We start from the raw sequence: 274,685 nt of genomic DNA, 5'->3' as shown, positions 1-274,685 counted from the left end.
TAATTCATTACTAAGGATGACAGAAATCCATTTAAAAATGTCAACAACTGAAGTACGAAGGTCCATCCTCTCCGCTGTGGTCACTCACACAAGTGCAGGATCTTCTCAAGAAGCTCATTCAATAAACTAAACATTCTTGCAAATCTCAGGACACACATAGTGGAAGAAAAACTGAGCAAATTGCACGTTAACTTTGTACATTGTTTACTGAATCACATTCATTTATTGAGTTATTCCAATACCCTCACTTTACCAGAAAGATCCAAGAGTGATATTAAAACAACTCAAGTCTGCCCTAATGAACCTTTTCCAGGAACAGCAGGTTGATATCCAGCCCCCACCTATTCCACCCTTGTCTTTTACATGTCCCCCTCCACCTCCCCTAAAATTACAGGAGCATAGTATTGCTACTGAGATCATAAGAAAACAGTTTGAAAATAATTCTCCTATTATAGGAACAACAGCAGAAAGATGCTACATTAAACACTCTAGCAAATGCCAGTATCCCAGTGTTATGGTATTAGCTGCAAGGCAGAGATGCATCTCAAAAACAACGGCACAAAGACAACCACAGACCCATGCAAATCTTACCTGCTGTCCGCCCTATTAAGCCCCCACAGTATTGCTTCCAGCATACACAATAAGCAAATACATGATTTGCTCCTGCCTAAAGAATTCTTCCTTGGGCAGACATGGAAGAGAAGGGTGCTGGAAGGTTTCCTCATGCAGAACAAACTTCTGGCCAATACACATATACTACAAATTCCCCTGTGTAAGGGCTGAATTCTTATGATACTGTCCAAAACATCGTAGGTAAGCCAAGTAACCACATGAATATAAGTCACTCTATCATGCACGTAACAAAACTCTTAAATTAACGATCAATTTAAAGTGTAGTAGTTTCCTACAACGTTTTAAATTCCTATAAGCTATCGGTTTTGTACTGATTGAATACATATGAAAGATGACACATTATGGCATGCCTTTCCTTGTTTGTTTTAAAAACAGCCTAACATTACATTTTTTTTCAGGCTTACTCTCCAGAAGGCCACCTGCTCTTATGGTTCCTGTTTTCCAAACAGGCAGTAATAGAACAGATAGAACATAAAACAAAGTATATGACATGGACCAACTTACTTTGCTTCATCTTTTGCAAGTCGCCAACTTTGCTCTTTGGAAGTTTTATATGGTCAGCTTCAATTTTGTGTTCTTTCTGACCTTCCATATTTTCTCCAAAACTTAAATGCTGAAGAGAATTTGGAGGTATCTCTTTCACAGTATCAACATTTCCGTCATTGCCACCATGCAAACCTACAGAATAAGGAAATGTGTTCAGTGCTTATGTGGTTCCAAAAGATGGTTTTTGGTTTTAACGCTACTGCAAAAGATAATTCATCACATTTTAATAAATAATCAATATTCAATTGTTAGCTTCTGATCTGATTTTCAGTAAATATTTAAGTGTTTGATGAAGCCTTGAATAATTCACTTATATAATTTTTTCTTCCTGCTGATTCTGCTTTCATATTCAAAAATCTACCAAGCAACATAAAGTGTTTCAAGAGCTACAATCTGATCAGAAGGTTATGGGAGTAGGTCACAGAAGTTATGTTAAAATAAAAAGCAGAATTACAGGACTACAGAGCCAAGGAATACAGAAAACCCTGGTCTCCTTGAAATTTATGGTAACTTTCTCTTGATAAACTCTTCCTAAATTCAACAAAACAAGCATTTCACTTGCCATATTCACATTTTCTCATTAATAAAACTCAGAATGAGAGCTACCTCAAAACAACACAAATAAATATTTAAAAGCCTTGGCATTTAGAATATTAAACTTTAAATGCATATACAAACCTTGAGTTCACTGATGTTGGTATTCTAATCTGCTTATCTATCCACTACGAAAAGCAAGAAATTAAGAAATACTTCTGCTGGCTTCTTTTCAAAAGAACCAGTAATGGGCATAACTTATTAAAAAAAAACCTTCCAATTGTTTGATCATGTCGTAAACACACAATGCATATGTTATAGTTTTGTTTTTTAGCAGGACAGCATTTGAACATGCCACCTGAAGCACAGAGCAGCCGTAACTTAATGTTCTCTTGACATTAATACAAAGTCACTTGATCCACAAGCAGTAATTTTAAACATATTTTATATGGATTTGTGTCTATTCTAACTGCAATTCTTCCAAACCCTTTCTCTGCAGCACTTCTAGTTCTCTCACATCCTAGACCTCCCACACATCACCCTAAAGTTAGCTGTTAACAGAAACAGGAGGCCACTGAGCAAGTGGTAGTACCACTGCTTAATCTCCAAGTAGATCTTCAATCGACTCCTAATGGTATGCTGCAGCTCTACCTAGTACCCTAAGCAGGTGTACTAATTTCTGTTACTCTCTTCTGTCCAGTGGAGGAATCTGGAAGCACTTACTTTTGAAATTTCTAGCTGTCAAATTTGGCTGAAGTTGGTCAAAGTGCTCCAAAATTACCGTGTGTGTGTGGAGGAAGAAGAGATCACGTAACCAGCCACCTCAGGGGGCCAGACTAAGACTAGCCTGTAGTAATCTTGTATGCAACAGATATCAATAGTTGTTCTTCCTTTTTGTAACAACATCAAATAAGAATAAAAGGCTGTCCATGTGCACCTAACGTTCATGATACGATAGCAGATACTAATCGGAAATTTTGCTGCAAAAGCTGACACATCTGCTAATAAGAATTTTACCTGCTGCCAGATTTGGAGCATGGGGCTGTTCAGTTGGAAGATTTATAACAGGTTGATGACCATCACTTCTAGGAGCTGAAATAAGTGGCTTCTTTAAAGCTAAAATAAAACACATTGACAAAAGCCTTAACATGAAACATGAACATATATCAGCTCTTCCTCTGACAATCTTGTAAATACATTGTTTTCTTGTTTTCAAATCACAGATGAAAATATGAAATACAAGATTTCCTGGAAAATTATTAGAAGCACTGAGGCGCTCAGTTTTGAGAATTCAAATCTGTAACAAACAGTAAAAAAAAAATAAAAATTTTACACCCCACTTGAACTTTACTATCATAGGCAAATTTTAAAACTTTGCATTTACTATGAAACATAAAGTATTTATGCAGAATATATAACATCAAAAACCCAAACGTGAAAGTATTAGAATATTTCTCCTAACCCGTGGGAGTATCTTCAGCCTTAGCAGGGTCATTATCTTCTATTTCAGGCATGCCTGCATCTCCTCCTGGTTTGATTTTGTCTGTAAGACAAGAATAGGATGTTCTGCCTTATTAACCTTTAAGTTTTAAGGCTGAATTTCCCTCTTGTGGAAGGCTCCAAGACCAGAAAAGTCTTTCATCCACAGAAAACATCCCACATTGCTAATGCAACTACAAGACTTCTTACACTGTTTTGCAAAGTCCCTCAGGATTGCCTTGGAGCACTGATCCCAAAGTCAGCCAGTCAGTGCAATCTTCAGAAAAGGATGGGAAACAGATGCACTGCTCTAGTTTGCTTCAAGAAGCTTGCTGGAACAGACACTGAACCGGTACAAAAAGGTGTGGATTCAGCACTACGAGAAGCAGAAGCAAGGGGAACCCATATACTTCTTGGAATGGACTAGCAGCAGGAAACAATTATGGTAATTACTTGCTGGGTCTCCCGTACAGCTCATAAAAAAAGGTTTCCCACTGCTCCTGGTCAGTTACCCAGCTGGAGATTTCTCACAGTGGTTTCAATGCTCCTCACCCTGAACCACTTTCTCTGTGCATATTCCTGTTCTGCAGCAAGCCCTTTCCCCAGTAGCTCACCCCAAGACAGATTTCACAGTGAGTGGAGTGGCAATCCCCAGTTCACAACTGGCCACTTGAGGAAGGGAGATGCCAAATAAACTATGAAAACGAACACAAAACTGTGCAAGAAACTGCTTTCACAAAAGGACCCAGAAAAAGGACATGACAAACTCTGGATACCTGTAAACTCTAACTTAGTACAGTGACATGGAGCTAATCAAGTTATCTAAGTCTAATAACACATTGCTCTGCTTCAAAGAAACACATGATTCTGTACGACAGCAAAGGATGCAACACGTTTGGCTCATTATCTATCACAACTGACAAAAAAAGGAAATACCTTTGCCGTTTACAACATGATCTGAAGGCTGCTCATTCTTTTCTGCATTTTTATCTTCTGTCTCTGTAACAGTCTTAGATATTGCCTGGTCATCACTATTGGGATTTACTTCAGTATCTTTACTGGCTTGAATTTTCTGTGTGGCCTGTTAGAACAAATTAATAAGAAAACAACATGAAGCATATCCCTGAACATTCAATAACAAATTCTCTCAAATTTAAGATTACTTTGGGCAAGCAAAATCACATTTATAAATTAGATAATCATCAAAGCAAAAAGAGAATTCCTCTACATATGAATTTCACTCTGGAGGGTAGGAGCTGAGATTCTGGACACATAAAATGTAAAATATTTCATGGTTATATAACATTTACATTAGCATACGTACAACAGCTGAACCATTCATAATTTATGAATAACAGAGTTAGCCCAGAAGAATAGAAAGGAAACCTTTACTGCTCCACAACACATTAGTTTTAATTGCACTAGAACAGATAACCTTGGAAAGTTGTTTTCATAGGCGCTACATTTGCTAGCGTTCTGCCTCTAGCAGGAAGACACCACTTGTAATCTATAAATAAACAAAACTACATGGGCACACAGAGAAAATTACTATGGTAAAAGGAATGAAGGCCAACTCAGCTCTTACACACATCACAGACTGGTGAAGATATCATTGGCCTTAAACCTAAGGTCACATACTTAAAAACAATTCTAGCTTTAAGGGACGATCTCAATGAAATCTACTTGAAGTCTGCCTTATTTGAAATGCTTGTAAACAGAGACTAAACAAGGAACAGAAGTCTTCAGAAAAGTATATTATTTCATCTGTTTGTAGGAAAGAGGCTAACACTCTACTGACAGCTTGCAGCATATAATTGCACACTTGACACCATTTAAACACTATTGATATTTGCATCACATTAGCACTAGAGGCCTCAGAGCTCAAGCTCCCCTTTGCAATAACCTGTACAAGAACACAGATCCTACCCTGCAGAGCTACAAAGCAATATCCGTTTTACAGAGAAAAAAATAAAATCCGGAGTGGTGGTGTGATGCAGGAAGGCTGTAGCAGGCCAAAGAATTAAGCCTCATCTTCAAGGCTCAGTTCAATGACAGCAAAACATGCAGATGGCCTTACACTAATATCCACCTAGGGCTGCTCAGTACCATGTTTAACCAAAAGTTAGAGAAGAAACGTGCACACCCTCCAATATATCTGAACTACTGAGTCAGGAACCTGCAGACTTTGGGCTCTTCTAATTCAAAGAAATGTAATCGTGCATTACCTTTTGTTCCCGTGCAATTTGGTCCATTAATTTCTTTATGTTTTCTTCATGTTGCAGTCTCATTTCCTTGATCTGCTGCCCACACTGGAGACTTAATTAGAAACGCGTTATCAGTCATATTTCATTTGGTTCATATTATATGTTATATTTGCTCTCTCATAAATAAAATACGGGGAAAAATGAAGTGGAACAAAAACCTAAACTAGAATAGTCTGTCCAAAAACCTTCAATGTGGAATAAGGCATGTGGAATGGAAATGGACTGAATACAGAAAAAAAAAAAGCAGAACTGGAAAAAAATAGGGACAAAGCAGAAAAACAGAAAGATAACAAACGTGTCTTGAAGACATTTCCTCCGAAACCTGGAAAGCAACCGAAAATTCAAGCTTCACAGTTAATCTGTCATCAGCACATATTTATTCCACTTGGAAAGTAATACATCTTCCGTGGCTGTCAACACAGAAGATGCACAACTACTACTATCACTTACTGCTACCAACTCAAATAACAAGATCTGAATGACACAGCTAGATGTCCCAACTTCTCTAACAAGCCACAGAGAGATCCACACAATTCACAAAATTCTCATCTCCCACAAACCTGCAAATACTCTACAGGGCACACACAGAAACAGGTATGTACTTTTTTTTGGCGAAAGTTTCAAATATTTTCTGTGTTAATCTTCTGCATTCCCTAGGGCTTCAGGAGTAATTTTTCTCCTTGCTTCTTTAACATACTTGAAATTCCAATTATACGTAATGCTTTCAACTTCAGTTCAATAAATTACACTTTTAGGAAGACGGCAATTAACAACCCTACTGGCTTCCAGAATGCTGTTGATTAAACTCTTCCACATATTTGTTAACTAAGATCTCAACATTAATAACAGAACTTCAAAAACAACTAGCTGAGTCAAAGTCCCATCATGAATGGGTACGCTCAAATTTGAGGATTAACAGGAATACGAGTAACTTGTGCTATTTAATGCACCTTTATCACATACACACAAATCTACCATTACTAACGTTCTTGAAGACATACCTGTCATACTCCAGTCTCCTTGTAAGGTAAGTATTGTTCTTCTTGTACTCGTGAAGCTGATCTTCCTGACGAATGAATTCCTGGCGTAACTCTGCGAGTTGTTCTAGATCAAAAAGCAAAAATGAACATGAATGTACAGCTGTAACAAAAAAAATGCCCTGTGGCAGATACAACTTTTAATATCGCTATGTAAGTTAAAAACTTGCTCGAGTTTTTTCTTCTACATAAAGATTCTTCAACTAATTTGAAAAAGATGCCAACTTGCTTATGCCAGATGTCAATACAGATTACAGAACAAATCTTCTGATACTATGACTTAAACTAAAAGAAAATGAATTGTTCTTTACCTTTTCATTCAGAAAACTTACACAACACTAGTTCACCTGTTGAAAATTTCCCCAATTTTCTGAAAAAAATCTGTTATTCTGAATATCACAAAATTTCCGTTACATTATTGCTTTTCTGCAATAAATGTAAAAAGAAGTACTTTCACACCATCCATGGAAATCGTACATTTCCTGTCTTCACAAGGAACTGTTCTAAAGGTTCTTTCCCCTGCTTTTAAGGATACAAATAATTGCTTAAACTCCCTACTATTTTAAGCTGCAGCTCTAAAGCTACAGGCAGAAGTGTCAAGTATGCTGTCTGCAGGCACGTACAAAGTTTGGCAGTAGCTGGTCTAGGTTTCTCCAAAACCAACACAGTAAGATACACAGACGTGGTTACAGTGTCTGTAATAACAGCCTAAAAAGATGCTTTCTGGTCCTCTTCTAACCCAGCATTAGTATCACAGCATTGCTGATCCAACTCTACTGCACCGCGTAGCTGGTCACAAAAGCAGCTGTAGTATCTTGGGAGCCATGCCAGGACACACCATCCTTCTGCAGCCAGTGGAGCAAAGTCTGCGAGGGCCAACCCTACACTTATAGCCAGACTAGATAACCAACGAGCATCATGAAATTTCAGATTATGCAATCTTCCAAGCATCATTCAATCTTTCATTTAAGCTGCATTCTGCAGTACCTCACCAATTACAAAACATGCAGCTTCACAGTCTGCAAAAACACAGTTCGGCCTTAAATTCCTTACCCTTTAAACGATGTATGTCTGCCATCTGATATGATATATTGTTCTGCAGCTTAATCTGAAAGGAAGAAACAGTTATATGAATACAGGAAATCTCTGGCAAAGTAGAGAGGGTTTACACAGTTTAGACTGTAAAGACTGAGGTACATTTGAATTCATTCTTTTTTCATTGTGAAGATGTGTAAAGAATCATCAGGATGACATATAAAAAGTTCTTGCAAATGCAAATAATGTATATTTAGTTATCTGTAAGTGATAACATCAACTTAAATATTTAGGCTTTGCTAGGAAGGAAAAAATCTGCCTTTTTCTGAAAAAAAAAAAAAAAAAAAAAAAGCAGATTTTGCCAGGGCTAAAATTAACACACTGAATTCTGATACTGCAAAGGGGCCCGCGAATTCCCAGCGTCAAAGCCTAAGTATAGAAAAAGTATATAAAAATAGGCAAGCAGCATCATAAGCAAAAACAATGTTTCACCTAATGTATGCTTAAAGTAAATATTTAATGTGATGCTAGGTAAAATTTGTATCACAAATTATTCTTTTAAGAGAGAAACTGACAGCAGTGGACTTCCACAACAGCTTTTAATTTGGTATTCTTAGTAAGGAAAAAAATAGCAGTTCAGTAAGAAATGCATGTACACAAAGTCATCAAGGAAAGATGCTTCCTCTTGCTCTTACACAAAGACAAAAATAACAGAGGCAAAATGCAGATATAGAGAGCAAACTGAGAAAGGGTGAAAAAAAAATTATCTATGACCACCATCAGGCAACACGGATTCTGTCATCATTTCTCTTTGTAGTTTCATGACTGATGTAAAGGATAACTCTAAAAGGGTGCTGAGACAGGGCCGTCGTTCCTGGGTTACAAGGCCAGGACTACCTCTTGGAGCAGCAAAGACTGCATGCAGTTAACTAAAAAAGGCAAAGCAAACAAACCAACAAAAAACAACAGAAAGCTTGGCCATTAGTGTTTTCACACACAGCTTTGGTGCCATCTCAAATCCAGTTGTCTTTGCTCTTGAGAAGCCCCCTTTCCTACTCCACAGCAGGGTGGAAGCACGCAGCCCTGGAGGGGACGCACGCAGGCTGCTGTGTTCCCCCTGGGTGCCAAGCCAGTTACCTGCATTTCCTGCCAAAACAAACGCAGCCGAATGCCCTTCCTTCCCTAGGACTTCCTCCACCCACCTCCAGCTTCCCTTTTTTCAAACCTTTTGTTTCTTTAACACCGTGTCAGTGACTGTGTTTGCCTCTTTTTTCTATATAGGAGAGGCACTCCAGCTCTGATTGCCCCAGGCGGTTACAACTCCAGGAGCTACAGCCACGCCAGACCTGCTGAAATGGGGATTTTCTGCAGGACACCCCACACAAAGGCTTAACGGGGCTGCTCCCCTGAAACTGAACGGGGTACAGGGACATCTGACCTGTAAAGGGGGAACTGTCTCTGTTAACAGGAGTTCGACTTGTAGATAGATAGCATCAGTTCTATCACACAATCCTTCATTTTGACAATTTCGAGTTTCAGAGAAAAGTGACAGGATTCATAGCCCAAAAAGCTTAGCTGACAGCAAATGTCCCTAATCAGAGGGACAGAAGCAGAAGCAGGTTTTTATGATTCATGGGATCTGTTCCACCTACACATGCAGAGAACCCACCCCACAACCATGGCACAAGTCCAGTTCTTTCAGATCTGTGTCCTCCTGGAATCCAGACCCATTTGCACCGTCCGTATTTCTCAGTGGCTTCTCAGATCCTTTCCAGAGCAGTTGGGAAGTGTAAAAGAAATTGCTGGAGCTAATTATATGCAAAGGCAACGCTTCCAGTGCTGTCCAAATTGTAACAGTCTCTTCATATAAAGAAAAGTTATAGACACACCGGAGCTTACGTCTACACATTTATTGCAGGACTGAACACAGGTGGTAACCGCTTCCCCATGAAACAAGTACACATCCAGCTGTATTTCCCTGTGAGTCATTTCTTTCTCTAGGGCAAATGTCCTCTGAACTGCCTGCTGAAGCAGCACAGGAGGTGTCCGTACCCCTCTGGCTCGCTTCAGGCCCCTGGGCATTCCCGATGCATTGCTGTGGCACACGCTGGAGCAGCACAACGCAGCTCCTTAAAAGACCGACAGCACAAGGGGCTGTGCTCCGCAGTTCCATGATCCTTCTACTATGAATTGCCCAGTGCCTTTTTCAGAACAGCCAGTGCTACCACCAGGCAATTACCACAGCCTCGGAGGTGCGGTATTTGTCATGCTAATGATCAGGAATATGCATGGAGGTAGGAGGAGGCACTCAACACCGCTGCTGCAAATTACACCCTTGCAAACTGAGGAGCCACCAACTGGCTTTGGCAAAAAGGAACCCAGCCAGCTGCTTCCGAGGATGTTTCACTCGACAGTTTCATCCCATTGAGCAGCACTTCTAGGCACTGGCTAAAGGGCAAGGATGTGTTACACACCCAGCACAGCTTTGGAACGAACAAGGCGTGCTCCTAAGAGCTGCAACAGCAAACACAGAGATCCGAACCCCTACACGCTGGATGGCTGCCATCTGGGAGCTCTCCACCACGAATTCCTGCCATTCAATCATTTTACTGAGCTGACAGCAAAGCGATGTGTAAAACTATGAACAATGCATCCTCCTGGTGTGCTGCAAACAAGTATGAAAGGCTCAGGACTCCCAAACACTGTGAGCCACTGCAGCCGCCTGCCTCCCCAGGAGTTCTCCGCTTTGTTCCAGGGTCCAGCAACCATCACGGGGTGATAGGGAAAGAGAATTCCCAAGAAGCCAGGTCTTGTTAGTAGAAAGAGGGTGATTTATAGTTGCTGCCTCCACCGTGGATGTTACCAATCGCTGTTCAAAATCCGAGCTTCTGATCACTGCCACGTTCTGCCACAGCTCCTTTTCTTTACCAAGGTGTTCTTTTTTTACCAAGGTCTTTACCAAAGTTTTCTTTTCTCAAGGTGTTCTACGATACCTTTGTGAGATTTGCAAGGCCATAGTTCTAGAAGGCCTAAATACAGTGGGCTCAAACGGCTCAAACTAGATTTACAATCAGTTGTTCTCCAGCTTCCAGCGCACCAAAATAAAACGTTCAGCTGCATTTCAAGGGGTCATCTTCATGGCAGCCTCTAAAGACATTCAGGAGCTTCCTCCTTTGCCTCTCAGCTTTCACACCTTGTGAGCAGCGGGTGCTGCCTTACCGCAGTTCAAACTTTGAGTGTGTGTAGGTTTTGTGGGTGTGGTTTTATTTTTTTTAAAAACAAGACACGAAGCCATTTTATTATCTTTGTTTTTCGTTCTTACGACAGATCTACGTTCTGGTGCAGTGTGACTGGCTTGTTATGCGTGCAGAGGGAGGGAGGAGAGAGGCAGGGGTTTGGGCTCGGCTGCAGATATCACTGACCTAGGAGGAAGCTGACAGCAGAAATTCAGGTTGCCTCTGCACTGGAAAATGCACGGTTGATTTGCGTGACCACCAAAGAACCTCTTATAAAGATGAAGGAGCACAAAGCAGAACTGACACTGTGACAGGCACCAGAGGGGCATCTTTCAAACGAGTTTGCTATGAAACAAACCTAGATCTATTGTGATCTCCTGACAGCCCAGGAGTTACCAGTGGTGGTGCTTTATTATAGCTCCCGTATTCCACTAGTGGGCTGGGATCACTGGAATAGCTTGTTCAAAGAACATCTTTGCCAAATTCTATTCCAAGATAAAAAAGTTCTCAGTCAAGTCTTTTGGTCAGGTGCTTTATCCATACTCTGCATTTTTTTCAGTAACATCTTTTGACTGTTTCATCCTCTAAACCACAATCACTTAAAGGTTTTTCATCTTTTTGGTTAGTTGATTGGCTTTAAATTAGGATATAAGCCACTGAGAACATGACAGTAGCTCAAAGAGGAGGAAAAGAAATGGCCAGTGACTGGTTACCAAAAAAACCCATACTGCTATTCTCATCTATTAAAGCAGATTGACCATTTTGAGCACAAGTAAAGAAATGCTGATACTCAAAAGCTACTAGCTTGTAAAATAGCAGCTTCTGGACCAAAGAAAGAAGATACAAATCATATATTGCAATATGCATACTATTACCAATAAAAATAACTCTGAGGTTCGTTAGTTTCTTCTCTTTTGCTGCCCTCCTGCTCTGCCCTGCAAGATGCCAGCCCGAAAGCATTCCCAGAGCAGCCAGGTTCACAGAGAACAAAGCGGTCAGCACACGCAGCTCAGCAGCACCTCCAGTTGTATTCTGCATCAGCGGGCTTCCAGTGATTCTCATGAGGCACCCTGACCTTCACTGGCATTTTGTCTCCTGGAGTCCTGCAGCACAGTGCTAGCCATGAATTCTTACCATTTTAGTATCCACGAGAGCCCAAGGAAGGGCGCTCCAGCACATAATTAGGTGCTGTGATGGATACCCCCAGTGTTTTCAACCCACTACCATTTGTGGATGCTTGCTTTTATTGGAGAGGACACTGAACACCTAACCCTACCTACCCTCACTATTTGGGTATTAATGCTCAATTAAAAACAAACACAGAACACATCGGTTTAGAAGACTGTAACCAGTTCTCTGTCTTTTACAAGGGTAATCACCTTTGTTACAAACCTAACCGCTTTAATGCCAGCACACCAGTTCAGCTTCTTTTACTTGCCACAGACTAATACTTTCATGCCTGTGTAAAATACTTATTGACAGATTAAAGTTGATTTTATGGCGTCACAATGCGTTTAATTTGTATTTACTTCCAATGGAGAGCACTGGTATCTACCATTACATACCTCATCAGGGTTTTTATCCCAATCTCTCAGGAATCCAATCAGAAAAAAATACATTAAAAAGAAATCATGTTTGTTGAACACACAATAACTTAGTGCTAATGGCTAGTAGGAAAAAAAAAAACATAATTTCGATACAAACTAAAACAACTTGAAAGACTTGGTAGTTCCCCCAACTTACTTCCTGATAATTAGATTAAGACGTGTAACTGTTTACTTTCTGTGACAAAGAAACGTATTTTCTTACCCTGCTCATTAAAAGTATGATATTAAATGGCCAGAAAAACAAACTCAGCCAGTGATAAGCCTGACAGGGTGGTATTTCCATAAATCCTAATGTGATAAAGTGTTCAGTTAGACGCTATAATTATGAACTGTATGCAAATGAAGCACACGCCGCCATGCACATGGCTGAGTAAAAGGGAACTTGTCTGCTCTCTACCGCAGGCTTAACTCCTCTTAACTCAGGGCAATAGCTCTGAAAGCAGGCCAAGGAAAGTTGATGCACTCCCTCATTCTCCTTTCCACAAGGAAAGGAATTCCCAGGCCACGTCCACAGAGCAGGGCAGGCTGAGTTTCCTGTTGGCGTGGCTAGGAGCAGTGACACGTTATGTCAGCAGCACGATTTTTTTTCCACGTACACACTGGCTGCAGCAGAACCAGAGGCCGGCGGGCGAGGGGAGCCGAGGCGCAGCCACAAGCTGGAGGTGCTGCACCTGGGTAGACAACCCAGCCTTGCAGAGCAGCGAGCTGGGGCTCTGCTTTTAAGGCTGTGCACAGCTCCCTGACCGCTCAACACCGACTGAATAAACCCAGGAGGCAATTAACAAAGAAATTAACAGGAGACGTCTGGAAAACGGAGTTTTGGCGGCTCTCAGCACCAACGGGCCCGCAGCCCCTGGTCATTCAGCCTCCCTGCCCCGGCCGTACCTTGCTGTCCTCGCACTGCTTCACCTGCCCGTCGCGGGCCTGCAGCTGGCTGCTGAGGTGGCTGTTGTCGGCCTCCTTCTGCTCCAGCTGCTTCCTGTGCGAGTCCACCTTGCCCAGCAAGTCCGAGTTGCGCCTCTCCAGCCGCCCGCGGGCCACCTCGGTGCGCTGGGCCTGGCTCTGCAGCTCGGCCAGCTCCTCCCGCAGCAGCGCCTGGCGGGACGAGGCGCTCCAGCAGTTGAAGGCGAGCACGGCGATGACGGCCAGCAGCGCCACGAAGACGAAGGAGGGCAGCCGGCCGCCCCTGCGGTTGGCCCCGAAGCCCACCATGGGGGAGAGGCCGCGGGGCGGGGGCGTCGCCGCTCGCCGCCGCCGCCGCCTCCGCCTGAGGGGAACCGCGGCCGGGGCCGCTCTGCCCCCGCTGCCGGGGCTCCCAGGCGCCGACTCCGGCCGGGTCGGGGACCGGGACGCTGAAGGGGACGGGGCCGGGGACGGGGCCGGGCCGGGCCGCGGAGCCGCGCTGGCGGCGCGCCGCCCACCCCCCTCCCCTCAGGCCCCTCCCCGCCGCTTCCGCCGCCCGGCCCCTCTCGCGAGATGGCCGGGCTATCGCGACAGCGCCGCCGCCCGCTCAGGCGGGAAGGGGGCGGCGCGCGTGCGCTTGGTGGTTGGGGGGGGTGTGAGGGGAGCCCGCTGAGGGCCGTGAGGCGCCCCGTGAGGGCAGCGCCTGTTTGTGACCAAAGCTCCAGTAAAGCACCAGGCCCCGGCTCCCCCGCCTCGTTTCTCCCTTGTGTTGCTGTGGCTGAGGGAGGGGGGACCCAGCCCCGAGCCCGTCCTGCCCCCGGGGCCTCCGCCTCAGCGTGGGGAGGGGGTGACAGGGGAGCCACACACGGCTTTAAGCTCTGGAGAATCCCCTTTGGTAGTGGGATTTAAGCTGTGGTGGTGGTGCACCCCTCCAGCAGCCCTGTGACCACGCTCATCATCAGTGGCACGGGGCTGTTAGAGGTGTCGGGAGAATTTGGGGAAACAGAACGGGTCCCTGGGGCAACTGGGAGGAGGAAGAAGAAAAGAATGAGGCTGAAGAAATAAAGCATAAAACCAAATATTTCCCATGGTACAGCATACGTGGCACAGGGTCTGCTGGCTGCGATAGCGGTGTTTGGGCAGGCGCACGGCGTTGTCGTTCCATCGGGTGCCGTGCCCAGCTCCTATCTCGCACGCCAGCATTTGCATCTTGGCACTCGTAATTGCGGCTGCGTGGGGAGCCAATTAATCTCAATTTGCCAAGCTGCTTTCTGCAGATGGCGGTGTAGATTCACGGTCTGTATCTGCTGTTGCAAATTTTATAAAGCCAGTCACAGGTTTCCGAGTGTTCTGTTAAGCTCGTTCTTTCTGGTACAGTAATTCTATGCAAACCTGGACGCTGTGAGAAGGGAAGTGCTCGTCTAAATGACATAAATACAATATTAAACATCAGTTTGAGCCCGGAACTATGTCTGGGTTTCACACCCGGTGACTCTCACTGACCTGTAGAAGTCTGCTCAGAAATGTTTCTCCTCATGTACCGCTCAGCACTGTTTCCCCTCTCTGGTGTGAGCTCTGCTGCGGAGCTGGCAGCGAGCGATCTCCCTGGCAACAGGGAGCTTTGTGAGCCTGGGGGAGAGCTGCCTGTGCACGTTTTTTGTGGTTGCCTTTGCATATCTGAGAGGTGAGGCAATAGCAAGCGGTTTTCCGATTAATTTGCATTTCATTTCAGGCCCCGTGATCCAGTCCTAGTCTGTTCTGTGCCTTGCTGGAATGGCTGTGTTCTTGCCCAGCCTTCCTGAGCTGTGGTCTAGTGTTTGACCATGATCTTACGCCAAGTGTTGGAATAATCTGTTGGCATCTTCAGCTCAACCTCTGCCCGGGAGCTTGGCTAGTCCTTCAGAAAGGTTTATCTTGGCTTCTTTGACCTCACCGTAAAACAGTGGTAATGGAAAGATCCATTGCCTGTTATACACTCCATAGCTGTCATTGTGAGACACAAAGCGAGCACAGCTAAGCTTTAAACACCATACGTGCCTTGGAGGAACTGAAGGATGCTAAGAAGAAGAATTGTTCATGACCGAATCAAAACCTTACATGCTCCTATATCTTTCTACTTAAGAACTGCTCTGTAAGAGTAGTCATAAAGTATTCAAATTTAACATCCTTGCAGAAATAAACAAAAAAAAAAATCAAAATATACAGTAGTAATGCATAACTTTGGAAAGAGGAGATATGCAAATTGGGGTTTGTCAAAATAAAAGTGTTTAGGGGGATATAACGTTTCTATATAATACAGAGTTTCTTTCAAGACAGAGTATTGGAAGCCCAGCCCAGGGGCAGGTCACTTATCAAAAACACTGGCAGGATCTCAGAAATAAGTGTACTTTAACACAGTTGGAGGTGCTATTTTAAGTTTTCAGCTATCTTCCTAAGAAACAGAAGTTGTGTCCAAACAAAGAAAATAGAAAAAGCAATCTGTCAAGTTAAATGTAGAAATACTGTGTGGCAGACCAAAATGATCTTGAAGATAAACTTTCCAAAGGAATGGAAAATGTTCACGTGTATTAGAAAGTGTCAAAAGAAGCAGCTGAGTTGAAATCTGGCTGGAACAGAAAAGATTCTGTATTTCTGTTCACTACAGAAGATTCTCCACAGAGACTTTAGCTGGGGTGCAGGTGTATGTCAGGGGAATGGGAAACATCAGTGATTCAATCATCACAATTCGCTTGAATTTAATAAAGTTTTCTTGAGATTCCTTGTGAAGTTTTCATAAATTAAACCAGTAAGCTATAAAGAGGACAAGTTTGCTCCTGGATTAGTAATTAGTGAAAAGCTAGGAAGAATGGAGTTAGGAGTTTCTTTACTAGTGACACGACAGTTTGTGACCTTTTCCCACCTATTCATAAGGGATCTGAGGGGGAAAAAAAAGCACTGAATAACAGGGCAATATAATTTGTGGAAGTTAAGCATCATTTTTCAGAGTAATCAAAAATGAAGCTGACTGGAAAGGGTTACTGAATTTCATGACACTGAGTAACTGAGTAAATAGAACAGCAGAGGAATTCAATTTTGATAAATGTCAAGTAATGCATGCAGGAGAAAGAAAACAATTGCAACACCACATACACAGTGGGCTCTTAGCAATCTCTGATAACGTCTCCTTTATCCTCGCGGGTATTAAAGAAAAGGTGGGGAAAGTGGAATAAAGGGTATTGTTAGGACAGAAATTAAGAATGATGGAAGGTATTGTCAGTGTATGAATTTGCACTAATAAAATGGAAGATATTGTCAATGTATGAATTCTCTCTGTGCTTCTGCTTCCTGCACGCTGCGGTTCTCATCACAGGCTTGTGAGAAGGTTATGAAATGGGGGTGATCAAAGGTGTGTGGAGTGGCTTTGGTACAGGGAGACAGCAAGGGGGTTCGGAAAAGATGACAGGGAGAAGGACCGTGATAAAGGTAAAGTGATGAATGATATGTAGGAGATGAATAAGAAAGATTATTAAGTGCTTCTTCTGCCCGTACAACTAGCAAACACCGGGTGAAATTACTGGGCAGCAGGATTAAATAGAAGGGCGTGCTTCCTCCACACACTGCACGGTTTGATCATGCACCACCACTGCTGTGTTGTGGAGGTCAGGAATACGGCATGCAGAAAGGTGTTGCAGAAGTCAGGAGAGGAGCAGGTCCTCAAAGGCTGCCGAGCACACTTGGGATTCAAACCGCGTGCCTAACCTAGACTAGTGGGAGGGCACCCGAGGCAAAGGGGTGCTGTATGCCTCTGCCCCTAGGCATTGCTTCCTCACTGCTCGGAGAACTCAGGGACCTCCTATGTGATGCTGCGTGCCCTTTGTTACAGGAACATACTTCTGGCAAGTGAGGGCCAAAGCATAAGGCTATGGAAACCTCCCCAGGACACAATCCTCTTGGGAACAAATGATGTTCTAGGGAGCGCAGAGTCTGGGAGAGACAATGAAGCATGAAGAGCACTGGCAGTGACCGGCAGATCTCACAGCAAGGCACTGCAACACCGTCCTTGGCCGTGTCCCCGCAGTGGCAGGTGTGGCTCCCGGTAAATGCTGCAGCAGCCACAGCATCCCTGTTCGGATCAGCATCCCCTTGCCAAGCTGCGTGACTGGAGCAGAGAGGGGAACGGCACAGGAAGGATGCATTTGCTTGTAAATCGGAACGCACCCTGGAGCTTGTCTTCAGACAAGGCTTGATATTTGCTGAGCTTACGTACACCAATTGTCTGCTGCTGATAATATTAGTATATACAAGTGTGATTTAACAGAAGAATAGTAGTAAAATAGCAAACTCCTACGGCAAATTCATTAAGATAATAAAAAAAATCCTAATTCAGTTCTATTTGTGGATTATTTTTTTTGTAAGTTACAGAGAAGAAGAATGAATTAATTGAATTAATTTTCTATTAACATGAGTAGGATGTCATAAAAATAGGGAGAAATTTGGTAATATAAAATCATAGTTTTTCTGGAAGGTGATGACATTTTCCAAGAAAGAATGATTAGAACTGAGTGGCGACTGCAGGGAAGTATACACTGCAGCGTGTGAGATGCTGAACATGAAGAAATCATTTAAAGTAACCTAACAGGCTACAAAACTGCTCTGTCGATCTCTGTGCTGTTACTACCTTGAATAATGTATTCTTCGGGCCCTGCATTTCATAATCAAGACCTCACCCCTAATGACCTGAAAGTGCATCCTCTCTCCTGAGCTATTGATCAGTACTGTGGTGAGCAGAAAACATATTTAGAGATATTTCAGAAGTAAAGTCACTCTCAGCTGAGGGCCTGCAGTGCTAGAAATGAGCACGCACTGGAAAAATGCTTACTGTGGTGCTAAGGGCAAGTGAGAAATCAAATGCCTTTGGAAGCTCTGGCTACAAGACTAGACAGGTCAAGGGGGAAAAGACATTTTATCATTTCTTTGTATGGATCTGGGGCATGTATAGTGATGAACAGATAGGCAGTGAGTTCCTAAAAGGCTTATTGTCTTTCAAGAATATGCATACTGACTTACAAGTACCTGAAATTCCCCAGGCAGTTGCCTGGCACAGCCCTCTGTGTCGCATGCAAAGAGCTTTTCCAAAGCTTCCCAGGCATCGTTTTCTTCCAGAGCATTTGCAGGCAGGTCACAGACATTCTCCTCGGTTGGTTTCACTGAGCAGGGTGGTTTTGCTGATGAAATGCATATTACCTTTGATTTTTGTTTTAATTTCCTTCAGATATTCTGCTTTGTAAAGGGTATGCTGGTTATTATTTACTTCCCTTCATTTTCTGTTGTAAAGTTTGAGCCCCACATAATGGTATTTTTAGAGCGATAGTATTCCAGGGTATATTATTGACAGGACATTTTGACACTTAAACCAACAAATTAGAAAAAGTCTGAATTGTTCTGCTAGTCAAGTATTTCGATCCCTTCAGAATCTGAAACAGGTTTCTAAAAGAAAGATGAGTTTTGATGTATTTAAGTGGCTTAAATGGAGCTCCTGGCCCATGAGGAGGATGTGGAAGGGTCCCAGGTGAGGCTGTGCAGGGCAGTTAAGGACAATTTAAAGCACCGGGGACATGACAGATATCTGGTTTGCAAGGGAGATCAGGTGGATTTTGATGAAAAATAGTTTTAGTGAAGTGTGCAGCAGAATGGGCTTTGGCATCCTGAGCTCGGGAAGAGGTGGGTCCCCAGCTAACGTGAGTGGGGGGCTGCAAAAGGGGAGTAGCGGGGGGGGATGCAAAAGACCCCTGGGAGAGCCTCTGCTCGCAGCCCCCTGCTGACTTCGGTGGCCGTTTCTGCCAGCGCTGGGACAGACCAGAGCTGGCTATGGCCAAAGGTGGGAGCTGTGCTTGTTTATCGAGTTATTGGGCTGTCAGTAAGGTGGGCCCTAAGGAAACGCGGCTGGGCTGAGTGCCCCTCTGGGACTTTGTTTTGTGTTTCTTGCCTGGGGTGTTGCTCTGGCTCATTCCGGATTTTCTTCCTCTTTAAATGGTGGAAATGCAGCTGTGGAGTTGAAAATTTTGTATATAATCAGGTGTAAAATTGTGAATACTGCATATGAGAGCATACTGATTTTATAAGCTCTTCAGCATTATGGAAAGCTAGTGATTTTAAAAGTAAATACTTAAATATTCCAAAATCCTGTTTTCCAGCTTCAGCAGAATGAAGCTTTTTTTTTTTTTTTTTTTTTTTTTTTCACATATCAGGAATTTGTATTTTTTGCAAGCATTCTGCATAGGGAACTTAAATTAGCCTAGGCTTCTAGCTTATACTTGAAAAACTGATTAACATACTCCATCTGTTGGTAAGCTGCGCAACTGTCAAAATGAGCAGCACAGCCTACTAGCATTTCCACGTAGATTTGTAAGGCTACAGTTAGAGTACAAGTTATTAATACCAAAATAGCACTGTAGCAGGGAATATTTTTTTTCAATATAATTGTTTCAGCTGGTGGCTGAGATAAATGCTTAAAGTGTAGTTGTCTTGCAAAGTGGCTTCAAAAATACCGTCTGCTTATCTTGGAGCTGTGTCTATTAATAGTTTTGTTTGCTCATTTGCAAGAATAGCGGTTAATAAAAATAATTACTTTCAATATCAGCACTTGTTATGAGTACTTCTGAGGGGTCATTCTGGAGTGTGCTTTGTAATCTTTTCAAGGCTGGGTTGTCCTACCATGCACTCGTAGGCTGGATTTCTGTTGGCTTGAGAAGTATCACCGAAATGGGATTCTTTGAAACCTGTTGTTTACTGCTTCTGGGTTGAGCAGCGACTGGTGTTCAAATTACCACCGGCTGCTTGCTTTGGGTTTGCAAGCAACATCTCTTACAGCTTGTTCAAGCTTCGTTAAGGTGGGGCACAGGTCAACCATGTGTTGTAAGTAAACTCAGCAGCAGTCTATCCAAAACCAACACTGTAAATATAGACTGAAATGAGCACATCTAGCACTGTGCACTCATACAGTGCTCAGCAAAAAGACATTTCTTCTTGAAGCAAAAAGACAAAGCACAAAGACCAAGAAATAGTGGCATAGTGATTTACCGCAGGCATACTTCTGTTGACAACAGTTTGCTCGTACTTTTTACCTTTTGATGCTGTGTTAGAATAGTTGTGTGCTACCCTGACAACTCTTCCTTCATGTGAGATTTTATCAAAGCTCATTACAAGAACGAGGCAGATTAAACAATGTGCTGAGCTTTATTAACAACATCTGTCTTGGGAGAGATTTTGTGTCTTTTAAGGGTGAGATGCTCTGTCATCACAAGTGGCTCCCGTTCTTCCATGGCTTCCAGAAGGCGCCTTTCCTCGTATTCATCCAGAGGCAGCTTGGATGAGCGGGCTGAGGCTGTTAGAGGGAATGTACAAAGAGGCAAGTGAAGAAAGCTGCCGATACTCAGATCTTCAAAGCTGTGCACGTGGGCGTACCTGCACATGTACGTGCACCTAACAATGTACTTTTTAAGAAAGCAATGCATATTCGCTAGTCGTATTCTATGCTGCTGCTTTTCCCCCTTATTTCTAGCTATTTTTTGCTATATTTACACAACCGCCTAAGTATTACTCTCATGCATCAAAAGCATCTTTCATCCTTAGAGTAGCTGACAAGAGGGGGAACTGCTGAGTGCGAGGTCAGACAGGCCACCCATCCGTTCAGGCTTCTCTTTTTAGCACATCCTTGGGCAGATCTACTCAGCAAGGTACCATTTTATAGGGATGGAGAGCAATAGTAAGATTAAAGCTATGCAGATCCAATAAGAAATATAATATATATTTATAGTAGAAAGAGAACTGAAGCAGGGAAAAAGAAAGAGTAAATGGCTGTGATACCTAGGTGAGGGTAAGGAGTGTTTTGGAAGGAGGCCAGGAGGCACAGACACACTCTTCTCATTCTGATTCATAAACATCTCAGCATCAGGTTTCCCATCTCTGAAGGAAAATGTGACTTTGGATGAAGAAGACAATTAAGGCATGTTGATTACAAAGGAAAATATTTGCTTTTGTTTGTTAAGCTTAAAGACCGCACTTGGAACAGCTTGAAAAGAATTGGTACTCCTTGTGTGTTTGTGCGTCCTTTTGTTGTGTTGTTTAACTGAAATACTATTAAGTTTATTTATGGGCACCTGAAATTTGGAAATATTTCTGAGTCTAAGTTATTTGGAGTGTGTATCAGAAACAATCTCTTAGAACTTATTGTGTAATGAAAACAGCTGAATAACGTCTGGGATTGACTCAGGGCAGCACTTCTGAATTAAAACTGATCAGAAGAGTGCACCTGTGTCCGGGGAGAAGCGCTGGGACGGGGGTCCTGTCCCGCCAGGCCCAGAAACCCATCTTTTTGGGAGGTTCAGTGCAGATTTCGGCATTTTGGGTGGGCTGGGGATGGGAGGGGGGGAGAGGGGAGCGATGACACAGGCTTTCTCTAAATAATATTTGTAAATTGATGGTGTTTTTTTTTTTCTCTTTTTAATAGTAGCAGTCATAGCTATGTATGCATCTCTAAGGTGCTGACAAATTAAAACAAATTTGCTTTTGGGGAGAACAAATCCCCAAACCTATATATCCCTACAGAAGATCAGCTGTGGCCTCTGACCACGTGCAGAGAGCTTTAGGGGATCTCCTGCTTCCAGAGGGAAAAGGTCGGGTGCACCACAGAGAAGCTGTGGCTCGGCAAAGTGAGGACAAGCGTTTTCATGTGGTGGTGGTGGTGGGTTTTGTTTGCCTCAGTGTGGTTGTGGCTTCTCAAAGCATTCATATTCAATTACTGTTTTAGTTTGTTGCTGGAGAACACACACACAGAAGGAAAATAATAATTTAAACTCTGCTAAATATAAATGAGATTCCATGGGACATAAAAAGACTTCTGTGGCTTGAGGGGGTTTTGCTAGGCCAGATTTCAAAGGCCCTTTTGCAGCCAATAAAATTATTGGAGCATCTTTAAGGGGTGGGGGGAAAAAAAAAAGACAGTGTAAGTGCAATCATTACCTCCAGGAGAGTTTGTGATTGTGCTTGAAATCACATGCACGTACGTGCCCGTGTAGCTATACACACTCCGTTTTATGACCTAATATATGATATGTCTTTCTGCTGGACAAAGGATTACGTATTAGAATTAATTTCTCATGGATTATTTAACACCAAATAATGTGAATGTGAATAAAGCAGGAGCTGAGAATGCAGAGATCGCTGTGATCTCAGAGAGCCTCTTCCCTGCCCTGTATTTGGTGGGCTGGGGGAGAACCAGAGAGGTAAAGGGCGAGAACTCAGGGCTTGAGGCCAGGGCAGTGTACTAGGTAAGGCAATGCAATCTGGAATTTTTTTGCTACTTTCCTGTCCAGGAAAGCAGGGCTCATCATGCATAACAGCTGCTTGGGAAGATGAATACCAACACTACAGGCGTTCCCCCTTCCTCCCCAGCTTTTATTGCTGAGTGTGATGCCACATGGTATGGGATGTCCCTTCAGTCACTTGGGTCAGCTCCCCTGGTGTGTCCCCAACCCCGCTGGGCAGCCATACAGCTGCCACAAGCGGTGTTCAGCGGGTACGGCACACGTTCCAGGCTGAGATAAAATCAGCAATTAAGGCCAAATGCTTATTAAGTATTAAGAGTTTCAATGGGAGCTTGCTGGGCTGTGAGGAACAGTCCTGGAGCCTGGCTAATTCTTTCCCTCTTCCCAACTGCACACAAGCGGCTGCTGCTGTTTAGCATGCGTGCTCTGGAGGACGATTGGAAACGACAATCCCAGGGAAGAGCTCTAAAATCTGGAGTAATTTGTTGCCAGCAGGTGATCAGGATTTGTGTGTCTGAGTGCAGGAGTACTACTATCTCAGTAGACCAATTCCTTGCGCTGTTTGTGCACCTCATTTTAGCTTGCAGTCGATTCCTAGGGTAGGGTGGTGTTTTTTTGTTTTCCTCCCATTATAGACTAAGAAAGCCACAAATTGAGCATCATAGATTGTTGCTCCATGTGTCAAACCATGACCTGAATTTGAAACATGCTGTTTACCTCTCTTTGTCCTAAGCAAAAAGGAAAATGATTTCTTACAACATATGGATTGGAAAGCACTCCTTATCACAGCTGAGAATTTTGTGTATGTATTTCTTCCTTCACAGTAGAAAATTCAGGATTTTAAAGATAAACTACTAATTAGGATTTTGGCAGATTTTCTTTATTGCTCTAAGAGGAATTGGCATTTCAGTATAGGAAAAGCAACAGTTTATTGATCTGAGGACTAGAAGAGCTGTCCATATGCATTAGCATGTTTTCAATTATATGAAATGTGTGCGTCTCTAATTTAATTTGTGTGCCAATAAAGCAGCAGCCATCGCAACAGTTGATTCTCACTGCCTCTCCTGCACAGAGCTGTAGGCAGCCCTACTCCTGTTGTACTCGTCACGTAATGCAGGGGTCGTCTTCCCTATGACTGCTGGTCTGGGAAGCTTCCAGTGAATGGTGATCAATGCAGACAGCCTGCGTAGGGAAGGGAAAAAAGGAGAAAAGAGGACACCACTGGCAGCAACCTTCTGGCTCGTTATGGGGGTGTCCTGCAGATGCTGTTGTAAGGACACGCATAGCATCAGGGTGTGTGGTGGGAGAGGAAAAATGAGAATTTGGTAGACAAGAGGAAATATCTTGAACGCCAAAGGTTCTTTACCTGTCTGGGAGAGTGTGTGAGGTTTCCCTGTGCCCTTCTGCCTCTGCAGACCCCCAGGAGTGGCACAGTACTCGCTGAGCAGGAGAGGCAGGGGCGCTCACCAGGGCTCAGCCTCTTGTGCCCAGGAGGGGAGCGGGGGCTGCCCTGGGTGCAGAGTGGGACCCGTGTTGGCTTGGGGGGACAATGATGGAGCTTTTCACAGCAGTCGCTTTACCTTCCTGTCTTCTAACTCTGTTTTCCAAGGAACTGCAGTTGGGGTCACAAGTACTCCTTGGGAACAGAGATCAGGATGAAAAATGGCTTCAGGGCTGCTTCAGGAAGGGCCTATTTTAATGGCAGGGCTGTGACCCAGGCTGGAGGTTGAGTTGTAAAGTGATGCAAATGAGAGAAGAGAAGACAGGTCATGTAAATAACATCATCCAGTGTTTATTGTGAGCAAGCAGAATGTGAGCAGGGGAGAAATCTGTCTTTGTCAGGGGCTCCTGCTGATCCATTTCTCCATGGATCAGCCGCAAGTGAAGTTAATCTGCTTATGCAGCAGCTGAGAAACTAAGATGCCCTCAATGCCCTCTTCTCATCTCTGCAAATAGCTCGAGGCTCAGAATGCCAGGGGAGCACAACTTCCATCAACTTCTGGAGCGGGACTGTCCCTCGTGCCCTTGGTGTGGCAGCTGGCAGGGTGACATTGGCAGTGTCAGGGCTGATGGAGCTGTGCCAGCAGGGCTCCGGGGCCTGTCCCACTGGGACATGATTTGGGCTAAATACAGGTATTTAGTTAGCAGGGAGTTGGCCAAGATGACCTCCAGAGGTTCCTCCAACCCAAACCATTCTGTGACTGCATTATTTACCCTGCACCAGATGCTGACCTGTGAGGCAGGTACAGCTGCCTTCTGTCTGTAATCCGGTGCTGCCTTCAGGTCCACACGAGGCTGACAATGGCTGTCCAATTCCCAGCGAGCTAACCAAAGCCTGTATTCTTGCAAGGGCTTGCAAGGTCGTCGCTATGTGAATGATTCCCATTAAGCTCCCGGGGACTCTGCTACCTGTTCTTGCAGAGCTCTGCAGCATCAGGCTCCGTGTTGGGCCAGTTCCAGTTTCAGCCTGACGCGTCTGCGCTAAACAGCTGATGGTCAGGACACTGCATGCTGCATCACAGCAAAGCAGGGAAACCTCGGAAGGGTCCTCAACAGGCAGAGAACGCTGCTTCTGTGGCAGAGCCTTTGCTGTTGGGAAATGTGGGTGTCAGTCTGCACACGTGTGCACATCCTGGGCTTCCCTGCTGCAGCCAATTTTCTGTGGTCTCGGTCCCACGCACCCCTTTTGTGCAGCTTTGCTGGCTGCAGGGGGACCTGAGCTGGTGCCTTCTGAAAATGCTTCTTCCTGGCTGCTTCGTCCCTCCAGCCTCACTTTAACAGCACATCAGCCAGCAGGACCTCCCTGACATTGACTGCTGTCTCCTAAGAAGGAGATTTGTTTTCCTAAGCCCCCCTCACAACCCTAGAGATTTTCTCCTTGGTTAGCACCGTGTACATCAATCACCAGTTCTCATCACCTGAACTCCTTCAGCAGATCCTCAGTCTCAAAAAGTTAATTAGATTAAAGTGTTTAAAAACCATTTTCACAGGGAGACATGAGCAGAAAGCAAGATGCTTCTCTTCATTTGGGAAAGCAAGAGCCATGTATTATATCAGTTAATTGGTTCAACTAAAACTTGGATAACTCACTTCAGAGTGACTGGGATTTAATAATAAATCTCTTCAGTTTAATAGCATCAGAGTGCTCAGGATGCACAATGATGTGCACGGGGCTGCCCTGAGCAGCAGTGACTGGTGCTGAAGGTGTCCAGCAGAAGAGCACCAAGGGCACGATCCTGCTCTGGGTAAAAGGAGCGAGCAGCCGGCAGCCAGAGAGGAATAACTATTCCTGGGGACCTCTGCCAGAAGGATGGTCTTGGGATAGCTTCTTCAGCCTGTTCCTTGAGACTGTTTCTGTTACAGTGATCGACACGTGTAGCCCAGTTTCTCCAGGAGGTGAAGCTTTATGGCCTCACCATGTGTCCGTCAGCAAGGCCCCTCTGGGCGCATTTGTGCCCCTTGCCCAGGTCGGGAGCACGAAGCACTGCAGCATCCTGTGCTCCTCGGTGCTGAGAACATCAATAGCTGCTGCCAGGAGGACACGGAGAGGTTCTCCCTTTGAGGGTTAAATTGCAGAGAGCCCTCGGGCACCGACTGCAGTGGCTCTAATCTCCCTGTGCTTGCTGAAAATGAGCTTCCAGCGCCCCAGCAGCCGGTGCTGCAGGGAGCCTGCGCATCGGCTGGATGGAGCTCTGCTGGCTGTTTTGCTTTCCTCACCCTGCAATGTTTTTATTCCGAGCATGCCGTGGTGTTGATATGCAACATCTTTGTGCTGAGTTTGATCTTGGGACCCCTCTTTAATTTGGGCCAGATGTTCAAATTGTTGGTAGAAGTTCTGAGGTGGCACCCACTAACCCATCTGTGTGCTTTGGATTTATGTGAGATTTCAAAGTAAAGGTCAATTGCTCCACAGTGCTTGGCAGGACTGTGTATTCAGATGTAAAAAAAAAAAAAAAAAAAAAAAATCATTTCTAGCATTACACAAGAAATGTCTTTTTCACCAGCCTTCTGTGGAGAGGAAATGCGTCCCTCCCTCCCCAAGTCCTCTTCTGTTGCATTAACCTACGATCCAGCATCTGTAAGATTGCAAAATACTTTGAAATACAGTATCTTTTTTTATAAGTCTACTTGCTTTTAATGTACTTTGATATTTTTCAAAAGTTAACACTATTGAAGTCTACTTTAAAAAGCATTTACCATGAAGGCAGTGGGGGAGTAGGACAAAAGGAATAGGTGAGATGCCCACACCTGTGGTATCGAGTACATGAGGCATATTGGAAAATATCATGATTTCTCACGGGGCACTTTTGTGTACTTTTTGTTATAGTCACAATGTAGTTGTGTTCATCCAAAAACCTAATCACCACTGTCAGCTTCCACCTGTGGAGTAGCTATAGCATTGTAATTCCTGGGCACAGACATTGGCAAGGCTCCCTGTGCTGTGGCCTGCAGAGGTCAGTTTTGCCCTCTTGCCCGCTTTGTCCTGGTTCTGGCCAGGCTGAGGAAGGTGCTCTGAGGGCTGTGTGATACTGAGGGTCCATAGCAGCAGAACCTTACACTGACTGAGCAGCCAGCAAGACAAAGACACGTTCAGGTTTCTCACACTCAAACAACTTTATGTCCTTCTCGCCTTATATATAACTTATGGCAATGTTCTGAAAGGAGTCTTACATCTAGCCACTCGTGAATCCATGGGAAATGTGTCCACTCGGTTCCTTTCAGCATCTCATTGAACAGAGAATCAGCAGGGTTAAGTTCTGTGTCTGGTGAAGGACATGCTAGAAACTGCTGGTTCAAAAAGATTAGCCATAGTCATTAAAGCATAATTGCTATTAATAGTTGTCTTCCTAATCAGACTTATCTCTATTGCTTCTTACCTCTGAGGAATTTTTTTCTTTGTATTTTTTCTGGAAATGTAATTGTTATGGATGAAACTGAAGCAAAGCCCTGCTCATAAAGATGCCTGGTAAATATTTGTAATTAAATGTGCCCAGCCCACGCGGTGATTTGGGTCCCTCAGCAGAGCCCTCTGTGGACAGATCTGCTTTCAGCTTCTGGTGACAGTGCCGCCAGGAAGGAGCACTGGAAGCACAGAACTGCCCCAGAGCTGTAGTTCTTTGCCCTGTCTGAGCACGGCCGTGTGCTCCTGCCTGCGGGCACCGTCCCTTCCCACTGCCCTGCTTCGTCCCAGCACTGGCGTCCTGGGCTGCGATTAATAAACATGTAACAAGTATCCTACTTTTTAATTCCTTCACAACCTTCCTTTTAATTAGCGCACGTGCTCGTGTAATTTTTACCTTGGTAGCCGTGTCATTTACCAAAATGTTAGCAGGGAGCTGGCTGCTCAGAGGTGCTTCGTGCCCTTCAGGGTTTGGGCAGGGGCTCCCCATGGCAGGGCAGTGCAGGTGCCAGCTACTTCTGCAAGCAGCACGCTGAGGAAGGCTGCCTGCGAGCCACCAATTCCAGCACTTAACGCAGTGTTTGGGGGGGCTTGCTTTAAGCTCACAGTGCGGTACAACCCCACTGCATTTCTCTCTGAACGCCTGTGCTAGCTGAGCTGGCACTGCCGCCTGTGTTCTGCGCCTTCCTGACTTAATATCGCTTTGTGCAAAGGGAACAGTTCTTTCTTCCAGTCTTGTTTTTATTCTCTCCTGCACAGTCCATCGTGCTCCCTGCTCTTCCTCATTTTCAGCTGTCCCCCTGTTCCTACTCCCTTCCTTTTCCTTTTTTCCCCAACATTCATATTGCCCTCTAGTGCAGCTGTGCTCCGACAGGAGAACTCCCCGAACGCCCTGCCAGCCCTTTGAAGAACGGTTGTGTTCTTCCATGTCAGCTTAATGACTGCGGCCCGCTGGGGACACGGCAGCCTGCGGGGAGGGGGACAGGAGGTGGCTCCGGGTGCACTGGGGGGCTGACAGCCGTCCCGTGCCCTACTGCGGTGTGCTCAGTGGGGCTGGGCCCCCTGGGCCTGTCCTGCAGGTGCTGAGCACACAGCTGCAGCAGAAGCACCTTGCTGTCAGCCTCCCCAGTGGGAAGCCAGCTGGGTTTTCCAGTCTCCAGTGAAAAAGGAGAATAAAACTACTTCCCAATTTGCAGCTCTTTTTACATTTTTTTTTCATGGCCTTTTAATGCTGGAAAAAGGTGTTAGAAAAATTAGAGTGTGAATTTAATCAGCTCTGGTAAATGCTTTCATTTTTTTTTCTGAGGAAAAAAGTGACCAGAGCACACATCACCCACTGACTGTTCCCGTTAGATTTTTGTTACTGCTCCGAGGCACGAGTTCTTCCTGAATGCTCTCTAAGGCTACATCTGGAGCTATGGGGTGTACATCGGGGTGTCCCATGCATCCTCCTCTGGTCACAGCCCCTTGGGCAGGATGCGACTCACTGGCGCAACCCACCTTTGTTGAAGGCAAGTTAGTCCACGAGAAGACACTGAGGGTGCTCTATTGCTTTGTGGCATGTCAGACCTCATAGCCCTCTTAAAAGTGGGGAAAAGTGATCACAATCCCTTACAAAGAATTCTCCCATGGAAAAAAAAAAAAAAAAAAAAAAAAGGGCATCTCAGGCTTTCCACTGGTCATGCGCGCTTCCAGCCATCAAAGCATATGGTGAGTGATGAGGAATGACGCGTCGGAGCTTGGTTACGTCTCATGTCATAGGAGGCAGTCTTTAAGGGTTTTTTAATCGTAAAACTGAATTAACAAAAGCTTTTCTCATTGTGGAAGTTAAAGCAGCCTGCAGAGCCTTGGGAAATGGTTTCCAGTGATGATCCCTCGAGCCTTTTCCTAGGCTATCAGATGGGTTTCCACCTCATCAGATCTCATCACAGCAAGCACAGTGTGAGTTAATGGCCTGCAGCACAGCCCATTTCTGCACGGGGCAGAAGAGAATCCTGCTTAGGTTTTTGGTGAACTCACAGGATGTGTTGGGTCTGCTCCAGAGCGTGTAGGGAGCTCCTCACCAGGTTAGGGCACAGGGCTGTACAGAGAAGCTGACAGAGGCAGGAGCTGGGTTTGTGGGCGGCTGGCTGTCGGCATTTGGATGCGCTTGGGTCGATGTCATTTGGATGGAGAGCTGCTGCCTCTGTTGTACACCACAAACATCTTCACGCCTAGCAGGTCCTTTGGCTGGCCATTCACCGTGACTGTCTTCTCTAACGTTTCACGTTTTGAGTCTAAAATAATGGCGGAGAATGCAAAGCAGTTCAACTCTGAAGATGAAAAACAGCAGAAAACAGGCAAAAATCTAACCTTGGGCTTTGTGATGGGTTGCTCAGCTTAAGACGGTCTTGCAAACGCACGAGAAGTGTGAGGCCCAGCTGGCACCCGGTGCCAACACCCTTCTGGCCCCTCACAAGCCAGAGAGGACGGGTGTCCCCATTTCTGCCCCCAGGCTGAGCAGAGGTCTGGGGGCCCCAAGGCGCTGCCCCCCACGTCCCGCTGCCTTTTGGAGTGACAGATGTAACCTACTTGTTGGGGGCCTGGAGGGCATTGGGAAAAGGTCAGTGGCTAGAATACAGATGACATACTTTAAAAATGGATTAAAATAGCACAATTCATCAGATTTTAACTATGAGGAAGCAGAATGCTTGGCGTTAAGGTGGGGTTGCTTTTAGAACCCCCTTTGAGTTTCGTGGCCCATTTTTTGCGAGCTATTTGAGCTATTTGGAATGGAGGTAGTTTGGCGTGCTTTTTTTTTTTTTTTTTTTTTTTTTTTTTTTTTTTTTTTTTTTTCCTCCTTGTTACAAAATATTCCCACTGTAGTTCCAGGGAACTGAAGTCAGGACTTCTGAGCCCTCTCCTGTGACAGTGCCTGTGCTACGTGTTAGCTGCCTTCAGCGCGTTCTCTGGCTGTAGTGCCTGCACCCTGCGTGCAGAGGTGAAACCTGAGGGGCTGCCCAAAGGCCTCGTCTTTGGGGTTAGAAAATGTAAGTGGAAAACTGCCTGACCTGATAAGTCAAGAGCAGGTTGTACGGAGATTTTTGTAACTCTGAAATTTCCACTAGAATATTCTGGAGTTACAAAAATCTCCATACAACAGCTGCTGTCTCACAAACGCTTATTCCCTTTTGACAAGGTTTCTGTCACTTCTACCCTGTGCAGAGACAATGCGATGTCTTCAAGTCTTTTTGAGCAGCTACTGGGGCGGAAACAGATGGGTTGAGACAGATACCTTGAGACAGAAAGTAGCTCCCAAGGAGGGGGATTGGCCTGATGGGGACTCCAGGCTGGTACGAAAGGAGAGATGGAGAAGACCTCCACTAAGGCAAACTTGTTCTCTGCATTGCGTGCTCCAGAGTGCTACTGAACCAGTTGGTGTTGCTTTGTTCCGTACCTAATTCACATGCACGAAACTACCCCGTTACTTGGTCTGGATCCTCACTTCCTTGGTCCCATTCAGCTGAATCCGCTGCAGCAAACCGAGGGATGTCTCAGCTGGAAGGAGCGCTCTCATTTTGCCCATGTTTTGTTATGCTGCAGCATATTAGGGCTGTGAGATCACCTGGCTCTTCTGAGGGCTGGCACTGCCCTTGGAGCCCCGTGCCGTGGGGGTGCAGGGGGTGCCCGTGCCCATCCCCGGTGCTTATTTTAGGATCAGCTTCCCAAGGCATTGATAAACCCACTGCTGTCGCCTGGCAGTCACCACGCAGCACAGTCTGAGGAAAGCAGGCTGGGGAGGAGGGTGGCAGCGAGGCACAGCTGATGGAGAAAATCGGCTCTGCGGCATTTCGGAGCGTGCCTGCACGGAGCTGCCTGCCTCTGCTTTGGGCTCAGGAACATACAGCTGCTGCAGGCGGCCCTGCTATAGCTCGAGGGGTGCTGACCGGGGTGCAGGGTGGGTGTCTGCAGCCCTGCTGGCCCCCACTGCCTGCTCCTGGTTGCTGGTGCTTGGGCAGCCCGTCCTGCAGACCCCCTGCCCTGCACAGCGCTTCTGCCTTCCCCAGGGGCCATCTCATCACAGGGCGTCTGTGGGGGGAAATAGAAAATGCACAGGTGCAAGAAAAAGCACAGAAGAGAGTTGGAAATATTCCTAAATGCTTTGAGAGAAGAAGTACCTAAAAATATTTGTGCTTTCACACGTAACGTGAGAGAAAGCAGCTGTGTGGAACGCCCCGTTGCTCCCGGCCCTGGCAGGGCAGGAGGAGCTGGGATCACAGTAGTCCCTCAGTTTTTCTTTGCCCTTTGTGGGGAGCTCTTCTCTGCTCACCGGGGAATCTGATGCAGCTTTTTTTGGTGTCTGGATTTTCGTTGTGGGAGCCCGTGGGTCCTGCACACAACCCTTCCTGCCGGCAGCAGCACAGCCTGCCCCCGAATCGCTCCCTGATCACAGAACTGGCACTTTTTGCTATTCCTAACTGGTGACGTTAATAATTCCTTTTTTTTATGTGTGCTGTCAGAAGCATTTGGTAATTTCATTTTGTTTCTCTTCCTTTCTTTTAGGTGCTTTCTGGGTGTCTGCAAGCCCTCTTCTGCTCCCTTAACCTCCTTTCCTTGGCTATGGATTACAGTGAGCAGAAACTACCTGCCAGCTTCTCCCTCATCGACTTCTCGTCTTCGCTGTGCAAAACCCATTATTGGTTTTTAAATGGTGAGGCTGTAAGTGCTGTGCTGCCAGGATTGCAGCTCCTCTTCGGGTCTGTTAAGGAGCAGCCGTGTCCGGGGCATCGCCGTGCCGTTTGCTGCAGGAACGAGCGTCCAGTGTCAGCATCTGCATTGAGTCACCATCCACTTCCATGGCTTTTTGATCTGACAGGAAGATAAACATCTCTCTGAGCTAAAAATCTTCCCATCTGAAACTCTAGGACACTTAATTACCGTGCGGCAAATATATTTTATATAGCCATTACAAATAATTTAGCCACCGCAATATGGCAGTTTAATTTCTGCTATTTATCTCAATCATTTTGCATGAGAGAGAGAAGTGCCTCGGCGTGATCTCAAGGGGACGCTTCATCTCCTTCTGTGTGGCTACAGGTGAAGCCTGCACAGTACTTTTCTGTGTCAAAATGAGTTTTGCAGGCAGCCGGCCTGAATTAAAGCACCAAAACCGGATGAACAGAAACTTTGCCTGCATTTTGTGTATGAACCTAATGCAAATTACTATTAAAGTATCTTACCTTCAAGCACAGAAGATGGGCAAAGGAAATAAACCCACCCACCCATATCCGTGCAGTCCTGCTGAGCACATACTTTGCTGCTTCTTTCCTTTTTTAGTTTAGAAATGTCAGCACTTTCCGTTCCCATGGGAACCTTGTCTTTTCCCTTGCCATTCACTGCACTGGAGATGCTGGGACCAGGGGCTGGGGCTGCTCTGTGCTGCCCGGTGCTGGCTGCTGCCTCAGCTGTCACCGCCTGCCCCCACGTCCCCGGCTCTGCCACCCTGAGCACAGCGAGAGCACGGCTCAGCACAGGGGATATCCATGGGAAGGGGCTCAGGAGCTGGTCACAAACCAGTAAGGGACTGGTTTGGACATCACCAGCTCTCCTCAGAGTTCCTGATGACCTTGTGAGAGAGTCCAGGATCTTCCCAGGATGGAGGGAAATGTGGTGGATGTATAAGCACTACGGTGAAATGTTTTTCTGGTGATGGAATACAGTCTCTTGGATTAAAAACCTGATTTTGCTGCTGTTACAACCTCCCGAACATGCTCCCTCTGTTCCCTTTGCTTCTCTCTAGACCCTGCTGGTGGTGACTGGGCAGCTTGCTCCCATTTCAGAGGCACTGCTCTCAGGGAGGGTGCCACCAGCTTCCCCTGCCCCCGTGCCTTTGCTCTCTGGTGAACTCTTGCTGCCTGCTTGGCAGGTGCCAAAACGCAATTGCAACTTGTCATCTCCAGGAAGGGGTTCACCTGGTGAGATGCTGCAGCGGGGGGTGCAGGGGCTCACTGATAATTCAGGGCAGGAGAAGGCTCCCCAGGTGTGCTCCGTCCCCGCTGGCCTCACCTGGCCAGGCAGTGTCAGGGCTGGAGCTGAGCAGCGTGGGCACAACACCTCCCCCTGCATCGCCCCATGGTCGTGGTGCCGGCTGCAGACCGCTGAGCCTGTAATTTGTTCCCAGTGCCACCTCAGAGCATTGTGGACATTGCAGTGACATTTCCCCCTCCTTCCAATATGCCCCCGTGGTGCCAGCAGCCGCAGCAGAGCCGGCAGTGTGACAACCAAGCTGTCACAGCCAGGCTGTCCCCGCTGCTGCACGGGGCTGAGCGGGCGCGGGATGCGCGCTGCCCTGCGAAGGGGTTTGGCTGCACTCTGGGAAGCCAGATTTTCAAAGCAGGGAGGTTAAATGCTACCTGCTTTCAAGGCCTTCACCTCATTTTTAACTCCTCGTTCCTTCATGTTCCCTTCCTGCTTTTTGAAGAACAGCGTTTGCAAATCTCTGCAAGTGCCCAAAGCAGCCTCGGGGCAGGGCTGGGGACCAGCAGGACAGCCCCATCCTGAGCTGCTGTGGCCCCACCTGGGGAAGCTGGTGTCCCAGCAGGATGGTCTGCTGGAAATGGGGCTGGGGGCACTGAGAGGCATCGAGGCTCTGCTGGGGCCACACATCCCAAGGGAATGACACGGCTGGGCACATCGTGGGCATCGGCTCCTGCACGGCTCTGGTTTGGCTCCTGGCCACCAGCACTTTCACTGCCTTCCTGTGTTAGAGGACAGAACCTCTAGCCCTCAGGTGTTTTCCTTACCATAATGCTATCTATGCACCCTAATAAAGTCAGCTCTCAGTATTCTTCTCGAGCTAAGCAGATGGAGCTCTTTGGGTATTTTTGCCAGCCTTTCAGCGATTTCACTCATTCTCGCCTGCGCTGGCTGCACGTTTCTGTTCAGAATTCAAATGCCAGAACTGAATGCAGATTTCCAGCATCGGCCTAAACCCCGGGTAATTGAATTTTCCATGGGCAGAGCCCCCTCCTGCTCTTTGTGTGCCTGAGGGGCTGCATGCTCGGAGCATCCCCGCTGTGCCAAGCCCGAGCGCTCAGAGCTCCGCGTGCCTCAGCTGCTCCTCCCTGCCTGGCTGTCCTGCCAGGCTGTTACTCATCCGCGTGTTTTATCAGCAGTGATCTGGCGTTTGCTAACACTTTGCTGATGGGAAAACACGGCTCCTGGTCCCCCAGAGCTCCCCTGCGTGACCGGCAGAGCGGCCGCACGCTGCCAGCACCCCGCATGGCCCGCTTGCAGCTTGGCACCTCGTGTGCCAGGGCAAGCGTGTGGCACATCCCACATCGCCACACAGCCACACTGCTCACAACACTGCAGTCTTATCGAGGACCATGATCACATCTATGTGACAGAATCAGTTGTCTGTAAAGCTGTGTTGGCAATAATTACATTTGTATCCCTTGATTATGTCTTGTTTTGTTTCCATTAGTTTTCCTCTATAGAAATCTGCCAGCCTGCTGGAATATCAGTACGGCAGCAGCACTTTCCTCTCTGCTGGATTTTCCACAGTATTCAAAGGAGTATTCAAAACCAACAGCATTGGGTCAACAGACTCTTTTCAGATCCAGGTGTTCCCGATTGCTGCTGTTTAACATCTTCCATGGCCCCAGATTTGTTCTTTGTTCTCGTGGGCTGGTCGCTGCCCTCTGCCCCTCATACCTTGGATGATTTTTAATTGACCAGCTAATGCCTGCTCCCCCATTTCCCATTTGCCAGGTATTGGTTTTTCATTTCTGACTACAGACTCAGAACAAGAAGGCATTTTTACTCAAAAATACTTCACTATTGATTGCAGAGTGGCAGTTATTGACTGCCTGCTGAGCTCCTCACGGAGAAGCGTTAGCTTTCAGTCATATTTTTCTATCTGTGTTTTCTTCTCAATCTCTTTGTTCATAATTCGATTGATTAGAAGCATCAAGTATATATAAAAATATTCCTGCAGTTAATGACTTTAATAAACTTATTTAATAGGTGTATTTAATACCATATATTATTACCATATGTAAATGTAATGCACTTTCATTGCTGTAGCGGTCTGGCTTTGTGCAGAATGACATTCTGATTGCAGGGAGACATCGTCAGTGTCTGGACACAGGGCACACCTGTCTGCCCATCCATACACACGTCCCGGGCTGGGCCATCCCCTTCTGCTCACACTGAATGCAATCAGGCCGTGATTGCTGATCCCTAGGCAACCACGCACAGCCTGCTGTCTGACCATTTCTTCTTTATTCCTCCTAATAAAGGCCAAAAAAAGAGCTGCAGCCTCTGGGGTGTACCTCAGGTGTCCCCATGCTGCTACTGTTGTTCCCTGAGCTGCCAGCCCGTGGTGCAAGGGCCACTGTCCCTTGAAGCCGATGCCTCTGCAGCCTGCAGGAGCAGCCAGGCTGGGGCCACGCTTGCAGAGCCACAGGTGTTAAATGGTTAGGAAACTGGTTAGTATAGATGCCAAATGCTTTCCTAAATATACATTTTTTCTTATGGGAATGACTTATTTTTCCTATGCACAATACCTACTCTTTAATTTCTTTTCTGCGGCTAAGCACAATCTCTGAATCCCAGACAGCAGTCAGAAATCTGGAGGGACAAGGGGATTTCATATTGACTCTAAATAAAAGGATAACATTACACAAAGAATAAAAAAAGAAATCTACAAAAGCAGAAGCAAAAACCCAAGGGTTTCCTAAAGTGGAAGGGAAAGTTTAATTTGCTACCCAGCACTGCTGCAGCAGCAGAGAATGGTCCTGCTGCGGCTCCGAGAGCTGCGCAGCCCTCGCCCTCCCCCAGCCCCTCTGGTGACTAAAATCCCCTGAAATGCATCTTTTTCCGTGTAATTCATTAACCTCTAAAAAGGACCTGTTTTCTGGAGAAAAGGCTATTTACCGAATAACAAGTGTGCATCATCACTGCATTGATTTTCCAGAGCCTTATCAATAGGAACAGCATTAAGCGGCTCTGGCAGACTCGAGGTTGGGGAATAACACACTGGATTCACCTTGTTAGGCTCGAACAGCTCCAGCTCTGTGGATGGTGCATTTGCAAGAGGAGAAAACAAAGAAAACCGAAATAGAGGAAGAGCTGGGCTGTGGCACCACCCCTGGCCTCAGCTTCAGCAGCCGCCTTGCCCAGCCTGACTTTATTCTCTCGGCTCGCTGTGCAGCCTGGGGTGGTCAAATGTGGTCGTGCCACCAAAATGCGGGGATGTTTGAAGATCATTCCTAGGGGCAGCAGTGCCTGAAAAAGTGTGTTTGCTGCCTCTCAGGGTGGGCCCCTAAATAGCCTGCACAACCCTCCTGATCTCTTTCCACCCAAAATCTGCAGTAAATGCACAGGCCTTGGAAATGTGAGGGATTATCCGCTCCCTATCGACAACCTAATGACATGGCTGTAAACACAAATTATCTTTGCAGTGCTCTTGCAGCGGAAATGGCCAAAAAATCTGTATATTAAATGATGCTGATGAGCAGTAAATATTCAACCCAGGCTGCTGAATTTCTAGATGCAGAAGCACCCCAGGAATCCATTTACTTCAAACAAAAGGCTTCTACTAGAAGCGCTTTGAAGGAAATAATTTTAAACATATTTAAGAGAAAAATAAAAGCAAGCTAAAAAAAGCGATGCCCATTGCCTGAAACACTCTCATCATGCAAATGCATCTTCCTTACACCGTGCCCTCGTGCTGGTCATTTTAGCAAGGCCTCTGACTTGCTTCCTTCATGCTCCTTACACAGTAAATGTTGGTTTGAAGTGCATTGGACCTGTGCAGAGCACCTTCCGACACGTGGGGGGTGCGGGATGTGGGGTGCAGGGTGCAGGATATGGGATGTGGGGTGCAGGATGCGGGATGTGGGGTGCAGGACATGGGAGCTGCCGCAGCACCCTCAGCCCCAGCGCTGCAGGAACCAGGCAGAGCCCAGAGCAGCCGTGCCCCAAGCCCTTGCGACTGAATCTAAATTAAATCCAGCGCTTGTCAAACCCTATGAAGTTCCTGCAAGTGGATGGAGCAGCATTCGGCTAGTTGCTGTTAATAGGGTCAGGCTGCAGCTGAACAGACGTGCTCTGCCGTTGGGCAGCTTTACCTCCCTGCTGACCTCAAGAGAGATTTTGGGAGGGCTCCCGCAGGCTTGTACCCTACCGTCCGCTCACAGGGCTGGGGAGCAAGCTTGAGTTAATGCTGCAGGATGTGTCATGTTTTCTCCTGTAGAAAAGGACTGGCTTGACCGCGCTGTGCAGCAGCTCTCTGAGCCTGCTAAAACCTGGTGGAGCATGGTCCTGGGGGGACAGCAGGACAGGAGCCTCGCACAGACCAGGATCCCAAAGGATGGGGCTTTGGCAGAGCTTAATAGAGTTGTGGTGCCCAGATCCTGCTGGATTCAGTCTCTGGGTCCCTCGAGCTTCCCTGAAAATCCCTTCCTAAGGTATTTACTTATGCTTAAATTCTTGCACTCGTGTTGGTGGCAGCATGAGCAAATCCAAGACCTCGTGCCTGAAAATCAGGACCCAGGGGTGTGAATCATGGGATGGAGAGCAAAAATCCCCAGGGCTGCGTTTCCCTGCTGTCTTATTTCTGCCCCCCTGCTGAGCACACTCTGCTGCGTACGCCTCACATTTTCAAGTGTTCTTTCTCAATCAAGAGAGAGAAATATATATAGAGAGAGACAGACACTGTGATTACTTCTTAGTCATGGAGAGCAAGAAGCAGGACTTCCAGAAAAAATACCACCAAATACGAGAATCATAAAAGCAATCACAAGCACCGGCCGTGACGCATGGTGGTGGGGCACAGGACACTTTCACTGGGTGTGTTGGTGGGGAGGCAGCTCCTCACCAAGCCCAGCGCCAGCACCCACGGACACGCACACCTTTATACATTTCTGTGAACCCCCATTTCACTGCACTGCTTCTGCACAGCTGTGCACAGCTCTTCTGCAGAGCTCTGGCCTTAGAGCCACTGCTCCGCCAGGAGAACGATGCAAGGGGAAGTTAAATGTGTGCTGCATGCATCCAAGGGAGGGCCTGGGCTCCATCGTGCCCTGCCCTTCAGCCCGATCTCCCTCACCTCTGCAGTGTGCCCAGAGCCGAGCTGAGTCCTGCCTGCATGTGCAGCGCTCCCAGGGAGCAGAGAGGCTCCTACCTGCTGCTGACAGCGCTGGCAGAAGCAGCCAGGAAATAGAATTATAGGAATATTTAAAATGGATTGCTGGGCTGGATTCGGAACTACTCCCCAGTTGTATTCTCTAGATATATAACAGAGTGTACCTTGCTAACAAAAAAAGCAACAAGAGCATTTTTTTGGTGTTACCTCCCTAAGTACCCAAGGGGACTGAGAGTTGTATTTGCACTTTTAAGGATTTGTGATGTAAATGTCTGCCAAAGCAGTGACTCAGAAAGAGGATAAAATCCTGCATGCCCCATCCAGCCAGTCACAAGCACAGTGCCTCCAATCTGGAGTCTCAGCTGCGAGCACATGGAGCAAAGCTTTTTGTGACAGACTTATCATTAGCTCTGCAAGCAGAAAAAAAAAGTCAGAGCAATTGTTTGCTGTGAATTGCCGGCTTGAGCAGTCACACTTCCGTGCTGTCTCTCTCCTTCGCAAGTGAAGTGAAGAAATCCATGCATAGAGTGCCTAAAAATGATCTCTAGGACCAAAAAAAGGGTGGTGGAGAGCTCGGTGATGCTGCACCACGAGGCACTGGCCTGCAGACACGGTGGGAGGCAGGAGCAAGGTGCTGCAGTGACAGTGGCACAAACCACATCCCCTGCAAGTGCCCAGCAGCCCGGGCAGGCATCCCCTGGATGAAAAGCTGCCTGCTTCTGCTGGTCACTGGGCAGTGTGGTACCTAACACACTCTGGAGAGATCTGCCCTGTGCCCACCCTGCGTGGGGCTGCAGGGAGGGTGCCCAAGCTTGGCACTGCCCCCCCGGCCCTTCCCAGCTCCTTCCCCACCCCACGAGCTGCTCCAGCATCCCTGCAGCGCCAGGAGGCGTGGAGGGGTCTCTGGGGCCGACTGCTGTGACCTGCCTGAAGCACAGCTCCGTAATTACTCCCTGAAATACCCGCCTCAAGCCAAAAACTTTGTGCTAGGACTGAAGGAGACCTCAGCCTAATGAGCCTGTCCCCGTATGTCAGCAGTAATTAATCTGCATCGCCCTGCAGGTTCCCACCTCCTCCTAACAGGATGAAATGCTATCCTCTGCTTATAATTGCAAATCATGGTTAAAATTTTACATGCCTGCAATTTGGGAAGCTCGGTGCTACAGCCCATTCCCCCCCGGGTACTTGCGGGGCGGTTGCTGGGATGGTTCCAGCCCCGTTTTCACTTCTGGCCCTCTTGCAGCTGACATCTGTCCTCACTGCCCTCCTCTCCTCCCTCATCCCCCGTTCTTCCCTTTCTCCCACTTCAGCCTGCTCTTCTCCTCACCTTCCCTTGCCCTCTGTGTTTTCTCCCTGGCTCAGCGGGAAGCTCACCCTGCAGGAGCCTGGTGGGAGATGCAGGTCCCTGGCGGCACACGGAGCCCCGCTGAGCGCAGCAGCCCCTTCCCCATCAGATGCTGCTGCTAGAAATGGTCTCGGGACACGCAGACCTAACAAAGGGACCCCACATCTGCTTGCGGGGTCACACCAGCACACAACAGGCAGTGATTCAGTGCAATCGGTCAGCTACCTGGGGATGAAGTATTCCCCGACCAGCACTCGGGAGAAGGAGCAGGCTGCCATCGCTGCCCCGTGCATCAAACATAATTCGTCCCAAGCTTAATTCACCTTGCCTGTAAGTCACTGGTAGAGCATTTTCTCAGTTCTAGCTCAGGCAGACACTGTATCTCTGCACAAGGACGCATTTTGAGGAGGTTGGGAACAGAGAGCACCCTTTGCCAGCTGCCGGCCCCCAGCCCCAGCGCAGGGCTGAGCCCGTCCCCGTGGGCTGCGCGCGGTCTGGGGGACATCGGCTGTGCCTGAACGAGTGCAGCTTGCTGCAGGAGGCAGCGAGGTTGCTGGCCCCAGTGTTTCCCGTGGTTGTTGGTGTTCAGCTGAGGACGGAGACGTGCAGACACACGCTGAGGGGCTCCCACGATCTGCACCCCAGCTCCCCGGCTGCACCCCGGCAAAGTGTCCCGGCTGTAGCCAATGTGCAGTCCTAAAGCACTGGCCTGGAGCCAGTGATGGGCCCCTTGTTGGTTACTGCAGTGTTTGTAACTGCTCGTTATTCTAGAAAAATACTGTAAAATAGTACAAGGAATATTCCAGTATTTATTCCAGATGCAGATCAGGTCAGTGTAAGGGGACTCGGACATGAGAGTGGGCTGGTTGCAATAAATGCAGGGCAGGGAGCCTCTTTCTGGTAGAGGTTAAGTCTTACCTTCCAAAAACTGGTCATCAACAAGAAGTAATTAAGGGCTAGCAGAGATTCTGGTCTTTGGTTTCTATCCCTTCTCAGTGTACAGACACTGAGAGCAAGTGTGAGTCGATGCAGATAGCCTGGGAGAACAGGCCAGGGACTGTGAATTCAGCTGATTTGGAAGTATAATGACAGTGATGACGGTACTGTTGGCTATTTGAGTGATGAGCAAACCCTGTGAGCTGGGCCAGGTTTTGACATCTCATCTGGGTGGCACTGGGTTCATGCTGGAGCTAAGATAACAAGGACCATTGCTTTTCTGTAATTTCAGATGGGGGTGCCTGCTGCAAAGCAAAGCAAAGCTGACAGCCTCATTTCTCAGCTCCAGATGAAGAAAATGCAGAGAGTATCTAAACAGAACAGGTTGCAGTTAAACAAGAAATGCCAGCGAAAGCAGAGGAGTGTATTTCGGTCATCCAAAGCCCATGAAGCAGTTCTTCCTGCTGAACGTTGGCATACTTTAAAATGAGCAGTTGTCGGTGGAGGCTGTGCCAAGCCGGTGGTTTATCACGGGTGATAAATACGATGTGTGACATTTTCTACTGAAATACCTGAGACAGGCAAAGAGTAAGGCATAGCTTTGAATTTAAGGCAGTTTTGGGGTCTTTGGCTTCGGTAACATTCAATAGTGGGGCAGCTGGGCACTTCTGCCCCTGCAGGGAGTTCTGCTCCTGCCCTCCGAGCAGTGAAGGCAGCCACGCTGTGTCCTCCCCTGGGCTTTAAAGCTGAGCTCTCTGAAATCTAACTGACCAGAAAACAAATGCAGCTCAGATTTTACTTTAAACATCCATTTGGAAATCTGCCTTTTGGATTTTTGAGCTCAAAAGTGCAAGTCACGGGGAATCCAAGTATGGAGGACTGGTAGGATTTGCTGTGTTAATTATTAAAAAGGGGAAAAAATGACATTACTCATCCGAACTGCACTCTTGTCGATCAAAGCTGGGAACAGAGAGCATTGTTATAAAGGCATCTCCTGGTCTCTGATACGCTCTGTGGAAACCTTTTAGGTAGGTTGAGAGAGAAGAGCAAAGCTCCCCTCAGATGTCTGTCTGTCTGTCTGTCGCCAGCGCTGCTCAGGGATGAGTCCGAGGCAGCAGAGGGGGACGAACACGGCCAACAGGCTCCTGCTCACCTCAGCGACGAGCTCTAAAAAAATACAGTGTCTCTGTCGAAAACTGGAATCTCAGCAAAACTGTTCATTTGCTTGGGGAACAAAGTTAATAGCCGCGCTGTGGCATGGGTGAGAGGCTCCCTGACAAAGCCGTGGCTGCTGTGGCATGAATGCTGCTCTTCATTAAGCCGCTCAGCTGGCTCAGAGGCTTCTGTTCTTTATGAAAGCAGCACCTGCTAATGCTGAGGATCCCATTCTTCATTAACAGTTCAGCTGGTTCAGAGGGGGAGCTCTGAGGCAGATGAACAATTTATGCAGAGTGGGATACATGACAAAGTAGCAGCTACTTTAGTGAATACAAGCATCTTTGTAAAAGTGCCCAGATGGTTCAGGAGAAGTCCCATTCTCTGGGAAAAGCGCCGTTGTTGTTCTGGGCTCAGCATCACGCCTCCCAACAACGCCGGGCGCAGCTCACCTTCCCGGGGGGCTGCAAAGCTCGGGGTCCCGACAGACAGCCCGTGGGGGCCAAGCCGCTGGGTTTGCCTTGAGTTCTTCCAGCAGAATAAATTCCACCATGCTGCCCACTGCTGCAGTACGACTGCCTGTAATGTCTCATTCCCACTCTGCCATTCACATCAGTTGGTCATTTGCAGTAATTGCATCTAGGATCCTAAGGTAACCCAGCCTGGTCCCCTCCATGGTCCCTCTGAGAGCACTCAGGGCTGTGTCCAGCCTGGTGGGCAGAGCTGGTGAGGTTGGATGGGCCAGGAGCAGCGAGGCTGGCCTGGAAAGACTTCCCCTGCCACCTGAGTGGGGACAGCCCTACGCTCTGCAGCAGTGCTGGGCCAGTGGCACCGCTCCTCAACGTGGCTGCCCGCGGGGAGGACAAAAATGTGGCTTTGTGAGCCACCTCTCTGGCTGGGAAGGCAGAAGTGGAGCTATTGGGGGACAAGGCAGGACAGCTGCATGGTTGGAGCTTAAGGCTGGGGTGCATGAAGAAGGGCCAGGAGCTGCACTGCAGCCTGCAAACACAGCTGGAGGGGAAGAAGCTCTGGGCACAGCTGAGCTGAGTCAGGGAGGTGCAGCTGGATGGGATCTGTGCTGCTGTGGGCCAGACCAGCAGATTAGTGCAGCCCCATGTTGTGGCATGTTCAAGGTGGGCATTTGTCAGCTCGTGTAGAGCCAGGTGGAGGTGGGAGCACTGCTGAACCCTCTGCTGGGAGCCGTGCTCTGCGCAGGGGTGGCCGTGGTGCGTGGTGACACCCAGCCGGGGCCAGCGAGGGCCGGATGGGGGGAGATCTGCAGAGCTGCTGGGGGGCTCCAGCCCCACTCGCTGCCACCACGAATTTCACTTCTCCAGAGCAGCACCAGCTGCACCCGAGTGAGCGCTCATCACTTTTAGAGCCCATTTTGTCCAACAGCCACAGATACAAAAGTTTCCTTCCGGAGGGAATCAGCACTGGGAGGACACCGTGCGCCCCGGGGACTGTCAGTCCGCTCTGCAAACCGCTCTGCTGGGGGCGGCAGCTGCCCCCCCCCGTGCAATGCCCCCTCCTCGCCCAAACCGCCCCCCGGCAGCAGAGCAGTGCCCTGCAGGACCGTGCTCATTCACGCACCGACCCCAGGGCCGCAGCCTCCTCTCCCCACAGGACGGGGAGGCCGCCCCCCATCTACCCCCAACCCCCCCGACCGGCCCAGGGCGAGGTGCCCCGGGCTGCGGGGAGCGGGACGGGGACCGCTGTGCACAAGCGGCGGGAGAGTGGGGGGCTTTTTTATTTTTGGGGGGGGGAGCGGGCGGTGAGTCGGGGCTGCCCACCCCCGCAGGGGACACGGCAGAGCCCCAACGCCCCGCCGTGCGCCCCGCCGCCCCCACTACGGGGCCAGGCGCTGCCTCCGTCCCGGTGTCCCCGGGGCGCCCCCCCCCCGCCCCGTGCCGCTGCGCCCCCGCGGAGCCCCCACCCGCGCGGGGCTGCCCGGGGGAGGCGGCGGATCCGCGCCGCCCCTGCCGCATTGGTTTGCGGCGGAGCCCGTCACAGCCGCGGCGCCGAGATTGGCCCCCGTAGCCGGCGCCCCCCCGGGCCGGCCTCCACCCCGCCCGCCGTGCGCCGAGCGCCGCGGCCCGGGCACGGGCACCGCGCTCCGCTCCGCACCGCCCCGCACCGCCCCGCACCGCTCCGCCCGCAGCGGAGGCAGGGCCGGCCGGGCCGGGCCGAGCCGAGCCGAACCGGGCGGGGGGACGCGTCCGCAGCACCGCACAGCACCGAGCAGCACCGAGCAGCACCGAGCAGCTCCGCACAGCACCGAGCAGCTCCGCGCCGGCTGCGGGGATGTGAGCGGAGGCTCCGCCGGCAGCGCCGCCGCTCCGCGCCCGCTGCGCGCCCGGGAAGATGCTGAGCAGGTGGATGAGTGGCAGCAGCAGGAACCTGGACCGCGAGTACAACTGCACCGTGCGGCTGCTGGACGACAGCGAGTACACCTGCACCATCCAGGTCAGCGCGGCCGCCGGGCGGCGCGTCCCGGCCGGGCGCGGGGGCAGCGGGGGGCGCGGGGCCGGGGCAGCCCCGAGCCGGGCGGGCCGGGGGCGCGGTGCCCCCGCCGCCGCCGCACGGAGCCGGCAGACAAAAGGCGCCCGGTCCTGCCCCGCCGCCGCGAACAAAGGCGGAGCGGCGGCGGCCCCGGAGCCGCGCGGATCCCCCCCCCCCCCAGCCTCTCCCCCCTTCCCCAGCTCCCGCGGCTCTCGGAGCATCCCATCCCATCCCATCCCATCCCATCCCCATCCCATCCCATCCCATCCCATCCCATCCCATCCCATCCCATCCCATCCCCATCCCATCCCATCCCATCCCATCCCATCCCATCCCATCCCATCCCATCCCATCCCCATCCCCATCCCATCCCTTCCCCTCGGGGCAGGGGGAGCCGAGCCCGAGCCCCGCGGACCCGGGACAGCCCCGCGCGGCCACTCGGGGGCCGGGGGAGCTTCGGGGGGGGCTCGGCTGTGCCCCGCGGAGCGAGGCGCTGCTCGCCCCCCGCTGCCGGCCGCGTGTTGCGGGGAGCACTTGGGTACGAAGGGAAGCCCGGGGGTGGCTGCCGTGCCATGCCGAGCCGTGCCATGCCGAGCCGTGCCATGCCGAGCCGTGCCTGCCCACCCCGCCGTGCCCCGTTCCGCCTCCCGAGCGGACCCCGGGCCGGGCCGGGCTGCGGCAGGGGGCGGCCGGCTGCAGGGACCCTGCAGGGTGCGGGGCGGGAGCGGCAGCCCCGGGTGCGGCGCCCTCGCTTTGCGCTTCTGCCGCTCGGGCAGGGGCGGCGAGGAGCCTGCCGGGGGCGGCTGGCACGGCGGAGCCCTGTGCGCCGGAGCGCTCGCGGCTGTTCCCTGCTGGCATCGGCTGGCTCCGCTCCAGTCCGTAGGCAATGGAAAATTCGGGGCAGAGTTTTTGAGTAAAGGTGACTCAAGGTGTAAATAGCGGCGACTCCCACCCGCCGGTTCGGGTTGTGGATCTCCCGAGATCCCCGCTGTCCTGCAACTCGGAGGAGGAGGGAGCATCTCTTAGTTTGCGGGCAGAAGCGTGCTTGAAACGGCCAAGGATGGTGAGGGAGGAGTGCTGCAGGCTATGGGAGGCACGGTCGGGTTTGCTTTAATCGTCTAAAATGGATAAATATGGTGTTTTGTGCAAAGAGCAGCCGAAGAGTGCTGAAGCCGCTCGTTCCTCGCTCACCTCCCCCTCCTAGATTGTAAAGTGTGACCCCGTAAACAGCTGGGGTGGCAGCCGGCTTGTTTTGCACAAGCAAACTCGTTTGTCTCTCAGAGGTTGGTTTTGATACAGATGAAATGGAAAAATGTAGTTTGGGAGAGAAAATGTAGGCAATGCAGTTTAGAAAAATCTGGATTTTCTGTCCTTAATTTCATTTAACAGGGTGTCTTTATTTTGCGTGCCTTTATTTATTTTATTAAGAGGAAACAGTACTTGGTCACGTATTTCGGTGGGTTATTTCATGTTTAGCATAGTAAACAGCGAGTCCTCGTATTTAGTATGGATGACCTAAGGTATACAGAATAAGCTGTGTTACCCTCACAATCAAGGTTACCATAGTTAAATATTTGTTTCCTATGGCTTTCATGCTGCCTTATAAGCAAAGTATTTATAGTCCATGCAAAATTAAAGCACACATAGTAGGAATGTCTAATGTGAGAAAAACCGCCAGCGGAGAGGCAGGGAACAGTGAATGAGTTTTGAAGGTCATTCCCTCACGAGTGCAGATATTTCATGTCTTGCTGAGATCCGTAGTGTTTCCTCATCCAGGCTGTTTCTACGCCTGTTGTTTCTAATTTATACATTTCTATTTTTACTTAAATATGGAGAAATCGTCCAAAGCATAAGTCACTGTTTTTGACTGCAGTGCTGTTGATCACGGTGCACATCTGGGGAGGGAAGCTGCTCGGTGGAAGTTTGTGTCGTGCGTTTGTGCGGCTGTGCCCGTGTGTTTGTGTCGCTGGTGCCAGCAGCGCGAGGATGTGCGTGCGCGCTGTGCCCTCCGGAGCCGCGGCCAGCCTGACGTGTTGTCTGGCTTCCACATCGCTGTGAAAGAAAAAACACTCAGAGGCCAATCTGACTGTAAGAGGTCTTATTTATGTTTCAGATAATAGCACTGGTTAAACCTGTCAACAGAATTAACCTCTGGCTGTGCTTGACAAAAGGCGTGTGAATAGGGTTTCTGTGCTGCTGGATCATAACTTTGAATATTCTCTTTCTAAATAAAGCCTTTTTTATTTGATCATCCAAAGTTTACTTTGGTAATATTCCCTTGTTAAACAAGCACTTCATCATCTGAGCTTGGACGAGTCCTTCATCTCTTTTGTCCTAATTTTCACTCCCAAACACCCAACTGAGCAGGCGGAGGAGCCTGGAAAGCGCTTCCCGCATCCGTCCCGCTCGGGGTCGGTTTGGCGGCTGTGCTGTTGGTACACGGCTGTCTGAGGCAGAGGGTGTTTGCAGTGGGTCTGGATCTCCATAAATATAAGTATATACGTGCATTTTTTTCTGTATATTCTAGTAGTTTGCCCCTTTGGGGAGCAGGAGGATGTGGCCTGGGCTGTGCTGTTCCGCTCATGGGACCTGGAGCTCCCAGTAGCTGTCTGAAGGAAGACGAAGATACCATCCTGTCTGGACTCAGAGAATCTTGTATTTTTGTAATACTACATGCCCCTGAGGTGCTTTAGAAGCAGTGGAGCTGATGATCTGCAATGTGGGGCTCTCCAGAGGTGGGAATGCCGTGGTGCCCATCAGTGCTGCCCCTTGGTGTGGAGCTGTTGCTGCTCACGGTGGGCTCCTGGGGGTGTCCCCGCTCCCTGTCCTGGGGCTAGTGGAGGTGGGCAGCCCTTGCTGGTGGCTGTTGGCTCAGCTCAGCAGCGTGCTCTGGTCCAGCACGGGAGTTACCGTGTGCTCGCCGCGCTGCGTCCCACGGCTCCGGGCGCAAACAATGCGCGGCTCGCCAGAGCGGGCTGACAACAATCGGAATAAAGCGTGCATTGAAGACAGCAAGAAATGCTCTTGTGCTGCGGCTTCTGTGTGACTGAGCTGCTTGTCTGAGGAAATGTTTTAAATTCTTCTTCGCTGTGGTGTCAGTCGTGGCATAAAGGGCTTGAAGTAATTAACGATTTGCCATTGCTTGATGCATCAAGTATTTTCGTGAAAAGACCCTGGCATTTTGTTTCAAAACTCACTCGTACTATGAGAACGTGGGGAAGTGAGAAAATAGATAAAAAGTGAGGTTTCCTGGATTCAAAATGCAACAACCTTCTTATGTAAGACTGGAAATAAATGGAAAAGAGCACTTGGTCATGTGCTTGGACAAAGCCCATGTTTTCCACATGAAGCACAAAGTTCATTAGAAGACATGACAGGGTCGTTAATAACAGGCAGTCAACACGAGAGAAGCCTCAACTTTTTGCAGCGCTAGCTACTGTGAAGGTTATTTGTTCATTATCTTTTTATCTTCCCATAGTTTCCAATTGCCTTTGCTGGGAAATAGGTTAGCGGGGCACTGCGTGCGCAGTGGGACCTCTTGGCAGAAGCCCGAAGCAGGTGATGCGTTCGGTGTCTGAGCTTTCCTCCCGCTGCTGAGAGCTGTGGAAGCCACGAGGCTTCATGGTGAGGTGCTTGTGTCAGCTCCTGGTGCCTTTCTTCTCGTGCATGGAGACATTTGTCCCTCTTCATCCCAAGGCCTGGCTGCGGTACCAGAGCCGGTGCTGCGCGTGGAGCCAGGGGAGGCAGCGGTGCTCCCTGAGCACTGCACGTTCTCAGGGCTGGGGAAAGGCCTCAGAGCACCACAAGGGCAGTGGTGATGGGCGAGGAGAAATCCTGGCCCACAAGAAGTCTCTGGTGAAGTCTCCTGGGCTGCAGAGGATGCAGGATTGCACCCCTCCTAGCCCATGGGTGCCGGCGGGGGTGGCAGCCACAGCGCCAGGTTGCTTTTGCCAGTTTGCTGTTGACTCCATCAGAAGTCATGTTTTTATTTATAACGTTGGAAATGTTTTTGTGACAAACCTACCAATCTCGCTCAGATAAATCTCTGCAGAACGGCACGCTGTCTGCGCAGCATCCTTCGTTCCCTGCTCAAACATTTAAATACATATGGCTCGTGGGCTCCGAAAAAAGGAGAGCCGCCTGAAATGCACAAGTTTGGAGGCAAAGTAACAGTCAAAACTGAGGGTTTCTTGGGTTTCATCTCCTTTTTCTTTTAAAATTAATTCCAGTTTTAAATACAAAGGATACAAAAGGCAACTGATGAAAACATCCACTAAACGTCCGCTGGAAAACTAGGGACATATTTGCTCCCATTTTAATGGGAGGCAGAAACAGAAGTTGTTATGGAGACCTGTTGAAAATATTTCTAGTGCTGCTATTTCTTCACCAGCCGAAATGTCTGTTTTCTGTTAACTTTTCATACTTGTTCTACAACGTTACCTGCTGTGAAACTGCCAGCTATCCCCCTTGGAGGAGCCACTTTTCCAAAAAGAATTGCTTTGGTTATCACTTTTCCCATATAAGATCCTGAAGACAAATATATCTATATGTACACACAAGGTGATACCACTGTAGAAAAATATGTACCTACAGCATCATGAAAGAAGAAATTTTCTGCTTCTGTCATGTAAAAATTAGGTAATACGCAGTAGGAGGCTGCTTTTGAGTTGTCTGGGGAATACTGAAAGTGCCTTGAACAGCCCACTTATTTTTAATTTTTGACTCACTCTTCAGGAGCTCAAAGCGATCGCGCGGACGGGGCTGACGTCTGTGGCTGTGCTCAGGCAGAGCCGCCTCCTCCCACGGAGACCCCCACGTGCCCCCATCGCCCTGCGCCGGACCAGGGACACCGAGAGAAGAAGCTTTGAAGCCACTGCTTCAGTTTTGAAACAGCAGGGGAAGCGTGGCACTGCTGTCACTGCCTACGAATGACAGCTCCTTCCTGAGGAAGGCTGGGGAACGAGCGGGGATTTGCCACTTGAGAAGAAGTGCCGTGTTTTATTTGCTACCAATTCTGTCAAGAACGGACAATACCTTGTTAATGCAAAGGTCAAAAGTTGGTGCTGTTATAGAAATAACTGAACTGTGCTGTCATCAGCCATTTGGTCGTGGTCAAAGAAAAACAACATTATTGTTCAGTTACAAAAAGCTTTGGAGTTGTTTCTGCAAATAAGAAGGTTTCAGGTCAAATTCTTTTCTTTGAAAATTTTCCAGAGCAAATTATCACAGCAGTATGAAAGCAATTTCATATTGATGATCTGGAGTTGCCTGCAAGGCTGCTGAATCCACAGCAAGTGTCTGCAGAGACCGAGGCTCTTGCATGGCAAACAAGGCAAGGGGACGTTGTTCCTGGCCCGCAGCGTGTGGGTGTGCCTGGACCTGCGTTTGTCCTGCTGAGGCTGGGGGCTGGTGTGAAAGGAAGGGGCCAAACCCCCTCTTGTGGTGGGATTCCCTTCTATTGGTTTGGTTGTTCATAGCCTCTTAGGAAGGTCAGAACTCAGGAAAAGCACCAGAATTTGTTTTCACCTCAGACACTTCTTGAGGATTTCCCCCTTGTGCTCTCAGCGGCGTTACAGCTGATGTGGCTCTTTGTGACTTTTTTGTGACTGCCAAAATCTGCACGGTGCCTTCATCGTCCCAGGAGGCCTCTGCTTGTGTCTCTTCGTGGCATCAGAGCTCTGCCTATTGCCTGCATGAGCACAAAGGGGAAAGGCAAAAGCTGGCTTCATTCAGGACAGAAGGGAATTAGTACTTTGGATATTCACTGGAGCTTTCACCTCGGTATGGCAATGTCATAACCAGCCCTAGCTCTTGCACAAACCACTCCCAGCTTGTGCAGTCTGGCTTTATTATATTCCTTATAGGAATGGATGAGCAGTTACAGAGCGAATTGCTGTTAGAAATGGGACTGAAGCAAAGGTTTCTTTGCTCAGAGCCCCAGGACAAAGCAGGACAGGTGAAAGAAGTAGGGTTTGTTTTAAATGAGAAAACTCCATACGTGTGGGTAAGGGCATCAAAATTAGGGTTATGTGGTCTGCTTTTGTGCAGAAACTCGGGGTTCTTCTGGGTGGGGGATGCAGGCCAGGTTTTCCTCTGGAGGTAACCTTCTGCCAGCCCACTTTGGGGGAAACTTCACGGCTGCAGGGGCAGCGTGCTGGGGACGTTCCCAGAGGTGTGCTCAGGTGAGGAAGAGGAAGAGGAGCGCGAAGGCAGTGGCCATGGTGCTGCGAGGTGGGGATGCACGAGCTCCTTGGCATCTTGCTGCACAGGTGGGGCAAGGAGCCTGGGCTCCACCATCCCCACCGAGCCACCTGGTGTGAAACGCTGCCACTTCTAGAAAACAGAAATGCTGCAGGTATGAGACAGCTTTATCTGCTTTTAAAAGCTTGTGCTTGTAACAATTAAAAATGAAGTCTCACGAAACATTACCCAAGAGGTGGTTCTTTTCTCATCAGTCCTTGGCATGAGGTGGTGTCGTTCTGTGAAACCAGTGCCAAGGAGCTGTGCCCAGATGGGCAGGCACGTGCCTACCTGAGTGCCTTAAATGAAAATGCGCTTTTAATCTTAATGCTCAAATCCTGTGTGTCTCCACCTGCTGCCATCACGAGCAGCCTCCTATTAAAACAGGTCTGACTCTTTTTTTTTATTTTTTGGGATGTCGGCACAAGGAGTTCTCACAGTTGAAGGCAGATGTTGAATATTCATTACGGTGCTTCCATTCCTGGACAAGAGCAAATGCCTTCTGCATTCGGCGGCAGCAGCGGCTGGGAAGCAGAACAAAGCGGTGCTGGTTTGTGGGTGCTCAGAGGTTGTCTGATCTTCCTGTCCTGTGGCCCTGTGGCGTGTTTTTGCGATGGTTAGATTTCCAGATCTCTGTTGGATGAGGTGCACCAGGCTGTGGCTTTTTCTCAGGCAACCTGTGGGATTTGGGGCCGGCTGGGCACTTTTCCTGCTCACGGTGCAGGGTTTTTCATGTTAGTTGTATAATTATGGGCAAGGCCAAACTGAGAATCTGCAAAAAATACCTGGCCTTTAGTGTCTGATTCTTCTCTGAAAAGGGAGAATGAAGTTCTGTGAACCACGCTTCAAGCTGGCAGTGGAGAATTGCTCTTTTTTCTAAGCAGAGATAGGATTTTTGTAACTGCCAGTGGAATGAACTCGCGTAGTCCTGGGAACAGCGAGGCTCTTTGTTCCTCCCGCATCATCGTTTTTAAAGACGCAGACCATGCTTTGCCCTTAATTACACTTTGGCAATTACAGTCTGTGCAAATTACCTTCACTGGTATCCATTGCCTTCATTTGCAGAAGTGACTCGGCAGCTGACATTTCGTGAGGAATGTGGCTCATTCTCCATGCACACACAATGCGAGATGCCATTGTGCTTCCTCCTGCTTGTTACCCATAGAGAGGCAGCCGGGATAAAATTCAGTAAAATCCTCTTTTACTCAATGAAGTCAGCAGCTGTCTCTCCAGGTACGCATCAGGAGTTGTGCTATTGAGCAAGATGGGGCCATTTTTATATAATCAGGCTTTAGAGCAGAGTTGTATTTTAAGCCACAGGACTTTTTGCTGCCCCAAGGACCAACTTTTTGCATCCTCCAGTGGCTGCCCCAAAACAGAGGGCTCTGCTCTACTGAGCCGCTCGCTCCCTTTGGTCCTGGCCAGGAGAGTGGCAATAACGTTGGCAGAGATGGAAACTGCTCTTCTGTGGGCAAGGGAGCAGAGCAAGGAGTCCGTCCGTGTGCTGTGGGATGAGCGTTAGGTGCTGGGAGCGTGGTGTTTCCGTGTGCCACTTCGGGGGGGACGGTGTGTGTTGGAGCCTGACCCGGGCAGGAGGAGGAGAAGGAGCAGAAAATGCTCTCCAAAGATGTGAGGGCCCCCCAGGGCCCTGCCAGAAGGGTGAGTGAGCTAAGTCTGCCTTGTAAACAAGGGGGAGGACAGGCCTCTGTAATTTTAACATATTTTCTTTAAATATGGGCACTGTGGCAGCGTGGGGGCTCTTTTCTACTTTGCATCACCTCCATGCACGCCCGGCTGGGTCGTGCTCTCACTGAGACCATTTTTCTTCCCTGAGAGAGCCAGGTTCCTGCATCAACTGAGCATCTCATTGGAAATTCAGGGTTGGCACTATTGTAATCTCTCATATATGGCAGAAAAGAATTCCATCACCAGGCCCCTGAGAGCAGGGAGGAACCTTAGGATGCCTTGGGGTGCTGAGGGAAGGAGCATGCTAACGTGGCCGGTGCTCACCAGGTGCCTGTGCCTCACCAGACACACAAGGCACTTTTATAAATGATAATTAACAAAAGCTTTGTGGCGTTGTGTTTTTTTGAGTCCAGAGAGAGCTCAGCTACTTAATATTGGATGTCAAAATTTGATCAATGCTGCAGCTGGAAATAGAAAATTTTGGCTGCATAATGTCTGTTACCAAAGACTTTAATTATAGTGGCGTATCTGTCATATTGATGAGGGCTTTCTATTTTTCAGAGGGTTTATAACGGGGCTGTTTCAAATCAGATTGGCTTTTAGCTTGGCACGTAAGCTGTGGTCCCAAAGGAAATATCCATCTAGCTGCCTATATGAAATTTTTCTTTAATAAAAAATTACGGAAATTGATTAAGCTATTCTGGAGCTAGAGAGAGACTTTAGCAGTATATGGATTGGGTAGTTCATAGGGGTACTAACTGTACGTTATCTATCTACTTAACTCATAGAATGGACAGTGTAGTGGGACTGAAAAAAAAGCCAGAATCCAATATAGTTGTGTTTGAAAAATAGATAATAAACATGCTGAGCAGGTACTTCTCATGAATCGATTTAATTCTCATTAACATTGCACTATATAGCATGCTGACTAATATTTCTGGCTTGCAAACAACAATGGATTTCCAAAGGAAACAAGAACAGGATGTCTCTGGGACCTGAAATTCGGGAGGCCCTGGGGCTGCTGGAGTGGAGCAGAGAAGCTGCGAGGGCAGCAGAAGGCGCAGCGAGGGCTGGGGCTGGAGCAGGCAGGGCAGAGGCAGGGCAGTGCCCGTGCTGTGCGGCCCTCCCCAGCCCATCCACCTCCCTCTGTATCGGGACAGCTCCAAAAATCCACGTGCCCCAAGCCCCAGAGCCATCCGGCACGGCTGTTCCAAGCGAGCCCTGTTGTGGGCTCAGCTCCTGTGGTGCCCTGAAGCTTCCCCAGAAAGTAACTCCAGAACTGATTTCCTGCCTAAATCATCGCATTCCTGGGCTGTTCCTCAACATTTAGGTTCTTCTCCCAACCCAGAACTGATTTTCCTTTTGGTCTGTTGCAGGTCCCTGTTAGTACTGTCCTTTCCTTTGTCCAGCTGCGTTATCGTTTGCATGTTTACAGTTTTGTGCCGTTCTTCTTTGTGGGTTGGTACCAAGCCCCGAGACCTACAGGGGAGAGATTCCCCAGCCTGTCAGCAGACCTCAGAAGCAGCTCCCTGAGCCCACTGCTGGGGCTTTCACTGGTTGTGACTCCTGCTTGCAGATGACAGATTTCTTCATCTGGGGCTTAAGAATGAAACAGAGGGTCCTTGGGGCAGCTGCCACTTTGAGAGGATTAGCAGTGACTGACAGCCTTCCTTCTGGATTTCCTTGCTTCCCGAGGCTTAAGTTGGAGCTTTCGTGTCGCCTGAGCAGCGCTTTGATTTTATTTGGATGCTGTGTCCCCCAGCATAGCATCTGGTTTTGTTACAGACATAAATAAGGTGCTAATACAATATTAATCCCAGTGTCGTTTGCCTTAAATAATGGTGACAGTGATCTCCCTGTGCTCTCATGGGATGCCTTCCACCATCTCCATTGACCGCTTGGGCACGTCCCACGGAATTAAAAATGCAACCGGCAGGGCCTGGAGCACAGAAGGGAGCTTGGAGGCTTTCCTTAGGAAGCCCCAGTGCCAGCGAGCAGAGAGCGTTCCTACTGCTATAGGGCTTTTTAATTAACACGTGGCATTCTGTTATGAGGATGTCAGTGAGCTTAATGCCTGACCCATTTTAAGCTGATTTGGCTTTAAATTTTTCTCGGGGACCCGGCGCTGCCTGGTGCAGTGCTTGGGCCTCTGTGCTGGCCATGCCGGGGCGGTGGGCAGCGGGGACGGTTCGGTGCCTGCGCTGCTTTTGCAGGGCAGAGGGGCAGGGGAAGGCAGAGCAGCACAGTGGGGCTCGTTGCGTGTCCCAGTACAGGACGTGTCCTGACCATTTGTCACACTGGGTGAGGGGGCTGCACCTCTGGCTCCTCAGCGAGGTCCCGGGGGCAGCAGCCCGGTGCTCCCAGCTCCTTCTCCGCAGGTAACTTGGGACAGTGCCACCACCAGAAACACGTTGTGTGCCTGCAGGCTGAGAGTGATGCTTCTGAGGACAAAATGACCCCTTCTGGGGCTGAACTGCAGCCAGAAGTGCAAAACCCCGCTGTGCTGAGTGCGTGCCCCACGTGGGATGGCTGCAGAGGGGGCAGCGGCGTTGCAGCCCCATTGGCATCGGTGACAGCGCGGGGACAGCTGGGGCCTGGGGCTGGGTTTGCCCCCGGGGGCCTCGCTGCAGGAGCTCTCATCGCAGCAATACCACAACTGCATCACGTTACCGCATCGCTGGGCAAAGAGGGAGCAGGCGAGGGCTCTGCCACGGGAGTGCATTAGTAACCGATAGCCTAAGCAATTAAACCTTGCATGCTCACGACAGAATTCCCAAATCCCTCTGGCTCTGTGCTCGCCCCCCAGCAGCGAGCAGGCAGAGATGTGTTCTCGGAGCCTAACGCGTGTGCTGCGAGCTCTCAGCGAGCCCTTGCGGCCGGAGCAGCGGTGCTGGGGCTGGAGGAGCCCGGCTGGGGAGGCTCTGGCTGTGGGGTGGCAGCTCAAGGAGGAGCGAGAAGGTGGCCCTGGTCTTCTGCAGCCCTCTGGTGACCCCTGTGAGGGTGTCACCGGTGGGTTATGTGGCTCCTGGGGACCCGGGCAGGGTCCTTCCCTCCGTGGCTTCTGTCTGTTACAGCTCATTGAGCTCTCCTTGACCTAAACTTGGACTCCCCAGGGTGGCTGTGAGTGTTGTACCCCATGTCCATAAATTGTGCCACTCCTCCCAGCACTCAGGTGCCCTGACCCCGAGCTTCCCCGAGTGCCAAGGTGCTGGTGTTCCCTCGCTGAGCCACCGCCAGTGCTGGGTGTCAGCTGAAATCACAGGCTCGGCTTTTAAACAGTCCTGTCAACACGCGATTTCCCTTCCCTCTTTGTTGTGTGCCTGTTCTTCCCATGCCTGGAGCAGCGCATCCTGAGGCACGGCCTCGGGCTGGGCGGCAGTGGTGCCTGCTGAGCAGCGAGAGCAGCCGGGGAGCGGAGCCCGCTGCTGCCCTGCGCTCCCTGAGGTTTCCACAAGAAGGGGAAAAAACAAAAAGCAGCCCTCGGTGGCTTCTGTGTTGGCTGCTGCATGGGACTGGGGAGACAGTAAATCAGCCTGAAGGCTGTGACTGCGCGCTGACCCCACAGACACTGCCCGATTGTTGGCTTGGTTTTGTTCCACGGGTTTCTAAGGAGAGGGAGAAAAGTCAGCGGCGCGGTGCTGCTGGGGGCCGGGGGCTGCCATGGGAACGGGGCAAGGCGGGCGGTGGGGTGCAGGCACAGCCTGGGAGATGCCCTCGGCCCCGCTGCTGGTGGGGACGTGGTGCTGGGGGCTCGCCCGAGGGGTGCCCACGGCCCCCCATGGATGGGATCTTGTCTCTCCTTTTTGCCCCTTATTTATTTCCTCTGCACCACCTGCAATTGCATCCGTGTGGGACACGGAGGTGCTGAGCCACAGAGTGCGTGCAGGATTGTCCCTGTTTGCAGGGAGTTTTGCAGGGGCCGGTCAGGAGCTGTGATCCTGCAGCTGCTGGGGATGGTGCTGATGCGGGGAGCAAAGCACTGGAGGAGCACAAACACTTGCATGAATCTTCCTGAAAGGGTTGCTTGGGTTTAAAGCACCATTTAGGCAAGTGAGTTGCACTGAAATAGCGTTTCTTTAATTAATGCCGTCAGATTAACCGGTATGGCAGATAAACCTCTCCTTAAATTAGCCGTTACTTCAAACTTTATTGTCCTGGCATAGTTAGGTTTCTAAAACACTTCCAGCAGCACAGCAGCAGCAATTCTGCTCTGACAGTGAGCGTGGGGGAAGGCGGCGGTGCCTGTGCCAGGTGCTGTGCCCCTGGGCAGAGCCTGGCAGGGAGGGGAGCGGGACCCCCGGGTGGCAGGGCAGGGGGCGGGTGCATGTTTATTTAAAAATAAACATGCAAAAAAGTCAATAAATCAGCTCCTTTGCACTTTTGGAGGAACTACACACGCAGTCAGTGTGGTAACTGCCGTGGTGCCGAGCACACCCCCATCACGGTGCCTGCTTTGCGCTGCGGGCTGGCAGTGGGGACAGAGGCAGGAGGACACCGAGTGCTGCTGGGCACTGCAGCCCGTGGTTTTCCATTAGGTCCCGTGGATCCTGTGCTGAATTGCGGCTACCTGCCCGTTACCCTTGGACATTGCTCTGAACTTTTTTCACGCCTGCCTTGCCAACATCGTCTCCTGCTCCACGCTGCCTGGTGGGCTTCTGGAGCCACTGCACGCAGCTGCCGGGGGTGCTTCCTCCTCCTCTTTGTGCTTGTGTAACAGTACCCACACCTAGACATTTATTGTGCTACAATACAAAATGAGTATCTGAAGGATTCTATTGAATCCTTTGAATTATACAGAGAAAGGGAAGTTCGTGATTGCAGTCGTGTATCTGGGGCTGAATAGAACCAGAGGTGTTTGTGATGTCCCCTTTCTGCAGTGCTGTGCCTTGCCGAGCACCTCGCTGCTGGCTCCCTGTGTTCCTGGGCAGGTATCTCGCTGCCAGCTAGAGCAAGGTTACTCCTAGCCTGGAGGCAGGCACGGAGAGGCTTTTTTCTGGGTATGTAGATACAGCAAAGCTGCCATATGTTGTGGGGAGGCAGTTGCGCATGCATTATATAAGTCCTGGTGATTTAAAAGGCTGCCTCATTTCTGTTCACGGTTTTCCAAATGTTGGCCGGTGGCGTTCTCGGTGTAGTTGGCTGCTTTACATACCTGTGGCTACAATCTTTGTATTTTTGGCATACGATGATGATTGTAAAGGATCTGCTTCTCTTGCCAGTCTCTCACACACTCAGCACACACACACAGAGCTCGGCAGGCTGGGCTAGGACGTGGCATGGGCTGCTTTGGCAAAACCTGGGGTCCCTCTGATCATAAAAGCTGCAGGGCAGGGGTGGGTGGAGGTCTGCTCCTCCGCCTGGCACCAGGCTGGGACACACAGAGCCAAAGCCCCGTGCTTGCTGTAGGGCAGGATTTCTGCATCCTGCACTTGCTGGGTGCTCGAGCGTGCCGGATCCAGAGAGATGGATTTCTCCTTGGCCCTGGCCAGAGCTGACCCAAAGTGCTCTCAGTGATGGTAACAGCTTGTCTGCAAATAATGGGATTATTTAAGATCTGTGACAGCTTCCTGGGCAAACTTGTGCTGGTGCATCATGTACTGTGTGCGTGGAGTGCTGGCGTGTTGATACTGCTGCGAGCTGTGCGCTTTCCTTTCCCGATGTTTTCTCCCTGGCTGGGCAGAGGAAACCCGGTGCCATTTTGCTGTTGTAGTCTTCCAAGTGAGCAAGCTGGCATGAATTAAAACCCTTGATACAGAGCGAGCGTGAAGAGGATGAGTGCTTACGGCGTGCTGTCTTTTAGGTGTGTTTGGGAAAATAAAATCGTCTGGTAAACTACAGGAGCCAAAAGAGGCTGTTTTGAAGGGACTTGGTTCTTCTGTGAGTGCTACAATTATTCTGGCATTCGTTCAGAGCGTCAGTTAGGCACGGTGATTGCACTGAGGTGGAAATATGGTGCTTTTGCCTGGACTGCAGAGGGAAGGGCTGTGAGGGCCAGTGGAGCTTGGTACAGGTTAGCAACAGAGTCGCTCCAGCCCTTAAAATATTTACAGTGTTGTGATCCATACCCGTTCCAAGCATAATGGGCAGCGTCCTGCTCTGCGTTTGTATCCGTTGTTGCTCGTGGAAAGGCTCCAGAGAGCATCGCTGCACGGATGGCAGGAGGTGGCTTCAGGCAGCCACGCGCTCTGTGTGTCTGCAGAGGGGTTTAGGAAGGACTCAGACAGCTCCTGGGGGGCTCTCAGCAGCACGAGGAGGGGTTTTGCAGCACCCCAGCATCTCCTGGCCACGCACAGGGCTCTGCACGGACCCACGCAGGAGGCAGGGTTGGTCCCACAGGACAGGTGACACTGGGGGCTGGGGACAGCACACGGGGCACATGTGGCTCCATGCCAGCCTGGAAGGGAGCTGTGACACCTGGACATCCCGGGACCACGGTCTGCCCCGGGGACCAAAATCTGCCTCTGCCCCTGCACGAGGTCTGCTGGTGGTGCTCTGCAGAGGGGACAGGAGCTTGCTTGCCAGCCAAGCAGCAGCCAGCTTCACTAAGCCGGTTGCCTCGTTGCTGGAGGGATAATTCTTGTCAATCTGCCACTTTTTACTCTGACGTGCTAAAAATAGTGCATTATTTCCAGGCAGTAATTGCACATCCTGTAGTCATAATGAGCTCTTAAGGTAATTACCTTTTGGTGAGAAAGAGCTGAAGATAGGGTGTGTTTGGCTGGAGAAGAGAGGGTTTTCAAGAAGCCCATCCAGTCCTGTGCTTGTGATAGGGGCAGGCACCCCGTGGCGGGGACAGGGGATGTGCTGGCAGGGCAGCAGTGGCACGCACAGCACGAGAGCCCTTCCCAGTGCCCCCCTGGTGCTGGGAGGCGATGGCCCCATTGCCCATCTCTGCAGTATGCACTGCCTTTAAGGGAGATTCTGGAATATGTGGTGCCGAGGTGGCTGCGCGTGGGGATGAATGAAAGATAAACATCATTGGGAACGAGGTGCGCTGCCGAGGTGATGGGAATCTGCTGTCTGCATGGACACCTGCAGTTTCCCGTCTGCAAAAGACAGCCCAATGTGTTTGACACCTTCCAGCCGGTGTTTGGAGGTGCTTTCCCAAAGTTTGGGGTTATTTTAATGGGATTTATGATGCAAATTAAAAAGGAGGACGTGCCATGCACTCTACCAGTCTTTTCCCTACAAGAGATGACCCTAAAAGCCACCACCTCGTGCACCCTGCAGGCCCCCTCCTGCCCCCAGGCAGCTCTCGGTGCCTCATCCCGCAGCCCCACACGGAGGGGACCCGATGCTGCCTCCCCCGCTCCGCCCAGCGGGTCGCTATCCTGGGTCAATACTCATCTCTTGTAGCACTGTTTTGCCTCCCAGCTTTATAAATCAATTTACCGTGTTGTAGAGTATCTCGTCCTTGCACGGAATAGGTAAATTACATCTACCGCTGTTACATCTTTGTAACTAATTTGATAGCATATTAAGAATGTAAACCACTTAGAATGCTTTTGTCTGAATCAATTTTCCTTCTGGAAGTCAGAGGTGCCGATCTCACAATGCAATGCCTTTTCCAATCCCGTGTAATCCTGTGGCTTTTCTTTATCTCAGTCTCCAACGTATTTCCACAATTACAGCCAGATTTATATATCTGCAGTTCCTCTCAGGCACTGTGATGCTGGCCCATCACCTCCCCAGCCGCCAGGTTCCTGCAGCCACCCCGGGCGCCGGAGTCATTGCTACAAGGGGAAAAGCTTGTAGTGCCGTAACTCATGCTTTATGGGGACAGCATTTCCTCATCATTCTGCTTTCTCCAAACGTGGCTATAGCCTGTAAAGTGCTTATATAAAGCTGCCCCCCTCCCCGCTGCCGTTAGTGAGTTCGGTGGCTGCAGGTTGGAGCTCTCCATCAGATCCCAGGGTCTGGCGGGGGGGCTTTGGACAGGAGCTGCCTCCGCGCGGCACCGCGTGCGCTCGTGCATCTGCCCTGGGCTGCTGTGAGCAGCGTGAGCTTTGAAGTCCTGGACTGTCAGCATTGCACGTTATTTTGCAGAACCTTCTTTAAAAAACGATAAAATAAAATAAAATAAAATTAGAAATCGGGCTTCACAGCCCCGTCGTGGCCATTGTTCTTCAGGACGAAGCTGTCGGAGGCAATCGCACGGCTCTGGGTGACGTGCCGGCTCTGGCTGCAGCGCTCTGAGGACAAAAGCCTGCTGCTTATGTAATCCCCGCAGAGGGGCAGAGCATCCGCGCCCTCGTCCCCGGCCTCCGAAGGAGCCCTGGCCGCAGCCGGCAGAGTGACAGGCAGCGTGAGGCAGGCTGACAGCCGGAGCTGAGGCGCACAAAAGCGGTGACGCACCGCGCCTAACGAGCTCCTCCTGGCAGGGCGCCGGGAAGGCTGGATGTGTTTGCCCAACTTTATCTGCTGATGCCAACAGCCCCCCTCTCCTGCCGTGTCAGCGCGTCCCCGTGCCCCACGGGCTGGTGGGGACAGGACGGGGCCTGGAGCCGAGGCAGCAGCCAGAGGAGGGTGGACGTGGGTGGATGGGGTGATGATCCGAGCCCATGGTGGCCCCGTGGGGGGATGCGATATGAAGATCGTGGCACCGTGGGGAGGGGATGGAGGCTGCAGCCCCGTCCTGCAGGCAGAGCCAGCTGCAATGCCAGCACGTTAATCACACCGCTGGGCTTACGTTGCTCGCAAAGAGCAGCTCCGCGTGGCATTGGCGTGAGCGAGGCACCATGCTAGGGGTGATCGTGGTCCTGGCTGTCAGAGGGACGTGGCAATGGCACACGCTTGTTTCAGGCTGCATGCGTGCAGGCCAAGGCGTGAAATCTTTATCTTTTAACTGGTTAATGCTGCGTTTCAGCACCGTGGCTGATGCAGGACATTCGCAGTAATTAATACTAATGAGCACGTCCGTTGGAGCATGCAGCGGGAGGCTCTGCATCCTCGCACTGCTCTCTTCATCTCTCACTGCTTGGTTTTAGACCAGGCACCCAGTGCCATCCACCCCTCCCTCTGCTCTGGGAGGGGGCTGGGGCTGCTCTACAAAACCTCTTTATTTTTTCCCCTCCGTACCTTATCTAAAACAGCTTTCTGCTGCTTCGTGGCTGATTTTCTTGATACCAGGCCTTGGGTATTTTGCTCTGAGTATTTTGCATTCTGAGCATTGCTGGGGCAGGGCTGGCACCCCGACCTGGCCTTCCCCCGGCTGACAGCCTGGCTGTGCCCCGAGCCCCCACCTCGCCCCCGTGTCTGCACCACCTCCTCCACGGGGCAGGCGGCGATGCTCTGCGAGCACAGCGCCGCGACCCTGCTCAGACACACGCGGGGCCAGCCCCTGGTGCTGCGACATCTCGCCTATATGGTGTTTGCAAAACCAAGCTGCATGTGGCAAAGCAGCCGAGAATGGGGAAGAATGCCGGGTTTTTACCTTATTTCTGAGCTTTCGTTGTCATTTCGTAATGAAACGCTCGAGCTGCTGCCTGGGTGGAACAAGCCATCCTGTCTAGGAATAAGCAAAGTCGCTGAGTGCCTGGCAAGTCCATGGCAGCCCATTTTTTTGGGAGCAATGTTCTGTAGGGTGGGCTGCTGTGCTTCTGAGTGCTTGCCATCAGCGTGCGATTGGCATGCACAGGAGGTGGATGTTTTCATCCAAGCTTCGAGGGCCAATTCGAGGGCTTTTAGTGCTGGCAGGGTAGCGTGCTGGCAGAAAGGTCCTTTGGCAATCACTAACCAACGGGTTTTGATTCAGGGTGTGTTGGGAGAAGGTGGCCTGAAAGGCTGAGAATATTTATTTTCATTACAAAGATGCTCGCTCTTCTCCTGCGCCCCACGAGCAGCCTCTCTTTGAAGCCATCTGTCTCCAGGCTGCTCCTGACTCTGGTGCTGCCCTCCCCTAAATGTCCCAAGGATCCAAGGGCAATGCCAGCCTCCGTGGGCAGTGCTGGCCTCCCTGCCAGCGCCGTCTGGCTGCTCCCAGTCTGTGCCTTGCCCTGGGCTAAGCTGGGAGCACTGGGAGGGGAAGGAGACTGCTTCTGCTTCCTTGGTGGGTTCTCCTGGTCCCCCCCACCTTGTGTTTGCATTTACAGTCTGCGAAGGGAGCGTTTCTACCAATGATTGACTAAGCAAACGTGCCTCTGGGCATGCTGAAATATTCCTGCTTTGCACCCTTGTAAAGCCTGGGTGTTTCTGAAGACAGTTTAGATATGTGCATCTTCACAGAGGCTTCAAATTAAATCTCAGACAGCCCAGAGCCTCTGTTTCCTTTCCTAAACTCCAGCAACTTTGTCTGGGCGATAGCGCGTGGATCTTGGAGATAGTGAACGGCTTGGAAATGTGTTTCTGTATCAGGCCTGATATGAAGGCTTGCTTGCAGGGAAAGGCACTGCCCTGATTCCAAGGGGAATTCACAAACCTTAAAACTGCCGAGCAATGCTTGTGCTTGAGTCTCTCTGTCTCCTCTGCATATTTTTGACGTGCAATCAACACTGACCATGCAGCCTGCTTAATTTTTCAGGAGCTGAGAATGACAGGGTTGTACTCCTCTATCTATTTACCCATCTATTTCTGCAGAGTAAGGACCTAATTGAGCGAATAATGTACGAGCTAACGGCGCCGAAAAGCCATGGCACAGCACTTTGTATTTTAGGGAAAGCTTTTTATTCTGAGCCATTTGCGGTGTGCCTGCTCAGGGCGTTCGGCGGCTGACTGACGGCCCTGGTCTGGGTGTAGGTTGTGTGTTCTGCCCCCTGACAGTCCCGGGGTCCCTGGCAGGGGGATGCCCACCTCACAAATCTGTGTACCATGGGGACGGGGCCCTTCAGGGCGCAGGATTTGGCCATGGTGAGTGCAGTCCTCCAGGACCCCGGCACATCTGCGCCATCCCCACTGCGGGCATCCCCACGGCTCCTGGGGGAGACCTTGTGCTGGGGACCCGGTGCTTGTGGGGCCTGGCAGCACCCCAAGGAGCAGCACCAGCCCCTGGAGCAGGTGAGGATGGTCCTGGGCAGGGTGCTGGAAGTGTGTGCTGCTGAGCCCAGAGGGAGAGAGAGGCTCCTTCTGCAACCCGGTCTGGTTTGCGCTCTGCAAACACGGCGCTTGCAGCTGGAAGAGTGAAATCTCAGAGCAGAAAAAGCCCCCGTGTAGCTCAGTGAAATATGATTGCGTTGTCTAATCAGGCAAGTGACTGACACAATTTGAAAAGTCCTTGAGGGTGTTTTAAAGGTCAGTAACACGAAATGTGGAACCAGCCCGGCGTGAGTCACGCATGCTAAGCTGGCCTTTGCTGAAGTCACAGGACGGTCCCCGTGGTTTTTGTTTTACCTTCCCTGCTTTTGCATAGAAAGCAACACCTGAGAACGGCTCTGGATCTTCAAGGTGCAACTGAAGTGGTCTCAACTGCCGCGAGGCGATAGGGAAAATGCATGCGGAAGGGATTTTTAGTAAGGCCAGGGGAACAAGCACGTGCATTCCGAAAAACAGACTGAGCTCTCCAGCGGCTCTTTGGTTACTGAAGAGAAGCTGTCGGTTCAGGAGGCACGGGGAGGGCAGCACTGCACACCTGGCCTTGGACTAGAGGTGCCACGGCTCCGCAGCTTCTCCACTGTATATATAATACAGAAATCATTTCTGTCGCTTCCTTTGCCACCAACAAGTGTTTGTGTCTGTGCACAGAGCCACGTCGGTATTTATGTGGTGGTGTGGCAAGAAAGCACCGCTTGTCTCGGGCAGCAGCCAGGGTGCCAGTGCTGTCTGCATGCGTTAGTGTGCTGCCTTTTCCCCTGCTAATGGGTTAGAGATTCATGTGGCCTTGTGCCTTTAATTCTTATCTCCTTGCTCCAGCGTTACTTGGTTGGAGTTTGTGGGATGGCTCCACCAAATATTTCCACGAGCAGCGTCCCTGCGTGTGCGGGGGGTGAGTGGGGACACGCTGCCCCCTGTCCCCGCTGGCAGCAGTGAAGGAGCCCTCTCCTCTCCCCTCTGCCTGCCCTTCCCCAGCTCTTCAAGCCCAAATTCCTCTATAGTGCCTCGGCAGGTGGGAAACGCAGCCGTGCTGCAGGGCAACTCATTCAGCACACGACCAGCCAGAATAGCGCTTGGTTGCACTTTTTCACTTCTGCTGTCAGCAAGAGCATCTCGTTTTGCAGAACTGCACCTCCCAGGAATTTTCTAATTTGGGAGTTTCTAAAAAAAAATGGAGGTGTTCTGCGTGGTTTGCATCTCGGCTGCATGACCAGTGCTGGTGGTGCTGAGCTCTGCAGGCTGGGGCCGGGTCACTCCTGGCCCCCAGGCTGGAGGAGGGAAGGTGACACTGCGGGGCTGTGGGTGGGCGTCCCCTGTCCTCCATAGGTTATGGAGTCATGGTTGGGGGTCCCCAGTCCCCCACAGGTCAGGGACAGCCAGCCAAAATCAGCGAGATCAAGAGCAAGATCCTCCCTCTGCCTCCCCTCCGTGTGTGTGCCTGGGCTGCACGCTGTTCTAAGGCTCTTGGGGGGTTCTTACATTGCACATAAGCCATCAAACGGAAAATGTAATTAGATTTTTTACTCTTGATCAGATTAGTGTAACTTGCATTGATTTCTCCAGCCTGTGTGAGCATTTCCTAGGTGTACTCTTATTTTTCGTACCGCAGGTTTCACAAAGCGTTGCTTTCCTTCGTCAGAGACACTCTCTAATCATATGTGAAAACGTGGTCTGATGTGAGTAAGTGGAACAGACAGCCAGAACCTTTTTTACATTAAACCTGAGTAGCGGAGTCTTGTGCACACGCTGTGCTGGATGAGTGCTGGAGACATGATACCTCTGGCTCTGCGTGCTCTCGGGATGTGCAGATCCACGTCTGAAGCATCGCAGCTCGCTTGCTTCTTGAAAATTATGAGCTCCAGCTACTCGGAGAGAGTCCCCGGTTCTGCTTTGGAGTGACCATAAAAAATACATGTACATCCTTCTGCCCAGCGCGGGTCTCTTCTCCAGTCAGGTCACCCTTTGCTGTCAGAGCAGCTCATTCAGGCAGATTTTCCTAAGGGCACATTTGAGGTTGGCATGCCCGGCAGCTGCCCCGTCACAGTCCTGACACATCCCCAGGGTCCCTGGGGGCCGCAGCCTGTCTTTGCTGAGTAGGAAGCGTGGAGCAGGATAGCTGAGACATCGTTTTCTGTTGGCCTGATGATGAAGAAAGTGCTTCGTGTGCTCTCTGCCCTGCCTTCATGTCTCTGCATCGCCTGTGGCAGCCCCTTTCCCCCCCAGCCCCGAAACACCCTGCCAGCACCGGTGGTTCTGCGGGGTGCAAGAACAGAAATCAGAGCAAGCTCTTAGCTCAGACAGGGTGCAAAGCCTGGGAGGGACGTGGCACAAAGCAGCCCCTGAGGTGGGGCTTGGGGTGCTGCTGGGGGCAGGCGTGAGGGCAACAAGAGAGAAGTGGAGCGAAGCAGAGGTGTTTTTGTGCCACGTCCTCGTTCTGCAGGTGAGGAATCGCTGCAGGGGAGGAGGAAGCAGGTCGCAGGCTGTGAGTGCAGGCAGGTGGAGGGAGAAATTGTGTGCTGGAGGTGCAGTGAGGGAGTCACGGTAGAGGCATGGAGAAGGTCAACGCTGGGGGGTGCAGGGAAAGGTGCCCGGTACTGGGGGGCTCTGCGGGGCTCAGGGTGGGCAGGGGGGGCTGCAGATTGCCTGGGCCAGCCCTGGGGCTGGGGCTGCCCAGGGGGTGCAGTGGGGCTGGTGGCTGCATGGGGTGGGCAGCAGGACTGGGCATCCTTTCCCCAAATGCCACTGAAGGTCCTGGTGGAGCTGGAGCTGGGAGATGGTGGCTGCAGGACCCGCTCACATTTGCTGATGGGGGCCCAGCGGTGTCTGCGAGGTTTAAGAGCTCAGGGCAAAGCGTTCGCGGGAGCTGCTGAAGGGTAAAGGCTGTCAGCCTGGGTAAATATTAGCACAGCAAAGAGGGGAAGGAGGAATGTGAGCGAGGAGAAGACCCTGAGGGGTGAGGAGATGGCTGCACTCCGGGGACGGGCCGAGAGCTGGGTTGTGCCCAGGAACAGCCCCGCAGGAGGCAGGAGCAGCTCCCGGCCCTGCATCCAGCCGCAGCACGGGGCTCTGCTGCCGGGGTCACAGCAGGTCGCTGCTTTTTTCTGGTTCCCAGTTCCGAATTGCGCTTTGCAATACGCTTTTGCAGCGCTCCGTCACCAGCAGCACCTCAAATCATTAAGCCTGAAATAATTTTAATTGGATCCAGGATTCACAAGGGATTTTTTTTTTCTGTGTCTCTCTGCTCCTGCCGGTGCTGGGAGCTGGACTAATTTCTCCGGTGTCGTGGCAGCCATCCGAGCAGGGGCACGCTTGGAGTGCCTTCGGATCGTATGTTGCTGTGTCTGCCTCCAGTACGGCAGGGTTTAAAGACCGTGAGATAAATATATATCGTTATTCTTTTCCTTTGGAACAGGTAAACTGCACTTGAGAAGCTCTAAATTGCTGATTTAATTTCTTGAGACAAATTGTGTAGCTTATTGCAGAGGCAGCCCTTTGGCACCCTCTCACACGGGAAGAAGTTGTGTATCTGGGGGAGATGTACCTGCGGCTTCTCCCGGGATTGGTTAGGTATGTGCAGAAGAGATAAGATTTCAATTAAATATTTTGCATGTCCCAATTAAAAACGAGGCATTTGTCTTTGCAAATTGAAAGACAGATCAGTAACCCTCACCCACACAGACAGGCATTTCGGTTAACGTGTCTATAGAGTACATGGACTTCCTAAAATGACTTAGGAATTAATCAAGCAGAGATGATTCAGAGACTACACAGAAAGGTGGGGAAAAAAGTAAACATTAAAAATTCCATTTAAAGAGACTGCCCGAAGAACATTTGCAGCCCATAATGCAATTTTTCCCTATATAACAGTGATGAAAAGCTTTAGCTGCTTCTGCACACCTTGGAGACAGCAATGAATTAATACAGGAAAATTCAAGAATGTCATGTGGTTTAAAAATTAAATTGTCCCCTCGCAGAACTGTCTCGTATTTTCAGGAGGATGTTGGTGCAGCTGCTGCTTCGGTTCCTGCACCTGGCCAGGTGAGGCCCTTGCGCAGAGCTCTGCAGGACGAGGCACAGGGGAGGCACATGAGAGCTGATGCACTTGTTCCTCTTCTCAAACATTATAGAACAAATTATAGTATGGGGTGCTGCTTGTACTGGGAAGCTTCTTTAACAGAGAGATATTTCTGGGCAGAGAGCAGGCAGCATTTTTCTGAGCTCCCCCCCCCGTGGAGCAGGATCGTGCCTGCAGGCTGCAGGGGCTCCTGCGCTGAGCCCTTTGCTCAGCTGAGGCCACTGGGGATCAGCAGAGCCACCTCCAGCACTGCGCCCGTGCTTGAGCTTCAGCCAGGATTTGGAGGTTCCCTGGGCCTGATCACAGCAATCAACTTCCCACGTCGAGCTTTGAGGTGAATGTCAGAACCACGGCTGCAGAGGTTCTGCCCACGCTGCCCGGGGCTCGGCACAAGGCAGGCACAAGGCAGAAAGCTGGACGGAGACTTTAAAAAGAGCAATGCTTTGCTCGTCCTGGTAGCTTGCTGGAATCAGCTCCTGTCAGAGTGCAAATTCCTAGCTTTTGTGGCAGAAATCTGCAGCGAGCCCTGAGCAGGGTCTGTCCGTGTCGGGCTGTGGTCTAACACCCTGAGCCCAAGCTGGGCTGGAGGGAGGGTGCCATGGGACGGTGCCATGGGACAGTGCCATAGGACGGTGCCATGGGATGGTGCCATGGGATGGTGCCGTGGGATGTGCCACAGGATGGCTGCACAGCCATGGGGAGAGGAAGGCGATTTGCTTTCTGAAGTGCCTGTGACAAGCAGGGTGGTTTGGATGGGTGTAAGCTCTTGTTCAGGCGTCTGCATCCCTCTGATAAGCAGCGAGAGGAATTAAAAGCTGAAGTTATATTAAGAGTCCCTACCTTACACACTGTCGCCTTGCCCATCGACAGGATACAAATCAAGCAGGAGGCACTGGCGGTTGCGGGGCTGCTTGCAGCGTGCTGGGCTCGGCGCAGCGCCCCGAGGCGTTCGCTGAAATGCGATTACAGACGCAGTGGTTTGGAAACGCCAAGGTGATGTTCCTCGTTTTGCTGAAGTTCACAGCACACCGGGCAGGAAGCCCATGGAGTGGGCACCCCGGCTTACGGCTGGGTTACGGGGGGCAGGGGGCTCTGCTGCGTGCTGACGGGTGGTGTGGGGCTTGCTTCCAGCACGGGAGCAACCAGGGGATGCTCTCAGACATCTGTCCCAGGGACAAACAGGGATGTGAGGAGGACTCTGGTCCTCAATTTAAGTGATTAACAAGATGCTTCAATACCTAATTGCACATTGTGTGCTAGGGGTATGTGTACTGCGGAGACAACACAGAGCAGAACAATGTTACTGGGTGCAGGATTTCTGAACAATATCACTTATTTCACCGTGCTGCCCCAGTTTGCAGAGCCCATTTCTCTTCTTTCCCCTGGCTTCCCCACAAGCCCCCTTTCTGCTGCACCTCGGGGCAGGGGTTTGGGCTCTTGGCCCCGGTGCCCCCCTGGGGAGGGCTCAGCAGCCGCGTGCCGCCTGCAGCTGGGCTTGTGCAGAGCCAAGCTTAGCACCGCTCCAGCGCCTCCCTGCTCCGGGCCATCTGCAACTTTCCGCACTGTGGTAGCGTTTTTGTCCTCTTTTTGGGATCAACTGCCAGCCCAGCTGAGGTCACAGAACAAAGCGCGAGGCACGGGAGCTGTAACGAGCGGTTGGAGCTAACCCGAGCCTCCCCAAGGCTCGCTCCCCGAGGCTTGTTCTTTCAGCTCGCGACTCCTCGTTATGCAACCCAGAAACTCTGGTCCTATTTTTGTTTGTGATTATTGGTTTGATCCAGTAGCAAGCTCCGTGTGCATCGCTGCAGTGGGGTTGGCGGGTCCTCCCGTGTCCTGTGGGGTCGGTGGCAGTGCTGTGGGTACACGTGTGCCCTGCCCCTGCCCTGTGGGTTTCAGCCAGCTCCACTTCTGGGGCTGAGGCTGCAGGGACTCTAGGGAGAGTCCAAAGCATCCCTAAATTTATGAGCTGCCCCTGTAGCTGCCCTGTGATTAGTAAGCTGCTGCTGACCAGCTGGCATGGCTGTACATCTGACAGGAGCTTGGTGATTTTGAGGTGCTGCTGCTCTAAAGGTGCTCAAGCCTTTTAATATTGTGTTTTCTGCTAAAACAAGCAGTGTGCCCCTATGTCAGAGATGCTCTGTGCCTCCGGAGCCCCGTGGGTGCTGGGATGTGTGCTGCAGGCGATGCACCTTTGCTTTGTTTTCTGCTCACATCATCTCTGGAGGGGGGGGGGGGGGGGGGCTGCTCGTGGCAAAATCAGCCCGGTTCTTATCTGCAGAGCTGCTGCCCGAGCTACTGCAAGACCACCAGGGAGGACCAGCGCCATTTTCTGTGGGGTGCTCATTGCTCCCTGGGGTGCTCGCTGCTCTCCATAGCCCGGGGGAAAACAGGGAGTGGGGGACTCCAGTGGCGTGGGTGCAGTGGTGCCCTTGGCTCCGTCGTGCTGGGTCACCGCTTGGTGGTTTCCTGGGCTTGTTTATCCCGTGGCTCTGCTAAGGAGAGGAGCAGGCATGTGGGACTGCACCCCACCAGCTCTCAGGAGGGACCCGTGGCCATACAGTGGGGTCTTTCCCACCCCGTCTGCTCAGCAGCATTGGGCTGGGGCTTTCCAGCAATGCAGACATCGGTGCTGGAGGCAGCGGTCGGTGCCCGACACTTCTTCAGGCAGCTGGGAGCCGTATCTGCTGCCTGGGTTGTTTCCGTGTATCCCGTTCTGGGGATGCAGACAGTAGGTTTATGGAGGGAAGAAATTAAACGTTTCCTGGGTTTGCATCCTGGATTGTTTCCCATCGCCCGCAGAACACCGATGTGACCAGACTGCATAATCAGCCTGCCAAGCAGAAGTGCCTACCTCAAGGCCATTTCGTACTGTTGCAAGCCCAAATCAAGCTGGCAAATCTCTTCAGCTACTTCATTTCTCTGGAATTTGAAATCAAAATCTTCTTTAGTAAATACTTACACATTAAAAAGATTCCCAAGGCTGAGCTCCTCCACCGCCAGCTCCATTCAGCGCGAGCGCTTTCAGTCAGCGGCCCTGGAAGGCCGTTATCTCCCGTATAGATCGTTACACAATCCTAATTCTCATGCTGCAAATGGCTTCATTATGAAAACATAACATCAAAGTAGACCCAGAAACAATCAAGTTTCTGTTCGGAATCCAAGATGTTCGGGGAGGATCAAGAGTTCAGCCTGGCAAACTGCTCCAGAGGGCAGGTTGGGCTGTTCCTGGGAGGATGAAAAGCAATTTCCTCCCCCGCCACCTCCTGCGTCCTGACAAAAAGTTGTGGTTTACCCTGAATTTGTAAGCGGAGATAAACGTGGAAATCCCTTCATGACCCAGCAGGCACGCTGAATTAACTTGAAGTGAATGTGAGGAACGTGTGAAACAAACGAGCAGGGAGAGCTCCGAGCTGCCGGGCACCGGGCACGAGGCTCCTCCGCCTCCCAGCACCGCGCTGCGGGGCCGGAGCTCCCCGAGGCTCTCGTGGTGTGGGGATGTCGGAGGGTCCCACTGTGCCAGTGTCTCGGGGCGAGGAGAGCCTTGGTGGGCTGACTCAGGGCTCTCCCCCCTGGTTCTGGGATGTCTCTGTGCGTTCAGGGGCGGTGTGGGGCTGCGGCAGGGAGTGCGATGCGCAGCACCGACCGTCCATCATCCTGCCTTAATGAACTGCTTTCCTGGCCAGGGACTAATTTGCTTCCTGTATCAAAGAGAATTAAGTTGTGGCTCTTGACCCTGGGAGTCTGTTTAGCTGAAAGGGAAGTTGCTGCATCTCTGCCATCTGCAGCGGTAACCACGTTACGCGAGCAGTGCCCCGTTAGCCCAACTAGGAGGTAATGGCAGTGTAGCTTCCCATTAGAGCTAATGGGCATCACCTCGATTACTTGCACAGTGCAGGAAAGCCCTGCTGTGCCGTGCTGCTCCGTGCCGTGCTGTGCCAGGCTGTGCCGTGCTGTGCTGCTCCGTGCTGTGCCGTGCCGTGCTGTTCTGTTCTGTGCCATGCAATGCTGTGCTGTGCCATACCACACCGTGCTGTGCCATGCTGCACTGTGCCACACTGTGCCATGCTGTGCCATGCTGTGCCATGCTGTGCCGTGCCGTGCCGTGCTATGCCATGGGAGCAGCTGGCGGACTCGGGAGCAGGGGGCACAGCAGCAGGGGCACACCAAGGCAGCTGCCAGTATTTTAAACAGCTTCAAATTCTCCAATTTTACAGGTTTTTTGGCTCCGTGAAAGAACAGCAAAGCCACATCTCCTGCTAGGTCTTTAATCTGCACTACAGCTGCCGGTGCATCAGCTGTGGGATTGCTGCTCACTTTCAGGCTGTGTGTGAGCAGCCTTTCCCCTTCCCACCCCGCGGGTCCCAGCAGCCCTGTGCTGTGCTGCGCTCCCTGGGGACCAGGCAGGGTCTGGGTTTGCGCAGAGTCATTGTGTTCAGGTAGAGATGCATCACGGGCAGAAAAATACAGCTAACTGCTCTCTTTTCTCCAAATTTCAGAATTTCTTTCTAAGCAGGAGACCAGTCCCAGTCACCCTTGCTGGTCTTACCAAATCCATTTCCCTCTGCCAAGTTAGGGTGAGGCTGAGATTTTCAGAGTGCCCAACGAATCCAACATCAGTTCTAATGCTCCGGTATGTGTTGTTAGTCAGTCTCTGTCATTTCTTCCCTTCCTTAACATAACACGGTGAAGAGGGAAGAGAAATTGGGAGAGTGAGTGAACATGATTGCAAGCTGTTGGAGGAGAGAAGTCAGTGGCACGGAGGGAAGCAGCTCGGACGTGAGGGTGACTCACGCTGCCACCAACCTTGGCAGCGCTGCGGGGCAGCCCTGGTGCGAGGACAGGCGGGCAGGGAACAATGCCCACAATGTGCACAGCACAAAGGGGCCCTTCTTCCCCCAGAGCAGGCACATCCACTTGTTCCAGCTCCTTCCCACCCAGACAATGCAAGGAAAGCCCGTGTTTGGGCCAGGGTTCCCTGCTCATCACCTCCCCGGGCAGGGACTGCTCAGATGGTGTGGGAGAGCTGGTGGAAAGGAAATCTTTGGGTGCAGCAAAGGGCTTGGCTTCATGTTTTCTGGTTATGGCTTTGGGTTACAACAGCAGGGACAACATCTGAACTACACGGTGATAATGATAATAATTATTAAAATGCTTTTCCATGATTAAACCTATTGCTTGTATCTGGCTGAGAGCTCTGCAGTGAAGCCTCCTGCCCCTCCACGGCTCCCGGGGACGCGGGCAGCGGGGCTCGTGCTGTGGTGCCCCACGGGTCCTTGCTGCTGCTCTGCGTGTCTGGCCGCTCTGCGCAGAAGCTCAGCTACTGCAGCCCGGTCGGCAGGCTCCGCCTTCAGTTCTTGTCATGTTTTTGAAAAATTTTATTTAAATAAATTGCCAGATAAAATGCGGCTTTCAACTTGTTGACCTGCTGGGGTGTTATAGCCTTCCAGCCGTGCCGTCGGGGAAAATTCAAGCCTTAGAAGTTTGCTCGTTATAAATGAATTGCCTTGTAGGTGTTTTGATGTATCAAAACTGCATTAACCAGAAAGGGGGTTTTAGTGACTGTGGCTGTTGGTTAAAGGAGAAAATAAATCTTTCCATACTTCTGAGTGGCCACCTCAGTCGGTCTGGACTAGCAGTGAAATGAGGAGCCAGGAGCACAGCGTGGAGCTGGGCATGGCAGATGCTGAATGCAGAAATAAATCCAGTGCCTGGTTCCTGCAGCTGGCAAGAGCTGTAGAGAAATGGGGGAGCCACTGGGAGATGGAGCCCAGCTGCTCCCAGCTGCTGGGATTTGCTGGGCCGAGCTCGTCCCCAGCACTGTGGCTCTCGCTGGGCTTTAAACTGGACGACGGGCAGCGTGCTGGTGGGGACGTGGGGTGCTCCAGCCCCGCTCCCCTGGGCCCCCAGACATGTGCCGGGCTAGGAGGGCACTGGGATGGTGCTGAAAATGGTGCCCCAGCCGAATTCAAGTCAGAGCAGGGCAGCAGGCAGCGCCTCGGAGCAGAACCGCTGCTCCTGCTCACGGCCTGTGAGGCCGGCAGTCTCACCGCATCCATCCGGCGAGATCACTCCTAGAAATGGTGTGCTAACTGAAATAAATCACAGTCAGCGGCGGCATAAACATTTTTCTTATGCAAAGATGTTCAGTGCTCATAAGTGCTATGGAACATGCTTACAGAAAATCACTTTGCACTTCTCCTGGCCAGCTTTTATTTCCCACAGCAAATCACCCAGGCAGACACGGGCGGCTGCTCGCTCACCCTTCCACAGCACTGCCCCTGTGCTGCCTTCCTGGCAAGGTGATTTACAGGCACTGTCTGGGCTCTGTAAGCCACACGTGGTTTTTCTGCAGCCATCCTACAGTACCCGGGACAGCTGCCGGTCCCCTGCCCTCCCAAGGGGCTCTCCCCAGGCTGTGCGCACGGTGTGACTTGTGCCAGGGCTGCTGTGCCCCACAGTGCTGCGGGTGCTGGAGGCGAGGGCAGGGCACAGTCCATCCTCTGCACCTTGGGGGGCTTCTCCCCAGTTTGCCAAGTGCAGGGAACAGCCAGCGCAGGTTTGTTTGGTTTGGTCTGCAGAGAGCACGTGGGGCACGTCCCTGTCTGATTACAGCTCCCCTAGCTATGAGTGGGAAGGGAATTCCAGGCTCCACTCACAAGGCTGTTGTATTCGGGTGCACTGGGTAGCTTTGTCACCATCACCATCACCACGCGTCTGGGCTGATCCTGGCACAAGCTGCTGGGGTGCTCAGGGTGCCACCAGTACCACCAGTGCCACCCCAGCTGGTCCAGGTCACTCAGACTGGTGGTACTGGGTGAAGCAACTGTGGGTCTGGTGGAAATGTGACTGCTGCGGTGTTTGCTGGCCCCAAAACGTGCTGTGGTTAAGGGTGAGTGCAGGACAGGAGGTGGCTGTGCTGGGGAATGCGCTGTGCTTATGGCGGGCAGTGTTGGGGGAAGCCTTGTGGGGCCACCCCGGGCGCCCACAGCCCCCGCACTCCCCCTGTGCTCAGAGAAACGGGGCAAAAAACAGGGCAGGGAAGGTTGTTGTAGCTGTCCTGTTATTAATAGTTCATCAGCCTGCTCTGTGTTTGCAAGCGTGTGGGCAAGGGAGGGAACTGCAAAAGCAAACGGCTCCACTCGGAGCTCCATGGCTGGCGTTCGTCCTCCGAGGAAACGCTCTCCAGGTTTTCCTGGAGAGCTCATTAAAGAGACAATAAAGGCACATGATAAATAGGATGCAACTGTTATTAACACGCAGTCCCTGGGAACTGCACTGGGAAACTCGGTGCCTGGACCACGAGCTGTGTCCCGGCTGGTGCTGGGCTGCTCAGCCCCGCATCTCCATGGCTACGGCGCCCTCCGAGCATCTCCAGCTGGAGCCGCCAGCGCCTGCTCGCATCAGCGTGCGCGGGGCCGGGGGCAGCTCTCCGCGGGGGGATTTGCATTTCAAACCAGCGGGAGAGCCTTCCCGTGAACCTGCGGACTCAATTCTGTCTCGCAAAGCATTCCTGCTTATTAGTGCCTGCTTCTCAAAATATTGTGCTTGGTGTGAGCGAAATGTCCTTCCTGGTGGCCAGCCTCGTGCTAACGCCCCACCGTGCAGGGAGGGTGTGGGTGCAGGCTGCTGCCTCTGAAGTGAGAATTCCCAGCGTTGGATCCCTTGCCTTTGGCTGAAAATCGGTGCTGCAGGCAGTGGCAGGCAGGCGGGTGCCCAAGGCCACCTCTTGCAGCAGAGGTGAGGGTGCGGGCGGATGCCTCCATCCTTGGCTCACTCCCGTGCAGGTCTGTGCTCAGCCCCCTCCCTGGCTCCTTTCACCCCCAGCTCTTGGCTTTTGTTGCTTTTTATGCATAAACCCGTGCCCACCTTGTGCAGGCAGTGGTTGTACCATGAGGTAGTGGAGAGGCACTTTTTTTTTTGGCAAAGGCCTGTCAAGCTGTGCTGGCACATGCACACGAGGGGTTTGTGAAGCAGAAGGTGCTGGGGCCAGGACCTGGAGCAGCCGTGCTCTGGATTTGGGGCACCTCGAGCTGCAGGATCCACCCCTCCCGGTGCAGTTTATTCCTCTGTTTAATCACCTTCGTTTAAAAAAAAACCATCCTGTTTCCAATTCAAATTTGTCTGCTCCCAGCTTCCAGAGGCTGCTGCTTGCGACGCTTTTCTTCACTTGATTGAAGAGCCCTTTAGTAGCTGGTGTTTTCTCTCTGTGAAGGCACTTACCAATGATAATCATGTCACCTCTCACTCTTCTTTTTGATGTATTAGAGAGGCTGAGCTCTTCAGCACTCCCACTGCCAGGCATTTTCTCCAGCTCCCAAACAATTTTTGTCTCTTTTTTGCACCCTCCCCGGTATTTTCATCTCCCTCCTCGTGCTGCAGCTACCGAATCAGGGCACCGCCTTCCAGCATCCTGCCCGATGATGCTGTGCGGAGTGAAACCCGCTCCCCGGGGCTGATTTGGACACCCCCAGCCACCCCCGGCTGCCCTCCCCAGGCTGCTCCCCACCGCCGCGCCCTGGCCCCCGCTGCGCTGCCTGCTCTGCAAGCACAGCCAAGGAGCACGGGGGCGCAGACTTGTTGCACGCTTTGTGTGATGATCTTCCCCTTTATAGAAGCAGCTCATTTAGGCAGGCAGCACAGCAGGTCCTTTCTGCTTCTGCGCCCGTCCCCGGCAGCCCTTGGCACACTCAGGGGATGGGGACGGGGACCTCGGTCCAAGCTGCTGTGAGTGTGCTGGTGACATCTCCCCGTGGCACGTGTCCCGTTCCAGCTCTTTTCCTTGAGAGCAAACTTGCAAAAAGCAGCGCTTTCACAAGCAGCCTTTAATGGTGATGAATTCCTCATGGGCACTGGCGTGCTTGGCACTGCAGGGAGGCGAAGTTATGGTGTCTCCAAGCACAGGTCTGTGGGTGACAGCCCCGGGCTGTGCCTGCTCCCCCTGGGCAGCCTAGGCACGCCTGTGCGTGCTGCCATCAGACGTAGTCTTGTGGGTCAGGGGTAGGCTGTCTTGCCCCCGATAATGGGTAAATTATAGCAATCTACCATTTTTTGGAGGAAAAGATCTCTCTCAAACAGTTTGCAGTCAGAAGAGTAAATTTACACATCCTGTGTGCGGGAGTCTGGTAGGGTTTCTTCTGCGTTTCCGTGTGTGCTTTTCCAATTACCACTTTTGACAGCATCTTTCCGTGGGTCTGCTGCCACATTGGCATTAATGCCCCTGTAAATCCCTGACTGCCTGACTTCTGGTGCCCCGTGCCAACATCTGCAGCCTCAGTGAGTCTGGCCTGATCCTTGAAGCTGCCCGTTTTATTTGGCTGAATGGGAGAGCTCAGCGTAAAGCAAAATCTCGTGGCAATATTTTCTCTGTGCTGGAGAACAGACAGAAGCTCATGTAAATGTTTCCTTCAGCAAAATGCGCCTATAATTTACTTTCAAGCCATGATGAAAAATACAGAGAGGATAAACTGAATAGATGAAAAGGGAAAATAGCAGAGGTTAGAAGCATCTTTATTGCTGTGGGTGTTTTCTCAGCAGAAGGGACAGGCGCATGGGTGGCTCCCAGCAGAGGCGGGTGCTGGGGGGGCTCCGTGCCGTGAGCGCCGTGCTGAGCCTGCTGCACCTTCTGCCTGTGCGGGAGCAGACGCTGGGTCTGGCATACGAGTTCCCTACGTGGGGTCAAAGGAACTATCGGTGCATGTGCAAAATTAAATTTAAAAGAGGAATTTTGGCACACATTTATTTGTTTACACCACTCAGGATTTCAGGTGATGGAGATAACAAAGTGACGTTCCTACTGAGTGTCTGTGAGTGATGAGCTGATAACGCATCGTCCTGCAAAAGTGCTGCTGGTGAACAGCCAGCGCAGAGCTGAGCTTTACATGCTCGGCAGTGCTGAAGTGCTGGAGGGAGCTGTGGTTTGATGTCAGTTCTAAGTCATTTCAGACGAAAGTCTCTCAGACACAGGGAGATTGCTGGCCCCGGGGTCTCTGCTCCTGTGAATTACACAGCGCAGAGCCTCGGTGCCTGGGAAGCCCTGAGGCAGGCACCCCAGCTCCTCAGCGAGCTCCCCGTGCCCATTTGCACCAACTTTGTTATTTTTCAGAACACAAATTGTGCCCGGCACACACCTGGGGATGCCAAGCACCGAACAAATATGTAGCAGAATCAAGCATGTGTGGTCTTTGAAGCCACCCCTGTGCGTGCCGTGGTGTGGGTGCCCAGCACACGGCCAGGCAGCCCCTGCAGCGAGCGCAGCCCCCGTGGCAGGGACCCCACGGCCCTCGGGTGCTGGTGCTCAGCAGAAGCTGGGCTCAGTGTGGGTCCCAAGCTGCTGCTGGAGAAGAGTGGCTCGCACAGTGTGGGGCTGGGGACAGGGCAGCTTTGGGGCACCCCTCCTTCCCGCGACCCGCAGCGGCCCCGAGGTGCCATCACCGCGAGCCTTGGCGGGTTTCTCACCTCCTGCCTCACCCGCAGGCTGTTGCTCAGGAAAGCAGTGAAGGTGAAAATTTAAATGAAAACTCGGAGAGAGCCTTGAGAGCAAACAAATTGGAAAATAAACTCAGTGGAACAATGAGAAAAGGCCCGTGACATATAAGAAATGGCGTGGTTAGAAATAGAGCTAAGCAGCAAACGAGCCAGTTGCCCCTGAGAGCAGGGCGGCTCAGCCCCACGGGCTGCAGCCGTGCTTCCCTGCCCCAGCAGCAGCCTCCGGTCCCTCCCAGCCTCCTGCAGACTGCTCTGAAGGCACAACCTGCACATCTGTATGTGCTGTGTGGTGGACGTACGTGATGCACATCACCAAGGTACCCGCACTTGGATCAAAACCAAAAGTACCATCAGAAACTTCATTTACAGAGGACATTTTGTGAGCAGTCCGTGAACTGGCCTGGAACTACACAGTTCTGTGCCATCCACCCCAGTGATGTATAGGGCCTGTGGCACCTTTTTGGGGTCTGACACCCGGTGTTTTCCAGCCTGCTCGCAGGGCATGGGAGCTGCGGCTGCCCGGCACCTGCCCCACCGAGGGCTTTGGAGCTGGTGCTAAGACCCAAGAGCATCCACCCAAAAAGAGGGGAAATTTTCAGAGCATCTCCCCGCCGTGTCCAACCAGCCCCAGCAGCTCCTGGGCTGTTTGCAGTCGGGCTGCAGCTCCCTGTGTGGGTTTGTTTGTAACGCTGCATCTGGTCGGGCTGCAGAACCAGATTGCTGCTTAACCTTGGCAGGAGTGCAGGCTCCTTCGTGGACGTCCGTGTGACATAAAACAATGTGACACGTTTGCACATGATGTCACGCTCATACAAAAATACTCGTGCCTGTCCACTGAGATCTTCGTACAGCCGCAGCCAGCAACAGACAAATCTGGGGCATCTGTGACCGTGTTGCCCACGGCGGTGAATTTCCATATTGTCGTGTGCAGTTAATAATTTTATGCATCCCCGGCCCGTCTCCCCCAGGAGCAAGGGGAAGACAAAAGAGGTCTCAGCACTGCGAGACCTGATTGCTGCCGGGTGTTTGCGTGGAGGCAGCGGGCAGCCACAGCCACCGGCCGTGGGCTGTGGTTGGGTGGGATGTCCGAGGGTTTGGGCAAAAAAAGGATTGTCGTTTGTCTGCGGTGCCCGCTGGGGTCATGGCACCAACTAGCATCAGGCACTGAGTGAGCTGTGAAAGGTGCCTCTTCCCAAATCCTGATCTTGGCCCAAAATCTGTTCCAAGAGCTCCCCCTCAGCACCCCAGCATCCAGCCCATCCCGGACCATGCACCCATGGTGGGACTGCGCTGCCTGTGCGTGCCTGCTCTGCGTGTATCTATATTTATATATATTCGTGTCTTTACAAATGCTTTGCAAAGTCACCTTATGTGACAAAGCACGTTAGCACGTCAGCATAAGGCACTGAAATTCTCTTGAAGGCTCACCCAGACGCCGGGTATTAGGAGGGTCATCCTGTACGCGCTGCAGCGGAGGGGCACTTGGTGCTGGGGCGTATTGCTAATTCATGAGACAGGGCTCAGGAAAGTGAGTGGGGAAGGAGAAGAAGGAAGGAGGAGGAAGAAGGAGGAGAAGAAGGAGGAGCAGGAGGAGGAGAAGGAGAAGGAGGAGGAAGAGAAAGGCTGGATGATGGTTAATTGTGCAAGGGGAATGGGGATGGCATAAGGAGCAGACAGAAATATTTACAGCTAGAGGGAAATATTTTAAATAAGTTTGCAGCTGAAGGATAGACTCATGGAGGTAATGCATGAGGAATGAAGCTGCTGCTCCTCCGTACAGGAGACTTGGCTGGTAATAAATGAAGTTTTAGGGTGATAGCCTAGGGGAGGGTCGGAAGCTGCCTCCTTCTCCCTGCCCGTCCTGGGCTGGAAACACGGCTCTGTTCTGCTCAGGTGCTCTGAGTAATAGGGGCCTGTTCCCAAACACCTTCATTTCTCTTAACTCTCATGCCCCGTCCCAAAGGCAGCTCAGAAGGCACCGTGACGGCGGCCGTGTGCGAGGGGCTGGCAGCAGCTCCCCATCAGCGCTGCTCCTCCGGGCTGGGGCTGGCAGCCGGTGTCGCACCCAGGGGAGCCTCTGAGTCACCGTGTTTGCACAGAGGAGAAATAAACCCTCAGAAAACAAACTGCCTTTTTAAACACTGCTTCTCCGAGACCTGCCGTGATGAAGCCCCCCAGCCTGCGCTCTAGATGTTCTCCTGTGGACGTGTCCTTGTTGAGCCAAGCTGACCAAAGCTAACTCACCTTTTTCCTCATCCTCAGGAAGCGCCCCGCTGTCCCCCCAGGAACCCAGCATGGACTTCTCCTGCGGCTCCTGTGCCCCCGTGGTCACACAGTTATGTCCATGGGTTTGTTTCTGTGGGGTGTCGGGGAGGTATGGCCATTCCTGGCACTTGTCTGCTTGTAAGAACTCGTGTCGTGGCTGCAGCAATCTCCTTCTGTGCCCTTGGGAGATGTGGAGGTTTTCAGCCAAGGCAGATCTTGCAGCTCTGCCTTCGTCTCTGCCCCATTACAGATGCCCCCCTGCAGCACAGGCAGCCACAGCCAGCCCGGGCCGCCCCCGGCTCCCATGGGTGACCGTGACAGTGACCGGGGCTGGGCACTGCTGGGGGCTGAGCCACGTTCATGATGCAACAAAACAAAACAAAAACACAGATATTAAACGCATTTTTAATCCCAGTTAGTCCCCAGAATACTTTAGGATCTAGTAACTGGGGGCTGAAATTAGTGTAACATTGCAAGGATTTTGTACGGCTTTAACAGAGCGTGGACTTATGTGTGCAAAGAATTTACCGAGGGAAATGAGGAGAGATTTTGGCATTCCCTAATTCAAGTTATCTAAAAGCCTTGGGCCTAGTTTCATCATACCTTGTTGTTAATGCACACATTTCACTTTGTGGGCTTTTTTTTGGCTTACGTTATTGAAAAGGCTGAGTTAGGTGGTCAGAGTTATCTCGTGACTTCAAAATTGGTGAGGCTGAGGGGAATTGGAGGTGTCTGCGATTTTTTTTCAAAGAGCCAAGATGGAATTAATCCAGTTTACTGCAGCCAATTTAATGCTTTTTATATGTCACGGAGCAGTGGCTCTTTGTGCAATGTGGGAGTTTGCTACCTGTAATTCACAGCAGCAGTGAATCGCTCTGACTCGCATGTACCCAGTGCTGGTCGGCGCGCACTGAGCCGCTGCCAGGGCTGCTCGTGGAGATCAACATCTTCATCACACCCGGCAGAATGAGGGAAACAGAGAGGAGGCATTTGTCTTCCTTTTCCCAGGACTGCACGGGGACAGCTGATGTCATTCATGAGGTCAGAGAAATATCTTCAAGGAGATGGATCCTTTTGATCCTTCCTCTTCGTTAAAAGCGCACAGGCTGGTCTGCGAGAGCTGAGCACTCTTGCTGCATGCGCTGGCTGTGATGCAATGCAGTGCCACGCGGTGTGATGCGGTGCGATGGGGCATGATGTGGTGTGATGTGGTGCAGTGTGATGTGGTACCACGCGGTGCAGTGTGGTGCAGTGTGATGTGATGCTCTGCAGTGTGATGTAATGCACTGCGATGCGGCGTGGTGCCGTGCAGCGTGGTGCAACGTGATGCAGCGTGGTGCAGTGCAGTGTGGTGTGGTGCAGCGTGATGCAATGCCATGTAGTGCAGTGTGATGCGGTGCAGTGTGGTGTGGTGCAGTGCAGTGTGATGCAGTGTGGTACAGTGTGATGCAGTGCAGTGCAGTGTGATGTGATGTGGTGTGATGCAATGCCATGTGGTGCAGTGTGATGCGGTGCAGTGCAGTGTGATGTGGTGCAGCGTGATGCAATGCCATGTAGTGCAGTGTGATGCAGTGCAGTGCAGTGTGATGTGATGTGGTGTGATGCAGTGTGGTGCAGTGTGATGCAATGCCACGTGGTGCAGTGTGATGTGTTGCAGTGCAGTGTGATGCAATGCCATGTGGTGCAGTTTGATGTGTTGCAGTGCAGTGTGATGCAATGCCATGTGGTGCAGTTTGATGTGTTGCAGTGCAGTGTGATGTGATGTGGTGTGATGTTTGCTACTCTGGTCCCAGAAAAACACAGCTGTGTCTAAAGCAACTTGGAAGGTGCAGCCGTTAGCCATGCAGATGTTGCATGAAAACAACACTTTGCACTTTATTTTCATCTGCAAAAGGGGCAACAAATCACACATTGGTATCTCTTCCCAGTCACATCCAGGTGAAGACAAGGGGCAAAGCATGTGTGGCTGTTCCTGCTGGTGTGTGCCAGTGCCTGCCCTTAGTGCACAGCCCCGAGCCCTGCTGGGCCAGCTCGTGCTGCTCCCCTGAAGCAGGCAGGGCTGCGGCAGCTAGGAGCAGCCAAGGCCAACCTTTTTGTCCACAAACACACGAGATACAAACACACACAACTTCTGGTTCATGCGGAAACGTTAAGTATCAGTAATAGCAAAATAATGACGGATACCAGCAGTAGCTGTTAAACAGGTCCATCACGGAACGATGCTTTTCAGCATTCCTGTTTGATTGACTCCTGTGGTGGAGCAGAGCAGAAAAGGTGATTAATAATAATCTGTGCTGCGGCTGGATGATAAAGGTTTGCTAAGGATGGAGTAGAACTGCTTTAATAGACTGCTTAATATGCAATTATTGCTAGGGGCCATATGTTATTCTGTGTATAAATAATCAGCAGATATTGTCGCCTCAGCTGCTGGAGTGCAGCAATTTGGCACCTCTGGCATCTTCTCTCAGTCTTGGCAGAGGCACAGGAGCCAGAGATCTGTTAAACACAGACGATTACAGCAAGCAGCCTCAGCCGCCTCTCCTTGCTGCAGCGTCCCTGGGCCCCTTTTGCAGCCCCAGGCAGCTGCGTGGTGAGGGCACCCTGCTGCAGAGCCCCCAGCCGAGCTCTCCTTTTTGTCCTCGTTTACGGCAGCTCCATCCCAGGGCCCCCAGACTCATTTCATGCTGCTGGGGTCAGCCTGGCCCTTCCACACCTTGCTCCCTGCCTGCGACGGGCTCTGCCGCTGCCCAAAAGCTCTCCCTGCACTCGTGCACCCAAAACCAGAGCTTTTTGGCCAGGGTTTGTGGTGTGATCGTGGGCAGTGCCCCGTGGGAAGGAGCAGGTGGGTTTGGCAGAGAAGTGTCCCTGTTCCCTCCGTCACAGCCACCACACACAGCAGGAGTGCAGCCTGCTGCTTTGCTGTCCCAGCATGAACGGTGCCAAAAAGTTCTGTTCTACCCCCAAAAAATAGTCATTTGTGTGCAGCAGGTAGCTTCGCTTTCTCCCAATGTATTGAGATGGATTGTGGGTCGGTGTTCAGCTCAGTAGCTGTCACGGGACTCCCAAAGGAACGGAATCGACCTTTGCTGAACGTTTGTGGTTTGGGACTACGGGACAGTGAAACCTGGAAAGGGAACACTGAGAAACAGGGAGCTGGAGGGGAAATGCGAAAGTAGCAGAAGGAAATCTGGAGCCAGAGGCTGCCTTCTGCCAGGAGGGCCCTTTGGGAGTGCCAGGTAACCCAGTGTGACCTGGGGATGTGGGGAACACGTGGGGTGTCTGCAGGCGGTGAGGTGCTGCGTCCCCTTGCACGTGCTGTGCAAGCTGGTGCAGAGGAGCGTTTTCCTTTTGCTCCAGTTAGAAAAGCAACAGCCCTGGGTGGGAAGGAGGAGGTGTCCGGGGCAGAGCAGCTCCTGGCCGAGCCCCAGCTGCTGAATCCAGCGGTGCCGTGGTGCCAGAGGCTCCCGATCCCCTCCAGCCCTGCCCCTGGGGTCCGTCAGCATCGCTGCTGGCAGGTGGTGTCGCTGCCTGGGCCATCTGGTTTTGTGCTGGGGTGGAAGTGGGTGAGTTATTGATCCCGAAGAGACTTGCAGCCAGTGCTGCTGTCTCTGGGACGGTGTCTGGTGCTGAGTCATGAGCGTCTGGGTTTTGGGAAGATTAAAAATAGCTCTTGAACCTGGCAGCCCTCGGTGCCGTTTCTCTGCTGGCTGTGCACGGTGCTGCCTGTGCTGGGGGTCTGGGTTCCCCTGCATGCTCTGTAGCTGGGGAAGGGGCATCTCCTTCGCTCTGCTTCTTGCTTCCTCTGCTTGCAGGGTGTCGGGGCGGGCACAGGGAGGGCTGAAGCTCTGCTCTGGCCCAGGGTGGATGTTTGTGTTCCTGTGACATTTTTCTGGACGTGCTGGGGCTGACGATGCTCCTGCATGCGGCAGGCAGGTGGTGACATCCCTGCCTCGGAGCAATGCTCCTGTCATCCCCGTGGTCCTCAGCACTTCTCTGCCACGGGGCAGGGATGCTTCGTTACCTTGATGAAGGAGGTGTGTGCATGCACTTCCCATTCCCAGATGTATGCACTTCATTTGGCAGGGAGGAAATGTTTGTTTTTAATTTTTTTTTAGTTACCAAGCTGTGCAGACTGCTCTGTACCAGTGGCTGAGCATCTTGGTGTTTGCTGCTCTGTGTTGTCTGCAAACTTCACAGCAATGTTTTTGCTTTCCGGTAGGTTTTTGATTAAAATCGTAGGAGCTGGACCTGTTTTCTGGAGGACTCCCGTTCGAAACACCTGCTCAGTGGTTCCAGCTTCTAATTGCCTTTCAGACAGGCAGTCAGCTTCTAATCTGTTTAGTGCGTGTCGTGTTGATTTTGTATCATTCTAATTTTTAATCAAAATGTCATGCGATACCAGGTTAAATGTCTTACGGAAGTCTAAATATATTAAATCAACACTGTTGCCTTTATTAACCAATTTTTTAAACTCATCATAAAAAAATCAAATAGATTTGACAGGGTTCATTTTTCATCAGCTGTGTTTGGCGTCCGCTCTCCAGCAGCAGCAGCAGCTGGTATCAGCATTTCCTTTATTTTCCCCGTGATCAGTCGGGCTGGAAGGACGGCGATTACCCACGCTGACACCATTTTCGGTTATCAGCAAAATGCCGCCTTCCTTCTGACTTTTGGAGCTTCCTCATGCAGAGGTATGAAATGAGACCGGGTTTATACAATTTCCCTTACAATCAGAAACTCGAGTGATGGCCAGTCTGTATCCCAAAGAAATTGCCATTTCGGTACTTAAATCCCGAGTCTGCTGAGCGCTTACTCCCTGAGAATGTAAATATTTGAACTCTGTCATCGAACACAAACCTGTGAGCCGAGTCCTCGCCCTGCGGGCTCTGCAGGGCAGCGAGAAGCTAATTAGGCATTGACTAATTATTTCAGTTTTGGTCACCTTGAAATCTGTGACTGGGATGAGAAACGGGGGGGGAAGCACATTTTGGGGCTGGGTTCTGGGGTCGCAGACGGCCCCTGTGCAGGGCAGGTCTGGTGTGGGTGCAGCTCTCCCCTGGGAGCTGTGTTTGGCCGGTGCCGAGGGGGCTCCAGGCAGAGCAGCTCCGTGCCTGGCCCTGCCAAACTGTGCCTGGCCTTGCCAAGCTGTGCCTGGCCCTGCCGAGCCGTGTCTGGCCCCGCCAAGCCGTGCCTGGCCCCGGAGCATCCCGCAGCAGCCAAGCTGCCCAGCGGTGCGTCCCGGTGGGGTCGGAGCCCACTGATACCCAAACCCAGGCACAAGGCAGCCGTGTGGCACCTGGGGCATGCGGTGAGTGCTCGGCCCTTCTTGGGATGCCCCTGAGTGGGTTTAGTGCAGAAATGGGAGTTTTTTCCAAACGGTGTCCAGGACGAACTCCTGGGGATGCTGTTGTGCACCCGCTGCTGGGACATCCTGGGGATGCTCAATCACAGAATGGCTGAGGCTGGGGGGACCTGCAGGGGAATCAGTCCAACCCCTGCTGCAGCAGGGCCACCTAAAAACGGCAGCTTCCAAAGGGGGGTCCCCTCCTCGGGGCTCTGGGACCCCCAGGTGAAGAGCTTTGCATGGGGACAGCACCGGCACTGGTGGGTATCTCTCTGCCCCCTGCTTTCCCTCCTGCTGCTGCTTTGTGCCCATGGTGGTTTCAGCCTACCCAAGCCTAATTTATGATAATTATTTTTAATACCACTTTTATGCGGCAATATATTGTTTTAATTTCATAACAATGCAACATCTGATATTAAGCGTTTCCAGCTCGGCTCTCAAGGATACGCGAGCTCCCCGAGGCAGTATTTATTAAAATCCATTTTTGTCCATATTTCATGTTTATTACTGCCATCTTTAATTAAGGGAGGTAAATATTGCTGATGTGGGTTGAGGGGCCTGTTTAACACGAGTAATTGGAAATGCACTCGGCAGGATGAGGGGCCCCAGGAGGGGAAGGCGGCTCCGGGGTGCCCCAGAGCAGGCAGCGGGGGGGGGGGGGGGGATGGGGTCTCGGTGCTGGGGCTGGACCCGGGAGCTGGAGATGTTTAAAAACGAGCGATAAGTTTATCATGAAGATGCTTTTCTGGCCAGATTCCACTGAGCATGCTGCCACAGCTGTGAGGCTGGGGGAGCCCCGAGGTGCTTTCAGGTGTGGAGCTGGAGCCTTTGCTTAGAGCTGGCCTGCAGGCACCGAGGGGCACCACCCGAAGCGTTGTTATTACAAGAGGCATGGCAGCTCTGAGTGTTATTGAAAGAGGCATTGCAGCTCCAACAGCCAGGTCTGGGGCCTGTTCCACAGAGAAATGGGTCTGGGAAGAGGGAAGGAGCTTGCTCCGGCCGCAGCAGGAGCCCTCAGCCCCTTGGAGCCATGCAGCAGGTGCAGGCACGCTCCTGTTCCAGGGCTTTGTGTGAGTTCTGCCTTTTGAAATCAGTTTTTAATAGCTCTGTGAGCCTGACACTACTCTGATTCATATTTTTAGTGAATTATTCTATATTAGTCCCTTCACATCTCTGGAGCTTTTTTCCATGTAATTCTGTATCCCACGTTTATACCCACGATGGGAGAAGGAAAGCAAAAAACAGGCCTAAATCCAGTTGAGTGTATTGCTAGGCCACTTTTCATGACACATCTCCTAAAACAATTCTTTCTTACTGTCAGGTGACATTTCTGCCTGCAGGAGGATGGCAGGCGATGCTGGGAATGGTGCTGGGCACGCAGGCGCTGCAGTCCCCGCGCTGTGCGGGATGCTTGGTGGGGCTGTGCCGTGGCTTCCCCCCTTCCAGCCTCAATTTTCCACTTGCCAGGGAAAGGAAGGGCTTTTTGCCACCCGAAAACATCCTTCCTGGGTGGCTTGCAGGTGAGGGCAGCGTGCTGCAGGAGGGGAAGCGGGCGCAGTGCAGCAGCTGCATGGAGCAGGCTGAGGGGAGACTTGGTGCTGCCTGGGGTGGGCGCAGCCATAGCTGCGGTGAGGGTTTCACCACCCTTGTTTCTGTGTTTGAGGCAGCAATTGATCTCTGAATTCAGCTGCTTTACCGCCTTATAGACCTTCTCCAAAGCCCATTTCATTAAGAGACCTCCATTCAAATTAATGGGTTGAACTTCACGCCTTGCATGCAAACAGCAGTGCGTAATTGCAGGTTTGCTCATAATTGCAGGGGCTCTGGGATACATTGTGGTGTTCGTTATTCATGCAGTTGTTTGTTGTAGGGAAAATAAGATTAATTCATATTCCGGTAATACTTCAAGTGCATATTTTCATATGATTGTATGAGGGTGGAACCTTTAGGGAGCCCTCAGATATTGCAAAGTGTGCCTTAAGATCCCCGGCCTTGGTCTCATTGCCATGGTAATGAGGATCTCGGGCTGTACATCAGGAGCTGTGGGGAAGCAGAGCAGACTTAATTCAGGTGTAATCTCCCTGGCTTTGGGAGGCTTCAGCAGGGGCTGATTTTTGGCCTAGCAAGCTAGTCACAAAAGCTAGGTTCCCAAATAATAGCACACCACAATTCTGCAAGACTGAAGGCTGCCGAAAGATGCTGTTTGCCTGCTTCTCCCAGGTATTGCTCGTTTGGAGAACTTTTTCTCTGTGTACAGCTGTATGCGTGTGCAGGATGAGAGATTTGTGGTCAGCTGAAACTTCAGTACAACGCCCCTTACAACCTCATTTGTGAAGTACGCTGTGTGCATCTGAATGCTGTCGCTGCCTCACCCTGGAAAAAAAATATTTCCTTTGCAAACATGGGCTGCGCCCCGCAGTGCCGTGAGCTGGCTGGATGGCAGGAAAGCTCTGCACCAGCGCTAGCAAGCCTTGATCTGAGGTTTCCCATCGGGACCGAGGATGAACACTTGGGTCCCCAGCTGCAGGAGTGCAAGGACAGTGTCACGGGAGGGCTGTGCCGTGTGCTCAGCTGCTGGTGTCCCCACTGGGTGCTGCCCCGACCCCGGGGTGTGCATGGGCACGGCTCCCTGGGGACAGCTGGTGGCTCGTGGCAGCGTGACTTCCCTTCCAACCTGGGATACTCCATGATTCTGCGACTTCTCCAGCATCACCGGAGCGAAGGGTCTGAGGCAGATGAGTGCTTAGGCGTGAAAATCTGCTGTGTGTGCCTTCGTGTGGCAAACCAGAAGCTATTCTGGTGCACATCACCTAATTGCACATGCAGCCGGCTAATTGGGCACGTATTTCCTTGTGCAGCTGCAGCAGCGTGCCCGAGCGTGCAGTGCTGTGCATGGCCCTGAGGTTCACCTGTGCGCAGGGGCCATTTGTGGCTGCAGCCCTGCTGTGACCTGGCTGGGGCACGGCTCTGCACCTGGCTGCTCCCTGGGGTGGCATCCTGGGGTTGCAGCGCTCATGCCACCAGCCCCAGGGACTGGGAGCTCTGACATGCACACATTGTTTTATCTGATTGCTGCGATGCCTTTACTCTGCGTTGCTTAGAGATCTAGGGATGAGACTTGTGGGGTGGTCATCGGTCACCCTTGGGGACACGGCAGATGTCTCTTTTCTGGATCCATCCAGAAGTTGGTGGTGCTGGGGAACTTCTGAGATGCCTGGACTTGACCATGCCTAAATTTTTTTTTCTTTTGTCTTCCCTGTCTCCTGTGTTCTCACTTCTCGCATCTCTCCAGTAGCAGTGGAACTCCTCTGCCAGTGCTGAGCCACCTGTTAGAGGTTTTCTCCCCTTTCCTTCTCCTTCACATCTCCCCTTGCTCTAAAATAAACTCAGCAAAGCCAAACTTCTCTATGAAGTATGTTAAAGCTGTTGAAGCCTGTGCTGGAAGGATTTTATCTCTAGTGCTGAGACGCAGCCTTGGAGAGGTATCGGGTGTTCTGCCTGGCTTTCCTTTCCCATTCCCAGCAGAGCAGATGAGTGAGGGAGCACATCTGGGGAGCTGTGGGGCTGGAGGCTGCCGCAGGAGGGTAGTGCAGGCACAGACAGCTTCATTTCGGTAATTATTTTAAATTCTACTACAGAGTCTGTGTTTTTAAATAAACTCAGGAGTCAATGCACTGGGTTGCACCTTCATCTCCTTTATTCCATTATACTTAAGGGGCTGAAATTTTATTTGTTCCTCTGAATGCCAGATCCACACAGCTTTGTTTACTGCTTTCCCCTCTCCTCCCCAGATTTTTGGGATGGGTTCAGGTGTTGCCACATGAGTGGCATCCCATCCCCTGGCTTCCTGAAGGCAACGCTCATCCCGCGGGCACCCAAACCTGCTGGTGTAAAAGTGCACTGCAGCAGGCAGGCTCTGGGGGAGCAGACCAGAAGAAGTCTGTATTTACTATTGAGCTGTCACTGGTGAAGTAATCTAGTGTTTCGTGTTTAGATATTCAGCTTGCATTAGCTTCAATCAAGCCCTCGATCGGAAGTCTCCTTCCATTAAGTTGTGCAATTCTCATCCGCTGATCCCGGCTGCGGTAAAGCTTACGCAGCCATCTGGGCTTAAAGCACTGCCTTTCTACACGAACATGAGTAATCCTCCTGCCTGACATCATTTCGCCAGTAATTTGTCTGAATTCACCGCAAACGCAAAGGGCCGTGGGTGGCACCTGGGTTCCCTGCAGCTGCTTCTGCTGCCGGGGGCAAGATCCTGCACAGGGGGGCTGTGGGGGGGATGGATCCTGCCCGGGAAGGGGGAGCCCCAGGTGTGGGTGCTGAGGTTGGCCCCTGATGGGTGCTCGGGGGGGTGTCCAGAGCCCTGACTGCGTCCTGCGGGGATGCACATGGGCAGCTCCTCTTCTGAGCTGTTGCTGGCAGGGGAAATCTGACCTAAAATTCAGGTTTCTATAAAAATCCAGCTTCTGCTGAGCCTGTGGACCAGCCATGGGCTGTGTTTCCGGGGATTAGTTTTAGCTCTCAGTATTAATTTCTCTCTAAATAGCATTTCAAGCTCATGCCATTGCCAGGCAGCAGTGGGTAAACACACAAAGCTGTCGTGGCTGTCCAGGCCACCTCAGTGAACACAGAGCGGGTGCTGGGAGCAGAGCGAAGACCTTTTCTATTCTTGCTCGAGCTTCTCAGCCTTGCAAGAAGTTGTTTTTTAACAGTGATAAAGTTTGAGCTATTGGAGGCTGTTTAATGACATGGCCAGGCTCTCCCGGGACGATTGCGCTCTGCTGGCAGGCGGCTGGCAGAGCTGGGTCTCCGTGCTTGGCATCACTCCTGGGGTGCTCCCAGGCACTGCCCCAGCATCTGCAAGCGCTTTGGGGTATGGAGGATGGAGCTGTGGGGTGGGAACAGCCCCAGCCATGCCCCAACCCTCACGTCTGGCACTGGAGCTTGGTGCAGTGCAGTCAGGGTGCTGCCAGGGCTCTCCGCACCACCGGGCTGCCTGTGGTGGAGCCTGGAGCAGGAGCGCGTGGGGCAGGACCCTCGTGGTGCTGGGACATCACTTGGGCAGGAGGAGCTGTAAGGGCCAAGGGGTGTTTGCCCACCAGAGGTCTCCACGTGTCAGAGCACAGTGCCATGTGCCTGCATGGAGCCGCTTGTCCCAGTGCCACGGCCCCATTTCTGCTGGAGGCACCAGGAGCAAGCGGCAGCTCTGGATAGGAACGTGCTCTGGGCACGTGTGCGCATGGCCGGGGTCAGCTGTGGTCTTGGTGAGCTCTGGGCTGCTGCAACTCATCGCTGCAAAGCCACTGGGCCATGCCCAGCAGTAGCAAATATTTGCCCTTTAACACATCGCTGGAGGAACCACTGCCCAGATTTTGCAGCACTGCACGAAGCGGACAATGATGCAGAACTCAAACATGCTTTGGATTTCAATTCTAAATGAGAATCTCAGTGACTTGGAGTGCTTTTGCTCACTCCTGTGGCATTAGTCATAGCTCCTGGTAATGTTTTCTGCTGCAGTGTTGTCCCAAACCCTGCTGAGGCCGGGCCCTGCTGTGCCTGGCGAGAGGCTCACCAGGTACGCAGCAGCCAGCGGAGGCTGGGGAGGGACGTGGGCACAGAGGTCTGAGGCCTTTTCTGGCTGGGACACGCACGGTTTCTGGCTTTTAGCCACTTCTCCACCCACTACGATGCAGTGCCTGTGAATGCTGCTGCCCCTGCTGTGTTTGCAGGGTCCATGTGGCTGCAGCGCCGATAGCTCCGTGCTGGGTGAGCGGGGTGCCCGACCCTGCCGGGGGACACAGATGGGATCTTTAATTTGCATTTAAATGCTGGGCAGCCTGGCCAGGCCGTGCAGGGAAGAGTGATTGCTGTGCAGGTACACACTGCGGGAACAGAGCCGTGAGCTGCCAAAATCCCCTTCAGCCTGCTAAGCACAGCGCTCCCGGGAGCAGCAGCCCTAAGGGTGCCCGGGGGCTGTGCCCCAAGTCTTCGTGGCTTCCGAGGCAGGATCGTGCTACTCCTGGGTAGGGGATAAAATGTGGGAATTCAACCACAAGAACTTTTATAACTGCAGTGACTAAATGTTAGGCAGAAATGTCACAGCTGCAGCTGGCAGGTCCCAGCTCCCCGCACACCTCTTCCCGTGCCGCATGCTGCTGACAGCGGGCAGAAACCTGGGACCTGGCATTTTGGGGGCCGGGCCTGTTTGCCACCTCGGCCAAGTTGCTTCCTGCTGCAGTTGCCAAAGGCGCTGCTGGTTCTGAGTGCCTCAGCTCCGGGTTGTGCCAGGAGGTGCTGGAGCTGGGCTGGGGGTCTCCATGGGGGCCAGCTCCTGCCCTCTGCGGCTTTCTCCTCCTCGGGTGGGGGTTTGTTTCCACACTTGCTCCTCTACCCACTGCGATGTGGCAGTGCTTTCTTTCTGTTCTGTCTTCCCCTTCTCTGCGCAGCCCGGGGGCGGTGGCTGCAGCGCCGTGGGGGCTGCCCGAGAGGCTCCCCCCGCGCAGGGCTGCTGCTGCCGCGCGTCTTTGTGCAAAGGCAGCAAAAGCATTGCTTTAAAATGTCAGACCGCCCGTCTCCCTGCTTCTCATCTCTAAACACGATGCTTTGTCAAACATTTTTTTGTTGAGTGGAGCTAAGGATCCTTTATTCTGTCTTTTTTTTTGATATGGAAAGTAAACAAGTTCCTGTGAAGGCATCCTTCTAGCGCGGCTGGGTTTTAGTATGCAGCGAGGCTGGGCCGCGTTTCCTTCCCAGCCATTATCTGAACCCACACGAGCACTTAGCATTCAGGAAGTATGTGCGTGGTGCCCACTGTACATATGGAATTAGATTATTATAGATGGTGATGAAAGAAATATACTGCCTGTGATGCTATTAGCAGGGATTAGATCACTTATTCTACAGGATATGATACAGAAAGTGTGTCCAGAAATGAAGGTTGCTTCCAGAAACGAAGGTTGCTTCCTGTTTGCTTTTCTGGTGCGTGGCCTCTTCGCAGGGCACCGCTTTGTTACTTTATCACAGGATTTGGGGATGTGCAAAGGGCTTCTTGTCTCCTCACGGGACTTTCCACTGCCCTTCCCGGTGCAGTTACAGGTGAGCTGTGTAGGAGCAGAGCTGTGCTTCGCCCCTGCGGCCAGCCAGGCGTGGGGTGTCAGGGGGGGAGGCAGGGGACCACGGGGGGCAGCGAGGGGCTGGCACCAGCAATCAGCCCCACCGGGTGCCTGCTGCGAGCTCCAAACAGCCCGGAGTCTCCTGATGTGCTTTCTGAAAATACCACCGCGCCGTGGCCTCTGGGTGTTTCCAGTGGGAGATGTCAGCCCGCATAACCATCCCCCAAATCACACTACCAAGGAAATGTTTTTTGCCCTCTTGGGTTAATCTGAAAAAGGTCATATGTGACGTTGGCATGTGACTGCTGGCTGGAAGGACTGAGACCATTTTTGGGGGGCTTTCTTTATTTAAAAAAAAAAAAAAAAAAAAAAAAAAAAAAAAAAAAGCAACAACTGACCCAGGCTCTATCCTCTTGCAGCTGGAGATGCCCCGTTGGCACTTCAAGCACGCCTTGGTGAGCCTTCCTCTGGGCTCAGCCCTCCACAGCCTCATGCTTTTTGTGTTTTCTCCAGCAAAATGGCAAAACGGCCCCAGCTCTGGGCACAGTGAGTGGTGAGCGTCGTGCTGAGGAGCTGCAGCAGCCCCGGGTCTCCGTCCCCCTTCCCCTGTTGTGCTTTATTCCCAGAGAGGTCTGAAGGTCCGGGTCACCTGCATGGGCTTTGAGGTACAGAAGAAAGCAAGGGGGAATGGAGGGTAAATAGGAAAGAACAGCATTCATTTCAGCAAAAGCTTTGGTTGGGTCCCAGGTGAAACCAGAAATTTGCATTTAAATGAATATGTATTTGGAGACATTAAACCCACAGGCAAAAAAAAGGCCTTGTGGAGATGACAAACACATCACTTCTTGTGCTTGTTCCTGATATTATGCCAACCAGCCCTTGGAAGTAAAACCACACGTCAGCTGAAGTAGTTTTTCTTCCTTTTCATTTCTGAAAACCACAGCCATTTGTAAACACCTCACTCCTTGTGCGGAGCTGTGCTATCAAAACTTTGGGTGATAAACGTATTGGCAGGTGTGTGGGGTCTGCATGTGATGTGCAAGGGAACGATCCTGGGACTGTTCTGGGGTTCCAGGTCAGCTTCTCCTGGCTCCTAAAATCCTGATAAAGAGAGAAAAATGAGTGGGGAGCAAGTGAGCTCTGTCCGGGCAGCCTGGGAGGGAAGCAAACGGGCTGCAGCCGAGCCGAGCGCTCCTGCTGGCAGGGGAGAGCGGCTGCCCTGTGGGCATCAGGTGCTGCCAAGAAACATTTCTAGGAAACAAAGGCAAAGACGGAGATTCCCTAAATTAAACAACCACCTGAGAGCCAGCTGGAGTCAAGTGGCTCGTTTTGGACCTGAGCTGTTAGGTGTTAATTGCAGTTACGGGTGTGCCAAAGAAGCTCCCGGCAGAGCGTGGACGGGTGCCCGGGGCTGGAGGGCTGGGTTTTGGGGAGGCACTTGTGTGGCTCCAGGTCTGGGTGCGCAGCCCAGGCTGGGAATGGGAGCACCCCTGGAGCAGCCCGGGGGCACCGTGCCAGCACCCCGGCCCCACTCCCTGTGCTGGCGGGCAGCAGTCCCTGCCAGGCCTCCTCCCAGCAGCCAGAGCCGAGCCTTGCCTCCGAGCTTTTCCTCCCCGTCAGAGCTCGGCGGGTGTCAGGCAGCGCTCTGTGCACTGGGAAGATGAGAGCTGACCTTTAATCTGCCTTCGCAACGAGTTACTCCTTGCAAGAGCTGCACAGTTATTTCTCCCTGGGATGGAAATGCCGCGGGTTCGCTTTGCTGAGACAACGCAGCAGAGGGGCTTTGGGCAGGGGAGGTGTGGGCAGCGCTCCCGTGCAAAGCAGCGTGCGCCTCCGGAGGGATGGGCATCCAAAACCAGCAGTGACAGTGCTCCGCTGCCACTATGGGCTCTTATCTGGACATGTTCTTATCCCCGACTTTAGATGAATAAAACAACTCTCATCTGCTGCGCTCAGGTGCTGACCCCCAGCTTCCCACAGGCTTCCCGAGCGCTCAGTGCGGAGCCGGGCTGTGAGCAGGCGTGTGGCTGCCTCCCCACACTGCCCCACCGCAGCTCCCCGCCTGGCAGTGGTGGTGATTTGGTGCTGCTGCCCCACTCCTTGGAGAGCTTTGGTTCCCCACAAACAGCAGAACAGCCCTGCCACATCCCCGGTGCCACCACGGGGACATCCCGCTGTGTGCCGTACAGCCGCCTGCCTCCCCATGCATCCCTGCAGGGCCAGGGGCTACACCTCTGTGCCCATGCTGGGGGGGCAGTTCCCCTGCCAAATCTCTCCTCTTCATCGTTTTTATATGAAGATGCCAGCCAGCAATGCCCGTTCTAGCTTCCTGGAGCAGCCCCGGTGTGTCAGGGGGCCGGGAACTCCCCGGTGTGCATGGAGCAGAGGGATGCTGGCACTGCCTGCCCCGGCCCCCTCTGTGCCAGGAGGGTCACAAAGCATTGCCCTCCAATTTAAGCTGCTCCAGAAAAGACACGAAGAAAGCACCCCGCGTAGAGGGACTGCTCTAACCAAGGGGGGCGATGGAAAGGAACTGCGGGGCTCCTTGCCTCGTGCCCAGCACGTTACCTGGAGTTTGTTCCGTGGTGTTACCGGGAAAATCACCTTGTCGTCACGCGTTGCTGGTGTCTAGATTTCGCTTCCTCCTGAAGGCAGTGTCAGATTTATGGAAAGTTTTCACTGTCTGCCCCTATATTAGCGTAGATCATTTATGTCTTAAAATTGCTCTCTTCTATTTCCCTATGAAATCACCTTTTGGGGAGGATTAACAGTCTTGCACTCGAGTGATATCCGTGGTTATAAAAAAAGTCATCTTTCTTAATATTCAGTGAGAAATGCGATGTCTCTGAGGACAAAGATCTTCCTCTTGCTCAGTAAATCAGAGTTCATTATCATGTTAATCTGACTGATTACAGTCTCCCAAAAGGATTCCACATATGGTCATTTCTGTAGCACACAAATAAGATCTGTTTTGCCTTAATCACAAGGCTTGCATTTGTCAGTTCCTTCTGTGACAATCTTTATTCTTGAGCTGCAATTCAGGGAGATTTAAATATTAATTGCTCCTGAGCCTGCTTTTAGTTTTGATTCAGAATCAGGGTTTTGAATTCCTTACGTGTATGAAAACAGGATTTGCCCTTTGTTGTTGTTTTATTGTTGTTGTTGTTTTGTTTGTGTTCTTCAGTCTTTCGATGCATTAGCTGTACTACTTTCTCCTCTGTCCAGGAGACTGCACAGATGAATTTATTTTCAGCGAAATAATTCTGGAAGAAGTCGTAAACCTCAGCCTTAGTTTTACGTTGGGGTGCCAGCTTTTGGGAGGTGCCCTGGGATGGCCGAGGGTGAGGCAGAAGAGCAGCTGGGCTTCGCTGGGCCTTTCTGTAACTGCTGCTCTGTTTCTGCTAGCGCCTCGCTTCACTTTCATGAAAAGTAAATTTTTTATGAACCATTTATACTTTTTTTTTTCTCCTGTGAGCTTTTTGCTGCATTCAGTTTCTTGAAGAAAAGCGAGCTGCTCAGCAGGACCGCTGCCAAGAAAGCCGAAGGTGCCTGCTCTCCTGCTCGTGAGCAGCACACGCAGCTTAGAGCTTTGGTTGTTTTTTTATTTTTCATCAGCTGTGTGTGCAGTGACCACAGAGCGCAAAGCTCAGCTCTGGGGTCCCGCGAGGGTGCGCGGCTCAGGGCCACAAACCTGTTGGCAGTTTGCTGGAGCTGCCCTACAGCCAGCGTGACTCCCAGGGACAGACTTCAGGTGCTTCTCATGTGAATTTGGAGACGCAGCGATCCAGTTTTTCATTTACAGCACAAAACTGGGCACCTCTGCTGTCCCCTTGGTCATGCAGCCGCTGCCAGTGCAGCTGTAGCTGAAGCACCTCCAGCCCCTGTTCCTCCTGTGTGCAGCAGGCAGGGCTGATGCTCTGACAAAGCCACACTCATCGTCAGATGATCGCTCTGAACACGTTTATCAGCCTCCAAAGAACGCATACCAGAATTAGTCGCACCAGGAATATTTTGCATGCTTTATGGAAAACGGGTGCCAATTTAAACAAGAGCACACATGGAGCCACTCCAGGCTTGCATGAATGAAAAAAAAGTGAGTTTGAGTTACAGGAAAAACCAATTTGCTTTTATGGAGGGAGGTTTTCAGTGCCTCTAAATTATAGACTTATAAATTCCCAATTTAATTCATAAACGTTACACAGCAGCAATAAATAGCTAAATGGAAGGCGACATGCCATCAGTCACTGGGCCTTGCTGCGTGCCTCGCTCGGGGCTGTGCTCAGGCTGCCGAGTGCTCTGTGCAGCCTGGGGGGAGGCTCTGCGGCAGCGCCGTGCTGGTGCCAGCGGGATGTCACCACGGCCGGCAGCTGGGGTGTCCTGGTGTGGTGGCTGGTGACAGGGGCATGGGGGAGAGGTTCCTGGGGATGGAAGAAATGGCTAACACAGAGCGATCCCGGGGCTCCAGGTGGCCCCGTGGGTGTGGGGGGAAATGGAAGAAGCTGTTTCTTGCTTCACGTGCGCCAGGGGCATGGACTCTTCATGAAATAAAACATCAGTGCCTCCTCAGGCTTCGCAGAATCTGTTTTTCTTGTCCCCAGCCACTCGTGGCCAGGTTCCCATTGCCACTCTGCACACCAGCGCTATGCAGCACTCCTAGACGAGGCTGGGCCCTGCGTCCCCCCCACGCCACCCCGTGAGCCGGTGAACTGGCAGAAAGCCAAAGCAGCTTTGGAGTGTGCCACCAGCTGAGCATCTCTGTGTGATGGCCTGGGCTCCTCTGCTGCATTTCTGTAATATTTTGGTGCAAAAAAAATCCCCATCTGCTGCCAGCTCCGCAGGCGTGGGGCATCGCCCGCTGCACATCACAGCCTGGGACATGGGGAGAGCCCCAACGAGAGCTTGGGGTGAGCCAGCTGGAGGCTTCATCCGGATGGAGCTTGTCCAGATCATGCTAAAAATAAGTAAAAGTAACAATGGAGTTTGCATTTAAAAATTAAATACAGCTTCGGGACTCGGATTTGTCATGGGGGACACAGATCTCCATTACGCAGCATTAACTTCCCACTGCTCCTGCACACATTGCCAAGTCGGGCCTTCAGCAGAGAGAAAATTTCTGTGCTCCCAGTGTCATTGTCAGAGAGGAGACTGCTCCGTGCCTGCAGCGCAGCTCATGCCTCTCCTCAACAGCTTCATAAACTTCTGGAGCAAACTCCCGTGATAAGTCCTGAAGACAGAAATTACTGTGTCAGCTAGGAAGAAGGATTACAGATAACAGGGAATTAGCAGCAAAATGCACATGCTATAAATACACCAGGATTATACCCCGGTGTTAAATCAAGCCCCTTCCCCTTGCTGGCTGTCTCCCCGTGGGGGTGCCGATGGCTGCTGGGGGGCTGAGGTCAGGCTGTGGGGCACCGGCTGCGTGTCCCCGTGAGCATCCCGGGGGCAGTGCCCCCCTGCCTGCAGTCCTGCAGAACCACCTGCCCCTCCTTGCCTTTCCTTGCCTTCCAGCCCCATTTTCCCTGCTTGCTGGGGCTGCCCCTGGAAGCCATCCAGATGTCCCCTTGTGCACAGCAGCCCTCCCTCCCTGCTGGGCAGCGTGGGCAGATGCAGCGACGCTGCGGTGCCAGGAGCTGGGGCACGGCTCCGCTGCTCTCTGGCTGTTTGGGAGAGCCCAGAGCAGAGCGTGGGTGCAGAGGGCCATGAGCAGAGACCTTGCTCGCAGCGCCAGGCATGGCACGATCCCAGCACGGGCTGCCCGGTGACCTCCCTGCTAAGGGGCTTTCCGAGGCAGCAGCTGGCGCTGGGCAGTGGGGCCACCAGGCTGAGTGACACTGCCTGTCCCTGCGTGTGTCAGCACCTCCCCATCGCCTGTGGCACCTTGCTGGGGTGGGTGGGACCCAGCCCCTGGGTGCCTGCACTGGTGGGAGCTCGGGGCATCCCATGGAGAGAGGTATTGGTGCTGAGGGACATCTGCTGCAGCGATGTTTGCAGCCAGCGCGGGGTGGAGGTGCCCTTGCCTGGCCTTGTGAAGCGGTTTGCAGCCCGTGGTGTGCAGCCAGACAATTGTCAGATGCTTAGAGAGATTTCAGGGGATGAGCAGGGCAGGGTTTGCGATCCGAGCTGTCGTTCATGCTGCGCTCAGTGCACACCTGGAAGATGTGCTGCGCCAGCAGCCTCTGAGGATGCTCGGATGGCACGAGGCGTGCTGCCGTGGGGAGAGTGGAGAGGCTGCAAGGAGACTGCCCTGCGGGGGCTGGCAGGCTGCAGCTCTCTGCTCCAGCCAGGGCTTGCTGAGCTTCCTCCTCCTGTCTGGATGTGAACAGTCTCGAGCACATTTTTGCCCATTTTCAAGCACATTTTTGCCCATTTTCTCCCCATGCCACAGATGAGGTGCCGGCTTACTTTGAGGGCTAAGAGAGCTGTCAGGAAGACTTTGCCCTGCCTGCAAACGGAACATTAACTTTGTCTGAGGGATAATAAATCCCAGGCTCCTACAGTACAATGCAGAATTTTGAAAATGAGGCATTTAAACCACAATATTGCAATCAAATTGCTAGGAAAAATCTCCTTGTGTTGGCAGCAGGGCTGGTGGGTCTTTGATCTCTCCCAGCTCAGATGTTGCTGCCAAAGAGATTTAAGCTTCAACTTCACTTTGTAGAATGGACTTTTTTTGACAGTTTCCTTTAAAAAAATAATCTCCTCCTAAGCTCATGGAGCAGGGAGGAATGGCCATCTCCACAATGAGATTTTCAGAAGCGAGTCGGGCAGAAAGGAGCTGTGTTCGGCTGCTGCTATTTCCTCCACAAATCCTGCACTTAATCCCTGGAGCGGGTGCCGAAATTCAACATTTCAGCTCAAGGAGGGTGAACGCTGCCGGGGGCTGGGCTGGCCCAGATGCTGGCCGGGTGGGAGCTGGGTTTGGGGCAGCTTTGGGGCTGCACACGGAGCAGGAACCTGGCACGGCTGCTTCCCGTGGCCCTGGTGGATGGAGCATGAAGGGCGATGTGAGCCTGGCACATCCCTGCCAGCAGCGGGGATCCAGCAGGGGCAGGGCACTCGTGCACCCCTGGGTCTGGTCCAGCAGCACAAGGCTCTGCCCATTGCTGTCACACCTTGTCATGGGTTGGCCTGGTGGTGGTCTGTAGAGAAAAGAAGAAAAATCAGTTGTGGTGTCTGAGCAAGGCTTTTGCAGAGTCTACCAGCTGTGAGCCAAAGCAGCAACAGGCCGGTGGATAACAAATCACACACTGAAGACCTCTCCATCGCCTGCATTGCATCGTGCATCCCCATTACAAAGCAGGCTGTGATGGGAGGGGAGCCCTAGTCTGCAGGGTCTGGCCCTGGGGACCAGCGAGCACAGGTCCCCATGTCTGCTGGGCGCAGGGGGAGGCGTGCTCGTTAGCCGGGCTGTGCCGTGGTGGTGGTTAATTGAATCTCTGCCACAAAACGCATGGGTGAGCAGTTTCCCTGCCGCTGTGTAATACAGCTTTGTATAATTTATTAAATGATGAAGTGTAACACATTCAGGCTGCTCGGAGGAGTAATTCAACAAAATAAAGCCACGACACACAGAAATGTGTAGAGCAGGACAATGCGCACAGCCCCGGGCGGGCGAAGGAAAGGAAACGGGGGAGCTCTGGGCTCTGGTTCCAGTGCCTGTCCGTGGCTGGGCAGCTGGCAGGGAAGGTGCAGTGGAGCCAGGCTGCCTCCTCTGGCGGTGTTTGTGTCCAGCTGGTGATGGGCTGGGGACATCAAGCCACCAGCCGTCCTCTGCCATGTGCATGCAGCACTGAGACAGCAGCACTGCATCCTGCGCCCTGCTCCACAGCGGCAAAGCTTGGGTCCCTCAGGCAGTGAAGCATGGGGTGGCTCCAGCTCTCCCTGGAGATGATGGAGTTGTGCTTGCCATGTCCGCAAGAATAAACCTGGCTTTTCCACTGGAGTGCTAAGCACTGAGCCTGGGCTGGTCCATGCTGGGACTCTGCGGGGCTCTGCCAAGGGCATCCCTCGCGGTGCAATGGCGCTCCCAGCTGCTCCCACAGCACGCTGGTGCCGTGTGCTAGCGCCTCTGTGCTCAGTAACAACCGTGGTGCTGAGCCAGCACCCAGCGGGGGGTCTCACCAGAGGAAAGGAGACAGCAGCCAGCAGCCTCCCCACGGCTTCATCCCTCCCTGCAGCCAGGGCACGGCTCTGGAGCTGCAGGTCCCAGGGCTTGGGGACGTGCTGCTGGGACCGTGGTGCTCTGTGGGCTGGGCGCGCTCCTGCCAGAAGCGAGGAACACTGTTCATTTGCAGATGAGCTGCTATTATTAACTCTCATTTTATTTTAGCTGTGGATGACCCTAATTTTGGCTGAGGAGCTTAGAAAAACTAAGAATGCAAGGTTACTTTAATCGTCTTAAAGTTTAAAAATCATCTGGGATTCCTCTGTTTGGTAGTGCGTGGGGCGCTCACCTCCCCGCGGGAGCCTTGTGTCTGTTTTGCAGTAAGTCACACAAAGCTGCTCCGCACTAGTGGGTGTCACACACCGGAGCTGTGCACTTTGCATCCTACAAACACGTTACAGATGTTAATTCTCATCGTGACAAGGTGCTCGTGGGCTCCTCTCCATGTGCCGGAGCAGGCACCGAGACACGGGCTGCCAGCATCCTTGCTGCTGTGCAACAGGCCTGGGGCCAAGTTGGTCAGAACTGAATTTTTTTGACCTCTTTCAAGAAATAAACCTTGTTAGAGAGGTGTGAGCCACCACACCACTGGCTTGGTGGGCTTGCTGCTGGAAAACCCCAGGAGGGTCCCATTGTGGCGTGACCAGCTCCCCTGGCCCATCCCTTTTTGCTGGGGTGAGGTGTTTGGTTTAATTTATTTACAGTGCAGCACCTGAAGCTCTTTCCCCTTTTCAGTTGCTGTGGTTTTCCAAAAGGATTTTGTGTTTTCTGCTTTTGGATCCATGTCTTTCTGTACCAACGGTACTTGCCTGCGTGCTGCTGCTCGCTTCACCCCTGGATGTTCCTCAGAGCCCCTCTGCTGCTTCGCTGGGTGCTGCGCCACCACGCTGGGCGACCTGCGTGCCAGCAGGGTGCCGTACCTGGCAGAGGAGCGGTGCTTGCTCAAACAGCAGTCCTCTAATCCTGCTTTCATCCCCTGGTGAATGATTGATGAGGAACACGGAGATGTGGAACCCGACCCCCCGTGCAGCCCGGGTGAGCTATTGATCGTGTTTGTTTTATGCAGAAAAGAGTACCGCAGTTGTGTAAACATTATCTCTGCATTTTTGTGGGGAGCGTGCTCAGCAGCCAAGGCAGGGAGGCTGCAAGGCAAGGAGTCCCCGGGCTCTGTCCCCAGCACTCGCCAGGTCCTCTCCCAAGTGGGTGCACGGCACAGGCAGGGTTTGCAGCAGCACGCAGACCCTGCGCACCCTGCTGGGCACCCTTGGGTGAGCCCGTGGACAGCCAGCCAGTGTGCTCAGCTCAACGGCCAAACTCCTTTTCCAGTAATCACTGGGTAAAATCCGAATTAAGACTTGGAGGGCCAAGCACTCTGCAGAAGGCGTTTGGGCACAAGGCTTGGCAGTGCGGTGTGACCATCCGGCAGCAGCCCCACAGGATTGGGGTTTGCAGATCGGAGCACCTGTGCCGTGATGCAGCCTTCTGCAACCAGCAGCACATCTTCGTCTCATCTCACACGAGACCAGGCAAAATTAGGAACTATTCTGAATCAGAACAATGCCGCGTGGTACACTGCCAGTGATTGGCACTGCGCATTATCGCAGCTCGGCGCTACGAGGTGTGGGCTGCCGGCACCCCCGCGGCTCCGTGAGCCCGCCCGCGCCGGGAGCGCTGAAATCTGGAGCGGTGACGCTGCCCTGCCATGCCTGGCCGCCCCTGGGATGCGATGTGGTGTTTATCTGCAGTTCCTCAACTTTGTAACCGGAGTTTAAGAAAGGAAAGCAGGGCTCAGCAGGAGTGCCAGCGGGGGACATCGCTGCGTGGTGGCAGCGCGGCGCTCCCGGCGCGAGCAGGGCTTACCGGTGGTGGCACGCAGCGATGCTCTTGCCGTCAGGCTGCGGTGCCCTGAAAGGCTGGCCTCAAAAACTTGCAGACGCTGGGACAGATATAAGCCGTACTTTATAAGAACATATAAAGATCAAAACGGAGAATATTTAAGCTGATGTTACGCAACAGACAGCCTTTTCAAGTTATGATTTGTAAAGACAGCTCGGATAATTTCCTGAAAGACATCCTCATAATGACTAATTTAGAATATGTTTAATTCAAGTTAGAGAGATCAAAGAGAAAACGTTTTCCCCTGTAATGCCATTTGCGTTTTTACACTTAACCATGTTCCGGTGGACGGGGGGACGTCTGCTTTGCACTTCTTTGCGATTTCTTTGTGTTAAAATTGCAGAGGAAAACATTACGCAGACATTAGCACTAATGTGGGACGGGGTAGGGAAAGGGAGAAGAGCCTGTAGCAAATTCCTGGGAGGTGAGGGGCGTGATGCTGCGCCAGGGACATCTCCTCTGCTGTGCCTGTTGAGCCAGAGTCACTCTTTGCAGTTTCCTCTGGCATTTTCATGCCTGTAGCAGGGGTGAAGCTCAGTCAGCGTTCACACAGCGGGGGGCTCGGAGCAGGAGCTGTGGGGCTGCCTCTGCTTGCCAGCCCCCACCCGGTCCGGAGCAGCACACCAGCGTGTCCTTGTTCGTGTGACTGCGATTCCTGTTACACGGCCGGGGCTTCTCACCATGTCCAATGTCCCTGTCACTCAGCCTGGGAAGCAATCTTTTCCATCAGAAGAAACTAGAACCAGCATTTATTTAGTGCTGCTTTCTAGGTAATGTGCTGTGGGCAGAGGTCCAGGCTTCCTGATACAAATCACAGATGATCTGGGAAGGTTACTGGGGGCTTAGTACTTGAGCAAAGCTCTGGTGCTTGCTTTGCTGCTCACGGGATGCTGCTGCAGTTTCCCTTCTCCAGCTCCACGTTGCTTTTTCAGCTCTCCCACTGAGAGAACAAACCCTGCTGTTTGAGTAAAGAACAACGGCTTGCTCGAACTCGGGCTGAAGGGAGCTGGTTGCTGGCAGGTTCCGTTATTCCTCTGCATTTTGTGCCCTTGCATCCGAGCAGAGCGAACAGCCTGTACCGGGCGGCGGCTGGCAGTGATGAATGATGCGCGGAGCCTCAATTAGCCTATTAATAAAGCAAAATCTAGGCCATGGTTTTCTGAGTTCGGCACCCACATCCACAGTTTGGAGTCCTCAGGCATGGCAGGGGCGAGGAGGTGGGCGACGGTGGGACGCAGACCTCAGTGTCCATGGGGCCAGGGGGGCACCGCCACGGCTGCTGCAGGGGTGGGCACAGGGAGATGGGGGCAGCCAGGTGCTGGGGCTGCTCGCTGAGTACCAAGCACTTGTCTTAAGTGAGTCTGAACACTAATGAACCATTTCAACCTTTTATTAGATGGGAAATCCTGCCCTCAGGGCACTGCTGTGTTTGTTTGTGAGCAGACCAGAACATAATTGCAGCAGTGAGATCGGGCTCTTTGAAGCAAATGGGAGTGTTTTAGGCTGTGTAAATGGGTACAGCGCTGCCCCACCTACGTTTCCCTGACCCCGGTTATTTTCAAGGTGTGTGCAGCACAGTTAGACCCCTAAGGCATGTCATTTACGTTTCTGTTTGCTCAAAGATCAAGCAAAGCCCAGCCCATGCCTCCCCCAAGCCATGGCCACTCTCTAAGCCTTCAGTGCAATGCCCGGTGACCAAGTCAGTCCCAGCCTGCCCTGTGGGATTGCACTGGAGATCACATCACCGTCTTCCAGGAGCGGTGGGGCTGGGCAGCACCGGTCCCCTCCCTCTGCTGCCCCACCTGGCACAGGGGCTGGTTCTCCCATTTCCCCCATTTCCCCTATTTCCCCCATTTCTCCCATTTCCCCCACTGCAGCTGGGGCTGGGGCCAGCGTTGCACACCCCACATCTCCAGCACTGCTGCCTTCTCCTTGCTGTGTCCATTTCTCCTGCTCACTTCTGTTTGCCACTGCCCCAAACCTGCCACCAACCTGCTCCAGTGGCCGAGCTGCAGCAGCCGCCCGTGCAGGGGGTGCTGAGGTTTTCAGCAGTGCCCCCATGGGGCACCCCCAGGCACGGGCCTTGCTGCTGGCCCTGTCCCATGGGCAGGGGGGGCAGAGTCAGCGCGGTGCCAGCGAGGTGCAGAGCTGGTGGTTGCTCTGCCAGGGACATCGGGAGCAGCACGTCACACTCCAGGAACGGGTTAACGCCAGACCTGTAGGAGTTCCCCGACTGCACGGCCTGTGTCTGCTGAGCGATCGTTTGATCAGATAACATACACGTTAAATGTATTTGTAGGAAAAGCGAAACCCGTGTTCTCCTGAGGAGCAGTGTCATCTGTCAGGAGCGGTGTTTGATCTGCCATGAGGCGCTGCCGAGCAGCCTGTGCAGGGCTGTGCTGCTGGGCTGTATGGGGCTGTATGGGGCTGTATGGGGTTGTAGTGCTGGATTGTATGGGGCTGCAGTGCTGGATTGTATGGGGCTGCAGTGCTGGGTTGTATGGGGCTGTATGGGGCTGTATGGGGCTGTATGGGGTTGTAGTGCCGGGCTGTATGGGGCTGCAGTGCCGGATTGTATGGGGCTGCAGTGCCAGGCTGTGTGGGGCTGCAGTACCAGGCTGTACATTTGAGATGTCTCACATTTTGTATTCAATACTTTAACATTCCTCGTTAACATTCGCTCCAGTGCTGTCTGTACATGGCACGGGCACACGGTACCTTCCCATTGCTTGGAAGGGAGCAGGCTGTCCGAGCTGGAAACATCGCTGTGACTCTGGGGGAGCTGGAAACATCACTGTGACCTCCCCTCCCTGCTGAGACACCACAGGTTTAATGCCTTGGTCTCCCACCTGGCTCCTTCCTCTGCTGATTCATCTCGCCCGAGCTCCTCGGCTCAGCCACCCCAGTCCTGCTGCTCTGTAAATGCCATTTCTTGTCTTGCAGAGAGATGCCAAGGGTCAGTACCTGTTCGACCTTCTGTGCCACCACCTGAACCTGCTGGAGAAGGATTACTTCGGCATTCGGTTTGTGGACCCCGACAAGCAAAGGGTGAGTGCCGCCGGGCGCTGCGCTGGGGTTCCCTGCAGCTCCGCTCCCCCAGCCCCAGCCTGGCCTCGTGGGGCAGCTCCTGGCACGGGGCAGGAGCAGTGCCCAGGGGCCGTGTCCTGCTCGGGTCAGCCCTGGAGCAGCGAGCTGGGAGGGCTGAGTTCTGCTGCTCCTTCCGAGCGCCCTCCGCGCCGGATTAATCTTCCTCCTAACAGGCGTGCAGAACGCGAGCGCTGCACAAACATGTGTTCAGTCGCTGCTTGCCATTAGGGCACTTGAGATTTGTGAATGAGGAGCATTGTGAAAGTGCTCACAGGCGGAGCTATTAATAACGGGCTTGTGTTGTGTCTCCTGCTGATCGATATAAGCCACCGTAACAAATAATTTCTGCTCCCCAAGGCACCTTCTGCTGTGTCTGTGCAAGGAGCTGCTGAGCGAGGAGCTGCTCCCACGCTGCCACCACAGGGGGGGCTGCTTGGGGCCCCCCTGCCCCCAGGCTCTCCGGTGCAGGACCCGTCCCCTTGTCCCCCTTGTCCCCCTTGTCCCCCTTGTCCCCCTTGTCCTGGTGCCGGTGCTGGCTGTGCCATGCAGCGTTTTGCTGGTGGCATCACGGGCAGGTCGTGCGCTGCTGCACCACTTGTGTTGGCTCTTTGTCTCCGTGCGTTGTGCCGAAGGGCCTCTTTAAGCAAATTTAGGAACGAAACGCTGTGCATAATGCATTGTGATGCATTGTCTCTGCAGGCACAGCCACTTGAGGGAGTGCTGCTGAAACTGCATCCAGCGACACCGCACGGTGCTCCTGGCAGTGGGAGCAAGTGACAGGGCAGGGGGAGAACCTGGGGCCGTGTCCTGCCCTAACCAGTGCAAGGAGAGGACACTTCTGTGCTGTAGGGCTTCTCCCTGCTGCCTTCACCTTGCCGTGCAACCCATGGCTTCACCTGGGCAGCACACTTTTATTTCAGGCAGAGGGGTGCTTTGTTTCTTTAATCTTGCCCTGAACATTCAGTGTTATTAACTGGAAGTGTTTGCTGCCGAGCTGAGCTGACTAAAGGACTCTCCCTCTCGTTTCAGCACTGGCTGGAGTTCACAAAGTCGGTTGTGAAGCAGATGAGGGGTAAGCAGCGCTCCGGGCGTGCGGGTGCCCCGCGTGGCGCCTGGCCACCTCCCCGGCCGGGTGCTGGGGGCACGAGGTGGGCAGTGCCGGCGGGCTGGTGACGGTGTCGCTGTTCTCACTGCAGCCCAACCACCCTTCACCATGTGTTTCCGCGTCAAGTTCTACCCCACGGACCCCGCGGCTCTGAAGGAGGAGATCACCAGGTGAGCCGGGCACCGCGAGGGCTCAGCGGGCACGGGGAGTGGATGGCCGGGGTCCCGCGGGGTTTGGTTTCATGTTCGAGTCACAGCAACAGACATTTAGCACCCAGGATTCCCAAATCACACCGAGTGTCACAACGGGGGGAAATGTGTGTGTTGTGTCAGCATTTAGAGCCACCGTGCCCGGCAGGCAGCGTTCGGTGCTTGAAGCCCATGGCCTGGACATCTGCAGGTGGTTGCACAAACCCGTTCCCAAAAGTGCTCAGGGTGCCACACTTCCCATTGTAACATCCAGGGCCACTGCAGCTTCTGCAGCATCCTCCAGAGCAGAACAGATCCTGCTCTGTGCCACGTGCCTGCCTTTCCCTGCGGCTCCCCAAAACCTCTCCTTCCAGCTGGAAGTCCTTGGTCCTGTGTGGAGGGCTCCGGCAGGAGCAGCAGGGCGCCCTTCACATCCATTTTTTGCTTCTCCCGACACTCCTGCCACTTCTAAACGAGCTCTCTGTGCAGCTGCCCGAGCGCATCCTTTGCTCAGATGGTTACAGCATGTGCCGGGGCTGTCTGGAGGGTTTGAGTGCTTCCAGTTCCCTGGCAGTCCCCTGGAAGCAATTACCTCCATCCCTTTATGTAAGGGGAATGAACGCGGTGGAAGAAAGGGATGATGAACGGCAATTCACAAACTTGACAGTGCTTCTATCAAGTTTCTATCTTTAGGGGCTCTTCGTGCTGCCTTTCCTGCCAGAAGGAAGGGCGGCTGTGCGGGATGTGCAGAGCCCTCGCCGAGAGGTCACAGCAGCAAAATAAAAGCATGGCTGGGGGTCTGTGGTGAAACTTCCCCTGGCCTGGAGGCTCAGGTCATCTTTTACTGCAAGTTTCCAAATTCCTCTCCTGGTGCCTTTTGCCATTACTGCTGCAATTATTCAGTTGTCTTTGGTGTTCCAAAGGAGAGGCCAACAGAGGTGCTGGGCTGCCCTGCTCCCAGCAGGTGCCCCCCACGTCCCGCAGCTGGAGAGCTCTGGGGTTTGCCTTGCAAAGGAAGCCCCTTAACATCATCTGTTAAAAACAAGGACAAACAGCACGAGCTTCAACTTCTATTTTCAAAGCAGGCCAGAAAAGCCATCTTGTGCTGTGGACAGTCAGCTACTGCAAATGAAAGGACCACCAGCATCAGCTGCTCCTACACCAAATACGCACCAAATGGTGACACCCGCTCAGCCCTGCTTGGCCTCAGCAGCCCGAGGATGGGCAGCACCAAATCTCTGCACATTTCCAGCCCCACACATCCAGCCCCACACCGAGCTGGGAGCTCTCCATCAGCTTCTGGAGGCTGGGGGATCGCAAGCTCTGTGCCATTAAATATTCTGGAAGAATGCGCTCCGTGCTAAGCGCATGGAGGTTTAAGTCGGCTTACTGATACAGCTAAATATATTCCAGGATTTCACTTTTTGGATTTTCAGTCTATTTTTGCAGGCAGCCAATGACAGAGGATCTCTGGGATTTTGCTGTCTGCTCAGCTTTTTACTTTAGTTTTGCATTTATAAAATCTTCATATTTTTAGTGGGAGATCAAGTAGGAAACAACACAGAAGATGCTGAGGTGCTCAGAAAAGTCTTCTGAAGTTTACTTTGCTCTTGGTGATGTACAAAACTGATGAGAGCTTTGCTTGTGTTCCACAGAAGGAACCCCCCAATAATAATAATAATAATAATAATAATAATAATAATAATAATAATAATAATAATAATAATAATAAAATAATAAAAATAAAAATAAAAATAAAAATAAAAACAAGATGTTTTCTGGGAGAATGAGGAAGTTGTGGTCTTTCTGGGGCCTGGCTGCAGCTGGGAGATGCCCATCAGGATGGGAGCACTGTGAGGAGCACCGTGCTTATCTGCAGAGCCTGTTTGGAAAGGTCTCTGTGTCCTGGGTGCAAGTGTTCCTAGCAGGATACCTGCTGTAAGCAGCTTTCCTGGATAGCATTGATCTGTCTTTTCAGTACCGGCATGCACAGAAGTGTCTTGGCGTAGCTCTCACACAGATACTTCTTGTTTTTCTTAAAAAGCACTGATTTAGGGGACTCCTGCGAGCCGTGGTTTGCCGGGGCACAACGCCACCCGGGCTCACAGTGGGTGCAGCAGGACCGATTGCTGCGCTGTGCCACCGGCTGTTCCCAAGCAGGAGAGTCTTGTAAACGGGCTGCTCGGAGAGAAATGCTACTGCCAGTGTCCTGTGGCAGCTGTTCCCCACCTAAATTGCCTGTTTGGGTAATTTAAGCTTTGCCTAATGACCGGACTCTCTCTGCTGTCCTCAGGTATTTAGTCTTCCTGCAGATCAAACGAGATCTCTACCACGGCCGTCTCCTCTGCAAGACTTCCGACGCTGCGCTGCTGGCCGCCTATATCCTTCAAGGTAATGCTTTTTGACAAGATAAATTTGCTTTTCATGCTAAGTACTGATTACATTATTTCACTTACAACAGATCACTGCACCTGGCATACAAATGTCACCCAGCCAGCGCGGGGCTCATACTTCAGCGCTGTGTCGTGTCGTGCTGTGCTGGGCTGGGGAGGGTTGGAATTGCTGCCGCGGTCTCACCCGCAGCAGAAGCACACACGGCTCTGCTCTGAGCTGCCCCATCGCTGCAAAGCACCCACGGCTCACCTGGTCCACGTCTCCCTCTTGTGCCTGTGCAGTGGCTTTTGTCCAGGGGCCACAAGGTGGTCAGCAAAACCAGCAGCACCCCCACGCCTGCTCTGCCCCTCTGCAGAAGCAGCCCCTTGGAGGTGGGAAAAGCTCCGAAAGCCATCTCCTGCTGCCCCCCTATCCCATCTGTGCTCCTGCTGCACTGCTCTGCCTGCTCCTGCCTCCCCTGCCCAGCCCATGGCACTGACAGCACCCAAAGCACTCGGCGTGGGCTTTCCAGGCTCCTTGGGAGAGCTGGGTGGCACTGGAGGGACACAAAAGGACATTGAGGGGCCGTTAGCATCGCCGTGCCAAGTGTGTGGTGTGTGCAACTGTGCTGCAGAGATGCAGCCGGTGCCCCCTGCCCGTGGGGGGCTGTGGGCTCAGATGTCCCAACCTGAAGTCCCTGGGCAGGCGGTTGGGTTCCTGGGAGGCTGGGTACGTGCACCCCTGCGAGCAAAAAGTATTTGGCAAAGACTTTGAGGAATTAATAAAGGTGGGACAGTGACCATCTGCTTGCGGGCGATTCCCAAGCGAACGGTGAAATGAATTGGATGCGGATAAAGCCTGACAAACGAGCCCTCCCGCTGGGACACACAGCTGTGGCAGTGCGGTGTGTCCCTGCTGCCCTGCCACTGGGGGCTTCGAGCCCCGGCCCCACGCCTGGCATCCAGCACCGCAGGGCCCGGGGTGGCTGCGGGATGGGGACATGCACAGCCACTCATCGCCTCTGTCCCCCCCCAGCTGAGATCGGGGATTACGACCCAGGGAAGCACCCGGAGGGCTACAGCTCCAAGTTCCAGTTCTTCCCCAAGCACTCGGAAAAGCTGGAGAGGAAAATCGCGGAGATCCACAAGTCGGAGCTGAGGTATGGCCAGCACGTGGGAACGGGGATGTTGTTGAGGCTCTGCTGATTTTTATTGCTGTTCAGGACATGGGGGCACGCCACGGGACGGGCACTTGGAGCTTTGTGCATCGTGCGCAGCAGGAAGCCAGTGGTGCTCTTGGCAGCAGTGGTAGCAGCAGAAATGGAGCAGAGGGGTTTCGGAAAGGTGCTGGGTCAGGCCTAACAGCACAGCTCCCCCCGAGCAGCGGCTGCCTCTGTCCCCAACCTGTCCTCCCCTCCCGCCTCGATTGAAGCTGGGCAGCGCCTGTAACTCAGCCCTGGGCCTTGTAGGGGCTCCTCACCCTCGGTCCTCCCCAGCACTGCTCGCTCGCTGTGTCGTGCCCCAAACGAGCTGGCAGGACACAGGCTGGGACCGATGCCCCTTCTTCACAGAAACCACAAAGCTGAGGACAGTTTCTCACAGGCATGTCTCCCATGAAATATTCTTTTTTCCCCCTTTTTTTCCCTCCCGCAGTGGGCAGACACCAGCGACTTCAGAGCTGAATTTCCTAAGGAAAGCCCAGACTCTGGAGACCTACGGAGTTGACCCCCACCCCTGCAAGGTAAAACGGCTTCCTGAGCGCTGTCCTGGCTCTGGGTTCTCATGCTGGCAGGCACCACGCTGCAGAGGGGCCGTGATGCTCCAGGCACAGCCGTTTGTCACCCGCCGGGGGCTCTGGCACCGGGAGCACTGCGGAGCGTGGCAGGCACCAGGTGCAGCATAAAATCATAAAAAACAGCTCCGGATGGGAATATGTGCACAGGGCGCAGCAGGGGGGATAACTGCCCCAAGGGCCTTCCCGAGGAGTATTTAGGGAAGTTGTAAGAAGGCGTTTGTACATGCAGACAACTGCAAAAGACAATGGCTGATCGTCTGCAGAAGCGTGTAATTTGGAGGCAGCAGCAAGGTCAGTGATGTGTCTGCGAGACCAACAGCCATTAATCTGCCGGAGACAGCCTAACTCCCTGCTCTTCCCTGGCCACTAATCGAATTTTCTGTTTGAAATGCTTTCTATTGACTCTAGATGTCATTGCGTTTGGCTCTCCGTGGTCCCTCATAATCCCATCACATGCAGATGGACACGGGATGCAAAGCAGGAGGAGAGCTTTGCTGTAAGGGGAGTGCCTGCTCTGAGCTCCTCCAGGGACTTTAGGGGGGTTACGCCGTGTAAATTCCCACTCACAGCAGCTACACCTGGCTGGTGGGGGGAGCCCGGCCATTTACTGGCACAGGAGCAGGGCAGAGCCTAAATAAAGTCAGCAAGGCAGAGGACGTGGGCAGCGCCCTGCGGTCCTGCCCCTGCAGCTGGGCGCTGGGCGGCTTTGTGGCACGGGGTGCTGGAGGGGCCAGGCTCACAAATGCCCAAAAGTCAGCAAAATCTGCACTCTGCTGCTGGGCACTGGGCAGGGCCATGGGGCTGGGGCTGCAAACAGTGGGAGCACGGCACGGGTGGGGAGAGGGAGAGCTCGGCACGTCGCTGGCTGCGCCGATAGCACGAGGGGCTGGCGCTGGGAGAGCTGCGCCCACACTTGGCTCCCTGCTGATAACGCTCTGGCACCCCTGTTAGCAGCAGGGTGCTGTGCCCCGGCACCGCAGTGCGCCCCCCAGACGGTGTGGGGCAGCGATGGGGATGTGGTGGGGGTCTCCACCTCCCACCTCCATCGAGGAGCCACAGCCCTGGGCTGTGGGTGCTGCCTGTCCATGGTGCCGCATGGAGATCTCGTCCCCTTCACATCTGTCTGGACATGGTCACTGGGGGCTTTGTGCCTTGCTTTGTGCAGGAGGCTGGATGTTCGGGGCTCCTTGCTTTTGGCCATTCACCCTTGGCAGATTAAAATGGATTTTGATCTAATCTGGACTTAAAACCGATTCGTTCTCTGCCAAATTCTGAAGGTATCAGGAAAGCTGTCTCCTGCACCCCTCTGATGTGCATTCAGGTAGCTTATCTGTACAGGGACAGGAGCCAAGGACTGGTGGCAGTGACCCTTTAGAGAAAATGCCCACGGCCGCACGTTGAGGCCCAGGCAGCACACTGCAGGAGGGCAGGCACCAGGCAGGCATCCTCCCTGTGAAATCCTGCATCTGCTTCTGCTTCCAGTGCTCCGGACAGTGCTCCCGTGTGTCCTGCCAGCCCCTGCCGTGCCCGTTTCCAGCTCAGCATCCTGATAAAGCGGCCTGAGCGCAGGGCAGGCATCTGCGGGCTGAGGAAAAGCCTCCCAATTAAAGAGCAGCCACAACCCTTTTATAATATTTTTAAAATTCAGCATATATCTGCTTTTTTCATGAGCATCAGTGCAGTTAATGATCACTTCCCTGGAGTCTGGTTGTTATGATTAAGTTACCGCGCCACCTGGCTCCGCGCACGACACTAATTAAGGGCTTTAAACTGCCTCGGCGCTGCCCGGCTGCACTGGCTGCGCAGGGCAACGAGGGTGTCAAAGGTCCAACAGGTTTTTACCATTTTCCTGTTTAATTATTAGCAGAAGGAATTGGTTGGGCACCGTCATCTTTACTGCTTGTTGCATACTTTGTGAATTGGTGGGACCGCGAGGGCTGGCAGCTGCCCTGCGCCGGGGGATGCTCGGGGTGCGGGGCTGGGGCAGGGGGGGCTGCGAGGCCCCCATACAGCTGGGGGTGGACGGTGGCTGCACGCTGCTGAGGAGCCGCTGTTGCCTTGCAGGACGTGTCGGGGAACGCGGCGTTTTTGGCCTTCACGCCCTTCGGGTTCGTGGTGCTGCAGGGGAACAAGCGCGTGCACTTCATCAAATGGTGAGCGGGCCCCCCCTGCGCCCCCTGCTCCGTCACGGTGCCCCGGGCACCCCAGGGTGCTGGAGGGATGCCGGGGCTGCAATCCCGCTGGCAGGGGTGCTCGGGTGGTCCCAGCCCTGGCGCCTTCCCCGGGCGGTTGCGGGGTGCTGGGTGGAGGCAGTGGAGCCCCCAGGGGTGGCGGTGAGGGGTTTGCCCCGGGTTTCTGCCCTGCTCACTGGCCTGCCAGTGCCACCGGCCATCTCCAGGCAGCCTCTCACGTGTGTGTCCTTGTTCTTGTCCTTGTCCTTGCAGGAACGAGGTGACCAAAATGAAATTTGAGGGGAAGACTTTTTACTTATACGTAAGCCAGAAGGAGGTGAGTGCCTTCTCTCATCTTGGGTCCTACTGAGCACGGCCTTTTTCATTGCCCTGGCACGCAGCCAGCTCCTAACGCCCCCGGGGGGGCTGCAGCCTCTGGGTGTGCCCCTCGGAGGGGCCCTGCAGGGGGGTGACACGGGCTGCAGCTCTGCCATTGCCGTGGATGTGCCCATGGCCCATGCTGAGCCCATTGCGCCCTCCCCATGGCTGCAGTGCCTCGGATGCCCCGCGCTGCCCCTGCCCCTCGTTGTGGGCACCAGAGGTGGCAGGGCCATGGTGAGGGGGGTGCGGGGGGAGCTCAGCAGCAGCAGCGTGGGGCTGAGCTGTGCTGCAGCCCGGCTGTCCCACCGACACCCCTGGCTGACCGAGGCACCCCGAGAGCACTGCCGAGAGCCGCCAACGTGCGCACCAGCTGCACGAGTGCTAAAAATGTGCCTGTGGACATTCAAAATGCAAATAGTCTGGGTGTCAGTGAGGGGGGGAGGCAGTGTCCCTGCAGGAGTTCGCACCCCATCCGTGCAGGTTTTTGGCTCCCTCTGCTCCAGGCCCCAGCCACGTTCCCGGCACGCAGCCTGCAGGTCACCACTCACTCCTCTCCCCGTGGACTTCTTTCTCCTTTAGGAAAAGAAAATTGTCCTTACCTACTTTGCCCCAACGCCAGAAGCCTGCAAGCACCTCTGGAAGTGTGGGATCGAAAACCAAGCCTTCTACAAGTGAGTGCAAGGACGTCCATCCCAGCGCAGCAAAGCCTCAATCAGGAGATGAGAACTGATTGTCTGGGGGTCAGGCCTCTAGCACTAAGCGAGCAGCACACCTCCTGCCCACAGACCCAGATGTGTTTTAGCATTTTCCCCATCAATCACGGCTCGTTCGGTGCCAGTCAGGGTGCGCTGGTGCTCGGCTGCTCCCAGTGCTGCTGCCCTCGGCCAGCTGGGCTGGTGGCCACAGGGGTGGGCAAGGGCAGCAGCAGGGGTGGTGGCAGGGCTCAGGGAACGCTGTCTGACCTCATAGTCAGGGCTGGGTTTTCAAAATTGGTCTGGGGAGGGTTTGGAGCGAGGTCCTGGCTCTTCCCCAGGGCTGGAGGGTGCGGGGTCCCGGCTCTGGTTCGGGCTGCATGGAAAGGGCCGGGCTGTCGGGCACCAGGGGCTGCAGGGCTGTGGGCTGGGCTGGCTGCTGGGAAAGCGGGGCAGAACGCCTTGGTTTTACTGCACGGCGGTTTACTTAAAAATAGCCGTCTTTGTGCTTTATAATGAGTTTTATTCTAATCAGCGAGATGTGAGATAAAGTGTGTAATGTGTTCTCTCTGGGAATACTGCAATCAGCAGCTGCAATCAGCAGGTTTCATTTCTCATTATATTAACACGGAATGGAATTGCAATATTGCTTTACAAATCTTTTTGTGATTAATGCTGGCAGCACACGATGGCAGGATCCCACGCCCAGCAGAGTGGACCAGGGGCTGGTGGCGGTGCCACTCGGCCCTGGCCTGGGGGCGAGGGAGCGGCTGCCCTGGGGTGGGGGCAGAAAGGGGGGGGCAGCATCCTGGGGCTCCTCACACTGTGCAGCCCCCGGAGCCGCCAGCCTGCCCATGTGGGGCTGATCCGTGCGTCCTGTCGGGGATGGGGCCGGGGGCTCCTGTCCGAAGGCACCCATGGGTGTCCCTCTGCGCTCCCCAGCCCTGCAGAGCCGTCAGTGCCCAGCTCTGGGTGCAGGTGTAAAAGCAAAGCCAGGCAGGGCTCTGGCTCTGCCCGTGTGCCCAGCAGCGGGGCGCTCACGCGGCTCTCGGTGCCTTGCAGGCTGGAGAAGTCGAGCCAGGTCCGGACGGTGTCCAGCAGCAACTTGTTCTTCAAAGGAAGCCGGTTCCGATACAGGTGAGGAGCGGCTGCGAGTCCCTGCTGGGGGTGTTTCGGGTGCTCCCTCGGCTGTGCTTTGGGTGGTGGGGGGGAGCACTGTGCCCGCATGGCAGGAAGAGCCCCCAGCTCACTGGGGTCCTGCCCACCTGCTCACGGCTGCTGTTCTTCTCCTACCTGCAGTGGCCGCGTTGCAAAGGAGGTGATGGAGTCCAGCGCCAAGATCAAGCGGGAGCCGCCGGAGATACATCGGTAAGAGCCAGGCTGCAGCCCATGGGTCTGGGGTACAGCAGTGCTCGGGGTGCAGAGGGGTCTCTGGGGCTCCGCTCAGCCCTGTTCCATCAGCCCAAGCCCTGGGAGGAACAGCTTATGAAGGGTTTTCAGAAGCTTGCTCCCATTTGAGTTCTCCAAGCTCACGGTGCGGGCTGTGTTCGCTGGGAAAGACGCAGGCAGCATCTGCAGCCGCCTCCTGCAGCAGCCCTGTCCCTCGGTGCCGTAGCTCTGTGGGTGTCCCTGAGCCCAGGGCAGGCATGGCCCCACTGCTGCTGGGGGCAGGAGCGGTGCAGAGGGAGATCTGTGAGTCACAGGGCATTTTGGAGGGACGTGTTGGAAGGCAGGAGGAGATGTCCCCGTCTGGGCCGTGCTGGATCCAGCCCGCGGGCTCTCACAGTCCCTGTTCTGTCCCCAGGGCAGGGCTGGTGCCGAGCCGGAGCTGCCCGTCCATCACGCACGGCCCCCGGCTGAGCAGCGTGCCCCGCACCCGCAGGAGAGCCGTTCACATCTCCATCATGGAAGGTAGGACACGGGGAGAGCGGGGTGCTGCAGCCAGCGCAGCCCTGCACACGGGCACACACACACGGGCACACAGAAAAGCCGATGCACACCCAAATGCACGTCCAGCTAAGAACCCTGCTCATCACATCCAGGGTCCCCAGGGCGAGCAGAGCACTGACACAATGCAGCCTGTCACTGCCACCCCGGCTGGGGGCACAAAAAGGGGCCAGAGAGCACAGCCAGCGGCTGGTGGGCATGGAGAGCAGCCCAGGGGGCTCTGCACGGCTGCCGCCTTCTGTTTCTCAGCATTTAGAGTCTCTGAAATCCAGCTGGTAAGGTTGTGCTCAGAAATATTGAATGCAAAGGCGATCGAGACCCTGCTCCTGCTGCCCCAGCCGCTGCAGGGTTTGCCCTGTTGCCAAACCACTGGCACCCACTGGGGAAACAGTGAGGCTGGAGGTTGGTGAGGGAGAGGAGGGGACAGCCGGGAGCCTGGGGGACCCCCACAGCAGAAGCAGTGCTTGTGCCCATTGGGGGTGTCCGGGGCTGGCATCCGTGCTGATTTTTGGGGCACCTCAGCAGCCCTGTTAACAACGAGCACCCTCTCCTCACCTCCCACGGGTGCTGTTGCATTAAATAGCCGCACACGATAAATCAGCCGGCACCTGGCAGCTCGCACCCTGCCCTGGCAGCTGCGTTTTGTCGCTCTCACTTCAGCGGGGCACGGTGTGAGCGCGGCACCCAGAATAGCCCTGACGGCCAGCCCACGGCCCCAGCACTGCCTGCGCCAGCCGAGCCGCGGGCGGGCGGCCCCGCGCCTCCTCGGACCCCACGGGCACCCCTGCCACCATGGTGAAGTGCCTGGTCAAAATCAAAACCAAAGTCAGCGTCCACCTGCGGCTCATCAACCACTGCTGCCGCGAGGTGCGGGTCCGGGTGCTGGCCCTGGGGCCGCGGCTGCTGGCCCGGGCGCTGGGGGCTTTGCCTCTCCTGCCCGCCCTCCCCGGCCCCGATGTTGGGCACGGTCACGCACCAGGTGAGGCAGTGGGTCTGGGTGTCTGGGGGGGGCCCACAGCCACAGCCCTGGGGGGCGCGGGATGCAGGTCAGGCTGCGGGGAGCGCCTGGTGGCTCCTCTGATGGGACGTTATTACCCAGTTTTGGGGCTGGTCGCGGCTTTGCGCAGATTTCCCAGTTGTTTGTGCCGGTCCCACGGAGCAAGGAGGTGGCAGGGGCGGTTGGGCGGGGGGCGGCACCGCTCTCATTGAGTGGTGGTCCCACCGGGGATGCAGCGGGAGCAGCGAGGGGCTGTGTGTGCGCTCTGTGCGCCGCAGGGATCAGCTGTCGGGGTGGGAGGGTGCCGGTTCCTGCGCTGTGCTTAGCGCCCCAGCTGCCCCCACGCTCGCTGCCTCTGCTGGAACTGCGCTAAGCCCGGCAGGATCCGGAGGCATCCGGGGAGGATTTACAGGCAGGAGGTGGCAAAGCCCAGGGGAATGCGGGCAGGGTGGCCGCTGGGCTCCTTCCCTTCACGTTTTGGCAGCGGGCATGGCCGGGCCAGCCAGGGACGCCCTGTGCCACACAGCATCGGTGCACGGTGTCCCCCCAACCTGGGGATGTGTCCCCTCAGGCTTCATGTGGGGCTGACACAACCCGGGCACCCTCAGGGGCTGTGGGGCAGCGATGGGGCTGCGCTGAGCCTGGCCAGCACCGCACCAAGCTCCCCACCTCGTGCAGGGGACGCTGCAGTGGCAGCACCTCCTGCCCACCGCCGTCCCTGGGGGCCTCTGCCTCTCTCTCGCTGTGAAAGCTGCAAGAAACAAGTGGCACTTTTGCTTTTTTTTTTTTTGTATTTCTGTTTTTTCTGTTAGCTGGGAGAAGGAGCTCCCCCTTGCCCTGCGTGCAGGGCTCAGCCCTGTAAAGGGCAGCCCTGGCTGGGCTGTAACTCTAGCTCTGCCAAGCATGTGGTGGGGCACGCTGCCGTGCGGCTATTTCTGCTGCTCTCTGTGTGTGTCTGTGTGTGTGTCTGTGTCTGTGTGTGTAAGAGATTTTTTGTGGTGCATCCCTAGGACCTGGTGCTGCTGCAGCCCCCATCCTACGTGTGGCTGCTCCCAGCGCTGGGCTCGGGGCTGGGCTCGGTCCGGAGCCACCTTGGCATGAAGGAGACCCTGCCATGGCCCCGAGCCACGCAGCCACCGCTTCCCCCCTGCGGGAAGGCTCCACATAAGCCAGAGGCTTCCCCGCGAGGCACTCGCAGCAGGACGGGCGCATGGGAGAGCTGCCAGGACGGGAGCTGTTGGTGGGGTTGTGTAGGGATGGGCACGTGGGGCTGGAGGCAGCAGGCGTTTGTCCTCCAGCGCCGTGCTGCGCTCCCAGCTGAAGGTTATCTGCGCCCAGCTGGTGGCAGGGGCGCCTTTAAGCAAGCGGTGAGCGAGGGGAAGCTGTCACCCTCCAGGCGGTTGCAGCAGGGCGAAGCAGTGGTGATTGATGACAAAGCCGGGCCCCTGCCAGCAGCCTGGCCGCGGTCCAGGAGAAAAGCTCGCGGCGGTGACAAGTCACGCGCCCGCCGGGGAGCCGCCTCTGCAGTCACAAGCGGCACAAAAAAGGCGCTGCGCAGGGCCCGGACTGCTCTGCAGGTGTCAAAAAAAAAAACAACACCCACCACCAGCCAAACAATCAAACAAAACAAAAAAAAAACAGCACCACCCAAAAAATAAGTAAAATCACACAAGAGCCGAGCAGGGTGCCATGGGCTGCTCGCCACACGTCCCCCAGTGCTTTGCGCCCACCCTGCGCTGGGGACACCGGGTAGTGCTGGGGGTATTGCGGGGTGAGCGGGTGGTGTCGGGGGGCTGCCCCGTCCCCCCCGCACCACTGAGCACCTCCCTCCCCACCCAGGCCTGGAGTCGCTGCGTGACAGCGCCCACTCCACCCCGGTGCGCTCGGCCTCCCACGGCGACGCCTTCGTGCCCCCCGGCCGCGGCGGCCGCGCCGAGAGCAGCGAGCGGGTGGCCGTCATCGCCGACGAGAGCTACAGCCCGGCCGACAGCGTGCTGCCCACGCCGGTGGCCGAGCACAGCCTGGAGCTGATGCTGCTGTCGCGGCAGCTGAACGGGGCCCCGTGCAGCATCGAGGAGGAGAAGGAGTCGGAGGCCGGCACGCCCAGCGCGGCCGAGGCCGAGGAGCCGGGCGAGCTCCGCGCCCTGTGCCTGGGCGCCGGCGGCCACGGCGGGACACGGGCGGAACAGGTGAATAAGTTTGTTTTAAGTGTCCTCCGTTTGCTCCTTGTGACAGTTGGACTCCTCTTTGTTTTGCTCCTTCTCCTGATCGTCCTTACCGAGTCCGACCTTGACACTGCCTTTTTCCGCGATATCCGCCAGACCCCCGAGTTCGAGCAGTTCCATTACCAATACTTTTGTCCCCTCAGGCGATGGTTTGCCTGCAAAGTCCGCGCCGTGGTAAGCCTGCTCATTGACACCTGAAGGCAGGAGCCGCCACAAAACTAGCCAGGCGGACTCGGGAGAGACCTGCTGCTGTCCCCAGCCAGCGGGACCTTTGTGGCACCTTCGGCTCTTGCAATAACTCCTTCTCCCATGACCCCGAGTACAGTGCTGCCTAGGACGTTTCTTTCCAGGAGGAAGAGAGGGGTAGACGCAGACCAGACACTTGCCCTTCCCTAGCCTGCTCGGCCGCTGCTTCCACCCCTGGAGCCCGCAGAATAAGTTAAGGTTTCAGTTTTGATTTTCACAGCCGCGTGTGTTACTTTCGGAGGTACCGAATAAAGAGAGGAATTTATTTTTACTATCACCACTGATCATTGTACGAGCATCAGCCAGCGGCCGAGAGGCCAGAGATGCTGTTATCACGCAGGAGCTTTAGCAATGGTGCTACTGAGTTTTAATTTAAACACTCGTGTATCGTTACGTTATCGAATCCGCCACTGTGCGCCACGCCACCGCCCGCCGAGCGCCGCTTTGCAGAGAGCGCTCCTGCCGAGCCGGAGCCTCCCGCGGGGGCACCCCCGGCCGGCCTCACCCCACACCGGCTCCTTCTGACGCAGGCGGCCACGTGCTGCTGTGCAACCCTGAGTCCTCGCCACACGCAGCCTCCTGGGACTGTCTCTGCGCCATGGCCGGTCCCCGTCCAGGTGCCCATGGCACCGCGCTTCGCTGCCGCGGCTCCGGGCCCCGCGCTGGTGGGCGAGCGCTCGGCCAGCCCCTGGCGCACGGCTGGGGATGGTTAGGAAGCCAGCGAGCCTCGGGAAGCTGTACTCCTTTTGTACAAACAAAGAGACTGTTTCGACGTATATTTTAACAACGAGAAGCTATTTTGTTATTGAACCTAACCGAGTCTTTTTTTACTTTACGGATCGGGTGAACGCGGTGCGCTGTACCAAGGGGCTCGAGCCGAGCGAGCGGTGTGAATGTTTTATAGACTGGAAGCCTAACGTCAGTTTAACGTGCTACTAGTTTTGGAATAAAGAGAGGAGCTCTAATTTTATGACTTTTCTGAAGATAAAAAGGACAGAACTACCGGAGCAGAGGTAACACTGGAGAAGCCAATGGACAACCATCAGACCTATCTATTACTCTTAAGCAAAAATAAACAAAAAATAGCTCATTGTACTTGTGACACAGCCGCCGGGACCTTCAGTTACCTGGGAAGCGTAACAGTCTCTTACACAGGGAGCAATAAAAGCCAGTTCTGTTAAGTTTTGGATGAGAAGTTGGACGTACTCAAGGCAGGGAGACCAGACGAGCGAGTTTTTTTTTCATCTCAGGGAGAGATTTTACGTAAGCTGGGGCCATAACTGCAGTTTTAAGCAGCCCGATTCCCGCGTCCCTGCCCGAGCAGCCCGCCAACCATCCCCGCTGGGGCCGGCCCCGGGCAGCGGCACCCGGCACAGCGCGGGCCCCGCTCACCCCGGCACTGCCCGCTCACGGCACGGCAGCCGAGGGGGTCGGGGTCCCGCTGTGGCTCTGAGCAGACAGGAGAAGTCCCGAGCGCTGCAGGGGACGGAGGATCGGTTTTTACATGATATCCTGTTTTATGCAACATAGCGAAATTAACTCTTAGTGTAGTGTTCCTACCTCAGTCTGTAGTTAATGGTGTTTCTATGCAGTGCGTGATAGTCTCAAACTCGACATTTCTCACCCCAGGTTAAAGATGCAGTATTCCCTTCTTTCAGCTGCTGCCCTACCCGCGTGCTGTCACCTCGGCGGAGCCGCCTGCCCCGGCGGCCGCCGCGCTCTCAATACTTTGTGCGTTAGGCACCTTCCTTTGACAGAAACGCGACGCGTCCGAGTATTGACCTTGAAAACCTTTTCCATCAGCTTACTTTAGGATAGCTATAAATGCCAGACCTAGGTTACCTCTGCAGTTTTCACCCAGCATTTTACTGCAAAAACCACGAGAACTGGTAATTTTTCATTGTATGTTTTTCCTGTATGTTCCATATTATGTCTTGTGTTTCACTACCTGTTAGTTTTACCTGTCTTTATATTAAAATGTTGTTTCCATAGATTCTTATATCAGAAAAAAAAATATCTCGTAATAGCATACTGCATCTTTAAGCAGTAGACGGTAAAATACCTGAAAATGTGAATTTCTTAGTTTTCATAAAAAGAAAAATCTAGAAATTAACCTTTCATGTGCCAAATACTGTAAGTTACATTTTCCTTCAAAATGTACCTTTTTCTACATACTCAATATCTTAGTTAGCATAAAATCATTGGTGCCATGAAAAGTATTTTTAAATTTAAATAAATATTTAAATATCATGAAAACCCAGAGTTGGTATGAGAGTTGTTTAGTGCTTGTGGTGTCAGTGTTCATTGCTCGAGTACAAACCATACCCGAGCGCAGGGTGTGGGCAAAATTTGGCCACCCCGAGAAACCCGGGCAGGCTGCTGGGGCTCAGGGAGACCCAGGGAGAGCCAAAAGCCTGCGCTACGAGGTGATGCCTGCACCCAGAGGGGCTGTGGCTGAGCTGGGGCCTGCAGACCAAGAGCAAAGCAGAGTGGTGCTGCCCACGCTGCAGAACCGTGCCTGGGGCTGGCAGATTCCACCCTCTGGAGCTGCATCAGTGCAGGGCTGGCACCCAGCACGGGCGTACGAACCCAACAGCCTCTCACCGGCCTTTGTGTTCTGTGTCGGCCACACAGGGCACGTGCCAAGGGCAGCTCGGTGAAGGTGAAGCACTTCCCGGCGCAGGACGGGGAGCTCGGAGCCAGCACCTTGCAACCCAGAGCCCAGGAGCACAGCTCCGCTTCTGCACCCACCTCAGGGCTCATCGCCGAGGGGCTTCTGCGTCAGGTCACCGTGGTGGCAGCTGAGGGACCTTCCCTCTGCGCCCTGAAGCAGGGACCCTGTGAGGCACCAGGCAGCTTCCTTACGGGCGCGTTTCGCTGCAGGTGTGCCAGCCTTGTGGTGGGAACAGCACACAAGCTGTTAGAGAAGGAACGCTGCAGGTTCTTTAACGAAAATCATTAAGCAGTGCCTCGTACATTTAGCCAGTGTTTTTTTCTTTTTTGGAAATATGACCTAAGTATTGAGGAAAAACACATTTTGGTACAAACCACTGTAATTGCCTGCCATAGTAAGATTAGTTTTTGTTTTTAATTAAAGAAGAGAATGCCAAAGGTAGTTTAGAAAATTTATTTTAGAGCTTTTAAAAATACACTTTTGTCCTGAGAGAATGCAATTAGCTTAAGAATTGCTTAATAAAAATTAAACGTATCATGCAAAAAAAAAAAAAAAGCATTTAATTATTGTTCTTTGAACACATGAAGGCGACCACTGGAGTTGCCACCCACTAAGATGTTCTTACTGGGATGAACAACATTAATGGAGCACACCGAGCCCAAGCAATCAATGTTATAAAAAGAGTGCAACAATTTTCCAGTATCTTGGTAGACTTCGATCTGTCTCGGCCGCGCCATGCTGCCCACCACAAAGCAGTCTTCTTGCTTAGGGTCCCAAATTGCTCTGAACCTAGTTAACCAGCGTCCTGTGTTATTGTTATGCCTTCAGAGAAACAAATAGGAAGAGAGAGAAATATTCTTACTGAATTCATCATTTACATCATAATTGCTCCCACCCATCTCCCCTGCCTCCTAGACCAGCACCACTTTCAAACACTGCATGGATCTATTCAGGGGATCACTGTCCTGTGACGGGTGGGACATGACAAAGAAACATAAGGGAGAAAGAGAAACCAAAGGATACTTTGACATGAATGATTATTTGTCAGAGTAGTTAGACTTACTGCTGCACATTGTAGGGAAAATTGGGTAACAATGCAGTAAGCCTGTCGATAAACTGCAAATTAAAAGTTTTCAGGCCAGCCGCTGACCAGTGCCCTAGTGAGGCAAGCCTGACAATTCTCCCTTCTGGAGAACAAACCTATTCTGCAAGTGTTGAGACTACGCAGGAACACATTCCTCACTGTTAAGAAGTAACCCTTGATATTAAAACCCAAAACAACAAATAAAGCAACAACAAAAAATGCATAAAGAAAAGCATTCTGAAACAAAACGTTTCGGAAGGCACAAAAAGGTGTGCTCCCGGTACACAGGAGACATTACAGCTTTCCTGCAGCCTTCACCGACTCAGAGCAGGCTGAGTCCCAGCCGTGCCTTACAAACAAAGCCACCGCAGGCAGCCTCGAGGACCAGGGCAAGTTCTCAGGCCAGGAGAGCTCCGCGGCCGTGCCCCTGCTAAGTGCAGCGTGCTGCAGCCTCTCGCTGTCACTCCCACAGCTGCTGCTGAGGGCCAACTCTTCAGCCCCATGCATTCAGCTTACCGGACAGTGCTGAGAACTGCAATGGTAGATGATAAAGAGCTGGTGTCGTAGACCCTTTAAAATGAAATATTGCGTTAATAAGAGGTACGTGTTAAAAAAGGCAGCCCCTTCCTCATAAAGCACTTTGCACACATCAAGACAAGACCCAACAAGACTGGAATACGGCAGCAAAGAACACGGCTGCCCAGCTGGGGTACGAGCACCCACATCCCCGCTGCGATTTTCAAATACTTTTAAAATAGATTTGCTTTTAGCTAGAATTGAATTTACCCCCTGTAAATCTTTAGGATCCCCAGCACCCAGGGGCAAGTTCAACAAACTGCTGAGTGAAGACTTGCAGCACCTGTAGATTTTCCTATTCATTGTTAAATATTCCTCAGGAAAATAAAAAATTAACAAAAATTAAAAATTGTGCAGCATTAAAAATGCCTACACAAGAAAACCAAATCAAGGCAGGATGCTCTCAATGACAGTTAATGAAGGCAGGAAACAACAAACTCTATCAGTTGGTATTTTCCATATAGTTTACTCTTTCCCACACAGCCTTACCTCAGTTTATCATCAGCACACACCGTCACGACTCTGTTGCCAGTTACAGGTGAGAAGTACGCAGAAGCAACACTTTTTGTGTGTCCATTAAGAGTGCTCACAGGCTTGTTCCCATCAGACTTCAGGTACCGAACATCATAAATACGAACATCCCTGTAACACACCAGGTGGCTGGTAAATAAACAGAGCTTTTATTTTCCATTTACCAAAAAAGGCTCAAAAGACTGCCACACGTTTCACATGAACCGTGTTTAAAACTTTACTTCAGCAGTGCCTATCAACAACCACAACAGCAAGTGGCTCTACGGGACTTTGTGAGCACCAAAACCACTCCAAACAAACAGCACAGTAAAACACCTCTCCACCGGGATCTCTCAGAAAACAAACAAACAAAAAAACAGACTATGCACTGAGACTAAGAACCTGCCTCCCTCCCCGGCAGCTGGTCCTGCTCTCCAAACCTGCCACTTACAGCTGATGTCAAACACCGATGCAAACGGAACATTTCATATACACAATAACTGCAGTTCACTTTGAGCTACATACACTGAGCCAGCAGCAACGAAATACTGTTTATTCACTGGGTGAACATGGACTGTCCTCGTTATTTTGAAGCCAATGTTAGCAGAAAGCTCTAAAGATGTTCCTGGGGTCCGTCTGTCCACGACAGCGACACTGCCATTCCAGTATCCTACTATTGCAGTGGAGGCGTTATCTTCCAAAAAATCAAAGGAGGATAAGTCTTCTTCACTTCTGCATATCTGCAGATAGAAAAGGTCAAATGAAACTGAAATTATTCAACTAAATACACATTCACAATACCCAAAACACTGTGGGCATTTTTGCCTTTTAAATATACTAAAAATACTGAAGACAACTACCTCATTTGATGACTCCAACCTTCGCTATCCACTTAGGCAACCTTTCTGTTAACCTAGTATCCTTATTACAGCGTATGTAATTAGCCATCCAAACCCGTCTGACAAGAGCATGTTGTGAATTCTCTGTTAAAACTCTTACAAGACCCTATCGCCTCTGCGTTCCTGTAATCCAACAACCGTTATCTTGAGCGAGGACTAATGAGCGCGCTCCTTTCTCCAGTGCTGCAGAAACCTTTTCATCATGTGCGGACATGTGAATTAGGCTTCCTGTAATTTGGGAAATGAGTCAGAGACAAGCGAGGGAGTGCTCACCTCATCAAAGATTGCCCTAGTAACGTCACCGCATCGTAGAACATCGTGGCTTAGGGACAGCAAATGAGCAGGGTTGGATGGAGAAAAGTGCATGCAGTTGACTGAGTAGTTGTGAGGAGTGAAGACATGTGCTCCTTCTTCACCCTTACAGTCCTGAAAAACACAAACGAGTCGATGGACACATACAGATCGTTATTTCCATTAATTCATTCTTTCTGTTAATTACCACAACTTTCAGAGTAAAGTCTCTTTTTCAAATGCTGTCTTCCCTGAATAGCTACATGGAGGAGGCAGCAGGAGCTTGGTGAGGGGAGGCACAGTGCAGGCAGCAAGGCAGCCAGGCTGCTCTGGGGCACAGCTTGCCCAGGCTAACGTCTCACTGGGACCGAGGGAGTTTCAGCTTAGCAAGGAATAAGGAACTGTCTTCACGTGCACTTTCAGCACACTGCTGACAAGCTTGGGCCTCCCTCCAGTACCATTTTCACCACTATACAAGTGATTTAACCCAAAAGAGCGCCAAGTTACCACTGAACCCCTTGCTGAGTATGCTGATACATGCATATGCTTTTAACAGCAGAACACAGACACACTGGGTTGCTTACAGCTCAGGCTAAATTACATTCACCCAAATTGAATGTAAAGCATCATCTCCTGTATCTTCTCTTCAAACCTTGGTATCCTTCCAGCTCTGATAATTTAAAAGAAACCAAGCGCTCATTTTGGAACAAGTCATTCCACAAAGACTACTCCCAGCTTGGTAAAGTCCAACTCCCTTCATGAAGGGAAAAAAAAAAAAAGGAAATCAAGAGGGAAGACAGTAAGACGGTAATTTTAACATTTCTAGGCTTCCACATGAAATGTCTTTGCAAGGCCACGAAGAACGTCTGTGGCATTCAGAAACCTCAACCAGATCATGCTTCTCAATAGGAAGCAGCAGCAGCTCTGCAGTCTCAGCTTTCTATGCTGCACTTTAAACGTCTTTACAATTGAGTCGAGTCTCAAAGCTGAAGCTAGTCAATCAATTTCCTGAAGCTGTCAAAGTTGAAATGACTCAAGAGAAACTCCACAGAAAAGGTTAATAGCATTGCAAACAACGCAAAGAAAATCTGTATGTGTGCAAACGTCAAGCAGCTGGTTTAGATGATGTGGGATCAGAGAAGAGGATGGGAGGGAGGCTAGAAAGGTGTAAGTCACAGGCACAAAGATTCTTGCTGCAGGAGTAATTAAGGCAATTCAAAATCCATAATGAGGCTATCTGCAAAGCCCTCAGCAGTTTTCAAATTCCCAAATGCTAAGCTATTTTTCACAGGCAATGTACATAAATATGCGTCAGCATATACTGGTACAGCCACTTTTGTTTCTGCTAACTGGAAACACAGCAACTCTCTGCATCTACCCAAAATTTATATAAAAACCCAAATACTTGAACATCCATCTACCCTCGCTCTCCAAAACCTATTTATGGTATTGCTAACAGAGTACTGTAACTAGATCCCAAATCTTTCAACTGTGAATTGTAATTTTAACCCTCACTGGGTTTCAGCTGGTGATCCATTTTCTTCCTCTCTCTCCTCCCTAAAATTACCAGTTTCTTCCCATTAAACCAGGGCTTGCGAAGGACCAGACCTTTTGAGCAACTCTAGTGAGCCTGAAATTAACAGACACCCTGGTGTTATCTGCAAAAAATGAGTACAAAACACCTTTGCAAGCCAAGAAAAGGACACTCCAGCCTGTGCCCCACCCGCGCCCATCCTGCCACAAACACTTCTGCCAGGCGAGGAGCACGCAGAGGACTTACGACGTTCCAGAGGCCGATTTGCCCGTACTTGTCCCCAGCTGCCACAAAGACGAGGCTTTCAGAAGGATGGATGGCCACAGAACATACTCGGTTTTGCACAACCTTCCTGACATTATCTTCGCTGAGGACCATACTGTTTAGGCTGTTTTGATATCTAGAGAATATCATTACAATATGAGTTATGAAAGAGAAGAACAAACTAGACATGATCTAGTTTTTAGTTGCTCCCTTCAGATTACCTCTTCATGTCACACATGTGCTTTTCTGTATCATTGGGTTTCGTCTGCAAATTGAAAGGAAAAGAAATTACAGTATCAGAATTAGACTACTTCAAACTCAAGTTAATTTATGTAATCTAAATATCATTAATTATAGCTAGTAATACCTCGCTTATTTTCATCCATGTAGCCAGTAATTCCTCTGTCAATTTGCTGTTCTCCACCTGATTTTCTGGAACCATTGGCAGAGGTCCGGCTGGAACCTGAGGCTGTGGAATGACATTAGCAATTTTCTTAACTCAGATCAACTAAAACTATGAATAAAGTGATTTTTTATTTTCTGCACACCAGATATTCTGAGAACACATCCACTCTAACACAAGAAACAAACATTAAAAAAAGATTTTACCTCGAGGATTTACCTCGTCATTGACACTAATGCACCTTCCGGAATGTCTGAAGGTTTTTGCAATAAGCTTAGCAAAGGCAAGCGTTATGAATTAACTTCACGAGCACCGTTTTTCTAACACTTCTAAGCATATGCACAGGCTTCTGTAACCCGTCCCCATCTTACATATTCCTCCTCTGCCTCTGGCTGGGTAGGCACCTCCAGCACTGAGGGCTCTACTCTTTGCAGGCGCATAGACCTTCGTCGTACTGTTTCCTCTTCTGCCTTCTTAGGCTTAGGTCTACAACAAGTAAAACATTTCAAAAATTACACAGTTAGATAACGTGAGCCCTCAGCATTTAAGTAAAACACTACGGAATAGGTTCTTATCTGCAGCTCTGACACCTCAATGTTCTGATCGACTTTAGGAGCACTGCGATTACTTTCTCTTTCAGCGATTGCAACAACAAAAAGAGCAGTTAGCAATGCATATATACTGATGACATGTTTCCCTTGTAATACATCCTGCCACTGCTGCTTTTCTTCCCCATCCTCATTTATAATTCATCCTTCCACTCATTATCTAGCCACCTTTTTCTCTCCTTTCCTTGCTTATCTTACTCTCTATTTTGTATTTCAGCTCATTTTTCGGCTTTGCCTAACATTGCTTTGGCACTGCCAAATGTCTTTTCTTTAACAATTGCTTAGCCTATCCCTTCCATCTGTTTCTCCCCCCAAACCCTTTCTTTCCCATGCCCTTTCCTATTATTCTCATCATTTAACATTTCTTTCTTTAGCCATCATGCAGAAAAATCACAAGTAGTAAAAAAAAAATTACCTTAATACAAATATCACAAAAATAGTATGTTCTGTAATTTGATGGAAAGGGCATTCATACTAGCATTTTCTTTCCATAGGATGGCAGAGGAGAGCCACTACCTTGGAGCTATTCATACAGCTCAGGATAATCAGTTATGCAGATTCAGCTTTGGAGAGTGACTCATCATTAGCTCTCCCTCTTGCTGGTATCTGCTATGTGCAGGTGGTAGCGCTAAAACAGTTAAAACTCAATGAAGGAACATTGGTATGAGTCTCATACACGGTTGTTTTACCTTTTAGTGACATTAGATTGTCGTCTAGTTGCAATTTTTTGAAGTCTTGCAGCTGACTTAAAAAGAAAAAATAAAAGATTAAAAATATATCTAACAAGCATAAAAGGCCAACCTGTATAAAGGCTGCAGTAAACTATATTGTAATTGCTTATAACAACAACAAAAAGGGACTTTTAAATATCAGACTGTGTTTTTTCTGCTTTGCACTGGTCTTCTACGTACCCTCAAGAATTCCCCTGTTTCACCCTAGCTGATGGCTCTGGCCTTTGCCCTGCCGGCAGCGCTGTGGCTTCAGGCAGACGTGCCTTTGCTGACCTCTCTGAGGGTAACTGGGAAGAGTCATTTTTACTCAAGCTGCAGTCTTGGTGGTAAGGAAGGAGCCTCGCTGCCTCCCAGACAGGCCCAGCCGCAGCTGTGTGCTCGGCTGCCCCTGGGCCAGTGCTCAGCTGGCCCTGCTGGGATTTTGCTCACCCAGCTTTCCGTGGGGTCACCTAACGGCCTCCCCTCCTTGGAGGGAGCTAACTAGCAACATGAAGTGCTAATGTTTAATCCAGTTAGGGCAGTGCTGATGCCCTCTCCTGACGTCCCTGTCACTATCAGGGCAGGGTTTCCCAACGCGGGGCAGCAGGCTGCTTCCTGGGGCACGAGTGCCCTTACGGGAGGGAGCACAGTGGCTGACACTGGGTAGGATCTATACAAACCTCATGCAGCTTTAAGGCAGCGAAGAATTTTGCATTTTCTGTGATGTTCTTTAGTCTTTTCCTTTCATAAGCTGATAGCTGTGAGTATCCATCCTACAAAAAGAAAAGTGAGACAGACCTCAGCACAGTTACACGGCACGCCAGAGCTGGCCCAGGCTTCTGGGCCGTGAGTCTCTAAAGTGATTGTCTGGATTGTCCAGAGCTGGTTTGATGCATATTTAAACAAACAAAAGGCACACGAACCGGGGTGATCCCCTATCAGTGCTGGTCTATAGAGGTACTAGCACACATTACAGCACCGACTGCTAGCATCGGTCCTGCGAGAGGGGCCAGCTCATCAGAATCATGCTACAGCTGAACCAACGCTGGAGCGAAACAACGAGCACCTTACGGCTTGGCAATTTGGCAAATGTGGCACCTAAACAGAACACAGCTTTGCTCGTTTCCATCTTTTAGAGGAAAAGGCGGCCGGGACAAGTTCGAATGGTGACTTAAACACGAATGCGCACTGACAAAACTGTCATATCTCATCCCTGCACCCTGCCACCGCGTTCCCCTGGTGCTGGTTATGACCCGCGGGAAGGCGCTGGTGGTTTTGGCAGCGGCTCGTGCAGCTCTGCGGCCCCTCAGCCGTTCCCAACGGGTAAAACGCGCTCCGCCGAGGCCCAAGGAGGCCAAAACGCCCCCAGCCTCGCCTTCCCAGCCCCCCTCCACTCACCTGCGCCTCTCCCCCGCCGTCGCTGCTGTCGCTCTCCGCGTCCCAGCCGCCGTCCGAGCCGCTGCCATGAGGGGAGGCAGCGGTGGCGGGGGCCGGGCCGGGCGGGCTGCCGGGGGGCGTCCCGGGGGGCTCGGCGCGGAGCCTCTTGCCCGCCGCCTCCCCCTCAACGTCGTCGTAGGCGCCCAGCAGCCGCTTCTGAGGCATCCTGCGGCCCGCCACGGAGAGCGGCGTGAGCAGCACCCGCAGCTGCCGGCCCGGCTCCGCTCGGCGCCCGCCCTGCTCCGGGCCTCGCCTCAGCTCCGCGCCGCCGCTCGGGGTGCGCTCCTGAGGGGATGAACGGGGAGCGGTGAGCGGGGGGCCCATCCTCCATCACCACCACCACTACCACCACCCCTAACGGCACCCCCACGGCCACGGACCTGCTCCCGCTGCTGGCTGAGAGGCGACAGCTCCTCGGGAACGGCCTCGCTGGGCTCCGACAGCGCCATGGCGGGGCCGGGCTGAGGCGGGGGCCGCCCCTCACGGAGCGGGGGGCGGGAGGCGGGAAGCGGCGGCGGAGGCCGCCGCTTCCCGCCTCCCGCCCCCCGCTCCGTGAGGGGCGGCCCCGGTGGCTTGAAGGAGTTTCGGGGGTCTGAGGAAGAGAAGAGCCCAAGGGGAGTTTGTGGAAGCCTTACAGTACCTAAAAGTGGCTTTAGAAATAAAAAAAATAAAAACGGAGAGCGACTTTTTAGTCACGTAATGATAGGGCAAGGGGGTGGGTTAGAAAAGAGAGATTTAGGTGAGGGGTTTGGAGGAAATGCTTCACTCAGAGCATGGTGAAGAATTTCCCTCAGGTTGCCCTGAGAGGTTGTGGATGCTCCATCCCTAGAAGGGTTCAAGGCCAAGTGGAATGGGTAACCTGGTATATTCGGTGGTGGCCCTGTCACGCAGGGCAGGGGTGTTGGAATGAGATGATGTTTAAGGTGACAGGATGAGGGGGAATGGGCTAAAGTTGCACCAGGGAAGTTTTAGGTTAGATGTTAGGAAGAACTTTACCGAAAGGGTTGTTAGACACTGGAACAGGCTGCCCAGGGAAGTGGTGGAGTCACCGTCCCTGGAAGTCTTTAAAAGACGTTTAGATGTAGAGCTTAGGGATATGGTTTAGTGGGACTGTTTGTGTTAGGTCAGAGGTTGGACTTGAGGTGTCTTCCAACCTAGAAATTCTGTAATTCTGTAACCTGAGCTATTCAGTGATTCAGAATCCACACAGGCACGAGATCACAATCTTTGCTAGACAGCCAAGAGAAGTGATTAATTGTACTCTACAGCTTTATGCTGCAGCTTGGCATGTTCAGGATAGAAAAAGTGTACTTTTTTTTTAAACAGTGAGGTTAATTGAAACAGCCTTAAGCACACTTCACTCACAGGACAGGTTATATAAAGTACATGCTGTCAGACTCCTTGCTCAGCAACAGCTGAAGGAATCCTCTGCTCCAGTCAAGCAAACCAACAGTGGGGCTGGTTCTGCCCCTGCTGTGTCAGGCATTTCATTGAAATGCACATGTAGGAACACATATCTAAACCCCACCTGAACTTAGCAGGGCTGCCTTGTGCAAGGCTGGAAGGTGAAAGAAGGGCACATCAAATGCCCTTATCACAGCCATGATGATAACACAGCTCCACACTGTAAAAACAAACAGGATATCTAAAAGAGCACCCCTAGGACAGCACTTGGCACTTCAGCAGACACTCCAGCCCCAGTATCTGGGGAAAAAAAAAAGGAAGCTTACAACTGTTAATCATATTTTATATGTCAGGTTAACATCCCAAGACTTAAATTCTCAGAACTCCTCTGCTATGTAGCTCTAAATTACTTAGACATCTAGCAAGGGAGAAGAACAGAGGCAACCACATCTCTGGGATTCACAGTTCCAGTAACTGCTTTTGATTCATGATCTCAAGTGTATCCTGGAGGTAGCTTTAATGCAGGCTTACAGGGATTATTTTCCCTGAAACAGTAGGGCATCTAGAACAAGTCAGAACTCATATTTGTAGTAGAAAAAAGGTCTGAAAAATTTATGAGTTTAAAAATATTTATTTAACATGAACTTTTGGACTTCACAAGTGTACAAATTTAAGAAAGTTCAGCAAATCAAATAAAGATTTATAAACAATGATTACAGCTTCATGGCATGCTTTTATACAGTATTTACACTTTCCTAGTTACAATAGTGAATATGAAGGCTGAAGGAATTGCCTGTTTTTCGGCTTTGGTGGTGCCATAATCCCCAGCTTTCCAACAGTTCCCTGTGTGGCACTAACGCTGTACGACGCTGAGCTGTAGCCAGATGAAGGTGGAGTCTTAGAGTTGGATGGCTTTTTGGTCCTTCGGTACTTGCTGTAACCACTGCAAGATTTAGAGAGAAATTACAGCATTGTGTGTCAAACATTTGGTTTACTTGCCACATTCCCTACCCGTGGCGTATTTATACAGTTGCACACCATGTAAGATGTTCTAGACAACTACATTTTTTTGAACCTTTTTTTAAATACACATGGCTGCACGAATACCTTTGAAATGTAAATTTAGTGTAGCTGTTGCTCTGACATCTGCCTAAGGGCAGGAAGCAGCCTGAAATATGAACACAGAATGCTAAACCGACCTAACTCCTATTAATCTAATTAGAGTATCAACATTAAATGACACTTCAGGGTCAGCATTTAATTACTAATATTTTAGGTAGATAGGAAGATGGAAAGCAAAGGAATAAAACATACTGAGCTGGAACTGCTATTTCCTAAAAAAAAAAAAAAAAAAAAAAAAAAAAAATCAAGACAGAAAAAAGCAAGGAAAAGCTGAGCTGCCTTAGAAGCTCAAGACCAGCCAGGATCCTGGACTCAAACATCGTGGCCGTGGTGCAGGCACTGCCTTGTATGGCACAACAAGAGTGCTAAGTTCTGAATTAACAAAGGACTGCAAGCCAATTTTCCAACACTTAACATGTTCATTTTACCACTGACACTGCTCTAGGAGTTTTGAAAGAACTACCATTATATTTTAGCTTATTCTGGAAAGCAAGCAACATAAATTCTTTGCTGACAAGCTATGAAATACCTTAAAACACTTCTTTGTAACAGAAGCATAATATAAAGTTTTAAACAGGTGTTATTCATATAGACTCCGTTAAGTTGCCAAGTATGCTTCCTTTTGTGCACGATACCATAAACTATGTTACCACTGTGAATTTGCATAGATTTAAGAATAACAGAAGCAAGGCTATATTTGCACTTCACAACCAGCCCAGCAGGATAAAGCAAGAAAGCTCCACGCTTTCAGAGCTTGTACTGCATGGAGAAAATGGTCAAGCCAATTAAGAAAAAAGTAAAGCTGAAGTTTGATTCCAGTGCAGTCACATAGTCTAATCACAGGTGAATGTTAGTATGAAGGTACATTGAGAACGTACCTCTACTTTACCCTGCATACTGAGATTTCACAGTGGAAAGGGGCGTCCTAAAATTACGGCTTATTTTTGCAGCAAATTCTGCTCCTGCTATAAGCTTAGCACGTTAGTTTGAGGAATACCAATACCCCACCACAGAAATGGCAAAGGTAAGCAAGAGCACGTTGGCAGTAGCGGAAGCAGTGTAGTGGTACACCCCCTGCTGAGAAGCCTGAAACTGATATTGAATTAATTTTTAAAGTCCAGTATTTGATTGACTAACATACATAACCCCATACAATTACTTAAGAAAATGCACTAAGACAACAGTGCAGTTCTGGGATCATCATCATTTCAGGAAAAAAAAAAAGTTAAACTGATCACAAGCAACATACCCTTTGGGACGAAACTGCTGGCTACCAGCACTGCTTGTCTTTTTCTTCTTGGATTCTCTGAAGTTTGGCGGCCTTTTCCTTTTCCTTCTTTGGTTTGCATTATTGCAAAAATAGCTTGAGGTTGTAACTACATCTCCTGCTTCTTCCTCACTCTCAGGTGTGCCAGTACTCCCTCCAGCTGTGTCCACACTTTGGCAGGCAGCATCTTCTGCAGACAGACAATGAATTAAAACTAATGAAATCAAAACATTGCCTGGGGCAGCCAGAACTGTCAGCTAGAGCACGCTATTTGTGCCAAACTTCTGTCCTTGCCATTCAAATACTCTTTGCACCACAGTCCTCCTGGTGATGCTCCAGGCTCAGCTAGAGGCATTTCTTAGGTTGTTGTAAAGCAAAGACAGACAAGAAGGAAGTTTTGGTTTACCTCGTCATGATTAAAAAAAAAAAAAAAAAGACTAGCCCTATTTTCACTAGCTTGGCTTTTTTTCTAAACTATTTTGGTAGCACTGAGCTTTCTCCTTTACACTCTCTTCCATAATTCTTTCCAGCTGACACAGGGAATATACCATAAATAATACACTCAAATACAGCACTTGTTTTTAAAACAGCACCAGGAGACGCTGAAAGGCTCAGACAGCTGAGAGTTCCTCCTCAATCAGTTGTAAGCAAGAAGGACATGATTCTTTGCACAGGCAGTCAAATGAAACACTTAAGTGAGGTTTGTAGACATGAATTTATTCACATTGCAGCATATGAAAACACAGCCTCCTTAAACATAATTAAGGATCACTTTTAAACTGATGGCCAAGATATATAAAATATTCTAATTACAACAGAGGCTACGCTATGCTCACATGACACTTCCACATTTACCAGTCTCATGGCTTAATTCTCCACTGAGCTGAACTCTGTGCATAAGGTTAAGAGCTGTAAAAGGGTCTGTAAAATACTGGCATACTGACTTGCTAGCTTTATTTTTTTTTTTTTTTTTGGCCCCTCCATCTAGTTTTGAAAGTTCTTCACATTTCAGAAGGAGCTAGCAAGTGCAGACTTGGACTTGCTGATCTCAGTTACTGTGAAAACTAAAAGGCAGTTGTTACTGATGGTCTGCCAGGCTACAGCACTACCCAGTACATCGTAGATTCAGATGGAAAAATATGCGGGGGGGGGGGGGGGGGAGGGGGGGGGAGGGCAAGATTTTTAACCTGAATGCCCTGAAGTCTCTGTCTAAGTACATTACATAAACCCCAATAACTAACAGGGAAGGAGTGCAGCAGTATGCTTAGACTGAGAAAGGGAAAGACTTTCAGAACTATGCTGAATTTAACCAGTGAGAACATCTTTGGACGTTCTGAGAATGTGAAATTGCTCCCTTTTCATTGAACTCGAAGAAACAGTGATTGTGTTTAAAACCAGGTGACTTTTCAGGGGAACTTTTATACAGAGAAGGAGGGAAAAGGAATATACAGGAGCACACACATTTAGTGCAAAGAATACCAAACCTGGTACGGTCCATTCAGAGTACTTATCCATCACTTTAATTATTTCTGCGCCGTATTTTTCCAGTTTATCTTCAGTGACACCATCTATCTGCAGCAAAACCTCCACATCAGAAGACAAGGTTTCTGTAACGTAACAAAGCACCAGTTAGACACAGCAAAGTAACTTTTTAATGCAGATCGCGGTAGAACATTCTGGAGGAAATCCATTCCTTTTCGTGCCACGGTGCCCACCAATTCCCCGGGGAAGCAAGCCTTTTTTTCTACACATATTTACTTCTAGCTGGTTGGTACACCCCAGCGGAATCTATGCTGCATATGCTACTTGCATGGGATTCACTCAGCTGCGTATAGGCAAACTGTCTCTCTCCAAACTTTAGGAAACTAGATTTTCTCTCAGAAGAGGCTGCAGTTGCACATGCAGCCTACTGCCTACAGGGGGTTAATAACCAGTTGACATTACCTGCTATTTTCTTTAGAGTTGAAGTACTGAAAATATTGAAGTAATGCACATCAAAGACTTTCCCAAGAGTTTTGCATGTATCTGTAAGTTCGCTGAGGCACTTTTTAACCATCTCTTCCCGCTGTGACATTTTTGTCACAGAAGCCCTTTGTTTTCTAATGGCACTGGCACTTTCCGTTTCATGAAATTCCACCTGTTAAGAAAAGCCAATCAATACCTTCTGTCAGGGGAGCTGCTGCAGAGCAGTCATTAGAGCATACATTGATGACACAGAAGAAGAGTGAAAGAAACCAAAAGTATTCTCTGATGGACCAAAAAAAGCTGTTTACCCAGTACACATTTTAAAGTGATCTTTTTTACAGGCCAGTTGATAAAGCACCCATTCTCAACCACCTGTAAGTTTCTTCTACAAAGAACAAGCAAAGCAAGTCTACACAACACAGGAAAAAGCCCTGTGAAAGCAATACACAGCTAGCTTTAAACAGAGGTCACTAGGTCTATTGCTGAGGGCTCTCCTCCAAACACAGCACTAATGCAGAGGAGGCACTGCCTCAAGAAATTCTGAGACTGGTTTCATGACCTTCTTGGAGGAGTGCATTTTCTTTCAGAGAGCATCAATGGCTGGAAAAAAATAGAGCATAAAATGCAGAATAAAGTAGTGCTGTTCCTTTTTTTTTTTCCTCCTTTGCTAGCACTTCCTGTGTTGGTCAGAATCACAGAATGGCTGAGGTTGGAAGGGACCTCTGGAGGTCATCTGGGCCAGTCCCCAAGCTCAAACAGGGCCAACAGGAGCAGGTTGCCCTGGACCACATCCCCCTGACTTCTGTAGGTCTTCAACAAGGAGACTTCACAAGCTTTCTGGGCAACCCATTCCCCTACTCAGTCACCTGCCCAGTAAGGAAGTGCTTCCTGATGATTAGACGGAACCTCTCGTGTTTCAGTTTGAGCCCACTGCCTCCTCCTGGCACTGGGCCCTACTGAGAAGAGCCTGGCTCTGTCCTCTTTGCACCCTCCCTTCAGGTACAGACATTAATAAGATCCCTTCTGAGCCTCCTCTTCTCCAGGCTGAACAGTCCCAGAATCTTGCATTCTTGTCATGATGGAATCAAGCAGAATGAGAATGAACAGGAAGATTTAACCCTCTCCAGTACTCTCAAACTCACCTTTTGCTTCACGACATTACAATTAGAACACTGGACTGCAAGTCATGATTGTCAGATTCTGCTCCACGAATTTACTAAAGATCAGTAACTGTACTTCAGTGGGTACTCAAACTATGTTACAAAAATCACAAGGTATATGCTGTACAAAAACTGCAGCATATTTCTTAAAACAGTATGTTCAAGGGAAAAAGAATGTTGCTCACCTGCAGTGATCCATTTAGCACAGCCTGCGCTCGCTCTCCTAGAATTACATAAGCTACAGCTTGGTCATTAGCTGTAATATACAAGTCTTCATCCAGAATCTTGTCCAATACCAGTTTTCTAAACAGTCTTTCCACATTATGCCTTGAGTACGCAGCCCCGTTCCCAAATATTCCAGACTGAATCTTCGCACTCTTTGTACCTGTGCAACAGAAGGCAGAGGATTAGCCTGCAATTAGAGCGCCTTCACAGGCATGTGCTTATAAACTCATCGAAGACTCCCAAGAGTATTCCGTGGTTTGAGCGCGTACGCACACACACAGCATGCAAGGACCAGAAAGTCCAAGCACCAGTAGAAACCTAATATCGCTATAGCAACCTGAAAGAGATTAAAGCTTTAGTCTCGTTTATTTTCAATCATTTAACCATCAAGAGGTTCCTGGGAAGAATAATTTTGCCAAATATATATTATTTTAAACCACTGCTGGTATTACAAAGACCTCCTGATCATCAGGAGTTTATGCACCGTGTGTATTTAGGTCTTGCTTCTGGGAAAACAATACTTACCTAAGAAAATGTCTACCATCATATTCAGTGTGTATCTTCCAGAACCTGCATTTCTCTTTGCATTCATTCCTCTCATTTGTCCGCAGTGTTGCTGTACAAATCTTATAATGCTTTTCACTTCCTCGGTTACATTTCTTGATTTGTAATCCTATTAAAATAGACTTGATTAGGAAACAACCAGATGAGGTTCTATCCTAATGCAGATTGTGTCACTGACAATCTTGTTTTTCACTATTGATTTTTTTCCAGTCATGAATTCATTTTGTCCCAAACACAGAAATAGTGATTTGCTAGTTAGTACAGCTACAGTGATGGAGTATAGGCATAGGTTAGACATTGTTCTGAAAAATGCAAGACAAGAGACATACCAGCTGACTGTATGTAACCTTTAGTATGTTTATTCTATACAAATAGCTGCAAGATTGCTGAATCAGTACTGATGATCAAGGTAAATTGTTTGCAAAGCATTCCTGTAATTTTTTTGCTGCCATGCACTAGAACTTATGCTTCGTACACACATTAAAATGAGAAGGCTGGACAAAATAGGCATTATTCTAGTCAATTTTTAGTATAATCACAGACATATTGTTTTCTATGATTCTACATATAGGGTAATGCTACAAACATTGGCTTCAGAAGCAACATCATCAGGTATAGCCATCATAGCCACTGATAGCCAACATCATCAGAGCCATTCCAGCTGATGTTATATTAGTTCCTGTCTCCAATAAGCACAGTGGCCAAAAAGCAACACTAAGGGACATCTTTATACCTCGCTAATCAACCCAGGCTGAAACATACATAGCATAAGTCCACGGATAGTTTTGTAATTACACTCTCATTTAAACCCTGAAAATAATTCATAGCACTCAGCATCACAAAACCACAAGACATCTTACTCATTTTCTCTATTTACCTTCCCAAGTGTAATGTTACCGTTATTCAAATGCAGCAAAATACGAGATCAGTTTAACAGCACTGTAAATAAGAACAGATTTTTACCTTCTTTCTACTGCAGTTATCACAAATAACTTCTGGGTGATCTTTACAAAAGTTTGGGTTAAAATTAGTTTCCCCGAAGTAGGCCAAAAGCTGAATTCTCCGGCAATCAACTACATTCTCACAGTAATGAACCATACTGTACAGGTTGTTAAAGTGGGTTTCTCTCGTGTGACTGTTTCCGTCTTTCTCCACTGAAATGCAATAAGTTCAATCATATTTATTTTATCTTCACTTCTGTCTTTTTACATATTATCAGATAGACAAAAAGACAAAACATAATATTCTGTTGCTTAAAAAAGGACAAGTAGTTTAGTACAGAACTAACCTAAACCAGATTTTACCTCTCAAGCTTTAAAGAATGGAGAAAAATCTATAATGATAAAAATCAAGAGATGAATACGCATAAAGAAAAATGGTTTTGACTAGAACTAAGTGTAAGTAATAAAAATCTTGCACTACAAAAAATCATCCAGGTAAATAATAAAACAAAGGAGCACAGTTCTCCCATCTTTGCAATACCATACACCATCTCACTTCTAAGTGAGAAAATAACTCAGCCCAACTGAAACAGAAACCATCAACTAAGTGACTTCTTTACTATTGTCTCAATTAAGCTCCAAATACAAAAAAGATCACTTACTTAGTATTAGTCTTCTAAGTCTGGTTACATCACTGTAGCTGTAGAAGAGCAGACAGTGAGACATTTCACCATCTCGTCCAGCCCTGCCAGACTCCTGATAGTAACCTTCTACAGATTTAGGAAGGGAAGCATGGATAACATAGCGTACATCAGGTTTATCTATGCCCATTCCAAAGGCAATTGTTGCACATATAACCTAGAAGAAATCACACTTTGTTATGCAGAGTTACAAAAACCACTCGTGCAGTACTCTGCACCAAAAAATAGGCATGTTATCAGGCTTATGAAATTATGCAGAACAGAGAATTTCAATTGGAACCCTGCAAGACAAGTACAGAATAGTCTCTCTCTTCTTCTTTTAGAAGACCTTTTTGCCATAGAGGGAAAACTCCAAATTCGAGAATCTCAAAATACAATTCAGCACGTGTACCTAGGACTGTTTCAGAAGCCTTGCACAGCTCAGTTCCTTATTCCCAGAGCATCATACCTTGGTGCAGTACTGCGGTCTTTGATTTGTAAAAGTCACAATGAAAAAACGACTGACATGTTTGGACTGCTCTCTTATGATCAGTTATTTAACCCTGCATCTGATTTTGCAATAATGTTACACAACTTTGTTTTCCTTTACTAGGCCAAGAGCAATACAAGTGTTCTAAATTCTTCCTTCCGCTAAATACTTTCCTCTAAATACTTCCTTCCCCTCTGCCTTCCCCAGCAGCTTTTCTTTTACCTGGCATCCTTCTTGATTAATCCACTTCTTTTGCACAAGATCTCTGTTGGAGTCAGTGAGGCCAGCATGATAGGCAAGCGCAGAAAGACCTTCCTTCTGCAGAATGGCTGCAGTTGTGTCACACTCGTGACGGGAAAGGCAGTAAATTATTCCAGAGTCATCTGCGAATATAAGAGATGTGCTAGAATAAAGCAGGTGATAGGGAACAAAGCTGTAACAGTCATACCTGTGTCAGAGAAAATACCGCATTACACTTACATTGATTCCAATAGGGGAAAAACAGGTAACTACTCAATAAAGCAAAGTAAGTTTGTTAATATCGGATGGTTTAGTTAGTTTCTCCTCATTCAATTCCTCACTTATTTACCAGGTTACATCACTAGAGAAGCTATGGAGGGAGCTTCATGTAGTCAACTTCCAACAGCAGGAGGAGCAGGACTCCAAAATGAGAGCAGAGACAGATATGGCTCACAAAAGATATAATTAAGGGGAACCACAGATAAGCACAGACAAACAGAATTAAACTATTAAAACTCTTTAGTGTCGTCTAATACCCATAAGGTCTGGCAACCTCCAGATAGATTACTCAGAGCACTACCATAATTTCCTTTTTCGTCTTATCTTGAACTCTCAAGCTTTGGATGTCTGTAAATCTGATTCTCATTATCAGCAATATTTTTCCTCCTACTTGTTGTTTCTGTAAATGTACGAGTAGCTTGAAAAAGGCACAAGGTTGTTTTTGTTTTTTTTGTTTGTTTGTTTTTTAATATATATATAGTATTGTAAGGCAGGAAAAGCTTTTATAAAGTAGTTCATAAAAATGCATAGGAGCACACTACATTGCTCAGTACTCACGTGGATGATATTTTTTAATCCATTCCAAGCAATCCATCGCCACCCTCTTTGGCTTCTTGGGCAATACATCGTATTTTAAGTTATGCCTGTTGAAGCTCATTGTAAACCTTAAAAATAAGACATCTTATTGGTACTCATCAGTTGTATGAGTGCAGTAGTCCGTTCAACAAGCTAAGAATTGACTGGAATGTCTCAAATTCAAGTAACTACTACTAGTCCTGTGTTACCTGCACAGGAATTACTGTTCCACTATCCTCACATCGCTCATACTTTGGGTCTAAAATGTCTGTTTTTCCCATGGCTGGAAAATAAAGAAAGCTACATTGCACTGTGGAAGTCAGCATGGAAGAAATGCTTGTCATTCTAACATTCATACAGATTTCTAAACTTTTTTTTTTTTTTTTTTAAGTCAACAAAACAGTATTTCTAAAATTAAAAAAAAATAATAATAAATCAGAGTGCTTTACTTTTCCATCAGGTACACTGAAAATGTTAAAATGTGATCCAGACCCAATAGTAACTCATAATCTAAGTTACTGTCAATGTTAACTAAAACGCACTTCTTCCTGCTTCTGTTTTTTCCACCACCCCCATGAAATGCACTCTAACATGTAACTTGCACACTTACAGCTTCCTTAATCAAGCAAGGAAGAGTTTGGCAAGATTTATTATTATTAAAATAATCTGCATTTAAGTCTGATTAAATGAGAACATGTGCACGGAATTCAATCTGATACATCTACGTAAGTGTTCCAGATGGACCTCTAACGCATTTCTTGCTTTCCTAAGTTTTCCATTCAAATGTTCTGCAGCTCAAATTGTTTCAATAAACTGCTGGACAACTTACACTTGTGGTCTTAGCATCTCAAGCTGATTCTGGATATCCTTTTGTACTCTTGGGTTAGCAGTGGCAGTCAGAGCCATCATAGGAACAGAGCGAAACTTCTTGCGGAGCATGTTCAGGCGTTTGTAGTCTTTTCGAAAATCGTGACCCCACTTGTTAAAAAAACAAAATTGAAAAATAACTGAGTATGATGCCCCATCTAAGTTTTTGCCTTTGTGAAAAACAAATCAAGGTTTTCACCTGGCTGACACAGTGGGCCTCATCAATGACAAAACGTGCTAGGAGTTTCCGGTTGTAAAGATTTTCCAGGGCTGCCATCAGTCGGTTGCTTGCACAGACCTAGGTAAACACCCACCAGAGGCATTAGAAAGGAAACAAACAAAACCAAGTGTCACCCTAGCTAAGACTGCAGAAACAATTGTTCTGTACAGTAAAGTTCATCTGGACTGCACAGGTAAAGCCTGAAGGCATAAAGGTGATGGTGATCACCTTTATTTTAATTGAAAATGAAGCAGCTGATGTGGGATTGCCATAAAGCGCTAGGATCAGCTACCCAGAGGTCCAATAATCTGATTGAATTTAAATGACTTATGTCACAGAAGACAGGGAAAGGCAAAGCTGTAGGAAGAAACATTCAGCACACTAAGTAGTTCCCTCTTGCAATGCTCTTGTGGAACACCATTTCTAAAGGCAGCATACAGTTAACTACAAGACAGGCTTTTGATGGTCACCTGCCAGCTTGGTAGTTACATGTTTCTACCCTGTAGCATCACGTTCAGAGTAGCCTAGATTCCGACAGCCACTAGTACGTGCTATGATACATTGAAGATGATACACATGGTGTTTTTGCTTTAAGAGTTTAAATTTTGCAGACGTTACACTCAGTTTTCATTCTTGGTTAATTACTGACTGAACTTAGTTGCATCCATGTAGAGACTTACTAAATTCTATTAAAAATATTTCACACTTTTTTTTTTTTTTTTTTTCCAAGAAGTCTACTCTAAGTTCTATGTTTCCCTTTTATTCTTACAGCAATCCTCCTCTTGTTGCCTCCAGGACAATTCAGATTGAGTACAAACCTTCTCAGGGGTAACATACAGAAGTTTTATTATAGGATCTTTTTTTGACAATTGCATATATATGTTCGAAGCATCAGTATCTGTTCTATCACCAGTCAAGTATGTTGCAGCAATCTGTAAAAAATAAACATTAGGTTTTAATATGTGCAAAATGAAAGTATCCTCAAATGCTAGTCCTATAACTGGTTATAAAGCAGGTAAAAAGTATATCCATTTACTACCCTTAGGGAACATTACACAGGAAAGCATTGAAAGTGTTTTTACAGCATTTGAATCCCTGCTGTACAGGAGCCATTGCATAATCTTTCTGATGATAAAACCAAAAGATTATAAACCAAATTCTATTCTATCCAGAAATGATTAGCATCCTCAGAACCCTCGTACCTCAGGAATTATTAGTGCTCGCTTCTTCTGCAGCCCCAGCCTACTTCTATTTACTTGTCTAAACACTACACTTAGAATCCGCGAATCAGATACATCTTCTTGAAAACTAAGCTTCAACAACAAATACATGAGCATCAACAAATTGATGAGGTAGACTGCACATATGTTCTAGTTCATCTAATGTAGATCTTCCTAGACAACTTTAACAGGTGTGCCTTCACAGCTTACATTAATTATTTTTTGTAGTTTATATCTGAGACATACAAGATTTATTGAAACATTTCAGATTTCTAGTGCACTTATCTGCAGTTTAATTAAATAACTTGTTTGAACTTACATCTAAAGTATTCAGCTTCTGAACTTGATCTATTATCAGCGATCTCAGTGGAGAAATAACAATAGTGACTCCAGCAGAGACACAAGCGGGTAATTGGTAGCACAAACTTTTACCACCACCTGTAAGAATTAAACAGTATGCAACAAGTATTAGGTATCAAGAGGAAAGGGAGACAGAGCAGAGAAAGAGCAGAAAAAAATGGTCCTACTTCTTACTTTGTATTTAACAGTGCTTTAAGAAACAAATTTTTAACAATGAGTCCTTAAGATGCTACCTATAGGTGAAGGAAGAGTTGTCAAGTGATACATTATGGAAGAGTGAAATTTAATCACCTTATTCAAAATACCCAAGTGCATTCAGAATTCCAGAAATCCTGTTGCTACAGAACTCAAGCAGCACAATTTAGCAAAACCTCCATAAAGGCACAGAAAAAGAATAGTTTGTCATGAGCCTTGCAAAAGGAACGACAGCTCTTTATTTCTCTAATGCATGTCAGACCTCAAAAGCCCGCAGCTGTGCGATGTTTGTAGATACATACCAGTGGGCATTAGGATGAAACAATCTTCTCCCAGAAGAGCAGCATTGATAGCCTCCAGTTGATTCGTCCGGAAAGTGTGCAAACCAAACTTTCTGTGAAATATAGTCATCATTTCTTCAGAGTGGGAAAATTTCATACCCCTGAAACGTTCTAGTGCGGGGTTATTAACCAGTGGCTCTAGTAGACAGAGAAAATATTCTTAAAGTAAGTTCCAATACCAAATTGTACTTTATCTCTTTCGACACAGAACTCCCTCGGTGTAACAGACTGCTTAGCCAACACTTCAACCCTTTAAACCTTCTAAACTAAAATCGTAAATTAATATAAATAAATGAAAATGCATACAACTAGAATTTAAGGCTGGCTAAAGTATGAATTTTGATTATACACTAATCTCTTTTTTTTTTTTAAACAAACTTGGACACAACTGTATAAAATGCATAGTCTTATGCTGTAAAACTTTATCTCTACCATGAAAAACTATTAATATTCTCCCTGTATTTAACTAGCATTAGTTAGAGGCCAGCTGCATCAGCAGCAGAGAAGTGTGCCTACTCAGACAGTGAACCTGCAGTCAGAACACCTCTCAGCATGGTTAGGTCTTCAAAAACAACTGCTAGAGTAAGCTTACAGCATGATAAAAGCCTGCATGACTGAATAAACCTCTGCATTTACCTCCCCGTTCCTACAAGAATTGGAAATACTGACCTACACTTGTGCACCAGAGGGGTTAGGTTTACTTCAACAAGTACCCAAATTTAAATGTTTTGTATAAGCAGCTAAGACTATTGTACAGCTTTAAATTAGCAACTGCAAAGTCATTTAATTAAACCACAGAAGCATTACAGTTTCCAATTTTAGCAGCTTCATCTCCCCAGCAGTCTGCAACCTACATGGCAAATAAATATTCAAATCTGGCAACACTCTGAGGAGAAAAAGAGAGGAGAAAGATTCTGCAATGTCATCTCTACAAAGAGAAATAAAAACAAATTTCAACATGAACACAAAGGCACTGATGTCATCTACAGTAAGTTACTTGGTCTTAGACTTAGCACAAATACACACAAATTAAAAAGAAAAAGCAGTAATCCTCATTCACATAAATTTACCTGTTTGGTTCTTTGTTGCCGTCAAGAAGCTTGACTTTGGAGCAACAGGATTTGATACAAGAGGAGATCCTTTGGCTGTGGAGATGATCTTTGAGAGCAAGGATTTGGCAGGTGGCCCTTCCCTGAGCGGCTGATACAATGGCGTAGATGGTGTTTCAGGTGCCGAAACAGTCACTGGATTCTCCTCCCAGCCCTCATCAAAATCATCAATATCAAAGTTATCGAGATCAAAGTCTGGATCATTCACATCTAAACACTCTGATGCAGGAGTGCCAGCAGGGGCTTTGCTTGGACCTTTCAGAGCAGTGCTTGTAATGGGCCTCTCCGGAAGATGCCAGTGTTCACCGTTTCTCACCACTGTTTTTTCACACCAGCTGTTGTTGAAAGACATCTCTGAGGGATGGCTGAGAGAAGTTCTGTCTTTGCTGTTCAGCTTGGAAGAAGAAAGTTCTGCAGTTTCTAGGCAGACAACCTCCTGAGCAGTTTGCTTCGAAACATAAGAGGTAGCCAAGTCATCAAGTGTTTGATTATTTTCTGTAGAAAAATTGCTTGAATTAACAGTCCCGGAAAGCATAGATGAAAGATTTGTAGATTTGGGTGAGTTTCTGACAAAACTCCTATTAGGGCCAGAACACAAAGCAGTGCCAGAATGCGCAGAAGAGTCTTGTTGCACACACGCCTTCCAATTTCTAGGAAAAGTGTTGTTTGTGCTACTTGTGTTCAAAGTGACAGAACTAGCTAACAATTTTCTCCTGAAAGAGATGGCAAAGGAAGGAAGAATGAAAATGAATATTTAAGTCACAAGCACTGATATATCACTTTCTGCAACATACATTAAACATTTTTGTCTCTTTCTTCCTATTTAAAATATTAATATACATTGGTTACATTGTTTTTTTGTCCAACTCAGGATATTATGACTCTATATTATAAAAATATTTCAAACAAATCTAGAGAAGAGAGAATAATACCAGAACTCAGTTGAACACAATAATTACAAAATAAATACACGTTCACCACAGGTATTAAAGGAATTCTTAATAGTGAAGAACTGATTCAGGCAACACAGAGCATAAAGTTCTTAAAGGCACAAACCCAAAGTTAAAAAGTAAAAAGTACGCTTGAAACAAATCATGATTTTCTGTACTTTCTGAAGATTATCACTGACTACAGTAATAATAGAAAAAAAATAGTTCTACCAAGAATGTTTAGAAAAAAGCACTGTTCCAGTCCAATAAAAACACAAACCAAACTGCCAAATCTCAGTATTTTGTCTATGCATTGTGTCACCAAATTATACAGGAGGAGGCAGCCTGTAGTAGCACCGCTCAAACTGAAAGATGACAGGTATGCAGATACTAGTAGAAGTCACCAATCATTACTGTCAGGGATGGTGAGTCTCACAGAGAGAATATTAAATTAATGGCTCAGGTTTCAAGAAATCAGGATGACGCTTAGCAGATTATATCGCATCACCCTGCTTCTTCAGAAGCACCTGGTGAGAGTTACCTTCCAGAGAAAAGATACAGCACTACCTGTGCCTCAGCTTGAACATGGAATCGGATTCTTTCTTCTGAAAGCATTAACAATGCCAGAATTCTGCCAGGAAGTCTTCGGATTTTTTTCTAAAACTTTATTTGGTCAGTTATTTTAGGCTTTTTATTTAAAAAAAAAAAAAAAAAAAAAAAAAAAAAAAAAAAAAACTTTCTGTACTATGTTTTCAGTGTGATGGAGACACCTACAGGCGTGATATGGTTTCCTACAGAACATGGCAATAAGAAATAGTATTTATTGAAACGTACCGGAGATCCCTTTGCTGCAGTAGTTCTTTTGCACATGACAGAGACTTCAGCTCATGAATAGGAATGGCATCTACCAGCTTACAAATATCATCCATGACACTGTAGAGTTCCTGTTCCAAATGCGGGCCTTCATCTGCAAGGACAGAGCATACTTCAGCAAAGAGTAACGCTATTTTTTTTGGCTCTCAGATTACATGGGATACATCAGAGATCAAGAAGTTGCAAACCATCGCCAAAACCTAATGCATAAGATTTTAAATTATTTCACGTACCTGCGTCCTCTGCCCTAGGATCACTTTCAGCAACAGGCTGCTTTGCTGTAATCTTCTCAGGTTTAGACTCAATGCCATTAGCTGTTGATCTTCCACCAGTAGGAGATTCTTTGAAAATATTACTAACATTAAAACAAAAAGTCATTAAAATATAGAAATGCATTGGATTTACAGACACCTTACAAAAATCCATAAAAGAACTTTATCTTTTGGACTAACAGCATTTGAGTATAAAAGAAAATTTTCTCATCTAAGTACCATCAGTAAGCTAACATCTAACTGTTATGTGCCAATTTGTACAGACTCGTTTCAATATTTTTCTTTCTCTCACTATGACAGGAAAAATAACTCTGCTTTTTCTGAAGCAAAAGCCACATTTGTTACAACCAATGTTTAAGGTGTTTCAGAAGACATTAATAGCAGCTGTCAACTGCTAACCTACCAAGCAAGAAGTAGTCAAAACCAACTCAAATGGTAACTTTTTAATAAACACTAGTTTAATATTTTTTTTTTGTTAGTTTTAAAAAATCATCCTAACAATAGTCAGCTTTATCCGTTAGGTTTGTTTTACCTAATGCTTTTTACAGATGGTGAGAAGGAAGGCAGCTCTTCTTCAGGGGAAGGCGGAACTACATCTAAGTAATCATCCTCTTCAAGCTCAATGTTTGCTAACAGCTCGTTGCTGATCTCATCCACCTCTGGTTGGCTGTTTTTCTCACTGTTGCTTAGCTTCTGGCTTCCACCACTTTTATCATTAGTAGCTGAAAGAGAAACGTATTGATATTGTTGGGAAACACTGAAAACTCTTTCTGGTATAAACAGAAACACAATGGAATAGAGGAAAAAACTATTAGCCATATTTCAAAACAATAGATTAACATAGTTTCTGACTTTTTAAACAGCAAACAAATAAATAGTCAGAAAACACTGTTCAGTGTTAATCAGTTGCATAAAGACATTAATTTAAAAAATAAGGACCAAAAGTTTCAAACCATAACAACTAAGAAACTTAAAACAGAAAAACTAAGTGAAGCAGACAGCCGCCAAAGATGCATACTGACTGATGGCCATGAATTTTTGGTCATAATTGATGTGTGTGGGTTTTTTTTTTTTCCCCCATGTTTGCTTGTTTTTAAAAATCAACATAGATCTCTTCTTCTGGTTTGGTATTTCTCATTGTTTCATTTAGGCATCAGTTGATTTTAGATCTCTTTTGTTTGAATTATAAAACTTTTTTTTTTTTTCCTCTCTAACGTCCCTGCAGATTATTGGTACTTATTTCTGGAATGGCATCATGCACCTCCACTGGTAGCATGGTACCTGCTGCTGCAGAGACAGCTCTGCACTATCTGCAACACCACACATGTACAACGCACAGTTACCAATGTGAAACCCACGTGCCCAAGACTACTGTCAGATAGGAGTGTGCAGCTCCCTCTGATTTCACTGAGACCTTGCAAATTCTACATTTCTGAAAAATGAAGCCTTGAGGTGTGCAAACACAAACATGTTTCATTCTAGTTCATTGATGCTTTAAAATAGCCCGCTACCTGTGTGAGCCTCTTCCCTCTCATCATCCAAAGTCGTGCCAGTAGCTAAATTCTCCTGAAGATCCTCGCCCACAATCTTGTCGCTGTCACAGTGGACCAAGTCCCCAAGACAGACGACAGAGCCCTGGGATGAGGGCTGCTCTTCCTCGGCGGGCCGCGTTCCTTTGGGCTCCCAAGCCCCAGGTTTTGGGGACGCTGTGTCGCCATTCACGGTGCCGGGCAGCTTATCCGCACGGGAGCTGGGTCTCGGGGGAGCCTTGCAGGCGGCCCTCTGGCCTTTGGGGGACTGAAGGGCTGGCTTGGAGAACCGCTTCTCGATGCCCGACAAGTCGAAGTCATCCATGTCGTCCCACTCATCGTCCGCCGCCACGGGGGGGGCCCCAAGCGGAGGGGGACCCCCAGCCCGGCCGGGAGCTGCCAGCGGCCTCCTGACAGCCGCGATCGCCCCCTCAGCAGGGCGCCGGGGCACCGGGCAGGAACCGGGACAGAGCGCGGCAGGGGCAGGAGCCGAGGCCGGGCCGCAGCCGCCCACCGTGAGGGGCTCCCCGGGCCTCCTGCGCTGCCCAGCGGCCGGCTCCGCGTTCACGTCCTTGTCCCGCAGCGCCGAGCTCCCGCCGCGCTCCCGGCCGCACGGGGCGGTCCGCTTGAACGTGAAGCCCCTGGAAGAGAGGCGGTGAGGCGGTCAGCCCGGTCAGTCAGCCCGGAGGCCGCCCCCCGCCGCCCCCCGCTACTCACCCAGGCCGGCTCCGCGCTGGCGGCGGCTGCTTGCTGAGGGCGCCGCGGGCCGAGTGCAGCTGCAGCTGCTCCCACAGGTTGTTGTGCGGCACGGCCGCCATGGCGGCACCGGGCGGCCCCTCGCGGCCCCTCACGGCCCCTCACGGCCCCCTCACGGCCCCGCCGCCGCCCCTCGCCTCACCTCAGCGGGAGCCGCCCCCGCCGCCCGCTCCCGCCACGCCGCGCGCGCCCTTCGCATTGGTTCGCATTGGGCGCGCAGCCGCCGCCCGCCCGCCCATTGGACGGCAGCGCTGCGCCGGAAGTGACGACGCGGCGGGGCCGTCTCCATGGCGACGGGACTCGCCCCGCCCGCCCGCCTCCTCCACAAAATGGCGGCGCGGGGGGAGGAGGGGGGGGGGGAGATCCACCGGGTTTTGGGGGCGCCGCGCGGAGCCCGTCGGCCTGATGGGGCCTTTTTGTGTTCGTTTGTTTGTTTTGCAACCACGTTCAATCCATGTTCATGATCAGAAAGCAACGCTTCCGCTGTTAGCGCAGCATCTCGTGCTGCACGTGACCGTGCTCATTAATTAACACAGCTGTTAACGAGGGGGAAGGTGGAGGTGGTCTTTATTCGTCCCGGTAGCAGGCAGCAGCGGGGGCAGCGGCAGCACGACACAACGCACAATGCCCTCTGCTGGCGAAAGGGCTTCTCACAGGAGCGTTTAAGTTTTTACAATAAAGTTTTTACTTCATTGATTGATTGACAAAAGAAAATCATCCCTTCCTTCACTGCTTTCCTTAAAATAGCCTCACTTGGTCGTCCTTTACAAAAATACTGAAAACGTTAAATGAGCACATATAAAACTTAAAAATCACAGCACTCGTCTTTCTCTAGAGAAAGGAAAAATCGCCTTCAGAGAAAAAAAAAAGAAAAGTCCCTAAAAAAGTTGCATCGGCTGACTGAGAAATGAGTGGCTCAGGGAAGGGCTGGGGTTGTGGCACGGCACCCTGACATCGGGGGCTGCCTGGCATTTGTGCCTCGTGTGCTCCTGGATCTGTCCCCCTTCAGCACGGGGAGCCCGGCACACGCCACCAGCAGCCGGGGGTTCTGGCTGTGAGGGCAGGAGTACACCTGGTTTGGGTTAAGGACAGCGGGCACGGATCTGCCTACCACAGGAAGCTTTGTGCAAGCACAGGAATCTACCTGCACCTAACAAATATCAGCAGACTTCTTTCTTCTTCTTGCTTTCTTGATTCTAGCATTTAGAAATTCACACGTGATCAATTATTCCTTTCTCTGTATCCACTTTCCCCAGCCTGTGCTCTCCTCTTACACCTGGGGAATAGGGTAAGATGCACAAGCAGCAAGACCACACATATTCTTGCCACGTTCAATTAGGAAATACCTGGAAAGAGAAACAAGCAGGTATGAGTGAGTATTCCCCGCTCCTCCAGCAGCCAGCATGCCTGACACTGACATACGGTGACTGCTGTCGTGTGAGTTCCTTTCTCACACCAATGCAAAGAGCAGATAGGTGTCACAGAGCTGTTATCTCCAGTAGGTCAGCAGGAGATGCCATTCCATTCCCTGTCCCACCGTACTGCGAGCTAGCACCCAACTATAAAGTTTCACTTGCACCTGGAAATACACAAGATCCTGTGGAGCTGGAGTGAACTTGCAGCACAACCTGTTCCTCTTTGGCTGTGTGAGCACAGAAGAGGCACTGCACCACCACACAGCTCCCGCAGCAGCCAGGTGCATCAACTGCACAGCGGCGCTCCCAGATGCTGATCTGAGGGCCTGGCCTAACCAGTCACCCCAGACCAGTTTTTAGAACCAGCTCTCACTCCCAAGGCTCGGATGATTTACCTGCCTTTTCACAGATTATGAAACAGCTGTGAAATTTCAGCCTGAGTGCATCAGGGTGACCTGGCAGGTGGAATCCCATGCACGTGACATTCTTTTACCAGATACTGGGACCTCCTTACCCATCCATGCCCCACAGAGGGCCCCAAGAGTTCTTAACGATCCAGTAAGGAGTCCCATTTTCTTCTCCATACCCAACAGCTAGGACAGCATGGTTCACCTTGTCGGGAGTGTGCTCACATCGTGGGCTGCAAAAGAAAAATCATGCAGACTTTTTTACATAAAACAATAGCATGTAGTTAATCATGGGTTAGACAGCAATTTTGACAGCACTTAAACTACAAAAAGAACTAATGGATACTCTGAACTTCCAACTGTGACGAGTAGGGAGGAATCACAAGAAAAGGAGATACAGCTCTGTTTTCTCACTCAGAAATTATTACTGGCTGTATGAGAGACCAGGCTGTTAGGCTATATGGACCTTTGATCCTAGCACCTGGTCTGGCCTTTTGTTCTGAATTAACATCAACACTGTCACAGAAGAACAACCTACAACACACACACAAAAAAAAAAAAAAAAAAAAAAAGCAAAAGAATTTTTCCAACAAAAAACAGAAGTTCTTAGTGCATTTCACACGCTGCACAAGCACCAGTGAGCTCCTCGATCTCACTACACATTTTCTTGTATTTCCTTTGCACTTCCTGTTTTTAAATTGAACTCAATAAAAGTTGCTGACTTGCCATAAAGACAACACAAGCTACATGCTCCCATCTCCACAAATGCTGTTTTTACGCAATTTCAAATTGCAGATCACTAAAAGATCAACAACCACCACTACAGATTTACTCTTTTTGAATCTGTTAACAGTTGGTCTGTGGAGCATAGGCTGAAACCCCTGGGACACCAATTATTCTATACACTTTGACTTTAAATCTACCTGAGACATGGTAACTTTACTTGATGTGTTCCTTAAACTGGAGTCCTATTACAAAGTATCTTGACTGTCTCCCTGCTTTCACACCCTAGGTCTGCCTGTTGCTGGCAGTCAACTTTTTAAAGTAAACACTTACTGTGTTTATTGCAACAGCAAAGCCACTTGGATTCACGACACTGCCTACTCTTTCCCTTGCAGCTCCCTGGGGCAGATCACTCACACTTAGACTCTTCGTTTAATTTTCCCTGCAGTTCTACGTGACTGGGGATTCATTACCCTAAAGCGTTTTTCTAATTCTCTCCAAACATGCACTCTTCCCATTTCTTGCCTAACAGAAATCTACCCTGTCCCCATCAGCTTCTGAAGTGTACTAACCAGCCCTTTCAGTAGCTTTTTGCCTTTGCTATAGACCTGTGTTTCAAACACAGCCTGGCCTTGAGGCTGGATGGGCTCCCAGGACTAAACTGTCTGCAAGCACACTGTTCCCTCTTCCTCATGCTGCTTCCCCTGGGAAATCAGCATTTTAAGGCTCAATTTGCTTGTATTTCCAATTTTCTGTTTAAAAGGAAATGCAAGAATACAGTCCACTCCCTGTGTCCAGTGCCACAAATTAGGAGAAATGGCAATGTGAGTGATTCCAGCCCCTCTTCCCTCTCACCCTCCAGGCTCAGAAACACTCACTTTGAATAGACTCCTTTTCTGTAGTGCATGAAGTTACTTGTCACCTCAAACGCAAAGCTCACCGGGTTGTACTTCCCCACCGCTTCCACCATGCCAGCCTCATCGTACTGCAAGAAGAGGATCCCAGGGTCATTTATGTCCTGGTTACACTGGGACCGGTCACGATGCCCCGGACCAGCAGTCAGGGCACAGTGGCCATTCCTGGCTTTCTGCTCATGGGCAGAAATGTGCCTCTCATGGGCACTGAAACACAAGAACCAAGAGTTTATTATTTTCTGGAGTCACACCCACTGTGGAAACAAGGCAAAGGCCCTAGCACCTGTATGTGGCTGCAGCACTCCACTGGTGCCACCTTCAGAAAAGGGAGCAGCAGGACTTTTAGGGGACTTTTAGTAGCCTGCACAGGTGCAGTCAGGATGCAAATTCTTCCTGCCAAGCAACACAAGCCCATGGAGGGCAGCTTTCAGAGGCAGCCACCACTGCCACGCTGCCCAGCCCTGTTCAGAAGCCTCCCTGCAGGCACTGGAGCTGGTCGCACGCTTTATGGGTGCCAGAGCTCACTGCAGCCTGGTGGGTGCGTGCCCTGCTGAGGGAAGGTGGGTGCAGACACCCTGCGAGCTGGGGACAAGGTGAGCCGGCCCTGTATGGGGTCAGCCAGGCCCCGTACACCCTGCAGGGAGCAGCATGCCTCAGGGCAGCCGAGCGCTTTCCAGGTCAGGCCTGGCACAGCATGAATGAACACCCTGAAGTTTGGAAACATCTCCCTCAGGGACTTACCTGCGTGATGTTGATAACATCTTTGACGAACGCAATGGCCTTGTCTGGCTGGAACTTGCACGTGCCGTTCTGTGCAGACAGAAAGCGGTCAGTGCCACAGCCCCTTCTGCACCCCCCGCTGCAGACACGTGCCCCAGCTGCCCGGCAGTACCTCAGCCCGGTACGGGTAGGCGTCCTCCCCCATCAGCCCTTTGTTATACATTATGTATTCGAAAGCTTGGCTTGGCAGGCCCCTGCAAAACAACACAGCCAGCATGCAGATTAATTAGGACAGCAACGCGGCAGCTTCTGCAGAGCACACCAGAAACCTTCCTGCACCTCCCTACAGACACGGAGAGGGAGCGAGGGAAGGGCAGCATACACCCCACACCCTCTGAGGTGCAGATTCTGGTCTGTTCCTACAGCACCTCCCCACCTGGGAGCCCCAAACCAGTCCGTCCCACTGCTGGGCACAGTCCTACACGTGGGCCTGCACAGACACCCAACACCTCCTTCTCAGGGCTCCCTGGGGACAATGCCAACACAGGAGCCCCAAGACACGAGGCCACCAGGCCAAGGCCACACTGCTAACCCCGCTAACCGAGCTCCACCACAGGGGGACTTTGGCCTCTCCTCCTGTGAGGAGGTTTTCTGTGACCTGTGCCCAGCCTGCAGCCACGATCTGCAGCTCCCAGGGCCCCAGGACACAGCCTGGGGTGGGCAGGAGCCCCCTGAGCCCCCCTGCCTGGGGGGCACACGTGGGGATGGAAGGAAAGGGGAGCATGACCAGGGTGTGCTTGCAACAATGAGTCACGTAAAAGAGAAAACACACAAAAGTGGTTTTCTCAGCTCTCTGAGCACTCCTCAGGGACCACTTATCTTACAGGAAAAAAAAAAAAAGATTTCAGAAAGCCCTTTTTTCTGCTTCTAGCAGCACCAGTAGGAATTTACCAGAGGGGAAGCAGAGGTTTCTGTGGGTCCTTACAGCGCCATGAGATATGCGTGACCCATGAGCAATGCAATAGATAAAACTTCCCTTGCTTTCCCTAAGCACGTAAGAGCCTAGCTACACAGCACTCGTGACTGGTATCTGTTAAAAAAAAAACAAGTATCAGAAGAAAAACTAATAAAGAGGAGGAACAACAGAAGTTAGGAAGTGTTGGAGACTTTGCGAAACATTCTAACCTTCAGAGAGGGTGAAATTAAAACAAGAAAATGAAACAAAACAAAACCCCAAACCATTATCCCTGATACATTTCAGCTCAGGGGAAACAACATATCGAAGATTCAAAGAAACAAACATTCCAAGGTCTGGAAGGATCCTAACACCTGAGGAAGGCTGTCAAGCATGGACCACAAGATGCTCATGTTTATTCTTCACTACTTCAGCTTACTTACCCGCTGCAGCCATGGTTGTTAAAAGCCTGAGCGCAATCAACTAACTGCTGCTCCGCCTGCAGACAAGGTTTTTGTGTCAGTGTACGTACAAACAACTGCATTCAGAGCCAGGGAGACGGCACACACTGCACACAACAGGCAAGATCTGGGCGCTGCTCCTATCGAGGCAGCCCCGGTGCGATCCGGAGTCACCCCTCTGGACAGGGTCAGTGCTGCAAGAGGCAGCAGGAGGAGGAAGAGGAGGGGAATGCGGCTCCCTGGGGAAGGCGCCTTCCTTCTCCGGCCTGCTGACACCGCCTGGCCCCCAGGCACTGGCTGAGATCTCGTCCAAAGGTCAAGTTTGTTTTTAACACTAATACCCAGCCCTCGGGTATGTCACTTGAGCGGCTGCTGCCTTTCCGGCCTTCAGAACAGAAAGGCCCCAGGAGCTCAGGAGTGTCCCCCCGTGCTGCTCTCAACGCTCAGCCCCCGTGGCCTCATCCTGCTTGGGGAAAAGCTCTGCCCAAGGCACTCAGACCATGAGCAGGGACAGCGATGGGCACATCCCCAGGGACACAGAGCTCCTGGCTTCGTGCAGCTGCAGGGCTCTGCCCGCCGCAGGGACCCCTCTTACCAGGGAGAGCAGCTTTCCCGTGGCAATCGCGATCGCTGACTCCAGGCACCCCGTGGTAGAAAAGGTCCAGCAGCTCCCGCAGGGGCCCTGTGTTAGGAACAGGGTTGGAACTGGTCTGCAGTGCTCAGCGGGGTCACCAGCCAGGGCACGAGGCACGGCGGGGACTCAGCCTCTGCCCGGGAGGCTGCAGCCTCCTCCTGCCCCAGTCCCAAGGGGGTCCCTGGGCAAAAAAGCCCACAGCAGTGCTCTCCCGCTCCTGCCGCGCTGCCCATCGCTCCCGCTCCTCACCTGGTTTTTCACAGGTGTCACGTAGTTCCCTTTCTTCCTCCAGTCAATGGAGTCTGGATACGGCCCTGAGCTGCTCAGGAAGTTCCCCTTCGTGGCCGAGCAGTTCTAGAAGCGAGCGAGGTGGGAGGGCTGCGGGCTCGGGTCACACAGCCACGGGGTGCTGGCCCTCGGGTGGGCGCGGAGCCCCCCACGGCACAGAGCCCCCCATGGCACGGGCTCCCTATGAACCCACCTGGGGCTCTCTCCACAGGTACATCTTTTTGAACTCCGTGAAGGTCAGATCGGAGAACTGGTTGAGGCCCACTTATATGAAAAAAGGAGGGAGGAGGAATGCTTTATTAACCAACGAAGGGCGCTGAGGGTAGGGGGGCGAGGCCGGGGGCAGGGGCAGCTCCTACTTTCGAAGCTGTGGTTGCCGGCGTTGTGCTCGTCGATGCGCCGCTTGTTGCCCACGAAGACCCGCAGCCGGTGCCCGTACTCTGCCGGCCCGTAGCGCCTCCCGTTCTGCCACGAGGCGCACAAGTGGCAGCGCCCCCCGAGCCGGAGCCGCCCCCCGGGCACCCCCCGAGCCGCCCCTGGCCCGCACGGAGCCGCCCCGGCCCCGCGCCCCCGGGGAGCCGCTCCCGGCCCGGCCCGGCTCGGCTCGGTCCCCGGCGGCAGCGGAGCTTTACCTGCAGCATCCAGGCCTTGAAGAGCTGCTCCTCTGCGGGAGAGAGGACAGCGGCATGGCGGCGGCTCGCCCGGCTCGGCTCGCCCCAGCCCGGCTCATCCCGGCTCACCCCAGCCCGGCACGGCTCGGCTCAGCCCGACTCGCCCCAGCCCGTCCCCGGCCGAGCAGCTCGGGCCCGGCGAGCACCCGGAGCGGCGCAGCGAGCCGTGCTGACCCGAGCCGTGCCGTGCTGACCCGAGTCGTGCCGTGCCGACCCGAGCCGTGCCACCCCGTCCCCTCCCGGTACCTTGCGCTGTGACCGCCGAGGCGGTGGCGGGCGCCAGGAGCGCGGCCAAAGCCAGCAGCACGGGGTAGCCCATCGCCGAGCCGTGCCGAGCCGAGCCGAGCCGAGCCGTGCTGAGCCTCCGCAGGGCGGAGCGGGGCACCCGGGCCCTCCCCGGGGCGGGCCGGACCCGCCGCCGCCGGGCCCCCCCCCCCCCGGGCACTGCTCCCCCTGATCCCCCCCGGAGCCGTGCGGGGCCGGCGTTTGGCCCCGGGTCAGGCTGATAAAAACGGCAGCAGTCCTCGTTCACCCTGAGATAGAATAGATTTATTAGCAAGAGGTAATCAGGAAACATATATTTTTACAAAAATGGAAATATTTTTCCAAACAAGCTGTAAGTTGAAATATTTTAGGGCTTGAAATAGAATTCTCATACCACGAGGTATTGCTTACAGCAAAAGTTTTCTGTCTGTTATAGTGGAGCATGCCTGCCACTTTAAAGTTAAACTGTGTTTATATACTGTACAATGTAAAAAATACATGGTAATATTCACAGAATAAGCACTACATTACTATATTCCTGCTAGAAGGTGGTTAGACAGGATTACAGTATATGTAATAAAAACACTCGGTCATTTTGTCTAATTCTACATCATGTTACTCAGTTGTCACAAGGAATACGGAGCTGTAGCATATCAACAGGAGCTTGCGGGAGCAGAATGCAGCTAAGGGCACGAGGTCCGTTTCCTCTCCCCGCTCGCAGCGGGCTCGGTTCCGCGCAGGAGCCCCCTGGCAGGGGGTGGTGGCACACAGGGAGGGCAGCTTGGTCCGCTGGGGTGGCTCGGACGGGTGGGTGCTGTCCCGCTGCCCTGCAGAGCCGGGGCCACAGCCACGTCCCCCTGCCCTGCAGCCCGGTGCCACGCAGCCGCTCCCCAGGCTGGGCAGGGGAGGCGAGTGCCCGCGCGGCTCCTGTACGTCCCCCCCCGCCCTGCTGTCCCCGGCCCCCTCGAGAAGAGCAAATGACAAAAATTAACATCGTCGAAAAGAAACCGGGACTCCAGCAAAGTGTCAACGCGTGAAACCTCAAACAACGCGGGGAATCCTACGCGAGGGCTACTGCAGCCTAACACCGAGGGGCTGGGTTTGCTCGGAGAAGCACAGAGGTGGGAGTCACTGCAGGGCGCCCGACATGAACAAGGAGCTATGTACAGGGTGCTAGAGCGTGTGTACACGAGCAGCCGCCGGCCGCTCTCCGGCTTCAGGAAGGCAGCTTGGGCTCTATTCGCAGGGACGCTTCGTAAAGGGTCTCCTCATCCATCACGAACGTCTGGTCCAGCAGGTACTGCGTCACCTGGGGACGGGGCAGAGCGTTAGCGCTGTGCTCACCTCCACCCCGCACCTAACGCTGAAATGAGGAACGGGGAGAGGCCGAGAAGGGCCCGTGGTTCCTGCCAACAGACACAGGCACTGCACGTGCTTATCCCACCCCAGGATTGCAAAGTCATCCAGTCCCCACTTGCTCTTCTGCTTTTCTTGCCCAGCCGTCCTCTGCAGGGCTGTGTTATCAGCCACACAGCTCTCTCAGGTTGAGAACACCAAATCCTGATAACGAAGGCCCTCTAACCTTAGCACAGGGAACGCAGGCTCTTGCTGTGGGAATGCTGCTGACAGGGCAGGACATTTGCTCTGGTGTTAGCAGGAAACCTGCTAGCAGCTCCTGGGAGAGTTTCTCCCCAGTGCCATTTTGGGTCCTGGTGCAGCTGGTGCTGGCTGGGGGGGGGCATGGGGTGGGGGGGCTGCGGTCAGCTGGCAGCAAAGCACCTGCCGCAGTTGCACTCGGGGGGGGCAGTTTTCAGTGGGTTTCTCAGGCCTGGGGAGCTTTCACAGACACTTCTCCTTTCCCCAAGCACCAGAGGCCAAGAGGAGGCAGGGATTTGACTGGTGCGTCCCGGTGAGACCCAGCTGCACCAGCCTGGCCCCTCGCGGGTACCAGGCTGTGGGTACCAGGCTGCAGAAGTGAAAATCAGAGCCTGGATCCCAGCTGGTGGTCATGGTCCAGAGGAACATGAGCAGCTCCTGCCACCACCCCAGGAGCCCCCAGCACCCCAGGGGGGGTTTGGTGCCACGGCTGGGGCACGGCACAGGCTCAGCAGATGGCTGCAGGGCAGAGGCACTGCTCCAGGATGGGTCCTGCTGCTTCTGGAGAGCAAGAGCCCTGCAGGCAGCGGAAACCCCGCACCACGACGATGTTTCCTGGGTGGTTCCCTTGTGCAGCAGCAGAGGAAGCACGAGGGTGGCCACAACTTGCCATCTCCTCACACGTGTGGGGTACCGCATGGCAGAGGCCACCAGCGCCAGGCTGTGTGGGTGGGACGGTCTGTAACTCGGCACGGTGACTCCTCCTGGTCTCTAGCCTGGGCTGGGACAGCCCAGCTGCAAGCTGGCTGCTTGGCACAACTTTTGGGGGCCGGGGAGGACACAGAGTGGCTCTGCTCTGTGCAAAGCTGCTGAGGGAAATGGCAGCACCAAGGGAGGGCACAGCCGCTGTGCTGCATCGCACTGTGGTCCCTGCAAGCAAGCAGTGTGTGCGCTTTATCATCACTCCAAGCAGCCCCAGGAGCACCCCAGGGTGCTGGCTGCTAACCGCCCACCCTGCCCACCCTGCAGCCGGCCAAGGCAGCCCTTGGTGCACACATCGCAGGTCCCGTGCTGTTAGCCACATGCTGCGGGTGCACGGGGCGCTGAGCGAGCACAGCCTGGACACGACCCCAGCTCTGCCGAACGCCCACAACGGCAGGAACCACATCGGGAGGAAGGTCAATGCTCAGCCCGTGCTGGGCCTGTTGCATCCAGGCGTGGCGGCTGCCTGAAGCAACGCCTCCCCTGCAGCACCCAGGGGAGCTGCTGCGGCTGCCCTCGGTCCCTGCAGCCCTGCTGAGCCCCTGCAGCACAGCACAGCAGCAGCAGGGAGGCACCAGCCACGCTTCTGCTGCGGCAGCAAACACCAAGGGAGCACCAGATGCAGTCCCACTGCCACTTGTTACTCATTCCTCCTTTCAGCCCCAGGTAAAACACGAGCTCTGGCCAAGTGCCTGCCTGGGAGCCGCTCTCCTGCACAGGGGAACCCCCCCACCAGGGACCCCCTCACCCCCTCGCTGTGCATGGCTCTGCCACTCCAAGCACGGGGAGCACAGAGGTCCCACATCTTCCCCAAAGGAGCTGCCACAGATCCAAGGCTCGGGCGCCGCAGCTCAGGTGGGGCACGAGGAGAGGAGGGAGCGTGCGGCCCTCGTACCTTAGGCTGGTGCTCGATCTTGTAGGAGGTTTGCTGGAACTGGCGGATCTCTCTTATGATGTGGGAAATCTGTCCAGGGAGAGGACAAAGCTGCTGTTAACGGCTCTGCCACCAGCACTGCCACCACGTCCCGGCACCAGCGGGGCAGCGAGCCACCGCCCTGCCCGCATCCTTCCACCCCAGCACACAGCGGGGCCGCCTGGTCCCCTTTGTACCTGTCCAGGACCCAGAGCCACCGGTCCCACAGCCTGGCACCGCGGGGCCACAGCACTCACCATCCTCATTTTGGAGAAGTTCACCAGCCCGTCCTCGGTGTAATTGGGGGTCCCCTCCTCTATGAAGGCCAGGTCGGTCAGGTACATCCCCAGGTAGGGGACACAAGGAGGGTCGCAGCTTCAGGAGCGAATGGGAAACGAACGAGAGAGAAAACGTCCTTACTTGGGGCTTGCCTGGGCTCTGCAGGGGAGGGAGAAGGGTCGGGCCCCGCGGAGGTCAGGGTTTGAAGGGTTCTCTAACGCACAGGGACTCCAGAGCTCATCCCTGCTGCCTCCCTGCAGGCTGAGACCATCAATGAAACCCACCCGGGAGGCCCTTTTGTTCACGCCTTCCCGCACCGCTGCCCACAGGAGCAGCACATTATTTGGGATTGCTCTGCCAGCTGCTGCCCCGTGCCTGCTGGACGGGACTTCCCGTCAGCACGGGCTCTGAAATGAGCTCGTGAGCGAGGTCTGGACCCGAGGTGCCTGCACAAAGCGAGAGCCTCCCCGACGGGGCGCAGCGCTGGGCCAGCCGCGGGGCATCGCCGCCCACACTTACTTCTTCAGCGCCTCCCTCAGGTTCTTGAACCTGCCCTCCGACGACACCAGCTTCTGCAGCTTGTCGATCAGAGCCTTCGTCTGCAAGAGACCCAAGAGTTTGGGGCAGGGTGGGAAGAGACCCCGTCCCCAGGGCCACCCCATGCCGCCCACCCTGCTGCAGCCGCTGCCAGGAGCTGCGAGAGCTGGAAAGCAAAAACCTCCAGCATGTACTAGGGATTGGCAATGCACAGCTCCCCTCCCCTACCTCCCACCTGCTCCTTCTCCAGTGCCTGTCTAAATTTACAGGTTTGGCTTTTTGCAGGAAAAAAAACAACCCACGATGCTTCAGATTCTGAGAGGAGCCCACACAGCAGCTCCGGCAGCCCCTGGGCTCAGTCAGACTCCATACAAGCTATTTCTGTACCAAGTAAACCAACACGGGAATTAATTTTGCTCGTCCATAATTGGTACGAGGAGCCCAAAAAACAGCTTAAAGAAGCGCACACGTGTGCACTGCAACAACCACGCTTCAGAAAAGGCTCCTGGGGCTGCAGGCACATCCAGCCCGACCCGACGGCTCAGCCCCGCGCCGTACCTGCTTGGAGACCTTGAGCCAGGTTTTCTTCAGGCGGAAGATGGCACTGCGGTTGAGGGAGGAGGTGATCTCCAGCACGGCGTTGTAGTTGTGCAGGCAGCGGCAGATGTCCGCCACGGCCACCCACTTCTCGATGGAGCTCACCCGCGCGTTGATCTCCTCGTTGCGCAGGATCTCAGACGCTATCAAGTTACTGACCTTCAGGAGGACAACAGCCCCAGCCCGGAGTCACAAGGGCAGCAGCCTCCCCCCCCCTCAGCCACAAGCTCTCCAGCTTTTTTTACAAGATTTCCCTTTTTTACAAGATTTCACTGCAGCAGCAATGGGCGCAGAGGAGCCCGCACGCCTGTGCCATGAGGCACCCTGTCTGTGGTGTTCCCCAGAGCACCGAGCACCCATCGAGCACAGACGGAGGCAGACAAAACCTGCAGCCCCCAGCCCTGGCCAGCACCGGGGCATGTGTGGCTGTGCTGCTGCTCCTGTCCCTGCCCGCTGGCCGCACTTACGTCGTTGAAGTGTTTTGTGTTTTTCATGATGTAAGGAGTCCTCTCGTTCTTCTCCAGCTTCATCCAGCCTTGCCCAAAGAACTCCCTGAGAAGGACAACGTGCACAGCAAGGCTCCTTCCCCATCATCCCACAGCACCCAGGCCCTACCAGCCCTAGGGGTGGCCGGGACCCCCTGTCTGGGCTCCAGGTGGACCCTGCGGGTGGGGGGGCGCTGACCAGGGGACGGGAGGAGACCCCCCCGGCCACCCGGGACACTTACTCGTACGGGATCTTCTTGAAGACGAGGTGATCGAGCAGCGTCAGCTGCTCCGCTATTTCCAGAGCCGAGTGGTTTTCAAAAGGCTCTGCTTTGACCCCCTCGGCCTAAACAGCAAAGGTGACAATTAGGGCTAATTTGTTAAGGCTTTTCACAACTCACAGACATGAAATAAGGCCAAAGGCATCTCCAGCACCAAGACATGCACCAAGCAGCCAGGAGGGAGCTCACGGGGCAGGGTCCCCACGTCCCACCAGCACTGGGATCTGCTGGCTTCATGCAGACCGGGGAGCTTTAACCCCGTTACCACCCGTGCACATGTGTGAACACCAAATTAACTCATCTCAACTGCAGTAATTAGGTGTCAGCTCCGGAACGGGCCCCGGCACGCTGATTTCTGTAACCGCTGCCTTTCTGCTCCACGTCTGTTTAATTAATAAAGCACCAGGGAGTCCCAGCTGGAGCAGCACCGCTCCACAAACATCCATGGGGTCAGCAGAGCGAGGACCCGGAGCTGCTTGGGGTGGCTTTTCCAGGGGGTGTCCATAAAAGCAGCACGAACAGGGACGTCCTGGTCCCCTGGCTGCAGCTGCCCAGGTGCCCGCAGCCACCACCCAAACTGGGGGGGCTGGGGCCCAGCCACAACTTCTGCCCCCAGACCCTGCACAGGGCCCTCAGGCAGGGACTTGGCTGTGCTTTGGCACTAACACCTCAAATCCCTGCCCTGCCTGCAGGTCGCTGCTTTTCCTGGGTGTTTTCCTTAAAGCTGGGCTCCTCGGAAGGAGAGGCAGCCTGAAAACCTGGCTTTGTTTGTGCTCTCCCCTTCAAAGGCAGTTTGCAGCACCAGTGACTGCAGACAAAAGCCTAAAAAACCCTGCAGGGACTCAAAAACTCCAGAAACCAGGAGGCAGATCCGAAGGCACTGTTATTTCAGGTGCACCAGGCCGATTTGAAGTGGCTCTTGGTTTTTGCCTGGGAACCGGCTTTGTTTTTGCTAAACACAGAGAAGTGGCAGCCGTGCTGCAGCCACCCTGAGGTGTGTAAGCTCACTGCACGCTCCCTGGGCTCTGCTCGCAGGAGCAGCTCTGTGCCGGAGCCAGCTGTGCTAACACTCATTGCTTTGAGCCCACACACAGGACGAGGACACGGAGACACCGGGAGCCACGGAGTTCTCCTGCGCCCCTCGGGCGGACACGTCCATGTGTCTCTGCATTGGTGCTGCTGGGGGTGCAGACAGACAGACGTGGCTGGGGCAGGATCAGAGCTGCCAGCACCAGCAGCAGACCAAGCTGTGCTCACTGCTGGCCTTGTCCTTAAACCTGTCCCTGCGCTGTGACACCCTGACAGCGGCCCTGGAGAGCTGCTCCCTGCCAGGCCGGGTGTGCACAGGTCCCGGGGGGCAGGAGGAGCCCTGCAAGGCCCTGTGCAGCCTCTGTCCGTCCAGCTGTCTGTCCAGCTGTCCGTCCAGCTGTCTGTCCAGCCGCAGCAACAGGACCTCCTCAGGGCTGCTGTGCCGCCTCCTGCCCAGCACCTTGTCAAGCAACCAGAGGGAGCGAGGAGGGGGGAGGCACTCACCATCTGCACCACCTCCTCCAGGGTTATCTGGTTGTCTCCGGGATCCTCCTGCGTCAGAGTCCTGCAGCACAAAAAGGCAGCACTGCCTCAGCTGGGGAAGCCACGGCGTGCCCTCGTGTTCATGGGCTTTCACAGGAACTTGGTGTTAAGCACCAGTGAGAGGCACAAGGGGTGGAGGTGGCATGCCCTGCTTGTGGCCCCCGCGCTCCCATTGCTGCTGGGATGCGCAGGGACGCAGAGAGCCTTTCCTCTTTGCAGGCACCTCCTGAACCCTGTGCTAGGGTTTCATGCCTGCTTTTATCCTGGGTGAGAGCTGAAAGCAGCTGCCGAGAGCCTGGCACAGCACCCAGGAAAAGCAAACGGCACCAAGGGCCCTTTACCTTATAATGTTGGCCGCCGCTTTCCTCTCCTGGGTCAGGAGCTCGGGATCGTGAATAACTTCCTCCAGAAAGCTAATCACTCTGAACTTCAGCTCCTCGTTGGTTTCAAAGTCCTGCCAAAACAGGCACAGTTACAAGTTTAATCACTTGTACTCGCATTGTAGCTCTCCTCGCTGCCTGCCTAAAGCCTGGCTTTAATCCCCGCGCTACCCACAGAGGGGGCACAACGGGGCCGGCTGCTCCCACCCCGCAGCGCCGTGGCCAACACCCTGGGGAAAACCAGCAGGAAATGCTCTGGGCTCATTCTGTAATTTGCATTGGCATCTCCTGCACTGGGAGAAACCCGTGGCCCTTCCCAGTAACAACTGGGGGGTGCCTGCGCCCAGTGCCCCTCCCCAGCCAGCTGTGCCCCAGCCCGGAGAAATAGGCAGCAGAGGGGGACAAGGGACAGCAGGGGAAGCCCTGGGCTCTGACCCTGATCACATCCTGCAGCCTCTGTGCAGGAATCAAACCCAGCTAACACATTTCCAGCAGCACCATGCTGTGGTATCCAGCAGGAGGATACCAGCAGGTCCCACCCCTCCTCCTGTGCACACCAAATATGCAAACGCTGCAATCAAACCACCTCGTCCTTTGTGCCATGCACGAGAAGCTCCAGCTCCCCTGCTTGGCAGCTTTCATCTCCTCCCCATGTCCACTCATTTGCTTAATTAAAAAAAAAGGCAAATTGCCTTTCCAGCTGGAGCCTGGCTGAGCCCACAGGAATGCAGCCAAACCCATGCCAGCGCTGAGCGACCCCAAAGAGCGCTCCAAGGCCCCTGAGCTGCCCAGCCCCTGCGCCCTGTGGGAGCTCCCCGAGTGTGGGACCCCCCAGTGCCCATCCCAGCACCCCCCCCCACCTGTGAGTGTTTGGAGACCCAGTGCCGCAGCACGTTGAGGACCCTGTTGGTGGCCGCTCTCCGGATCACAAACTCCTTGTCCCCATTCCGCTGGTCGGTCGGGAAGCCTGCAAGGATGGCCCCTCATTTAGCACAGCCACAGCTCCGCCAGGGATGGCTCAGGGCTATCTGCAGGACGGCTGGGAGGCAAAGCCCCAGCGCTCCCAGCACCATGAGGATACAGGAGCCAGCAAGGCTCAGGGCAGGGGGTGCCTGGGGCCGTGCGTGCAGCCAGCTGTGGGTGCAGAAGCTCTGGCTGCTCACACGGTGCTGACCCCAGAGCCAGACACCACGGAGATGGGCACCCACAGGGCTTGTCCCCGCAGCGGGGCAGCCCGGGGCCGTGTACCTGCGCTGGCGAGGGACATCCTCCGGTACTTCTCCTTGGTGGGCGTCCCCTCGTTGGCCCCCGCCGTGGCTATGGCGAAGGCGGAGGCGGCGGACAGGGCGCTGCGGGTGCTGTCGAGCTCCCGGCAGGACGGCATCACCACGCCGTTGTTGTAGGAAAACAAGGAGAAGTCTGGGGGGACACAGCAGCACTCAGCCACGGCAGCAGCCCCAGGCAGTCCCCTCCCCGCAGCGCCCCGTCCCCGTGCCGAGCCCCCTGCCCTCACCAGCCTGCATCTTGCCCAGGGGGTGGGCGGCTCTGGGCACTGAGGTTTCATCCAGCACAGCTCTAAGAGAGGTTAAACCCGCAGGGTGCTGTAGGTAACATTCAGGTAGCTACAGGGGAGAACCTCTAAGATCAGTGCTTGGTGCCACATCGGGCTCATGTTTTCGCAGTGTAACTCACTCCTAAAACGCCAGATCAGCACAGAGATGGGGGAGAGGGAACAGGAGACCCAGTAAGGAGCACAGATGCAGACCAGCTCTGCGATCTGGGCCAGGGACTTTGGCATTTCCCCGTTCCCTTGCAGCAAACTAAAGGGTGGAGCCCTGCTCCTTTCTGCATCTGCCTTAGGTTTGTGCCTGCATCTTTCAGCAGTTCTGTAGGGCAGGCTCGAAGGCAGAGGGCAGCTGCCAACGGCCCATGAGCTGGACACGCACGGCTCCCTCGTTACCTGATGAGTTTTTGCACTTGATGGACTTCGGAGTAGTCGGAGACTTTGTGGGGGAAGTTTCAGCCTCTGCCTCGTCGCTCTGGTTGGGGTCAGTGTCGGACTCCTCCCTGACAGACACGTCTGAACCTGGGAGAAGCAGGGGGCACAGCATGAGCACTGCTGGAAACGCACGTGGTGCAGCCCCAAATCTTCCAGGCTTTCCCCACAGACCCGGCTGCTCCTTCCAGAGGGACATGGAGGGCGCTTGGCCAGCAGCCTGGGTCAGGACGATGTCGAGGCACAGACATTGCAGCCCGGGGGCTGCAGCCTTTTCCCATTCCCATTAAGGACGGGGGGCATCTCGTACAGGATGGGGGCACTGCTCACAGTGCCACAGCCGTGCGCCCCCACCCCTGCCTGCACCAGCCCACGGGGACTCACTCTGCTTGCTCGGCAGCGATTCCTCCTGCTTTTCTGAGGCTGCTTCTCCTTCGTCGGGGATTTTGTTGGGATAGTTACTGGACACGTACAGTTTGTTTATGTCCAGAGTGGTCTTGCTGAACGGAGCCATGGACGAGTACATGCTTGCATAGCCGTTGGAGGAGCAGCTGAGCGCAGCCAGGTCCAGCGCCTTCCCCCCCGTGATGATGGGGATGTTGAGGGAGAGCTTCCTGCGCCGGCTGGGGGACGAGGACTTGGTGATGGAGAGGGGGGGCGGCGAGGAGAACTTGCGGTTGGCCCTGGGGGACTTGGGGGGCTCGCCGTAGAGCAGCTTGTTGTTCTGGCTGTTGGCAAACAGGAGCTCCAGGGACCTGGGCAGAGGGAGGGGGAGAAGGGCGAGCTGGCACCCGCTCTGCGGTGGTGGTGGTGGCTCCAGGGCCACTCAGCAGTGCTGGCTCTGGGGGGGCTGCAAGCCCCAGTGGGGGCAGCCCCAGGGCACGGCCCCACAGGGTGAGCCCCTGCTGTCCACTCCTGCTCCAAGGCAGGGCATGGGCAGGGTTTACCAACGGGGTGAGATGACCACCGGGCAGCCCCAGAGCCCAGAAAACCAGAGGATGGACTGGGGACAAAGAAAGGCACCACGGGGGGCGCAGCCTCCCCCCACCATGCACCCTGCAGGCCCTTAAGGGGCAGAAACCATCCCGCCACGGGGCCTCACCGGGCAGGGATGGCGCTGATCGGCTTCTTGTAGATCGTGATGAGCTTGTCGAGGACGACCAGGGCGGTGGTGAAGACGCGGTAGGAATGCAGGAATGTGTTCAGAAAGTCAATGCTCAGGAACCGCAGGTCCGTCAGCCTCTCCAGGAGCCGTTCCACGCTCGCATAGCGGATCTGGAGGACCTTGCAGGAATTCATCGTTTTACTGAACCTAATGTCAACATCATCACAATACAAGCTGGCATCAGACCTGCAGAGAAACAAGATATCTGTGGTTCCAGCCTGGGACGAAACCAAGGGCTGCTGAGCGAGAGCAGCTGCACCTGAGACGTGTGGGGCCACGGAAAAGGGGTGGGGGCTCCTCGGTGGGAAGGAGCCTCGCGCACATGGGGGTGCCATGGGAACGCTCCCGGGGAAAAATGGGAATTCAGCCCCCCAAAGTGGGTGGAAATACTGCACAGTGCTCAGCAGGCAGATGGAAAGGGTCGGTATCTGCCGGGCCATAATAATGCCTCCTGAGCCTCGCCCAGCACCGGTCCTTGCAGCAACGCAGACTGGGGGCAGCAGCAGGGCCGCACACCTCTCCCACCTGCTGCATGGTGATTTGGGCAGTACCGGGGCGCTCAGCCGCGGGGGGAGCTGTGCTGGAACGGGGCAGGGCAGCGGCCCTGCAGCACCCGGCCGTGCCCAGCTCTGGCAGCACTCACTTGATCATCTGGGGAACGGTGACCTTGGAGTTCTCCTCGAAGGCGTTCATCATCAGGCCGTTGCAGCGGATGTTGTCCACGCACTGCAAGTGGCACGGGTGGGACGTGTCACTTGCCCCACTCCCCTGCTAGGCATCCCCCCGAGCTCTGCGAGGCCCCGGCTGGCACAGCGTGCTGCCAGGCACTGGGCACCGCAGCAGACCCCAGAAACCTGCGCTCCCCCCTCACCGCCCCCACTGAGCTCCTCGCTCAGGGGCTTGGCGGCTCGGTCCTACCTGGCTGATGTCACTGGTCCAGGCAGCCTTCTCCTGCCTGGACGATGCCACGAGGATGACTGTGAAAGATGAGGCATCTTTTGGCTCCACCACAATTTTGAAGTCGAGGTGGTCGATGTCTTGCCCTGATGCTTTTGCTTTGGAATAGGAAAAAACAAACACAGCGCTTTCAGGAAGGGTTCTCCACCCCCTTCTCCCCAGTATACGCTTTATTAAGGCTTTAAGGAGCTCGATGCATTTTGAGGGTTGTCTGGGGTGAGGACACGATGGGTTCCTGAGAAAGGCTCTGTGTTTGCCAGCTCAAGTCTGCACGCTACCAGCACAGCGTGGCCTCGTGTTCGGGCCCCGTGCTGTGTGCCAGGGGAGAGTCTGGCTCCAGCTGAGGGTTGGAAAACCTGTAATGAGGACAGGAGAAAGGGACCTGTGCTCTTCTGCAACTGATCTGTAATTAAGCAGGCACAGCTGAGTGTCCAGCATCTTTCCCTTTTGCACTGAGCTGTGTGGTGCTCGCTGCCTGCCTGGGAAGGATTATTTGCATACGTGTGCATCTGTCTGGTACACGGTAACTAATTTACTTAATTACATTCAGCCAGGAGATTATGACTTCCTTGACTCTATTCAGGGCCTGAACCTGCTCCAGGAGCTCTGTGCAGCCAGTTTTACCCCGCACGGAGGGACTGTAGGAGCTTCCAGGGGGGAATTTCCACACCAGTCACAGAGGACACCGGCAGCACCGCGCACACTGCGACTGCCCCCAGGGCCGCGGGGGCGCAGAGGGCACCTACCGTCCTCATCGGTGCTCTCCTGCTCCTCTATCAGGGTGCAGTCAATGAGGGAGATGACGCCGTTCTGCAGAGCAGGGGTGGGAGGTCAGAGGTGGGACAGCAAACCCCAGCCCTCCCGGGGCAGGAGGGGGTCCCTGCCCCAGCCCCCCGCTCACAGCCCCACTCCCCAGCTTGGGGCCGGGAGGTGCCGTGGGGCTCCTGGTGCCACCACCAGCACAGAGAGAGATTTGAGAGGAAAAAAGCAGTTTCTGACTGCTGGGGCGTCAGTTTTCCTTGTACAACCGATCAACTGTTTGTTTATAAATTATTTAATATGAGCTTTAAATTAAATTTCCCAAAAGTCTGTTGTTGTTAATTATCAGCTCTTCGCCACGGACTGTAATTTTTCAAACTGATAATTTAATGCCAGTAACGAGCAATTTCTCTATGATTCTTGCTCAATTAACTGCAAAACTTCCCCCAACAAAAGCCTGAGTCTTGGGAAGGGACCGGAGAAGACTGCGAGTGCTGTGCAGAAGCTGAGGCTGTAATTTAAGTTTCTCGCTGAATAGATTGTCAGGGCTTCTGCTGCAAGGCACCTTCCTTTGCCGAGAGCTGGCAGTCTCTCGTCTTTGCACATGACTCAGCTCACACACCGCTGACAGCCACCCGGCCACATGGAAGGAATGTGATCACCCAGTGCCCACAGGGGGCTGCAGGCACACGAGGGTGTGCTGGAGCCCGAGGCCCCCCCTGTCTGCCCCCAGCACCTTGCACCCACCTTGGTGAGGTGCAGCTTTCCGCCGGAGCCCCGGGTGCAGATGATCAGGTGCTTGGAGAAGAGGAAGCACTGCCGCTCGCCCTCCTTCCTCAGCGAGAGGGACCCCAGGCGCCCCCGCGTGATTTTCCCCTTCTCCGACATCGGCACTTGGATGAGGGACCCTGCGAGACAGAGGCACTGTCCCTGGCTCCACCGCCACCGAGCATCAGCAGGGACAGGAATGGGAACAGGGCACTGTCCTGGGGCCGGGCAGTGGCCAGGGTGACTGCGAGCACAGGGCTGGGACGGGACCAGCACGAGGTTATTGGGGACCCAGAGACCGAGAGGGCACAGGCTGCAGCCCCCGGTCTCCCCCGTGCCCGCCACCTGTCTGGGCTGGGAGCCCAGTGACAGCGACGCACGCTGTGCCTCTGTGCTGAGCTACACCACGATGCTGAGGCTGCCTGACAGCGAGGAGCTTTGGGGAAGGGAGAAGTGGAAAAGGGGCGAGAGTTTGAATTTCACAGCTCACCCGACTGCGCCGCAGAGCGCTGCTGTGCCCGGGACAGGGGCCGGGGGGCGTTGCGATAAGTGAGGAGGGGAGGAAGGTCAGCACGAACACGGTACCTTGTCTGACAAAAGTCTGGCTGGTGTCCAGCAGAATCTCACAGCCCTCAATAATCATCCTCTCTATCGCCAGATTTTTCCGAATATTTTCGGTCTCGCTCACTTCGTCGTGCATTATCCTGAAGGAGGGAGAAGAGAAATGCGGAGTTGGAGTGCAGTGTGCCCGAGCTCTCCCAGTGGATCCCTTCTGACACCCTGGAGGGCTGCAGTAGGTAGGATCACAAATGAAGAGATATCAAGAGAATTACAGCCCTCATCTGTATTTATACAGACAGGCTCTGGAGCTCAGGAGATAACCTAGATATTGGTCCAGATTACACCTCTAGACTTCTAAAGATTGAAGTGCTTCTTGTGCTCCTGTTCTTGCTGGGAAATCACAAAATTGTGGCTCAGGGCAGACAAATTCCCCCTCATCACGAAACCACCTCCAACGTCCCCGCTCCTTGAGGAGCAGAAAAGGGATGGAAACTCAACATGAGCGGGCTCAGGACTGAGGACCAGTGGGTTTGGCACAGAAAATAGCTGCCACTGCTTCATTTCTCAGCCTGCTGAAAGCACCAGGCACCGAGTCCTGGCTGCCTCCAGGACATGGAGCCCCTGCCCCATTGCCTCCCCCTGCCCAGCCCCAGAGCCCCCGGCCCAGGGCTCCCCGGCAGCGCTGACCTGGACAGCTCTTCCAGCTTGGACTTGGCATAATCCAGGCTGTTCCTCTCCACGTGCTCGTGCGGGGTGTGAGCCAGCAGCTCGTGCAGCGTCAGGATGTACCGGGGGATCTGCAGCACAGCAAACCACAGCAGGGCATCAGCCGTGGCCGTGGGGGGATGCGGGTGGGCTGGGGGCGCACAGAGGGCTCTCGGTCCCCACCCGCTGCTGCCTCCAACCCCCTGATCTGGGCGGTTGTGAAAGCTCCCAGACTCCTTGTGCTAAAACTCAGTGATGGGAGGGAAGGCTCTGGGTCTGCCCAGGACCCTGCCGTGCCCCATCTCTGTCCTGGCAGCGCGGGGTCACCCCCACGCCCCCAGCACCAGGGGCAGACGATGTTCCTGCAGCATCTCCGAGCAGCCCCACGGGTGCTGCACCAGCCCAGCACTGCCCGAGCCAGCCCCTGCTGATCCTTCCCCACCACCAGATGCTTCCTGCAGGGCTCAGGGTTTGGCACCACCACGTTGTGCCTCTGGAGCCCGCGGTCACCTGGAACATGGGGTAGGTGAGGAAGGTCTCCAGGGTCCTCTCCTCGCAGTCGGGCTTGGCCTCGTAGTGCTTCAGCAGCTTGTCGAAGTCGCGGTTCTGCTTGCAGTGCGCCAGGATCTGCAGGCTGTACTGGTGGTTCCTGACGAACTCCTGGTAGATGTTCAGCATGGGCAGCAGGATGTCGAACAGGTCGGCTGCGAGCAGAGAGGCGCAGCAGGGAGGTGGGCGCGATGCCCCTGCCCCGCCTGGATGGGGCTCTGCCTGCCGCTGCCCCCGGCCAAGCACGGGGCTGGGGGCTGCAGGGCTGGGGGCTGCAGGGGCCCCCATGCTGGGACACCCGGGACACAGGGACCTGAGCATGGCTGGGATGAGTGCACGTGCCCCATTAAGAGCCCCTGTCAGCTGCTAGCTGGGGGACTGATCAGCGCACTCACAGAACTGGGATCACAGAAACTGGTTGGGTTTTGATTGTTTTTGTTTTGTTTTTTTTGCTCAAGCCCTTGCCTCCATGCCCCACGCTACCACGGCCCAGGGGCTGGCAGCGATGTGCCACACCACACTGCTCTGCTGCCCCCAATTAGCAGAAAGTCTGCTCAGCCTTGTTAGGATGAGCAGTGCAAACCAGAGGGTGGAGCACGACCCGCAGCAGGGGGGAGGTGAGGGGCACTCACCCAGCACGAGCGTCGGCCAGCTGGATATTCTCGCTTTCAGGCCTTGGTAAAAGATTTGGTGCAAAAACATGATCGTTTCGCTGGAAGATAAACCCAGAGGTGGAAGGCAGATGAACAAGAAGCAGATAATGAATGATTAGACCAAACCACTAGCCCAGCTGGGGCACAGGGGAGCCCCCAGGTAGCCCAGGGACATGGCCCTACAAGGGAGGTCCCCTGGGGCAGGTAGGGGATGGTGGGCGAGGACAGAGGAGCCGCCTGGAAGCTGCCCTCAGACCCCCACTGTGTGGGGATGAGCCCCCTGCTCCTCCCAGCCCAGCCCCACAAATACATTGGGTTCTCTGTGCACAGCCCCACGAACACCATTAATTTCCCTGCACAGCCCCACAAACACCATTAATTTCTCTGCACAGCCCCACACATCGCTCTGCAAACCCCAGTCCCCCCGGCTCCGGCTGGGAGCTGATTGGGATTCCCCTTTGCTCTCACTTCTGCTCCCTGTGGGAAATTGATGCCTTCTGCTGCTGTCTCGCCTCTGTTTGCTGGATTTGTTTAATTTCCAGTGGCTGATAAATCACCTTGGTGCTCTCCCCGCCAGGCAGCCCTGCTTACATCCCTGCCCAATGCACCTCATCCCCCAGCCCTGCCAGTGGCTCCGGTTGCTGCACCGCACCATGCCAGCTCCCTGCCACATGCAGCCACGCTGCCTCCATCCCCTGTGCCCTGCGGGACCTTTCCACCCCCTCCCAGCACTGTCACCGCAGACACCTCCCCAGCACACCCCCACCCAGGCCCTGCATGGCCCAAAGCCCTGCTGCAGGCTCCGGGGAGCACCCCAGCACCCATCCCTGGGAGCCTGGAGCCTCCCCAAGCGCCCCTTGCCCCGTGCCCTCTGACGAAGCCCCCCCAGGCTGGCGCCCACCTGTTGAGGAAGATGCTGCTGACATCGTCGTGCGTGATGGGGGGCTTCTTGGAGCTGGCTGCCATCCGCAGGGGCCGCAGGAAGTTGTTGACCAGGATGTGCAGCTGCTGCACGTACTCGGCCTCGGCCTCCAGCATGCTGAACACCACCTGGTTCCTCTTGCGCATGCTGTCGGCGTGGGGGGACCTGATGTAGTCCTGGATGATGGTCTTCCACTTCCTGCGGCACAGCCAGCCCCGCAGGAAGCTCTGCACCTGCCGAGAGAGTGGGGGCTTCGTCAGGGCGCGGGCTGATGGCCCTGGGGGGCTCCATCACACCGCCTCCGGGAGGCAGAGACACCTAGCGATGTTCCCCCAGCCTGGTGCACAATGTTATCTGTACCTCTGTGATGCCTCCCGGCTGGGAAGCAAAGAGTAAATCATTGAAACGCACCTCCTTATGGCAGACAGTGTCCTCTCTGCCCTTTTACAGAGGGGAATGTAAAACCCCTATGGAAAGAGAGGCTGTTGCATTAACTCCTGCCCCCCTGCTGCACAGACACCGTGCCAGGCACCTTCCCACAGCAGGACCACGGACCCCAAACACAACCTAAATGCAGTTTTCATGGCCCATGCCCTGCAGGTGCCCGGGGAGGCTCCAGGGCAGCACCCACACCTTGATGCGCTCGCCCTGTGCCGCTGACCACGGCATAGAGCTGGAGCAGGGCATGCAGTGAGTGGCACCTGCTGTGCAGCACAGCGTGCTCTCACCAAGGGCAGCCAATTTGCAGCAGGTTTCACTGCAGGGGCTGTTGCTTCCTGCAGAGAGTTCTGCTTGGGCAGTGGTTTTTCTTCTTAAAAATACAAGGGTTAACCACAGCCCCTGGAGAAGTGACACGTAAGAAGGTGTGATTTGTGTGTGAGCTGGCCACGGCTGCTCAGTCACCAGGGGAGAGCAGAGAGCACCTGACGGAGCAAAGAGCCAGCAGAAGGACGCCCGGATTTACAGGGCACGTTTACCTCCTTACAGCCTCCATGAGCAGCAATGATCCCTGATATCTGCTCGAGCAGCTCCCCCACAGCCTGCTCCAGGAGAGCAAGGATTGCGCTTCCAGCCCTCAGCCTGTCCCCGCGGGTCCCCCAGCTGGGACAAACCTTTTTGATTTTTTTGATGTCGCTGTCATCGTCACTCGGAGCGCTGCTCTGCACGGACTGGATGCGCTCGTGGTCCTTGAGCAGGGAGGCGATCTACGGGCACAGGGACAGCGTGAGCGGGGCTTGCCGCGACCGCCCCAGCGCCCCTGCACCGTGCCAGCAGCCGGCACGTGCTCGGGATGCCCTGAGGACGTGAGCATCAGGCTCATTCTGCCTGGGGGCACCTCCACCTGCTGGAGAAGTGAGTTGGAGAGAAAGGGGCAGAAAGATCTAAAGTCCCTGAAGCTTGCAGAGAGGGACAAACTTCGATTCAGTCACAGCTTTACAGCACAAATTTGGCTGAATCTATTTTTAGCTTTACGCATTTGAATTTTTAGCTTCTTGCTGCCGTACTCATCGCCCTATCCCCAGCGCTGCAACTATTCATAAAGCTACAGGGAAGGGTAAGAAAAAAACAAAAAGTGCTACCCAGAAAATAAAAAGGGTCACACGAGCCAAGCGTGTGCTGGTCTTTGGAGAGCTGGGCTGGCAGGAAGGAAGGAGGGTCCGTGAGAGCACGGCTGTCCTGCGGGCAGGCAGAGGCAGAGCTGCTTCTGCTGCATGGTCACAGCCCAGGAAAAGGAAGTTATTTCTACAAATTTCTGAGCGTTTCAAATGAATTGCCTCTTCCAAACTTTAACAAAATGCCACATTTTTCATGCAATCATTAGGTAGAAAACGCTTCGTGTCCCTCTGATCACTGCCTGTGAACGAAGCGCTGCACTGGTGGATGCTCCAGATCGAGCCATGACCAGGGAAAACCCCGGAGCCCTTCAGGGCCCTGCGTGGCCATGGGGTCACTGCAGGCTTCCCCTGTTCCCATCCCTAGAACTGCTTTTGGGAAGAGGTGGCTGCGAGGCCTCCAGCAGCTCCTCTCCCCTCTGCTCTCACAGGGAGCAGCGCCTGCACCTCGAATCTCAGTGCCTGCCGGCACCACCCCATGATCCGCACCCTGGCTGGCAGCTGACTTGTGATTAGGGCTGATCAAACACAGCTTCTTAAAAAACTACGTGTGGTTATTTTGGATTCCCTATCAGTTAATGGCTGGAAATAATTCTTCCCAGGGCTGGAAGTGAAGTTTAAGCTGTTTGGCTGATGAACACACACAGCATGGGAAAAGGACTGGGGGTTGGGGGGGTCTCGTGCTTTTTGGTTGTTGTTGTTTTGTTTAATTGAGTAAGCAAAATTTGCACATTAAAGTAGAAGCTGATCATTTGATCTCTACACTTCAAAGCCTGCAGATGAGTGAAAAATAACAGCGCAAGGTAAAAGCCCAAGTACCCGTGCCCGGGGAAGCTCTGCAGAGCTGCGGCTCCCTCCAGCCCCTGCCCCGTGGTTTTAACCCACAGCCCCGGGCTGGGGCTGGGCGCTGCGACACCCGCACCTCCCCGAGCAAAAACACCGACGGGCAGCAGCGAAGCCTTAATCCTGGTGGGAAATGTGATGGGAACTTGGCCCAGGGTGGGCCCAGAGGGGGACAGGGACGTCACATAATGACACACCAAGCAGGTGGAGGGCTTGGGCACCGCTCCTGCTGCGCTGGAGCGCACAAGCTCAGCGGTGCCACGGCTGCTCCCGGGGCACCCCCAGGGGCGAGGAGCCGACAGCTCCAGGCAGCAGCCACAGCACCCCAGCAGCACCCGTGCTGTGCAGTGTGGGGATGCCGGGGGCTGCAGCCCTGCTGGGGGGCAGGTGGGTGGCAGGGGACACGCTCAGCCCTCAGAGCTGGCTGCTGAGTCACGGCGGTGTCTCGGAGCCTCGCCTGCCCTCACCCGAGCCACTCAGCCTGCCCACAGCCGAGCTGCTGCGTGCCAGCCGCCGGGAGAGGTCCGGGCAGCAGGCCTCGGGAGCAGCTCCCATTGGAAAGAGAGCCCCTTCCAAGGGAACTGGTTTATTTACAGCGTGGTTTATGTTAATTCCCTGATGTATTTAGGTTACCAGAACGGCTGCAGCTTGCAGCTGGCAAAGGCAGCGTCCCTCCCCAAGGCCTCCCCGTTCCCGTTCCTGTTACTCCTGCAGCTCTGCAGTGCCCGAAAACACCAGGCACAGCCTGCACAGAGGTGTCCAACCATGGTGTGTATGATGAAAACGACAGAGGGCAAAAAGTTACAGCAAGGAGGCCCCATCTCTCCCCAGTACCTCATACCAGGACTCGCCAGCCCCTTCCCCAGCCCTCTCTGATGGAGCAAACGTTCCCCTGCCCCAGCAGTCACAGCCACTCATGTAACAGGAACCCCAAATTCTGGAAGCTGCTCCATGCCTGTGACACCCTCACCCCTCTCTGCATGAGGATCAGGCTGGGGTTCACTAAACAAGTGTAAAAACATGACCAAGGTGCCCACAGGACCACGGTCTGAGCCGGTGCAGGTGCCACCACTGCTGTGCCCACGCGACCACCCTGAGCCCCCGGAGCTGTGGCACCCAGCGCAGCGAAGCCAGGCTCCGTACCTCTGCCTTCAGGCGCTCGATCTCGATTTCCCCATCTTCAATCTGTTGTCGAAGTTGCTTGGCAACAGTTTTCTCAGTTTCCACAATCTGAAGTAAATGGAGGTACTTCTGCATCAAAGCCTCGTGCTCCGTGGCCAGGTTCCTGTAGCTGCAGGCAGACGCGGCCGTTAGCACGGCTCCTGGCTCCCTGCTCCCCACCACGGCCCCCACACCTCCCCGGGGACCCCACCATGAGCTGCTCGGGCTGGCTGGGGCTGCATCCTGCCCCCCTGGCATGCAGGTTTGCCACACGCTTGGGGGGATGCACAGGTAGGAGGGCACGGCCAAAGTTTGCTGCCGCGGTGCTCGCTCGCTGCTACCGGCCCCATGCGTGGGGCACTTTGGTTTGGGACTGGTCAAGGAGGAGAGGATTTGGGTTCCGCGGCAGGGTTGCAGACAGTAAAGATAATGCAGATTTTAAGGGAACGGCAGGGCAATAAAACAAAACAAAAATCACGACCAAACCTCTGACTGCAGGGTGACCCGCGGGGCCCGCAGCCCTCACCTGGCGTGAGCGATCGCCGCCACCCACTCGTCGCAGTCCTTGGCGTCCTCGGTGCGCAGCTCCAGGGTCTTCTGGTTCTCGTGGGTGAAGTTCACGGTAAAGTAATGCTGCGGGGGCAAGGGGGGGGGTCACTGCTCACCTACGGGGCCATCAGGAAGGCCCCTTATGGTCAACCGCACGCTGCTTGGTTTTAAATAAAGCCCCTGGAAGTCCTGCCTTGGGAGCACGCGGGGACATAGGGCCATGGGGGGGGGAAGATGCTGCCGGCTGGCCAAGAGGCTCAGCCCCACCACGGGCACTGACGGGGACACGAAATGCTGGGAGGTGACGGCTGCTGGGCAAATGCGGTTTGCAGCCCCAAAAAAGAACCCCGTCCAGGAGGCTGAAGCCCTGGGGAGAGCCTCACCACGGGGAAGGGGCTGAGCAGGACTCGGTGCCGGACCCGCCGCGGACCCTGGTGCCAGGGCGAAGCCGCGGCCCCACGCATGGCAGCGCCAGCGCCGGGCGGCTCTTGCGGCCGGCAGCGTAGCAGGACGCGGCACAGCAGCTATATTTAGCCTCCCTTGACATTTACAGTATTTGTGTTAATTGTGCTGGCGGTGGCAGCCCGCGCTGGCTCGCGGTTTGTGCCGTTGGAGCGTTTTGCTGCTGTCTCCTTGGAGACCGGTAACGCGGCAGCGCCAGATCCCACCGCCGGCGGCTGGACCAAGGCGAAACCCACCGGGAGCAGCTCCTCCTGGCACCAGCTCCTCAGCCGCTCAGCTTAACACGGGTCCTGAATTAACGGGGCAAAAACAACTCCCAGCAAGGACAGGGCTGATGCAGCCGCGGCTCTGAGGAGGGCGGGCAGCGAGCACGAGCTCCGGCACTTCTGTCCAGGGAGCCCAAATGCTGCTGGAGCTGTTGGCTTCGCGAGCCGTGCAGGTTGTTGGGCCTCCCTGGCGCATGCCCAGCTCTCTTACACCCCTTCCCCTGCAAACAGGGCTAAGCAGCTTGTCCAGGCCACCAGCCCAGAAACCCTCCCCTGGAGCACGGGCCCCAGGAGCATCCCCAGCCCCACAAGGACACGGCCACGGCGCTCCTGGCCCTGCCACCTGCCCACAAGGACGTGCTTGGGGGGCGAGGACACGCTTGGGGGGCTACAGCAGGACGTGAGGCCGGTGCCGGGCAAGGCTCACAGCACAAATGGCCCCAAAAAGCAGCGGTGTGTGCAGCAAGCAGCACCGAGCCCCCCGCACACCGAGGGGCTGCTGCCCCCCGGCCACCCCTCGTGCTCCAGTGCGGGGTCCTGGGAGCCGCGAGCAGGGCGCAGCTCGCGCTGTCACTCCGTTACCCACAGACAATACCCAGGAAGTGCAGCGTGCTCGGAAGGAGGAAGTTATTTTATATTTGAATAATAAAACTCCCACCACCTGTTATCTCCTCCTGAATTATGAGCCTTCTCTGTTATCACAGCGACACATCACACTCGACAGCACGGGAACATCTCCAGCGGCGCCTGGAGCCCAAGACAGGGCTGGGGCACGGGGCAGGAGCTGGGAGGGCACCAGAGCAGCACCGTCCCCCCCCCACAGCACTGTCCCCTCCCCACAGCACCGTCCCCTCCCCACAGCACCGTCCCCCTGCCCGCAGCCAGACCTCCCAGCCCAGCTCCCCGCAGGGCCTGTGCATGCAGCCAGGCCGTCCCCACCCCACCGCAGCTCACATTTGCTCCTTCTCAGTCCCTTCTCTGCTCATTTGCAGCCCTCATTAGCTCACAGCTGTGGAGGTGCTTAGGAACCAAATCACCTTTAATCAAACCACCACTCACTCTGCTTTCTGAGGAAGGAGACATACGCAGCTCCTCGAGTCCCTCATTATGGGGCATTTTGCAGCCTCCCCGTCCCTGCGGTGCCTTCTGCTGCCTGCAGGCTCTGGGTGCCAGTTGCAGGATGCTCGTCCCCCCCTCCCCAGCACTGCAGAGGTTTTATTCCTTGGGGGGGGCAGCAAGTCTGCCTGCAGGGCGACACGGGGGCATTTCAGGTCACAAAGCAAAACATCGCAAGAAAGAGCAAGAAAACCACCAGCCCTGAGCCTGCAGCGGGACAGAGGCAGCCCTACAGCCATCACCTGCCCTCTGCAGGCACCGAAAGCCCCAACGTGCAGAGCCCCTCGGTGGGTGCTGCCCAGGGACCCCCGTGGCTGCTGCTCTCTGCCCGCCGAGCAGCCCTGGGGACAGGGCAGGCTCCCTGCAGCCTGAGCCAGGCTCAGCACCGCGTCCCTGGCAGGGCTCTGCAGGAGCCAGACCCTTTTTCCAGAGCCTCGAGCCACCCAGGCATCCCAGGGAGCCGGCTGCAGGCATTTCTCAGCACAGGCAAACAAGGCACTCTGCTTTCGCCTCAGCCCCTGCAACACTTCACTCAGACAGATAACGCAGCCCGAGGCAGACACCGGATAAAAAACCTCAGCTCCTGCAGCCTGGCAAAGCCAGCACCTGGATGCTGGGCGCTGCTGCGGGGTGCTGAGCGTGGGAACAGCCAGGACCACGTCCCCACTGCACAACCGCTGCTCCTGCGGGGACCTGCGGGACCCCGCTTGCCCCCCACCATCAGAGGTGTCCCCAGGGCCCTGTGGTGGCACGGAGCAGGGACCCAGCCCGGAGGGACCTGCCGCAGCCCCGGCACCCCGAGCCCCGCTCCAGAAGTCCGCTCCCGCTGCCACTTCGGCAAGGTCCCCAGCGCCAGCGCGGCTATTGTTACGGAGACAAGAGGACAACAGCAAAATGCTGCTTGGGAGCTATTTCTGCTTCCAGAATCTCAACAAACGACTTTGAATTAATGAAGGAGACTACCCGAGTGATTAATGTGCAGGGCCTAGCTGCACAGAAACGTCCTCCCTCATGTCTGATGTCCCCGGGCTGGCGCAGCCGGCGGCTCTGCCCTGTGCCAAGCAGCGTGCCATAGAGGCAAGGCCTGGGTGTGCACACACTGCTCACAGGGGCTGTGCTGGGGGGGCATTAACAGGGAACTGGTGCATGGGGTCTGACTGCTGAGACCGGGCAGGCTGAGCAAGGGGCTCCGTCCTCACCCTGGGACCTGGGGACAGCACCGGCACTGCAGGTACTGGGGACAAAGCAGCCCGGTCTGCAGTGTTCAGAATAAAGGAGAAGGGAACGGCAGGGGCAGACCTGCCGTAAGCAGGAGCACTGCTGTTGGCCCAACCACGCACCGCAATGGTTTAGTTTCTTACCTTTTACTAAGTAAACACATTAAAAATAAATAAAAAATCAAAGGTTTAAAATCATGCATTGTTTCAAAAATAGGAGATTGAACTATTCCAGACTTGGAGCCGGGCTCTCTTGGCAGCAGCTGGCCAAAGGGCTCTGGGTGCTGCTGCTGGCTCAGCCGGGCACTGCTCGTGCAGGAGGGTTTGGCTGGGGACGCTCCCCCAGCTGTGCCGAGGAGCCCAGCGAGGTGCCGGGGTGCGGGCAGGAGCTGGGGGACTGAGCCCTGGTGCTCAGGAGTGGGTCTCAGGACCCCTGAGCCCTCCAATGGGCACGGGGACACATGTCCCCTCGTCGCCCGTGGCACGCAGGTACGCGGACGCCTGCTCATGCTGCTGATGGTTATTGCAGCTGACATAAAGGGCAAGGGAGGAGAAACGGCCTGCTCTGGATGGATGAGTCTAAAAATCCACAGCCAGCACCGGCAGCTTTGAGCTTCACTGACCTACATACCGTGGGCGCTGGGGAGCCGGGACCCGTGACTCAGACGGAGAGGGGCGGCCGGGCAGCTCGCAGGCTTACAGGCAGCTCTCACAAAATAAAACAGAGGCAGCAGGTTCCCTCCTGTGCCGCAGGACGTGCTGTAAGGGGCTCACACACGGGCACTTTGGGCAGGCTCTGAAGCTGTGTTCCCACGCAGCCAGGGAGCGCAGCCGTCACCTCGGCCTTGGAGGGGGCACGAGGGGCACAGCAGCACCCCAAACCCCTGAGCCGGGGCGCAGCAGAGACGCAAACCTCTGCCCAGCTCCATGTACGAGCATCGGCATCGCTGCAATGCCTCCGTGTTTATGGGAATTGTGTACGCTGTGTCTGTGCTGCCGACAACACACAGCTCCAGCTGCTGGACCAGGCTGGGGAAGGTTCCTCTCTCCTTTCCCCTGCCCCTCTGGCAGATTTCACAAATCTGGGCGAGAACGTGTGAAAGCCAGGGAAGGGCTGGCATCAGGCTTAAAACACAGAGCCACCAGGACCACCTGCAGGTTGGTGACTAGTTGGGGTTTACAGTTCACGAACCGTACTTTATGTTCAAAAAAAATTTCATGTAAATACGCTCAGGTTCCTAATGCCCCGGGTATGAAGGCAGAGTTACTGCCACCTTCATCTCATGGCAGAAAGCCTGGCTGGAAGCGCGTGGTTCTAGAAAACTGTTCTGACTCCAAGCTCATAAACACCCAGCTGGACAACGGGCACAGAGCCAGCGAGCCACGGGAAGGAGGCTGACGGGAGAAGCCAAGCAGCGCTCTGTGGGCCAGGAGGTCTCTGAAGAGAGCCATACATCTCCCCCAAAAAATTACACTGGAAAAAAAAATCCTTTTAAGTTTTGAATAGTGTTTTGCTTTTCAGACCTTCTGGTTTTGTTTCAGATGTGAAAATGCTCTCAGCCTTTTTCCTTTATCAGATGCCACGGTGTACTACTGACCTCCAGTCTTTGGTGATGGAAACACCCTGATGACCATTTTATGACTTCGGCTGGGGGTTTTGATGCACCAAACCACTTTTTTCAACAACCCAGCAACCTGGCAGCTCCCGGGGCAGCGGGGATCTGAGCCGCCAGTGCTGAACTTTCAGGACTGGATCTGCCAAACCCTGGGGAGGCGTTTAGTGCCTGCACCCCTCCGTGGCTGGGACAGCTGGGGATTTACTACTGACCACGCAGTAACCAAACATACCTGGAACACCACCAAAAAACACCAGCTTGGAACACCCACAGCAAAGGAAGCCGTGACACAGCACGTCCTTTGCTCTCCTGATGTTCTGGGAGCTGTGGATTTGGGTGGATCGGAGACTTTAAAAAAAAAAACATTTGTAAACGTGTAGACAAGCACAGCCCCAAACACCACGGGCAGGTGACTGCTTAATGCGTGCACCCTGCTCAGCCTGGCCACAGGCACCACAGACGCTCGTGGGCCCCTGCTGCCAGCAGGGTCCGGGCTTCAGGGGGGTGCCGGCAGCCCCGGCAGCGCAGCCCCGCTGCCAGCTCGCAGCGAGCTTGGTCCTGACCGGCTCATGTTGTGCTTACTGCTGGGGGGATAATTTATTCAATGACTTTAGCTCCTTTGTTCACAGAACATCTGTAAGAAGAATTTTTGTCCCCAAATTTCCTTACTGGGATTTCTATGAGAAATTTGGGGAATTTGGCTTTTTATCCTATGACAAAGCCAGTCAGCGCAGAGGCAAGGTGTCCTGTGTTCGCTCACAGCCACCTCGCTTCATCGCGATCAGTCACACAGATCACATTATATTTTCCTGTCCTTTGAATAAGCGTAATGTGAATAATCAGAGAGGCTGCAATCAGACAGCAGCAGGCTCAGACGGATACCCCCAAGAAAAATCAGACTTTTCTAGAACACGGCGAGCGCAGTCCCTCCCCGTGCAAAGCGCGCTTGGTACAGAAACTCGGCTGCTGCTGGATTCAGGGCCAATGACAGCATCTCCATGCGGCTCACCGAGTGCTGTCTCCACGCAGCCCTGCCGCATGGCCCGGCACCCACTGCTTTTGTTTTGCTGCGGCTGGCAGCCGGCCCGCGGTAGCGCCCTCGCCCCACGCCTGCCCCCGAACACCTCCCTGCTGGTCCCCGTGGGGAGCCGTGTGCCCTGCCCACAGGCCCAGCGCCACTCTCCCTTTCCCGCTGCTCATTTTGGGGCCACGTTCAAAGCCGCCTGCGGCTCCCCTGCCACTGCTCCCACTCCCACTGCCCACAGCCCGGGTGGTCCCCACCAGCCAGGACATGGCACAGATCCCTGAGACGGGTGCTTGTCCATTCCCACCAGCTGTACTTGCACCTTTCCTCCAGTTCATCCATTATCGCCCCTTTCTGTGGGCTCTGTACCCGTGAGCTCTGCCATGTGCACCCTCAGGGAGCTCCCCGTGCTCCCCATCCACCAGCAGCAGGAGCTCAGCCGCAGCTCCCAGCCTGGCCGGGGTCGCTCCCTCCCGGCAAGGGCAGCGCGCGCTCCGTGGGCACCGGCTGGGACCCTGCTGGGGGATTTGGGGCAAGGAGCACACGAGGACAGCACCCATGGGAGGGCAGCTCGGGGGGTTGGAGGTGCCCCAGCACCCCTCCCCTCCAGCCCCATGGCACGGGGATGGTGCTGCCCGACGGGGTGCCCCGGTGCCCATGGTACCTGCGGTTGGCACCCACGACTCCTTGTGCTGCCGGTGCTGCGGAGAGATGTGGTTTTCTCACACCCTCCTCAGCTGTTCAGGGAAATAAATGAGCAGGGTGGGATGGAGGGGAGCAGAAACCCACCTCGAGGGGCTGGAGGAAGCTGCTACCACTGGCCCTCACCGCCCCACTGGGCAGCTGCCCAGCTCCCCGCCAGCCTCGCATCTCACAAGATGCTTCCTCCGGTCCCCACTGCCTCCCCAGTAGCACAGACAATAAATGTTATGCCTATCACTGGCAAAAGCTTAAGAGATGGGGGAAGAAAATCCAGAGTTACACGCCGTGTAGGCACAAGAGCAGCCTCACCTTTGTGGGAAAAAAGCCTCCTCGCTTCAGAGTGCTCCCGAGTTTCGAGTCAAGGGTTTTCGCACAGCGCTGCCACTTGACTCAGCATCATCTTGGCTCTCATCTGAGCCACAGAGGGCTGCTGCTGGAGCACTCATGGCACCGGGTGCAGGCCTGCAAACCCGCCTCGAACTGTGTCCCCCTCCCTCCTCCTTTGCCTCCCACAGCTGTGATGTGGCAACGCCAAAATCCCCATAGCCTCGTCCTCGCTGGCTGTGGGGACAGGGACAGCAGGTCCCAGGGGAGCGCCCGGCCCAGGCACCGATGGGGGACAAAAAGGGGGGGGGTCACCCCGCAGGGCCAGGCACCTGCCCACTGCCCTGTCAGATCTGCGCCCCAAAGCCCCCCCAGTACCCCCTGGCAGCTGAGCAGTGGGCTGTCCCTGGGGCCAGAGCCTGGCACCCCACCCAGACACCAAATATTTCGCAAAAGCAAAGAGATTTGAAGAAAATTTCATCTGCAGAAACACAGGCTAAAAGAGAGGAGTTTCCAGAGGTGCCCAAATCCCTGCTCAGTGCCTCTGTTTTTCAAATAACTTTGCTCCTTTATTCTCCCATGTGCTGCATGCTAAAAATACACAGCATTCACAGAGAAAAAAAATCCACACCAAAGCAAAATACATGAGCATTAAAACAGAGAAGGTTTTGCAAGACCAACTTTTTAAAAATTCTCTTTTCTGGAGAATCTGAAACCTTCCAGGTTTTACCCCAGTTAAGGACTCTAAATGTGAACCTCCTCTGTGAAGGGAACCCTGTCCCCCCGGCCTGACCCACAGCTGCCTGGATGGATGAATTCCCTCAGAAAACAATTAACGGTGATGATGGGCAATGCTAGAAATTTCCTCAGCACCTTCCTCCCGAAGAGCCACCAAGGCTGAACAAGGCTCGGTACCAGGTGAGCTGGAGGAAAACATCCCCTCTGTTCTGCAGGACTGACCCCTTCCTCAGACACCTGCCGGCTTTCCTTGCCGTCAGCGTCCTGCACAGCCCCGTTGCAGACCTGCACCGTGAATATTCTGCTGCTAACCTCATCTGGTATGAGATTAATTCGTTGCAAAGCAGTGGGTATTCAAGTGTTCGAGCGCTTTCATTTAAAATTGTCCCAGTGAATTCTACAAAATCACGAGCCAGGAGCTAGCCCTGGGTAAAGCAACGCGGGTCGGGGCCTTGCAGTACTTGGTGTGCCAGGAGCTCTCTGCACCGCCTGGTTGCAGCCCCTTTACACCAGAGGAAAATCTTCCAGGTGTGTTCTGAAATTGAAAGGGATGGTGACGGCCTCCCCTTAGCGTTCCCCTGACAGAAAATCCCTCCTGTACAAACACCAAGAGCCAAAACCTGGCTAGCAAGCTTGATTTGAGCCAAACCAGGGACGAGCAACAGCATCTATCACGCTGCCACGGGGGCGCAGCTGCCAGAGCAGGACAGCAGCGTGACCCCCCCGCAGACACACGCCCCTCGCTGCTGCTGGAAGCAGAGCACGCAGCACGCAGGGGGCCACTCGAATGCAAGAGCCAGGACTGGGAGAGAAAAAAAACACAATGGTATTTCGGTCACAGCAGTGAGATATTCCAGTGATCCTGCTGGGAGTGCCAAGACGTGCCAGGCCTGCTGGTGCTGCACTGCCTCGCACGCCGTGCTCAGCCAGAGGCGATTTGGTGGCTTGTTTCCTTCTAGCCTGTCCCTTGGCCCAGCCGGGTCGCTGCGGGGTCTGTCCTGCAGCCCTGCAGGCATGCTCACCACCGTTTCACTGTGAGCCTGCTTAGCCAAAATTATGCAAGACCTGCAGAGCTGGACCCGAGATGTGCGGTGCCTCCTGTGAGCACGCAGCCTGGGCTTTGCACACCGGGAAAGGCGCCAGCGCTGCTCCTGCTGAGGGGCTTCTCTGCGCCCTCCAACGGGGGCACTTGGCTTGGTGCAACACACCGCGTTTGGGGGCTGAATTCATCCACAGCGAGCCAGCTCCTGTCCACCTCCCTGAGACCGGGGGTAATTTTGGAAGCAGTGGCAGTGATGGATGGGGATTTGTGTCTCTGGGTTAGAAACCCCCTTCCCACTTGACACCAAGCCCTGCACTGCCCGAGTGCTTGGATGGATCAACCTCCAGCAAAGGGCCCCACACAACCAAGCCAGAGGTCTCCAGCACATCCCGCAGTGCTGCTAGCGATCACCCCGCTGAGCCGGGGGGTCAGCCTGCCCTGCGGGCTGCCGGGGAGCCCGGGGACCCCGATCCTTGTGGGCCCTGGCAGCGGCTGTGCTCCCTCAGTGCCATTTCCACCTGCAGACATTAGCATCTGGCGATGAGCACTGCAGACAAGTAACAGCCCTGCGTGTGGCATGTGGAGCCCCCGGCTTCTGCCGTGTCCCCGGGAGGCGGCTGTGCTGCGCTCGCTGGCAGGCTGGTGGCAGAGGCACAGCGTGGCGTGGGCAAGGAGCAGGCACGGGCTGAAATCCCCGTGAAAGTGGGCCCTGTGCCACCCCCGTGCTGAGCACTGCGCTCCCATTTCCGAGCTGCCCGCTCCGAGCGGTGCCGGGCCGTGGATTCCCTCGCCGGGACCTTCACAAGCACCGGGGCTGAGCCTTGCACCCGCAGCCGGCTGTGGCAGAGGACACCCCACGCCCGTGGGTGCACTCGCACACCCCGGGTTGCCGCGGGCTGGCGAATTTTGCAGCCGAACGGCCGAGCCCCGGTGAGGATGGAGCGGTCCCGCGGGGCCCCGGGGCTGTGCCGGGACCCGGTGCCCAGCGGCAGCGCGGGGGCGAGGCGGCTCCGTGCCGCGGACACGCGTGGAGCCTCGCTGCGCAAAGCGCGGGCCGCGGCCGCCGGGGGGCGCATCGCGCCGCAGCCCCGCCGCCAATTAACGGCAGCTAATTAGCCGTGACGGGGCGGCACGGGGGGCTCCGGGCAGCACCCGGCCCCCCCCCCCGACGAGCTCCCACCCGCTGCCCCGGGGCGCGCCGCCAACGCGGCCCGGCAGTGCCCGCTCCGGGCGGCCCCCCCCCGGTACCCACTCCCCCGACACCCCCGCTCCATCCCCGGCCGCGGTCACGCGTGGGCAGGTCCCGGGCGGCGGCGGCTCCGCTGCGGGGCAAGGCGCTGCCGGGGGGCGCGGTGCCCGTCGGCGGAGCCCGGGGGGGGGACCGGGGCCGTGCCCCGCGGTGCCGGTGCCGGTGCCGGTGCGGGGCCCGCCGGGCATCCCCCTTCGGCTCGGCCGGGCCCCGGGCACCCACCTGCTTCTCCAGGGAGTCCTTGGCCGAGAGGGAGGGCTTGGGGGAGGGCGCCCGGTCGCAGACGCAGCCCTCGAGCAGGTAGAGCCCCGAGGGCCGGGAGCTGGAGTCGGTCTCGAAGTAGAAGAGCATGTTCTGCAGCAGCGCGAACCACTTGGTGTGCCATTTTGTGTTGTCGGAGCTCCGCTTGCTCAGATAGCCCTTCCTGGCGCCGTCCTTCTTCGCCAGCAGCCCCAGGTAGGTGACGTGCCCGTCATTCAGCCGCATCCCCTTCTGCATCGTGGCGGCGCCGCCGGCTCCTCACATGGTCCCCGCCGGGCAGCGGGCGGGCGGGTACCTGCCGAGCAGCCGCAGCCCCCGCGCCCGCATCAGCGGCGCCCGCTGCCCCCGGAGAGCCGCCGGCCGCCGCGCCGGCTCATGCCGGGCCGAGCCGTGCCGTGCCGTACCGTACCGAGCCGTGCCGTACCGTACCGAGCCGCACCGAGCCGTGCCGTGCCCGCGCAGCGCTCGCCTCCCGCGGCGCCCGCGGCGGCAGTGCCGGGGGAGCGCCGCGTCCCGGAGCCGCGTCCCCCGCGGGCGGCGCGTCACGTGATGCCGCCCCGCCGGTGCCAGCGCCGCCGCCGCGGACGGCGGCACCGGGAGCGCCCCGCGCCGGGGATGGCCCTGCCCCGCCGACAGCCGCGGGGGCGGCCGCGCCGAGCTCCCCCGAGCCGCCCTCCGCTGCCCTCCGCTCGCCTCCCCGCCGCGGGGCGCAGGGCCGGTAGCCCCCACCGCCCGCCGCTCCCTCGGGGCCGCCCCGGCGGACAACCGGGGACCGGGACCGGGAGCGGCTCCGCGGGGCGCTGGGAGGGAGCCCCGGGTAAAGGGAGCCCCGGCGGAGTGGGACCCCGGGGAGGGGGGGAGCCCGCCCGCAGAGCGCCCCCGCAGCCCGCGGGAAGCCCCCAGCCCCAGCGCACCGGGCCCGGTTAGGTGGGACCCCCGGGGCTGCCGGGCCCCCGGGGCAGCCGTGACTTCAGAGCCCACCGGCTGGGCTCGGGGGGTGCTCAGCCAGGCACTCTGACCTCAGGCCCCTCGGGGAAGCACCCCCACATCTGGCCCATGGCTCCTTGCTGACCGCGGGATGTCCCCGCTCCTGTCCCCCACCCGTGGCTGTGGCCCGGTCCCGTGCCCAGCGGCTGCCACCCAGCCAGCCCCTGCGGTCCCTGAGGCTGCGGTGGGCACACGGCACAGCGAGGCAGCAGCACCCTCCAGCAGCCTTCCCCCTTCCAGCCCTGCTCCTGCCGCCGGCACAGCCACTGCCAGCGGGCACAGGTGGCAGAAGAGGAGCCAAGGTCTCCGTTTGTTTCTGTTCTTTTTCCTGTAACCCCTCCTCTCCATGCGGGCCTGGTGAGCCACGCACAGCACAGCAAAACTGGGCACTGCTGAGAGCCACAGCCTGTACGGGGCAGGCAGGGCCCCGCTGCTCCCCGCATCCTGGGGGCTGCCTGCTGCTGGGAGCACTGGGTCGGCCAAACCCACGGTGATGGGCACTGGGTGGGTCAGACCCCAGGGTGATGGGCACACAGAGCTGGGGTGGCTGCGGGGCGCTGCGTGAGCCCACCTGCCCTCACCGCCAGAGGGTCGCACCCCAGCCTGGTGTGACCAAGCCCCTGCAGACAGGGAGGGCATCAGGAAAACGGCGTTAATTAGCTTTGTTTCCTCTGAAAATGTTGGCACATCTCCAAGGAATTCAGTGAGGTCACAGGCTGCCATGGCAACAGGAGGGAACGGGCTGGAATTGGGAAGGGTGCTGCCATTTCCAGGCACCCACAGCCGCTCGCCATGGGACAGGGCGCGGGTGCCCGCTGGGTGCCGGGTCAGGCCCGGGAGGGGCAGAGTGGCCGGGAGCAGGGCACCCTCAGCACCTCAGCACCCTGTGCCCGGCCACCCCTCCAGCTGACGGGCAGGGCTCTGTCCTCCTGGCTGAGTTCTCCCAGCATTACCCCAATCGCATGTGGGTAGAGTCCGGCAAGCTCCAGCACTTCCCTGCACATCCAACTCTCCTCGTGGCCCAGGGCTCTCCCCTCCTTCTCTTCCAGCCTGGTCACACAGCTCCTGCATCCCACTTCACCACCCGGCCTCTCTGAGATAAAAATGTGTCCAAGCATGCAGCTAAAGGCATTTCCCCACAGCCGGCCCATCCTGCCAACTGAGCACTGATCAGCGAGCCCCAGAGCAGGAGCTGAGGCAGCCCCCATCCCTCCTGCTTCCCTGTGGGTCATCACGGGGCCGAGCAGGCAGCCACCACCATGGGACAGGGCAGTGAGGACTGCGGGGCTGGGGTCTCACACAGCTCCTTGTCACAGGGACTCAGCCCCAGGCAGCGGGGTTGCTTTTGTGCCTGCTCGGCAGGGAACGTGCTGGGGGCTTTGCTCTGTCCCTGTGCAGCCAAGCCCCGCACTAGGGGAGCTGAGAGGCAGAGTGGAGCAGGAGAGGAAAAGATGTCCCATGGGCTGGGAGCAGCTGGCCCCAGGGATGGGGCTGGGGATGTGCCATGTCCCCTGCCCCCTGCCCAACGCCCCTCCAGCCCAAGCAGGCTGCTGGGGGACAGCCGAGCTCCCAGCACCAAGCACGAGCAGCGTTGGGCTGTGGTGGAGCCCACAGCAGGGATGCAGCTGCCCCGTGTCCCAGCCACACGGCAATTTAACCCGGACTCCCCTCAGGTGACAGGGAGGGTAATGGAAAAAACAGCGGATAGTTTCCAAGGCTGGCGCAGATGTGGAAACTGTGATTTCCCAAAACAAAAGGAGGGTTATTTTTTGAGCGTGACGTTTGCTTTGATCGATTCTAAGGCATCTGCAGTGTGACCCCTGTGCTCTGGGAAAGCAGAGGTGAAGTACTCACCGCTTCTCCCACGAGCTGTGCTGCATACAAAGAGTCAGACCCGCTGCTGGTGGCCATGGAGAGACAAGCAGTTTGGCCAGAGTTAAGATTTCTCGTCATTTCCAAGGATTTTAATTGCAACAGCTTCTTCTCTCTCCATTTAAGTGTTTAATAAACATCAAAGCAGTTCCTATGGGCATCCTTCACAACGCTCAGGCTTGAGCCCGAGTATGTCTGCGTGCAGCAGCAGCAGTCACTGTGGCAGCACCGTGGGGCCGCTCACCGTGCCCCAGGCAGGCACAGCCCCGTGCAGCCAGCACGGGAACGGGGCACCCATCCCACTGTGACCCCGTGGAATGGGAAAGCAGCAGCAGGGACATTGTGCTCCAGCAGCTCCAAGCACGCTGTAACGGGCTCTAGGGGAGAATCCGACAGAGCAGGGGGAGCAGGTGGGGTGACAGCAGAGGTGCTGCAGCTGCCGGCCGAGCACGGCACCGCCGGTGCACGCAGCACAGGGCTGTGCACGAGCTGCCTGCGCAGGGAGGCAGCAGCACTGCAGCAGGGGCTTGCTTGTCCTTCGATGCCTGCTGCTGGGTGCTGGTGCCAGTGAAGCGCACGTTCTCTTATTTCCACACCAAAATAATCAGCTGTGTAAAAGGTGGCTCCTGGTGGTTTTAGCGCCTGCTTCCACCTTTTGCATTAGCTGGGCTCACGTTGGCTCAGCTGATGGCAGGCACTCATATGCCAGCATCCTCCTGATCAATTCAGTTCCCTCGCAGTCTCCTCCCTCTTTCAAGCTTGAATGTAGGAAATAACCTGTTAATCTGAGCACCGTATATATGTAGTGGGGTAGGCAGGATGGGTGCTGGGGGCTCGCTGCCCACTCGCTCATTAACACCTGGGTGTGAACGCACTCACTGCAGGGCTGGCTCTGGCAGCTGCCTCGCCTGGCAGGGGGGTGAGATGCCCCGGGAGGAGCCCCCAGGGAAAGGAAAATGGGCATTTTTCTATACAGACAGGCTCAGAGGCATCAAGCTCAGGCTGCAGAGGGGGCTGAGGAAACAGGGCAGGTGTTGACATTTGTGTCATTAAAACCTGTCCCCAGGACACAGCAGTGCTCTGAGGCACACATTCACGTTCAGTGCTGGGAGCGGATGCTCACTTTGTGCCCCCAGAGCTCCTCTTCTCCCTGCAGCATGTGCACAGAGAGCTTGTGCTTGCTAGAGAGGACTCCAAGCGTGTTGGACCCTGCCCAGGCTGGGCTTTCCAAAAGGAATCAGCCCAAGCTGTGTTCAAAGTCAAGTCCATTGGCTCAGGCTCCCAAATCTTATAAGCAAGCCTGAAAGTCCCATATTCTGCTGAGCAAGTTGGATCTGCACCTAAACAATCCGGAGGCCGGGTGCCTGAGCTGTACGAGTGTGATTTAGCTGCAGCAGGCGTGCAGCAGGGAGGCCGGCTCTCAAAGTGCTGGTGTGCAGGTCGGGGAGCTCTGAGCTGCTCCTGCAGGGCCGGGCTTGGGGAGCTGATCTGCGGGAGCAAGGGCACAGTGCTTCGGTAGCAGGGAGACACAGCACAGCAGCTGGTAGTGTCAAGGCAAGCAGGGCTTTGCTGTTCCTAGCTCAGCAGAAAACTTTGAAGGATAGGAATAGTAACCTCGCATTGACTTCCAGGCACCCTGCTAGGGCTGACGGTGTACCGGAGCATCTGGGGACAGGACAAAGCAACCTGATTTGCAACGCACCCTCAGCTCCAGCTCCTCTCAAGTGTGCCCTTGATTTTTATCCGATTCCCCAGCAGTGCTCGAATGCTCTGTCCTTTGTGTTCTCAAAAATATTGCCAGGGCAATGGCAGGAGAGAGAAGAGAGATTCAGAGCGCCGCTGGGTATCTGCTGTGTTCACCAGCAGTGCCAGTGCTGCGGGCTGGTGCGCAGTGCCCTGTCCAATCCACCCGCCCCAGCACGTTCCTGCAGCCAGCTCTCTGCTAGGTGGCCCCATCCAGCGTTTCCTTCTGGCAGAGCGGGTGCAGGTCGCTGGCACCGTGCATTTAACCTTGCCCAACAGAGGTGACCCCAGGGCAGAGATAAAACCTGGCTCCTGGGGACGCTGAGGGGGGGTCTCCATGCAGCTCCCCCAGGCTGCAGACAAAGCCATTGCTCCCCAGCAGCACTGATCTGCAGGCACAGGCAGCCTCCTCGCCAAGGAGCTGGAAGCAGATCCTTGTGGAAATGCCAAAGAGCTGCTTCACGTGTGCCACAGCTCTGTAAGCCACCCCTCCTCGTTGGGTACGTTTTCCTCCTGCTTTGCCACTGTGCTTGCAGTAACCTGCTGCACCTCCAGCTCGCTCCTCCGGGCAGGGTACGGGACAGGGCACCTCCAGGCACTGAGAAACACCGACTCAGTCTGTAACACACCCCATAAACAGGACATAAACAGGAGGAGCACAGATCTGCTGAGTGATTTATGTGGGAAAAGCATCTTCTCCTCCCCGTTATAAATCCCTCAGCAGCAACTGGGTTCACAAGCAAAGGCTTCTGGAAACCCACTAGGCACTTCATCCGTTCTGGATGGCCGGTGAAACCAGAGAACAAGCGCTGTGGGGAGAGGTTCTCCACAAGCACAATGGAGCTAGAATCAACCTCCTACCTTTCCTGCAAGGCAGCTCATAATATTATGTAAAAATGCAAATAATGTCCACGCAAAGCTGTAGAGCCATAAGTGCCCAGAACAGAGCTCCAGTGAGGAATAACCCGTAGCTTCTGGACGTGTGAATCACGGATACAAGCGGCTTGGTTTACAAGCATTTACCCTGCAATGTGTGTTCAGTGGCCGTAAAGGGCCCTTTACGCCCTGTCTGTGCTGCGCTGTGTTAACAAGCATTTTGCCAGGAGGGCAATCAAGACGAACCTTGGCAATTTCACTCGCTATTTGTGAGCATTTAAAGGGTTTGCAAATCTGAGACGTGGGTTAGAGATGCCCATGGACTCCTTGGCTGAAGAACGCCAGGAGGTGTTGGGAAACCAGTGCCCTCCTGGGGCACAGGAGGGGCGTGAGCTTGGGTACGGTGCTGGAGCGTGTGTCGGTGCTTTGTGTGTGCCGAGGGATGGGGACGGGGACAGAAAGCTGCTGGGGCAGCAGCACAGAGCCTGGAGCTGGGGATAACCCTGGGTCAAGCACAGGGCTGGTGCCATGCAGGGCTCCCCAGCTGCACCCCAGTGGTCCCAGTTGCCTGGGGGAGTGGGGAGAGGAAGGCAATCTACCTGGAGAGCCATCATCCCACACCTTCATCGGCACCTCTTCCTCATCCTCCCAGGTTTTGCCTTTCTCCTTCCTTCTGCCCATACCTTGAGCTCAGCTAGCAGAGCTGCAGCCTCCCTGGCCAAATCCTGCCCCCTGCCAGCCTCTCCCACCAAAGGACAGCACAGCCAGCGGCCTGCCCAGCACCCGGGGCTGTGCGTGCCTTGGGGACACTGCTGGCACCCTGGCAGCATGCAGGGCTCTGGGGGGATGAGGCACCCGCACACCCCACAGCAGCAGTGTGAGCACAGAGCAGTCCCTGCCCTTCCCCGCCGCACGCCCGCTGCTCCCACGTCCCCGCGATCCGCAGACTTCCCTCTGCCCACACACCAGATCCTTCCCGGTGCCAAGGACCTGCGTGCAGCCGGTGCCTTGGGTGGCATCATTGTCTTGGAAACAGCTCGGCGACACGCACAGCACAGGCTGGGTGTGCACATGGCTGTGAGCGAGCGGCTGTCGGCAGCGAGGAGTCTGAAATAACTCGGCAGAGGAGGAAACGCGAGATGCTCCAAGAGGCGCCGCGGCATCCAGGCTGGAGCGGTTTCATCACCAAGTGCTCTCCCATCTAGTGGCTAAAATAGAAACTGTTGGTGCAGCCCGGGGTTGGGGTGGGCTGCCTGCCCTCCGGCCACCCCGACACAACGCCTCCTGGGCCCGCAGCGTGGGGGCTCGGGTCCTGCCCCCCCTGGCACCCACCGCCAGCAGCCGGCGCAGAGACATTTGTGAGAAGTGCTGAGGGGGAGAGGGATGGATAAATCAGGGCTGCTCCCCGCACGAGGATGCTGCGAGTTCATTAGGCTAATTTGTCACTTAGAACTGACCCAGCTGCACCGGGTGTCAGAAGGGGGCCGGCTGCACGTGACCCACGGGTGCCGGGGAGGCAGCCACGCTGCAGAAATCATATTTGTTGACGTTTTTTAAATGGAAAGCTTAAGAACTGTTATTATGCTGTGCAAAATTATTTCAGCAGCCCTTTGAACTGCTAAGCTATTCTCTGGGAATCTCAGCGCCGGGGATGACAATGTGGTAATTTATGCCAGCATCCCTCGCTCACTTTCAGAGCACGCAGAGAGGGCTGCTGGCACAGCTCCTCGCTCCTCTTTGTGCAGTGCTTGGATGCCAGCTCCTTCACCTGAAATATGGGGAGAAAAGAGCTGCTTTCTGTATTTCATGGAGTAAAGGCCTGCTTGGGGCCCTTCCCCTGCTGCAAGGGAGCGGGGGGCCGAGCAGCAGGGGGCCCGGTGGGGGTTTTTGCATCGGTGACCTGCATTTGCAGGGAGCCAGCGAGCCCCGCGGGGCCCTGCCAGCACCAAAGCAGATGAAGCAGGCAGCGATTATAATTACAGAGCCTGGAAAAGGCACGGCAGCTCCCTGCACTGAAGGAGCCTTCCCAGCGCCGGCAGGAGCTCCAGGAATTACAGCTCTGCACTAGAAATTGCTGCAGGGCGGGGGTGGCAGGGCCCAGAGCTCCCCCCCGACCACCAGCCCTGCTCGGGTCCTGCTCTCCGCAGGGTGCTGGTGGCAGCTCAGCCCCGCACCACCCCCAGCCTCCCGGTGGGCACGGCGAGGGCAGCGACAACCAGACCGCGGGGCTGCTTGCCTCCTCTCCTGGCTCAAGCACTCTGGCAGGGATTTGCTGTCTCCACAGATCATTTTGCTGACCCGGGAAGCTGCAGTCTCTTTTGGATAGCTGAGAACCCCCAGCGCAGTGCCAGCCGGAGCATGGCCAGGCAGCACAGCGCCCGCTGTGCCACCACACTGCTGCGACTGTCCCTGCCCCTCCTGTGCTCCGAGGGCTGCAGCGCATCCCTGCACTGAGTGCTCCGGCCGTGACCATCAGCTTGGGGACCTGTGGGGCAGTCATTTCCCTGGGGGACACAGCCCGGGGGCATCCAGTGCTGCGGAGCTGCACCCTGGGGACCTTCTGGATGTCCCCATCCAACACTGCACTGCTAGGATGATGGCACAGCACCCACACCGCCCAGCACAGGCACCCGAGGCACGCAGTGCTGGGAACGGGCACCGCCAGCCCGGCAGGTGCTCCGAGGTGCTGAGTGCCAGCCCCTGGCTGCCGCTCCTCGCACAGGGACATTCACATCACCTGTGGCCCATGGAATAAATCCCTGGTTTGCCATCAGATAGCGTGACCCATCAATATTCATCGTGAGCCCCCAGGGGAGCAGCAGCCGTGTCCCTGTGGGCGCAGGGCTGGCACTGCCAGCACCACGCCGGCGGGGGCACAAACATTTCTGCTGCTGAGCTCCCCCAGCTGCCTGGCACGGCTCGCTGCTGCACTTCCAGCAGTGCTTTGGTAACCCAATGTTATTTTTAGGCATTTCTGAGACAAACCGCAGTGTTTTACAAGCATCTCCGAACGGACTACAGCTAAAACGCATTTTGTGTTTTTGTGCCATCCTGTCGGAGCCATGCGGCAATGTTTGCCACACGACAGACACAAGGACACTGAAACCTCCCCGAAAATCACAGCTACAGACATTTAAAGACAGCTCCTGTCCCCACAGGTACGGGGTGTTCTCAGGTGCACCCCCGCTCACCCCATTTCTGAGCTCAGGACCCGGCACCGGGCGGGCACCCTGCGCCCTGCACCCACCGTGCTAGCAGAGCAGGACGGGGCTGTGCCATGGTCACCCAGCCCCGCACGTGTCCATCCCTGGGCACCCCCAGGGGAGCACCCACAAGCCTCGGGGAGCCCCAAGGCAGAGCCATGACCCCCCCCGATTTTGGCACAAGGGAGAGGCCTCATGGCAGACGTTTTCCATCCCCTGGCCCATCCTGGCACGGACGCCCTGAGCTGCTGCTGGCAGTGCTGAGCCTGTGTCAAACCTCCCACGGGCACAGGATTGGATTTTACGGAGTTGCCTCATCTGCGGGAGCCTACAGCTCCATCAGAGCCCGGGAGGACCTGCAGGAGAGGAAAATAGCCCAAACTGTGGGCTGAACCAGGGCATCTTCCCCGTTTGGAGAAGAGGCACAATAAGCAGAAGTACTTAATAATATTTGCTGCTGAATTCCCAGTCCCTTTACTCCCTGCACACTGCACAGACACTGTCAGTACTGGGGGGCCACTGCGCACGTCTGACACTTCCCTGCCTGCGGGGAGGTAAAACCACAGCCCTGCGGTGGTAAAACCACTCCAGGTCACCCTCGGGTCCCAACGCAGCCAGTGAAGCTTTAGTAACTCCTGGGTACGCGCCGTGAGCGGAGCCACGAAAATCGTGCTTTTGTGGCTCAGCTCTGTCAGTAATGCGCTGGAGTGTTCTAGACACGGGGATATTTGCTGCACGAGGAGACAGCTCCAGCAAACAGGCACAAAACACTCAAGTCACATCAGCTCCTGCAGAAACCTGGAGCTTGTCCTCCTCCAAGGCCCCTTCACGCCTCCTTGGTGCCTGCCTGGCTGCCACGGAGCTGGCAGCGTGGGAGGCCGTTTCCAGCAGGATTCCCCACCGCCCCCCAGCACACACGGCAGCTCTCCTCACCCTGCAGACTGGGGCTAACGCTGCCCCTCTGCCTCGGCGCGGTGACACCTGCGGATGGAGCAGCTCCACGTTTTCCTTCATTAGGCTTCAGAGTCAACAGCGCACGGGGTGAAGCCTGCTGCCACAGGGGAAACCAAATTCAGGCTGAAATGGAAGGTGGAGCCGAGCTCCCCCGTTCCCTGCCCCTCACACCAGGCCAGTACCAGCACTCGGAGCCGCGGGGTCCCAGGCTCTGTGTCCCAGCAGAGGGCTGGGCAAGGCGGTGGCACGGCCAAGCAGGGCAGCCTCAAATCCTCCCCTGAACTCCGCTCGCCCAAGGAGTGTGCTACTTTCTGTTCTCTAATTAAACCAATATTGCATCTTACTAGCAAAGGAGTAAACAAACAATTAAAGACTTGATGAGGTGTTAAATGTGGCACTTGCAGGAGCAGGGAAGGAGCTGAACGAGGCAGCACGGCCCTGGCTGCGGCAGGGAGCTCGCTGCGGGCAGGGAGCCCCCGGGATGTGGCTGGGCAAGGGGCGAGCCCTGGGCAGGGGGCAGGCTGGGGGCTCCCCAAACCCTGCTGGGGGCTCCCCTGCTCTGCTCGGGGGGGGTTCTGCCCCCTCCTCCCGTGGGACTGGTGTGCAGACACCCAGCGCTTGGTGCCAAAACTGCTGCGCCTGCGGGGCTGTGGTGCTGGACCCCCTGCGCTGCGGGGCTGTGCTGCAGGTCCCAGAGCTGCCCTCAGAGACAGGCAGTAAATCAGGGCTCATTGCAGCGGGTAGCAATCCCCACGATAAGATACATATATATAAGGGCTTTTTTTTTTTTTCTTTTTCCAATTTGCTGCTTTCACGGAAGGATAAAGAGGGCTCCAATCCTTCCATGCTCTGAAGAGCACGCCAGACCTTTATTCAGCAATACTAAAAGCGGATCTGGCAAAGTCTATTTTTGACATCCCCCTGGATGCTTTGGAAAACCAAGCTCTGCTCTCGCAGCTGGGAGGAAAGAAAACAGCAAAGCTCTGCCCGGATCTCGCCAGGCAGTCCTGGCCTGGAGGGCTCGGGGTGCTCTGGGGCATTGCCTGCCCCATGCTCAGCACCCAGACCCAGGACAGGCGTTCCTCAAGGCTGCTGCAAAACCTCTGATGCGACCCCCTCGCAGGCAGCCCTGCACGCTCAGCAGGGCAGAACTGCTCTCATGTGGGTATCTGAAAGTTCAGACCAGGTGAGTCAGCCCCTGACAGGACAGGGCAGCAAGCTGCACGAGTGCCACAAGAGGTTTTGGCAGCCAGGCACCGAGGAGAGCCCCCGAGGCCAGCGGCTGCTGAGCTCAGGCGCATTTGCTGGTGACGGCGCAGGAAGGTGCTGGGCAGCGTCTCTGGATCACCTTGGACAGTCTGTGCCGGGGCTGGACACACCGTGCCTGGCATGCCTGGGCACATAATCCCCAGGGCCACCAGGATTAGCCCAAGAAGCAAGGACAGCAGGCTGCTGCTGCTGCAGGTGCTCCCAGGGACAGGGCTGCCAGCTGGGAGCTTGCGGCCAGTGTTACTACACGCTGTAGCCCATCTCTAATTAAGAATTTAATAACTGGATCTCAGGAAGCAACTAATTACTTATCATTGTGGAGAAATTGTTTCTCCCTGTCTCTCTTCCAGCAGATCTGCAAGACGATGAAGCGCTCCTGTATCTGCTAAGAAGTGATGGTGCAAGGATGGTGCAAGGTGCAGGAGCCACACCACTGGGTTGGGGTGGGTGAAACGAGCCCTTACAGCAGACAAAGCCGTGGGACAGACAGCATGGGCAGCTGTGGGTAGGACACCAATGTCGTTCGTTAAACTGGTCAGCACTGGGAGCATTGGCACCCCCATCACTGAGCACCCAGCTCTGCGTGAGCTGCTTACGCAGCGGGGGATTAGCTGCACCAAGGGCACCCAGAGATGCCCACATCCTTCCAACACCGCTGCAGCCGGAGTGCTCCACAAACAAAGCCAAAGAGCCCAGACGAAGCCAATTGTCTGCACGCATCTGTCGTTTATCAAGTGGAGAGCCCCACTCCCACAAGCACAGCTCCATCGCCTTGCACAAGCAGTGCTGCACGAGGCTTGTGCACAGCACCCTGCTGTGCCCAGGGCAGGGAGCTGGCCGGCACCCTGACTGCCCAGGCTGGCTGAAGGACACCTGGCCACTGAGGCAGGTGCTGGTACAGGGCTGAGTGGCCCCCAGAAGGAGACATCCAGCAGCCAGGGCCAAATTCCTGCCAGGAGCCTTGTGCACCCCTGGAGAGCAGCAGCACATACTGAGCAGAGCAGCCAGTGGCAGGGGGCAGATCCCGAGGTGAGGATCATGTCCTCATCCCTTCAGGGCAGCCAGGGAGTGCCCCAGGGCCAGGCAAAGTCACCCCATTACTGCAGTGCCCCAGAGCAAACACGTCTCCATCATCAGGGGGTTGATTAGCTGAGAGGGAGGGCAGAGACCTCTCCTTGCGCCCTCATTCTCCTGCCTGGGAAGGCAGTGCTGTGTCAGCCCCAGCCTCATTAACCACCTCTCGTTATAAAAACAACTTTGGAGCTGCAGCACCTGGCGAGGCCCTGCTGTCCCCAGCTCTCGTCCCCTGCCCGAGGGGTCCCACGCAGCCACGGGCACCAAGAGCTGCACCCAGCACGGACCTGTCCCAGGAGAGGGTCTGTGGCCGTGTGTGCCCCCAGCACCCCCCTCGTGCCGAGCCCAACGCCCACCATCCCTCGGTTTAGCAGGGGACCAGTCCCACTTCTCATGGCCCCCAGCAGCTTTGCTGGGGCTGTGTCTGCTCCCCTGTGGGCGCAGCGCAGACACCGCTCACTTCTGCCTCGTTCTCCGTGGCAGCTTTGCAGACACACACATCGCCCAGGGAAGGTGCCCAGGAACGATCTGCCCAAGGTCACACCTGCAGAGAGAGGCCCCCGCTCTCCCCATCCTCGCTGGGTGTTATTTTAGCTGTGTTCACAGACGGGCACTAACGAGCGCAGACACATGAGCCACGGAGCTTCTCCTGGGACTTGAGGCAAGCAGATCAAATCTTGCCTGGAGTTCAACAGGGAGAAAATGCAGAGATTCAGCACACATTGCTCACTTCTATTCTACAATAGGATTTGCTGTAACAGGCTCCCATCAGTCACAGAAGAGTGACAGGTTTATTTTTAATCAGATTAAGCATCTGCTGCTGACAGAGCACATCTTGGGCGCAGCCTGGGCATTTTCCAGCCAGCAGTGCCCACGGGGGGATGCGGCAGGAAAACACCAGGGGAGGCAGCGGCTGAACTCAGCTGGCTCCTGAATGCATTTTGAGATCATTTTAGGTCAGAAGCGAGAGCAACACAGCAGCAGAGGCCGGCTTTGCCCGCACACTGCCGCGCTCCAGGCGCGCTGGCACCCGCGCTGGTGCAGATGCCGGGCTCTGTAGGATGTTTTCATGTTGGTGGCAGAAACAAATAAAACAAAACATTTGCTAATGCAGGGAGATTCTTCTGGATATGGCAAATTCATCAGATGTGATTCACTCCCGTGCTTTCTCTGCAGGACAGGCTGGGATTCGGGGATCATTGGGCTGGAAGGGAACAGTGCTCACGGGGACGGGAGCAGCCCCGCGCTGCCCAAAACCTCGCCCGTCTCAGCTCCAGCAGGAGCAGCTGGGCTGCAGCGTTGGGGTCAGCCCCAGCACCACTACCAGCAGAGGATCTCCTACAGCCTCGTTAAGTTGTCCTGATGAATCCGGAGTAAATCAGGAAACAGTTCCTAGCCGATTTGTTACATTTCGGTTTCCAGGCACCGGCCTTCCTATGCCATGCTCCTTAGCCCAAGAGGTGCCTGCTGCCAGCATTTCCCCTCTGACTGACCTCCAGCCGTCTCTGGGAAGGCAAACAGACCCAAGCCTCTGCCTGCAGGTCTCTGGCTCCTCACCCACCTATGCCCAGCACAAAGACAGGTACCCGAGGGGACCCCAGCGACCAAATGCCTGGATCTGTCACATGCAGGTTTGGGTAGGAAAAGAGAAAATTTTCTCTATTACAGCTGTATCCATAGCTCACTAAAAATAAGGATTGTGCTTTTTTTTTTTTTTTTTTTTTTTTTTTTCCAGCGGGCGAAAGCTGATGATAAAAATCTCCATGAATACCTCATCAGGCTGCCTACTTTCCCATAGATTTTCTGTCGCAAAGGAAGCGTTTCCAGCAGCCGGCTGGTGCATTGAAACCAGGACTGTGGGGGAACCCAAATCAATTTCATTTGAAAGAGGGATTTTTCTACTAAATCCTATTATTCCCGATAGCATTACAGAGCCACAAGCCCCACTGGTGATGGGAGTGATGCTTTTCCCCCAAGACACAGAGCAGGGATGTAGGACCAGGGCAGGATGCGTGCCGGGCATCCCAGCGGGGTCAGAGCACTGCAGCTGGGCAGAAACACAGCAATGAAGGCTCGGCTCCAAAGGTACAGAAAGCAACTGCAAGGGTGCCAGAGGCTTCACGAGCTGGGGCATTGCCAGTGGGACTGCAGAGGGCCCCCTGCCACGAGGTCTCCTCTGGTGCCATCAGGGTCACCTCCACCTCCCCAGGGCCAGTGGCTGCCCGGGCTCTGTGGGGGCAGCCTGGGCACATCCCAGCCCCACGTCCCTGCTGCAGGTCACAGCTCTGAGCTCTTGTTAAGGGGACCCACCAAGGGGGAAGGAAGAGGTTTTGTTCCTAGAATAAGCCCTGAAGAACGGCATCCTCACTGCCTTGCGCCTGCCTGTGCAGACACTGAATCACAAAGCGAGGTGGCATTTAGAGCAGCTGGCTTCTCCCAAGCCAAAATGTTGTTCAGTCCTAGCAGGAGAAGCCCAAAGCTGATTTATGACCCCATGGGAGGGTGTGAAGGAGGCTCTTCCAGAGGCACAGGGCAATGAGTGAGGGTCAGCAGCCACAACACAAACCCCCAGCAGTGGGGCAGAAGCTCTGCGGTGGGGTGGGGGGGCCTGGCCCTGGGGGTACCTCCTTGCCCCATGGTGGGACCCCTGGAAGTGGCTCCTGGGGGGGCTGTTCTCCTGCCCCACGGTCACACCAGACACCATTTAACACGGGGTGATGCTCCCCCAGCAGTAGGAGCACAAGAGGCCCCTGCCCACGACAGCCACGTGGCAGGAGCAGGGATGGAGACGGCACCTCTGGCACGACAGCTCACGCAGAGAACAGCCCCATATCCCCAGCCCAGGGCTGGCAAACCACATCACCTTCCCCTTGTGGGATACGGGTTTCCAGCCCACTGTTAGGTGCTGTCTGCCTGGCAGGGACCCGCAGAGCTGGCTGCTGCCCTACCCCTGTCCCTGGGCAGGGACACAGCCGCTGCCTCTCCAGCTCCCAGCTGGTCTGCACGGGCTGAGGCCCTGCTCCGGGGTTTTCTAACTTCAAGAGGTTTTCGTGGGTCTTTCCCAAACCAGTTCCCAACCACGGGTATCATTTCTGAAGCAGAGCCACACAAAATCAGACCTGCTTTCCAATAATAGCCTCAACGCCATCTCCTCCTCCAGCCGTTTTCATAACACCACTGCACACATGGGGCTGCGTTAGCTCTTATCGGAGGCTTTACGCAAAGCACCACGGAGTTCGCTGCTCCCCGCAGCCTCGGGAAGCCCTTAAATGCCTGCTTTCCCCAGCACAGCCCACTGCCAGCTCTCCTTTGTTTCCAGGTGCCTGGCTTTATACTCCTCCAAATCAAAACATATGTTCGAGCAGCCCAGCTATTGTGCAACCCAGATCACCCCACCAGCATTTACATAACCTGCAAGCTTCAGGAGCAGCGATTTGTTTCCCTCTAAATTGCTCATAAAAAAAAATAAAAAAATGAACCATACTGATTGCTGCAAGCAGACACTTCCCCCAGGGTATTGATTCGTCGCTCGCAGTTGCTTTAGCAGGTAGCAAATTTTAGCTTGCCCTAATGCAGAATCCTCATGAACCATCAGCATCCCATGCAGACGTAAGAAACGCTGTGATTGCTCAGGTCTGGTGAGGCTATATTGGGATACAGAGAGCAGAAATCACCTCAGACAGAAGCCCACTATTTTTCCTGCTTGTCTTACATATAAGGAGGAACTCCAGGCTACAGCCCGCTATCCCCACAGGGAGCTCTCGGCACCTGCAGTCACCGAGCAGCCCCACAGACAAACACAGAGCCCATGAAAACCTGCCCAGCACAAGCCAAGCAGCACTTCTCCCCCTCCTTTTTTTTTTTTCCTTTTTTTTTTTTTTTTTTACTTCAGAAAATGACCCAGAAACACCCACACCAAGGCTGCCTGCACTTCCCATTTCTGTAGCTCGGTGCACCTGGTAGCTGCTAATGAGGGCTAATTAGCCTTCAGCTCCCTCCTGCCGCTTCCCAAGCAGCGGTTCTGCTCCCCCGGCCCCCGGGGCTGGCTTTGTCCCTGCCCTGGCTGCTGCCGGGAGCAGGAGCGGTGCTGTGTGGGGTGCCCAGCCGCAGCTGCGGGGCCATGGGGCTGTTTGCAGGGCTGCAGGGCTCCCAGCTGGAAGGGGCAGCCGGGGTCTGTGCTGGGGTCTGTGCTCTCCCAGCACCTCCCACCCCTTCCCCAGGGTTTGCTGCCTGCGCCCAGCCCTGGGAGGGGATGGCCAGGCTGGGACTGGCGTGGGAACATCTGTGCCACAGGTGCCACGCACCCAAACCGGCCTCGTCCCCCTGTGCCAGCACCGCTGCCAGCGTGGGGACAAGGGGCTGGGGGCCCGTGAGAGCCCCACTGCTGCACGTCCTGTCTGGGACTGTCCCATCCCTGCAGGACAAGGCTGGGTGCTGGGTGCAGAGCCCAGCTGGGGGGGTTGTGGTGCCCTGGGCATCCCTGAAGATGAACAGCAGCTAAATAGCAGCCGCGGCACCACCATGGATGGCAGCACTGGGAGAGGGGCTGCAAGGAAGGGGAATTTCTGCATGGGTAGAAAGGGGCTGGGGCCAAGCTTCGGGTGTGAGGGGAGAGAAAATAAAGCCCAGTCCCATTAAATGGAGGGTTTCAAACTTCCCAGCACAACAGGGACCGAAGGGCTGGAGGGGAAGGGACCGAGGGCTGGTGAGGGGTTGGGGAGCAGCAGCGCAGCCGCCCGGGAGCGCTTGGAGAGCAGCTTCTGCTCGCTCCAGGGGAAATGTTGTACACAAATGCATATTGCAGCACACCAGAGATTATTATTTAGTACATGAATTAATTCTAAAAAAGCTAATCATCAAACAATCTTTGAGAATTTCACATTTCATGAGTTTTTGGTGTTCAGAACAGTGATATAATGGCTGCACACACTCCCATTGCCCATGACTATAGGCGAGGAACAAAGCTGGTGTGTGGGTATCCAAGAGCTCCCTCTGTGCCTGGAACCACACGGACAATCCAGATTTCCGCTATTTCAAAGCCAATTTTGTTATTACAGCATAGATTTTTTTTTAAGCTGGTCTGTTCATAATGGTATGAAACCAGAAAAAGTAGGAATTCCTGCACTGAGAAACAGCAGGAAAAATACAGTATAAAGGCATAAGGTTTTGCCTGGCAGTGAAATAAGTGAGTTTCAAATGTCAAGCCTGCTGAGTTCTGCTGCATACGAAAGAGCCTTTCCAAGCTGTCTGAGATGTCACAAACGTTGGATTTTGTCTCTGTGTTCCAACTGACTTCAGTAAATGGCAAAAATGCCTCTAAAATACAGCAATTGGCAGTATTGGCTGCACAAATAAATAAGCTTGTCATCATTTTATTTTTTTTTCCATTTTCTAAGTTAAAAATCTTCTCGCTGCCAAATGCTACCCGTTGGACTGATCTCTGTGTACGCACAATTAGCAGGAACAAGGGGACTGGAACAGAACCGGGGGAGGTGTAAATATGACCCCTGCATTTCTGCACCTTGGCTAATTAAAATGCATTCAAAAAACGGCCGAGACTTGAGCAAAGCAAATATCTAGAGAGAAACTGGGTCTGGGGCAGGGCCCCGCTGCCCATCGGAGCGCAGTACCAGCGAGCAGGGGGTGCAGGGACCTCTGGCTCCCCAAATGCCCTGAACCTGCAGGCGCAGCAGCGGGTGTGCGTGTCCCTGCCGGGAGAGGACAGCTCCTCCAGGGGACACCTCCACCAGCTCCTCCTCCCCACTGGAGGCACCAGCACTGGGCTGGGGTCCCTGCTCACCCCAGGGCACAGCTTTCTTTGTGATCCCAGAGAGACCCAGGGACTGCATGGGGCAGGGAGACGGCTCCATCACCCGACGGGGTCTGCTCAGCCTTCAGCCCAGCTGCTTTGGAGCTGGACACGTGGCAGGGCTGGGGACAGGGGCTGCAGGGCTGCACGGCCACCCAGGGGCCATGCCAGAAGCCCCCCGATGGAGCAAGAGGAGCAGACAGGGACAGGAACCACTGCGGAGCATCATGTGCTGGGGTCAGGTACGGGGTTGTTTGTGGAGCACCAAAACGGTGCGAATCCACCGTGCAGCTTGCAAAGGCAATAATATATTTAGCTTGTCTCTGCCACAAAAAGACTACCATGGATTCAGGACAGCGTTTTGGATCGCATTTACATTTGCTAATTTAGTGAGGGCCTGTCAAAGCCATTTATCTCAATGTTGACTGTTGTCGTAGAAGCTTGTTAGCAAGTTGTCAGAGCAGATATTGCTGTTGGATCTGAATAACAGATCAGGTGTCAATTGCTGCAGAGCTGTTTGTTTAGGGATGGATTTAGAAATTCAGCCGAAAGAGAAGGAGCCGTGCCTGTAATAAGAAGGCTGTGATGTCAGTACGCCACGAGGGTTTGCAATTACAGCAGATGATTTTACAAAGCTGCTGCTTCAGAAGTTCCGTGCACCGCCTGCACCAGGACAACGTTACTCCATGGCAGGGGGTTACTCCCAGACCTGTGGGGGCTGCTCACAGTCAGGAAACGACTGGAAAAGCACAGGGTGAGAGCCTGGACCCTGCTTGGTGTGGGCTGCCCAGGACCTGGCAGGGGACGGGGCCAGCACTGCCAGCAGCTGGCATCCTCTGCCCTCCCCAGGGAGCAAACCAAGCTCCAACGCTCAGCAAAATGCCTCATTTTGCTGCTGGCCCACAAATGGGTATTTCTTTAGGAGCCACAGGTCCAGTGCTCATCAGCAGCAGAGCCTGAGCTAGGCAAAACCAGCACGACCAAGGGGACTGATGTCCCCCCGGCACACGGCACACCCAGGAGCTCCCCAGCGGGGGTCTGCAGCCTCCCACTCCCACCTGCACGGCCCCAGAACGGATCCAGCCCACCCCGCTCTGCACGAGGAGCGGCGCAGGGCTTGGCTGGCAGTCAGGCGTGATTCAGTGCAGGAACATTTCCCAGGGCCTCGCCGAGATGGGCACGTGGGCGAGGGGGAGCTGGCACTGCTGGCACTGCCATGCTGGGGGAGGCGTGCAGGGAGGACGTGCTGGTGGGAGAGGAGGGACGAGCCTGCTGCAGGTGGCTCTGTGAGACCGGGACCCCAGCGGGCTGCAACCCCCAGCACGGCTCAGCCCTGCCAGGGCACCAACGCTGCCGGGACGGGCCCGGGCACCCCCTGCTGTTTGGAGGCAGCTGCAGCCATAAAAGAAAAATCCCCAACAGAAATCCCTGCTGAGAGCAGACCGGGCACAAGGCCACCCATGCCCACCCCTAGATGCTCAGGGAGCAGCGCTGCTCACACCCGCACTGCTGCAGCGCAGCATCACTGCGCACACCTGGGTGCATCCAAAAAAAAAATACCAAGAAGTGTTACTTGGGTCCCAAACATTGGGAACAGGAATAAGAAATAACAAGGACAAGAAGTCATCGATGCTAATGCTGAACAGAGAAAGCCACTGGGGCACCACTGCCCGGCCCTCACTGTCAGGAGTTTTACATTTAAGCCTGTAAAAGCGTGGGGGTCTTTTTGGGTTTGTTTCCATTCCCTTTTCCCAGGTTTTCTTTAGCCACAGCCCCCCAGCCCCTGGCACTCCCTCTCCCCAGGCTGGGGATGCCCTGCAGCACCCCTCATCCTCACACACGTGGGGTCCAGGCCCCCTCCCAGGCAGCCAGGGCACGACCCCAGTGCCCAGCCCTCGGGAAAAGCCCTGGTGAGGCACTGACCCCACTGACCCTGAGCCCCGGCCCCACAGGAGGCACTGCCCCGGCCCCTGTTCCCTGTGCTCCTCCTTTCCTCCCCTTCTGCAGCTCTGTAATGTAAGTGGTGAATGTAAAACAAAAAAAAAATCATGATCTAATTAGCAGCCTTCAGCTACAGCATTGAATTAGCAAAAAAGAGTGAAAGTGGGTTTAATTAAAACTGTTGCTGGAAGAGAATTTTGATTAACTGATGTAATGCATTAAAATTGCAAATCCCAGAAGCTTAAGTGACAGATAAAATAGCGCAAATGGTTTACAAATTAATTTACTTTTTTTTTTTTTTTTGAAAACAAGCATGCTGCATATTATTAAAAATTAATTAGTCCTGGAGTGAAGATCTCACAAAGGTGGGAATAGCAGGGGCTGGGGAGATGATGCACGTGTCCGGGGGTGCTGGGGCCGTGAGCCCCAGGTAGGAGCTACTGGTGATGACTGGGTGTGGGGGAAGAGGAGCAGTGGGCAGGGAGCACCCCGTGCCCAGCGCCCTGCCCGAGGTTCACACCCGGACACCGCTGGCCCTGCTGTGTCCCCAGCCCACGTGGCACCATGGGGGGGACCTGAAGCTGTCTGTGCCCCCAGCACCACAACCAGCATGGAGGAGACAACCGGGGCTGACCCGCTCCAGCACCACGGGAGCACCAACACTAAGAAACGGGGAGTTTGGGGACACTTCTGTCTGCCCTGGGACAGGAGGGGCACGGGGTGGCCCTGCTGCAGGACCCCGCAGGGAGCCCAGCACAAAATTCCTGCTCAGGGATTGGTGACAAGGATGTGACCGAAACACCAAGAGCAGCAACATTAAACTGAAATATTTACTGACAGCGTTCTGTGTCCATACCTCTACATTTCTAATTCCCCCCGCTCGGCACACCGGTGATGTTGCCATACCCAGCTGCCATGGGGCTCACGCTACCCCCAGTGCTGTGCCAGGGTTTTTCTGCCCGGGTGGGCTCGGGACAGCCCTGGCAGGGTCCAGGCGCACACAGCCTGTTTCAGGTGTGCCTTACGTGCTGCTTTTTACCTGGCTCATCACAGGGTCCATGTCCTTGAGGACTTCCAGGAGGCACCGTTTCTGCTGGCAAAATTAGCGCCAACGAGTAGGACTTAAACCAGCACCTGAAGTAAACCCAGCACCTTCCTGTGCTGCAGGAGCCGCGGCTCAGACAGGAATTAATTTAATTGTACCCTTTAGGCTTCTGATCAAGTTTTTAAAAGATACAGCAAAATATAAAGCAATGCAAATTTGCAGAAAGCATTGCATTTCTCATTGAACACAGCGGGGGGTGTGTAGTTAGAAAATGGAACATCCTTACAGAAATGTTAACCCTTCAAGGACGGCTGTGCTGCTGAGCTGCAGGCAGCTCTGCCTCTGGCACGGTGGCACCTGTGGCCCCTGGGGACAGCGCGGGTCCCTCCTCGGGCTGCGGGGGCTGGTGGCCACTCCAGCAATCCCGTGCCCGGCCCCACTGCCTGCAGCACCCCGCAGCGCTGCGCCTTCTGTCCCCCGCAGGGAGACGGGCAGATGGACTGCCACTACGCATGCCTCCTTTCCCTAGGAAACCTGGCGAAAAACCCCACAGAACACAAAAATAGGAAAGCGCTCTTCAAGGAAACAGGATCGAGAGCAAGAAACACGGAATGCGCCCAGGTCATCCCCAACCACTTGTCCTAAAAAAACATCCTCACAGCCTGTGTGTTGGCTTTCTAGCCAGCTGAGACGGTCCCATCCTCAAAAAATAAAAAATAAAACACACACAAAGCCCACTGACTACAGCCAGAATATGAACAAATCAACTGGGATGAAGCCCAGGCCTCAGCGCCAGGTGGAGCCCCAACGGAGCCCAGGGGATGCTGGTGGCTGGGGAGCGCAGCCCTGCGGGCAGAGCTGGCCAAAAGCTGGCCCAAAGCTGGCTCCCTGCAGGCGGCCCCATCTCTGCACCTCCCTCCCCACCATGCAGAAAGCCCTCCGGCAGGCAGGGCCCCCCTGTGATGCCTCCGGGTCTCACCTCTGCCAGGTGAGACACTTGCGCAGTGCCAGCACGACCCCGCGCCTTTTGGCACCAACAACCTGCTTTCACAGGTAAAAATCAACCAGGACAAAGGCAGCCTGCAACCCCAGACACAATCATGGCACATCACTGTGCTCAGAGCCCAAGAGCTCTGCTGCCTGCATCGAGCAGGGGACGCGAGCAGCCCCTGGCTCCTGTCTAACAGGGCACCTCGGGGCCCTGCACAGAGCGCGGCGCGTTCACGCGGGGAGCTGGGGGGGCTCGGCCGGCGTGAGAAATGCGTTCTGATTCAGCGGGAGCTGAGTGGCAATTCCAGCTGGCTGATCTCATTTTATTACAGATTACAGAGATGTTCCCAGGAAGATGGGTTGTCAAATCTAATCTCATTATGCATTCCTGGTATGTTTGCCGCACGCCCTGCTGTAGCAGCACGCACGGTGCCAGCGCAACCCAGCCGACAGCCCAGCCCTCGGAGCTAAGGGCACCAACAACTGTCGTGAAGCGGTCGATATAGCCCAGGTGGGGAATGCAGCCCCTGGAAGTCCCTGCTGCCCCCTCGGGGGTGTACCACTGGCTACCTGGTGGGAGCAGCTACCGCAGACACCTCCTGCCAGGAGATGCAGACGTCGTGGCCGTTTGCAGCATCTCAAAGTGACACCGAGCTGCTGCCTCGGCCTGCAGTCAGCTGCAATAAACCCCCCTGTCTGCAACATGCCAAGCACTTCTTCCTCCCAGGCACCTGAGCGGGTGTCCCAGTGCCCTGCAGCCAGCCCAGCCCAGCCAGCAGCACTGCGCCGTGCCACTCACAGCCCCGCAGGTACCTGGAGAGGGGTCAGCAGCCACCGCTGCTGCTTTGAAGCTCACCGAGCTCAGCAGCATTATTCCACAAAAAGCTGGGTCTTGGAAGGAGAGGGAGAAAACATAGCTCACAATCACATACACAAGAGGCAGAACATGTTACTTGCCTGGTTGCCACAGCACCCCCAGATCCGACCAGGCACCTCAGCAGCCTTTATTAACAGGCATTTCGGGAGTGACAGAGGCACCTAGGACAAAGCTCATGCAGTGATTTTAAGGTAGCTGGATAGGAGCAGGTCAACATCTCAACACTGCTCACCCTCCTGAGGGACATCTCTGTGCAAGCCCTTGGATGTGCCAGGTACTGCACGAGTGCCTCCGTCCAGGTTTTAAGCTCGGAGCAGATGGCAGCAGCCCTGCTCTTCCTGGGCACTGCTCAAGGAACCGCATTTGGAAACTCAGCTTCTGGTGGGCTCACAAACTCCCCAGCTTCCACCCACCCACTCCTCTCCAGCCTGCCCACGCTGTGCTCCATGTGCCCTCCCATCCCATCTCTTTCTAATCAAGATCCACACAAGGAAGGTGTTCTGCTGGTGATCACCATGCTGATGTCCTAGGATGGGACGCTGTGCATAGGGCTGCTTCTGGCCTCCCACACACGGCTTCCCCACCCTTCACAGCCATGAAGGAGCTCAAACCACGCCACTGCAGCAGCTAAACATGGGCATCCTCTGCCCACCAGGCAGCCAGCCCCAACACAGTCAGGCTGCCCCATGCTGCAGCCACAACCTGGTGCCCCCAGGATGCTCCCTGCAGCGGCAGGAGGTGATGCACAGGGAGCAGCCAGCTCAGGAGGACAGCCAGCCTCTGAGACAGCCGCCGGGTCTCAGCAGCAGCAAAAAATGCTCCCGAGGCAGGGAAAGTGAGTGTGAAGCCAGGGGAGGCAGCACAGGGCTCTGCTCACTGTAGCAGACATAGAGCTGCTCAGCGCACTGGGATCCAGCACTGGGACCGCGGAGCCACCCACCCTCCGGACACCGGTGGTCTCGGAGGCACGGGTGCCCTCCTGCAGCTGGGGGCTGCCTCTGCTCAGCACAGGGAGCTGCCAGAATCTGGCCACGGAGAGCCCGCTTGCCTCTCCCCAAACTCCTCGCCCAGCTATTAATAGCTCCTCTATTTGGGGAACATTTTGGCTGGTACACTGCAGCTCCTGCCTGCATCTCATGAGCAAGCATCACGCACCAGCTGGCAGCTGCTGTGGGCACTGGCTCCCTCTGCAGAGCCGGCGGAGCAGGAGGGGCCCACGCTGACCCAGCAGCGCCCAGCAGCACCCACACACCCCCAGCACCCGGCCCCAGTGCCCGCAGCCAGCCTCTTGGAGGGATTTGCTCTTTGGAACTCAAGCTGGGAGCTGCCTTCGGTGGCATCTCACTCCTGCCTGGAAGAGTTCGGTCCTCAGGCTGCGGTGAGGCTGTTTGCCATTCCTGCTCACGTGTGGCTGCTGGACATGGGCCTGAGCCCCCCCAACACACACACACCCCCCGCCACACTGTGCGCACACCAGGAAAGCCCACGCTGCCTCTGAAGAGGCACAAGGCTGGCTGGCTGCGTGGTGGGAGGCTGTCTTGGTTAGCTGTACGGCAGCTTAAAGGCCAAGCAGTTATAATTAACGGAGGCACTGGCACACACACACAGATGGGGGCTCAGGCACAGCACCCCGAAGCAGCCGTCAGGGAGCAGCCCTGCCCCGGGTTGTGCCCACAGGAGCCCCCAGGCAAGGGCTGCACCCACCCAGCACATCCTTGGTCAGTCTCTGACTGCGGGGACAGCTCCTGCCCTTCCCAGCCGAGGGGGACCGGCCAACAGCCCCTGCAGGCAGAGCACTCCGGAGGGGCAGTGGAAGCACAGCACGGTGCTCGCTGCTTTGCAGGCAGCGGGGCAGCACACCGGTGCCGCTCGCACTGGAGACGAGCGCCTGACCCACTTTCCAAGCCTGCCTCAATCCAGCACAGCTCTGCCAGGAAAGCGAGCGAGAGTTTAGGAGTGAGAACCAGCTCCTTCTCCTCCAAACACCTTCTCACCAAGGCTGCGCATTTCACTGCAGAGCAGCAAGGGAGAGCCGCCGGCGCTTTGGCACCAGCCCAGCAGGGTTCAGCCGCTCGCCTGCAGGACAGGCACAGAGGGGCACGTGGCAGTAACAGAGCAGCGTGCACCCAGAGCAGGGAACAAACCCCCAGGAAAACACCCCGGAGGAAATAACCAGCAACACTTCGCACCCTCCAAGCTGCACATTTCACCGACAGCACCCATGGGCTCACCTGGCAAGCACCGACGTGCAGCACTGGCTTGGGGCAGTAAAAAGTGGAGGGGCCCAAGCAGCCAAGCACTGGAGGCCCCCAACAAACAGCTCTGATCAGGAGAGCAATTTGGAGAGCCCAAGCCAAATCCCTGACTGCTTGGATGCTCCAGGCAGCGTGCCCTCAGGGCAGGCACAGCTCCCAGCCCTGCCATACACTGGGGGCTGTGCAGCACCTCATCTCTGCCCCCCAAAAAGCAGGGGGTACCTGGCTGCATGCAGAGGAGGCTCCTCAAGCCCTGGGAACGTGGAGCAGCCCCTCAAATTAATCAACACCTCCCCCCAGCACCCTCTGATATATGATGGCTCTGGGTCATTAGTGCTGGGCAGCAGCATGTGTGGGGTCTGCCCAGCTGGCCCCGTGCGGTGTGAGTGCTGGAGCTGGGGGTCCTGCTCTGCCCCTTCCCTCTGGGCACCCCCAGCAGGTTTCTGGGCACCCCCAGCAGGTCTCTGGGCACCCCCCTGCCTGAGGCTCTGCTGGTGCTGGGCCCGTGGAGGTGGGCGCAGGCAGCATGGGGAATCAGCCCAACTCCTTCTGCCACCAGCACCTTCTGCCTTCGCTTTGGGAACCAGCCCAAAACACCACAAAGCGGCCAAGCTTTCAGGACGAGGTACAGCAGGTAAAAGGGGCCACACAGAAACACCCTGCGTGGTGTGAGAAAATGCCTTGGTACTGCTGGGGCTGTGCTCTCCTCGTCACCTGGCTCTGACCACGCGTGGATTCCTGCTACAGCTGGCTCCAGCCCTCACATCTGCGGCACGCTGAGGAAATCTTCTCATCTCTCCTGACTTTGTGGGAAGGGACTTGTTTCCTCCCGAGCAGAGGAGAGATTCAGCACAAGCAAAGTGGAGGCAAACGGGCGGAAAAGCCCCGTGCTCTGCTCCCAGGGTGTCTGCAAAGCACAATTGTTCTGTGGCCAGTTGTGCTCATGAATAAACACAACCACTAACAGCATGTTTTGCCTTTACCCATGGGGAAGCATTTTTGCAATTTCTTGCTCAAAACCCTCTAAATGCATCACTTCCCCGATTCCCCGTGGAGATGTTTCCACAAACAGGAACTGCGCTGCTGCTACGTGTGAATACAACCTACTGAATTTTTTAAAAATCCCACCTCGCTCACCTTTTCAAGGCGAGTGGCAGTGGGGAGCCCTTGGCTCCTCTCACCGAGGCTTCACTTTGCTGAAGCCTACAAACCGTTTTGTCTGCCCACCCTGTCCTGGGAGCAGATCTCTGCCTCACACCACGAAGGGAACAGGAGCTGCAGAAAATGCGTGAGGGGTCCGGTGGCACCGCTTTGGGGTGCACAGGGCAGGAGCCGGCCCCCAGAAGCCGCCCCAGGGGGGCAGTGGGACGGGGACACCGCAGGGCCGGGGTGGGCAGGGGCCGTGTGCCCATCGTGGCCCTCCCGGTGCCGCCGTGCTTCTCCAGCGTTGGCTCCTTGAACAGGCTGCTTCTGAGCTTGGCTCCGGTGCATTAAACAAGCAGCCTGAATTTGAAAATAACCAATCTGTCAGCCTCATTCCCGAGCGTTTTTTGGAAAACCCTGCAGGCAGGTGCAGGTGCCACATCAATATGTCAGCGCTCTAATGACGAGTTCATAATATTTTCTGCTTGCATTCCGCTGTCTCCATGTATTAGCAAACAGGCTACTCCCAAACGCTGCTCTCTGGAGCCAGGGGTTGCAGATTTAATAACAAAATCATCGTTGTAAATCATTAGTTGGTGATTCAGCATGGAAATACCTCATTATCACTTAAGCATGTGCAGTATGTGACTTATGAAAACCTCTGAATTATGACTAATTAAGCGCGGGCCGAAAAATATCCCAGATCAGAACTATCGTCGCCCACTGCGGGGAATTAAATATTTGAGGCCAGCAGAACTCCTGGACATCGGGAGGTAAATATATGCATAAGAGATTTTAATTGAAAAATACGTGGAGAGCAGAAGTGTGCTCAGAAAGCTTCTTCCATGGCGAAGCGTTGGGATACTTAGCAACATCAACCCCTAATTAACAGAATTTTTAAATCCGCAACATGCTAATTAATTTCTGTATTAATCACAAGAACTTTGAAAACTGGCAGATCCCAAACCTCTTTGAAACAAATCCGTTTTGCTTTGCAGCAGCCACCCCCCGAGCCGTGGGCGCTGCGGTGCAGACGGCGGGGCAGGAGCCGCGGGGGGGGGCACGTCACAGCGTGGGGCTGCAGGGCCTGGCGCCGTGCCCACCTCGGCCACGCTCAAACTTTGGGTTTTTAACAAAAAAAACATTTAAGTGCGTTGCCAGAGCAGAACCAAGGTGGTTTCCCAGGCGTTTCCTGTGTCTCGTGCAGCAACACTGCCGGCACATGCAGGTCGCTCCCCACCTGCACGGCTCGCCCCCCGCGCACAGCTCACCAGCCGGGGGCTCCTGCAGGCAGTGCCCGGCCCTTCCACCTCCGTGTGGGGCTGCAGGGTGTGGGGGCACGGTGGGGAGGTGAAGGGCGAGGCAGGGTCGCAGGGCTGTGAGCTGGATGGACCCCAGCCCCTGTGGCTCCTGGTCGCATCCCCAGGGCTGTCTCTTGCAGCCAGCAGGAAGCAGGGGGGCTGAACTGCCTCTGAGTGAGCCTCTCACGCTAAGAATGGGCCTAAAAATAAGCTTTTAATACACTCTTGCATCCTGTCAAGGCTTTAAATAGCTGTTTGGAGCTCAAATTTTAAAAACTGTTGAGCTCAAATCATTTATGACAACTCGGGAGCCAAAAATAAATGGGGACGCGGGAAGAGGAGGAGCCGGTCCCCCACCGTAGCTGCAGAGGAGCGCGTGCCGTGGCTCTGCCGCCAGCTGCCTCCTGGCTGCAGCCGTGCTGGGGGTGGGCACGGGGCACTACGGGTGGGCACGGGACACCACGGGGTCCCCGGGTGGGCTGCACTGCTGCAACAGGAGCAGCAGCCTCGCCAGCCCGAGCACACTCCTTGCAAGAGCTGCTCAAGGCCTCCCCATCGCCTCGCACTGCTTTTGCTCCATCGAGGAGCCGTGCCACACGAGGTTTATCTGGTGCTCCTGCAGACCGCAGGCAGAGCCCCCCGTGGGAAATCCCCCATGGAGCTGGCGGTGGGCAGCGCTGCCACCCGGCGCTGCGTGCAACGAGGGGCCGCAGCCTGGGAGATCAGCCGTGTTTACCCTGCAGGGCAGAGGGTGGCAGGAATGCTCCTGACTAGTAAATTAAGTCAAAATGACACGCGAGGCAAGGAAGAAGTATATCCCTGAAATGCTAAGTCACCGGAGGGACAACAAGATTGCGTTGGGCTCTCATAATTGTGATCTATTGCAAAGACGTTCCCCTACCCTATAAAATGTTATCCCTGCTCTGAAACAGTTTGTAACAAGAAAAGCGCAGGGAACGCTTTCTTGTCTCATTCTGCAAAGAAATAGATCTGTAGAACATCTTATGCATTTCCTATCCTTGTTATAAATAGGATGAGCTCTCTTGTAAAGAGACAAAAACGAACAGCCCACTACATCCCATTTAAAATAAATTACTGTCTAACATGCTAAGAAGCAGCTTTGACCCAGCGTGCTCGCTGGAAAAAAATGTCCTGCCTGCCAACCGAGCTGCGGACCGCAGGGGAGATGCGCTTGGGACAGGGAAGGAGAGAGGAGCTACTGCTGTGCTGCTGCTACAGGGCAAAGCAATTTCCAAATCAACGCCTCGGGATGGCTGGGGAGTGCTGGTTGTGAACCAGCCACCCACGTGCTGGAGCTCGCACAGCCCTGGTTTCACCCCCGAGCCCCTTCCCAGCTGCGGTGCTCCCAGCGCAGGTCCCTGCCTGCACCAGCGAGGGGTCCTGAGCGTGCCACTGCTGCCCTCACCTCACCCTCTGCTCCCCAGCATCTGCTGGGAGGTGGCTGTGCTTTTAAGGAGAGGGATTTTGCCCATTTCTCGCAGCAATCTCAGTCTCGGTGGTCTCTGGGGAAGCAGCTCAGGCCTGGAGAAATGTCTCTGAGCGAGCTATTTTAAACCAAACCGCAGCGTCCTGGGGCATGGGCACACGGGCACCCTGGCTCTGCAGCTGCTGGGGCAAGACCCAGGTGCAGCCCCGGTGCTGGGGATACATCCCTGGGTGCCACCGGGCCATTCGGGTGCAGGAGCCACCCCAGCAGCCCCTTACGGGCATCCTCAGCCGGTGCAGCCACCGGAGCCATCTCTGGGGGCAAGGGGACTCGGGGCCGGGAGCTCACGCCTGGTGGAAAACTTTCCCTCTGCTGCATTGTGATACCCAGCTCATCGCATCTTGGTTTCTGACAGATCACCCAGGGGCAGCGATGATTCCTCCGTTACATGGCGCAGACCTTCCCTTCCCCGGTGAGCGTCGTGCGGGTCAGGTTGGGGCCCCGCTTGCCGCAGGCTGGCAGCTCCCCTCCCGCTGCCCGCGCCGCCCAGCGCGCTGGGCTGGAAGCAATCACTGCTGGCGGGCGTTCCAGAAATACTCTGCTCTCTTGTTCACTGAACTTTGATCTTTTATTCAATTTTCATTCCTCTGGAAAACTCGGAGACAAAAAGGATGCCCCGATGCTTTCAGCCGGGGAGGAGGGCTGTGAACGATGACGGTGCTGGCTGCCTGTAAGAAATCACAAACAAGGCTGAGCAGGGAGGTGTTCCAGGAGCACAAGGCCAATTATTTCCTTTTTTTTTTTTTTTTTTTTTTCCTGAACTTTGCAGGAACTGACATCTCTGTAGCCGCTGCTCTCTAGATAACAAGGGAAGCGAAATGTCTCCCCTCACCCCTCCCCGCGCTGACGGAGGGCAGCCCTCCTCTCCTGCTCGCTGTCATTAGCGGGAGGAAGCAGCGAGCTGCAGCTCCGCGCTCTCCTCCTAAAACAGCTGAGTAGGAGGTGATGGAAAAAACATGTTTTCCCAAATCCCTGGCACTTTCCGCTGCAGCACTTGGCTCTGGCTCCACCTGCATCTTGCTGCGTGCTTAGTGCGCTCCCTGGCAGCGCGGGGCCGGCCCAGCTCCGTTTTCTGCCTCGCGCACGCTCCCCGAGGTTGAGCGCAGCCGATGTGCAGGCTCCTGCACTGGTCCTCTGCACCAAGAGCAGGGATTTAAATAACACAGAAAAACCTTTTTTGTGGGTTTCTCTGTAAAGAGCCCATGCAAGGCTGCTTGGCAGGGCTGTGTGTCCTGCACCGGGGCTGCCAGCTCACCGAAACCTCAGGCTCATGCCACGCCGCAGAAAATCCCCAGCTGCGTTTAATCAGCATTTTCCTTGGTCGTACTGGAAACCTTTCAGAAGCGCAGCTTTGTTCCTGCTTATTTATGTTGAATTGCTTTTAGGGGGCTAATTCCCAAACAGATGCCTACGCAGGTGCACACCAGCAGAGTGTGGGCTTTATGGGCCAAGGCTGGACGTGCAGTCAGGGGAAGGACGTGGTTTGCTGCCTGCTGCAGGAGGGGGCAATAAGGGAGCTGATGCTGAGAGGGGCAGAAATGGTTTGGACAACCCAGTCACTCGTAAAAGCCAAGGAGAAGCAGTGGGGTTTGCATCCACTGTTGGGACATGCGATTCTCTGCTCCAGGGAGCGGGCTGGCAGTGGTGGGCTGCATGCGAGGTGCTGCTGGGCCCCAGGGCAGCTCAGTGCCCGCAGCAGGGCCAGCACAGGGCAGGGCACAGCTCCTGTGCCCCCGCTGCAGGAGGGGTCTCTGCTGGACCCGGGCAGCCCCAGGAGCACACTTGGAGGCTGGAGCAGCCCTGGCAGCATCTGCCCGGCACCTGCAGCGGGTCCTCTCCCTGGGTGCTGCTGTCACTGCGCTGCACCCACAGGTGTGGGTGACCTGCAGGAGCACCAGGGCACAGCAGGGGCCATCCCCGTCAGACCCACAACGGGGCACGTCAGGCTGAATCGTGCTCTGGCACAGAGGCAGTGAGCAGCACAGCTGTGCCCTGGCTGGGCCCTGCACAACTGCCCGCAAAGTTTCACTGCTTCAGGAGCAGTTTAGGAGTTACAGAAAGAAGAAGCTGCAGCCCCCAGGGAGGTTTCCCCAGGTGGTACCATGGCACCGGCACCTCTGCTGTGCCACACAGCTGGTGGTGGGTGGGGGGTGGGGGGAACCGGCAGCCCCCCTGCCCTGCACCCACCAGAGGTGCCTTGTGGGCAGCAGCAGGGGGACACGGGAGGGAAGAGTTGTGTGAGCTGAGTGCTCTGGGGAAACAACTTCTTAGAAAGCAAAGAGCAAAATCAGGTGCGACTCTGCACCTTGCACTGCTGCCGGGCAGGGGGGGACACTCAGCTGCCCCGAGGACCCGGCCCTCCAGCAGCAGCAGAGCCGTGAGCTGTGCTCTGCACCCAGCCTCTGCCTTTGGGTGCTTTACCAAAGCGCCTCCGTGCAGAAGCGACACTGAAAACAATTTTGCATACAGCCCTTTCAATTACTGATCTCAAATATTAAAAGGATGTATCCCACAACAGCAGAACAATGTGGATGTGAAAATGAAACTTAATAATGAATAATTTGCTCTCTAGGGGAAAAAAATGCCAACTGGAAGTACATTGTACTTGCAGTCATGTCATTACAGATGTAGTAATTTTGTAGTTCTTACCAACCTCTCATGAAAACAGCACTCCTGGAGCACCTCAGAGCGAACTCCCCGAGCCCTCCCAGCGCAGCGCCCGCGGTGCCGCAGCCCCGGGCTCAGAGTGCTGCCAGAACGGGATCGGGGATCCAGAATGGTAAATTGGCTGTAAAGGCGTCAACAGGAGCAGAGAGGAAACAATGATCTGGGAGCAGCACACAGCCAAACCTCGGGAAGGCGAGCGTGGAGGTGTGAACAGCAGCTGAAAGGAGGCAGCAACCTGGGAACGGCACAGCAGAGCAGGCTTTGTGGACTGGTAAGAACTGAACAAATTCTTGGCTTTTGCTTGATTTTTTATTTATTTTTATTTTTATTTTTTTCCCTTCCCTGCACCACGGTATTGTGACTCCCTGCACGTTCAGCGGGGGGGAGCAGAGGCAGACCCAGGGGAGCCCCTGCAGGGCCCAGGTCCCATGGAGGGGTTCTGGGGTCTCAGCGGTGCTGCGGAGGGGTGGGCAGCAGCCCCTGGCAGCAGGCACGGTGTGTGCCAGCCCTGCTGCGTGTGCTCCACGGCAGATGGGCAGGACGGGTGCCTGCCCCGCCGGGGAGTTCCTCTAGGTGGTTTGCACACCAAAAGGAGCACCCAGAGAGCTGGGACACCCGCACAGGGACTGAGAAGGGGCCTGAGACAGAAAACCTGTTTTCTTGGGCTTTTTTTTTTTTTTTTTTTTTTAAGGAGAAATGCTGCAATGTGCCCACACGTGTGGGCACGGAGCTGTGGAGGCAGCACAAGGGGGTTGCCAGCTGGGCTCCTCAGCGCACACAGGAGCCCCGCCAAACCCTTCAACATCCCACAGGGGCTGGGGCCGGTGCCCCCCGGGGCAGAGCCAAGGGTCTTGCCCCATCACGCTGCACATGGAGCCGGCCACAGCTGCTGCTGCAGGTGACATCCAGTGGCCACGGGCTGCTGCTGCAGCCCTCGGTGCAGCCCTCGGTGCAGCAATCGGTGCAGCCACCGCAGCCCCACAGCCCCAGCCCCAGCACCTCGCAGAGCTCCGCAGCTCCCAGCCCTCTGCCACCGGCCCCAGGGTCCCGGGCTGGATGCCCGTCTGTGCCTCTGCTTTCCTGGGCCCTGGTCCTTGCACAGGGGCTGGGACCCCCTGCACGTGCCAGTGCCAGCGGGTGCCTTCCATCCAGGGACAAGTGGGACGGCCACACCAGGTCAGGCCCAGTGAAAACCAGCTGGGAGGCAGCCCTAAACTGGAGCCTTGGGAAACTGAGGCTGCTGGCAGAGCTGAGTGACAGCACATCACCACGGGGTGCCCGCTGGGCACGAGCCTCAAGCAGTCCCCAGAGCGGGCTGCCCATGCGAGGCACCCCCAGGGAGCACCCGGCTGCGGGGAGAGGGGGCACGGCCGGGCTCTGCAGGCACCGGGAGGTATTTGCAATTTCCTCCCCGACCCAGGGGGATTTTGTCTCCCCTCTTCAGAGGGGAGCAGGAGAAAGCTCGCTTTTCTTCTTCCCTCTGTGAGCTACTTTAATAACAGAAGTATGTGGGGAAGGAGGCCGGTAAAACAAATAAATCAGCAACGTGGAGCAGCTGCGGTGGGAGCCTGCCTTGCACCCAGAGCCTTGCCCAGGAGCTCGGCCCCAGCCCCTGCAGCTCCAGCACCTTGACCCCAATGCAGCTGGGGACACGGCGGGGGCCGGTGGCTCCCTGCTGCCACCTCCCTGGTGCTGCTGGGCGCTGGGGGACACTTTGTGCCCCGGTATTTGGGGCACCAAACCCACTGCGACCACGTCGGCACTATGAATGAGCAGCTTCTGCAGAGAAGCTCATTTTGGGAGAGCGCCCTGTTTACTCTGAACCAAATGTTCACATCCCTTGAAGCTACTCAACGAAATAATCACCAAAACCAACACGGGACCCGGGGCTGCTCTTTCTTTTTGTCCTTGCCCAGTGGCTGCTCACAGACATGAAAGGCCCAGCTCTGGCCGGCAGCGCCGGTCACGCAGCCTTTGTGTCCTGAGCCCGCGGAGCTTTCCCACCGCTCCCTGGCAGCGGCGCGCAGCCGGACACCGTGCCCGGGGCGTGGGGACGTGGGGGGACATCGGTGTCCTGGCGGCCAGCAGTGCTGCAGGGCTCGGGCACCACTGGAGCGGGACGTGAGCCTCCTGCGAGCAGGGGGAGCAGCCCCCAGGGTGATTGAAAAATTCGTGACGCCCCTCGCTGCTAGGGGGAAAAGGTCCACCGGTGATTTTCTGCAGGGGGGCAGCCCCAAAGCAGAGACGTGGCCGCACATGGCCCTGAGCCCTCAGACAGGTTCAGTCATTTTTGGGGAGGGGCTGGCATGGGGACAGACCCATCCGTCTGGTATCTCTCAGAGATTTCCCAGAGGCACTGAGCTGGGGCTGCCAACCCAGCAGTCGGTGCTCTCAGAAGCCCTCACGCTGGCACACCTGCAGAGCTTCTGACCCAGTTTAACCTGGTCCAGCTTCCCTGGCCCCCAGTCCTGTCCTCCACCTAAACTGTGTGCCGAGCTCCTCAGCCTTTCCACGACCCATGGGCCTCTTGTGTCAGCCCAGACACGGGCACCGTGCGGGCACGTGCTCAGCCAGAGCTGGGGGGCACAGCGAGCGCGCCCCCACCCCTGTGCCTCCAGCAGCCACGCGCTGCACCGCGGCACCAGCTCATTGCGATGCAGGGGAACATCTGTCTGCTGTCCCTCCGCCTTTCCTCCCAGATGTTTCGCATGAGGCTGTTTGTCTCTTCCAGTGATTCCAAGGTCAAACACGGCCCCGGTACCGCAGCCCCAGCCAAGGTCCCTGCTGCCTGCCCAGCCCCGCGGCACCACGCTCCCGGCACAGTGAGGGGCTCTCCGGCGGGCACCGCGCGGCACCGGGCCCCAGCTGGCGTTTGGCAGCTCCAAGGTGGAAATGTTCCCGACCTGCGCTTGAAATGCAGAGGGAGGTTATAAAGCCACAGCAGGCTACTGAGTCAGCTGGATGTGCCGTGTTTACTGAGCCGGGCGCTGCTGCAACAGACACCGGGAGCCTGGGGCAAGCTGCAGATGGAGCAGGGCTTAGCGAGGCACCGGGCGCTTCAGCAGGAGGCATTCCTCAGCAGGAGCTGGGGACGGACGGCACGGCACGGCACACAAAGAGAAAGGGGGGCCACAAGGTGCGGCCCCACCTAGGCATTACGGGGGTGAATAAGCCCGGATGGAGCAAACAATGAATCAGCCGCAGCTGCCCTGCGTTAGCTGTCGCCGAGGCTTGGCGAGGCGCGCTGCAGGGGTGTGCCAAAACTCACACGGCTCCGCGTGCTCCAGCAGGGCAACTGGGGGAAAGTTTCAGGTTTTGGAAAAAAGGCTGTTTGCACCTAAAAATTCTCACACAAACACAGGGGGGGCACGGGGCATCGGTGTCGTGGCTGCTGTACTGACTCCACCCTTATCTGTGAGATTTCCTGCTCTCTGCTTTAAAATTCAGCTTGGATTAACGCTGTGCACACATCCAGATGTGCTCCGCCAGGGCACGGCTACCGTTAACCCCAGACTGTGCTGCACGGGTTTAGCTTGTTGCTAACGAGCATCCCTCGTTAGCCTGACAGATCCTGAGGTGCCAGGCCACCTGGGGAGGGGTAAAATGTCCTCATTACCCAGACATGAGACCCCTTCCCTTCTTTTTCCTCGCCGTGTGCCAGCCCTGTGTGCCGCTCTCACCCCGAGCCACCCCGTCACCTCCCCAGCCCAAACCCCGAGGCCCCGTTGATGGTGGCACACAGGGCAGCGGTCACAGCGTGGGGGCTCCTGCACCTGCAGCTCTGCACCTCGTGCCAACAAACACGGTGCTGCGTCCCCAACACCGAGCCCAGCACCGGCTGTGGCCTCGCACTCTGGTGGAAAACCCTCACCAGTTCTCCACCGCTGCTGAATGCTGCTGGTTCCCAGGGCCTGACCCGTGCGGAGCGGGCACCAGGACAGTGTCCCCCCACGTCGGGTGCCCTGAGGACAAGAGGAGCCCTGGGTTGCTCAGCAAAGAGACGGGTGCTGACCCAGCAGAGGCCCCCGAGCAGTTGCTGGGGCTCGCTTTGCCAGCGCAGCCCAAGCATCACCTAATGCGCGGCACAGGACCGTGCCCGCCAGCTCGCCAATCCCTGCACGCATCGCCCGGCAGCTCCGTGTCAAGCCAGCACAAGCCCGAGCCGGGGAGTGGTGATGGGATTCCTCGGCTCCAGCCTCTGCTGTGAGCGGGGTGCCTGGGGCACGCCAGGGCTGCCCACGAACGTGGCCAAGGCAGCCGGAGCCCAGCGCTCACCCTCCTGGCCCTGGGGTGTGCTGGGGTCTGCTCACACAACTTGGGGAGCCGCCCCGGAGCATGCTGAGGGGCTGACTGATGGGGTGGGGGAGTGGGGACCATGGCAGGGACACGGCGCACAGGAGGAGCTGCCCTGGGGCTCGGGATGGGGCTGGCACCATGGAACAGGGCTTGGTTCCAGGGCCTGCAGCTCAAACAGGAGCAGTGGCATGCCAGCATGGGCAGGGGAGGAATTGACCTTTCCCAGCCGTCACCATGGGGTTCCTCGCCCTCTGCAAGCGGGGGCACCCCCAGCCCCAGCCCCAGCCCCAGTTTGGGGGGTGGCGGCAGTGGGACGGGGTGCGGGGCCAGGGCTGCCAGCACCTTTCTGCAGCGTCAGACGAATCCGCCCGTCTCCAGCCCCACAATTTGTACAGCTTAATCCGACGGGCCGGGGCGCCGGCTCAGCCCCGCGGAGCGCACCGAGGGGGGGGGAGCGGGGCGTCCAATCCCACCCGCAGGGAGGGGACTGGAGGTTATGAAATTTGTGAATGGGGAGTGTCTGCGGCTGGAGCAGAGCAGCCGCGGCGCGGGCACTGCGGGGCAGCGGAGCCACGGGCTGCTGGGCTCCCCGCGCAGCATCGCCCCGCCGCACAGCCCGGCCGCACCGCTGGCAGACGATGCAGACGAGGGCTGGGGAGGAGGCAACCGGTGATGTCTTATGATTTATTTCACTTGTTACCAGCTTAGCTTTTCTTTTCTTTTTTCTTTTTTTTTTTTTTCATTCTGAAGTTTTAGGGGGGAAGCGTCTTCTGAGGCCATTCTCATCCCCTTATCACTTTTCCAGCCCAGCTTCTCCACTGTAACTGTTGGACGGAGAACTGATAAGGGTATGCGAGTGACACGAGCAACCTCGCCCAGCACCGGCCCCGCACGGCAGCAGCTGGGATGCGCCGGCAGGCGTGCCATGCCGTGCCGTGCCGTGCCGTGCCGTGCCGCGTCTGCCGCAGATGCTGGCTTTAAGTGGAACCGACTGCAAAGCAAACTCGGCGCTTAAAGAAACACTTGGTCCGTACTGAGAGCCAGCAGGTTGTATTGCGCCCCGCTTCTTATCTTTCAGCATCGACGACAGGTGCCCTGCAGGGAAATGCGTTTTTTTAAAGAGGTCTTGAGATACTTTTTGTACGAGGGGTCGTGAAATGCTGATTTAGCAAATTGCAGTTTGTTCGTGTGTCGGTGACGTGTGTCGTGTGCCATTGAGATTCTTTGGAATCAGTTTAAAGAGCGATTACAAAAGTAAGAAGTAAGACTTGCATAAGTGTGAAACGCCTGTGTTTTATTTCTGTTTGGAACTGCTTACATTAAAAGTTATTTATTTCGAATGTGCACATGATTTTAAAGGTGAGTGGTGGCAACGCGGCTCTGCCTGCAGCTGATGAAAGGAATGACGGTAACAGAAAAGCAAATATCCCATGAGTCATGAGCACAAAACCGGCCAGTTAGGAAAGCAAAATGAAAGCATTAGGTAACGGGGGATGTTTGCTTAATGCAAAGGTGTGCCTGCAGCCAGCCTCCCACAGCTGCACACCCCGGTGCCCGCACCCCGGTGGGGCTGCAGCCCGCTGCCGGCTGGGTGCACCCAGTGCCGCTCGCCGAACCTGGCACCCAGGGAGCACCCCCACACCCCGGGGAGACCCCCAGCCCAGCCCCGGGGAGGAAACCTTGCGGGTGGGGGCTCAGGGAGCGTGCCCCACGTCCTGTTAGGCCATCCTGCTGTTCTCTGAGAACTCTGACCCATCTGCCTGGCACCAGCCTCGCTAACACAGCTCTCACGATCTAGCAGAAATAGGTGTCACTATTTACCAAAAATGGGTCTCCTGGTGCCAGGGTGCTGTGCTGGGTGCTCCAGCTCCTTCCCAGCACCAGGGGTTGTGGCCCGTTCCTGCTTGTATGGGCACAGCCAGCAGCACCACGAGCCCCATCCTGTGCCGGTCCTGTGCCACCAGCCCTGGCCCCGCATGTGCTGCCACGGGCTGCGTGGTGCCGGCACGCTCAGCCCCCTGCCTAACCAGCGGCTGCTCCAAGCACCAGGGATCTGCTGCAGGTTTCCCACCCGCAGCTCCCTGCTGGCCTGGGATGGAGGAGAGCCCGAATCCTCCACGCCCTGGGCATCGGGGCCAGGATCAGCGTGGACGAGGCAGCTCACGGCCCCGCACCACGCTCACACAGGGAGCCCCCACCACAGGGGGACGGGGCATTGCCACCACCGGCTGTGCAGGTGAGATTCCAGCGGCCCCTGGGAGCAGAGAGGGAAATGTCAATATTTGCAGCAGGCTCCGTCAGCGCCGCTGCCAGCCTGAGTCAGGAGATGAAATCCTTGCTGTGCAAATGCCCTGCTGAGTCAGACTGCTGAGCACGGGCTAAAAGGGGAAGGGTTGGGCCCTCAGCTTTGCAGAACAGGGGCTGGGTATGCAGGGGGCAGACAGCCCCAACAGGCTGGCACCGGGGCACCCAGGACATCCCCCCAGCTCAGTGGGGAGCAGGAGGAACAGAGCCCAGCTCCTCTACAAAACATCCCTGGCTTTACGCTCAGTACTTCCATGTCTTGGAGGACCACAATTTGCCCTTGGTGTTGCTGCTCGAATGTCTGCCAGACTCAGCACCCAGCTGCCAGCAGCCCCCAGCAGAGCCCCCACGTGCCGCCCACGGGTGCCCCAGGCCAGCCGTGGTGGCAGCGAGCAGGCTGTGCCCTGCCCTGCAGCACCTCGCTCACCCCCTGGCTCCCCAGGACTCCTGAAAGCCAAGGGTGGGCGAGGAGGTTCCTCCTCCTTTGTGCTCCCCCATGGCCAGGGGACAGGACCTGGGGCGCTCTGGCAGCTCCATGGCACGGTGGCTGCTGGTGCAGGGGCAGCACGGTGGGTTGGCAGAGCGCAGCTCTCACAGCCGGTGTCTGTGTGAGGGGTTCAGCCCTGGGACGGGACCTCGCCTGATCCCTCCCCAGATGGACCCGCCAGCAGACTGTCGGCGTGCATTTAACCTTCACTCATCGCAGGCGGTGTGATTAAACCATGAAAAGCAGGCTTAGTGCGAGCTGGAAAACTACTGAGGCAGCCGAATTCCCCGCAGCAGCCCCGGCTCCAGCACTGGCATGGGGCAGCAGAGCCATGGGGCTGCCGGGCCGTAGGTGCCCAGGGGAGGCAGAGCCCCTTCCCTCCCCGAGCACGTAGCCCTTAGATTAAATCCATAAATAGGAAATTCCACTTCTTCAGAAAAAAACAGAATCCGGATATTTCATAAGTGTCCCAAGGGACATGAAAGCTGAATCAGGAAATTTCACTCGGCACAGATATTAAAACCACGGAAAAGCACCTGCGGCCACGCGCCCCGGGCAGGCGCAGCGCGAGGGGACACGCAGCGTGCGCGGGGCCAGCAGCAGACAGCAATTTGTCGGCAAGAGGCAACCACCAGGCTCAGGGAGCCAGGCTGCAGCGTGCAGAGCTCCCACCAGGACGGAGAGGGCTCAGCAGGCAGCGGGAGGGCCAAATGGGGCTGCCAGTGCACGCATCCTGCTTGCAGCCCCTGTGGGCCTGGCAGTGGGGTCCCTGGGGACAGGCAGCCTGCGGAGAGGGGAGCGGGGCAAAGTGGGTACAAGGAAGGGGGAAGGAAACAGCTCTGAGCCCACCACCGACACCCCCCAGGGCCAGGATCAGGTGCTGGGGCTCAGCTGCAGCCCTGGCAGGAGGGTTGTGGTGGGGGCAGCAGGGTCCTGCCTGCACACCCCGCACATCACTGCCCCCCCCAGCCCCGTACCGGAGGAGCAGACCGCGACTGTGGTGGCCAAAAAAGTGGCCAGGAGGCTTTTCCAGGGGCTGCTGACAGCTGCAGAGAAGAAAGCAGAAATGTCCCATATTGCCATGGCACAGGACAGCAGGGCAAGCAGGGGTGAGGCCGGGGTGTAAATGTTTTTTTTCCCCAGAGAACACGCTGCTGGCAGAGCCGGGGGGAGAGCCGTGCCCCCGCAGCTCCCCCGCAGCGCCAGCTCCCCGGCACGGCGCCGTGCTGAGGCATGCAGAAGTGCCTTCCCTTGCGTGGCTGGCCCAGAGCCAGCCTGGCAGCGCGCAGATACCCTCATCTTCCTCCTCTGCTTACACATCACAAGCTTTTCAAAGCAAAGCCAGCCTGCATAATTCGCTTTCTCGCCAGAGAGGCGTTGCAGCATTTTCCCAGCGCTGCGCAGGCAGGGGAGGAGGGACAGCTCATCACGCTGAGCTCTCGCACTTTCCGACGTGGCGGCACGTCGGCAGGCAGCCGTGGGAGCCAGGATGCCAGGATGTCTGGGTGAGGGGCTCAGAGCCAGGGGACCAGACGTGGCAGTAGCACCAAAGCAGCCCCCGGACACCGAACGTGCCAGGACGAGGCCCCAGCGTCAGCCTGGGCCGTGGGGAGCTGCTGCCTCAGGGATCAGTGATGTGGCTGGCAGGAGGTCGGGCTGCTCTGCAAACCACTCCATGCCAGTGCCTGTGTGCCCCCTCCCCCTGCAAGCAGCAGCCAGGCAGGGGAGGGCACCCCCTGAGCACCCCCGAGCCACCACCGCGCTGTCGGCAGCAGAGCGCAGGGAAGGGAAGGGAAGGGAAGGGAAGCGCCAACCGCCCCCGAGCCTCTGCCAGCACAGAGCCACCCCCACAGGCTGTGCTCGGAGGTAATTGCAGGTTATTACAGCACCGCTGTTGTTAAATACAGATCACTTCTCTTCCGACAAGCACTCTGTGTAAGGCAAACTCCAATCATCTCCCTCCTCCACCCGAGCACCTCTCCTCACCGCCGGGAGCTGCGGCGTCACCGCGCTGGCAGAGGACACAGCACGGGCACAGCACGGGCACCTCGAATTTTTTTTAATATATATATTAAATAATGGCGCCATTATTTTCCATGCTCAGTGTTTGTCCCCTGGATGGGTTTAGGGGTGGCTCTCAGACAAGCGAAGGACGAGTTGTGAACCCCACACCGTGTATTTTCAGCACATAACTCAGAGTGCAGTTTAACAAAACTCCCCGCTGCATCACCCGGCTAAGTGAACAAATTGTTGTTTTATCGCATTCTTGCCGAGTCCCTGCTGCTTCCCCCCCGAAGCTGACTGCAGCGCGATGGCAGCACACACGCAGGGCTCAGCAGAGCCGCCAGGGCCCTGCTCACAGCCAGGCGAGGCAAGCAGCATCGGTGCAGGCTGCTTGTGGGAGCCGGGAGGAGAAATTCCTGCTGACACCTCTCTTGTGTAAGGGCCTCAGAACCAGTGAAATAACGAACCCTGGCTTGCGAGACGCCCGCAGCCCAGCACGGATGTGATTGATCTCCTTTGGTGGCTGGGGAGGTGCAGAGGCCCCCGCTCGACAAGTCACAAACTTGAGCCAGGAGCACGTGGGTGCCTGTTGCGTGCCCTCCTGCAGCAGAGCACCGCTGACAAAATAGGGCTTCAGTCCTGTCCTCACGGCTGCTGCCAGGTTCCCTTGTTCAAACAGTAATGAAAATGAATGTTTCACCGTGCAGAATTTATATGAGGTCAACATAAAATTACTTTCTATATACACAAGCTTAAATCGAGATGATTTTTAGCTGAAAGCCTGTTTGCTGTGCTGGTCTCAGTGCTGCATGCACCAGGCAGGAGCGGCAGCGCAGCTCAGGTGCTATTTCCCTATCCTGCCTGGAGCACAAAAAATGCTCGGAATGGGAACGGGGCAGGGGACGCAGAAAGATGCAACGCGGGTGCCAGCTCCTGACCTCAGTCACCTTTAATGCAGAGAGCACAAGCAGGGTGACATGGGGTCAGACCAAATGTAGGAGCTTCGCTCCAAGCAGGGCGCGTGCAGAGCTTGCACCAGCACCACCAGTGCCGTCTGCGCTGTGGGAAAGGCAGAGAGCGGCTGGGGGAAGGGGCCCTCCTCAGTCCTGCTGCTGCTGCCCTGCCGCAGGGCCGTGTCCCCAGGGACAGCCAGCCCAGCCTGCTAGAAATGCTTGCTAGGAGGCATTTTCCTGCGCACTGCAATGGCCCAGCCTCTGTCCGGGAGCCCTGCCTCCCCGCCAGCCCCGAGGCCGAGGCGCTGACATTTGCTGTTGTTGTTTCATGCACTGTTACATCCGAGGATCCTTGCAGGGTGAGGAGTGAGACGCGATCCAAAAAGCATTGTAATGACTTCTCAGTAGAGAGCTCCAGAGAAAATGAGTTTCTAAAATTAAACTGCCAAAATGAGAGAATGGAATATTTTTGCATTGATTTCATTGCCATGAATATTTATAAAACTTAGATTAATAATATTAAATTAAAAAAAAAAAGAAGAGTATTGGGTGGGAACTACTGCCTGCATCTCCCTTTCCCCATCAAACTGCAACACAAACACAAGAGAACACTTTAACAGCCACCTCCGAGCTTCAGGGCTTGCATGCACCCTGCAGGAATCAGGGACTCGGCACCTGGCCAGGAGGCAGTGGGGCAGATAACGCCCCACAGAGGCTCACCAAAACCCCCAGAGACCCTCGCCCACGGTGCCAACCCCTGCCCAACGCCCTGGCCGCAGGCAGCAGTGCTGGCCCTGAGCAGGGAGCCACGAGGCCGGGGGTTCCCCAGGTCCCTCCTGCCTCAGAGGCCACCGGCACGCAGGTCCCCCTGCCTAGCGCAGGTGGCAGGGGACAGAGCAGGGACCTGAGCTCATGGCATCGTCACGGACACGCAGGACACCAGTCACCAGTCCTCGTGGGTGCAGCACACGCCATCCCTGGGGCACCGAGCGTGACCCAGCACCCCCCGTGCCAGGGGGGCTGGAGGTGATGCTCAGCACCCGCATCCACCCACCGCTGGCTCTGCCACCTCCTCACCTCCTCAGCACAGCCCCCAGGGCCCCACGGCACCGTCCCCATGGGGCCCCCCAGGAGCAGTGGCTTCTGACCCCACACCTCCTGCGCCCCCCGGGGCAGCTCCAGGCAGGCACGGCTGCGGCGCTCCCCCCGCCTGCGCCCCAGCTTCGCCTTCTCTCTGGCAGCCCCTTCCCTCAGGCCACGCAGCTTTTTCCACCCATCCCAGACATTTGCCTGTGCTAATCTTAATTGGCAAATAATCGCTACAAATTGAATTGCCATTCAGCTCCTCCTATGCCTGCCTATTAACGACTGGAGTCAGCAGGCTCCAGGAACCTGTGGAAAGCCGCTCTGTTCAAGGTGCTCAGCCTGCCTCCAAGGCCCAGCTTTTGGCCCCTTGCACTGGGCTGGCTACCTACATAAATTATGTGGCAGGGACCCGCTGGGTGCCCAGCCCCAGGAGGACTCGGGTACCCCCATCTCCTGGGGCAGACAGCACAGCCCCAGCTGGGACAGCCCAGCCCAAGGGACCCATGGTGCTGCCTGCTGTGCTCAGACAGAGCAGTGCAGCTTCACAGGCTGGGAAACAAAGGTCTCCTCCTCCTCTGCCAGCTGTGAAGATTCTCCCCTGCTTGGGTCCAAGGTTTTCCAGCCCAGCACTGACTGTATTTCCAGGCCTTTCAATCCAGAGGGCTTCTCTACAGATCCTCTGGAGTACAGCCGAGATTAAAAAAAAAAAAAAAAAAAAAAGTGGAGGTGAAAGAATTTATAGATTACAAAGGAAAAAGGATGAAAAAGTGCAAGGAGACAGATATGTTGCCAAGGCAACCACCAACTGCAGGAGTGACAGAGACCAAGGAGAAGAAACAAGAAAGAAGGAGAGAGAAAGAAACGATCGCACCCGTGGCATTTTCACACCAATGTGCCCCGAGAAGCCGGGCGAGCCCCTGCACCGCGAGCACAGCCTCCGAGGAAAGGCAGCCCCCCGGTGCTCAGCTCCAAGGGACAGCAGTGGGGTCACAAACGCCTTCCCAGCAGCTTCTCAAACACCCGTGCTAGGAAGGAGAAGGCACGGCCAGGGGTGAGGGTGAGGACCCTGGGCAGCCCCGTGCCCCCCGAGCAGGGACAGTGCCTGGGGGCTGGCACCGAGCACCCCCCCGTGCTGCGAGGGCAAGGGGCAGAGGCTGCAGGGCAGGAAGGCACGGCTATCTGGGGGGCAGCACACTGGGGTTATCGGTGCAAAATGTCACCCAGTAATTAGGAAACGGGCAGCACTCACTGCTCGGTGACACGTCGCAGTGGCATTTCTATTTTCAGGCCTTAACACAGCTTATTAGAGTCAAAGTCTAATTAACGCACAACACTGTCAAGCCAGCCATGGGGGATGACCCAGATTTCACCCATCCCCAAATGCTACTCGCTTACAGGAAGGTTTTAAACTTTGTTCACGCCTCAGACGTGGGTCAGGAGCTGGCTGCTGAGCTCCCCGGAGCTGGCACTATGGGGTCACCCACAGGTCCCACCGCGCCCCATGGGCTGCCCCCCTCCTGGGGGCATGGGACCAGCAGGGCTTTGCACAGCCCCAGGGCAGCTCCCTGCTCAGGGTGGGATGGAGCCGGGATGGAGACCCCCAGGAGCAAGCATCCCGCTGCAGCAGGGACACGAGGGGGACACAAAGGGGTCACCGCGGGGAGCAGCCCAGGCTCTGCTCTGCACCAGGGGCAGGAGGCACATCCCAGCCCCAGCACCTCCCCGTGGGGCCAGCAGCTCCCCAGGGGCAGGGGGACGGAGCAGAGGGGCTCCAGGCCCGGGCAGCAGCTCCCTGGGGGGCCCAGCCACCAGCCCCGCTGCGCAGAGCACCGCATGCCAGGAGCTCTCCCTGCCAGGCCTGGCAGCTCCCCAGTGCTCCCACACTATTTTTACCCCGCGGTTGCCATAGAAACCCCAGACCCACTTGCGATGATGCAGCCTCTTTCGGAAGCGCTGGATCACCAGCTGCTCCTGCCTCCGACAGCTCACGGGGCAGGGGGCCGCTATTTTTGGGCTTCGGCTGAGCCCCCCCCAGCAGGAGGCAATGAGCCCTGGGGGACTGCCTGGCTCGGAAGCAGAGGTGGGGACGGATGGAGGGGGCACTTCAGGGCCCATCCCCTGCCCCCCAGCTGCTGCTCCCCATCCCGGGGCCACCAGAGGGGACAGCAGTGGCCACCTCTGTCCTCCCCTCAGCTGCCTCCTTGCTCCTGCGCATCCCTGAGCAGCAAGCCCTGGCCTCACCGGGTCTGGGAGGAGAGAAGGCTCGGGCTTCTCCCTGTGCCTGCAGCAGGAGGATTTCTCCTGCAAGTCGCCCTCTGGGCAGATGGACCTGCCAAAGCAGCAGCTGTGGGGGTTCCCCTCCCCTGGGCAGGAGAGGCGCAGAGCTGGGCTGCTTTGAAGCCACAGAAGGAGATGGCAATGCCGTGGGATGTGGAGGAGCCCTTGAGGAGCAAACAGGCACCTACCTGCTCCCCCGTTCCTGGTGCCCCAGGGTAAGGGCGAGCTGCTGCCCTCCCGAGCCAGGACCAGCCGGGCAGTGACCATGCAGTGTCCCCATGGTCCCTGCACCAGGACAGCTCCCCAGAGCCCCCAAACCCCCCCGTGCCCAAAGCAGCCCCGGGCTCTGTGCCCCACTGAGCCCTGTGGGCCAGGGGACACATCCTGCACTGCGGCCGTGCCCCAGCAGGGCAGGAGCAGCGTTGGGGGCAGAGGTGGTGCTCTGCGAGACGCCAGCACCGAGCGCTGCCTCCAGCACCTGCGTCCGTCCCCGCAGGGCGAGCGTGTTTATAAAAAGCTGCCGTGCGTGGATGAGCTGGCAGAAATAGCTGTGCGCAGCCATCTCCGCGCGGTGTAAGGGCTGATCACCAGCTGTTCTGCAAGAGCACCCAAAATAGAGCCAGCGCCGTGCCGTCCCCAGGGAGACAGTCTGCATTTAGCCGAGCCTGGTGGCAGAGGCGAGGCTGCGCACCGTGTCCCCGCACCGTGTCCCCGTGTCCCCCGGCAGCCCCCACACCCAGGGTGGGCTGCGCAGGGCCGGGGAGCCGCTGTGCCAGGAGGAGCCCCTACCCCAAGATATGGCCCGGGCTCTGACCAGGCACCCACTGCGTGCACTGCAGCTCCCCCCATGGCCCCAGAAGCACCCGGAGCTGTGGCCACCCCTTGCCACTCCGCATCCACCCTGCGCTCACAGCTCTGGCCTCCCAGAGCAGCCCTGCAGCCCTGGAGCAAGCGCACCAGAGACCACAGCAGCACCAGACACACCAGATGTCCCGTCACAGGCCCTTAGCAGCTGACAGCAGGTCCCTCCTCCCAGGCCAGGCCCTAATTATAGCATCCAAAAGCTGCAATAAACTGACCAGAGCTGCCCGCTTGTCTGCAGCGAGGTGGCTGGAGCAGCCCAGCGAGCACCCAGCGGCTCTGCTGTCCTCTCCTGCGGCACAGCGCGTGCCCTGCCGTGCTGCTGGTGGCTTCACAGGGTGCAGGTGCCCACCCAGCCCCTCGCCAGAGCATCCTCAGGGCTCTCCTGGAGTGCCTGGGGGCAGGATCCTGCTGGGCTCAGCTCTGTCCTCTCCAACCCCAGCCCAGGCCCCACACCTCCCCCCAGCGCTTCCAGCCGAGCCCCCTGCTCCACACAGCCTGTCCCGGGGCCACATCCAGCCCCGGCACCAGAGTTTCAGCTTCTCCAGGAACCCTGCAACCATCGCTGCTGGCCCCGTTGCCATGGCACCCCCGGGATGCTGGATGGAGGAGGCTGAAGCCAGGATCCGGCCTCAATCCCCTCTCTGGGATGACCCAGCCTCCCCCAGATGGCCCCTGGCAGCAGTTCCTGGACAGCCCCATGCTCGCTGCCAGCAGCACGAAGCTGCAGGTTGAGCTGGCCCTGGCAGCTCGGGCACAGCTCTGCCCTCCCTCCCCTGCCAGCCCCCTGGGGGCTCTCAGACAGCACCGCTTGATCTGTGCGAGCAGAGAGCCACGAGCGAGCCACACTGATGCTGCCACACCAGAGGTGACTTCAAAATGCTCAGCCCAGAAGGGTTAAAGCTGCGATGACAGAGCACTTTCCAGGCATCTCTACGAAACCCTTGGTTCAGCCAAACCCCTTCGTGTTTGTGTTAAACCAGGGAAGGCGCAGGAATATTCACAACTCTGCTGTGTAACCAACCACCCATTTAACCCACATCTCCTGCTGGAGGCACACCTGTCTGTATGGCCAAGCAACTGGGCCTTGTGCTCCCAGCCCGGTGACCTGGCACTGGGCACGCGGTGCTGCTTACCTGGCCCCGAGCAGGTGGGTGCGGGCTGGAGCCCCCCGTGCCCCCCACCCCATCACCAGGGAGGGCACTGCAGCCCGAGGAGCTCGGGCATTACTCAGCAAATCGTTATGAATAACTAATAGTGCCGAGAAAATGCAACCTGTGATAATGTGTGAACAGGGCAGGCACATCTCCATTAATCACTCGTTATGAATTATTCAACAAAACAGGAAGCAGGAGGCAAACGCTTGGTGTGGAAGCGGAGTGGGCTACGATGGACACTCGAGCCCCATCCGTGGGGCATCCCTGGTGTGATCCGAGCGGTCTGGCCCATGCACACAGCCCTGCCAGCACTACCCACACCCAGCCCCAACCCAAAACGCCCCGTGGGCAGCCCGCCAGCAGCTCCTCAGGGCTGGAAACCCACGTGCAGATGGAGCCAGCGTCACCACGCACCAGGACAGGGCTGGGCAAGAGTCCCGTGCAGACAGGGGGTGCCGGCTCCTCGGCTCTTGCTGCTGACACCTAACAGAGAGGAGAGCTACTGGGAGCAAATAATTAGAGCCTGGGGGATGTCACACGTCACTCACCGTGTCTCACAGCCCTCTGTACAGCACGGCCAGCTCTCCATGCAGCAGCCAATGCTACACACTGGAAACGCAGCAGCCCCCTCCCTTTGAAGCAGCCCCCCAAAACCTCTCAGTGGAACCACTGTGGGGTGCGACCAGCCCGGGGCACACCACCACCAGGAGCTGGATGAGGCCATCACCAGCCCAGGCCCCTCCGCATGGGCACCTTGCCCCAGGGGACAGCCTTGGTCTGTCACATTGCCCTGCCCTCACACAGGCGCCCACTCCCATCACATCTGAGGTCCCAGCACCTCTTTCCCCCGTTGTGGCTGTACCTTGCTGCCCTTAGCTCTGGAATCACCGGGGCAGGTGGGCGCCTTTCCTCTTGGTCCAGCCCGGGAGCTGCAGCGCTGCCATGGGGAGCAGAAGGGAGAACAAACCCACACTCCTAGGGAGAGTTCTCATCCTGCCAAGGCAACTTCTGTGATTCTAAATCTGTTCTGCATGTAGAGCCTTGCTACAAATAATCTGCTGTGCGTGCATCTGTGAAAATGAATGGACAAACAGTTACATTTTCAGAGCTTATATGGGCAATTTAGCAAGTTACCGAGAAGTCTTTGCTTTACTTGATTTAATAAAGAAGCTGCCATAAAGTTTTCCTAAACGCTTGCTAACGTAATAAGACCTACTTCATTTTTCTGCTGGCTCTGATTATTATTGTTATTATCATCTTTTACCAAAGAAGGCTACAATTTTAGGTTATATTTTAGTAATCACAAGAGAATTTCCCTTAATGTTAATCTAGTTTCAGGGAGAGTGCTATAATAAATACCACTACAGGCAGCGGTAGCCTGCTAAATTACAGTCATGTGCAACGTTGTGTTTATCACACATTTATGACCATTTTTCCCCACCTTGTAGCCAATTACCTGTTTCTGCTGGGACTGCTCCTGAAGAGCCAAGCTTCTCAGCGGAGCAAGACGGGCTGGAGGCTGCAGGAAAGCGGTTCTCTGCCTGGATGAGATTCAAGGACTGGGGACTTCTACCCCTGTGACAGCAGAGGGTCGTGGCAGCTTCTAGCTGGACCCCAAGGGGAGGCACCACACGGCCTCTGGCTTCCCCCTGCAACACAGCACTTGGGCAGCCCCTCTGCGCACACAGACCCCGGGGGCACATTTCTGTCAGGTGGAGCTCGGGGGGCTCAGCCCAACCCCGCCCCAGGCAGGTCCAGCCGTGGGCTCTGCCCCGTTTGCTCCTGGCTGCGCCCCCCCGGCCCCTGCCAGCCCCCATGGCTGGGGACAGCACAGCCCCCCCCGGGGAGCCCTCTCCCTGCTGGGCTGCCCTCAGTGTTGCCGGGCACCGTGGCACAGGCGGGGCAGAGCCGCGCACCCCTCCCGCAGCCCCCCCGGCGCTGTGCCCACGCGTGCCGGGACAGAGCCGCAGCCGGGGCACACGCACACCCCCGGGGACCCTCTCACGGCGCTGCCCGCATCGCCCCCACCCCGGGACGGGCGCACCCGGCGTGCGCGCACGCGGACCCCCGAGGCTCCGCACCCGGCTAGGGGCACGCGGCCACGCGCCTCGCCCACGGCCACGCGCGGAGGCGGCCGGCAGGACGCCCGCCCGTTCTCACCCCCCCCCCCGCCGCTCCCCGCAGCAAACCGGGGGCGGACGCGCCGCCCCCCGCCTCCTCCCCGCGCAGCCCCGGTGCGGCCGGGCACGGCCGGGAGCAGCGGGCACGGCGGCGGTGCCGCAGCCGCCCGGGGCGCACGGAGCGGGTGGGGGGCACCGGGCGGCGGGGCCGGCCCCTCCCGGGGGGGCTCTGCCCGGTGCCCGCAGCACCGAGTGGCGCCGGGGGAGCCCCACCGCGAGGGGAGGGAGGGGAAGGAGCCCCCCGCACCCCCGGTCCGTCCTGCTGGTCCCCGGGACGGCGGGAGGGGCCGAGGCACCGGCACGGGTCCCGCCGGCGGCCGGGACGAGGGGGATGGAGGTGAGAGCTGCGGGCACCCGGGGGGGGCTGGGGGCGCGGCACTTACCGGGCCGGGGCCGCGCATCCTCCGCCGGGGAGGCTCCGGGGACGGCCGGTGAGCTGCGGGCTGGCGGCCCCTGGGGGGCACCGGGTGGGCACGGCGGGAGGGCTGGAAGCTGCCGCCGGCTGCGCGGCCAGGGAGGGGCAGCGGGGGGGGGGCTCGCAGGCGGCAGGGTCCCCGTGCCTCCGACGGTCCCGCGGGGCCGGGCGTTTGCTGCCCCTTCCAGCATTGCTCCGAGCCACCACTTGTGCCTCGTGCACGGAGCTCAGCGGGTCGCAGAGCTGCGGGTGCTGCTCCTCCAGGAGGCACCCAGATCCTGGGCGGTGGCAGTGGGGCAGCACGCAGGAGCCTTGCCCAGCTGAATTTCCCGGAGCCAGCCCGTGCCAGGCAGTCAGGGAAGCACTTTCCAGAAGAGACCGTGCCCGTTGAGCCTCTTGAGCCAGTCCTGCTGTGAGTGGAGCTGCTCTCCTACAGCACTCCCCTGCACAAGCAGCTCACAGCACCACGAAGCAGCACAGGGTTGCAGACAGCATGACAGTGGCTGCTTAAAATTTCCTTCAGCGGTGAGGAAGCAAAGATCACAGCCTCAGCTCAAGAAGCCGCAGGAGATGCTCACAGCCTCCAGCAGGCTCTGCCTCGCAGCCTGAGGGACCTCTGAGACACAGCAGAAACCACACCAGCATCGGCACCGTTCTGATTTCTCTGGCACTCGAGGAAATCGGCTGCATCCAGGCAAACGCCAGCATGGCTGTTGGAGAAGTAGAGCTGGAAAAGAGCGAGGCAAGATGAGCTGAGAGTTGCATTGCCAGGGGCAGCAAGAGCAGAGCTGCTCCAGGAGGGGAGGCCGGCCGTCAGCAGCAGGCATCACGCAGCCAGGTGGGGAGAGCACATCAGCAGGGACTGGCTGGTGACAGGTCCCAGCAACACAGAGCATCAGGCCAAGGCAAGGCGACAAATCAGACCACGAGGGAAGGCCAGTGAACAACCCCAGTCTGACAGGGCTGGATGCAGCCTTGGGCACCCACACACTCAAACCAGCCCCAAGCCTCTGGGCCTGCATTTAAATAGAGCTCCCAGCCCAGGCAGAGGCCGTGGGTGCGCTCCCAGGTGAGGCTGGTTGGGGCAATTGGGGCTGATTGGGGCGCTGAGGGCACACACCTAAAGCAGAGTAAGGCCGGAGACCCTGTGCCTGGTGGGGCTGCTTGGAAAAATACCATAAATCCTAACATTAGATTAATGAGAGTGGATTGATATCATAAAGTAAAAGCCTTGTAGGGGTGTGAGAAGGCTGGGCCGATGCATCTCCCAGCTGCCACAACGCCGCTCGTTCTCTCCAGGAGGTCCCAGAGGAGGAGAGGCTTTTCCCCTGCTGCAGTCCCCCTTGCACCCCAGCAGGCAGCAGGAGATGCTGTGTATAAAGCCAGGGAATCACAGCACTGTTTGGGTTGGAAGGGACCTTAAAGATCATCCACTTCCAGCCCCCTGCCATGGGCAGGGACACCTCCCACCAGCCCAGGCTGCCCCCTGCCCCATCCAGCCTGGCCCCAAACACCTCCAGGGATGGGGCATCCACAGCTCCCCTGGGCAGCCTGTGCCAGCGCCTCAGCGCTCTTGTGGGAAAAAATTCCTTTATCATATCTAATCTGAATCTCTTTTGATCTGGGAAAATGCATGGGGGGGGGGGGCAGCCACAGGAGGCAGAGCAGTGCTGGGAGCGCGGCACCCAGGGGAGGGAGGCAGGGCTGGGGCGAGGGCCGTGGCGGAGGTGCCAGCCTCACCTCTCCATCCCGGTTGCTTTCCCAGCTGCCGGCTGCCGCTGCCGTTCCCTGCCTGTGAGCAGCGGGTGCCATGGACGAGGTGACGGTGCTGCAGATGGGGGGGAACTCCCTCCTGAAGGCCGTGTGGCTTGGCCGGCTCCGACTGACCAGGCTGCTGCTGGAAGGGGGGGCTTACATCAACGAGAGCAACGAGAAAGGGGAGACCGCCCTGATGGTGGCCTGCATCACCAAGCACGTTGACCAGCAGAGCATCAGCAAGGCCAAGATGGTGAAGTACCTGCTGGACAACAGAGCCGACCCCAACATCCAGGACAAGTCTGGGAAAACGGCCCTCATGCACGCCTGCATCCGAGGCGCCGGGGGAGAGGTGGTGTCCCTGCTGCTGGAGAACGGGGCCGACCCCAGCCTGGAGGACCACTCCGGAGCCTCCGCGCTGGTCCACGCCATCAACGCGGATGACAAGGCCGTGCTGCAGCACCTCCTGAACGCCTGCAGAGCAAAAGGGAAGGAGGTGATCATCATCACCATGGACAAGTCCGCCACCGGCACCAAGGCCACCAAGCAGTACCTGAACGTGCCCCCCTCGCTGGAGTTCAAGGATGGGGCCCCCCCCGAGGCATGCACGGCAGCCCCCAGCCTCAGCCTGACAGCAGCCGTGCCGTCCCCCCCGCCCGCTGAGAAGGAGGACGGTGCCTTCGGGCCACACTCAGCCCAGCCTGGGGACAATTCCTCTGCCAAGGCCACCCCCGAGCCGCCCTCCCCCGGGAGGAAAAGCGGCGCTGCCAAGAGAGCGCGGCTGCCCCAGCTGAAGCGGCTGCAGTCTGAGCCCTGGGGGCTGGTCGCGCCCTCGGTGCTGGCCGCTGCACACCACGAGGAGCAGCGGGTGCGCACGGACGACGAAGTCATCATGGGCATCGGTGAGCTCTCCTTCTCCAAAAAGCCTCCCCTCGCCCGGAGCAACAGCAGCAAGAGCAAAGACCCGTCTCTCTTCCCCCTGGTGGATGAGCAGGCTCTGAGGACGCCGTCGGCCTCGGGGTCGGTCTCCAGGAAGGTGGGCTACGAGAAGGGTCCGGCCGGCCCCCAGCGCCTGCCCCGCCGCAGCACGGTGCCCGAGCAGCCGGAGAGCGGCGGCTCCGCGGGCCCGGCGGCGATGGAGGTGCTGCACTGGCGGAGGCTGAGCATCGAGCACCACGACTGCGATGATGGCGCGGGCCTGGCAGAGGTGGGGAAGGTGGCCTCGGAGAGGAGGAAGCTGAACGGGTCCCACCTGGCCCTGCTCAACAGCTCGCGGGAGGCCCTGGACAGCCTCGCCAGCACGTCGCCTGTGGCTGCCCGGCGCCGGCCGCCCAACCTCCTGGAGCGGCGAGGGTCCGGGACCCTGCTGCTAGACCACATCTCTCATACCCGGCCGGGGTACCTGCCCCCGCTGAATGTGAACCCCAACCCCCCCATCCCTGACATTGGCTCCAGCAGCAAACCTTCCTCCCTGCTTGCTGCTGGCTTGAAGTCCCTGGTGCCCATCGCTCCCAGCTCACCCAAGCGGGGTGACCTGAGAACCAAAAAGAAGCTTCTCCGGAGACACTCCATGCAGGTGGAGCAGATGAGGCAGCTCTCTGATTTTGAGGAAATAGTGGCCCAGTAGCCGGGTCACGGTCGATTTCCCATAAAATTTACTAAATATGTGCTCTCTGTAGAAACATAAATGATGGTTCCTGAACAGAGCGGCCGTGGGGCAGTGCTGGCAGCCCTGGGTGTTCAGCCCCGTGCCCAGGGGCTGAGCGAGGAGGGTCTCGTGCTGCTTCCCAGAGCTGCCGAGAGCCAGGAGTCGCAGGAGGCAAGGAATCGAGCCCAAGCATCTGAAGCATCTGTCATGTACTGATAACTCATTTCTGGACTTTCCCCCAAGAGTAACTATCTGAGAAATCCGATCCCAGAACATCTCAGATGCAGAGTCAGGCTTCACACAAAGGCTCCTGGCTGCAGTTTATTTATTCCTGATTATTTATGATCCGTTTTTCTTCCATCCCACTCATTCTAATACAGAAACCGGTCTGGGAGCCCCATGCCAGGGAGCCGGGGGCTGATGTATTTGTGAAGTGCCTACCAGGAAGGAGCTTAATGCTGCAAGAGGTTGGAAGAGCAGAAATAACCCTCCTTAGCAATTGAATGTATTTTTACCCTCACTGTGCCGGAGAAAGGAGACAATTCCTGCCTCAGAGATTTCCGAGCACTTTGAAACGCCGGAGGCTGAGCTAAATCTGTTGCTGGTGCAACCCAGAGTCTTCAGCGGGCCTGCCACCAGGACGGATTTGCCTCAGCATCTTGAGAGCCACCAAGGCGCAGGGGCAGTTCCCACCACACTGAGCAACTCCGAGCACTGACGTCCCGGCTTGTCCCTGCGGGAAGCTTCCCCCAGGGCAGCGCGGGTGCTGAGGATGGCACGTGGTGAGCACCAGGGCTTCGTGCCGGCCACAGGCAGCCGCAGCCAGGACGCCCCCCTCCTGCCGACCCCACTGCCACCATGGTCCTTTGGGGTGAAGCGGACGCAGGGACACGGCTCTGCATGCTGGGCTGGGGCACGATTGTGTCACCACCTCCACCCCGCGGGACGAGCTGGTTCCTTACCCGGGGCATTAGCGGTCCTTCTCCGGGCTGTTGCAAAACTTTGCACAGGTCCTGCACACAGCAGCGTCGTGTTCTGGTTCTATCTGCACAAGAATGTTCCCCGAAAGTGCATTTTAGATTTAAATATGCTATTTAGAGCAAAGGTGGGCTTATATTTTTACAGCCTTAAAGTTTACACTTTCTGTCTGTCAAATGTCTTACGGATTGAATTCCAGGCGTGTTTTACCTATATCAATGAAGTTTGTCTTATATTTTAGGCTGTGGAATTTTAAATCCCATAGCCTTCGTTTCTAAATATCCTGATGTTTTGTGGTGTGTTTGGGTTTTTTTTTTAAAGTACTATTTAATGTCATTTGCCGCTGGTCTGAGAGAACAATGAAACAATGGTGCCTGCAAACCGCAGCTCAGCCGTTCCGAGCGTCCTGCATTCCCATTCCGTGCGCTGCAACCGGGCGGGTGCCCCCGGGCGCACCCAGGGCCCCGAGGCGCGGTGCGGGGCTGGCTCCGGGTGCGGGCTCGGGCTGCCCGTGCCGCCGCTCGCTCGGCACCAGCGCTGCCCCTGCCCCGCGGAGCCCTTCCCCTTCTCTCCCCACGGAGCCCCCCGGGCCCCCCCGATCCCCGCGGAGCCGCCGCCTCCCGTCCGGAAGAGCGCCGGGGCCGGGGCCGGGCCGGAGCCGCTGCCACGTCAGGGCTGGGCGGCCCGCGGGCGGAGCGGGGCCGGGAGCGGGAGCGGGGCTGGGAGCGGTGCGGGGTGCTGTGGGGTGCTGTGGGGTGCTGTGGGGTGCTGTGGGGCGCTGCGGGGCCGGGAGCGGTGCGCAGCGGGCAGGATGCGGGGCTGGGCGCTGGCCCTGCTGCTGGGCGCGCTGCGGGCGGGCGGCACCGAGCTCACCTTCGAGCTGCCCGACAGCGACAAGCACTGCTTCCACCAGGACATGGAGCGGGGCAGCAAGTTCACGCTGGACTACCAGGTACTGCCCCGGCACCCTGCCCCGGGACCCTGCCCCTACCCTGCCCCTACCTGTCTCCCCCCGTCCCTGCCCATGCCCCTGCCCGCATCCCGCCGAGCCCCAGCCAGGGCTGTCCCTGCACCTCTCCCGTGCACCCCCTGCTCCCCCTGCACTGCTCTGGGGGCCATTCCCTGCCCTGAGCCCTGCCCAGCACCGCCTGCCCTGGAGCTGTTTGGCAGAGCCAGGATGGACCTGCACGGGCTGCAGCAGCCCCCAGAGCAGTGGCAGGGGCTGTCCCCTTGCCCAGGAGCCCCACCTGAGCCCTGGGCACCGTGGGGCAGAACCTCCCTGGGCCTGGGCCCCCACCTGCAGTGGGCAGCCGTGGGCATGGTGCCTGTGCTGCTGAGCGCATGGCCATGCTATGGGCACGTGGCAGGACAGCGCTGCTCCGTGTGGGGCACAGGGATCCTCCGGAGGTTCGGCAGGTGCCACCAGCATCTCCTTGCGCAGGTGATCACCGGAGGGCACTACGATGTGGACTGCTACGTGGAGGACCCCAACGGCAGGACGATCTACAGGGAGACCAAGAAGCAGTATGACAGTTTCCCACACCACACTGAAGTCAAGGGCATCTACACCTTCTGCTTCAGCAACGAGTTCTCCACCTTCTCCCACAAAACCGTCTACTTCAACCTGCAGGTGGGCGACGAGCCGCCCATCCTGCCCGACATGAGCAGCCGCGTCACCGCCTTGACACAGGTGCGTTGCGCGACGTGGCTGCTTCTGGCGGCAGGAGGACGGTGCTGCTGCAGCTCCTGCTGGTGGCTAAACGGCACAGCCCCGCAGGACCGGGCTCACCCCCTTCCCCTCCGCCAAATGCAGAAGTGCCAACTGCCAGCCAACCGCCCCTGCGGTGTGCCAGCCACATCCCCCTCCTGCTGGCATGAGCACAGCTGCTGTGCCGGCTGAGCAGGGCTCTCTGCTGTGCCCTGCAGCTCCAGGCAGGCTCCAGGGCAGGGGCTGGCAGAGACCTGGCTGTGCAGGGAACCACTGCCTGTCCCCGCTGCCCGAGCACGGTCCTTGGGCTGGGCTGTGTGGGGCCTCGCAAGCAACAGCGTGTGCTTGTCCCCATAGATGGAGTCTGCCTGCGTCACCATCCACGAGGCTCTGAACGCGGTGATAGACTCCCAGACCCACTACCGGCTGCGGGAAGCGCAGGACCGGAGCAGAGCCGAAGACCTCAACGGCCGGGTCTCCTACTGGTCGGTGGGGGAAACCCTCATCCTCTTTGTGGTCAGCATTGGGCAAGTGATGCTGCTCAAAAGTTTCTTCACCGAGAAGAGACCAGGCGGCGGCGGAGCTGGCACCTAATGCCGAAGCTGTGCCCATGCCCAAACTGCAGGAGGGGGGGGCAGGAGGGAGCGGGCAGACAGCGTTCCCCTGGGTCACGCTTGACCGCTGCTTTTCGCAGGGTGCTGCCGTGGGGATGTGGCTGGGGACGGAGCAGAGGTTGGTGATGTGACTGCTGAGCCAGATGGAGAACGGCCACCCGAGCACCAGCCCCCCCACACAAACCCCCCCAGCAGCACCTCCCGCTTTGCTGCCGCCCCCCCTGCCCGCTGCCCCTCCGTGCCCTGCCCTGCTCCCCGGCTCTCCCAGGGCTTTGAGGCTCTCCAGGGCTCCCGTGTCCGTGCCAGGTGTGACCACTGGGTGCAGGCACAAGGCCACGGGCACCCAGCAGAGCGCAGGGCAGGGAGCTGTGCCCCCAGCAGAGCCCCCAGCGCCCCTCTCCCGCAGCCCCCCGTGCTGCCCAGGGGCTGCAGTATCCGTGCGATGCGGGCAGAGTGGCTGCGTGCGCACAGCTCCCCTCTGTGTCCACAGCGGGCAGCTTTCCCCTGGAGCACGCTGCAGCACCGCCCGAGGCTGGGAGCAGGGTCCCAGCAGACCCTGGCTGGCTCAAAAAATGGAGGTGAGGTCTCAGCAGGGGCTTTTTGCTCGGTTATTTCATTTGCTTTCACGGTTCTCATGGCACAGCGTTTCCCAGGCCCTTTTCTGCCACATGCACGGGCAGTGTACGCCACAGAAAACATTTGCATCCTTACACGAGTCCATGTCGGGGACTTGTGCTGAGACCCACGCCCCCTCCCCTTCCCAGCCACCTTGCAGAGGCTGTCGGGGGGCAAGTTGGGTGGGTTCATTGCACCGTGCGAGGCAGCAGGGGTGGGCACAGCTCTGCTTTGTCCCAGCCAAGGAAGCCCCCAGCAGCCCCGCTCCCTGCAGCCCCCAGCAGCGGTGGGGCTGGCTGCAGCACCCAGCCATCCCCAGCCCCTCCAGCAGCTCCTGCCGGACCCACGGGAGATCAGCACCACTGTCGTTCCCCTTTGCCACTTCATAATAAACCATGCGACTGTGCTTCCTGCTGCTGTTTCTGGGCACTGCTCCCACGTTCTGGCACTCACGGCCACCGTCCCTGCCTGCACAGGCTGGGCCAGCAACAACTCCAGGACCTGGTGGATGCGTTCCCAGCACAGATCTGGGTGTCAGACTGGGGGGGACCTGCCAGCCCTGTGCCGGGATCTGCCAGCAGCCCCCACCCTCACAGAGGCCCCAGGCACAGCTCACACCGGGGGCTGTAGCCGCAGCCCCCACCCCACGGGAGCGAGGTGGCACAGCCACATCTCCAGGCATCCCTGGCCCCGGCAGCCGCACTGGCCTTGGAGCTGAGCCGCAGAGCCGGGAGCTGCTGGGCTCCCGTGCCTCGCAACGCCCTTGGGCAGGAGCCCAGCTCCCGTTCCCAGCAGCGGGCACAAGGCTGGGGCTCTGCCTGGGGCGAGCAGCCCCCAGCAGCTGCAGGGGGAGCAGCACCAGCCCCGTCCCACCCGCAGACATCCCTGAAGCTGCCCCCCAACAGCAGGGGTGTCCCCAGGGGCTCTGCTGTGGGGACAGGAGCAGCTCCAGGCCGGGTGCCCTCGGGGACAGCAGCGGGGGTCCCTGCACAGCCCAGCCCCAGCCCCGTGACCTGGCAGCCCCAGCACAGCCCGAGCTGGGGATGGATGCAGGCAGCGCACGAGTTGGCCACGGGGAGCTTTATTGCTGCGTCCTGCCCCAGCACAAGGCTTAACGGGCACAGGGAGGGCAGAGGAGACCTGGGTGCCCTCGTGCCCACCTGGCCACAGGACCAGCTCTGCCCCACCGCTTGCAGAGGTGTTTTGGGGCACAGGAGCAGAGCCGCAGAGCCCCCATCACTTGTGCTCGCTGTTGTGCCATCGCAGGTCCCCTCTCCGGAGCTGCCTGGGGCTCTGCGCAGTGCCAGGACAGCCCCAGCTCACAGGGCGCTGCTCTGGCAGGAGCCAGCCCCAGCGGGCAGCCCCGGCCCGGCAGGTACCTGCTGCCCCTGCACACCCCCAGCTCCCCGCCGGGCCCGCAGGGACGAGGCCGAGCAGCGGAAGGAGCCCGTGGCCGGGGAGGGTGGCTCGGGCTCAGGGCTGTGCCCGCAGGGGCAGCCGCAGCCCCTCCGGAAGGGGATGGTGAAGAGCCCGTAGGTGATGGGGTCCAGGCAGGCGTTGAAGAGGCCGAAGATGAAGAGGATGTGGGTAAGGGACGGCGAGACCCTCTTCTGCATGGCCCGCGGGCAGAACCAGTACCACAGCCCCAGCAGGTAGTAGGGGGTCCAGCAGAGGATGAAGGACGAGACGATGACCAGGCTCATCTTCAGCATGCGCAGCCGCGCCCGCGGGATGTTGTTCCCCGAGCACCGCAACGGCACGTCCCTGGAGGGGACTGAAATGCAGCAGGGGGTCCCTGAGCGGGGGGCTCAGACACCTGGCCAGGGCCAGGGACCTGCGCACCGAGCAGGGCCTGGGGGGGCCCCACACAGCCCTGGCCTGGGCTTCACCTCCGGGATGCCTCTGGCAGCTCCCCCAGCCAGGCCCCGCCGGCCCCCACTCACAGAGGCCGGAGCCCATGCGCCGGGAGATCTCCAGGAGGATGCGGGCGTAGCAGCAGACCATGATGAGCAGCGGCAGCAGGAAGAGGCAGGTGAAGCTGAGCATGTTGTAGAGGGTCTCGTGCCAGCGCTGGGGGAAGCTGCCCCGCGTGGTGCACTGGGTGAAGTTGTGCGGGGGCTGCAGGGTGACGGTGCGGAACAGGAAGAGCTGGAGGCAGAGCAGAGGGGGGTTGGTGCCACCCCTGGGGGCTGCAGAGCACCAGAGCAGCAGGGGCAGACCCTGCTGTGCCCAAACCCCTCTGGCCCTTCCAAGCTGCCGTGCCAGGGGCTCACGGCATCACCACCCTGGCCCCTTCCCCAGGACCCCCCCAGGAGCCCCAGCAGCAGGGGGTGCGTGGGGCCGGAGCAGAGCTCCGTGGCGGGCACCTGCGGCAGGGAGAGCGCGGCGCTGAGCAGCCAGGCGGCACGCAGCATGGCGCGGTTCCTCCTGCGCGCGCGGGCGATGGCCAGGGGGTGCAGGATGGCCGCCTGCCGGTCCAGGCTGATGACGACGGTGACGAAGGCGGAGGCGTACATGGCCAGCAGCCGCAGGTACATGAGGAGGCGGCAGGCCAGGTCGCCCGCCCGCCACTGCAGCGTGATGTTCCAGACGGCGTCCAGCGGCATCACCGCCACCGTCACCAGCAGGTCGGCCGCGGCCAGGTGCCGCAGCAGCAGGCGGATGTGGGAGCGCCGCGCGCCCCCCCGGCCCCCCGCCGCCCGCAGCACCGCCAGGTTGCAGCCAGCGGAGAGGGCGAAGAGGGCGAAGGTGACGGCCACGCGGGCCTGGGCAGCCGGCGAGAAGGTGGGCAGCCGCAGGGGCTCCTCGCCGCCCTCGGGGCGGGGGCTCCAGGCGCAGCCCTGCTCCGGGGGGGTCAGGCTGCCGGGGGGCTCCGCGCTGCCGTTCCCCGCCGCGGGGCCTGCGTCTGGCCGGTGCCCTCCTGTCACGACAGGCAGACAGGCAGCGGGGCCTGGGGTGGGGGCTCCCGGAGGAGGCAGGAGGGCCCTGTCCCCCCCAGGACCCCCACCCCAGCTCAGTGCTCTCCTGCCTTCAGCTGCTCCCTGCAGCCGGGGGCTCTGGGAAGCCTCCAGAGACCCCCCCACAGCCTGTAGAGATCTGGGACCCCTGGCATCAGCAGGCAGGGCAGGGGCAGAGACTCTCAGCTGGCCCCAGCCCCCTGCCCACCCCAAGGCACTCCTGCCACCCCACGCCCCCCACCCCACAGCATCCCTCACGGTCCTGCCCGCAGGCAGAGACCTCCCGGCGCAGGCAGCCCAGCGCAGGACCCCCAGGTGCAGCTCCCCACTCCCCATGCCCCTCACCTGCAGCCGCAGCGCCCGGCCCCTGCCCGGCCATCTCGGGGCTGCTGCTCACACGCCGCCGGCTCCCTGCTCCAGGGGGTCCCGCATGGGCGCTCGGCTCAGCCGCAGCTGGCCAGGAGAAGGGCTCAGGGCAGGCACCACGGTGCTCACAGCCCACAGCCCGCAGCCACCTCCGCTCCGGCCCCACGCAGCCGCTCGGCGGGACGCCCTTGGCAGCTCGGGTTGCTCCTTGACGTAGCCAGCCCAGGTGGAACGTCTGGGTCCTTCCCCACCAGCCACCCACACAGGCACGGGCGTGCACAGCCCTCGTGCACACGCACAGGGGCTCAGATGCACACCCACGGAGATGCACGCGCACAGACGCGGCTGGCTGTCCCCATGGCCGAGCGTGTCCCCATGGCTGAGCGTGCCCCCATGGCCACAGTGTGTCCCCTTGGCCACAAAGCCCCCCCGGGGGCTGCAGCCTGGGGGAGGGGAACGTGGCCGTTTTGCATCTCAAAGGCTTCGTGCCCCCGGCGGAGGGAATTAGGGTTATTAGCAAGTCATTTCACAGCTAAGTGGGGCTCATTATCCCTGCAGACCCCCTGCCCCAGAGACCCCGGAGCGCGTTAGCATCTGCCTGCCAGTCCCGGGCAGGGCCCCAGCGCCAGCTCCAGACACCTCTGAGCCAGGGCTGGGAGGGGGCCGAGCCCCCTGCACCCCCCCACACCCTCCTGCACCCACCCATGGCCGTGGGGTCCCCCCACCCGCGGGGTGCCCTGCCCGCCGGCGTGCAGCCCCCACCCTGCGGCACCCCAGCACCCCGTGTAACCCTGCAGTGTGGGGGCCCCACGAGCCCCATGTTTGGGGGGCGATGCTCAGCCCTCACGGAGCCCCAGGACAGAGCCGCGGTGCCGCCAGGCGTGCAGCAGGAGGTGTCTCTCCTGATACCTCCCAGCAATTGCTTTCCCAGATGCTGCAGCAGCTGTGTCGTGGTCCCTGGCCCCATGGTGATGCTCGGAGCTCCTGCCCATGCCCCGAGGCTTGCCCCGGCGTGGAGCAGCAATTTCACCACCTCAGCCCTTCTCCCTTGGCCCCAGACTCAGCACTTTGTCCCGGGCAGGTCGCAGCCGTCCCATGCCCAGCAGCTGCTGCAGGAATGGCCTCGTGGTGACACACAGGGTGGGCAAAAGGGTTTATTTATGTACAGTCACAGCCAGCCTGGCACAGCCAGCACGGATCCAGGCTCACGAGGCGCCTCGTCCCCCCCACCTCCCAGCTGTCCAAGGGGGGACACGCGTCCCCTGAGCCCCCCAGGTCACAGGCGTCCGGGCACTGCGTGGCTCCGGCTCCAAGGAGCTGGGGTTTGCCCCGGTCAGTCCTGGGGCTGCGGCGGCAGCAGAGCCTCCAGGAGAGAGAGGAGATCTGCAGAGAGGTCCTGCGGGGAGAGAGTGTGGGTGAGATGGGGACCAGCAGGGCAGGGCTGGGATATCGGGGCAGCGGGGACAGGGGCTGGCAGAGCCCAGCCGCCAGGAGGGCACCGCTCAGGGACCTGCAGGAGCCTGGCCCCAGGTCTGTGCCTGCTGGTGGGACTCCGACAGACACGGGGAGGGTGGCACTGGGGAGGACAGGACCAGGGGAAGGCACCGAGTGCCCCACATGCACCCGCTGCAAGGGAAAGGGGACGAGGTCTCCGTTCCCAATCCCTGACCACGCTGCTGCGACCCCAACCCCAGCCCCACACTGCCTCAGGGGTGCTCCAAGCCCACCGGAGAGGCTGTGCCCTGTCCCATGCCAGCCCCCTGCCAGGGCCCATCCGTGCTTACCCCGGCCCCATGACCGTGCACGTACCTGGGTGGCTGTCCCTGCATCCGCAGCCTCCGGCAGCATCAGCCCTGCGTCCAGGATGGGGTCGCTGGGGGGGTCCGGCGGGGTCCCTGCCCCTGCACAGTGAGGGAGGGGCAGCCAGGAGGAGACGAGAGCCCCGTGCAGCTCCGGAGGGGTCCCCACAGGGGGGCTGTAGGGCGGTGATGGCCAGGCCCCCGTCCCCATGTCAGGAACCCCGTGCAGCGCCGGGGGGGTCTCCAAGGCCGGGCCATAGGAGGGTGACCCCCAGACCCCCGTCCCCATGTCGGGAGCCTCCTGCAGCGCCAGAGGGGGCTCCATCACGGGGGGTGACCCCCACACCCCCATGCCGGGGGGCGAAGCGTCCCGCGGGGCCGGTGCCGGGGGGGGCTGGCAGCAGCCCAGGCCCTGGGGGCAGAGGGGGCAGTGCCGGGGGGCCGCCCCCCGCCGCCGGGCCAGCGCCTCCTCGCTGAGCCCCAGCAGGGCCGAGAGGTGGGCGATGTAGCGGATGGCGAGGCGCAGGGTCTCGATCTTGGTGAGGCTCTGCCCGGCGGGCGCCAGCGCGGGCGGCAGGTAGTGCCGCAGCCGGTGCAGCGCCTGCGCCAGCCGCCTCATCCGCAGCTTCTCCCGCTCGCTGGCGCTCTGGCGAGGGCCCCCGGGACCCCCGGCACCCTTCCTGCCCACGGGGCCGCCCCGCGGGCGGGGGGCAGTGGAGCCGCGGCGAGGCCCCCGGGCAGCGGCGGGAGGCGAGAGGCCGCAGGAGTCGGGCGAGGGTGCGGGCGAGCTGCTGCTGTAGCCCTCGGGATCCGGGGGTGCAGAGAGGCCCCAGCGCTGCAGCGAGGCCGTGGTGGGCAGCAGGAGGCCAGGGGCTGCCGGGCGAGCCATGGCTGCGGGGCCGAGTGCCGGCAGCCCCCGGTGCCTGGGCTTTATGCCGAGCCGGAGGTGTGAAGTGGCACCTCCATGGCCGGCGTCGGCAGCACTTCAAAGGCCGGGGGGGGGCCAGGCGCAGCCAGCCTTTGAACACACGGGTGACGAATTTTACCCCAGCGGTGTGAGGCTGCTCTGTGCCGCCCACCCCCCCGACATCCCTCACCCGGCACCGGCACCGGCACCGGCTGGAGGAGTCCGTGTGAGCTTGGGACCCGCACGGGCCCTGCAGCAGGGCCAGCAGCAGCAGGGTGTGCGCTGTGGGGTCTGCAGGGGGGTCCGCAGGGGGGTGCAGGTGCAGTCACACCAGGGCCAGCCCATCCCCATGTCCCCAGCACGTCCCCGAGCAGCACGGTGCCCAGCACAGCACCCCCGGCACCGTCCCACCTGCACCCCCATTCCCCTGTGAGCGGCCAGGCTGGGGGCCAGGCCCTGCGCCCCCCCCAGTGCCAGGCACGGCAGCGGGCTTTGGCCAGGTCCCCGCAGCCCCGGCTGATGGCATTTCACATGCTCACACTAATGAGCCCTGACGCCTGCAGAGCCACTCAGCTCCTGCCAGGGGCTGGTGCCCGGCAGTCCCCGGTGCTGTGACTGACAGCGTGGGGGCTCTGTGCCGCCCCCCGCACCCCTCCCTGCTCCCCCAGACCCTGCAGCAGCTCTGAGCCCCCAGTCCCAGCCCCCAGCCTCCAGGTGCTGCTCCCCACCCGCCGGGAGCAGCACCCAGGGGTGGTGGCTGCGAGCACGGCCCCGCGGGTCCCTGGCCCTTCCCGGCACATGCAGCCCCGTCCCGGCCACTGGCGGGGGCTCCGGGGGCTGGGAGGGGGCCCCCCGCCGCGTTCCCAGGCCCTGTGCAGGGGTCGCTCCCTGCGGGTGTAAAGGTTTCCAGGGAAACCCAGCACTGCCGCGGGAAGGAAAACAGATCAGGGAGAGAGCCCGGGGCAGACAGGGGGGAGAGCTGCGTCCCAGTGAGGGCTGCAAGCCCCCCGCCACACTGCCCCCGAAGCTCAGGCTGCACAGCCTGGCCGTGCACCGGGGTGCACAGCACGGGGTGCAGCCGTGTGCATGGCCCCGGACACGGGGGGTGCAGAGCCCCCAGACACCGGGGTTCAAGGCCCCTCTGCCCCCATGCAGGGGGCACAGTGCTGGGCACGGGGCTGACCCTCCCCAGGCGATGGGGCCGGGTGAGGCAGCGCTGTCACCAGCAGGCTCCTGGTTCCCGATGGTCACATGAAAGTCATGGGATTTTCCCTGGAAAAGCAGTGGCGTGGAGGCAATGACATAGATGTTAAGTCCTGCTTAGTGGTCACCGCTGCTCCCTGCGTTTCCCCACTCCTCACCACACTGACCCGGGGCCAGACCCCAGGCAGCTGCAGGGTCTGGGCAGGGACATCTCCACCCCATAAAAGCCACGCCGTGCGGGTCCCACCATGCCCAGGCGCTCGGTGGTACCAGCACTGCCAGGACAGGCGCTCCCCCCCCTCCATCCCCACTGCACCAAGCCCACCTCGTGCCCAGCCCCGGTGCCACTCGGAGCACCCTGGGGCACCCCCAGCAGCCCAGCCCAGGGGCACCTTGCTGCAGGGTACCCCGGCACCTGCTGCACCCCGAGCCCCCTCCAGGTGACCGCCTCCCATCGCCCGCCCCACCCCAGCTTGGCACCGCCGGCAGTAAAAGCGCAGTTATCTCCCTGCAGACGCTGCAGGAATAGGAGGTGAAGGCGGAGGAGTTAATGTCATTGACCCCTCTGCCCTCGCTGGAGGAAATGCCCTTTTGCTGCCCCGTCCAAGGTCCGAGCGTGCCAGGGCACAGCCGACACGGACTCACAGCCACCTCTCCATGCTCAGAGCCCAGCCGCAGGGCTGGAGCTGGGGCAGGGCTGGGGCATTTTGGGGAGCGGGGGGCTCCGGCCCAAGGAGCGCAGAGGGGCGCTCAGTGGAGGGCTCTGCACCCATGGGCACAGCCGGGGGCACGGCCCCTTCCCTGCACGTCCCCCTGATGGCTCTCCCCCCGCTCCCTGCTCCCCTCCCATTCCCAGACCCCCTCCTGTTTCTCATTAGCTGATGAGCTCCTGGGTAATGAGTTCTGCGGCCCCGCTGGGCAGTCACTTCCCACTTCCCTCCGTGTTTAGACAAGTGCTGAAGCGCGGCTGTGCCACGGCAGCGCTGGGCGTGGGGTCAGAGCCCCCCCCGTGGGGCAGCGCCCACGACCCCTCCCTGGGGGAGCTGGGGTCCCCCCCTCGGTGCAGCGCTGCGGGGCAGCCGTGGTGAGGGCACAGGGACGGAGCTCGGCCAGGGCTGGGGGCCGGGGGCCAGGAGCCTCGACCAGGAAGGGGGCACACGGGGCTGCCAGACACACCGGCCTGGCTGGGCACCCACCTGGCTGGGCACCCCTGCGTCCTCCTGCCCCTCGCGGCACTCATTGGGGGTGGAAGCGCCCCCAGGACACGCAGAGCTCAGAGCTGGGAACAGTGCAGAGGGGCAGGGGCAGCGGGGGGATGCCGGGGGTGTCCTGCAGGAGAAGTTCAAGTCCCCGCTGCCCCTCGCAGCACAGCACCGGGCGGTGCGGGCGCTGGCAGGGCTGCTCGGCACGTTAGCATCTCTCACGACCGTGTGAATTGGTCCCTGCACACTTCCCAGCACCGGGCAGTGCCAATTAAGGGCCAGAGGAGTCAGAACTGACACCTCCACAAATGGGTCTGGCTTTCCCAGGCTCCCGGTCCGGCCCCAGCCTGCACTCTGTAGGTTTTGACACCTCCGGGTGGCCACCAAGGTGTCACTTCGCACCCCGGACCCACATAAAGCCGGGGCTGCCGGGGTGCCCCCAGACGCGGGCGGCAGAGAGGACCCCAGCCATGGCCGGGTCCCCAGCCCCACTCCTGCCCCAGGGCCTGCAGCCCCCGGCGGGACGAGCCCTGCTCCGGCACCACCTCGGCAACCTCGCCACCGCCTCGCCAGCCCTGCCTGCGGAGCCCCCCAGCGCCTCCCCGTGCCCCCTGCGGGGCCAGAGACCGTGCGGCGGGGCCGAGCTGGGGCGGTGGGGGGGCCGCGTGGGCAGGAAGGGTGCCGGGGGTCCTGGGGGCCCTCGCCAGAGCGCCAGCGAGCGGGAGAAGCTGCGGATGAGGCGGCTGGCGCAGGCGCTGCACCGGCTGCGGCACTACCTGCCGCCCGCGCTGGCGCCCGCCGGGCAGAGCCTCACCAAGATCGAGACCCTGCGCCTCGCCATCCGCTACATCGCCCACCTCTCGGCCCTGCTGGGGCTCAGCGAGGAGGCGCTGGCCCGGCGGCGGGGGGCGGCCCCCCGGCACTGCCCCCTCTGCCCCCAGGGCCTGGGCTGCTGCCAGCCCCCCCCGGCACCGGCACCGTCCCCGGCCCCGCGGGACGCTTCGCCCCCCGGCATGGGGGTGTGGGGGTCACCCCCCGTGATGGAGCCCCCCGTGGCACTGCAGGAGGCTCCCGACATGGGGACGGGGGTCTGGGGGTCACCCTCCTATGGCCCAGCCTTGGAGACCCCCCCGGCACTGCACGGGACCCCTGGCTCAGTCTCGGGGTCCTGGTCCTCACCGCTGTGCAGCCTCGGAGCAGTGACCCCGCTGGAGCCACCCTGGAGCTGTGCAGCAGCCACAAGCCCCGGGACAGTTCCCTCCTGCTGCTTGGAACCCTCGGCCCCTGCCCAGCCTCTGGGGGCAGGAGCAACGGCCACGGGGGTCCCTGGCCCCCCCACGCATGGTTCCCAGGTACGCACAACTCCCTCCCCACTCTGCTCCTGCACAACGCCACACGGAGACAGCAGGCTGGCAGCACAGCCCAGGGTGGGGTGGGGTGGGATGGGATGGGATGGGATGGGATGGGATGGGATGGGATGGGATGGGATGGGATGGGATGGGACAGGATGGAATGGGACGGGGGGATGCTCCTGCAGGGTGCAGGCAGAAGTGCACCAGCAATGATGTGTGCCATGACTGGGGAGGCTGCATGGGGTGACTGAATTGGGGGGCTGGGGGGCAGAAAGAAGTGGAGCCCACTGGAGAGGCAGCCCAGGACGCGTGGCACAGGGCATGGGGCACAGTGGTGTCACACGCAGCTCCCCTGACAGCTCTTTTTGCACAGCTCGGCAGCCCAGCCCCGGACTTGCTCCTCTCCTCCGACACTCCTGGAGCCTCCATCCTGACCAGCAGTGCCCCAGCACGGTGCTGGGGGTGGTGGAGCTGATCCCGTGCCCACAGCCGGCGAGGAAGCACAGGGGGGAGGGGGGGGTACGGCACAGCAGTGCCACGGAGCGCTGTGGGGTGCTGGGGAAGGGCTCCTCATTAAAGCTGCTGAGCACCGCGCTGCTCCGTCTCGTTACTGTGTGGATCCCACGTGCTGCGCCCCAGCATGGGAAGGAGCTTGGGGCACCCCGGGGGGGCTGTGGAGTGACAAAGCTCAGCCATCGCCTCCCCACGCCCAGTCACGCCCAGTCCCAGCCCACCCCAAACACCCCCTGAGCTGGGGTGATGGAGGGGACCCCCACCCCGGGCTTCCCCAGCCCCGCTGCCCCCCTGCCCACCATGTCCCATCCCTTCTCTGTGCCTAAGCCCCAGGGGAGGGTTTGGGGCCGAGGCTCGCAGGCTGCCGTGTCCGTGCTGCCCCCCCGGGAGCGCAGCAGGAGAGCTCACACGCAGCCGTCAGACGGAGGGGCCGGGCGCTGGCGTCGCAGAGCCCCCAGAGCCACTTAGCACCGGGCTCCTAACGCCCAGGGCTCTGCCTCCCCGCTCCCTCGCGCTCTGCAGGGTCCCGGACATTTCCTGCCTGACCCCCCGTCAGCCCCCTGGGCCAGCCCGTGCCCCCCACGCCCCGCTGCCACAGCCTGTGCCCAAGCTCCCATGCGTCCCTTTATTTACAAGAGCTAAGGCCTGGCACAAGCCCCGGCCCTCACCCGTCCCTGCCCACCATTCAGGTGCCGGGCACTGCCGGGGGCAGCGGCCCCTTCCCATCACCAGCAGCAGAGGATGCGGCCGGGCCAGCCCTGGGGGCGCGGGCAGAAGCGCTTTGGGGTGGGCGTAGGAGGGGGCCAAAGTGGGCAAGTGTCCAGTGTGGCCACCGAGGGCAGCGGGTGCCCGAGCGCCGTGCCGAGCCCCACGCCTGCCCCGTGCAGGAAGGTGTGCGGGGCCAGGCGCGGTTATCGGGAGTGTTCGGTGAACCAGGCCAGCACAGACGCCTTGTTCTCATTCACCCAGTTGATGTTGGACCTCGTCTTCTCCAGCGCCTGCTCCAGGGCGCGAGTACCCGACCCGAAGCCGATGTCCTGGTTGTCTGCCTTGAACTGCTCCAGCTGTGGGGGGACAGAGGGGCTGGAACTGGTGCAGGGACCCCCCTGGCGAGCATCCTCCCCCCCAATGGGGCTGGGAAGCTCAGGGCAGGGCAGCGGCTGCCCGGACCCCCAGCCACACGAGGGGCAAGAGGCGGCCGCCCCCTCCCCGGGGCTGCAAGGTGCAGCAGGAAGGAGATGGACCCGGCCGCGGGGAGCCTGGGGGGCAGCCACCCAAACACACAGACCCTGCCGGGGCACAGCCTCACCTGCTGCAGCTCAAACTCCGTGGAGAACCGCTGGGTCACGGATAGGATCAGCCTGGAGAAGGAGAAGGAGCCACCCCCGTACCTGGGAGAGCAGAGAGGGGAGCTCAGCCGGGGGCTGCGGGCTGCACAAGCAGGGGGAAGGGACGGAGCCCCCAGCCCGGGGGCACAGGCAGCCCACCGATGCCCCCAGCCCCTCTGCCCTCCCCCAGCCCCCATGTGGTGCTCACTGGCTAAAAAGAAGCTTCCAGTTGCTGCGGATGAAGTCCCAGGCCAGGGACTGCCCCACCACGTTGCTGGCGATGCTGTTGATGGTGGAGGTGGCATCCTGCTTGCGGATCTTGGTGGGGTCGATGGTGTACTCCAGGTACCTGGGGAGGGGGAGCCACCGGGTGAGGGGCTGTGCGAGCAGAGCCCTGGCCCTCGCCCCGGCCCCTGCACCCACCGCTGGAGGATCCAGGGCTCAGTGCTGCAGGCGAGAGCCGCGCGGATCCTGTCGGCCTCGGACACGACGGAGGCGTTCAGGAACTTTTCCCACAAGAAGTTCCAGGCCTCCAGACCGCCCGTGGCCACCGCGCTGCAGTAGATGGCGGAGCGCAGGTTCGGGTGGATGCTGCAGGGGAAAGAGGCGTCTCAGACAGGGAGCCCTCACCGTGCCCAGCCCGGCCGTGGGGGCACCCCAGGGACTCACGTGTTTTTGTTGGTGTTCTGCCACTGTTGGAAGAGACTGGTGGCCAGCTCCTGGCACTCGGGGATGCCGTAGGAGCAGGCTGTGCTGATGGCATTGACCTCATTGTACCTGGAAGGAGAGGAGCCCATGGGGCTGGGGCTGGGCACGTGGAAGCCAGACACCAGCCGGCCAGGGCCAGGCCACGGGCAGGACCCTGCACCTCCTCCCCGCACACGTGGGGGTGAGCACCCCACTGCGCCTGGGGAGATGCCAGGGGTCTGGCGAGGCAGCGGAGCCGTGTGACACTCACTGGTCCATCAGGCCTGGGAGAACCTCGGTCCAGTTCCCGGTGATATTCTTGTAGTGTTCGAAGAGGGGCTTCACCTGCTTCTGGATGTAACTCTGCAGGGCAGGCGGGCGGTCAGTGCGGGGCAGCACCGGCAGCACCTCGCACCCCAGCCCCGGGCGCAGACCCAGCCCTCGGTCCCCATCCTGCAGCGTGGGGTCTGCGGGGCCCGAACCCCCCGGCAGGCGGCACAGCTCACCTTCATCACCCCGAACACCTCGCTGCGGTCAAACATCAGCTGGAAGTACTGCAGGTTGTTGAGTGCCGCCTGCCAGGGCATGTACTCTGTCTCCTGGCTCAGGAACTGCGTGGTGTTCAAGGCCAGCGTCACGTCGACGTACTTGGCCCTGCAGCAGGGACAGGGCAGCGTGAAGACCCCCAGCCCCGCGCTGCCCGTGCCTCTCATCCCTGCCCTGCCGCGCTGCTCACCTGGCCAGGTTAAAGGCATCGTCGATGATCTGCGCCCGGTTGATCACAGGGATGACCTGGGGGAGAACAGAGCCGGTGTCACCGGGTAGCCCTGGCACGGGGTGCAGGGAGTGGGCGCCCACCCCCAGTGCCGCGTACCAGGTGGTCCTCGGAGAGCTGCCGGAGGAGCTGGTCCCAGTTCTCCTGGTTGTAGTTGACGCGGAAATAGCCGCTGACATTGAGGTTCAGCAGGAGCCAGTCGGGGCTGTCCACCTTGAAGGTGGAGTTGGTGTCTGGAAGGGGAGAGGAGGGAGGTCTGCTCTCCGCTGTGACCTGGGGAGGCCCCGAAACCCAGCAGGGCAGGGGAGGTGGCAGCAAGATCCCCACCGCCAGACCCCACCAGCACCGTACCTGAGACTTCTACCAGCCAGTACCTGCTGCCGCTTGTTCGGGATGTCATCCAGGTGATGGGCACAATCCAGGTGTAGCTGTGCCAGGGAACGGGAAGAGAGAGGGAAGTTTCTCACCCTCTGCACCCCCCGGTCTCCCTGTGCCCCTCGGCACTATTCTCGCAGCCACACTCACTTGAAATCGGAGGGTCTCTCCACCGTGGAGGTGGGGTCCAGAAGGAAGTGTTTCTGCTGGATTCTGCCAGTGTTCGTGTCGACGGTCACCACGGGGAAGCCCATCTGCAGAGTCCAGCGGTCCATGATGGTGCTGATATTGCCGGGCAATGCGACGCTGTTGTTGTCGACAGCCTGCGGGGAAAAGTTGGCTGTGGGTCCCTGGTGCCACGGGGGCTGGCCGCACAGAGGGGCTGGTGGCATGGGGCTCAGCAGGTGCTGCTTCCCTCGCCGAGCGCCCAGCACCCCATCCTGCCCAGCCCCAGCGGGGAAGGGGCTGGGGGAGTTTGAGGCAGCAGCTGAGAGCAGCACACCTCCCTCATACCTTCTGCAAGTGCTCCCACAGGTCTGTGTAGACGGTGTTTCCGTAGGCGTAGGTATGGAGGTAGGACTGCGGGAGAGCAGCGGGGGAGACTCGTGGGCAGGGGCAGAGCCCAGGCGGAGGCGCCCAGGGAGGCACCAGCCTCCAAGAGGCTGCCTGCCAAGCCGCCCACCCTGCACAGGCGCCCGGTGTCCAGCCGGCACCGACAGGTCCTCACCTGCAACCCCTCCTTGAACACCTCCTCGGTGAGGAAGTCGGAGAGCATCCGCAGCACCGACGCTCCCTGCAGACACAGCAGGTGAGACCCGGGCGCACGGCCCCATGCCTCCTCACAGCCCCTGCCCCAGCTCCCCGCGCTCCCAGCCCCCCGCGCCCCGGGCTGGTGCGCGCTGAGCTCCCACCTTGCTGTAGGCGATGCTGTCGAAGACCTCGCTGATCTGGGCTGGGGTGTTGATCTCATCCTCGCGGAAGGAGAGCGGGTGGGACGTGGTCAGGGCATCGGTGGCCATCACAGTGTAGAGTTCGTTCAGCACCATCAGGTCTTTCTGCAGGGGCGAGCGCCGGCACCCGCATCAGCCCCGCTCAGGCCCAGTGGCCTTCGTGCAGCGGGGCAGCCCCTGGGGTGCCGGGCAGCAAGAGGTGCCCGTGCCTGACCCCACGCCCCATACCCGTGTCCCATGCCCGTGCCCGCCGGCCCCAGCACTCACAATGTTCCAGGTGGGCTCCGCTGAGTCGGCACCCAGGTATTCCACGTAGGAGGCAAAGCCCTCGTTCAGCCACAGGTCGTTCCACCACCGCAGCGTCACCAGGTTCCCAAACCACTGCCGGGGAGCAGAGCACCGTGTCGGCCGGGCACCGCCAGCAGCGGGGGCGGGCAGGGGGACCGGCGGGTACCTGGTGAGCCAGTTCATGGGCGATGACGGTCACCACGCGCTCCTTGTTGCCAACGGAGGAGTAGTTGCCATCAAAGAGCAGCGAGTTCTCCCGGTAGGTCACCAGCCCCCAGTTCTCCATCGCACCCGCGTTGAAGTCAGGGAGGGCGACTTGGTCTGGGGGATGGAGGGGTGCTGTCAGCGCACTGCTCCAGCAGCAGTGGTCCCCTGCCCTGCAGCCAGCAGCAGGACCCGGCCACCCACACATGGCTGCAGCTCTGCCAGCCTGGTCCCCGTGCCCCGGCTGCCCCAGCACCCACCGGACTTGGGCAGCGGGTAGGCCGTGTTGTAGTGCTGCTCGAAGAATTTGAGGATAGGCCCGGTCACCTGGAGCGCGTAGGCACCCTGACCCTCGCTAATGGCTTGGGGGCGGCCCCAGATTCGAATCTGAGAGGAGAGATGGTGCCGGGCTCAGGCGCTGCCTGGGCTCTGCCCTGGGTGCAGGGCGCCCGTGCCCGGCTTACCAGCACCTCCTCCGAGTTGTTGGACACTTCGGTAAACTCGCTGACGATGAAGGCCAGCAGGTAGGTGGACATCCTGGGAGTGGTGGCGAACCTGGTGATGTTCCAGCTCTCGCCTTCTATCTGCACCTCCTCGGTGCCTGCGAGGAGCAGAGGGATGCGGGTCAGCCCGCCCGCCCGCCTGCCCCAGCACCAGGCTCCCCCTGCCCCACTCACTCTCAACGGGCATGTTGGAAAGCGCCACATGGTCGGAGGGGTGGATCAGCGTGACCGTGAAGTTGGCTTTCATGGCCGGCTCATCAAAGCAGGGGAAGGCTTTCCGCGCATCGGGTGCCTGCATCTGTGTGGTGGCCACGACCCTGCGAGAAAACCCTGTCAGCACCCCAGCGCCTGGGGTCTCTGCCCCCTCTGCACCCTGCAGGGAGCCGGGGTCCCCCCACTCACCCCACAGCCTGCCCGCTCAGGGTGGCATGCAGAAGCACCCTGCGCCCACGGTGCATGAGGGCACGGGCTCCCCAGCACGCACAGCCACCTCCCCGCCGTGCCCCCCACCTACTTGGTGACACCTTCTTCCACGTATTCGCTGCGGTAGAAGCCCGCCAGGTCGTCAGCCAGCTCCCCCGTGAAGATGCTGGAGAGTACATAGCTCTGGCCCTTCGTCAGCGTGCGGTCCAGCTGCACCACCAGGTACTGGGTGGTGGTCTCCAGCCAGGTCTTGGTGATGGTGGGCGCTTGAGAGTTGCCCACCGCCTGCAGCGAGGCGTGGAACCCCCCCTGCATGGTGTAGTTCAGCTTGTTGCTGTGGATGATGATGAGATCGGTTGGTTCCTCACAGGTAAAGGTCACGCTGCTGTTCCCTTTGAAGATGTACATGTTGTTGTTATCGGGCTTCAGGAAGGGCTGCAGGGTCACGTCATAGAGCTCAGGCTTCAGTGTCGTTGGCAGCCGCCACCGGTTCCAGGGGTTGTTGGGGGCAGCGGTGGCGTTAGGAGCCAAGGAGGTGATGGTGGTGGTCGTGGTGGTGGTCATGGTGGTGGTGGTGGTGGTGGTGTCACCGCCAGAGCTCGCTGTCTTGTTCTTCTCCTGGGCATACACCACGGACAGCGCGATGATGGTGGCCACAGCGCCCACGGCCAGCACGATGCACACGACGCCCACGGCCTTGCTGATGAAGAACCCGGCCGCCATGGCGGGGCTGCAGGAGCTGCGCTCACAGAGGCTGCTCAGCCCGGCAGGCACGGCTTTTAGCCTCTCTCTCCCCCAGGGTTTATTAGTCCAAGTTAATGGGTGAAGGATTAATAAACGACCATGAGGCGCGGGGTGGTGACAAGCCCCTGGGATGAGCTTTCTGCCCGCCCACCTCCCAGCCTTGCAGGAGCGCTAATCCCAGGTGCTGCTGCTGTTGGGGCGAAACCGGGAGCTCAGGATTGCATCAGCAGGGATGGGCAGCACGGGAGGGGGCACAGATACAGGCCAGGGCTCCTGGCGTCCCTCCTGGGCACTGGCCTGGCCCTGCAAAAGGAGGGACAGAGCTGAGTCAAAGCCGGTGACCACGTCCCCACCTTGCCCCAGGGCAGGCAGGCAGCCCCAGTACCAAGCCCAGGCTCGTGCTCAGCATCGCACCGTTCACCCTCACGTGGCAGGGTCTGCAAGCACTAAGGGGTGGGAGCCACCGTCAGCCCCCCGGCACGGGCACAGCCACCTGGGGCTCCCCATACTGGCAAGGAGAAGCAGGAGGGCGCAGTGCTGCAGCCCGGGGGTCCGCAGTGGTGCAGGGCTGGAAGCCTGGGACCGTGCTCAGGGGAGCCTGCCCTGCCCACCACCCTCTCAAAGTCCAGGTTTGTGTTACTTGGTGTGCACTGGGAGTTCAAACTCCAGCCCCACGAACCCAGCAGAGGTTGGCACGTGCCCACTGCGGCCGGCTGCAGGGCACCCAGCATCCTGCATGCTCTGCGAGCTGGAGGTCCCAAACACACAGCACACAGCTGGGGGGCTCCGGGGGCTCAGCCTCGCCTGCACTCCCCAGCGGGGGCCCTGGCTGGGAGCCAAGCAAAGGTGCCGGGGCTGGACGTGCTGGTGCATGGGGCAGGGGCACGCACGTCGCCTGTGCACTGTCCCCTGGGCTCTGCCCTCACAGGGGAGAGCAGCCCCAGCCCCCCCAGGCCGTGTCCCACTGCCCTCTGCCAGAGGCTTCTGCGGGCACAGCAGAAAGCGAAGGAGTAAAGTCCCCGTGCAGGGTGGGGTGGGGAGAGGAAACGCTCTGCATCTCACGCTGGGAACAGAAACTTCCCAGGAGCTGATTCCTTTAGTGGTGTTGACCTGGACTGGTTCTGCTGGCAGCTGGCACGACAGGGCAAGGGGCAGACCGGGGAAGAGGGTGAGAGGTGTCCTTTGGGAACCGTGCCCTGTCCCCATAAGCACCCAGATGCACCCAGCGTCACTGCAGCTGGCAGAGCAGCCCTGGGAGGCTGCAGTGTCCCCGGGCATCCCCTGCCCTGCACAGCCCCACCGGCCCCACAGTCTGGGCAGCCTCCACCCCTTATAGCACAGCCAGGCTCCTGACCTTGCTTTGGGAACTGGGATCAGGAAACAACATACCCCAAGCCATGGCTGCGATGGCACCCTGGAGACCGGGGGGGCCCCACACGCCCTCCGCTGTTCTGTGCCCTTGCAGAGCCTGCTCCCCCACGCAGACCCCAGCGCCCAACCCCACGTACTTCTCACCTGCAGACAGCAGCCCCCCAACACACCGCTCCCAGCCCGGCACAGCCGCCTGCACCACCCCACACCACCCCCTGCTCCATCTCCCCCTCCCCAGTGCACGCAGCCCCCAGCCTCCCCGCAGAGCCCCCACCTCCACACAGGTCCCTGCAGACAGCGCACAGGTGGGCAGCGGTGTGGGGTGCTCCCTGCCCACCACCTCCAGCCCCAGGGTGCACACGCAGCTCCCTGCTCCCCGTAGCTCTCCTGAGCCGCATGCCCCCTCCATAACCCCTCACCCCCCCGGAACCCCTCCATCACATGCGTGCTCCGCAGCCCCCATGCACATGAGTGCCACAGCCCCGAGCACGCTGCCCGACCCCATCCCACACTCCACGGTCCCGCTGTGGCCCCTGCGTGTGCGCAGCCCCTGGTCCCCCAGCCCAGCCCACGGGCACCCCAGGCAGGCCCCCAGCCCCTGCGGGGGGGTCTGCCCAGCACCCACCTTCCTGCGCTCAGCCGTGGGGTGCAGCAGGCGCCGGGGCTCCCGCCTGCCCCCTTGCCATCGAGGCGCCCTGCCTGCGCCCTGCCTGCGCCCTGCCTGGGCTCTCTGCTCCGCTAGTTCAGGCACCAGTAGGAAGGAAAGTTTCCTCCTCGTGCTCCAAGGGAAGTAACCTGAACCGTTCCTCGGCACCTTAACCCCTGTGCTGCTGGCCACCCCTACCCGGAGGGCTGGGGGGCCACGGCATGGTGCAGGGGGGCCGCGGCACAGAGCCCAGTTGGGGTGCCAGGGCTGTCCGGCACAGCACCGGCACAGGGACGGGGCAAGGCACCGCTGCCTGGGGAAGGCGCTGCCAGGTCTGGGCACACCGGGGCCCCCCAGGGCAGATGGGGATGCCAGCGAGCTGCGGGCCCCACCTCGGCCACCACCACCCCATCAGGAAGGCACTGCTTGGAGGAGGCTGCCCGCCAGCCCTGCGCAGCCTGGGCACCCCCATGCCCCACTGCCAGGGACAAAACGCCTCTGCCTGCCCTGCCCCCAGAGCCCCCCAGCACCCTGCCGAGTGTCCCCTCCCTCATGCCAGCCTTTGCCAGCACACTTGTCCCTGGGGGTGGCAAGGAAGGGGACAAGCCACCAGGGGACAAGCCACCACCCGCCAGCAGCAACAGCCTGGCTGTGCGCCCCTCGGCACGCAGTGCACCCGGGCACCCCAGGAACATCGTCCCTGCAGGATTTCCCCGGCCAGGGGAGAAGTCTCACCCTGTCCGTGGCAGGGAGAGGTTAAACACTCCTGTCAAGGGTGTGCAGGTGCCTGCAGAAGGGCTGGGCACGTGCCAGGCTCCGTCCTGCTGCTCTCCATCGCACTGCCAGGGAGGGAGGCCGGAGCGGGGGACGTGCTCCCACAAGCAAGTCCCGGCTGAGCTCAGGGGAACCCGGGAATTCGTCGGTGCCAAAGCCTGGCCGGGGACGGGCCAGCCCCCAGCAGCCTCCCAGTGCCAAGGGACTGGGGGCCAGCTCTGCCTCTTGCCTCCGCAGCCCTGCCCCAGGCAGCAGGAGCGAGGTCTCTCCTGAGGTCTCTCCTCTCGCACGGCCACCCCTGCCCCATCCCAGCCGGGGCTGTCCCCACGCTGCTGGGCTCAGGGCTGCAGCCCTCCCGGGTGGGGGCCAGACAGGGAGCTTGGCCCATCCTGTTCTCCCTGCCCTGCATGCAGGGGGGACAAGGGAGCAGCCGGAGCAGCAGCCAGACTCACCCAGCCGCAGCAGCCTCCACGGCCCTCGGCGTCGTGCAGACCCACGGGGCTGAAGCTCTGGTGGGACACAGGAAAGGGCGGCGAGGACGGAGCTGTTACCGGAGGTGCCCGAGTGGCTCATCATCACGTGTGGCCAGGCACGCGCTGCTGACCACCACAGCGCCGGGCTGGAGCACGGGCACGGCCCAGAGCAGCCAGGGCTGCCTGCCCATCGCCCCCTTCCCCCCGCACCCGGGCTGCCTGGAGCACGGCGGCACCGCGCTGAGCCCCTCGCTGCCCTGCCCCAGCCCACGACACATCCCACCCCAACACGTCCCACCCCAACACGTCCCACCCCTGACACGTCCCACCACCGCGTGGCTCGGGCGGCTGCTGGGAGGAGAAGGAGGAGGAGGAGGGCTGGCAGCGATGAAGAAACGGCTGCCCAGCTTGGTGACCTGACGAGCTGCTGGGGCGTACGTTGGGCAGCTGGGGAAGGGTTAAGCTGCAGAGAGGGGAGACAGCAGGAAAATTCCTTCCAAGCAGAGTCACCGTTTCCCTGCCAGGGGAAGTGGAGGCAGAGCCCGCGGGAGCACAGCTGGCCCGGGGCGGGCGGGAGGGAAACGGGACAGGAAGGGGCCCCCGCGCCAGCCCGGACATTGGTGGCTGGGGGACCAGGGGGGAGCACAGGGCACCACTGAGCAAAGATGTGGCTGCCACCTTCCCTTCCTCACCAGCACCCAGCCACAGCAGGGACAGGGATGGGGACAGGGATGGGGATGTTCCGCTGCACAGCAGGCAGGGAGGCCGGCAGGAGGGCAGCGGGGAGGGCACGGGTTGGGGGCCCAGCTGCCCAAGGCCCTGAGCAGGGGACACCGCCGTCCTGGCCCCATAGTGTGGCCATCCCACACCCCCGCCTGCTCCAGGGATGCAGCACCCAGCAGGAAGCACCCCAGGGCCCCATCACCCCTCCAGCAGCCTCTGCCAGCCAGGAGCCCCCCAGGCAGAGCTGCACAGAGCCCCCAGCCCCGCATCCCCATCCAGCCAGGCCAGCAGCACCCACCAGACACAGGTTCTCACAGTGGTTTATTAGGAGGAAGGACACGCTCTCAGCATGCACGTGTCCTGGGCGCAGCAGGGGCACGTGGACAGGTCCCACCTGGCCCCCCGCAGCGTTTGGCAGGGGTCCCGGAGGCAGCGCACAGCTCCCCAACGCCCTCCCCCCCAACACCGTGCCCCTCAGGGGGTGCCTCCGTGTCGCCCCAACCAGGCCCAGGGGTGGGCATGGAGCCGCCGGGCAGGGCATGGAGCCGTCCAGCCCAGGGCGGGCAGAGAAGCAGGACAACCTACAGCTCCTCCCGGAGCCATCAGCTACAGGGGTGGCTTTGCAAGGAACGATCCCAGGAGGAGGCAGGACCCGGCTGTGCCCAGCACAGAGAGGAGAGGCTGCACACCCACCGCGGAGGGAGGGCGAGGAAGAAGAGCCACCCTTGCTGGGCAGCCAGAGGGCACGGCTCAGCCTGGGGTGACGGACACGGCTCCGCTCTCATCGGGTCCCACCGCTGCTCTCTGCCCTCTGCCAGCCCCGGGCAGGCACGGGGAGCCCAGCGGCCACCGGCGCCCCCCTGCCAGAGCGAGCCCAGGCTGTGGTCCCTCCTCGCCTCGGGCCGCTCACATGAACTGGGACAGGCTGGGCACTTTGATGTTGATGTCTCCGATGTTGATGTTGCGAGGGATCTCTGGCAGGTTGATGTTCTTCACGGCCGACACGGCGCGGGACGGAGCGGCCGAGAGGCCTCCCTGCTGGCGAGAGGGGAGCGGTGACCGCTCAGCCCCGCGGGGCAGCACACAGGGCCCAGCACACACAGGGCCCAGCACACAGGGCCCAGCACACACAGGGCCCAGCACACACAGGGCCGAGCACACACAGGGCCGAGCACACACAGGGCCCAGCACACAGGGCCCAGCACACAGGGCCCAGCACACAGGGCCCAACGCCTGCAACACGGCACACGCAGCACACGCAGCACACGCAGCACATACGGGCCCGGTGCCTGCAGCCCTGCCCCGAGCCTGCCGGGAAGGGCCCACGCCCAAAACGCAGCCTCCCCAAGGCTCGGGTGCTGCTGACAGCACGCTATCTGCCGAGGCCGGGGCCTTGTTTCCCTCCCTGCTATCACATCACGGCCGCATCTTCGCAATGACAATGCAAACAGGGGCCATAAACTTTTCACTGCCTCACGTTATTAACCTTGACAGGAACGGTGATAGCCGTGCTGGGGCTGCTCCCCGTGCTCCCAAACACGGAGCACAGCTGGGGAGGCGTTGCCCGAGCCCCTCCCCGGGGACACGCACAGCTCGTGCCAGCTCCTCTCGCCCCACAGAGGCAGCCCCCGCTCGCTGCCCACCCAGATTGAGGCCTGGAGGACACCAGCCCCTTGCACAGGCGCACGTTTTGCCCTCCCACCGCCCCACACCGACACCTGAGCACATCTCCCCACGCCCCCAGACCCCCGGGCTGTCCCCACCGGAGAGCTGCGGCATCGCCACTCACCTCCGCCTTCTCCAGCTTGTTCTGGGCCTCTGCCTGGGCCACGATCTCGTTCATGTTGGTCTCCAGGACCATGCCGCCCATCACCACCTCCTGCAGGATGTAGTGAACCTGGAACACAAGAGCAGGCTGCGAACACGGCCCATGGCTGTGCCAGGGGGGGCACAGGGGCAGGCTGGCGTGGAAGCCACGCTGGGGGTGACATCGACCGGAGGCAAACCCAGCTCCTTCCTCCTCTCAGCCAGAAAGCACGGGCCCGACAGCCCCGCACACAGAGCTCCGAGGGCAAGAGGACAGCCCCGTCCTCACAGAGGGGCAGCCTCATCCGCTGACAGATGCCCAGGGTCTCCCCGCAGCCTCCAGGCACGCTGCTCCCTCCCAGTGAAAGCCAGGCCAGAGGCAGAGCCCAGCTTCATTGCTTTCCATTAGAAAAGATGGGGCTGTGGCACACACACACAAGGCACAACACTGTTAAGAGATTCCCCTTCTTTCCCCTGGGTCACCCAGGCCCAAGGACAAGCCGGAGCAGTCCCCGAGCTGTGAGCTGCTGCCTCCCACCAGCCCCAGGACGCCGGCAATGCCCCACAAACACCGCCCTGGACAAGGCCCATCTTGGTTGGCAATCCAAGGAAAACAAGATAAAGGGGCCGCAGGGGGGCTGGGACAGGCTGTGCTGCAGCAACACACCTTTGGCTACGCCAACCTGCACAGCACCACATTCCCTGCTGAGTCGGCAGCTTCCAGCACCATCCAGCACAGATTATGAGTTTATGGCTCTTTGGATACTTCTGTGAAATAATGCTATTCCTGGAAGATTGTTAAGTTATTACATCGTTTTATGGCTGCATGAGGGCTGATTGCACTAGCGAATATTGTGCGACAAACACTGCCAGAGCAATGCACTGAAAAGCAAAACAATACCGAGAACCCCTCCCCGAGGAGGGGAAAATCCAGCATTGTGCAAGCCACGGGCCCGGTGCCCCCACAGCCTCTCTGTTGGATCCAACAGTGCCAGGAGCTCCATGGTGTGTGGGACCAGCCTGGCAGCAGCACGGCGAGGGCCCGGCACAGCCCTGCCTGCCCGAGACACCCCGGCAGCCCAGCCACCTCCGTGCACCCCCCTCAGCACCGTCCTGGTTCACACCCACCCCCCACACACCCCGAACCGCACGGCGCTGGCAGCTCCCTGCAACCCGAGAGCATCTGGGATGCAGGAAATGTTGTTCCTTCAAGATCTGGCTTCAGTCCAAATTGGACCTAAACCAGCAGGGCAGAAATCCCAACAACCTTTTGTTTTCCAAACTGAACACAGGGCTTCCTGAACTAACCACGTCCCCCCCTGGGAGCTCGCAGCTGCTGGGCAAAGCTCACGTTCTCCTCAGGCACAAGGCGCAGGGGCTGGGCAGCGAGGCCACCCCACCCCACAGCCTCCTTGGGGCCTCCCCACGACTTCTGTGCCTGCAGCTTCCCCTTGGGACCGGGGGATCCCTGCAGCTCTAAGGTCGCTGCTTCCACAGCTGACAGCCCAAAGGCACACGTGCCCCTGGTGCCTGGGAGCCGCAGACCCGAACACGGCTCGGATGGCATGGACCTCGTGCTGCTGCCCCAGCCAGAACCCGCTGCATTCAGGATGTTCTCAGCCAACGTCTCTGCTGAGCAAACCAGCATTTTCCAGTTGGTGTCAGCCTAATTCCCCACCGCTTCTAGTCACGGACTCATAAAATCGGTGTGGATTTTGTTCCCCTGTGGCAGGGGGAACTCAGCCGCACGCAGCCCTGCCCAGGCGTGCAAGGGGCAGTGGGGAGAGCAGCGGGCATGGCCGTGTGCCCCAGCACTGCACCACCAAGCACTTGGACAGCGGGAGCCCGACCTCCAAGAAACAGAAAAATGCCAAACACAGAAAGACAGCAGGGCCAAACAGCAGGGCAGGCTGATAGCGGCCAAGGACCACAGTCAAGGCTGGGAAACAAAGGGAGCCCAGCACCGGATATAAACAAGTGAGCCTGGGGAAAGCTGAGCCCAGGACCAGGACTGTCCCTATCAGAAACCCTCCCTGACTTCTCGCCTTTGAACTCTTAGCTTGGCAAAAGGGCTCAGAGGAAGGGCACTTTGTGCTACTGCTGGCTAAGCGCACGAGCAAGAGGGCAACCTCTGCGGCCTGCGGGTTGCTGATTCAGGGTAAAGCTGCCAGGTCTCAGCCATGCCTCAAACAAAAGCAAATGAAAGTGCACCCTACCCAAGATGTGGCCCCAGATTTCAGTGGCTGACATCACTTCTTCCCTGAAAACTCCTCTTATAATCATCCTTACTCTTCCTCTTCTTTTGCTTGCTTTGATAAGAGCACTTTTGCTGACTAAATAATCAACCTTGTAACATCTCTAAAAGTTTACAGCCAGTCAAATAATAAAGTCAAAGTCTTACCTAACCAGCTGCTAGAACATTCAGCTGCTCTAGGTCACCTAAGAACATTTGCCAGTTCTGTTTCTCTGCCAGACAGTTCCTAAGTTGGAATCACCGACAGGAAGGGAACATTTTTACAGCCTTATCGATTTTTCACTCCTTTTTTTTTGTTGGCATGTTTTGTCTTCAAGAAAGCAGGAACAGCCTTATCAAGAGCAGCACAAGTCCAGCACACGTCACATAACCCTCCTTTCCCTAAGGACAGACCCTGCTATCTGCAGCTCCATCTAGGAGACGATCAAAGAGAAGACGTTTCCGCCCAGAGGCTCTGTCCAGCTGAAGAGGAAACATTAGAGGTTGTGGCTCAAATGAAAGTTTACCAAACACTTTGTATTCCAAATACTTCCATTGTTCCTCTTTTTTTTTTTTTTTTCCCTGCAACTCCCCAAAAAGGTTAACAAGGCTCCAAATGGTGTCCTGCAGCACAGCAGAGGAGGTGAAGCACCCACACGTGCAGCCAGAGCCAGGCACAGCCCCATCAGCACCCATCCTGTGTGGAAGGTGAGGAGCAAAGCCGCGGCACCGAGCCTGCCGCCCGGGGGCAGCCCCCAGGAGCAGCCCTCAGGCACAGAGCCCCAGCACACTGCAGCACAGCACGGGGCCCCAGCAGGGTTTCACTCTGGGCACAGCAGCCCCAAGCTTGTAGCAGCCCCTACACAGCCTCCAGGCTCAGAGCCAGGCCCTGCACGCGGGGACGCGGGCACTGCAGCGAGGGGCTGGCAAGGAAGGTGCTGGGGGAGCAGGCAGAAGCCAGGAACCCACCTTGTCCATGTGGAAGATGAGGTCCAGCTCGCAGACGTTCTCAAAGCACTTGTCCAGCGTCTCCACAAACACCTGAGGGGGGAGGAAAGGGAAGGTCAGTGCAGAGCAGGACCCACAGAGGTACAGCTCCAACCAGAACCCATCAGATCGCTCTTCACAGCCTAACCAGGGCCAAGGCCTGGCAACCCCACCTGCCCCAAACAGCCCCACCTGCCCCAAACAGCCCTACCTGCCCCAAACAACCCCACCCGCCCAGCCCAAGGCTCCCCGGGAGCCATGCCCCACGGACATTTGGGGGACAGGGGAGGCACGGAGCAGGCTGGGCAGACCCGCGTGGGGCACAGCCAGGCAAGGGAAACGCCTTTCACACGGGCACTGCCTGACGGTGCTGGGACAACAAGAGGCAGCCTTCCCCTGAAGAGGTTTCTGTACCCAGCCGCTATTGTCTCCTGTTCCTGGCACTGCCCTTGGCACCCAGAACGTCCAGGTGCAGGGATCTGACCCAGGGCCAAGCTCAAAGGGCCTGGCACAAGGACAACTGCACCGAAATGCAGAGCTTGGCTTTTATGGGGGAGAAACCCAGGTGTTGGTGCCTGGATCCATTGCAGCCACATGGGACAAGAGCTGGTCAGCGTGCTCAGGGTGTCCTGCAGCCGGCTGGAACCGCCTGAAAGGGGCCGAGTTCTGGGAACTGCGCAGTCCCAACAGCTGATCCGGGCACGGCACGCATCCTCCCACAGCCTGCTGCGCCAGCACTCTCACGTGTGCCTCTACTGGATTTAGCAAGGGTCACTTTAGATGCCCACACAGGGCTTGAACATGATTTAAAAACACACTAATACGTTCATTGAGGTGCACTTCCCCCAGTGTTTCCCCACAGGTGAGTTCTAAGCCATGTCAGCCAACACGTGCAGCACCTGGCTGCACGGTCTGGGTCTGGCTGCGTTCACAGAGCAGCTTCTGTCACTTCCATGCACAGGCGTGTTTCAGACGTGTAAGCACCATGGGGAGGCTGAAGAGGCCAGGCAGCCAGCAGGGACTGCACAGGGGGTAAGGCACCCCTCCTGGCCCAGCAGAGCGCTGGTGCTGCTACAGGGGCATGGGCTGAGGGCACAGACACCTGGTGCTGCTGTCACTGTGCTGGCACTGGGCTCCCCGGGGACCTGGGCACCGCTGTCCTGCCAGCACCAGCACCCCAACTCGGGGTCCAGGGGTGTCCCCAGCACTGCCACAGCTGCACCCAGTGCGGGCACAGCGCTGCCCTGGGACACAGCCTTTGTGCACAGCATCCAGCCCCATCACACCAGCACCCAGCCCAGGAGGAAGGATCTGGGCACAACTCAGGGAGAGCAAGAGCCCGTGCTGTCCCCGCTGCTGGCAGCACCCGCTGCCCATCACAGCACCTCCAGCTGCTCCGGGTGAAGGTCTCTGCCCAGGCACCCAGGGGCTGAGCACCCGCACCCACGGCGGCCACCCCCTGGCAGCGGGGTCCCCCCGCAGACGGACCTGGATGAGGTCCAGGATGCCCAGCTCGCTCTCGGAGGAGTCCACGCAGAAGACGAAGTAGAGCGTGGCGTAGTGCCGGTAGATCAGCTTGTAGTCAGCGCCGCCGAACAGGCTGCGGGGACACGGGGACAGGCGAGGGGCTGCAGGAGCGGGGCCGGGGCTGAGCCCCCCCAGGCCGCCCCTCAGCAGGGGCAGGCGGTTACCTGCCGCACTCCAGGAAGTTGCAGATGTGCTCATCGCGCTTGAGCACCAGGTGGAAGGTCTCCCTGATGAGCTGCTGCTGCACCTCCTCCGCCTGCGGGGAGCCGGGGGCAGGCGGCCATGGAACGGCGGCCCGGGGAGACGCGGAGCGCCCGCGGTGCTCGGGGCCGGCAGGGCCGGGAGGGCCGGGAGGGCACGGGGCACACAGCCCGGAGCCCGGAGCCCCACCGCCGCCCGGACCCCCACGGGCCCCGGCCGTGCCGCCGGGCTGCGCACCCGGCGCCCCCCGCCCGCCCCCGCCGCCCCCCGGCCCCAGCCGAGCCCCGCCGCCCCCCGGCCCCGGCCCCGCACCAGGTGCTGGTAGAAGCGGACGAGGCGCGGCTTGCCGTGGTTGTTGAACACCAGCACGGCGTTGATCATCCCGGCGGCTGCCCGGGACGCGCCGGAAGCAGAACGGGGCCGGCGGCGGCCGCAGCCCCCCCGCAGGAAGCCCCTCACCCGCCCCGGAAACGCGCCGGGGGGGCGGCCCCGGGCCCGGCGGGCAGAGAACCGGGGGCCCCGCGCCCCCGCCCCGGGGAGGCTCAACGGGAACTCGCGGCCCCCCACGCGGCACGGGCTGCGAGCGCAGCCGCTCCCCCTGGCCGCGATCTGGGACCCTGCGGGCGACCCAGGGCTGGCACGGCCCGGTCCGGTGTGGCCCGGTATGGCCCAGCACGACCCAGTCCGGTACAGCCCGGTATGGCCCGGTACGGCCCAGTACGGCCCGGTACGGCCCCGGCCCCCGCAGCTGCTCCTGGCCGCGCCGCCAGGGGGCGCCCCCGCCACGGGGCTACGGTGACCGGGCGGGGAGGGGGCGCCTGGGCGGGGCCTTGCGGCTGGCCACGCCCTCCGGGGGTCGTGGGCGGGGCCCTGGCTCGCCTCGCCCCGCCCCCCCGTTTCGGTACCGGCCCCAGGTGCGCGGGGCCGGGAGCCCCCCGGAGGGCGGCCACCGGCGGCGACCCCCCCGTGCTGAGCCACTCTGAGGGCGGTGAAGGAGCGCGGCCCCTTGGTCCCGGGGAGGAGCAGCCAGAGACAAAGGGCACGGGGCCTGGCACAGAGGGATGGCCCGGCAGTCAGGGCTGGAGGGACATCAAGGGCTGCGAGAAGGATCCAGTGCGCTGTGTGGTGGAAGAAAGAGGCAGACGGGAACATAAACATCATTGCTTGGTGGGAAAAGGGAATAAAATAACCTTGGGTACTGAGAAGCCATCTTTGGTACAGCCTTCGTATAAAAACCTCGTTTGTGACCAGATTTAACACTGCTGATTTGAAAAGGGGAAAGATGGCAAAAATCCAGGCGAAAGCCCCCCTGGGCTGGGGGCAAGGTGCCCTACCCATGGTGGGGGGGTGGAATTAGATATTTTTTTAGGTCCTTTCCAACCCAAAGCGCTCTGGGATTCCATGAGTCTGACACCTTCCTGCAAGGATCACATTGGTGAGAGGTGATTGGCTGAGGCAGCTACGGGCAGCCTCACGGCAGGCAGGATGGATGCTGCGATTGGTTGAGGCGCAGAGGCTGCCACAGGCACCATGTCCATGAGCTTGGACTGGCTGGTGCGTCAAATTTGATGCAAGGATCGTGGCCCTGAGTTGTGACTGCCTGAACCTGCAACACTGCTGAAGAATCAGGTCCACAAGACACCACTGGCTGAGGCTGTGAGGCTGCTGCAAGGACCATGTCCACCGGTCTTGATTGGCTGAAGCTTTGAGGCTGCTGAGGAATCATGTCTGCAGATTTTGAGTGGCTGGGGCTGTGAGGCTCCTTTAAGGATCGTGTTCGCATGTTCTGATAGGTTGATGCAGTGAGGGTGCTGTAAGC

General features: G+C 55.8%; 13 protein-coding genes across 23 annotated transcripts in view; 4 read left to right on the top strand and 9 right to left on the bottom strand.

The window, feature by feature from the left end:
* GOLM2 (golgi membrane protein 2) overlaps window positions 1–13,826 on the bottom strand; it is a 22,335-nt gene extending 8,509 nt beyond the window's left edge. The window contains exons 1-8 of one of the 2 annotated variants that reach the window (XM_068696168.1): window positions 13,257–13,826; window positions 7,547–7,601; window positions 6,458–6,560; window positions 5,418–5,508; window positions 4,129–4,273; window positions 3,176–3,256; window positions 2,731–2,829; window positions 1,138–1,311 (exon numbers count right to left, since the gene is read on the bottom strand). In XM_068696168.1, coding sequence (XP_068552269.1) covers window positions 1,138–1,311; window positions 2,731–2,829; window positions 3,176–3,256; window positions 4,129–4,273; window positions 5,418–5,508; window positions 6,458–6,560; window positions 7,547–7,601; window positions 13,257–13,583 — 1,075 coding nt within the window. In that variant the 5' untranslated portion in view covers window positions 13,584–13,826. The remainder of the gene's footprint in view (window positions 1–1,137; window positions 1,312–2,730; window positions 2,830–3,175; window positions 3,257–4,128; window positions 4,274–5,417; window positions 5,509–6,457; window positions 6,561–7,546; window positions 7,602–13,256) is intronic. The other variant, XM_068696169.1, reaches the window with a different exon arrangement.
* Window positions 13,827–44,113: 30,287 nt separating this feature from the next.
* On the top strand, window positions 44,114–120,321 carry FRMD5 (FERM domain containing 5). Of its 2 annotated transcripts, XM_068696166.1 has the most exons (15): window positions 44,114–44,512; window positions 105,790–105,894; window positions 106,963–107,005; window positions 107,130–107,208; window positions 109,520–109,617; window positions 110,635–110,758; window positions 111,252–111,339; window positions 113,458–113,546; window positions 113,838–113,901; window positions 114,525–114,616; window positions 115,700–115,774; window positions 115,937–116,005; window positions 116,442–116,548; window positions 119,421–119,770; window positions 119,950–120,321. In XM_068696166.1, the coding sequence occupies exons 1-15, from the start codon at window positions 44,411–44,413 to the stop codon at window positions 119,995–119,997; spliced, it is 1,533 nt and encodes a 510-aa protein (XP_068552267.1). In that variant the 5' UTR covers window positions 44,114–44,410; the 3' UTR covers window positions 119,998–120,321. The 2 variants fall into 2 exon arrangements, with proteins under 2 accessions (XP_068552267.1, XP_068552266.1); XM_068696165.1 differs by having other exon boundaries at window positions 119,421–120,321.
* Window positions 120,322–123,164: 2,843 nt separating this feature from the next.
* Window positions 123,165–131,550, bottom strand: WDR76 (WD repeat domain 76). The gene is made up of 13 exons (XM_068696164.1): window positions 131,423–131,550; window positions 131,004–131,327; window positions 130,286–130,378; window positions 129,585–129,640; window positions 128,659–128,773; window positions 128,252–128,353; window positions 128,106–128,149; window positions 127,867–128,020; window positions 126,069–126,221; window positions 125,422–125,636; window positions 124,876–125,028; window positions 124,327–124,380; window positions 123,165–123,548 (listed from the first exon to the last, which is right to left on the bottom strand). The coding sequence occupies exons 1-13, from the start codon at window positions 131,489–131,491 to the stop codon at window positions 123,290–123,292; spliced, it is 1,791 nt and encodes a 596-aa protein (XP_068552265.1). The 5' UTR covers window positions 131,492–131,550; the 3' UTR covers window positions 123,165–123,289.
* Window positions 131,551–133,057: 1,507 nt separating this feature from the next.
* Window positions 133,058–150,884, bottom strand: BLM (BLM RecQ like helicase). 2 transcript variants are annotated; one of them, XM_068696059.1, is made up of 22 exons: window positions 150,741–150,884; window positions 150,588–150,709; window positions 149,853–150,511; window positions 148,874–149,063; window positions 148,303–148,424; window positions 148,031–148,163; window positions 146,229–146,980; window positions 145,120–145,296; window positions 144,582–144,700; window positions 143,861–143,974; window positions 143,022–143,120; window positions 142,785–142,933; window positions 141,938–142,044; window positions 141,083–141,243; window positions 140,353–140,548; window positions 139,713–139,903; window positions 138,711–138,858; window positions 138,146–138,345; window positions 136,780–136,972; window positions 136,320–136,442; window positions 134,818–135,025; window positions 133,058–133,389 (listed from the first exon to the last, which is right to left on the bottom strand). In XM_068696059.1, exons 2-22 carry the CDS (start codon window positions 150,686–150,688, stop codon window positions 133,206–133,208), a joined length of 4,326 nt encoding a protein of 1,441 aa, XP_068552160.1. In that variant the 5' UTR covers window positions 150,689–150,709; window positions 150,741–150,884; the 3' UTR covers window positions 133,058–133,205. The 2 variants fall into 2 exon arrangements, with proteins under 2 accessions (XP_068552160.1, XP_068552159.1); XM_068696058.1 differs by lacking the exon at window positions 150,741–150,884 and having other exon boundaries at window positions 150,588–150,734.
* A 316-nt stretch (window positions 150,885–151,200) lies between these two features.
* CTSH (cathepsin H) lies at window positions 151,201–158,217 on the bottom strand. The gene is made up of 12 exons (XM_068696119.1): window positions 158,061–158,217; window positions 157,776–157,807; window positions 157,503–157,608; window positions 157,337–157,407; window positions 157,105–157,209; window positions 156,817–156,903; window positions 156,204–156,259; window positions 154,978–155,059; window positions 154,827–154,895; window positions 154,050–154,156; window positions 152,556–152,681; window positions 151,201–151,972 (listed from the first exon to the last, which is right to left on the bottom strand). The coding sequence occupies exons 1-12, from the start codon at window positions 158,131–158,133 to the stop codon at window positions 151,897–151,899; spliced, it is 990 nt and encodes a 329-aa protein (XP_068552220.1). The 5' UTR covers window positions 158,134–158,217; the 3' UTR covers window positions 151,201–151,896.
* A 124-nt stretch (window positions 158,218–158,341) lies between these two features.
* RASGRF1 (Ras protein specific guanine nucleotide releasing factor 1) lies at window positions 158,342–238,537 on the bottom strand. 5 transcript variants are annotated; one of them, XM_068696065.1, is made up of 29 exons: window positions 238,200–238,537; window positions 237,093–237,285; window positions 236,499–236,706; window positions 178,659–178,765; window positions 178,115–178,262; window positions 175,628–175,720; window positions 174,495–174,748; window positions 173,573–173,652; window positions 172,902–173,095; window positions 172,374–172,483; window positions 171,711–171,829; window positions 171,105–171,265; window positions 170,345–170,408; window positions 169,560–169,696; window positions 169,285–169,367; window positions 168,579–168,827; window positions 167,861–168,231; window positions 167,441–167,566; window positions 166,729–166,899; window positions 166,341–166,447; window positions 165,442–165,554; window positions 165,062–165,122; window positions 163,490–163,593; window positions 163,230–163,314; window positions 162,724–162,921; window positions 162,148–162,227; window positions 161,607–161,724; window positions 161,332–161,400; window positions 158,342–159,387 (listed from the first exon to the last, which is right to left on the bottom strand). In XM_068696065.1, the coding sequence occupies exons 5-29, from the start codon at window positions 178,226–178,228 to the stop codon at window positions 159,295–159,297; spliced, it is 3,354 nt and encodes a 1,117-aa protein (XP_068552166.1). In that variant the 5' UTR covers window positions 178,229–178,262; window positions 178,659–178,765; window positions 236,499–236,706; window positions 237,093–237,285; window positions 238,200–238,537; the 3' UTR covers window positions 158,342–159,294. The 5 variants fall into 5 exon arrangements, with proteins under 5 accessions (XP_068552166.1, XP_068552164.1, XP_068552161.1 ...); XM_068696063.1 differs by lacking the exon at window positions 238,200–238,537 and having other exon boundaries at window positions 237,093–237,566; XM_068696060.1 differs by lacking the exons at window positions 236,499–236,706; window positions 237,093–237,285; window positions 238,200–238,537 and adding exons at window positions 188,660–188,993; window positions 189,128–189,308.
* ANKRD34C (ankyrin repeat domain 34C) lies at window positions 237,870–242,899 on the top strand. Of its 2 annotated transcripts, none has more exons than XM_068696109.1 (2): window positions 237,870–238,153; window positions 239,997–242,899. In XM_068696109.1, exon 2 carries the CDS (start codon window positions 240,042–240,044, stop codon window positions 241,611–241,613), a length of 1,572 nt encoding a protein of 523 aa, XP_068552210.1. In that variant the 5' UTR covers window positions 237,870–238,153; window positions 239,997–240,041; the 3' UTR covers window positions 241,614–242,899. The 2 variants fall into 2 exon arrangements, with proteins under 2 accessions (XP_068552210.1, XP_068552211.1); XM_068696110.1 differs by lacking the exon at window positions 237,870–238,153 and adding an exon at window positions 239,161–239,300.
* Window positions 242,900–242,964: 65 nt separating this feature from the next.
* On the top strand, window positions 242,965–245,955 carry LOC137863173 (transmembrane emp24 domain-containing protein 3-like). Its single transcript, XM_068696123.1, has 3 exons — window positions 242,965–243,564; window positions 244,054–244,302; window positions 244,678–245,955. Exons 1-3 carry the CDS (start codon window positions 242,980–242,982, stop codon window positions 244,912–244,914), a joined length of 1,071 nt encoding a protein of 356 aa, XP_068552224.1. The 5' UTR covers window positions 242,965–242,979; the 3' UTR covers window positions 244,915–245,955.
* Window positions 245,956–246,040: 85 nt separating this feature from the next.
* Window positions 246,041–249,339, bottom strand: LOC137863176 (gonadotropin-releasing hormone II receptor-like). The gene is made up of 3 exons (XM_068696126.1): window positions 247,916–249,339; window positions 247,493–247,697; window positions 246,041–247,323 (listed from the first exon to the last, which is right to left on the bottom strand). The coding sequence occupies exons 1-3, from the start codon at window positions 248,840–248,842 to the stop codon at window positions 246,869–246,871; spliced, it is 1,587 nt and encodes a 528-aa protein (XP_068552227.1). The 5' UTR covers window positions 248,843–249,339; the 3' UTR covers window positions 246,041–246,868.
* A 738-nt stretch (window positions 249,340–250,077) lies between these two features.
* Window positions 250,078–254,631, bottom strand: LOC137863166 (mesoderm posterior protein 1-like). The gene is made up of 2 exons (XM_068696114.1): window positions 250,682–254,631; window positions 250,078–250,268 (listed from the first exon to the last, which is right to left on the bottom strand). Exons 1-2 carry the CDS (start codon window positions 251,558–251,560, stop codon window positions 250,206–250,208), a joined length of 942 nt encoding a protein of 313 aa, XP_068552215.1. The 5' UTR covers window positions 251,561–254,631; the 3' UTR covers window positions 250,078–250,205.
* Window positions 254,454–255,590, top strand: LOC137863216 (mesoderm posterior protein 2-like). Its single transcript, XM_068696198.1, has one exon. The coding sequence runs from the start codon at window positions 254,454–254,456 to the stop codon at window positions 255,546–255,548; it is 1,095 nt and encodes a 364-aa protein (XP_068552299.1). The 3' UTR covers window positions 255,549–255,590.
* An 869-nt stretch (window positions 255,591–256,459) lies between these two features.
* ANPEP (alanyl aminopeptidase, membrane) lies at window positions 256,460–265,658 on the bottom strand. 2 transcript variants are annotated; one of them, XM_068696069.1, is made up of 21 exons: window positions 265,369–265,658; window positions 261,473–262,428; window positions 261,133–261,275; window positions 260,920–261,056; window positions 260,716–260,842; window positions 260,418–260,572; window positions 260,231–260,344; window positions 259,925–260,068; window positions 259,741–259,806; window positions 259,527–259,592; window positions 259,164–259,336; window positions 258,990–259,066; window positions 258,738–258,871; window positions 258,600–258,655; window positions 258,370–258,517; window positions 258,135–258,226; window positions 257,846–257,953; window positions 257,600–257,767; window positions 257,385–257,525; window positions 257,158–257,239; window positions 256,460–256,912 (listed from the first exon to the last, which is right to left on the bottom strand). In XM_068696069.1, the coding sequence occupies exons 2-21, from the start codon at window positions 262,102–262,104 to the stop codon at window positions 256,760–256,762; spliced, it is 2,916 nt and encodes a 971-aa protein (XP_068552170.1). In that variant the 5' UTR covers window positions 262,105–262,428; window positions 265,369–265,658; the 3' UTR covers window positions 256,460–256,759. The 2 variants fall into 2 exon arrangements, with proteins under 2 accessions (XP_068552170.1, XP_068552171.1); XM_068696070.1 differs by lacking the exon at window positions 265,369–265,658 and adding an exon at window positions 264,122–264,269.
* A 758-nt stretch (window positions 265,659–266,416) lies between these two features.
* Window positions 266,417–273,598, bottom strand: AP3S2 (adaptor related protein complex 3 subunit sigma 2). 2 transcript variants are annotated; one of them, XM_068696111.1, is made up of 6 exons: window positions 273,179–273,598; window positions 272,830–272,921; window positions 272,627–272,738; window positions 271,121–271,192; window positions 267,902–268,009; window positions 266,417–267,150 (listed from the first exon to the last, which is right to left on the bottom strand). In XM_068696111.1, exons 1-6 carry the CDS (start codon window positions 273,245–273,247, stop codon window positions 267,019–267,021), a joined length of 585 nt encoding a protein of 194 aa, XP_068552212.1. In that variant the 5' UTR covers window positions 273,248–273,598; the 3' UTR covers window positions 266,417–267,018. The 2 variants fall into 2 exon arrangements, with proteins under 2 accessions (XP_068552212.1, XP_068552214.1); XM_068696113.1 differs by having other exon boundaries at window positions 266,417–267,147; window positions 273,179–273,593.
* Window positions 273,599–274,685: the final 1,087 nt, after the last annotated feature.

This window comes from Anas acuta, chromosome 12 (genome assembly GCF_963932015.1).
Source record: "Anas acuta chromosome 12, bAnaAcu1.1, whole genome shotgun sequence".
NCBI classification, from domain to species: Eukaryota; Metazoa; Chordata; class Aves; order Anseriformes; family Anatidae; genus Anas; species Anas acuta.
The sequence above is the reverse complement of the archived record's forward strand: the minus strand, read 5'-3'. Positions and strand labels throughout refer to the sequence as shown.

Bases quoted from the DNA above. Each gene is read 5' to 3' on its own strand.
- FRMD5 (XM_068696165.1), top strand. From the start codon at position 44,411: ATGCTGAGCAGGTGGATGAGTGGCAGCAGCAGGAACCTGGACCGCGAG. The intron at 107,209-109,519 runs GTGAGCCGGGCA...TGCTGTCCTCAG, and splicing joins CTGAAGGAGGAGATCACCAG to GTATTTAGTCTTCCTGCAGA. The intron at 115,775-115,936 runs GTGAGGAGCGGC...TCCTACCTGCAG, and splicing joins GGAAGCCGGTTCCGATACAG to TGGCCGCGTTGCAAAGGAGG.
- WDR76 (XM_068696164.1), bottom strand. From the start codon at position 131,491: ATGGCGCTGTCGGAGCCCAGCGAGGCCGTTCCCGAGGAGCTGTCGCCT. The intron at 125,029-125,421 runs GTATGTAGCTCA...GGTGTGTTACAG, and splicing joins TTCGTTGCTGCTGGCTCAGT to GGATGTTCGTATTTATGATG. The intron at 123,549-124,326 runs GTAAGCTGAATG...GTTTCTCTGAAG, and splicing joins GCAGTTCTCAGCACTGTCCG to GCATAACAATAACACAGGAC.
- BLM (XM_068696059.1), bottom strand. From the start codon at position 150,688: ATGGCGGCCGTGCCGCACAACAACCTGTGGGAGCAGCTGCAGCTGCAC. The intron at 136,443-136,779 runs GTAATGTCAACT...GTTACGTTACAG, and splicing joins AACTCTAAAGAAAATAGCAG to AAACCTTGTCTTCTGATGTG. The intron at 135,026-136,319 runs GTTTGGTATTCT...GTCTGTCTGCAG, and splicing joins CTCTGAATGGACCGTACCAG to AAGATGCTGCCTGCCAAAGT.
- CTSH (XM_068696119.1), bottom strand. From the start codon at position 158,133: ATGGGCTACCCCGTGCTGCTGGCTTTGGCCGCGCTCCTGGCGCCCGCC. The intron at 157,609-157,775 runs GTAAAGCTCCGC...GCCTCGTGGCAG, and splicing joins TCAAGGCCTGGATGCTGCAG to AACGGGAGGCGCTACGGGCC. The intron at 156,904-157,104 runs GTGAGGAGCGGG...TTCCTAACACAG, and splicing joins TGACACCTGTGAAAAACCAG to GGCCCCTGCGGGAGCTGCTG.
- RASGRF1 (XM_068696060.1), bottom strand. From the start codon at position 188,935: ATGCAGAAGGGGATGCGGCTGAATGACGGGCACGTCACCTACCTGGGG. The intron at 168,232-168,578 runs GTGAGGCCCCGT...CCCTCTGCCCAG, and splicing joins ATCAGCGCCATCCCTGCCCG to GTCCCTGGAGCTCCTGTTTG. The intron at 165,123-165,441 runs GTAAAGGGCCCT...TTTGTGCTGCAG, and splicing joins GCGGCGGCCAACATTATAAG to GACTCTGACGCAGGAGGATC.
- ANKRD34C (XM_068696109.1), top strand. From the start codon at position 240,042: ATGGACGAGGTGACGGTGCTGCAGATGGGGGGGAACTCCCTCCTGAAG.
- LOC137863173 (XM_068696123.1), top strand. From the start codon at position 242,980: ATGGTGCCTGCAAACCGCAGCTCAGCCGTTCCGAGCGTCCTGCATTCC. The intron at 243,565-244,053 runs GTACTGCCCCGG...CTCCTTGCGCAG, and splicing joins AGTTCACGCTGGACTACCAG to GTGATCACCGGAGGGCACTA. The intron at 244,303-244,677 runs GTGCGTTGCGCG...TTGTCCCCATAG, and splicing joins GCGTCACCGCCTTGACACAG to ATGGAGTCTGCCTGCGTCAC.
- LOC137863176 (XM_068696126.1), bottom strand. From the start codon at position 248,842: ATGGGGAGTGGGGAGCTGCACCTGGGGGTCCTGCGCTGGGCTGCCTGC. The intron at 247,698-247,915 runs GTGCCCGCCACG...CTCTGCCTCCAG, and splicing joins CCGCGCTCTCCCTGCCGCAG to CTCTTCCTGTTCCGCACCGT. The intron at 247,324-247,492 runs GTGAGTGGGGGC...GCTGCATTTCAG, and splicing joins GCGCATGGGCTCCGGCCTCT to TCCCCTCCAGGGACGTGCCG.
- LOC137863166 (XM_068696114.1), bottom strand. From the start codon at position 251,560: ATGGCTCGCCCGGCAGCCCCTGGCCTCCTGCTGCCCACCACGGCCTCG. The intron at 250,269-250,681 runs GTACGTGCACGG...CTCTCCCCGCAG, and splicing joins ATGCAGGGACAGCCACCCAG to GACCTCTCTGCAGATCTCCT.
- LOC137863216 (XM_068696198.1), top strand. From the start codon at position 254,454: ATGGCCGGGTCCCCAGCCCCACTCCTGCCCCAGGGCCTGCAGCCCCCG.
- ANPEP (XM_068696069.1), bottom strand. From the start codon at position 262,104: ATGGCGGCCGGGTTCTTCATCAGCAAGGCCGTGGGCGTCGTGTGCATC. The intron at 260,573-260,715 runs GTGGGTGCTGGG...TCCATCCCCCAG, and splicing joins CTACCCGCTGCCCAAGTCCG to ACCAAGTCGCCCTCCCTGAC. The intron at 259,067-259,163 runs GTGAGTGTGGCT...TCCCTGGCACAG, and splicing joins GAGAGACCCTCCGATTTCAA to CTACACCTGGATTGTGCCCA.
- AP3S2 (XM_068696111.1), bottom strand. From the start codon at position 273,247: ATGATCAACGCCGTGCTGGTGTTCAACAACCACGGCAAGCCGCGCCTC. The intron at 271,193-272,626 runs GTCCGTCTGCGG...CTCCCCCCTCAG, and splicing joins GCATCCTGGACCTCATCCAG to GTGTTTGTGGAGACGCTGGA. The intron at 268,010-271,120 runs GTGGGTTCCTGG...CTTGTGTTCCAG, and splicing joins TCATCTTCCACATGGACAAG to GTTCACTACATCCTGCAGGA.